Source organism: Mycena indigotica (assembly GCF_014461135.1).
Source record: "Mycena indigotica strain 171206Taipei chromosome Unknown Mind.scaff0009, whole genome shotgun sequence".
In the NCBI taxonomy this organism is placed as follows: Eukaryota; Fungi; Basidiomycota; class Agaricomycetes; order Agaricales; family Mycenaceae; genus Mycena; species Mycena indigotica.
The window spans coordinates 3,664,875-3,906,620 of NW_023503008.1; the positions used below are offsets into that span (position 1 = coordinate 3,664,875).

Below are 241,746 nucleotides of genomic sequence, written 5' to 3' on the forward strand. Positions count from 1 at the left end.
GAAGGAAATGGAAGGCCATGTTGAGTGGTGATTCCTTGATGCACAACAAGCTTTGGACTATGTTAGATTTCAAACCAAAACTATGCAAAAAGGTTGAACAGGCAAAATGACCTTAACCAAACTGTCTATCGGCAACCACCTAAGCCAAGAGCCGTTTGAATCTCTGCTCACACAGGTTCACATGTCGTTACCCTAAGCGCGGCTAGTCCCTGAGCTCTATGCCATTCCCGCTGTCGGCTCGCTCCATTCTCCGTCTATCCGTCACTCGCCTAATCCTCCGCCGACGCTCAGATCATTTCCAATGACTGCCGGCATCTCTCGCCACTCGTCACATATCACCGGCCGATGTCGGAGTTGCTGCCATCCATCACCGGCAACTCCGCGGTCACTCTCCGTGACCCGTCTATTTCTCTCTGTCAACAACTCCACCACCATCCCCTGCTCGACGCGTCGGACATTGCCCACAGGTATGTATTCTCTCCCGCTCAGTCTTCCCTATACTCATTGATGATCCTAGTTCCTCCCGACTTGCGCGCTATGATGCATCACAATTACCCGACTATCGACAGGCAGGAGTCTGGCTCACCACTTGTCTCTGTACGCAAACCACACCCCAACGACGCTGACATGGTATGCCTTTTTTTTTCTTCTTCCCCTTCACCCGTCAAGTTCTCATTGAGGTTTCCTGCAGACTCCTCGTCGTGGACCTCAAGCCTTCAAATGAGCGCTGGCAGTTAGCGCCATAGCTCTTTCCGTGTCTCTGCCCCCAACTTGTAGTCAGGTCAGTGGTGCTTTCTGTACTGTGTTTCTGTACTCACACCTTGCCAATAGACTCTGGCTACATCTCCACTCACAAATTGCGCACCGCACATTAGAGTCACACGACTGTCAACAACTCAACACCACCACCACTTGTCTTTGCGCTCAAACCACACACTTGATATCGTGAGTGCCCAACCATGCTGACATGGTATGTCTTTGTTTTGCTCCCTCATGCATCAAGTTCTCATTGTTTTCCTACAGATTCCTCGCCATCTTCAAGTTCATCAAGTTCTAGTGACGCGAGGGCTTCAAGCGGGTGCTGGTCCACTGTGCTGGAATATCGTGTGCTTTTCACTTACGCAACACTGGTGAGTTGATTCTATTCATATTATACCTGTTGTTAAAGGGGACTTTCAGAATGTTGGATTCGCTCACTCAAGTCTTCGCGCCTTGGAGCCCATTCAGTCGAATCATCTTTACGACGGGCTTGATCGTCGTCATTACTGGCGCCAAGCACATTGTCACATTCAGCTTGCGGCTGCGCCCGTGCTAGTGGCTAGTTCTGTATGTTGATCGCTTTCCCCTTACACACTCCCTTACAACTCATACAGGGCTTTTTGGGGGATTTTAACGCCAAATTAGATGTAAATCTGTGATTACGTAAGCGTTTTTCCTGTTGTCATTTTCACTCGAAAATAACTCACTTTTGCCAGATATTTTGCCGCCGGAGGCGACGCATGACCACCTGGACTCAACCTTGCAGCTGCTGCCATTTGCAGCAAGATCCCACCAGGTATGATTCACAAAATCCCCATTCTTGATGAACTGAACCGTACGATCAGGCCCGGAGGTGATGTGCCGCCTCATGCCGCGTCCCGGGACACATTGCCGCTGCTGCCGGCCGTCGATCCGATCAATGATCCGGATTATCCGATGATTTTGGGCAGCTATTCTGCGCTCAAAAAACGGGTTATATCGGCTCATTTTTCGCGGGGTTTTGCTGCCGGAGGCAAACAAACCGGCTGGCCGAGCAAAGTTAACGTTGGCAGCCATTTGCTGCCATCCCCTCTCCTTGTATGTTTTTGTTCTTCTGTTCTGTCACGTCGCGGCTAACTGTGTGCACAGGCGACCAATGTCACAACACCCGCAAAGCCATTCCCCGCGCGCATGGCCAGAAGCTCTCGCCAACCCCTTCCTGCCGGAACCTGTTCTAGTTCCAAACTCGCCCCCCACTCACCATTGCCCCTGCAAGCGGAGGCGTACCTTCACCTCCGACTCGCCGTTGCTTTAATGGTTCAAGAAGTTAGCGGCGTCCACGCTCCTTACAGCATTCGACTCGCAGATTCCACCATGGATGCCCGCCGCCCGCAATGCATCCTCCAATTGCTAGCCCCGTGAAGGGCAACGCGACCTTTCGGCAACACTTTGGGTCACACCTCTGACGACAAAGCAGTCGCGACAACGGGAACCTGCCTGAGCCACAACTCCGGCGGTCCTTGTTGTTTTTCTCAGTCTGGTGCTGCGGCAAACCGAGACAGCAGCGGGCGACTCGGTCGGGGTGGCCAGAGCAATAACAACAAGGACAGGGTTTCAAACCGGGCCAATTGCCCGGGTCATGTTGCCGCCAAAACTCCCCCGACACCACCACCGTCCTCTTCATCTGCGTGTGACCAGCACCGCTCTCGCCATTGCACGCAACCTCCCACTGGCTATCAATCCTCAAATGACCAACCCTCCCTCGTCACTCCCGACCCAGTTTTGTTCTGCAATTCCGCCCCGCCACACGCAGTCGGGAGATCACGAGCAGTCCCGCGAACTGCTGTCCCACCAACCCTCACCATCTGGCAACCTCTGAGTTTCTAGCGCCGCCTTCAACGGCACACGTTCCCCTCAGAGCCGGCCCAGCTTTCGCGCTGTCAACAATCAACCCCCAGCACCACTCTCGCGATTGCGTGCACTCTCCTGCTGTTGTCTTTTTCTCAGTCCTGCGATATCGCGATCCGAGACTGCAAAGCACGGTGTGCTGCCAATCAGCTCTCTGGTGAGCTTATGATGATCTGCTTTAATTCTAGCCTAATATTTTCTTCTCAGTCTTATGATGTTGGGATCCGAGATGCTGCAAACGACCTCTTTCCATGCGTGCTCACAATGACCACGTCGCTCTCCATTACTTCCTATGTCTCCACCCGCCGCCAGTGCCAACATAACTCTTCCGGCTACTCCCCGCCTCGTTTGGACCATCTCGACCACTAATGTCTTCAAAATGGTGGGACGATCTGCAATTTTAGCTTACTTTGTTCTCAGTTTGGGGCTGTTTCAATCCGAGACAACGAGGCCTACTTGTCGTGACTTTTCCTGGTCAAGGCGCATGCCCTCCACGTTCACCGAGCCGGGTTTCCCGCGGGCGCATCGTTTGCGCGCGAGTGACTTTGTGTGTTCAACTCGACTTTGGGACGCAAGCGATTCTTTGGCAGTTGTTGACAACTTGGATGCTGCTGGCTATTGCAGTGAGTTTACGACAATCTGCTCTATTCTAGCTTACTTTTTCTCAGTTTGGGGGACTGACTCAAGGTGCGTCTTTTTTTTCCAGTTGTTTATGCAAATTGCTGATGTCTAGCAGCTGCCTGGGCCATCACAAGGCGTTCTCGGCGAGTTCTCCACGGATTTCCTTGGTTTTTGTTGGAGGTGGTAGGGAGAGATGGGGGGCAAACGGGGATGGTGAGCCGATGGGAAGCCGGTGGAAGGGAGAGGGGGACGTCGCGGGAAGGAGAGATGATCGGGGAGGTGCAGGCGACGGGTACTAGAATCAAGTAGGTAAGTATCGTAACTCTTGAAAAAAAAAGGTATATAACTAGACCCCCCCGCGCGAGCCTTAGCGAGCTGCGAGCCTTTGCGATGGGTGAGCAAGCAGCGTTGAGGTGGACAGCAGAGGGTAAGGGCTCACCTTTGCGATGGGTGAGCTGGAGCAACGGGGGTTGGCATCATCATGTCTACAGCAGGCCCACCAACACCACCCCCTTCCTCAGCAACCGAAATTCAGGATGCTGCTAGGGCTCCAGCTGCAGCGCCAGCCCCACAAAGCGTCGTTTCAGATCACTTTACGCAAATATTTCCTTTGGCAACAGAAAAGAAGTACAAAGAACTCATCCGTTTGGCCGAGTTGAACGACTACGGGGTGTGTCGAGCAACCTTTATGTCTCCCGATCCCGACTGACATCACAGTCCAGGCCGACTCTGACCGCAGTCCAACCCGTCTTGCGCTGACCACGCCCCTCGTTCTTGCCTATCTTATCCTCGACGATCTGCAAGTAGTGTCTCGTTGCCCAGTCTTTTGTTTCTTTTGACGCGTCATAGCCAGCCCGCTCGCTTCGCCTTACAGCGCCTTCCGCGCGACCTTGCTGTGTCTCCCATCGCAAAAGCCTTCTTCGCGCTGCTGGCATCAACTGTGGATTCTGGAACGCAAATACGCTAATGTCTATTCTCGCACGACCGAGCTTCTTGCTATCACCAGCGGCTCCGACTTCCTTGACGCGAATCTCGGCGCGATATTGGGCCTCATGCTGAACGCTTTCCTCGGTATGCTTTTCGTTCGATGCTTTCCATGAGGCATTTGGCTTTATGCAGGCCTTCGTCTGCACTGCAGAAACCTATCTCAGCTACCTTCGGGCCTTGAGCCCGCTTTTCTGATTCTCTTGCACCTCAATAACTTCTGCTGTGAAGCTCACGTGTCTTCACAGAATCATTCCGCACGCGGACATTTAATCTCCTAAAGAAGGCCTATACCTCCCTTCCAGTGTCCCTGGCCCAGGTATACCTTGGTCTTGGGGCGGAGGAGGTCCTGTCAGGTACCCATTCCTTCTCAGTTTCGTGCATTTCTTACCACCACCACGATCAGCTGCTGCGAGCGATGGCTGGTCATATGACGCCTCCACACAAATACTCACCCCTGCGCAACGATCCGCGTCCACACAACTTGCGAATGGCTTCACCCGTATGGCTTTCTAATCTGCCGCTCGTCTGATTAACCTGTCATAGCATTCTCCACGCTCGCAACATTTGACTTTGTTGCCAACAGTGTCGCAAAGCTGGAAACTTAGCCATCCGAAGTGTATCAAACCCTTTTGCTTTCTGTACAAATTGCATCAACTGAACAAGCTGCGACCAGTGGCTATTGAGTCGGATTCGGGTTTCCCCAGGCTCGAGAACAACAAATACTTCCATACATACATAAGTATCAATAAATTCGACTCACATCCGGGTTTCGCGCAACTAAAGCCACCCAAAGCTGGACTTTTATAGCGGAAAAAATTAGTGGTGCGCGGATTAGGCTTGCGAAGCACGTGACCGGTATTTGCCTTATTTGATCATTAATTCAGCGTCACCGTTGGAGCGTGTCATCGATGTGGTGACGAAGATGAAACACCAGCTCACGTGTTCTTACGGTGCTCAGACGCGTCGACAGTCGCGTTTCGGCTGGAATTGAAAGATACTCTGCACCGTTACCTGCTATAGGTGTCCTCCTTGGACTTAAATAATATTTTCGTGTGACCCACTTTCGTTTTTGTTTGAGGCGTGAACAGCGTTGATAAGACCAATAAAATGCTGAAAACGAAAAGTTTTTGGCAAGGTCAAAATTTTGCTGGATGAAAAAAAAAAATTATCGGAAACAAAAACAAAAGTTGACAAAATCAAAATCAAAATCAAGATTTTGAAAATAAAATTTACCATCTTCAGAATTTTTTCATTTTGATGCCAGCCATTTTTTTTTGTTGATCATGATTTTCTTTTTTGATTACAACAATTTTGATTTTCCTTGAACGCATTCAACTTTCATGCTGCCACCTTCATTTTTCTGGAAGTCAACTTGGCAGCCATGAGCGACCAAACCAGTGTGACTCTGCCTACTGCTGCTCTTCATGATGGCTCCTGACGAGGGTCCTCTGCTTGTTCCTCTTCCTCTTGAAAGCATCCGTGTAGCTTTCCTACAGCTAGGCCGACGTGTCGATGCTGCTCTTCACACTCAAATCGGTGACCGCACTCGTCTCCATGAGCAGAATCAAGGTGTCTTTCAACTTCTTGAGGCTGTTCAACAGGTGTGTAGGAAATGGTGTCAACTGTTGAGCTTCAAAACTGACTTTTGTAGCATGCAGATGTCATTCCTGCAGTTGAGCGCCAGATTATGGAAGAGAGCATTGACTCGATGCTTCAGGCGCTTGCAACAGCCGACCTCCAATCCCAAGATGTTTCCACACAGCCTGCCATTCAAGTCGCTCACACCATCCACACTGGCCGTCGTGGTCGTCCTCGAATTGAGATCGACTTTGACTTTCTTGCCATTGGCCAGCAAACCAGGGGGCCAACTGGTATGGGGCCAGTTGCTGGTGTACACCCTCGTACGATCCGCCGTCGCCAACTTGATTATGGCCTTGTTGAGCCTTCCCGCCCAGTATACACGGAAACGCTAGAGATGAAGACACTGGCGACATCATTCGAATCTACACTTCTACCAGTGGCCCCGTCTCTGACCTTCCAGACGATCAACTCGACAACCTTATCGTCGTCACACACTGGAACTCTTTCCAACCTTTGGACGTCGTATGATTGACGGACATTTCCGTGCCCTTGGCCATCAGCGATTCAGATGTCTCGACTCCGCGACTCATACTACCGTGTTCATGGCCCACCGGTCTCATACACCAACCAGCCAAGTGGTGGTCGTCCGTCCATACAATGTCGCTGGGCCAAACTCACTGGCTCATCATGATGGGCAGCATGGTTCGTTGTTTTCTTCTTTGTCATTCTGCATTTATCTCTCCATGTTAGGCTTGCGTCGATGGCGCTTTGTTATTCATGCCTTCATCGATGGGTACTCACGATTTGTCACTGGTATTCGGGTTAACGACAACAATCGTGCGGAAACAGTGCTTACGCTCTTCCTCGATAATGTGGTCGCTCATCATGGGGTTCCTCGTCGAGTACGTGGGGACCATGGCACTGAGAACGTGCAAGTCGCACAGTGGATGGAGGAGCGTTATGGTCCAACACATGGAGCGTACATATGGGGAAGGTATGATTTCTACTGGCATCTCAATAGCTTTTATCTTGCTATGTAGGAGTGTCCACAATATACGCATTGAACGCCTTTTGGTGTGATGTCACTCATGGCTTTGGAGAGCCAGAACCCACTCATTTCCCATTTCCTTCATGCGCCAACTATCCAACAACCATCTTCAAGTCGATCATTGAGAACGGGTACGTTTTCTCGTTCAATGCTCTTGGTTATTGTGCTTCTATTTCTTCTAGAACTCAGACGCTTGACCTGACTGACCCGTTGGACAACAATTAGGTAGATATTCTACTGCGATATAATCAATAAATATGTTTATCGAATTCGTGTATCTGTAGTCGGTATAATGGAATCAACAAGAGAAATAAGAGATAAGAGCACTACAGAAGTTATTGTAAGATGCATGTAGCGACTGTGCATAAACAAGAGAGTTTGATGTTGGTTAAATCTGTTTGACGTTAGTGCATATATCAGACGTTTGTGGGATGAGAGGCTTACCAGGCCACCAAACTCATCCATGTTGGTAATTGGTCGATAGCTAAGATACTGCATGAGCTCGAAGTCAGATGTCTTGCCATCCTCTGGCTCGGGCTGGTTAAGCAACATATTTGCCAACAACAATGAGACGTCAACGGAAAAGAAGCATACGTGCCCTTTTACAACGCAAATTTGCTACAAGACAATGAATAATGGAAATGACTAGGGAGAGACTTACATCAGGCCATGATGCAGGTAGCGCTCCTTCGCTAATAAGCGCTTCGTCTCTATTGAACTTGTCACAAACAACACCAATTCAGAGGATGCCAGTTGGCCAGTGAAGGCAAGCAAGAAGCACCGTGAAAAGATATCGTAAAGATGATGGAATTCGAAGACTGGGGTACAAGACGAAATCTACTCTACTTATATACACTACTACCATGTGTTTACCATGCCTAATACGAGAGGTAATGACGTCATGCTTTAGCCATGCCTTTACGTGCTGTTTGCCTCATGTTCAACTCCATGCTGTCAATCAACATCAGCATCGACATCTGATGATCCAATCACCATCTTATCGTCCATCTTATCTCCTCCTTGTCTTATCTTATCAACCAGGGCCAAAATAAAAGGTTTAAAAGGCGAAGAAAAAGGGTTTTTGAACCCAGGATTTGACATTACCCCCCCTTCAAGGTCGACGTCCTCGTCGACAGAGGGCATTAAAGCGCGTTCATCATCCACCCCCCCTTCAGCCTCCACAAAATGGCCAGTCTGATAATTAAAGAGTTTCCGGGACGGATATGGGAGCTTCTCTTGCGTCGGCTTATAACGTTTGACCAGGTAATCCCAATGACCCTGGGCAAGGACAGGCACACTACGGGTCTTGACCACTGGGTTCTTCTGGTTGAACTCGTCTAACAATTCTTGAGAGTTCTCAAGCCTTTGCGCCGTCTCCCATGTATCCTCGCTATGCGGGTATCCCTTCCACTTCACCAGATACTGCCAACCATGACCACGCTTCCGCTTCTTCATAATCTCCTCAACCTCCCACTCCTCGTGATCATCCACAATGTCCGGTGGCGGCCTTTCTTCTCGCCGGTGGGGTGGTGGCTCGTGGTAAGGTGTCAGCTCTGTCTCATTGTAGACTGGATGAGCCTGACTAGAACCTGGCATCTTGAGTTCGTATGCCGAAGGTCCAACCTTTGCCTCCACTTTGAATGGTCCCACACGTCGATCATTGAGCTTCTCGGATGGTCGATTCTGTTGCACTTTTGACCCTTCAACGTACACCTTGTCTCCGACTTTGAACTCAGGTGCTGGTACACGTTTCTGGTCATAGTACTTCTTCATCCGCTCTTGGGCCTTCTTAATTGCCACCGTTGCATCCTCACGCACGCGCTGCATCTTTTTCGCGAATTCTTCTGCTGCCTCGACCTTAGAGTCATATGGTCCTTCGACGCCTTTCCAGGGATGGTACCCATGATCTAGGAAGAATGGCGAGACCTTGGTCGAAGCATGAGCTTTGTCGTTGTAGGCGAACTTCGGCCAACGGTAACCATTCCGACCAGTCTGATTGGTGGTGGTTGACATAGATGCGGAGATAGTGTTCAATCTCTTTGTTCATCCGCTCTGTCTGACCGTCGGTTTGAGGATGGTATGCCGTGCTTGGGTTCATCTCTGTTCCCAGCAGCCGATTAAGCTCACGCATGAAGTCGGATACATAGCGGGGTCTCGGTCTGAGATTATCTTCCGAGGAACCCCGTGATATCGCACAATCCGATCGCGTGTCAAGCGTGCGATTCCCTCGCTGTTGATCTTGATGCTCACGGGCTCGATATGGATCCGTTTGGTAAACAAGTTGACCCAGACTTGGATAGCTGTAAAGCCATTACTTTCTGGTAGTGGGCCGATCAAGTCCATTGACACTGTCTCCCATGGTCCATTGGGGACACTTGAAACACCTCCCACGTTAGATCAACCCTGTCGGCAACGGTTGATAGGGAGATCTAGCCAGCTCCGCCGCGCCTAAGTGTCGGAAAGTGAAATAGCACATTTGAGGATTGGAGCAATACCGCATGGTGGGAGAAGCCGTGACGACGAATATGGGCACGGGGGAGGCTTGGAGTGACATGTCACATGTCACCCAAAAAATTCCAAGCCTATCGGCGGGCGCGATGCACGTCTGTTGCATTATCAGTAGAATACATCCCCTGGTGTATCACGTCCATTCATGCTCAGATATAAGTGCGATGAAGCTCTGGATAACATCTAGTGGGTTCGAACATTATTTTCCCACGCCTGTCCGTACCTGATCGCGCAAGTTATGAGGGCAAAACTCACAACATATTGAATTGCCTTATCGGTCAGGATGGGCAGCTGAATCAGCGACGCGTCCAAACAAGTCAAAAATGGGGGTTGAAGGAAATGGAAGGCCATGTTGAGTGGTGATTCCTTGATGCACAACAAGCTTTGGACTATGTTAGATTTCAAACCAAAACTATGCAAAAAGGTTGAACAGGCAAAATGACCTTAACCAAACTGTCTATCGGCAACCACCTAAGCCAAGAGCCGTTTGAATCTCTGCTCACACAGGTTCACATGTCGTTACCCTAAGCGCGGCTAGTCCCTGAGCTCTATGCCATTCCCGCTGTCGGCTCGCTCCATTCTCCGTCTATCCGTCACTCGCCTAATCCTCCGCCGACGCTCAGATCATTTCCAATGACTGCCGGCATCTCTCGCCACTCGTCACATATCACCGGCCGATGTCGGAGTTGCTGCCATCCATCACCGGCAACTCCGCGGTCACTCTCCGTGACCCGTCTATTTCTCTCTGTCAACAACTCCACCACCATCCCCTGCTCGACGCGTCGGACATTGCCCACAGGTATGTATTCTCTCCCGCTCAGTCTTCCCTATACTCATTGATGATCCTAGTTCCTCCCGACTTGCGCGCTATGATGCATCACAATTACCCGACTATCGACAGGCAGGAGTCTGGCTCACCACTTGTCTCTGTACGCAAACCACACCCCAACGACGCTGACATGGTATGCCTTTTTTTTTCTTCTTCCCCTTCACCCGTCAAGTTCTCATTGAGGTTTCCTGCAGACTCCTCGTCGTGGACCTCAAGCCTTCAAATGAGCGCTGGCAGTTAGCGCCATAGCTCTTTCCGTGTCTCTGCCCCCAACTTGTAGTCAGGTCAGTGGTGCTTTCTGTACTGTGTTTCTGTACTCACACCTTGCCAATAGACTCTGGCTACATCTCCACTCACAAATTGCGCACCGCACATTAGAGTCACACGACTGTCAACAACTCAACACCACCACCACTTGTCTTTGCGCTCAAACCACACACTTGATATCGTGAGTGCCCAACCATGCTGACATGGTATGTCTTTGTTTTGCTCCCTCATGCATCAAGTTCTCATTGTTTTCCTACAGATTCCTCGCCATCTTCAAGTTCATCAAGTTCTAGTGACGCGAGGGCTTCAAGCGGGTGCTGGTCCACTGTGCTGGAATATCGTGTGCTTTTCACTTACGCAACACTGGTGAGTTGATTCTATTCATATTATACCTGTTGTTAAAGGGGACTTTCAGAATGTTGGATTCGCTCACTCAAGTCTTCGCGCCTTGGAGCCCATTCAGTCGAATCATCTTTACGACGGGCTTGATCGTCGTCATTACTGGCGCCAAGCACATTGTCACATTCAGCTTGCGGCTGCGCCCGTGCTAGTGGCTAGTTCTGTATGTTGATCGCTTTCCCCTTACACACTCCCTTACAACTCATACAGGGCTTTTTGGGGGATTTTAACGCCAAATTAGATGTAAATCTGTGATTACGTAAGCGTTTTTCCTGTTGTCATTTTCACTCGAAAATAACTCACTTTTGCCAGATATTTTGCCGCCGGAGGCGACGCATGACCACCTGGACTCAACCTTGCAGCTGCTGCCATTTGCAGCAAGATCCCACCAGGTATGATTCACAAAATCCCCATTCTTGATGAACTGAACCGTACGATCAGGCCCGGAGGTGATGTGCCGCCTCATGCCGCGTCCCGGGACACATTGCCGCTGCTGCCGGCCGTCGATCCGATCAATGATCCGGATTATCCGATGATTTTGGGCAGCTATTCTGCGCTCAAAAAACGGGTTATATCGGCTCATTTTTCGCGGGGTTTTGCTGCCGGAGGCAAACAAACCGGCTGGCCGAGCAAAGTTAACGTTGGCAGCCATTTGCTGCCATCCCCTCTCCTTGTATGTTTTTGTTCTTCTGTTCTGTCACGTCGCGGCTAACTGTGTGCACAGGCGACCAATGTCACAACACCCGCAAAGCCATTCCCCGCGCGCATGGCCAGAAGCTCTCGCCAACCCCTTCCTGCCGGAACCTGTTCTAGTTCCAAACTCGCCCCCCACTCACCATTGCCCCTGCAAGCGGAGGCGTACCTTCACCTCCGACTCGCCGTTGCTTTAATGGTTCAAGAAGTTAGCGGCGTCCACGCTCCTTACAGCATTCGACTCGCAGATTCCACCATGGATGCCCGCCGCCCGCAATGCATCCTCCAATTGCTAGCCCCGTGAAGGGCAACGCGACCTTTCGGCAACACTTTGGGTCACACCTCTGACGACAAAGCAGTCGCGACAACGGGAACCTGCCTGAGCCACAACTCCGGCGGTCCTTGTTGTTTTTCTCAGTCTGGTGCTGCGGCAAACCGAGACAGCAGCGGGCGACTCGGTCGGGGTGGCCAGAGCAATAACAACAAGGACAGGGTTTCAAACCGGGCCAATTGCCCGGGTCATGTTGCCGCCAAAACTCCCCCGACACCACCACCGTCCTCTTCATCTGCGTGTGACCAGCACCGCTCTCGCCATTGCACGCAACCTCCCACTGGCTATCAATCCTCAAATGACCAACCCTCCCTCGTCACTCCCGACCCAGTTTTGTTCTGCAATTCCGCCCCGCCACACGCAGTCGGGAGATCACGAGCAGTCCCGCGAACTGCTGTCCCACCAACCCTCACCATCTGGCAACCTCTGAGTTTCTAGCGCCGCCTTCAACGGCACACGTTCCCCTCAGAGCCGGCCCAGCTTTCGCGCTGTCAACAATCAACCCCCAGCACCACTCTCGCGATTGCGTGCACTCTCCTGCTGTTGTCTTTTTCTCAGTCCTGCGATATCGCGATCCGAGACTGCAAAGCACGGTGTGCTGCCAATCAGCTCTCTGGTGAGCTTATGATGATCTGCTTTAATTCTAGCCTAATATTTTCTTCTCAGTCTTATGATGTTGGGATCCGAGATGCTGCAAACGACCTCTTTCCATGCGTGCTCACAATGACCACGTCGCTCTCCATTACTTCCTATGTCTCCACCCGCCGCCAGTGCCAACATAACTCTTCCGGCTACTCCCCGCCTCGTTTGGACCATCTCGACCACTAATGTCTTCAAAATGGTGGGACGATCTGCAATTTTAGCTTACTTTGTTCTCAGTTTGGGGCTGTTTCAATCCGAGACAACGAGGCCTACTTGTCGTGACTTTTCCTGGTCAAGGCGCATGCCCTCCACGTTCACCGAGCCGGGTTTCCCGCGGGCGCATCGTTTGCGCGCGAGTGACTTTGTGTGTTCAACTCGACTTTGGGACGCAAGCGATTCTTTGGCAGTTGTTGACAACTTGGATGCTGCTGGCTATTGCAGTGAGTTTACGACAATCTGCTCTATTCTAGCTTACTTTTTCTCAGTTTGGGGGACTGACTCAAGGTGCGTCTTTTTTTTCCAGTTGTTTATGCAAATTGCTGATGTCTAGCAGCTGCGCCGGGCCATCACAAGGCGTTCTCGGCGAGTTCTCCACGGATTTCCTTGGTTTTTGTTGGAGGTGGTAGGGAGAGATGGGGGGCAAACGGGGATGGTGAGCCGATGGGAAGCCGGTGGAAGGGAGAGGGGGACGTCGCGGGAAGGAGAGATGATCGGGGAGGTGCAGGCGACGGGTACTAGAATCAAGTAGGTAAGTATCGTAACTCTTGAAAAAAAAAGGTATATAACTAGACCCCCCCGCGCGAGCCTTAGCGAGCTGCGAGCCTTTGCGATGGGTGAGCAAGCAGCGTTGAGGTGGACAGCAGAGGGTAAGGGCTCACCTTTGCGATGGGTGAGCTGGAGCAACGGGGGTTGGCATCATCATGTCTACAGCAGGCCCACCAACACCACCCCCTTCCTCAGCAACCGAAATTCAGGATGCTGCTAGGGCTCCAGCTGCAGCGCCAGCCCCACAAAGCGTCGTTTCAGATCACTTTACGCAAATATTTCCTTTGGCAACAGAAAAGAAGTACAAAGAACTCATCCGTTTGGCCGAGTTGAACGACTACGGGGTGTGTCGAGCAACCTTTATGTCTCCCGATCCCGACTGACATCACAGTCCAGGCCGACTCTGACCGCAGTCCAACCCGTCTTGCGCTGACCACGCCCCTCGTTCTTGCCTATCTTATCCTCGACGATCTGCAAGTAGTGTCTCGTTGCCCAGTCTTTTGTTTCTTTTGACGCGTCATAGCCAGCCCGCTCGCTTCGCCTTACAGCGCCTTCCGCGCGACCTTGCTGTGTCTCCCATCGCAAAAGCCTTCTTCGCGCTGCTGGCATCAACTGTGGATTCTGGAACGCAAATACGCTAATGTCTATTCTCGCACGACCGAGCTTCTTGCTATCACCAGCGGCTCCGACTTCCTTGACGCGAATCTCGGCGCGATATTGGGCCTCATGCTGAACGCTTTCCTCGGTATGCTTTTCGTTCGATGCTTTCCATGAGGCATTTGGCTTTATGCAGGCCTTCGTCTGCACTGCAGAAACCTATCTCAGCTACCTTCGGGCCTTGAGCCCGCTTTTCTGATTTTCTTGCACCTCAATAACTTCTGCTGTGAAGCTCACGTGTCTTCACAGAATCATTCCGCACGCGGACATTTAATCTCCTAAAGAAGGCCTATACCTCCCTTCCAGTGTCCCTGGCCCAGGTATACCTTGGTCTTGGGGCGGAGGAGGTCCTGTCAGGTACCCATTCCTTCTCAGTTTCGTGCATTTCTTACCACCACCACGACCAGCTGCTGCGAGCGATGGCTGGTCGTACGACGCCTCCACACAAATACTCACCCCTGCGCAACGATCCGCGTCCACACAACTTGCGAATGGCTTCACCCGTATGTCTTGCTAATCTGCCGCTCGTCTTCAGCAGATTAACCAACTCATAGCATTCTCCACGCTCGCAACCTTTGACTTTGTTGCCAACAGTGTCGCAAAGTTGGAAACTTAAGAACGTATCAGTCAAGTGTATCAAACCTCTGTACAAATTGCATCAACTGAACAAGCTGCGACCAGCGGCCTATTGAGCATCGCCCAAGTCTGCTTTCCCATCAATGTAAAGCTTTTTTGTGTGTGTTCTGCACCGGTGATGGAAGACCTGCGCATACGCCGCATGAATGCAGACCTATTCATATGCTGCATGAATCCGGGTCGTTGTCCGCAAAAGTTGGCCCTTCAGTGTCCTCGGCTCCGTTACCCTTCGCCAGCGAGACCGTCGTCGGGGAAGAAAAGATCAGTGACGGGCCGGGTTCCCGATTTGGCTCCGTTGGCCAATCCACAGCCACACCCACATCATTTGGCGGAAACGACGACCACCACAACTCTAGTTCCTTGCGGGCACAACCAACTCTCGCTCCAACACCTGCAATTCCCGCGAGCAGCATGCAGCGTACTCCCAGCAACAACTCGGCCCGTCCTGCCGCGCAATAAAATCAAGCTCGAAACAGCACCAAGCCGTCAATGCCCCCAGCCTCCCTGTCAACCACAACCAGCTGCATATTGGCACCGTCTACCCCAACGCGTTGGTGTAAGACCAGGTCAAGTTCCTCGTCTTCGACGGGTGAGCTGAGTTGTGGGCCTTGTGTGGACAGGGTAAACGGCCCTAGCTAACTATTGTATTTAGGGTGATTCGGAGTCAATGAAGAACACAAGCAACGCACCTTACGACAACAACGAGCAAGGTGCTCATGGGATAGCCGGATGCGAGCTGGGTCGAGGGCGGGCTGGAGCACAAGCTTGCGCAGACAGCGAGCGCAAAAGCACTAGAAGTCATTGTAAGTACGTACGGCAAGTTAATGAAGATCATAACGCACCTTTGATCAACGACGACAATGAGCAAGGTGCTAATGGGATAGTCGGGTCGAGGGCGGGCTGGAGCACAAGCTACAGTGAACGCAAAAGCACTGTAAGTGAGGCAAATTATTGAAGAACATAACACACCATTGACCAACAACGACAACGAGCAGGGTGCTCAGCACAAGCTTGCGCAGACAGCGCAAGTGTCGAAGCTAAACACTAGAAGTCGCTGTAAGTGAGGCAAAATCAATGAAGAACATAACGCACCTTTGAGCAACGACGACGATGCTCATGCCCAGGGCCAGTCCAGACAGTGATTAGGCACAAGACCGTCGTCAACAACATGGGCGTTGAGGTGAAAGTGTTCGGCTTCCCGCTGGCCGCCGGCTAACTTGATTCCACAGCCACACCGATCACGCTTGTCAATAACCACCACAACGCTCAAGTCGACGCGCCATCTGCTGCTGCTATGGCCCGTACCACCGCCAACTCTGCAACGCCTCCCGGAGCCCGCTCTGAGTCTCCCAACGACAGATGTCGGGCCGCCGTTTCTGCAACGTGCAAGCTGTCTATCATCGAAATTTTATGCAAACTCAACCAAGACGCTGTTGCATCGCCGTCTCTCTCGCCCCCACAACCAATAAACGCATCAGCAAACCGAGCCGGCTGGCAGGTGCAAATAATGCCGCGCAAGTTATCGGCAGCCCACTTTTCCGGCCCGCTTTTCCTAGCAAGCCGCAGAATCAACTACAACTCATCAGTATCAACCACGACTTGCCATCTCTCCGGCCAACCATCTCGCTATTGCATCAAACCCAACGACTATAAAGAAGATTGGTCATTGCTTTCGACGTTCTAGACGGCCAATCAAGAAACAACATTTGCTGGCTCAGCGACTAACGAAGACAGCGATTCTAACAAGGGCTGGCAAACCGGGTGAGATGTGGGCAGACTCGGGAAATTTTGAGAGCCTCACTTTCCGGCTGGTGGCCGACAGCAACGACGAGCGCGCCGAGGTTGCTGTTGAGCAACAACTTGAAAGCGGCCTCAACAACGGCAACCCACTTGTTGCGGGCAATATGCCCCGGGCCGATCAGCAAACTCGAATGACAAACCTAGAACGACTCACTAATCCACCCCGAGTCCATCACCGCCTCCCAATAGAACTCAAGACGACGCCGGCCCGTTTTTCTTCAGCATTGTTCTGAAAAGGTTAGTGCTATCAATTTGGTGGACGGCAAACTCACCAAGGCAGCGCTAGCTTAACCAGCAACCAGCTCCAGATTGTGATCATCTCTGCGCATATTTTGCGCCAAGTCTTGTTTCAGGTAAGCTGCCACTATGATATGCAATTCTGACTTACCAGACGTTGTCTAGCATGCAAACCAGCTCATGCCTTGTGTCGGGATGAAGACCAAGGCCGCCAACGCTATGGGCAGAAACCCCAACACTCCCCGGTTGTTATTGTTATCGTCCCCTGACCTCCTGCGTTACCCTCGTTACTGTCTTTCGTGCCGTCTTAAGAGGGTCAGTCGTCGTTCTCAATGTGTTGGATGGCAAACTCACCCAAATATAGGTTTACATCGCGGTCAATCCAGCTCGCCCGTTTCCGCGCTCGTTGAGATGCTGCGTTAGCGGGTCTGACGATATGAAGGTCAATCAGTGGGCTGCTTAAGCTAATTTGTTTGTCGCTACTGGTCAAGGGCAGGGAGCGGCGGCCCTGCTAAACCAAGTCAGTTGACATCACTACCGCCAATGGTTAGCCACACACCCGGACTGCCGTCAACGGCGCTTGCCTCCAAGCCACAGAACCAAGGCAAGCTGCAAATCAAGGTAAGCTGGTTTGTTTGTCGCTACTCCATACTCACCTGGTTCAGAATCTTCGGCGTGTTCGGCGCATTATCCTAACAAGTCAGACAACGACAACAGCTGCAAGCGCTAAAGAACATACCTGGATCGCCTTCAACGGGCGCCAACTCCACAAGTCAAACGGCCCAGCCCGGGGTTGTTGCGGCCTGCAAATCACGGTAAGCTGGTTTGTTTGTCGATGCTCTATACTAGAAAACTCACCTGGTCCAGGTGTCAAACCAGTGAAATACCAAAGTCGGCGCATCATCATCATCGTCCGGGACTGCCGACAATGCTGCTCAACGCCGACAGGTTGAGAGCGGGAAGTGTCGAACTAGCCAAGTACAAGTCATTAGACAGAAATGCAAGAGTTGAGCAACGCACCCTTGTGTGCTGTGAGCAACGATGACAACGAGCAGGTCGAGCGGGAGTGAAGGTGAGAGAAGGGAGGAAAGGGCGATGGAACTTGTCAAGACAAGTCCCAGGGTTTTATACCCACCGTAACGGCATGTTGAGCCGATTCAGAAGCGGAGCGCTGAAGATATCAACGGAGTTGACTTATACGTGATTTCAAGATTCCCGCATATTGAGTGCCGATGTCGGGTGAGATAAAATCGAGCGCAAGGAATTGAAGGAGGGTTGTAGTTTCTGTGTGCCCTACACTTTTCCTGCCTCAGACCTCCCAAGTTTATGCTTGTATTCACACAAGTACAGAAAGTGAGATTTTGCACTGAAAGTACATCGAGCGCGGCGGAGCTCCGATGAAACACCTCCCACGTTAGATCAACCCTGTCGGCAACGGTTGATAGGGAGATCTAGCCAGCTCCGCCGCGCCTAAGTGTCGGAAAGTGAAATAGCACATTTGAGGATTGGAGCAATACCGCATGGTGGGAGAAGCCGTGACGACGAATATGGGCACGGGGAGGCTTGGAGTGACATGTCACATGTCACCCAAAAAATTCCAAGCCTATCGGCGGGCGCGATGCACGTCTGTTGCATTATCAGTAGAATACATCCCCTGGTGTATCACGTCCATTCATGCTCAGATATAAGTGCGATGAAGCTCTGGATAACATCTAGTGGGTTCGAACATTATTTCCCACGCCTGTCCGTACCTGATCGCGCAAGTTATGAGGGCAAAACTCACAACATATTGAATTGCCTTATCGGTCAGGATGGGCAGCTGAATCAGCGACGCGCGTCGCGACGTCGCGACGCGTCGCGACGCGTCCAAACAAGTCAAAAATGGGGGTTGAAGGAAATGGAAGGCCATGTTGAGTGGTGATTCCTTGATGCACAACAAGCTTTGGACTATGTTAGATTTCAAACCAAAACTATGCAAAAAGGTTGAACAGGCAAAATGACCTTAACCAAACTGTCTATCGGCAACCACCTAAGCCAAGAGCCGTTTGAATCTCTGCTCACACAGGTTCACATGTCGTTACCCTAAGCGCGGCTAGTCCCTGAGCTCTATGCCATTCCCGCTGTCGGCTCGCTCCATTCTCCGTCTATCCGTCACTCGCCTAATCCTCCGCCGACGCTCAGATCATTTCCAATGACTGCCGGCATCTCTCGCCACTCGTCACATATCACCGGCCGATGTCGGAGTTGCTGCCATCCATCACCGGCAACTCCGCGGTCACTCTCCGTGACCCGTCTATTTCTCTCTGTCAACAACTCCACCACCATCCCCTGCTCGACGCGTCGGACATTGCCCACAGGTATGTATTCTCTCCCGCTCAGTCTTCCCTATACTCATTGATGATCCTAGTTCCTCCCGACTTGCGCGCTATGATGCATCACAATTACCCGACTATCGACAGGCAGGAGTCTGGCTCACCACTTGTCTCTGTACGCAAACCACACCCCAACGACGCTGACATGGTATGCCTTTTTTTTTCTTCTTCCCCTTCACCCGTCAAGTTCTCATTGAGGTTTCCTGCAGACTCCTCGTCGTGGACCTCAAGCCTTCAAATGAGCGCTGGCAGTTAGCGCCATAGCTCTTTCCGTGTCTCTGCCCCCAACTTGTAGTCAGGTCAGTGGTGCTTTCTGTACTGTGTTTCTGTACTCACACCTTGCCAATAGACTCTGGCTACATCTCCACTCACAAATTGCGCACCGCACATTAGAGTCACACGACTGTCAACAACTCAACACCACCACCACTTGTCTTTGCGCTCAAACCACACACTTGATATCGTGAGTGCCCAACCATGCTGACATGGTATGTCTTTGTTTTGCTCCCTCATGCATCAAGTTCTCATTGTTTTCCTACAGATTCCTCGCCATCTTCAAGTTCATCAAGTTCTAGTGACGCGAGGGCTTCAAGCGGGTGCTGGTCCACTGTGCTGGAATATCGTGTGCTTTTCACTTACGCAACACTGGTGAGTTGATTCTATTCATATTATACCTGTTGTTAAAGGGGACTTTCAGAATGTTGGATTCGCTCACTCAAGTCTTCGCGCCTTGGAGCCCATTCAGTCGAATCATCTTTACGACGGGCTTGATCGTCGTCATTACTGGCGCCAAGCACATTGTCACATTCAGCTTGCGGCTGCGCCCGTGCTAGTGGCTAGTTCTGTATGTTGATCGCTTTCCCCTTACACACTCCCTTACAACTCATACAGGGCTTTTTGGGGGATTTTAACGCCAAATTAGATGTAAATCTGTGATTACGTAAGCGTTTTTCCTGTTGTCATTTTCACTCGAAAATAACTCACTTTTGCCAGATATTTTGCCGCCGGAGGCGACGCATGACCACCTGGACTCAACCTTGCAGCTGCTGCCATTTGCAGCAAGATCCCACCAGGTATGATTCACAAAATCCCCATTCTTGATGAACTGAACCGTACGATCAGGCCCGGAGGTGATGTGCCGCCTCATGCCGCGTCCCGGGACACATTGCCGCTGCTGCCGGCCGTCGATCCGATCAATGATCCGGATTATCCGATGATTTTGGGCAGCTATTCTGCGCTCAAAAAACGGGTTATATCGGCTCATTTTTCGCGGGGTTTTGCTGCCGGAGGCAAACAAACCGGCTGGCCGAGCAAAGTTAACGTTGGCAGCCATTTGCTGCCATCCCCTCTCCTTGTATGTTTTTGTTCTTCTGTTCTGTCACGTCGCGGCTAACTGTGTGCACAGGCGACCAATGTCACAACACCCGCAAAGCCATTCCCCGCGCGCATGGCCAGAAGCTCTCGCCAACCCCTTCCTGCCGGAACCTGTTCTAGTTCCAAACTCGCCCCCCACTCACCATTGCCCCTGCAAGCGGAGGCGTACCTTCACCTCCGACTCGCCGTTGCTTTAATGGTTCAAGAAGTTAGCGGCGTCCACGCTCCTTACAGCATTCGACTCGCAGATTCCACCATGGATGCCCGCCGCCCGCAATGCATCCTCCAATTGCTAGCCCCGTGAAGGGCAACGCGACCTTTCGGCAACACTTTGGGTCACACCTCTGACGACAAAGCAGTCGCGACAACGGGAACCTGCCTGAGCCACAACTCCGGCGGTCCTTGTTGTTTTTCTCAGTCTGGTGCTGCGGCAAACCGAGACAGCAGCGGGCGACTCGGTCGGGGTGGCCAGAGCAATAACAACAAGGACAGGGTTTCAAACCGGGCCAATTGCCCGGGTCATGTTGCCGCCAAAACTCCCCCGACACCACCACCGTCCTCTTCATCTGCGTGTGACCAGCACCGCTCTCGCCATTGCACGCAACCTCCCACTGGCTATCAATCCTCAAATGACCAACCCTCCCTCGTCACTCCCGACCCAGTTTTGTTCTGCAATTCCGCCCCGCCACACGCAGTCGGGAGATCACGAGCAGTCCCGCGAACTGCTGTCCCACCAACCCTCACCATCTGGCAACCTCTGAGTTTCTAGCGCCGCCTTCAACGGCACACGTTCCCCTCAGAGCCGGCCCAGCTTTCGCGCTGTCAACAATCAACCCCCAGCACCACTCTCGCGATTGCGTGCACTCTCCTGCTGTTGTCTTTTTCTCAGTCCTGCGATATCGCGATCCGAGACTGCAAAGCACGGTGTGCTGCCAATCAGCTCTCTGGTGAGCTTATGATGATCTGCTTTAATTCTAGCCTAATATTTTCTTCTCAGTCTTATGATGTTGGGATCCGAGATGCTGCAAACGACCTCTTTCCATGCGTGCTCACAATGACCACGTCGCTCTCCATTACTTCCTATGTCTCCACCCGCCGCCAGTGCCAACATAACTCTTCCGGCTACTCCCCGCCTCGTTTGGACCATCTCGACCACTAATGTCTTCAAAATGGTGGGACGATCTGCAATTTTAGCTTACTTTGTTCTCAGTTTGGGGCTGTTTCAATCCGAGACAACGAGGCCTACTTGTCGTGACTTTTCCTGGTCAAGGCGCATGCCCTCCACGTTCACCGAGCCGGGTTTCCCGCGGGCGCATCGTTTGCGCGCGAGTGACTTTGTGTGTTCAACTCGACTTTGGGACGCAAGCGATTCTTTGGCAGTTGTTGACAACTTGGATGCTGCTGGCTATTGCAGTGAGTTTACGACAATCTGCTCTATTCTAGCTTACTTTTTCTCAGTTTGGGGGACTGACTCAAGGTGCGCTTTTTTTTCCAGTTGTTTATGCAAATTGCTGATGTCTAGCAGCTGCGCCGGGCCATCACAAGGCGTTCTCGGCGAGTTCTCCACGGATTTCCTTGGTTTTTGTTGGAGGTGGTAGGGAGAGATGGGGGGCAAACGGGGATGGTGAGCCGATGGGAAGCCGGTGGAAGGGAGAGGGGGACGTCGCGGGAAGGAGAGATGATCGGGGAGGTGCAGGCGACGGGTACTAGAATCAAGTAGGTAAGTATCGTAACTCTTGAAAAAAAAAGGTATATAACTAGACCCCCCCGCGCGAGCCTTAGCGAGCTGCGAGCCTTTGCGATGGGTGAGCAAGCAGCGTTGAGGTGGACAGCAGAGGGTAAGGGCTCACCTTTGCGATGGGTGAGCTGGAGCAACGGGGGTTGGCATCATCATGTCTACAGCAGGCCCACCAACACCACCCCCTTCCTCAGCAACCGAAATTCAGGATGCTGCTAGGGCTCCAGCTGCAGCGCCAGCCCCACAAAGCGTCGTTTCAGATCACTTTACGCAAATATTTCCTTTGGCAACAGAAAAGAAGTACAAAGAACTCATCCGTTTGGCCGAGTTGAACGACTACGGGGTGTGTCGAGCAACCTTTATGTCTCCCGATCCCGACTGACATCACAGTCCAGGCCGACTCTGACCGCAGTCCAACCCGTCTTGCGCTGACCACGCCCCTCGTTCTTGCCTATCTTATCCTCGACGATCTGCAAGTAGTGTCTCGTTGCCCAGTCTTTTGTTTCTTTTGACGCGTCATAGCCAGCCCGCTCGCTTCGCCTTACAGCGCCTTCCGCGCGACCTTGCTGTGTCTCCCATCGCAAAAGCCTTCTTCGCGCTGCTGGCATCAACTGTGGATTCTGGAACGCAAATACGCTAATGTCTATTCTCGCACGACCGAGCTTCTTGCTATCACCAGCGGCTCCGACTTCCTTGACGCGAATCTCGGCGCGATATTGGGCCTCATGCTGAACGCTTTCCTCGGTATGCTTTTCGTTCGATGCTTTCCATGAGGCATTTGGCTTTATGCAGGCCTTCGTCTGCACTGCAGAAACCTATCTCAGCTACCTTCGGGCCTTGAGCCCGCTTTTCTGATTCTCTTGCACCTCAATAACTTCTGCTGTGAAGCTCACGTGTCTTCACAGAATCATTCCGCACGCGGACATTTAATCTCCTAAAGAAGGCCTATACCTCCCTTCCAGTGTCCCTGGCCCAGGTATACCTTGGTCTTGGGGCGGAGGAGGTCCTGTCAGGTACCCATTCCTTCTCAGTTTCGTGCATTTCTTACCACCACCACGATCAGCTGCTGCGAGCGATGGCTGGTCATATGACGCCTCCACACAAATACTCACCCCTGCGCAACGATCCGCGTCCACACAACTTGCGAATGGCTTCACCCGTATGGCTTTCTAATCTGCCGCTCGTCTGATTAACCTGTCATAGCATTCTCCACGCTCGCAACATTTGACTTTGTTGCCAACAGTGTCGCAAAGCTGGAAACTTAGCCATCCGAAGTGTATCAAACCCTTTTGCTTTCTGTACAAATTGCATCAACTGAACAAGCTGCGACCAGTGGCTATTGAGTCGGATTCGGGTTTCCCCAGGCTCGAGAACAACAAATACTTCCATACATACATAAGTATCAATAAATTCGACTCACATCCGGGTTTCGCGCAACTAAAGCCACCCAAAGCTGGACTTTTATAGCGGAAAAAATTAGTGGTGCGCGGATTAGGCTTGCGAAGCACGTGACCGGTATTTGCCTTATTTGATCATTAATTCAGCGTCACCGTTGGAGCGTGTCATCGATGTGGTGACGAAGATGAAACACCAGCTCACGTGTTCTTACGGTGCTCAGACGCGTCGACAGTCGCGTTTCGGCTGGAATTGAAAGATACTCTGCACCGTTACCTGCTATAGGTGTCCTCCTTGGACTTAAATAATATTTTCGTGTGACCCACTTTCGTTTTTGTTTGAGGCGTGAACAGCGTTGATAAGACCAATAAAATGCTGAAAACGAAAAGTTTTTGGCAAGGTCAAAATTTTGCTGGATGAAAAAAAAAAATTATCGGAAACAAAAACAAAAAGTTTTTGGCAAGGTCAAAATTTTGCTGGATGAAAAAAAAAAATTATCGGAAACAAAAACAAAAGTTGACAAAATCAAAATCAAAATCAAGATTTTGAAAATAAAATTTACCATCTTCAGAATTTTTTCATTTTGATGCCAGCCATTTTTTTTTGTTGATCATGATTTTCTTTTTTGATTACAACAATTTTGATTTTCCTTGAACGCATTCAACTTTCATGCTGCCACCTTCATTTTTCTGGAAGTCAACTTGGCAGCCATGAGCGACCAAACCAGTGTGACTCTGCCTACTGCTGCTCTTCAATGGACGCTCCTGACGAGGGTCCTCTGCTTGTTCCTCTTCCTCTTGAAAGCATCCGTGTAGCTTTCCTACAGCTAGGCCGACGTGTCGATGCTGCTCTTCACACTCAAATCGGTGACCGCACTCGTCTCCATGAGCAGAATCAAGGTGTCTTTCAACTTCTTGAGGCTGTTCAACAGGTGTGTAGGAAATGGTGTCAACTGTTGAGCTTCAAAACTGACTTTTGTAGCATGCAGATGTCATTCCTGCAGTTGAGCGCCAGATTATGGAAGAGAGCATTGACTCGATGCTTCAGGCGCTTGCAACAGCCGACCTCCAATCCCAAGATGTTTCCACACAGCCTGCCATTCAAGTCGCTCACACCATCCACACTGGCCGTCGTCGTGGTCGTCCTCGAATTGAGATCGACTTTGACTTTCTTGCCATTGGCCAGCAAACCAGGGGGCCAACTGGTATGGGGCCAGTTGCTGGTGTACACCCTCGTACGATCCGCCGTCGCCAACTTGATTATGGCCTTGTTGAGCCTTCCCGCCCAGTATACACGGAAACGCTAGATGAAGACACTGGCGACATCATTCGAATCTACACTTCTACCAGTGGCCCCGTCTCTGACCTTCCAGACGATCAACTCGACAACCTTATGCGTCACACACTGGAACTCTTTCCAACCTTTGGACGTCGTATGATTGACGGACATTTCCGTGCCCTTGGCCATCGCATTCAGATGTCTCGACTCCGCGACTCATACTACCGTGTTCATGGCCCACCGGTCTCATACACCAACCAGCCAAGTGGTCGTCGTCCATACAATGTCGCTGGGCCAAACTCACTGGCTCATCATGATGGGCAGCATGGTTCGTTGTTTTCTTCTTTGTCATTCTGCATTTATCTCTCCATGTTAGGCTTGCGTCGATGGCGCTTTGTTATTCATGCCTTCATCGATGGGTACTCACGATTTGTCACTGGTATTCGGGTTAACGACAACAATCGTGCGGAAACAGTGCTTACGCTCTTCCTCGATAATGTGGTCGCTCATCATGGGGTTCCTCGTCGAGTACGTGGGGACCATGGCACTGAGAACGTGCAAGTCGCACAGTGGATGGAGGAGCGTTATGGTCCAACACATGGAGCGTACATATGGGGAAGGTATGATTTCTACTGGCATCTCAATAGCTTTTATCTTGCTATGTAGGAGTGTCCACAATATACGCATTGAACGCCTTTGGTGTGATGTCACTCGCGGCTTTGGAGAGCCAGAACCCACTCATTTCCCATTTCCTTCATGCGCCAACTATCCAACAACCATCTTCAAGTCGATCATTGAGAACGGGTACGTTTTCTCGTTCAATGCTCTTGGTTATTGTGCTTCTATTTCTTCTAGAACTCAGACGCTTGACCTGACTGACCCGTTGGACAACAATTAGGTAGATATTCTACTGCGATATAATCAATAAATATGTTTATCGAATTCGTGTATCTGTAGTCGGTATAATGGAATCAACAAGAGAAATAAGAGATAAGAGCACTACAGAAGTTATTGTAAGATGCATGTAGCGACTGTGCATAAACAAGAGAGTTTGATGTTGGTTAAATCTGTTTGACGTTAGTGCATATATCAGACGTTTGTGGGATGAGAGGCTTACCAGGCCACCAAACTCATCCATGTTGGTAATTGGTCGATAGCTAAGATACTGCATGAGCTCGAAGTCAGATGTCTTGCCATCCTCTGGCTCGGGCTGGTTAAGCAACATATTTGCCAACAACAATGAGACGTCAACGGAAAAGAAGCATACGTGCCCTTTTTACAACGCAAATTTGCTACAAGACAATGAATAATGGAAATGACTAGGGAGAGACTTACATCAGGCCATGATGCAGGTAGCGCTCCTTCGCTAATAAGCGCTTCGTCTCTATTGAACTTGTCACAAACAACACCAATTCAGAGGATGCCAGTTGGCCAGTGAAGGCAAGCAAGAAGCACCGTGAAAAGATATCGTAAAGATGATGGAATTCGAAGACTGGGGTACAAGACGAAATCTACTCTACTTATATACACTACTACCATGTGTTTACCATGCCTAATACGAGAGGTAATGACGTCATGCTTTAGCCATGCCTTTACGTGCTGTTTGCCTCATGTTCAACTCCATGCTGTCAATCAACATCAGCATCGACATCTGATGATCCAATCACCATCTTATCGTCCATCTTATCTCCTCCTTGTCTTATCTTATCAACCAGGGCCAAAAAAAAAAGGTTTAAAAGGCGAAGAAAAAGGGTTTTTGAACCCAGGATTTGACATTACCCCCCTTCAAGGTCGACGTCCTCGTCGACAGAGGGGCATAAAGCGCGTTCATCATCCACCCCCCCTTCAGCCTCCACAAAATGGCCAGTCTGATAATTAAAGAGTTTCCGGGACGGATATGGGAGCTTCTCTTGCGTCGGCTTATAACGTTTGACCAGGTAATCCCAATGACCCTGGGCAAGGACAGGCACACTACGGGTCTTGACCACTGGGTTCTTCTGGTTGAACTCGTCTAACAATTCTTGAGAGTTCTCAAGCCTTTGCGCCGTCTCCCATGTATCCTCGCTATGCGGGTATCCCTTCCACTTCACCAGATACTGCCAACCATGACCAGCTTCCGCTTCTTCATAATCTCCTCAACCTCCCACTCCTCGTGATCATCCACAATGTCCGGTGGCGGCCTTTCTTCTCGCCCGGTGGGGTGGTGGCTCGTGGTAAGGTGTCAGCTCTGTCTCATTGTAGACTGGATGAGCCTGACTAGAACCTGGCATCTTGAGTTCGTATGCCGAAGGTCCAACCTTTGCCTCCACTTTGAATGGTCCCACACGTCGATCATTGAGCTTCTCGGATGGTCGATTCTGTTGCACTTTTGACCCTTCAACGTACACCTTGTCTCCGACTTTGAACTCAGGTGCTGGTACACGTTTCTGGTCATAGTACTTCTTCATCCGCTCTTGGGCCTTCTTAATTGCCACCGTTGCATCCTCACGCACGCGCTGCATCTTTTTCGCGAATTCTTCTGCTGCCTCGACCTTAGAGTCATATGGTCCTTCGACGCCTTTCCAGGGATGGTACCCATGATCTAGGAAGAATGGCGAGACCTTGGTCGAAGCATGAGCTTTGTCGTTGTAGGCGAACTCGGCCAACGGTAACCATTCCGACCAGTCTGATTGGTGGTGGTTGACATAGATGCGGAGATAGTGTTCAATCTCTTTGTTCATCCGCTCTGTCTGACCGTCGGTTTGAGGATGGTATGCCGTGCTTGGGTTCATCTCTGTTCCCAGCAGCCGATTAAGCCTCACGCATGAAGTCGGATACATAGCGGGGGTCTCGGTCTGAGATTATCTTCCGAGGAACCCCGTGATATCGCACAATCCGATCGCGTGTCAAGCGTGCGATTCCCTCGCTGTTGATCTTGATGCTCACGGGCTCGATATGGATCCGTTTGGTAAACAAGTTGACCCAGACTTGGATAGCTGTAAAGCCATTACTTTCTGGTAGTGGGCCGATCAAGTCCATTGACACTGTCTCCCATGGTCCATTGGGGACACTATGGGGTTTCAGGAATCCATGAGTTCGTTGTCTCCATCGAGTCCGTTGGCATGCATCACAGGTTCGGATATACTCTTTGATTTGGTTACCCATTCTGGGCCACCAATATTTACGTTCAATGAGTTCCTGGGTCCGATATTCTCCTGGATGTCCAACAAGCGGGGTATCATGATGCAAGCGAATGATCCGTTCACGAAGAGTATCATCTCGAGGCACATAGATCTTATCTCGGTAAAGGATCAGGTCGCCATCTTTTCGCCAATCAGGCAGCGACTTTTCAAGGGCCAATTTGACGCTGGTATCTAATCTTCTAGTCGTTTTGATCTGACTAAGAAGATCATCTTCTGGTCCCTCGAAGTGTACTTGAGTCGCCCTGAATAATTCTGGCTTTAGGAGAATGACATCCTTGTTATCGTCCTTTCCTTGATCATGATCAGCCCGTCGAGATAGCAGGTCAGCCTTCCGATTAAGCGCTCCGGGCCGATGGTGCAGTGTGAAGTCATATTGTGACAACTCGGTGACCCATCGGGCTTGTCGGCGATTCAGCTTCTGGGGCTTCTTGAAATATTCGAGGTTTTGATGATCAGTGAAGATCTCGAATGTCTCCTTAGCACCCATGAGGATGGCACGATATTCTTCCAGTGCAAACATGATGGCGAGCATTTCTTTGTCATAGATTTCATAATTTCGCTCTGTCTCCGTCAGGCTATGTGACAAAAACCCAACGGGACGCCATACACCATTCTGTTCTTGACTAAGAATGGCTCCAATTGCACCTTCCAAGCATCAGCCTCAAGACGGAATTTTCCATCGTCCGTTGGCAGTGCCAGTACTGCATCCTCAGCTATTCGCAACTTCAGTCCATCGAAGGCTTGTTGCTGTTCTGGTCCCCAAGTCCAACCGCCTTTGCCAGTGAGCTTGGTCAAAGGTCGAGCCACTTCGCTGTAGCCTCGAATAAATCGGTAGAAGTTGGTGAACCCTAAGAAAGCTTGCACATGCTTTACTGTTCTGGGCTGCGGCCATTCCATGACACCTTTGATCTTCACAGGATCCATTTTCATTGAGTTGTGCGAGATAATCACTCCCAGATACTCAATCTCAGTGCGTTCAAATTCACACTTTTCGGGTTTGAGATAGAGTTTGTGCTTCTGGAGAACCTCAAGCACCTGGCGAACAATCTTCCGATGTTCCTCCAGTGAATCCGTAAAGATAAGAATATCGTCAAGATAGACGACAACGTGTCCTTCATTGATCAGATCACGTAAGATGTCATTCATCATTGTTTGGAATGTTGCCGGCGAATTGGTAAGCCCAAAGAACATGACTAAGGGTTCGAACAGTCCTCGGTTGGTTCGGAAAGCTGCCTTCCACTCGTCTCCCTCCTTGATGCGCACATTATTATAACCCCAGCGAATGTCAAGCTTTGTGAAGTATCGGGCACCTTGGAGCTTATTGACAAGCTCAGAGATCAAGGGCAGAGGATAACGGTTTTTAATTGTCATCTCGTTTAACTTCCGATAATCTTGCACAGGTCGAAGAGAGCCATCTTTTTTCTTGACAAAGAAGAAGGCGGACGCCATCGGTGACTTTGATGGTTGGATGCGTCCGCTCTTTTAGGTTTTCTTCCAGGAAATTGTCGAGCTCTCTTTGTTCATCACGAGACAGAGGATAGATTTTGCAATCTACAGCCTTAGAGTCTGGCTTAAGTTCAATTGCATGATCCCACGGACGACGTTCAGGTAGAGAGTCAAATGATTCTTTAGCGAACACTTTGACAAACTCTCGATACTGATTGGGAATCTTCTCCTCGGTCATTCGTTCTTTGTTTCGACCAGCTTCTTCTGCCATTCGCTGTGCTTGGGTCTCCTTCAGTCGAAGATCAACTGCTGGACCAAAGTCCACGAGCAAGATCGACTCTCCTTCTTCCAGATCAGGGTCAGCTTGGAACTCTTCATCACGAGCATTGCATTCAACAGGGCAGCGAGAAAACTTGATCTTTTGGGAACGCCAGTCAATTTCCGGGTTATGTTTAAGAAGCCAGTCGTATCCAATGAAGACACGGGCTTTACCCAGTCCAGTGACAAGGAAGCGTTGCATTTCCCAATGATCACCAACACCCATGCGTAGTTCGACATAGTGTGTTATTTTGCCATGAGTATTCTCGGTGCCGTCTGCATTGCGGGCAATAATATGAGAGTCCAGCTCTTTCAACTCAAATCCTTCTGCTTGGGCATATGCTCGGTCAATGCAGGTCGTTTGTACAACCATTGTCAAGCAAAGCCTTTATTGCGCGAACCTTGCCAGTCTCGGGAACCATGAGAGTTATTGGGACCAACATCTCATAGCGTTTACGTTCCCGTTGAAAGTCTTTCAGTTCCTGACTAAGACGATCTGGCTTGGCTCTAGCTTGTCGCGCAGCAGCCTCTTGCATCCGGATAGAGTCTCGAACCCTAGTGTGCGCTGGGACTGGAGGTACAGTCACATCGGCTTCCGCCTCCTCACTTCCTCTCTCAGTCTTTGTTGATGCGGTTTTTTCTCCGCAGGCCTTTTGGAACTCAGTCCACCACTCATCTTTCTCAGCACGCTTTTGTTCCTTTAAGTTATGAAGACGATTCTGATTTTTGCAAAACATGGATACGACGAGAGTTGTAAAGGAATTCATGTATGTCCTTTCGTAACGAGTCCGAGTCGGTACCATAAAAAGAGTCCGTAGCAGGCATATTGGAAGTCGCATTTAATTTACTGAGAGGAGAATAACGTCCATATTTCGAATCAACAATTTCGGATCGCTCCGTCTCCTTGGCCAGGGGAGAGGAGCGCTTTAAAACTCCGCCTCGCGCAACTTCTGGATCAACTGCGTCAACGTGCCGTCGAACTTGTCACCCTCATCAACTTGAGCCATCAAGGCCCTAACGCTGAGTTTTTTTCTGAGGGGGTCCGGGCAGTTTGCGACTAATGTGGCCAATTTTGCCACAGTTGAAGCAGCGCAGAGGTTTCCACTTCTGTCGCGCCGGTCGACGTCCATGGCATCGGGGTCTTTGGCAGGCGCAGCAGCTTGTGGTACTGGGGCACGTGGGGCGGCGGGCGGAGTACGTTGGAACTGGGGAATGAATCCAAACGTCTGTCGCGGCGGCCCAAACACAGCCTGTTCCGAGACAAGTTCGCGTCGATCTGCATCAGACGCTCTTTCCATTCCAGATAGGTCTTGGGCAGGGCAGTGCCTCCCACATAGATAGGACCAGTAATCTCCGTATTGACTAACTCCTCAAGAAGCTGGATCAGGAACGCGTCATATGCACAAGGCTTGGCATTGGGACTATAGCCTGCCTGTTCTGCCAGCAGTTCGAATGACTGGAAGAAATCGGTCAGCGACATCTTATTTTGACGAGTAGTCGTCAACTTCAGATCGCCGCCTGTGCGATGTTCGTGTCCTTGAACGAGAGTTCCAGCTCCGTGATGAGATCATCAAATGTATAGGTGGCATGCAGCACACCACTCTTAAGGGTTCGCTTTTTCCAGTTTGCGCACCCAGTCAGCTGCCGTACATGCAGAGGCATCTGCGGATCGAAGGTACGAGACCAAAAACCAAATTCGTTTGTGATCTGTGTCGAGCGCATCAGAGTATGCCGCAATATAGGTTGTGACAGAGTCGTAGAAATTTTCCCAAAGCGATTTCCAGAGAAGAGAGGAGGGGGTTATAAGTACGACGACGAGACATATTGGTTGGTGGTTGGGGTGCAGATGCGGGTGTGGGTTGTGGTACGGTTATGGAGGAGGTAGGAGCAATGGCAAGAGTAGCTAGGGCGGAGATTGGAGAAGGAGGAAGAGAGTCGAGGTAAAAGTGGTTGAATGGAGAGGGGATAGGGAGAGAGAGCGGGGTGTAGAATTTCTTGAAGACTCCTCAGAAGGAGCCCCTGACGAGAGGTCAGGGATCAAAGCGCGCGGAGAGCGCCACAGAGGATGGACCGGAGAGTCCGTTGTCGGGGTCCAAGAGACCTGTTGCGTGAGAGGAATCCACCGGGGCCTTCTACGACACACCCCCGCTGGACGAACTAGGGTTCTCCGAAGATTGCCCCTGCGCTCCTTGTAGCAGCTATGACTCTACGAAAGCACCTGGGTTGGGCCAGACGTCTCTCTTGCAAGTACGGCGCGTGTCCTCTCGAGTGGGTCCCTTGGATTGTCGTCTCCGAGTGTACCTAGCCAAGAAGAAAAGAACCTAGAGCAAAAGGACCTAGAGCAGACGACCTAAAGCAGAAGGGAAGAGGCGTGGGAAAGGGATGGGAGGAAAATTGGCGATAGTTTCGGGGTAGGGGAGTGGTTTGGGTAGGTGGTAGGAGGTAGGAAGGTACGAGGGTAAGAGGGTAGTCTTCGAATTATGTCACAAACAACACCAATTCAGAGGATGCCAGTTGGCCAGTGAAGGCAAGCAAGAAGCACCGTGAAAAGATATCGTAAAGATGATGGAATTCGAAGACTGGGGTACAAGACGAAATCTACTCTACTTATATACACTACTACCATGTGTTTTACCATGCCTAATACGAGAGGTAATGACGTCATGCTTTAGCCATGCCTTTACGTGCTGTTTGCCTCATGTTCAACTCCATGCTGTCAATCAACATCAGCATCGACATCTGATGATCCAATCACCATCTTATCGTCCATCTTATCTCCTCCTTGTCTTATCTTATCAACCAGGGCCAAAATAAAAGGTTTAAAAGGCGAAGAAAAAGGGTTTTTGAACCCAGGGTTTGACAGAACTTGTCGTATAATTTAATCTGTCATGCGTAAGACTAAGCTATGTTATCAGCATATCAACTTGCCTCTATGCGCTGCTCAGAACGTCGAGGCAATAGTGGCGAGCCTGTCGCAAATTGCAAGAAGTGGACTGCTCTGACAATGGGAGAGTTGATTTGAGCAATTTCGCCAGCTGTAAGCGTTGCTGACGACAAGGAGACAATCCCTGGTTTTTTTAGATACTCGATAAAGGCCGTCTGATAGCGTTCTTCTTCAGCATGAAGTGGTCCCAGCCCACCCTCCCCGCTGCGTGACATAGACCTCCAACATAGAAGATCGATGACTTGCTGGGGGTTTTCGACCCTGTTTCCCGTCAAAGAGGGAATGAGTTCTTTTTACGTCACCCATGGACTAGACGGGGATTGAGTTCAGCAATATCACATGGACAGTCGACACACCTCGCCCAGTGTTGTTGGAGTCGGAACGAAGATATACCGTCCAGTCAAGCCTTCTTTAAATGCCTTGGCCTCGGGTGATAATTGAAGGCTTGAAAGGGTCTTGAAGAAGATTTGACTACGAAATTTTTTTTATGGCGGACTGATAATGATTGTCATCGACCTCGCAGTCTGCAATGAAGTTCTGCATCTGTTTTAAACTTAGCGCAACTATCGACATCACGAAAACCCAAATATTATACCTGAACTTCTTCATGGATAGTTATATGTATGCCTCCATCACTTGTATCTCACGACACTGTGGCTCCGTTGCCAGCTTGCTCTGCAGCTCTGCCAGCGACTGCGGAACCTGTTTACACTCTGATGCCCGTGCCGGATCAAGCTTCAAGAGCAAGTCGTCATCGAGTAAAAAATCGTCTTCACGAATGTCGGCGAGACACCAAAAAGCGAAGAGAGGTGTAAGTCGGGACGGTAGACACTGCTGATGGACGATATAAAGACTGCACAGGTAGCCATATGCCTCTAATGTGCGCTTCCGGTTCGCCGAAAATGTGTGGATGCCCTTCCGAATGCGCAGGAAACTTTCATCCTCGCCATCTTGTTCCCAAATGTGAACGTCACTGAAGACGCGATGCATGACATTGGTCAAAAGTCCGGTGAGTAGCCCTGCGCCCATTGATCCAGAGCTAAACTGAACGTCAATATCGTTGGTCATCTGCTTCAGTAATCGCTTACTATTCGACTTTAAGATTTTTACTGAACAAGTCAAACCGATTTGCCGACCATGGAACTTCGGGCTCAATGAAAGGATCGTGCACAAAATTGTCAGAAGAGAGGATTTCAACCCCATCTTGAGGTTCATATCGTGGCCCTCCATAAAAGCTTTCTGCAAGCCTGAAAAGCGTTTCTACTGCCTCGTTCGGTCCAAGAGCCTTAAGTTGTACTGTGATCCCTGGGCGGAGCCGCAGAATGGAGCGGCTCCATGCTAGCGCATTTGGATATATTGTCCTGTTCTCTGAGGAGACCACAGTCGAAGGGCTGGACTGCAAGAATGTGTTAATATCAGCCCCGATAATGATAAATAAACACTATACTGTAAAAGTAGGTTGGCCAAATATGCGGGTAGAGGTCAAAGCACGTGGCTGTGGAGGGCTAGTGCTCAAGTCGATTATATTGCTGGAGTTGTCGTTGAGACGACGACGGACGGCAGGACGTTGCTGAATAGGCTACTCAAATACATTTAAACAAATAGGATAGTGTACTTACGGCGCTGTGGCCTTCAGGACTAGGTGGAAGAGGACGTCTAGATGGACCGGCAACAGGACCAGGCTGTGACAAGCCAGGCCTAGGACGCAATGCGATAGCAGGCTGCATGTTTCAGTCTGTTGCAACAGTGCAAAAGGAAAATCATACGAGAGGGTGGCCCCGCAAGTCTGATGATAATGGGGCAACTGACTCTTGCAAAGCATGCTGCAGTTGGGCTTCTTCTTCATCGCTCTAAACGATGGTCAGCATGATGTTGATAAAACTCTATAACTGACATTGTCGGGAACAAGATCGTGGTCATCCAAAAAGAGCGGAAGTGGCTGAGAAGATGTGGATGGTCTAGCAAGAGCTGGGAAAACTTGCTCCTGAGTGGCTACCATCTATTAAAAAAATCCTTGTTAAGCGATAGTCATTATAGCAAAGAAGCTAGTACGGACCCTATGTGTTGGAGGACAGAGCGTCTCAATACACTCCAATGGATACTTGTCGGCATTGGTCTTATTCAGAACTCGAAACGGGGTAGCATGTATGCATGGATTGAAGATCGTCGCTTTGTGGTAGTGATCCTTCAAGCGGCTTACCAACCGGAGCTGGAGATAGGTTTGAGAGAAAGCATAGACGAATAAATCAGGCGCACCGATCAGATAGAAGGGTACAGGGCTAGACACTGGTTTAATCATTGAACTCCGACCGCGAAAGACAGTAGAGTCTAAGTTTTCTGGACTAAGACTGGCTCTTGAAATGATGCGGCCTTGTGAGGACTTGTTTTCCTACGGTAACGAAAGTCCACGGAAGACTGTCGAAGTTTCGAAAATGATCGTCATCTTGCATAAGGGTATAGTCGCTGACATGCGCCCATTGTCCACGGTGAGGAAGGAAGGTAAACCGTGCGTGAGCGCTGAGCAGGCAGGCATTGACGGCTTGGTCTATAAGAATATATAGAGGAACCACAGAGGGGTTAACGGGGAACTGAAATGTGAAGATGAGGCCATGGTCTTTGAGTGCGATATACAAGCCAGCATGTTCTGTTTGGAAAAGACGGAGTGTAGAAGGAAACAGGTCGGGAATAAAGACATCAGTGTCCTGCTGGTGAGCGTCTATCTATTGCAGGATCTCAGATTGTTGCTCAATATGCAAGTGTGACATCGTACCGGTAGAGGAATAATACCAAACTTGACCTCAACAAAGTTCGGGTCAGGAAGGTTTTGTCCTATGGTTGGAACCCGTTTTTGGCCCGGAAAAGGGACGATGGAGACCACGGGGGACAACTGAACCCGTTGCAGTACCCCACTGTTGTTGGTGACGAATCTGCTGTTGGCGGTGCTGGGCAGTAGTGCCATGAGGGCGCTGTGTTGGGGGAATCCATGCTGTCGGTGTCAGTGCAAGAGCAGGAACGACAATGGTCCTACAGTTGATATCAGCAAAAGTGACAAGAAATAAGGGAGTGGAGGGTACGAATTCGAAGAAGTATTGGTTGATGTTGTGTTAGGTATCTGGCGGCTATAAATTGTAAGCCAAGGATAATAGTTAGCACAGAAGCTATATACCTTGCCTCTAGTCGAGCATGGCTGGTATATGGACGACCACAGCCAGCACGCGTACAGAATGGGTTTGTTATAGGACCATCAAGACTCTATGCCAGGTTAGTCAATGCTAAGAGTCAAAAGGGTCTTACTCCATCAAAGCCAGAGCATGTAACTCCTGGAATCGTGCAAGGTCCACGGGCTGGAAGAATACGGGGTGGTGGTCTGTGGGCTGATACACTATGGCCACACAGGCAAGTTGACAGTGGGTTGGTAGTTGACTGAAAAGAGCTTGAGAATGGCATGGACGTGCAAAGAATGCATACGGGGTCATGGTCAATGCAGTCGCCAGGCGGGCATTCGCGACAGCCTGCCATGGTGGCAGAAAGGGGAGAAAAAGAGTCAAGTCTCCTGGTTTAGTCAGAGTCACGGTGAAAAACGATCGAGTGCACATACGCATCAGGGCCAAAAAAAGACGATCAACACATGAGACAAAATACTTTGTGGATCGAGCAAAAAATGAAATTGGAGCCAAGCAAAAATAGAATAAAATTCTCCAAAAAAAGTTGTGAAATCTGGTTTTTTGTCAGAGCGTTTTTGGTTTTGGATTGCACATTTTTGATTTTGAATTCCCCAAGAAATATTTGCCAAACAGTAAAAAGATTTCGCACAGAGAGGTTTGGTTTTGAGTTAGTAGTTGCAACTTATTTGCTCGATAATCTTTCAAAAGATTTGTGGTGCTTGAACTTTGGTGCTGAGACAGTGAATTCACGATGTTCATGGCGTAAGTGAAAGAAAGAACAAGAGTCACAAAATCAAATCAGATGGTTACAAAATCTTTTATTTTAGTCCGAAGAGGACACCCATACCTGCGCTGGTTTCCCGAGACTTTGCGCATCTTGAAGAGTTTGATTTTTGATTGGGAGAGAGTGATTCCAACAGCGCGTTTTATCTTCCGTGTGGTGAAGGATTGGAAATACTTTGGAGTAACGACACTGGAACATGAAGAAAATTGAGAAGGATTACTGTACTTACTTTTTTCGGATTATTTCAGTTGGTAGCTTGGTATTTGCTTGTTGGGTAGAGGTTCCCTTGTAGACGGGGAGCAGGCCGCCCACATCCAGGTATCAGGTTCGGTAGCTCTCGGATGAGGCAGTATTACCGTATTACAAACAAACAAACCCCGATTATTATTAGTACGAAAATCATACTGCAACTGGAAAATGACACAGCTTATATTTAATCATAATTTACTACGTGGGTAAAGCTTCCGTCTAGTTGGACGTGCGCAAGCCGTGCCGCGAGTGCGTCGCCCAAGTCTGCTTTCCCATCGATGTAAAGCTTTTTTGTGTGTGTTTTGCACCGGCGTACAATCGCCCCCACATCTGGTCGACTCCACAGGCATGGAAGACCTGCGCATACGCCGCATGAATGCGGAACAACTCGGGACTCGGAGCGTCGTTACCCGTGAACTTTATTTGCGTGGTTCGTTGGCCAGTCGAAAACTTGATATGATCAAGCAGAGTGTGCCCTATATAGGTATTGGGCTCGTTTAACACCTGAAACACATGGGTAAAGCAAGGAGCGAGGAGCAAGAGGACAGACCGGCTCGAAGTAACATCTGAAACTGCGGACAAGCCAGTGGTCAAAGTCGCAGAGCAATATAGCGTGGCGGGGGGAGTCAGTTTCGAGCTCCGCGATGGCTTCGAGGGGCGTATCAGTCCAGGACTGGAACATCTCCCAAGACATGTCGACGCTGTCGGTCGGATACGTGCCCTGTTGAGGCAAGTAGCAAACAGGCCAGTCTCGCCGATGATAGATACTCACAGATATAGGGAGGATACGCGTAACCTTCGTGGGCTGGATACCCCGGATAATTTCAGGTAGCTTTTTGTTGGCCACCATGAGCCGCTGCATGTACCCTGCGTCCCAAATATCAGCCTGGATCAAGGGACGATTGCCTTCTCGCTGTAGCAACTAGCCACGAGTGAGTTGAGAGGTTTCCTGGAGAGCATCTACTCACAAGGTCATGCAAAGAAGGTTGTTTCGGAAGCGTGTCGTCGCTGCTACCGCTGTCCTCAAGACGCGATGAGCGCGAAGGGTTCTCTAGCCGGAGCGTTAACACTACTTAAGGGTCAGTTCAACATCTATACAAGTTGGGAGGTTATACTGGGCACAATCAAATGGTTGAGCCACGCTTCAGCGACGTCCACCAGAGTAGGAGCTGGATCGGAGCTGGTTTGCGCATCTATAATGACAAGGGCAACATATCGGGTGCCACTCTCCGTTGGCGCATGCTTTAACATGGCCTCGACGAGACGGTCTAAACGGTAAGGAGAGTCTCCTTTCGGTGGCTCTTGCAAAGAAGCGGAGTGCGTTGTGATGATTTCAAGTGCTTGGTTGACAAGTGAGCGGGTGGAAATGGAGATTGTTGATGCATATTTCTGGGAAAGAATGAGCGAAGGAGACATCCTTCTCTCAGGCTCTTGACTTGGAATCGACTCGGAATCAGCCCTGAATCGTCACAGCACAGGTGCAAGTATTTTTATGTGTGACATGGACAAGCCCTGCGTTACGTAATATCACTTATGATTTGGCGTTTGTTTGTTGTTCGTAGTACATAAGCTTGCAACATTTCTGACTTTTGTTATTACCGTGTAACAACAACAACAACCTTTTCCCGTAGGAGTGCAGAGAAGCCTCAAGAAGATATTAGTCACTGGCAGCTGGAGAAATTAGTCAGCAGCGCGTGCTACGCCCTCTCCGACGGACTTGTTCACATTTATTTCAGCGGGTAAACACCAAGCTTAGAGTATAATTGGATACTGTCAGAATGAGCACTGAGATCTAGAGTACTCAATGCAAGACTGTTACAGTAATATTAATATGCTGAACCTTCAGTTGCAAGGTCAACGACTAGAGACGACCAGTCAACATCGATTACATTATCCTATCCTATCCTCGGTTACTCGATTTGTTACTCTATTTGTCTATAATTTTTCTATAAGCTAACACTCCAGTTGGACCGTGCAGTCAATACAATCAATTTGGGCGACCTCCCAATGACTTCCCAATGACTTCCCAATGACTTCTCCTCAAACTTTGCTGTAATACAAAACCTGTGCGAAAGCAGCGTGAATTCGCAGCAACTGTCGGCTTGGCGGGTCTATATCTTTGATCGACTTGAATTTGACCGTTGCTGTCTTCTTCCCGTTTGATAATTTCAGTATGCACGTAGCATCTCCCATGAAATGGATGCATCGTAGAGCTGGGTATAGTCAGCCCGAAGGTCCAAAGGAAGATGGAACACATACGCTGGTGCTAGAAGTAGTAGTAGACTTTCTCTTCGACTCAGTGAATGAGTTCATCACCAGCGGAATGATGTGGCACGCTTGCAGCTCAATGAGAACAGAATACGGGGGGGGTGGAGGACATGTATCAGGTTCCAAGATGAAAGCCTTCGCCATACTCCTGATCTGGCCAGATTCCCAAATCTTCGCGATGGGGCATTGGTAACCCTCGCGTAGGAGAACCTTGCAGGCATTGAACCGGGTCAAAGAGAAAGAGTACAACATTGCTTCATACTTTGTCATGCAGGTCTGACTGTTCTGCTCGAGTAGCGGGCAAAATGCGAGACGCGGTATCCTGCAGATTGTCGACCTGGTTGGCGGTTGGCGGGGATGGGTCTGTTTGACGCATGGATTGCACTAGTTAGGTAATTGGCATGGTGGAGAAAATGGCATTGTATACACGTACTTGGTAAAAGGAGGTGGTGCAACCACGCTTGGGCAGCTTGAGACAGCCCGTCTGCTATGTTTTCTTGCTCAAGGGCTTGCATAATGATGAGGGCGGCGTAGCGGGAGCCAAGGTTTGTCGGCGCGAAGGTTATCATAGAAGATAAGAGTCGATCGATTTGGTACGTGCTGCTGCCTATAACGACAGTAGTTGAGGGTTCTAGCCACTTCCGAATAGCCTTGTACGCGTTCTTGCGGAGCTTCTCTGTTGGAACTTGAGGGTTTGTGAGAATTTCCAAGTAGCTGCCAGATAAGATTGAAAAGGCAGACGACGCAGACGAGGACGAGGACGAAGAGGTTTCTTTCTCATGGGACATGGCGAACGGAAGGTCACGTCACGAAGGTCACGTCACAGTCACAGGCCTTGAATGTATGAAGTACCGAAGCTCACCACATTTAAACTCAACTGGCCGCAAAGCCAGCTATAATCTATAGAGCTTATGAGAGGGGATAAGGCCGCAAGCGGCAGAGAGCCGAACCGTGACCCTGCTGGACACATCATGTGATCATTGTGATGCCGTCCCAATAAGGGTAATCAAAACACAGCCACTCTCAATTTGGGGGGGCTGGTTTTCATCTTCACTTATAGAGCCGAAACTTCGGTTCGGCAATTAGAAGACGTGGGAAAGTGACTTTTTCTTTCTTTTCTATCTGTGTGTCATTTCTCTGTTAATGTTTTCGAGTGGAGCCTGCCATGTACTAGTAGTTGTTTGCTTGTCTCTTTTACAGACCCAATATTGTGGCGGTCGTATACGAGAAAATAGTTGTTTGCTTGCTCACAGGACAACGACTCTAAATCTCAACCTCTAGTCTTCGAGCAGTCAAACCCTTCATGCTCAAGAGGCTTGAGGGCTTGAACTTGAGCAGGGGGGTTTGGCGAACTTGGAACAAACAGGAGTCTGTTTGTGAATCAGTCTTTGCCAAATAACAAGCTATCTCTACGACCAAATAGAAGATTGACACGGCCTATATTCCGGTAAAATTTCCGTGTAGTTGGACGCGCGCAAGCTGGGCCGCGAGCACGTTGCCCATGTCCGCTTTCCCATCGGCATAGAGCCCTTCTGCATGATCTACCCCGGCGCATAGCATATCTGGTCGACTCCACAAGCATGAAAGACATGCGCGTACGCTGCATGGATCCGGAACAACTCGGGGCTTGGGGGGTCGTTACCCGTGAACTTGATTTGCGTGGCTCGTTGGCCAGTCGAAAACATCATGCGATCGGCCAAAGTTCGCCCAACATACGTGTTAGGCTCGTTCGAAACCTGGAGACATGCTCAGGAGTAAAAAGAAAAATAAGCAACAAGAGGGCAGACCGGCTCGAAATAGCATCTGAAACCGCGGACGAGCCAGTGGTCGAATTGGCCCAGCAACATAGCGTGGCAGGGAGAGTCGGTTTCGAGCTCCGATATAGCTTCGCGCGACATATCGGTCCACGCCTGGAACATGGCCCAGAACATGTCGGTGCTGTCGATTGGACAGGCGGACTTTCGAGCAGAATAAGTAGCAAGCAAATCAGTTGCAGGAAACCTACAGAGATAGGAAGGATGCGCGTGGCCTTGGTGGGATGGATACCACGGATAATGTTAGGTAGTTGTTTGCCGGACAGCATGAGACGCTGCATATACCCTCCGTCCCAGACATCAGAGATGAGCGCGCGATAGCCTTCTCGCTGTAGCAACTGAACACGAGTGAGCTAAAAGGTTTCAAAATATCTAAACTACTTACAAGGTCATGCAAAGAAGGTTGTTTCGGGAGGGTGTCATCGCTACTACCGCTGTCATTGAGACGCGATGAGCGCGAAGGGTTCTCTAGCCGGAGCGTTAACACTGCTCAAGGGTCAGTTCAGCATCTATACAAGTTGGGAAGTTATACTCGGCACAATCAAATGGTTGAGCCACGCTTCAGCGACTTCTACCAGAGTGAGAGCAGGATTGGAGCTGGTTTGCGCATCTATAATGACAAGGGCAACATATCGGGTGCCATTCTCCGTTGGCGCATGCTTTAACATGGCCTCGACGAGATGGTCTAAACGGTAAGGAGAGTCTCCTTTCGGTGGGTCTTGCAAAGAAGCAGAGTGCGTTGTGATAATTTCAAGTGCTTCGTCTAAAAGTGGAGATGGTGGGATTCGACAGTCTTGACACATTTGCTTCAGATAGAGTGGTGAGCGGGGACATGCAATTGGGTTCCACAAAAATTTGTGACAGGGGGTGATTAGCTAAAAGTACAGTCATCAGCCGTGTCCAGTTTAAGCAAGTCCACAATCATGCATTAACTGGGACGCATTTGCACTCTCGAGGGACCTGATGTCAATAAAGAGTCGACAGCTCTGCGCAGTTCCGACATTCCACTCAACCATTGTCCCCTGATGTTCGGACATCCATTGTGGTCGCAATCGGTGCGTCTGAGCACTTTCAGCAAAGCTATCAACAGGTAAACGAGGAGCGTTAACCTTTGTGAAGCAACCTGGAACGCGCGTTGCATAGTTTTATCGGCCAGCGCCGCGAAAAATTTGGGCTCTCCATGAACCAGCACTCCTAGCAAGTCAGGATAATCAGTGCGGTCCCGAAGTTCCTCATCGGAAGAGTGTAGTAGATGTGCTCGCTTTTTCATAGGCTCGGATAGGGTGACACTGTCGAAAGATATCATCGCTAGGGTCCGTATGGCAGATACACGAGTAAACATGTTGCTGTGCTAAGTATGAGCATCTGAAAGAAAATGGTAGCAAAAAAACTAACCTCAGGGAAATGAACAAGAACGGAAGACCACCAACGTCATACAGGTCGATGTCAGGCCGATTTCGGCCGGCAAGCGTAAGCTTTTCGAGCAATTCACACGGATCGGATCGTGCCATGGCCGCTGCCTCGCAGTAATTTGGATCCCGTAGGTCGGCGTCGAGCCAGCGACTCCCAGGAAACATTTGAAACGCGTTACAAAGAATATGGGCAGCGCGGGGGTCGTGGCTAAGCCGATGTAGGCAACGAACCACAGCCGCCCTCATTCCTTTCACCGGACGTTTGCTGCTTGCACCTTGATCGATGTATGAATCCTCGCGGGAGAAGTCGGTGAGATGCAGCACGCGAACAAGCTGCCAGCAAAGGCCAGCATGAATTGCAGCTGGAATCGTTGTTTCGTGAAGCAGAATGCATTCCAGGAGATGCGATGCCGTGTAAACAATGGCTGGTTCCCCGCCTGACCTTATCCACTCAGTAATAAGGTTAAACACTCCGCCTTCAATCAAAGTCATCGCATGTGAGGGTTGGTCACTGAGTAGCTGCAAGAGCCATATATCCTGCTGTAGAAGATCTGAGCTCGATCTTGGCTGCCTATTTTACCGGTGGGAACATGTTTCAACAGGCTCGACTAGACAAGACGTACCTCAGTAGCACGAGAAAATCATGGCAAGGTATCTCGGCCAGAACCAGCTTCGCCCACTCGGAGTCGGAGAGCAGACGTGAAAAGACGCGGGTAGCTTCCATGCTTGTTTTTTTGTTCGGTGAATGGAGGTGATTCATTTGACGGACTCGTCGCACCACATCGGTAACTTGAACAGACAGCTGTGGCCAGACTGCGCTCTCTGAAAACACCTTCAAGACCACCGCGCAGTCCTCCATATCGAGGAGAGAAACAAGGGTATTATGCATGGTTTCGTTTGAGGAAAGCCTCTTCAAGAACGTAACAAGAAGCGGGGCCAGGTCTGGTTTCGCATTTGCGCTCTGAATCAGCGCGTGGAGCTCGTTGAAGTCGAAACTCTGGATGATGATGTCTGCATCGCCCTCATGGCCAGCGTCATATCTTCGATGCAGTTCGGAGAGCACCAGACCCTTAGTACCCGTAGAAACGTACTTGTACCTGGAAGGAAGCTCTTCAGGGTATCGGAGCATCATTACAAAATACCACTCACCGAAGGTAGCTCATCAACACCTCTAAAACATCTCCTCCAGCTACCAAGGGTGAATCGCGCTGCTGCTCGATAAAGCTCCTGGCTTGTTGTTTGTACATCCGTTTCATGGCCGGCTTTGCCACGAAATGCAGCGAAATCGTTGCCGCTGGCGGAGTACTATCTGTCCAGTTACTGTGGACGCTTGGAATCGTGGCTGACCGTCGAAGGGCGGCCATGGTGGTAGAGGTCAAGCTAAATTTGGATGCCACATTGTATTGCCTTCGCACTACCGTCCAATTCTTTGTTTTCCGAAGAGGTAAAAGGGAAGTCAATATATCACCCCATCAATTGTCACGATCAACGACATCATCCAATCTTACATCACGTGCAGATCAAGCCAACAATATTTCGAGATTAGGTGGTGTCTAATAAACAGTGCTAGTACGATACAACGTCGAGGTTCAGAGTCCTCGTTAGTCAAGATGGATACAGAGGGTGCAAGTCGCAAGAGGTTGGGCTACAGTGTGTTGCAAGGCAGAAAATTAGTGATGTTATAAATGTTATCCGAGTCGGAGCGTTGGTTTCGTCATATCCCATAAACCTGATAATCATAGCCCACTGCCTGGCCCCAAAAAGCGGGATCGCAAGCGCCAACAGGGACTTCGCCGCTAGGAGTCGGCGCGCCGCCGAGTTGGTGGGGGTGGACAGAGGAAGTTGTGGCAAGCGGCCACGGAGAAAGGCCGGGAGCATTCGGAGCACCGGTTGTCAGGAAAGCCTTGTACCGTGCTTGGATTTCCGTCGTCAATGCAGTTTGGGCAGCCGTTGGGCTTGGAGTTGTGCCGAAGACGATGTAAATGTCGTCTTCGTGGCAGATAGCCCCGTCAACGCAGAATGCAACATCGTTGTTGGACGGATAAGTCGCACCAACAACGAATTGGCCAACATAGGCTTTTCCACCGTGCTGAGTCCACTGCCGGGCAAGAGACCACGTGGGGCAGCGCCACATATAGTCGCTACCAAGTGTCTCGAGGGGAGTCCGGATATCAGCGACAGTAAAATCATAGAACGGTGATGCAGAGACGATGCTGGTACGGTCTGGCCCAAGGGATCCATCGCAAACAGTGGAAGTGAGGGTGTTGGGGAGGGAACTGGTGAACATGCCGAAGATGGTGGGACCAGCCTCGTTCTTGACATTAGTCAGGAGAAGCGGTTTCGATTGAGAAGGGAAGGAGGAGCCAGAAGTCAGATCAAGAGCAGTCGTGATGAGACTACCATCGCGAACAGGACGAATGGGTTCCCCAACTCCAGTCGAAGGGTCAATGGACTGAGCCTTGCTACTGAGGACGACTTGTGCGTTGAGGATAGCCGCAACAGAAAGCGATTTCTGGCAAGCCGTGTTTGAAGCAGTGCAGCCGGTCAGTGTGTTAAAGGTGGACTGCAGGGAGTTTTGAGTGGATACATTCAGGAACCCATAATTCTAGATGGATGTAAGTTTTGAAACGAAGAGGACAAGCATATGAACGCACGATAGGATCAGACTGCATGATGGAGCTTTGGAAAAGAGACGACGCCGAGGGAGCTGCAAGAAGAGCGCGAATCATGCCTGCACCAGCGCTCTGACCGGAGAGGGTAATCTTCTTCGCATCTCCACCGAAAGAGGGCACGACCTTGCCGAGGAAAGTCAGCGCGTTGATAGTGTCCTTGACTGCCAGGTTTGTCGCGCCGTTAGGAGCCATAAAGCCAAGCTGAAAGGAATTTAGTAAGCGAGCCACACCTTATATCAAGCCCAACTGACCGCTCCAAGACGGTATTGCATGACTGCGACAATGGAGTTGGTTGCAACTGCCAACTTGGAGCCGTCAAGGCCGGGCCCAGTCGCGGAACCAGCGATGAAAGAACCACCGTGGATCCAAACAAGAGTTGGAACGCCACTATTTGCCTTCAGAGTCGTTGGCACGTACAAGACCATGGAAAGACAGTCTTCAGTGTAGGCGGATGAGTCGACGTTAGGTTGAGGGCAAGCCAGAGGAAGTGCTGAGGCGTTCGTAGCTCCGTTTCTATCGGGATACAGTGAGCAACACGAGCAAATTTGGAAGCGAATAATGACGGACGGTAGTTCCCATTTTGTCGCAATGGTGGAGGTAGACCATCGAGCAGCAGAAGCATATCTAACCGCAAAACGGGTTACGCCTGAGCCATCCGAAACTCCCTGAGCGGTACCAATCGGCGTATTGACCTGCTTATTGGAAACAGACGCGATTCGACTACAGATTGGCTTCAACATGGGCAGTTGGCAAAGCAGTCCAGTGTTGATAGCGGGAAAAGCAGGGATGCCTTGAACCGATGTCGTTGTCGTTAAGCCTGGTATCTGACGACCAGTCAAGGGTACAGCACCAACCAAGGGCGCGACGACGGCCAGAACGAGGGCGAATGCGACGACCATTAGGGAAAGGAAGGAAGGGGAGGTTGGTAAGGAATGTGAAAGGCGGGATTTCGAGGATTTATACGACTGGGCCCAGCCAGGAACGATTTTAGTGCGCGAAGCCGTCCAACAAGGCGCTCCATTTAAGTCGTGAAGAAGCGAGAAGAAGGCTACCAAATTCGTGACAATCATGGGAACGCATCACTTCCCATCAACCGCCATCAAAATCGTCTTCTATCCCTTCTTCCAGACGGAGCTCAGTCCTCGTCCACGCGTCCTACAAATACTTGACCTTGTACTCCTGCATCTTCCAACAGATCGAAACATCAGAGTCTCTTCGCGGCACGAGCACGGATTCAAGGCATTCTAAGGGTGGTTGTGGTGGTTGACTCCCACAACCATTGTTCTCCGTTGCTCACTGTTCTGTCGTACAACAATTGCTGAACGCACACTATGGCCGTCAAAGTCGCATGAGATCTGTCTATCGATTACTAGTCGCGGCTTTTGCTTTTCACTGCAGCACGCCGAGACACCCGGAGAACAAAAACAAACAAGACTTGATAATACAAGGACCGCCAGTCCAGCCAGCGCTTGTTTCATTACGAAGACGCGGCTGAACGAGTTCCAGTCTGATTGATCGAGTTTAAACTAGTCAACCGCTTTCTCACCCACATTCCCCACCTTCTCGACAGGTCGTAAGTGGGAATGGCGAGCAAGAACCCGAGCTGCTGGGTTGCGTCTTGCTCGTACGGGTACGTGATCCGCTTTCACGCAGCGCCGTGGATCCTGACAAGCTCGGTCAGCCCGCTTAGAGCAAAGACAATGCAGCAGCGCATTACTTTGTCTCCCGCTCCCTATAAGCTACCTGGCGACGACGGAGAGGACATCAGCACCTCACTCTGTCTCGCCAGGTATGCACGCATTACTTTAGTACCTACTTACTCACCCTGTCTCGCCAGTTGGACTTTACGCTTATCGGCCCTTCATACCGCTCGGCCCCTGCCAATTCATCATGTAGTCTCGGGGCAGCGCCCCCGGGACTGACTTCCGACTCAACTCATCAATCGCGATTTAACGAACGACGACAATTAGAGCTGTTGTTACGAGACCTATTGCCCAGGTAGACAACGCCGTTGCTCGGCATTGGCTCGATATGGTCTCCGTTCACAGTCAATCTGGAAATACCATTCGTACAACGTCCGCAGCGTTGCATGATGTGTCCCTCTTTGGTTTGTGATATTCTTGTTGCCCTACCAGAATCGGCTGACCTTCTCGGTTTCTCATCGTAGTCCCATGCCCACTCCGGATGCAGTCGGTGTTAACACCAGTTACTCATCCAGAAGCTTCAGCCCATGGCTGACACCAAGTTTTGGCCAGCAATGGGAGCGCAAGCAATCCAACGAGTAACAACAAAGCTTCTTTTACAACATCCACCAACACACGCCTATGTCTATTCCCCCTCCCGCATCATTACTGCCTTCTCGATGTCTACGAGCGATATATTGCTCTTATCACACAAAGCCCGAAACAGACTGTTCTCGTTGGCAAACAACTGGACTGGGGTGTCAAATTCCGCGATTTTCCCGGCATCCATCACTGCACCAGGTCAACAACCACGCGTCAAGGAAGGGTTGGACTCACCCAGTATGCGGTCGTATGAGATGATTGTGCGAAGGCGATCTGGAAAGGCGTAAGCAAGAAGGCCCCGCTACCGGCGTGGTTCTTACGGGCGATGCAAATGAGTGTCCTATCGCTAAACTGCGTCTGGATGGTCCGCTGGATTTTGTTGTCCGTTTCAAAGTCCACCGATGCACTTGACATATGAGTCGAGTGCCAAGCACACAGCAAGAAAACCCACGTTGCCTCATCCAGTATAACTACCCTTGAGTCTTTCACCAACGCCCGCGCCAAACTTAACAAACTTCGTTCGCCGACACTCAGATTGGCCCCTTCCGCATCAATAACGGTGTCCAGATTGATGCGATGTTGCGCTGGAGTAGTTTCTGTCATGGTTTCTGTTGATGACCGTGCACTATCGACGAGGTACGACCGCCGAAGAGCATCCCACAGTCTTGCATCATCGTATTTCGAAAACGGGTCAAGCACGGAACGAACGGTACCACTGAATAACGTTGGCTGCAAGCAAGTTGTTAGCATGCCAAGCCACAAGGAATACACACATCCTGGGGGATTATTGCAATACTTCCGCGCAAGTCCGTCAATCCGATCTTCCCAATATCCACACTGAAGCATTGATCAGCTGTCAAGATTGCTGACGATGGAATCGCTTACTTGTCGACAGTGATTTTGCCAACATACTCTACAATTCTCAACAGGCAGAGAGTGAGCGAGCTTTTGCCTGCGCCAGTCCTGCCAACCACGCCGATTTTCTCGCCAGGCTTGATCTTGAGCGAGATGCTGTGCAGAACATTCGGGAGACCCGGTCGATACGACATGGTAACATCATTGAACTCGATTTCTCCTCGATCCGGCCATGATGATGGGAGTTTGGTCGAAGTTGTGCTCTCGTGAGGGGCTTCCCGCGGGATTATATCACCTCGTGCATAATGAACCACTGGTCGCCCTATCAGTCGGACTAATGGACGGAAGTACGGGCGCGAACCTCGCTCGACTGAATTCATGTAATTCTGCGGCGGTGTCAATGCGATTAAACGAAGATAAAAACTCCTACTTCAACTTCGGCTGATTGTCTTGTCGCCATCGCGAAGGTTTGGGTCAATGACGCTGAATAGAAGGTCAAGACAAACGTTAACGTTGGCCTGCATGCACTCAGAACTCACTGGTATAAGTGAGTATCAGCCCGACCTCTGCTGCATTTACACCGTTGATTCCAACAGCAACAAATATTCCGACCAAGAAAACGAGAACGGAGCCCATCGCATCTAGCCGGATCGCGAGCCATCTGATCCGATCAATTGTCGTGATACTCGCGAGCGAGATACAACCAAACCTTTGGTTAGTGACCGTCAAGAACAAAGCGCGATTTTCGAGGTCGATATAATATTTATTGTCTCGAATGAAGCGATCGATCTCTCCGTAACTTCGAATAGTCGGGAGGCCTGCAAGCCGTCAATAATGCAGAATGAGGAACGACGGTCAGAACCTGTCAAAGACTCTGAAAGGTGCGAGTAGAGTAAAGAGCGAAGCATCGAATCAAGCCGTTTCATCTCGAGGGCGCCTGCGCGGTAGAATTGCTGATAATAACCGTAGCCTACGATGATACCTAGAGCTGCGACAACTGGAGGAGCTATTAGTCCCGGGTGACCAAGCAGGCCTGAACACGCACTGAAGTAGTGGGTGACAATAGTAATCACCAAAATAGCTCCAACCACCGCACATATCACGACTATGACTATAAAATGTTTAGTCGCCGAACTTGAATAGTGGACAACCGACCGTTACGCACACATTCGGAGGGACACTAAACGCAGTGCATGAGGCAGATACAAATGGCTAGAAGGAACACAACTTACTAGGCAATGCATTGTCGATCGCTGTGACAGCATCAGCTCAAGTATGAAGGATGAAAGGAAATTTACTATCAATGTCCTTGCCGAACTGTTTCATTGTGAGCTTAGAATTCGTTGCCTGGATCAGACCGAAAGGATTCACGCACAATGCTTAATATTCGGCCCATGGGCTGGAAGAGCCATCAGCAACACCCACTTGATGGTTCAACGCAGACTACTTACTGTCGTGTCTACAAAAAATGTTGGTCTCCAGTAACAAAATGAGACGAGAACTAACCGAAAAACGACATTTGGGCATGAAGAATGTTGATAACAGCGTCATGATGCATCGTCCGAGTGGCCTGGATGATGAACCGGTCGAGCCCAAAGCCGCTGAAGGCCTGGATATGAGAGAGAGAACAAGCGCAGAACATAGACATACACAAGAAATGTGAACAGTGCTTGAACAATTCCAAGTAAGGCGTAAAGAACTTGGTAAAACGCGAATGACTTGTTGAACGTACTGTCGTCAATGGGCTTAACATAGGCGGCGCACATATAAAACCACTTACTTGCGCTGCCACCAAACCAATGCGTAGGAATTGACCACTTGTGAGGCTTGCATGATGGTGGCCATCAGAACTACAATCACAACTCGCCAGACTCCGCCCGCTTTCATAAAGTATCCATAGACTGGCGGATTTAGTATCAGCGTGAAATTCTCTGCCCCAAGCTGAATCGACGAACCACTCCAAGAGACGCCGCCAGTTGTCCTTGCCTCTTTCACCATTAGCCGACCCTCCAGCTTGCCCGTTCCAGCAGCGCCAGCCATTGCCCGCCGAGCCTTATCCTTGGCATCTTCAACTGTCACAGTGACCGTGATAGCTTGCTTCTTGGCATCTTCCTCTTCCACTTCGTCAAACTCCTTCCCTTTATCCTCCTGCTCGATGCCAAAAAGTCCACCAGTTTCGACAACTTGGCGATACGTTCCTTCTCGTGTGATTTGCCCATGTTCCAGAACGTAAACGTAATCGCACAGAGGCAAGAAATGTAGGGCATGTGTAACGAGCAACACGGTCTTCCCGCGTGAGACAAGACCACGAATGGCACCATGGAATAAAGCCTTTCCGACATTGGCATCAACAGCAGAAAGCGGGTCGTCGAATAGGATGACTTCGGCGCCATAGTATAGCGCTCTAGCAATGTTGACCTTGAACACGTCAGCTTACTTTCGGATTAAGATTTGAGACGACTCACACGCTGCTTTTGCCCGCCACTAAGATTGATTCCCTTCTCCCCGATCTCTGTCAGATCTCCATCGGCCAGGAGCTGGAGGTCAGGTAGCAGACATGCTTCCTCGATCACGTGCCAATATCGCTCTTCATCGAAGGGTTGACCGAAGACAACATTGTCGCGCTGTTAAGAGAATTTTGAGAAAAGAGACAAGAAGCTAAGGAAAGTTTACCAAAGTCGCATTCTGAATCCAGGCGGTTTGTGGACAGTAGGCAACCCGCCCGCCAAATGCCCAGGTGCTTTTAGCCCCATCGATTCGCATTTCGCCAACTAATCCCTGTAGCAAGCTACTTTTACCGCTCCCAACTCTTCCAACAATCGCAACCAAAGAGCCGCGTGGAACACGCATGCTGACGCCTTCAAGCCGAAATGGTTCATAGCCATCTGGTAAAACATCATCGGGCTGCTTTATTGGCTTTTTCTTGCCCTTGGCTTTCTTTTCCACCTCGTTAGTTGGTGGCGGTCCTTCCCAAACCCACGTGCACTGGTCAACAACGAGCGCATCTGAAAGGCTTTCATCGATATTGAATGGCGTTCTGGCTTGCGATTTTGATGGTTTTTCCTCATTGCTATTCGGAGTTGGGTAGGGATGTCCGAAATCAGGGGCTTCTTTGCGGATTTCTGCATGCATTACAACAGTCAGGCGCTCCAAAGCGGTACGAGCGTCCGCTGTTGCCGACAACGAACGAGGGAGGAACATCATCGGTTGACGAAGGAGCTTAGCCAACCATCAATAGGCCATAACCCAACTATAAAGAGACGCACAGTAAACAGTGAGAAGCTCGAGAAGATAACTGCGACGTCAAGAGTGCCGGTACTGGTGTAAGTGACAAATGCGAGAGTCGCTGCCAGAACGGGAAGCGAAAATGCCAGTGCAATGCTAGATTGTGTCAGAAGAGCTTGGAGTTGGAAAAGGAAAAAAAAGGCTAACTTGGCTGATGCTGAGTGTAAAATTTTAATGATGCCTTGAAGCTCTCGGGTCCTGATGTCGGAAATTCGCTCCAGAAAACTCTTTTCGTAGCAAAAGTACTTGACTATTCGCATCGCACCTGTTGTTCATGGGATCAGTAACAAGTGACCTTTTTGACTGCGTCCTTACCAACAATCTCGCTCGTCACGCTGGCACGAGCGTCTGTCCATACAAGGGAACGGCGGCGTAGTTTGAACTGGACGGCCATAAGGCTTTTTTGAAGAGGTATAATGGCGATGAACAGGCCAAAGCCAGCAAGAGCAGATGGTCCAAGTTGGACAAGGAGGATGATGAGACAGACAATCACTGTGCAAAGGTTATGAATCTGATACTGGCAGAGTGAAAGAGAGCTTGCGTTGTATTGGTGCTGTCCAAGCAGCATGGAACCACTGAGCAGCCGCATCAACACGGCTGATGTCCGCGCTCACAAAGTTAAGCAGTTGCGAGTTGGGTAGTTGCCTTCGTGCGGTTGGAGTAAGATATAGCGCTCGTTCGTAGACCGCCCCCGTTAATGCTGCGCGTGCAAGTACGCCAGTTGACATGGATCGAAAGAAGAACTGGTGCTGGCAAATACTTGCCGTCACGATAACACACAACAGTCCCAGTGCCATTGCGATTCCTCGTCCAACATTAGTAACATGTTGACCTTCAGCTTTCTCTGTAGCTCTGTCTTTAGCAAAATTGATCAAAGCTTTGACAAGGATGGGCCCCATAAGTTGTGAGGTGTCCGAAACGACCTGTTATCGCTTAGTGGGAGAAATAACAGGTAACAAACATTTACCTTGAAAACTCCGCCTCGCCAGAATAAATGGCCGAGGACGTCATTCAATGCCCAAGCGAGGCTTGCCTCTCTTTCCCTCCATTTCTTCTCTAGTTTCTTCTTGTCTCTCCCAGGAAACGACCAGCTCAGCCTACGCCATGCAGATGGCTTGAGCAGCCCTTCTCTGACCCGTTGATTCCACTCTTCTGCCTTTCTGACGCGACTGGCCCATGATTCCTCAAGCTTTCGGGTGAGATACTCCGCCTCTTGCTACAACGACATTCAGTCGATTCATGATGGGCAAAAAAACACGCACCTCGGGTCCCATTTTCCACAAGTCAGAAGCCTGAAGTGTCCTCTGAAAGCCCAAGACCATCATCGGTGATATCCACGTATAGGTGAGTCGACTAAACAGACTGGCGTTGACATATGGGCTGACGGGGGCATCGACAATGGACGCTGGGGGTGGAGGTGGGATTCCAGCGGGGATCCAAATCTGCCACCAGTGCTCTCGAACACGTGTTCGTTGAATACCAGCATCGAGTTGCAAGTCTTTTTGAGCTGCCGTAGACTTTTTTGCGCGGCCAGACTCGATTGAATCGGTGTCATCGTCAACTGGCTTCACACCAGACATGATCTTGCCTGTGGGACATCAGGAGGAGGCGAAGCAACCGCCCTTATGTTCTACGGAAAGCACGGAAAATGGCCGCGACGGTGAGAGTTGCTTGTCATCATTGCTGACATGAAACGATAGCAGCGATATATTTTGGGGAGGGGTCTTTGCCGCTGCTGTCGCTGAGATCTGAGAGCTCAGATAAGTAGGACAAGTGGAACAAAGAGTTGGACCCGGAACAAGGCAACGTTGTCCTACTAGTACATAATATTCTTCCTGTCAGTCAACCACGATGATGTTGGGGCAGGTTGGGGCTCACATTGACAAGGCTCACAAGAGTTGTAGATTTGAACTTGTCGGCAAGGACTACTGAACGCTGGGGCGCAAGCCACACCAAGCCTTCCGAAACTTCAACAGCACAAATTTAAAACACCTCGTCCTCATCCCAGCTATACCGCTTACTTGACGCGTCTTGAGTGTCTGTCACGTTGGGCCTTATGAAGGGAGGTTCAAGTTGGTTGGAATTTGCGCCTCCAATAGCCGCCGCTCGGTTTAAGAAGGAACAAAGAAGAGATTGCGATTGGTGCAACAGCGCCGATTACTATGATTTGGTGATGGCAATAACGCCGGGCCCAGCGCGCCGTTCACTAGACTGGCACTGGGACCTTGTTCAATAAGCCTCAAGATCTAGGGCAAATTCCAAGTGTTACCGCACAGCTACCTGCCAGTTTCGACCACACCGCTAGGATTCGGACTAGACGAACACTGCGGAAAGAGGGACATGGCAATAATTCACTTAGGAAAATCCGAGTCTAGGCTCCAACGCTCGTGCGTCACGCCCTGCAATGAGAAAATTATTTCTGAGGAGCAAGAGCTCGAGTTTTTTAAAAAAAATGCTCCGTTGTTCTGTGATAGAGCGTATCGCTTGAATTTTTGTGAGCGCTAGCACATCGACAACCCACTGGAAAAGACGGTCATTGACCCAAATTGTTCAGCTCAGATCTGACTGCGGGAACAAGCACACCACAGTTGACTCCTGCGCAGCTTGGCCCGACACGATCAATATTAGTCGTCAGAAATTTGACCAAGTCGCGGCTCTGCGGCTGCTCGGTTCAACGAATTTAAATGGTTCACAGAACGCGACTTCAGTTCAATTACTCGCTCTAAGTGCTATGTCGAAACTCCAACGTGTTCGGAAACTAGGTGTGGCCTCTTTCCACGATTGTTTGTTTGCTCAGCTTCCCCTCAGGCGTGCTGGAACAATTTCACATGATGAGACATACGCTGGGCCTCGATTCTTGTGTGGTTGGCGTAGCACGGTACACAACGGCAGAGAGAACAAAACTCACGAAAGAAATACTGTACCCCGCCCTCCGCGCAGTCATCGAGTCTCACCTCGCGCTGGGTGTCCGTCTGGAGAAGAAAGATAACAACCCCGACAACTATTTCGCGCGACTGCCCAACATAGATTTGTCGCGCATCGTCCAGTTCTCAGAAAGCGATGACCTCCAGGCAGCCTTGGAGAGCCAGCTACTACATGGCTTCGACACTTCATCCGACATTCCACTTTGGCGTTTGCAGGTCCTCACGGACAACACCGTTTTATTCACGTTCCATCATGTCATCGCCGATGGGATGAGCAGCATAGCGTTCCACGTCCAACTTTTGCGAGCTCTGCAAAAGGCTGCTATCGACTTTTCTTCAGACCCCGTTGTTCACGTTCCGCCAACAACAACAATGATTCCGGCTGTGGACCAAGCCACACGTGTTCGACCATCGCTTTCACTCGTCGTCCATGAGCTCTCCAAGCTCATTCTACCCCAGTCACTAACCGCGGCCAGCAAGGAATGGACCGCGAAACCAACTCCCCGAATTCCTGATCTCAGCAACACTCATGTCCGAATCCAGTCAATACCTCCCCAGACAATCCGAAACTTGCTCGTCGTATGTCGTGCAAATCAGGCGACCCTGACCGGCGCGATCTACGTCTTATTAGGATGCGTAGTGTCGAGCCTTCTAGACGAAAAGTCGAAGAGGAAGTACAACAGAGTCGGAGGGCTCGTTGCGCTGTCGATGCGGGGAATGACTGGCATTGACGACTACGAAATCTGCGACCACCCGTCGGCCGTCAATACGAGCGTCCCACTCGCCAATGACTTTTCTTGGAACGAAGCCGCTCGGTTGGCTCAGCTATTGAAAGGGCAGAAGAGCAAGGGCCGAGAAAAGATCGGGCTGCTGAATTTGCTTCTCGGCCGCTTCGACGTTTACTTCCACGGCCTTCTAGGCAGAAAACGCGAAGTAGGGTTCACGCTTTCGAATATAGGGCGGTGGACAGCTCCAGCGGTGGAAGGGAAATGGACCATTGGGAGGACTATGTTTGCGCAAAGCGATGTTGTGGTTGGCGGGGCGTTCAATTGCAGCGTTGCTGGCGACCCAACAGGGGCAGTAAATTTGACATTCACTTGGAGTGATGTCGGCGTGGAGACGGTATGGATGGACAACCTGGTGCCTTTATTCAAGGAGAAGTTGTCCGAGTTGGCGGAGGGTCGTAGTTGACCGCTGTACTACAGCATCACGTCCTGCTTCATGAATTTAAACGGCTATGGATTTCAATGGTTAATATGATCTGCAAAAGGTCAATGAAAGCAGAAAGGACAACATCTTTGTATAGCTTACCATCTACTGATCTTGTCTCCCACAGTCAGACTGCAAAAAAAATCAGTCTATGAGGGGAGTGGTTGGACGGTTGCTATACTACTAATCCACCGAACGGGTCGACTCCTATGGGCACATTGATCAGCGAGAAAAATGAACAGAGAAATGCGTACCAGCCAGTCTTCTGCTTCAACCCACTCTGGCGGCTCATCAGGTTTCTGAAACTTCTCCGATTCTCTCAGCAGGTGTTCACAGGGAATTCTGTCATCGCTGTTCGACACGCTGAGGTACCGCTTTGTGTAAGAGGGCTGTACATCGCGAGGTAGATCACCAGAGTACTGGTGTTGACACTATGAAATAGACAAAATACTGCCGCAGCGTGGAGGGACCGAGCATTTCGAGCGGGCTTGCAGAGCTGGATTCCTTGCCGCGGTGGAAACTCCAAATCGTATTCGGTGGTTGAATCAAGCTTGGATGGTGACCTTGACATATCAGTCACGGTCACATATCACCCCACACACAAGTCTACTCCGCTTAAAGCTTTGCACTTGTTGTATCCCAACCCCTCCGTCGTCAACCTTCCAGTTAATTAGTATAGAATATGGGAAATAACGTTATGAAGGGAAGCGCAGTATAGTCTGTACCCTCATGCATTCCTCCTTTGGAATAGATCATCATCATTGACCTTGGGGTCTTGCTTTCATAAATACTGCAGTCCGTACATTTTCATCGTCACACGGAATACGTGTAAGACGCCTTGACGAGCCCCTGCGCTTGCCTCGTGACCACCCCCCAGGTTGGCAGGAGAGTGACAATTTCCTCAAAAGCTGGTATCCGCCCCGTCTCATTGACCCCCGCGCTCCCGCTCGCATACTCAGCCCACAAGCAAGAAATCGTGCCCTGCAGCCTTCTGTCTGACGCCTCTCCTGCCTTAACTTCCCATTCAACATCGACAGTGAACTGCCGACCCCATTGTCGACTCCAAAGGAGCATCTCAGTGTACTCCTCGGCGACCGATACCTTCCCTTCCTTTGCACCGTGCACGAAATGGCTCTTCACGCGCAGATTGCCGTTGGTGAAAGTCAGTCGACACCCGCGTGAATTTCTCGCCGCCACTACGAATCGCGCGGATGTTGGTCCTGATATTGTCGCATTGGCAGTGACCCATCTCGCCGGGGCAGTCGATTTGTCATCCGGCGATGGCAAGGACAGCAGCTGAGACTTCCAGGAACACGCAGCGAGCCCTGGTATCGCGGTGCTGTTCGCGACACATCTTAGCTCTGCTGATGGCTCCGTTGCGCTCGGTATCATCTTCAACAAGTCCTGCACAAAATGCTGTTCCACACCGATAACGGTGCTGGTGGCAAACTTGATTTCTGCATTCGGTGAAGACACGTCGCCCAGCGCGATGGTTTGCTGAAAGGACACCTTCAGTGGTTCCTGGGCCGAGAAGGGGAACGTCGTCAGGCCGTATATTGTTGCCACGATGAAGAGGATAATGCACGTCGTCGTGATGAACGAATGGATCCTGGAGGTGAAAGGAACGATGCAAAGCACCGTCATAAAGATGAGGGTGGAAATGACAATGTAGACTGACCGAGGAAGATCAGAAATAGTGAAAACAAGGCAAACACAACTTCACCTATGTTTGGTGGACTACCGTCAGCCAGCGTTTGGGACAGTGAGGCCACCATCAGCACAGTAATGTGGATAAGAAGCGTGACAGGCACTCCAACAGCTAGCACAAGTTGGGGGATCCACCACTGAAGGGCACCGCTTTCCTCTCGCTTTTGAGGCTCGGGAAAGAGCAAAACTGCTTCTTCTCCTCCGTCTTCAACCGGCTGTTTGTCGTCTTGGTGGGGCAATGCAGTATAATCAGTACGCTGATGTTGTGCTCCAACCATGTTTTCGATGGAGCCAAGGAGACAGGCCAGCCAGATCGCGGCGTTCCACGCTGTGACGAAGTAAACACCACCGATCCCTGCGTTGACAGCAACGGTTGACAAGGCGAGGAGAATCCAGGTCAGGATGTATGTCTGGAAATACATGACCTGCTTGCCAACCGGCGTTGTGACAAGAACAAGAGATAGATAGGCAAGGGTGAACGACGAGGTGATTACCAGAGAAGGGCGGGAATGAACAATCTACTAGCGAGTCAGCAAGTGTCACTGGAACAAAGGATGGCCCACATAAGGATTGAATCGCAGATAAAGAAAGACAAGCAATGCTTGTAGGGCCACCGAAACACCGACTCCAACCCAGAATTTAGCCCATGACCACGCGCCGTTAGATGGAACATTGGATTGGAAATTCTCATCGTTTAGTATGTCTTCGCTCTCAGCTCGACGCCCGCGAAGAATTGACGCTTCAGCGACAGCTACGACCACCATCACCAACGGCCCAGCGACCAAGAGGAAGATGTTGACGATATAGAGACAGCGCAACGGCATTACCACCAGCCAAAGGCCAAACACTACGGAGTTGAATTTAATGGGACGAACAAAACCGAAAAACGCACGATCAAAATATACTGCTGGAGGGCCTCCTCCGTGTGTTTCATCGCTGTTCAACAACGCCGATCCAGCCGATTTTGCTGACTCCATCATGGCCCACAATGCCGCCTCGTGGCCCACAGTATACGGTATTGCGTCGTATTTGGTGTGGTACTTGCTTCGACCTTTGTAGAACGCGAAATCAAGTCCCTGCATCCCAGATTCGGTATAGACACTATAGTCTGTGCCGGAACGGACGAGCCCAATCGCAAATGCGTCGGCGGAAATGACATTTGCATGCGGATGAGGAACGTGGAATGCTTCAATGGTCGCAAGTGAGGTGCCCCGGAAAAGCAGAGGGCGGCTGGCAATGCTATAAGGAAAAACGACACACTGAGGGAAATGACAAACCCTCCAGAGCCAGCTCCTTCCAGATTAAGAAACGAGTCGGTCAGATTCGCCCATGGATGGCGTGTGAATCTGTTCAAACAAGATTATTCGATGCTGAACAACCGAGTAGGAGACCGACATATAAGCCCCATTGAGCCCGTCCTCCTCCCCGTTGTTGATATTGATGATTGCTGTCCGAGTGGGTCTGTTTTCGCCGAAATACTGAACTAGCTGAATCAGAGTAGCCACACCCATCCCGTCGTCTGTTGCGCCGGACGCGGTTGAAACCGAGTCATAATGCGCTGAGAAGAGCACCCCCGGCTTGGTGGGATCCGTGCCTTGGACCTTGACGAGCAAATTCGTTGCTTCGTGGTAGACAACGTTCCCACCACCGTTCCAAGCCGGCAATGAAGCATTCGTGAACACGTCGTTGACCACCTCAACATGAGGGTGGAGTTTTGCGATGCTGTTGAGGCGGCCGAGAATGAAGGAATGCACTTGGTCGTTTGCATGCGACAGAAATGGGTGAGGGTGGGCGGCGATCTAGGAAGAAGTTGACTTTGACATCTTCAACGAAGAGTGAATCTTACACGACCAAGATCCACATATGCCTCTGTCAGGTTAAGGCCATGTTGGTCCTTCGGAACTGCAGGAACCTTGTCGGTATAAAAAACGGCAAGGAAGAGCACTGTGTAGAGCGCGACAACAAGAATGGTCGTTGGTAGCGTCCCGAGCGCTGAAACCCGCGCAATGCCTCCCACCATTTGCATCGTGTAGGATGACGATGTCCGCTTGGGAGCATTGTACTTAACAGAAGGAGAGTTTGGATGATCCGCAGGACTTGAAATTTTGATCTAGTGCTTTGTAATAGTTGATCTTCCATCCTGGCCCGGTGAGGGGAGCAAGTTACGGTGAGTGAGGCCGGGAGAGCCGCCGGAAGCGACGGTAGAGCCGCAAGGCGCGGTTCCAAGCCTGAACTGGCCGGGAAGTAACTAGGTTTAAATTGTCCAGCAAAAAAAGTCACGGAAAAACGCGTTCATAACTTGGAAAGTTGAATCCTCGGGCTGTTTTTAGTGGAACAGTGTGGCAGACGTCAATTGAGCAGTAAATAATACAGGAGAGGTGGTGAGACGTAACGGAGTACATACGAGCATGAATCAGAGTTGGGTCAAGTGGGCTAGCCAAAGCGTTAGATTGCCGTCTGTCCCCACGGACCAAGCAGCTGGTCGCGCATGGACTTCATTTCCTCTCGGTAATCAATCGGTAATATCTTCGAGATGCCATACCGCACACGGGTTTGACCCTGTAAACTTCTTCAGCACAAAATAAGCCGATGAAGGCACAAAATCGCACATTATAGTCGTCCTTCTTCGCCCGCAACACAAAGTTAAAGGTCTCGCATGTGTGCTCTTGTACAAAAGCTGTGAACGCGTCGGCGCCTTCTTCCTGAAGTCCCCATCGTCAATGTGTCCGTGAATGAACGGGCGGGGAACCTACTTTCATAGCTTCAAGCTCTGTTGCTGTCTTTCCACCGAAAATAACCGTCCCTACTTCGTTGAAGCCTTGCAGCCACGCTTGTTCGGAGTGGTCAGCACACGCCATCGACATGATATAACTGCCAAAATGTTGATCAGCGCGAGACCGCAAAAAAAGAGAATCTATACCGATATTCGGGTTTGGGAAATTTTTTCTTGCATACATCGCAGATCCACCCGTCGCCGGCGTCCGTGACTTTCTTGTTACAAGTGCTGGTCTGGCAAGACGGATACCACATATTGTCGTGCTTGATGAACAACAGCGTTGCTTTGATTGAATGACTTGTGGGCTTCGTTTCGTCCACCTCCGCAGCCTTGACCTCGGCAATAGACTTGAGCTTTTCACGTTCAAAGGGACCACCACCACCTCCGCCTCCAGTCGATTGGTATGCTTGGAACTCCTCTTGCTTGCCCTTATCGTCAAACCAACCGCGGAGGATCTGGGCCGCCTCCAGATCTGGTGGGTTGATAGACATGTTGCTGGAGCTAAAAAAGGATAGTGAACGCCCTAAAAGACAGATTAGGATATTTTAAACAACAGGTTTTCGACCAAGGGCTGCGAACCTCCAAAATCGCCGACTTTGACGTTTTTGAACGCAATAACAGAGCCTTCGGAGTTGAATTGTTCTGCTTGCTTTCCCCACAAGGTCATTCGAACCTGGAATTTCGACTGATCGACTAGGGTCAATTCTCGTTTCGAGATCTAGAATCACGTGAGATATAAGCTTTGTGTTATATCACCACAGGTACCTCTCGACCTTGTTGCTTGGACGTGATCGTGGCCAGTTCACCGGCGGTTTGAACGATCGCAAGGACATCTGAGTACCAGTCAGTTATCCCTCCCCTTGAATAAGGTTGTCCTACCGCAAGTCGAATCCTTGTTCAAGCCCTCAAGTCCATTGAGAGGGGTGAAGTTGTACTTGATGCTTGGAGCGTTGGTGAGGTCAGTGCACTGGACAGCAAATCAGCGACAGTTTCTAGGAATGTGAATACGGAAACATTCCTCCTCAACAAGGGTGTTCTTGTCTAGGCCGAGTTCATATTCGTTATTGAGATGTGAGAACTGCTTCTTGGCAAAGTTGACGCGAGCACGCGAGAGGTAGTAGACTTTGCCCTCCTGTATCCGGTCGTACAACTCTCCAGCCACTTCGTTGAACGCCGTCGCTCTGATTTCGCCTGTGTCGTCCATGAGAGTGATATTGAATAGCTTGCCGTCTCCCCTGTGATTAGAGTAGGTTTTAAGGTCACTCTTCTGAGTTACCCGAGCCTTAATCGTCCAAGTGTTTTGGTAGGGGCTGAGCCCCTCAATGGGGTAAATCGAGCCATGATTGGATGTTGTTGGAGGAGGAGGAGCTGGCCGAGGTGCCTTACTCGGGGCAGCTGCCTGAGCAGGTGGTGGGCGAGAAGAGGAAGATGCTGCTGGTGCCGGTGCCGCTGGAGTTGTAGATGCTGAAGCAGACTTATTCGGAGCCGGTGCCAAGGGGGTAGGCTCTCCGATTTTTACATCGGACTGCTGAATGACATCGAGACCCAAAATGATTAGCAACCTATTTTACAGTGTCAGAACGACGGATGAGAGGGTAAAAAAATGTCGCGCACCGCTTTTCTTGAACATAATTGCAGGTCATTTTTGTGATATTGACGATGGTGTACTTCTTGACTTTATCCTCTGAAACGAGATGGTTGAGCTGGGTGGCGAGCATGGCCTGAACGAAGTGGATGCCATCAGCAATGATAATGCGGTATCGGTCAACAGCAGTAGCTGCGTGACTCTCGACGGGCTTGACTGAGAGAACCTGAAGTGTGTGGGTCCCGTCAAACACGTCAAGATCTGTGGATTCAGCAGTGTGAAGCGATATGCACGAATTGGCGGAAAGCTGGACCATGACTGTGAAGAAAGAGGCGCGTTGTGTCACGGAGTCACGCTTACACGTGCCATCAATCATTTCGCGCCCTGACTCCCTACTGACTAATCTAATCACCATTTTCTCCCACCTGTCATGGCTGATGCACCACTCCTGCTGTCCAATGCTGCCCCCAACTTTGAATTCGGGAAGAGAAAGAGATGGGCTGATCTCGTCATAACAGAACTCGTTGACGTTCTTCTTCTCGTTCTTTCTCGACACGCCAACATTCTCTACTGCGGAAACGGCCTCAAGAATACACTGGGCTGGAATGACACGGACATCCTTGATCAAAACTTCACAGACTTTATCCATGGTTTGCACCGTTTAACGCATTCTGAGCACGAAAGGGACGAACGATCATGATTTCACAGAGGAAGACCATGGGAAGTTCGCTAACGTATTTCAAGAATCACTGCAATCTGGCGAACCAATACTATCTACCTATGTTCGGCTGAAGGGTGTCTCCTCAACAGATTTGTTTGAACTGGTTGGTAGGCCGCAAATGGCGGCAAGCGAGGACGCTGAGAACGACACCCCCCTTCAAGTGATGTTCATCGTCGCCAAACCGTTCCCGAGCAAAAGTCTGGAGACGTAAGCTCGCAATTAACTGTCAATTTATCGTCACTTAAGGCCCGAATAGGTTGAATACGTACATTGAACTCGAGGAAGAGAATGAGCGCCTTCAACAACGAGTTGCTGAGTTACGAGCGCGGGCCCCACTGTCAAGTCCGTCGTCTCCAGCCTCCCCGTCGAGCCAAAAGCCTGTTTACGCAATGTCTTCGACTTTTCCCAACCAACACCCCCTTGCCATTTCCCCTCAGGTCCATTCGAATGACTCCTTCCCCGAGCCAGTTTCAGCTGGCCCGTCATCTTCTAACGTTGAAGACGACAGCAATCGCAAGAAAAAAGTGCAGTAATCTATCGCTTGTCCGTTGCTCCACTAATATTATCTAGATTCCAAGAAAGACAGGCCCATCCGACCAGTATGCTTGCATCACTTGTGGGCAGACAAACTCCCCAGAATGGCGAAAGGGCCCAAGTGGGCCCAAAACATTGTGTAATGCATGCGGCCTACGATACGCTAAGCAGCTCAAAATGCAGAAACAAGCGGAGGAAGCCTCTGTAGCCATCATGTGAACGGCACATATCAGACTCGTGCAACTGCTTTCGATTTGCTGTCCTAACTTGACCAATTCCAAACGCAATGAATAGATAGCTTCTAATGTGTTACAAACTACAGCTTTGGAATGATATCACAATCAACTTCTGGGTATGTGTTCGAGAAAATGCCTAGTGAAGGAAAGAGAGAAATTAGGATGGCGGTAGAGAGGTGAAGGAAAGAACGTGAGATGAGGCATGGGCAACTAATTTGTGCGTTAAGTAGTATGATAGTACTTTATCGTGTGTCGAAAGAATGTTTGCATCCTCTACCGCAGCCCTAAGAAAAGTTGTGACATGGAACAGGCGCAAGGTATTGGAAACGTACTAGGCAGATATAACAAAAGTCCCAAGTGCCTAGTGGCAAATAAATCTAGAGCACGCCTCCTGCACCCAGAAGAAAGTCGGAAGCCGTAGTGCGGGCGAGAGACGGGAACTGCACTAAGATACCCACGTCCAGATGCTAAGTGCTAGCCTCAAGGAAGCCAAATCTTGATTGTTTGATCGACACTTCCAGTCGCAACAACGTTTGCCAACCTCTCCTCCGTCGCGTCGCTCTTGCTAGCATCACCGTTGACCTTGACATCATCGGTCTTAGTTGCACCAGACACAACCTGTCTTCCCCACGCCAAAGTTTGGACAAAATGTCCATGGGCTTCGACAGTTTTCATGCACCGACCCGTCGAGAGCTCCCAAACCCTAATCGTTTTGTCGTCCGACGCAGAAAGCAGGTACTTTCCTGTCGGATGGAAGGCCAAGGCCCGGACCCAGTTGTCGTGCCCTGGTAGATTTCGTAGAAGTTGCCCGCTCGCAACATCCCAAAGCTTGATTGTTTTGTCTCGCGCGCCTGTGGCGATGTAGGCCCCGGATCGCTTGGACCTATCGGTCGTCTACCAAATGCGGCTGAGATGACTCAGAGATGATGCAAGGAATACCTACAGGAATACCGGCCAACTCTCGAATAGCAGCATAAGCTGCAAGTGGGGCGAACGCAACGACTTCAACGGCATTTTCATGGCCGCGGAATTCCATCTTAGACTCGCCCGTTAGAGGATCCCAGATACGAGCGGTCTAGAAAAGGTCAATGGACATTTTTATGGGGGAAGTGGACACACATGATCGTTTGACGCGCTTGCTAAAAGCTTGCCATCGTCAGAAGGTAGAACACAACGGACCCAATCCGAATGGCCAGTGATTGTGCGGACAAGATGCCTGACAAGAACGTTCTATAAACCAGTAGTTGCACTGAGAGGATCTTACGTCGAAGCAATATCGAAAACGCGAATTGTCCTATCTCGACTGGCGCTGACGATGAACTGGTCGCCCGGCATAAATCGGACAGAGGAGACGGAGTGTTCGTGGCCAGGGAATGTCTTGGTGTTCTTCCATTCATTTTGAGTATCCCAAATCTTGATGAAGAGGTCCGTAGAGCACGTTACTACGCAGTATAAGAGAGAATACTGAGAAAGGAAAGATGGGCAACGCACCAAGCAACTGGCCCTTGTGGTCAAAATCGACATCCATAACCGCCTTTGTGTGTCCCTTGAGAGTGCGCTCAAACTCGCCCGTCTCCCAGTCCCATATCTTGACTGTTGCATCTTCGCTTGCAGAAGCGAGGATCGAATATTGTGGATGAAATGCGACTCTTGTGATGGGTGAACGATGACCAGTAAGAACATGTGCAGCTGGCGCTCGTGGAACCCAGTCTGATTGCGATGCCGCTCGTTTGGCGGGGGCTTGAGAAAGCTCTTCTTGCAGTGCCGAGTTGCGGTTTTCGAGATCCATTATCTACCAACTCTTGAGTTGACGCAGTTCAAAAACGCTCATAGCCGTACCTTCTTTTGTAGACGTATGACACTGGTCCATTTCTTTTCAAGAAGACCAGTATACTTGGCCTTGGGGTCGGGGGTGTACTCTGTCTCAGCCTCTTGTTTGAGCGCATTGAATGCTTGCGTGAAGTTATTGGCGTAAAGGTAGTCTAACATCGATTTGTGGCTGACCAGGCGATGAGAGCTATACTTAAAACAGCAGCAAAAACGCACAGATCCTCCCGCTGTCGGTCCGAGAGCAACGACATGGTTGTCGCTGTGGGTCGTAAAAGTTGGAGGGCGTGACGGGATCAAACTTGATGGGCGATGACGACGAGCAGTAGCGAGAAAGGTTGGGTAGACACCCGACGAATAGGTCGTGGTGTGAGAGGCAAAGATGAAACCAAGTCGTGACCACGATCAGCTTGCCCCCAACCATGTCCGTCAAAATGTGAGCACGGCGCGTCAACTGAGCACTATACATTCTTATTTCTCCTCAGACTGACTGTAGGGTCTGCCGCAGGCTCTATACGCGACCTCTTCGCCAAAATTAAAGCTATCGACGCGAAACATGGCAAATTTGACCTTGTCCTATGCACTGGAGACTTTTTTGGGCCACCTGGGGATACTGGAGCTGAAGAGGAGACAAAGCAACTGCTAGACGGCATGCTGGAAGGTGCGTAGTTCATTTCGCTTGGCCCAACTCTTCCAGCAACTCCTACTCCAGCTCCCATCGAATGCTATATTATGCAAGGCGACAACCCACTTTCCGACGACGTCATCCAACGATTTGCAAAGACCCAGGGTGAACTCTGCAAGAATGTATTCCTTCTTAGTCTGTTTCGTTCTTTATTGCGGTAACGTTTACTGAAATGGTCATTAGGCAAGTCTGGAATGATTACAACTGCGAGTGGGTTGCGCATAGCATGTTTAGGTGGCCGCTATGATCCTGAAATCCACTTCACTGCCGAGGCAGCACCGGCAAGTCGCGCAGTATAGCCCTTCGAATCAGCACTAGTACTTACCGAGCTCAGGGTTTCCAATCACCATACTTTGCAGCACAGACTGTGGAACGACTGCTATCCAACACTTTGGCCACGTCATCCTCGTCCTCCAAGCACAACTACAAGTCTCTTGCCGACATCCAGGCTAACGCATCCTCCTCCCAATTCATCGACATCCTTCTCACCAATGCATGGCCTGCCGCTGTCGTCAACCACTCCGCTGCTACCCTACCCGCTCCGGAACTTTCTCAGATTGGTGCACCTCCACTCGACGACGCGATCCGGAAAGTAAAACCGCGATATCACTTCGCAGCCAGCGGAGGAAAGCCTTCAATGTTTTGGGAACGAGAACCTTTCGTTTGGGACAACGAAAGCGGCCGAGTGTCCCGATTCGTGAGCCTGGGTGCTTTCGGTGGCGAGACCACTGCAGGGAAGAAACAGCGGGTTAATTTTATCTTTTTCGTCTTTTTCGCTCTTACCTGAGCGCAGTGGTTTTATGCATTTAGTATCGCGCCAAACTCAGCAACGGCGCCACCACCCGCCCGCCCTGCCAACACAACCAAGAATCCATTCACTGACTCCGTTGTGAGGGTGCCAAAACGGCCCTTTGAAAGTACAGCGGAGGGAGAGAACTTCATTTTTGGCAATGTTCCTCACCCACAAAAGCGGACGCGAATCGCTCCAACTGAACCTGGGAAGCCTCCTCCCGGATACAAATGCCACCGTTGTGAATCTAGCGAAGTAACCCCAACTCTCAATGGTTTTGACTTGGTCTGACGAGACTACTTAGCATCTTATTAATGATTGTCCGGAACGGATAAAACCTCCAGAAGGATACGTTTGCAGGATATGTAACACGGTAGGGCTCTTGCTCCGCGTTAACCTGCTATTCATGCTTTCTAGCCCGGACATCTGGTGCGGGATTGCCCAACAAGATTCCAGCTTGGCGACACTGGTGGAAAGAAGCCGAAACCAGGGTATATATGTCGAGCATGTGGTAGCGAGGAACACTACATCGACGACTGTCCTGCCTCTAGTCATAGGCCCAGCAATCTACGAGATGGAGGGAGAGGTAGACGAGGGGGTCCACCGAAGGAAATTGCCCGTCAGTATTTTCAGCTTTGTTTCGATTGAAACTTACTTCATCAAAGCTGACGAATGTTGGTTCTGTCTTTCAAATCCTAACCTGGCGTGAGTTTTGGGATACGTTCAATATTCTCTTAATGTTCATTGTGTTTCAGGAAGCATCTCATTGTGGCCATCGGGGCTGAGTGTTATGTAACACTTCCCAAGGGCCAAATACCGCCAACGCAATCGGCAGCAGATTCAACCTTAGTTCCGGGGGGTGGTCATGTTCTAATCGTACCAATAACGCACTACCCGACGTTCTCGACAATTCCGGGTGACCTAGCTGGTCCGATAAACGAGGAAACTGAAAAGTCTGTCTCACTATTATCATTTCAAATTTTCTAATGAGAATTAGGCACAAGACTGCGTTGAGGGCCATGTACGCCAAATATGGCGCAGCAATGGTCGCTTTCGAAGTGGGCAGATTGAGTGCTAAAGGAGGACATGCGCATGTCCAAGCTGTTCCCATCCCGCTTGCTCTCAAGGGTCAAGTTGAGAATGCTTTCCGTTCTGAAGGCCGAATGTCGGGTGTTGATTTCGAAGAGGACGCTGATGCGGCGTTGGAAGCTTGTGCTGGCGGCCGTGGAAGCTACTTTAGGGTAGATCTTCCTGACGGGAAGAAACTGGTCCACCTCATTAAAGATTATGGTCCATTCAACCTCCAGTTCGGAAGGTAAGTCAAAGGTTCCTATTTTGGGAACGTTGAGCTGATCAATATTAACAGAGCGGTGTTGACGACGCTGCTAGGAAAGCGGGAGCGAGAGGATTGGAAGGCATGCGTACTACCAGACGATGAGGAGAGGGCAGATGCGCAAGCATTCAAGGCTGCTTTCGCGCCCTTCGATTCGACGAGCTAAATCTTGATTCTGTTGATGCGATCACGATAAAAATACACGTTGCACGCATCCATGATGTCAATTTGGACCCGCGGTTTCTCTAATTCGAACTTAGTCTCGTTCCCCCATGTCGTCGCTATCTACTCCACCAAGCAGACAGTCGTCCCGTCCGGGTACTCCCCTGATGCGGTTCAAAGATTTTGTGAGCCAAACTCCCGTACTCCAGCCACAAGTCCATGCACTTCCATCTTCCCCATCCACTTGTCAGGCGCGAAACGTTTACTCATGTCTGGGAACAGGTCACCGACGCTGTGAAGCACTTCAAGCATGAAGACGACTCAGAGGCCCACAAAGTGCGCCGCCCTGCGAAAGTAAAAAAAGTGTTAACCCGTCTACCAGATCTTTCGCGCATCGGCTGGGCATGCGCCTAAAGGTGCCTCATACCCTGAAGTCACTAGTGCCGTGAGTTGAGGTCGACGAGAGTCCCAACTTCATCACTGACTTGATCAACAGGATGAAGAAACCGTCCCCGGCATCCTCCACCCAGGTCAGCAAGTCTGGGGTCTGGCTACAGCCACAAATTTACAGCATGTTAGGCAGCACTGGGGTCATCTACTGCTCTGATCGTGCGATGGCCAATGGGTGTGTCTGCTCGCTTACAACGGATCGAACTGATTGTCCTTCTCTTGTGCAGTTTCAGCTACGCCGCGTCGCATGAATGGGCCAACTTGGGCCAAGGAGCGCCCGAGGTCGGCGATATTCCCAATGCCCCCGCCCGCCCAAAGGCCGTTGATCTCCCCGTTGATTCGCTTGAATACGCCCCAACCACCGGTGTCAAAGGCTTGTCTTGTCTTTCGGCGCATCATTCTTTTTTCTCATTGGCATCAGCGCTCCGCGAGGCTGTGGCAAATCTCTACAACCTCACTTACCGCCAGAACAAGGAAAGCAAATATACCTACGAAAATGTGTGCATTGTTCCCGGAGGTCGCGCTGGGCTTTCGCGAGTCGCTGCGGTCATTGGCGATGTCTATACCGTACGTCTTTTGAACACACTCCTCACATCTCATTCAACGTCATTCCGTTCGGCAGTCGTATCAAGTCCCAGATTACACTGCCTATGATCAGATGCTTTCTTCATTCAGACGCCTCGTTCCCGTCCCGACTGCGTGAGTTTTGCCTGGTAATTGCTACACCTCTGACGCGTTTGATTAGCCTCGATCCCAAGGTAGATCTCACTTGCGATGCATAGTCGCCTCTGACTCTTTATCAGACAAAATACCGCTTAGATATTGCGCAAACCAAGGTACTTCTCTTGCAAGCGATTGTTAGCCGGATTTTGACTTTGCGGACGTCAGAGGGACATTCAAACACAAGGTCTTGCTGTCATCCTAGCATCGAACCCACGCAACCCGACAGGCCAGGTTATCAAGTATGTTGAGCTACACTTTTAATATGCTCTGACGCGTGCTTTTCCTTCAGAGGCAAAGATCTTAAAGAGCTCGTGGCCATTGGGCGTGAGGGAACCACCGTCATTCTCGATGAATTCTACTCGTGGTACATCTATCCGGACAGCGAAAGAGACTACGGCCATTCCATCTCGGCAGCGGAATATATTGACGATGTCGACAGAGTCAGTCTATGCCTCCTGCCATGATATTTCTCAGTTCTGATTAGATAACAGGACTCGGTTGTGATCATTGACGGTTTAACCAAGGTTTGCTTGTCCATGCTTTCTTTGAACAGTTCTGAACCAGTTATAGAACTGGCGTCTTCCAGGCTGGCGAGTCTGCTGGGTCATTGGCCCTAAAAATTTGGTTACTGCATTGTCGCAGTCAGGTATATATTGACCTAGATCTCAGTCACATTTTGCCTGAGCCTTTTCTGCAGGCTCGTTCTTGGATGGTGGCGCTAACCATCCGTATGTCATTTCAACTCGAGATAATCACGTGCAACTAATATGTTGTAGTCTGCAACTCGCCGCCATACCCCTGCTCGACCCCGCTCACGTCAAAAAAGAGAAGGTATGACACAAACTCGGGGCCCTCTATCATACTCACACCCACCCAGGAAGCACTTCAGAGGCATTTCAAGGCCAAACGCGACCACGTGCTCAAAAGGCTCCATAACATGCATCTCGATGTCGATATTCCACCCACCAGCACCTTCTATATCTGGCTCAATCTTGAGCATCTCCCCGCGCCTCTTAACAATGGCCTCGTGCGTTCCTGATCGCTTTTCTTCGAACTTCATTTTTGACCTTTTGGCCAGACTTTCTTCGAAGAACTGTTGAAAGAACAGACCATTGTTATCCCAGGCATATTCTTCGATATCAACCCTTCGCATCGCCGCAACCTGTTCAACTCGCCATGTCACCACTTCATCCGCATCAGCTTTGGCCCCCCGCTCGAGGACCTCGACAAGGGACTGGATGCTTTTGAGCGCGTGCTCAAGAAGGCGAAGAAGGAGGGTATGAAGGCGTTCGGACATAGCTACAAGAAGAGTTTGGAGGGAGTCGATGCGGAGGAGATCAAGGCGCTTCAGCAGCACATTAGTGGCTAAGAGGCATACTAAAGGACATGGGAAGGAAATACCAACATTTGTAGACACAGTTGTACAGCTCGTCATAAGTTAACGGGTCAAGGTTACGATAAAGAAGACCTTTGGAAGATGGCATCTCACAGTTTAGCAGCAACCTGGAAGGCTGTCGACATACCAAGAGAAATCGCCGTTTTTTACTTTATGGGCGAGCGTTGCAATTCTTGTCACGGCGCCCCTTTTGACTTCAACCATGGCATCGACAATGCTCTCTCCCCGCTCAACCCTTGACAGTACTGGATACGATCTTGTGCCTCTTGAGATGCCACCGTGGCAAGACGAAGTTTGTTTATATGGCTACGTTCTGAAAAATCATGATTTTTGCAACCCGAAAGACGACCACAATTTTGACCTAATCTTCGCTTCTCTCCGACGACGCGCTTTTGCTTATGCTCATCTCGACTCTTACCCAACCATCATTTTCCTCGCCGTGTGGAGTCCAACGACACGCCGCATCTGCAGCGCCGCAAACGGCGACGACAAAATTCCGGCTCCTTCGGAACTGCGGGCAATGGAGCAAGAGATAGCACTAACTGGCGAGCGGCCCCATTGGTTTTTAAATGATGGTAGAATCTTCAATGAACAGGTGCGCTCTGATATTTTCCCCCCTTTCCACCAACCTTAAACTCGCAGAATACTGTCGATGGTATGGACTCTTTGTGGGCGCCAGGCACGACTCAAACCTTGACTAGATTTTATTGAACGTGAGCTGGCACGGAGGCTCCCTCGTGAGTTCCTTTCCTCGTATTCTAGTTTGCGCAGTAACACAACCCAGCACCTCCCTCGCTCCTCAGTGTTTTGGGAATCAATCGCACATTTCCTTGGTTGTAGGCATATTTTTCTAAGCGCGGGGCGCACGCCTTGACGATTTTCTAGCTCCAAAGAGCAGCTCACCCCAATACCGCGCGTACCGGACCCAAAGCGGATTTGGCTTTACGGCTACAAGCTGCTCAAGGCATCCAGCTCTGCAGGCCCGCTCGCAATGTTCGGCTCCTCCACGCTGCGGAAGTACTTTGTCTATCACAGAGTGCTGCGTCCCCACACTCTGGTGCTCTACCTCGCGATGTACAGCCCTTACACACAACGGTACCTCAGCATATCGAACGGCGATGACAGAATTCCCTGGGAACACATGCTGAGAGCATTGGAGAAGGATTTGACACTCGATGAGCCGCCGGAGTGGTTTGAAGCAGAAGACTGGCTGGTACGCATTTCTCTGTTCATTTTTCTCGCTAATCAATGTGCCCATAGGACCCGTTCGGTGGATCAGTAGATGGTAAGCTACATGTTGTTCTTTTCTGCTTTCATTAATGAAGGCATCTTCATAAACTGTAAGGACGAGTTACCATGGATACCTACTCTGATTGTGATAAAGAAGACCTTTGGAAGATGTCATCTCACAGTTTAGTAGCAAGCTGGAAGGCTCCTCGCCAAGAACTTGAAGCTCAAGTAGCAAGAGAAATCGCCGTTGTCTATAAAATTGACAAAGCCACTCCATAATACCCATTCCTCGTACATTAAGTCGTTATTGAGATGTCGTCCCTTCTGGGAAGCTTGAGTGGGAGTTGAGGCGGTATTGGCTGTTGTAGAATACTACGATCCCACGAGTACCAAATGCCGCTGCGCGGTGATATACTATAGTGTCTCCATCGGTAAGATACCGTCTGCAAGTTTGGAAGTTGCTTAAGAAGCAGCCATGCAGCGGTTGCTGGAGCTCCGCGATTTGCCGCCGGGTAGTAGACATCAAGAGAGAATTTGAGGTGTCGTAAGGCTGGGAGATTGCCAAGCGAGGCTATAAAATGACTCTAGGAGGTGTTGAGCGTTGAGCGGAGGGAGCATAGCGTCTCTTACATCGTTCATCTCGATAAGATAAGTGTCGAATTCTCGGAAGACGCGTTGCCCAAGGTGCAAAGTTTGCAGCGAGGGAAACGATGCTGCAATCAGGTCCACGAATGCCGCTTTAGGGTTGACGATTATGGCCACGAAAGCGAATTCGGTGAGGTGATTGAATCGGACAAGACGTTGCAGAAACTCTAGTGCATCATTTCTCGAAAATCTGACCTCGCCGAGCCCGCCGGGATATGCCAAGTGACCGTGCAGGTCCCACATAGGTAAAATGCTCAGTGAATCCAGTGTCAATGGCAGCTGGTCGAAGATGGGGTCATGTAGGCCTGTGTTGCCCAGTGTGACGGCAGTCAAGTGCGGCGAGTAGGTGTTAAGCGCATCATGTGCTGACGTAGCCAGCGTCAAAGGTGGGTGTAACCCAACAGTTTTGTCGCGAGATACGTCAGCTGTATATAGCAGCGAGAGTGAGTGCAGTGCCGGCATGCGTGTCAAAAGTTGGTGAGGCGCGATGTAGGGAATCGGAGTGTGCTCTGTGACGATGAGTTCGCGTAGTTTTGGCCATAAGGTGTCGCATATTGAGGGTGACAATAGGTCTCCAGAAATAGTTAGCCTTTCAAGACGGGGTGATATATTCTTCAGTAAGGAAGCGACATTTTGTTTTTCGCAGTCTATGTCGACGCCGGAAACTCGGGTGACGCCTCTTGGTCCAACAATGGAAAGAATCAGGTTCGTGAGAGACGGGAAAGGCAGAGGCATAGAAGGCGTTTCTCCGTCTAGTCTGAGTTGCCGCAGTTCCAGAACTTGTAGCGTCTCAAGCCCAGCTACCGCGGAGAAAAAATCTGTGGGTATAACCGACTCCGTGGACAAGACAATCTTTGTCACCGCAGGCAACGCGGACAAGACGTCAAGCAGTTCAGGCGAGAGCACAGGAGTTCGAGTATCTTCATCCCGCAGTTGGAGGGTACTTGGTGTTTTCAGTTACAACAACATACCGCGTATTTTAAGCTCACCGGAAGAACGGCCAGAGTGACTTCGGCCACACTGATTCGTAGCCTGCACTATGGCTACGTATCTCGCAAAAGACGCGTGGTAGTATAGCGACACGTAGCTTGCGGCAAGTGAGCGACAAGGCCACCAAATTGATGCGTGTTTCCCCAACTTCGAGGTAATCAAAAATGACGGCCAAGATGTCTGTCGGAAGTGAAACCAAGGATATTGGGGGATTTATGCCCTTCCAGAACCATAATCTTGACCAAAACCTCCAGAGGAATGCGAGCGATATCATAGTTGCTATTGAGCTCAAAACACCACGTGTCCGTGACGCAGTTTTGATCTCATGGTTTCGGTTTCGCCCGAGTCGAAGAGGCTGAAAGCAAGTACTAGTACAGTGGTTCGCCATAATCCATACGCCATTGTCTATTTTATGGGCGAGCATGGCAGTGGAAGCGTGGACATTAATGGGACAGGGCGAATTCGGAATTCCAGGGTCGGGTGACGGTGTACAATTAATACTAGTATTCGGTGTAACTATAGCTCAATGAACATATCAGATTCACTCCGTTCCGACTGCTTGCGGTATCAACTGAAATTATCATGCTATATTGTCAAATTATGCCTCTCTGCCGGAAAGCGCTAGACGCAGTTGAGGCGGTATTGGATTCGACAGGACACTCCGGTCCCATGAATACCAAATACCGCTGCGCGAGGCCATGGAGTAATGTCTCCATCTGTATGACACCGTTTGCAGGGTTGGAATTTGTTGGAGCAGTATGTATGCTGCTGTTGCCGGCGCCCCGCGGTCTGCCTCTGACCAGTAAATGTCCAGAGAAAATTTCAGATGTCGTAGATTCTGTATTCCACGCAATGAAGAGATAAAGGTCATCTACAGAGCCTTCAGAAGCACAGTAAAATGGGGGGAGAGCAACCTACATCACTCATCTCAATGAGATAAACGTCAGCTGCTCTGTAGACATTATAGCCGAGATGCAACGACTGCAGAGCAGGGAACAACGTTGCAACCAAGTCGATCAGAGGTGGCCGAGGTTGTTGTTGGAGGACCAGAAACTCCAATTTCGTGAGGTGGTTGAATCTAGAGAGACGGCGCACAAGATTCATAGCATCTTCTCGAAAAAATCTAACCTCACCAAACGCGTTGTGGTAGGGCAAGTGATTGTGCAGGTCCCACATTGGCACAAGGCTTAAGCCATCTAACAATGGGGGTAATTGGTCGAGAATGGGGTCATCCAAACCCATGTTGCTCAGAGTGACAGCGGTTAGATTGGGAGAGCAATTTATGAGTGGATCATGGACTGATGTGCCGAGCTTGAACGTCGCAACTTCATCGCGCCATATGTCCATCGTATATAAGAGTGCTAGAGAATGGAGCGCTGGCATGTGTGCTAAAAGTCGAGGAGTTGGAATATAGGGTATGGGCGTGTGCTCGGTGACGGTGAATTCGCGTAGTTTCGGCCATGCAAGGTCGCATATCGGCGGTGAAAGGAGTTCTCCAGAGATAGCCAGCGTTTCGAGTTGCGGCGCCACAATTGTGAGTAAAGAAACAATGCGTTCTTTTTCGCGTTCAGTATCAATACCCGCAACACGAGTGACGCCTTGTGGTCCAACGATGGAGATGACGAGGTTCGAAAGAGACGGGAAGGTGAGTGGCACAGAGGGCATTTGCCCGTCCAGTCTGACTTTCCGCAGTTCTAGAACTTGTAGCGTTGCGATAGCGGAAGCTGCCACAAAAAACTCTGCGGGCACGACCGCTTTTGTCGACAACACAATTTTTGTCACGGCCGGCATGCTCGACAAAGCGGAGAGCATTCCGGAGGAAAGGAAGATGATTTGGTCTCTATCGTGCAGCTGGAGAGTACTTTGTCTTTTCAGCCTCAAGTTTACCATATGTTCGTCTTACCGGAAGAATGGCCAGAGCGAAATTGGCCACACTGAGTCGCGACTTGCGTTATCGCTGCTTATCCTGCGGAAAAGGCGCGGTAGTACCAAGAAGCGCAAATCTCGGCAAGTAAGCGACAACGACAACAAGTCTACGAGTTGATGCTCGTTTGGTGTGCCGTTAGTTTGGAGGAAGTCGAAGATGAGGTTCATGATATCGACTGGGAGGACGACGAAGGATATTGGAGGGTCCTCGTCCTTCCAGAGCCGCAATTTCGCCCAAACATCCCCAAGGACTTGGAGGACCATGATTGCCAGTGTTGAGGTTGAGATTCAAGTGGCCACGTGGTCGTGACGCATACCTGACTCGGACTCGGACTACCACATGCTTTCCCTCGAACTCCTCGTTCTATCCTCTGGGCAGACTTTGTTTGAAGAGCTGGCGAAATAGCATTTCATCGTCATCCCAAACAATTTCCCCCGTAACAATCTGTTCAATACACTTCGAGACCTGCCAGTGGACAGGAAACTGGGGCGTTTGAGCGCGTGCTCAAGAAGGCGATGTGGGAGGGTATGAAGGCACTTGGACATGGCTACAAGAAGAGTTTGGCGGCAGTTGATGCGGAGGAGCTCAAGGCGCTTCAGCAGCGCATTAGTGGCTAATTCCGAGAGGTATACTAAAGGACATCGGGGTTAAATAACATTTGTAGACACAGTTGTATAGTTCGGCACAAGTTCACCAGTCAATCAACCTTGTACAGTTACGATAAAGAAGCCCTTTGGAGGATTGCATGATTCGGATGGTGCACACTGTGTTCGTCTCACAGTTTAGCAGCAAGCTGGAGCCTGGTAGGCTCCTCGCCAAGAACTTGAAGCTCAAGTAGCAAGAGAAATCGCCGTTGTCTATAAAATTGACAAAGCCACTCCATAACACCCATTCCTCGTACATTAAGTCCTTATTGCGATGTCGTCCCTTCTAGGAAGCTTGAGCGGTAGTTGAGGCGGTATTGGCTGTAGTAAAATGCTGCGATCCCACGAATACCAAATGCCGCTGCGCGGCGATATACTATAGTGTCTCCATCGGTAAGATACCGTCTGCAAGTTTGGAAGCTGCTTAAGAAGCAGCCATGCAGCGGTTGCTGGAGCTCCGCGATCTGCCGCCGGGTAGTAGATATCAAGAGAGAATTTGAGGTGTCGCAAGGCTGGGAGATTGCCAAGCGAGGCTATAAAATGACTCTAGGAGGTGTTGAGCACTTGGCGGAGGGAGCATAGAGTCTCTTACATCGTTCATCTCGATCAGATAAGTGTCGAATTCGCGGAAGACGCGTTGCCCAAGGTGCAAAGTTTGTAGTAAGGGAAACGATGTTGCAATTAGGTCGACGAATGCCGGTTTAGGGTTGACGACCATAGCCACGAAGGTGAATTCCGTGAGGTAGTTGAATCGGACAAGACGTCGCAGAAGCTCTGATGCCCGATCTCTAAAGAATCTGACCTCGCCGAGCCCGCCGGGATATGCCAAGTGACCGTGCAGGTCCCACATAGGCAAAATGCTCAGTGAATCGAGTGTTAATGGTAACTGGTCGAAGATGGGGTCATGTAGGCTTGTGTTGCTTAGTGTGACGGCAGTCAAGTGCGGCGAATAGGTGGTGAGCATGTCATGCGATGTACCCAATGTCAAAGGTGGGTGTAACCCAACAGTTTTGTCGCGAGATACGTCAGCTGTATATAGCAGTGAGAGTGAATGCAGCGCCGGCATGTGTGCCAAAAGTCGGTGAGTCGCGATGTAGGGAATCGGAGTGTGCTCCGTAACGACGAGTTCGCGTAGTTTTGGCCATAAGGTGTCGCATATTGAGGGTGACAGTAGGTCTCCAGAAATAGTTAGCCTCTCAAGACGGGGTGCCAGATTCTTCAGTAAGGAAGCGACATTTTGTTTTTCGCAGTCCACGTCGATGCCGGAAACTCGGGTGGCGCCTCTTGGTCCAACGATGGAAAGAATCAGGTTCGTGAGAGATGGAAAAGGCAGAGGCATAGAAGGTGTTTCTCCGTCTAGTCTGAGTTGCCGCAGTTCCAGAACTTGTAGCGTCCCAAGCCCAGCTACCGCCGAGAAAAAATCTGTGGGTATAACCGACTCCGTGGACAAGACAATCTTTGTCACCGCAGGCAACGCGGACAAGACGTCAAGCAGTTCAGGCGAGAGCACAGGAGTTCGGGTATCTTCATCCCGCAGACGGAGGGTACTTGGTGTTTTCAGTTACAACAACATACCGCGTATTTTAAGCTCACCGGAAGAACGGCCAGAGTGACTTCGGCCACACTGATTCGCAGCTTGCACTATGGCTACATATCTTGCGAAAGACGCGTGGTAGTATAGCGACACGTAGCTTGCGGCAAGTGAGCGACAACGACAGCAAATTGATGTGTGGAGATTCAATGCGTGTTTCCCCAACTTCGAGGTAATCAAAAATGACGGCCAAGATGTCTGTCGGAAGTGAAACCAAGGATATTGGGGGATTTATGCCCTTCCATAACCATAATCTTGACCAAAACCTCCAGAGGAATTCGAGCGGTATCATGGTTGCTATTGAGCTCAAAACAACCACGTGTCCGTGACGCAGTTTTGATCCCGTGGTTCGCTTCAACTTGGAAGACGAAAGAATCAAAGATAAGCTTGAAAAAGACACTCCGTCGGACCGTGGTGCTATGTATCCTCAGCTATCTTGCCATCTAGCTTTACTCTTGGGAATAACCAATCGATGTACGACGATATGGGCGCCTTATTTTCACATTCGACATTGTGGACGTCCCATGCAGTTTCAACGTGTTCACGAAAGTGTACTTTTAAGCTGGGGAGCAGTCGTACGTGCTCTCAGATGTCATCCATGCACCCGCTGTCGCCCTCCATTCTGAATTCTGCAAAGTTGCTACTGGACCAGCTTGAGCTTGAGATTAGGGTCATTCCAAGCCCTTCTCTTGCTGACCACGTAAGCCCAATATCAATCCAATAGCCCGTTTTATTCTGATATCTTGTAGCTACAGTTGTCCCGCAGCCTGGCATTCACACGTTGGGGTCAGGCCATTCCTGAAACTAGCGATAGGTTAAGTCCCAATACTACTGGGAACAAGCAGCCGCATGCTCGCATTCGACAAGTGTCTGCTGACTGCAAGGCTCAAAGCACTCTGTTCCCACTAGAACAAATTAGCACAGTCTCTAGATCTATGGACAGTCTAAGATATCATCTGTCCAGTCCAGCTCTAGTTGCTCCAGTACTCAAAACTGGTCCGCCACAACGTGCTTCTCAATCACTTCAGCATCAAACCATCCAGAGAACTGCAAACATTGACTTCCGGGGGACATGTACGTTTATTTCTATATACTTATTTACAAACTTCTGGCTAATAAGAAGCTTAGGGGGGGAGACAGTGATAGATATAGGAAGTACAGTATATCATGTTAAGAGACACTTAATACAATACTATCTAGGACTTTTCTAACTTTGGAGGACCACCTGACAGTTCATTCACATTTCTCTTTGATATTGGTAAGTCTAGACAAAAAATAGAGACTTAGAGTCCTGATCTCCTGGCAGGCTCCAATCATTTGTGAATTGCATCTTGTATTTATAATTTATTGTCTGATTATGACTTAGTTGGGTTATTTCCAAAGATTTGGAAAAACACTATATTGGTAGCCCTAATCTGGGCCGTGCAGCTCGGGGATGGTTTGAATTTGCAGGTGGCTCTGCTCGTCATCAACTTGTTGATGATGGACCATTTGAGGCAACCTACTTAGACAGAAATCATGCAAGTTAGTATTATAATCTTATTCTTTCAAATCTACCTTACTAATATAATACTATAGTATACAAATTATATTCTGAAGTTTTGCATATTCCTCAAACACCTAACCACTCTGCTGAATACCTGAATATTTTTTTGGGTGTTGCATATGAGGTTATAGGACCTGTGTGTTTTGCACCATATGATGGTATTATGGGGTTTGGTTGTGGGTGTGTTCTCTCTTATATGATTTCAAAAAAATTACTCAAAGTTTAATATAGAAAAGCAACTTTAAACTGTCCAGCAGTATGTATATTAATAATAAATTTATAGACTGACTAATGCCTGCTTAGCCATTTCCTATGCAAATTCTGGAAAAATGTGTTAGTACGTTGTCAATATGCAGAATAAGATAATAAGTTTTTTTAGACCAGCCGTGAAATTACTTTAACATTTAGTAATCAATCGGGGTACTATAATATTCATTATTCTGCTACCACTTACACTTGTATCTTTAGCAAGGTTACCTTTGGCCATCGCCACATTGACGAGGATGAATTTCCAACTTGGCACTCAGACATTATGGTCATAGATACAGCTCAAGACTGCTGTTGGATGGTTAATGGAGACAAGAAATTACTAAATGATCATCAATTCACCTCAAAAACCAAATCTACTATACTTGATTGTGGTAGAGTTTTCTCTTATTTCCCTTCATTTTATGTTAATAGTGGATAACCTTTAGGAACAATTTTCACATATCTGGATCATGAGTTATATGAAGAATTTTACAACTTGGTTCCAGAATATAGGATTGATCCTGAAACTGGACTTACACTGGTTCCAGTGGATCTTCATGACTTTCCATCATTATCTCTCCAGCTTGGAAATGGGGAGGACATGTTTGAGCTGCAGACATATACTGACTTATATTATTCACCAAAATTCAAAGAAAATGGTGTCAATTATCGAGCTGGTACAGTTCAATCCAAACTGAGCCTCAAACTTGAAGGTCTCAAGGTGTATGATGGACCTGACATTATTGGACGGGTAAGTCATCCATCTTTCTGATTATAGAATTTCTTTCACAAGTCTGTTTACAGATTTCATTATCAGATATGGAGTTGAATCTTCAATTTCCAAAGAATGGCACTCCCAAGATTGCATGGAGAGAAGTTGGCCAAATTGTCCTAGCTACTCCAGCAGTTGACTGGGAATGATTACACCTACATATGTATGAGTTCACAATATGTATACAAGAATGTACTACTCTTTGTCATTGTGTACAGAATTCACCAAGATGGAGAGAGAGAGAGAGAGAGAGTACATATATTTCACGGTCCTACATGGTTTCTTATTGATTTGATCCGCTACAACCCTGCCTTGAGGAAGTTGGAAGGCACAGTTAAACCAGTGTGGAGGTGTGTGTTTCTTCTTCGATTCAATGGGTGTTGGTTTTTCAGTGCGTAGGGCTATGATGATGTGGGCTTCGGGTGGTAATCCGGGAGTTGTGTGCGATGGGGGTCTAAACCTAGACCCAACTCATCAAGGACATTATGATGAACAAGAGTCCTTGACGAAACGACCGGCATCTGACGTCCACCCATTGCCACCAAAGGTGGATCATGATGATCCAGACCAAGACCAATATGGTCCAGAACACTACGGGAATTGGCTGAAGTCGAAGCAATGGGGAGAGGAGGGGCTTCAGAATGTTTCGCTGTGAGTCGCAAGGTCTCCAGAGCATGCTGTATCGAAGTCGAGGTGTCGTGTTCATTTCGAAGGCCCAGTTTTGCGATTGATGCCTCCAAATCTACCTTCGCCTTCGATTTCGCAGCACTCCCATCGCTGCCTGCATCGGCAGTCTTCTGAGACGAAACTGCAGACGCCAAAGTCGGAAGGTGCGAGTTAACGCCCGCTTCAGGCGATCGTTTCGACTGCGAGGCCGTGTCTGGCTTCTTGTCGGGTGTGAATGCTGTTGTGATCTTGTCCAAAAGCGTCTGCTCGTTTGCTGAGGAGGGTCCTGGCGGCGACGATGTCGACGGCGGTTCTGAGGTTGGGGAGGACTCTGGTGCCGCTCCGAACCCGCCCACGGAGGCATTCGCCAGTTTCTCCAGAAAGCCGTCATCCTTGTTATCGGGGTGTGTTGGTGGTTCAGAAGAAGGGGATGTGGCCATTTTTGCGATGCTTGGGCAGGTGGAGTCGTATTTGAGAGAAGTACGAGCATCACTAATGCGTTCATGCTGGAGTCCTAGTTCAATCGGGAGCTATGCCTAGTTTGGATGGATGGATGGATTGAACCCTCGAACTATAGGCGGGAAATAAGAGCGGAATCCCAGTTCATGTCGGTGCATTAGTTTGTGAACGCAGATGTAAATCGCGTCCAGGAGAAGGGCCCAGAATTCCTCCACTGAGCGGTATCGATATCCTAGAAGTTAGAGCCTGAGAGGAGTCGTTAACTCTCCGTTTGGGAAGTTATTTCAGACTGCGAAGACCATGGCAGCCACCACCAACATTGAAAGTCGTCACCATCACGCCGTCATCGACAACTCCGTTCACCACCATGTCTGCAACACCAAAACCACCTTCAAGCGAAGATATAGTTGGGCAGAAAGTGTGTTTACTTCACGGTCGAAGCTCCCCACTAATGAAGGCCATAGCTTGACCGGTGTTGTTCGTGTTCTTGATCAAGTTGTGTCGAAGAAAACTTACCGCTTAGTCTTTTAGTTGCGGACTTTCTCGTTAAAGCGTGCGTATACTTACCCGCTAGTCATATACTCTGGCTCATGTTTCCATTAGTGGTGTAGGCTTCAGCGCTGGTGTTGTTCTATCTGTTGTCTTATTCCGCCGTCCGTTGCTCGTTTCCTCCCTCATGCGCACCCAATCTGACCCACCTCTCCAGGCCGCACATGGCCCATCGCTCTCTCCACTGGTTTTGGCGCTGGCGCTGCATACGCTGACTGCGACCGTTCCTTCAACCCAGCACGGATACCTGGCACCAGAATTATCTCCCAACTGCCACCCCACCCAACTCCCGAAGGAAAATGAGGGTTCTGAGCGGTAGAGGGCGTGTAGTTGGTATGAATAGATAGAGCATTGCAATGCGAAGGCCATCACACGCAAATTGCTCTCTTCTTTTCAACCACCATCTTAGCTGCTTTCGGACCGACTTTTTTAAACGTTCCAACCCAACAGGCTTCGAATCTCGTTGCTAGAACGTATGCCTATCCCATCCTGACGCCTTCCCGAAGTACCGGTGGTTGACCTGTAGGAGTATATATGTTGGCCCGAACCAGAGTTTTCGGCGCCGTTTCTTTCTTCCTCCAACCACGACTTCGGGCAATGTCCTCTTCCACTCCCAAGCCACCCAGCGCGCCGCGTCCTTCAGCTAGCTTGGTCGTTATCAACCCCCGCAATGAAATTCTATTTGTACACCGCAATCCAGAGGCCCGGTCGTTTGGCGGTGTGCATGTTTTCCCCGGGGGCAATTTCGATGCGGCACAAGACAGCTCACTGGCAGAAACTGCTATACGCGAAACCTTTGAGGAGGCTGGGCTGCTCTTCGCCTCGGGCTCCGGGTCAAACTTCCCGGACAACGAAGCCTTCGACATTGCTCGCAAGTCTGTGCACGCAAACAATGGCTGGAAAGAGTTCCTGAAGAAATATGAGCTGAAGCCAGACACCCAAGCTTTGTTACCGTTTACGCAGTGGATCACGCCGTCATTCGTGCCACGGTCAGTACTGTGAAACGTATTTCGCAGAAAGACTCTGACAATCCTACTAGTCGCTTCCAAACTCAGTTTTTCGTCACCTTCCTCGCTGGCTCATCGTCAGCAGGCTTTTCCAGTGGGACGAAGGAGGAACGGATCCCGACTTCAGGTCAGTTGGCTATCGCTCTCTCCGCATTGCTTATTGCTCTGTAGACGGTGGCCTTGAAGTTCTATCAGCGCGCTTCCTTCACCCACGAACCGCCATCGCGCTCTTTGCCTCCAACGAGATCACGCTGATGCCGCCTCAATACTACATCGTCAAGACCCTCGCCGATCTTCTCGCAAGCGCCGATGGGCCCAGCACTCTAGCTGAACGCGCGAACATTGAGCGCCTGGCCAACGGGCCATTTGGTCGCATAGTCATTAATCCGAAATTGCTAAAGACTCCCGACATCCCGAAAGGTACGACGGTGCTGACATATGAGGGCGACGAGACAAGGGGCGGGCCACCGGGTAGAATGCATCGAGCAATAACCAAGATGAATAAAGCTGGGGTCAGTATGGTTATGCCTGGAGGCTTTGGTGCTGACCTGCGTTTTCAGGTGACGACCGAGATCACCCTCCTGCGCAACTTCGATATCTTCACTGAAGTCGCAGAGTTAGGCAGTAAACTATAGGTGTAGTAGTAGGCGGGCGAGTGCTGTGAACAACATAACCTATTGGTCATATGCGAGAGGCACGGCTGTCTTTTGTCCATCTTTCAGAGAGAATCTTTTTTGGCTTACTGATGGGCAAAATTCCTGCAACTGATTAGTCTGGTCCACATGCTATAATGGAACCATGGGCATCTTTCATCCACACCGATTAAATATTGAACAAAGGAGAAATTGACGGTTCGCGGCCTTTTCTGGAAGAAGCATCCCTTGCCATTCCATTCGTCTTGACTATGTGTGTATGCCCCAGAGTCCAATTTACCATTTCGCGGGAGCGCTCTGACAAGATAATTTGAAAAGACAGCATTAAAGCGATGATATAGGCGACTATAGAAGAGTAGCGATTCCTATTCTTGCTCTACAAGTCTACAGCAAAGTCTCACCTAATAGAAATCAGCGCGACGCTTGCAGTGAGAAACGCACTTACCCAACGCCGACCGCACCAACGAGCAACCAATCGCAACGGTCTGTTGGACGCTGGCAGCATCAGCGAGAGACGGGTTCACTTCCTGCGAGAACGTCAGCAACCATATTGCAAATTGGGGGAGTCTGTTACCATAAGATCGAGGGCAACAAGTAGTCCGGAAGACCATATCTCCTCGCAAATAAAGTGGCCCTCTCTAAACGTCAGCCCGCCTCTGACCTGGACCTAGTCAGTACTGCCGAGCAAACACGAGATTGAACACACAGGTGTTCCGGTTGAGGGTGCAACTGAAGGGTCTAAAGCATCTACGTCGAAACTCAGGTGGATGGGGCGGTCGCGCTTCGGGTTGACATGGTCTAACGCCATCTCCACAACTTTGCCAATGCCATATTTGTCGACCTCGTGCATGCTGAACGCCTTGATGTTGTTCTCTTTCAGAATGCGTTTTTCGCCCGCATCGACGTCGCGCAGGCCAATGTAGACTATGCGCTCGGATTTGAGGAGCGGCTTGACCCATGAAAATTCAGGGACCGCGCTGCCGATGCCCAGGAGGAAGGAGACGGGCATTCCATGAATGTTGCCAGAGTCGGTGGTTTCGACGGTGTTGATATCAGCGTGGGCGTCAATCCAGACAACACAGGCCTCGGGGTATGCCCTGCACATGCTTAGTCAACGGCGGCATTTAACAGGTAGCCTACTCGAGTGTGCCGGAAATAGTCCCCATCGCAAGGGAGTGATCACCGCCGAGAGTAACGGGAAGCTCGCCCTTCTTGGCATGGCCACCAACGGCTTTGGCCACAGCTTCACTGACCCGCGACACAAGTCTGGGGTTCTTGAGTTTGCCAATGGGCGGGTCGGCAGCAGCGTTGATCTCCTCGAATTGGTGGTGGCCGTCGAATTGGACTTTCCAGCCCAGGCCGGAGAGTTGCTCGATTAGACCGGCCTCTACGAGATGAATAGGGCCTTGATCAACGCCGGGACGAGGCTGAGGGGATTGCTGTTAGCGTTGTAAAGGAGCCACAAGAATCACCCCACTTGACCACCACTAATGGAGCTTAGATCAGCAGTCCTCCGTCTCCGAGAAAGTCCAAACACACCTGAATGGACATCCAACAATCTACACCACGCCATGAGTCGGCGGTCGACGCGTTGCGTAGGTTACTCACGGATGCGGTAAGGGGCTCTTTGAGAAAACGCGACATTTTTTGGTTGCTGTTGGTGGTAGAAAGTCAAGATGCAAGCTCCGAAACAGCCATGCGTGACTGTCCGTCTTTAGACCTTTGCCAATCCAGTGCAGACTGCGAGGGTCGACCAAGACAGAGGAAACGCATTCGTCATCATCTGATGCAATGGCGGGTTTTCACGTCGTTGTTGGCAGTGGTGAGACGGTAACAATTCGGGGGGATGAGATGCTCCATTGAGTGTTAGCAGTTCGTCGGTGCGAGAAGTAAAGAGGCAACAGCAGTTAAACATGCTATCTGACATGCCGCTAAAAAGGTATCTAAAGACAGCGTGGGACGGAGAGATAAACCGGCCTCGAACACTGCGGGAGTTTGGGATAAACAGCAGCCGTTTCGATCCATTATACGCCTAAAATCAAGCAGCAAAAACTGGTCAAAAGGGTTCCTGTAAGAAGCGTTGCTCACTGCTCAATGTCGAACACAAAGGAAAGTCACTTCGCAATTAGGACGCCGCTTTGACACAACTACTTATTTGACTCTTACTATACAAGAAGCCACAGCACAACATAGAGTAATAGCCCTCTGAATCCCTTTGCCCAACCTTCAAGTCTGCATCAGGCACGAATCGCACCTACTCGGCTCTTCATTCTTGTCAGCGCACCAACAACAGCCACAGCAAGCGCAAGTAAAAACCATTTTCGTGCGCCACTGGAGGCCGTGGTACCGCTGGGAGGAGCCCGCGGCCTGGAGGGAAGCTTTTGGCTAAGATTCTTCTTAATGAAGTCCAGGTTCTTGTCGGTGTAAGGCGGGTATCGGACGCCCAACAGCTTGTCGATCCTGTGGAATATGATTAGCAACAATTCGAAAAGGATGCTCGTTGGCATACCAGCTTGGTGTGTCGATGCTGGCGCGCAAGTGGGTGAAGATTTCAAAGCCGTACTGTGAATCGCACATCTGTGTCTGAAAAACAGTGCATTCCAAATGACCATACCTTGCCAGTGTGGTAGCCGCCGTCTGCGCAAATAATCAGTCTGCATGAATTCATGTCGGATGAGGGACGCACATCCACTTCCACCAACACCGCCAAATGGAAGCCCAGACACTGCATCATCAGTACAAAACCTCGGGTGAAATGGCCCTAGTGCTCACCACCCGGAATAATAATAGTTTCATTTGCGACCGCTGAGCCACTCAATGTGCTGCTGAAAACTACAAATGGTAAGCATTCTGCCAATTAGTTAACGAAGATGAACACACTCTTCTTTTTGAGGGCATCGTTCTGGGTGAAAACGTATAGAGCCAGGGGATGATCACTGGAAGGATGGATAAGCATATAAGAGGATGGCAGGAAAACACGTACTTCGCGTTTACGTAGGCGATACCCGTGTCGAGGTTTTCCACAGGGATGATCGGCAGCACGGGCCCAAAGATTTCCCTGTTCAAGCTCAGAACGACCTATAAAGAAACGAAGGTATCACGCACTCGCTCATCAGTGAGTCCTCGAAAGTCACGTCCTGCAGGATAGTGGGAGGAATGAATTTCTTGTCTTCGTCCGCTCCTTCCCCGCCACAAACGATGGTGCCCTTGCTGGCCTGCAGGAGACCGTTAACGCGCTTCCAAGCAGCTTGGTTGATCATCTTGGAGGTATTCTGGGCTGGTCGAGGGGGTGATTCTGCCGTTTCTGGGTAGAATTCTGCGTATCTGACGCAACGTTGAGCGTTAAACGAAAGTAACAAGGAGAGTCAACGCTTACACGGTCTTCAGCTCTTTCACGAATTTCTCCTGGGCCTCTTTGGGGACGAGGATATAGTCTGGCGCAACACAGGTTTGGCCGGCGTTGGTGAATTTGCCCCAAACAATACGCTTTGCGGCAAGCTTGAGGTCTGATGCGGGGTCTATGAAGACAGGGCACTTTCCACCGAGCTGAAGCGCGTAAGTAAATCCAGGTTTAAGTTTCACACAACACAAACCAACCTCGAGTGTTACTGGAGTCAAGTGTTTGACCGCGGCCGCAGCAACGATCTTTCCTACACGACCACTGCCCGTGTAGAGGACTGCGCAGCACAAATATTAGCTTGGATCAGGAGTGCATTAGATTAGATAGCGTACTATGGCCCCAGGGAAGATCAAGCAACTAATACGGGGTTAAACTGCGGCCAGGTGGTACTAGTTAAACATGGTCTCGCACCTTAGTTGTTTCCGCTACAGAGCCATTGACGATCCTGATAAACGAGGGATCAATATACTTGGGGAGTTGCTCGGTCAAGAGAGCTGCGATTGCCGGACAACCCTCTGCCGGTTTGATTACGACTGTGTTCCCTGCAGCAATAGCACCAGCCTGTGAATTTTATAAGCAACATGTGCGCTGGTGCAGAGTAGGAACTTACCAGGGGAGACATGATAAGCCACAGAGGGTAATTGAAGGGGGAGATGATGAGGACGACGCCTTTCGGCTCCTTGTAGGTAACCGGGTTCATGAACATGAAGTTGAGCGTCCGCGAAGGCTTCTCTGGTGCTGCCCACTTGTCGACGTTTTTGTACGCTTCCATGAGTTCAGAAATGGAGGCGCCAATTTCCATCCTAGGCGATGAATTGAGAAATGTGAGGTATCGGTGAAAAGCAGCACACACATAACACTCTCTAGCGGCGGGCGTCCCAAATCCTTGGTCAGCGCCTCCTCGAGGGCTTTCGCATTGTCCTGGAGAAGATACGCAAGTTGCAACAGCTGGTACTTCCTGAAAGCAATGGACTTGGTCTGGCCAGTCTTGAATCCCGCCTTCAATTCGGCGTGAATCTGAACCGGGTTGGCTTCGTAAAGTAAGAATAGCGAGGAAAGCGCACCTGCTCGATCTCTTCGAGGCTCGTGTAGGCGAAAGGTGTGGTGGTTGCCATTGATGCTAGGTTTTGCGTCGGTTGGATGTTGGATAAAGCCGCAGTTGATGTCGCGTTCTTATAGTGTCGGTTGGGTCGGGCTTCGGTCGGTAGGTCAAAACGGCTTGGGCCCAATTAGGACCGGCGGTCAGACGATGACGGTCAGCGAAAACAAGACGGTGTGATTGCGGGAAAGGCGACCCGGATAGCCGTCACATGCAAATCCGAATTCACTGACGGATCTGACTGCGCAATTGAAGTAAATCACCTACTTAGCGTTGAATCCAAGTTATAGACAAGCCTTCAACGTGTAATGACCAGATATATATTAACCATATATTAACCTATGTGGACCGAAGTGTATTACGCCGGCAAGACGCAAATCGTCCAAATGCGTTTGACACGATACGTTCATGTAGCAGACTACCGAGGTTTTCCTCGACCATGGCGGCGCTGAAGGTTGGCTGAAAGGCACGTTTCACCACTTCAAAGACACCGCTTGCCCTGAGTTGGACACATGTGAAGGCTACAGTATATGAAGGCGATCCACCACCAGCCCTTCCGCAGCAAAACCGGGACCCGAATTGCCACCCCAGAACGTCAGCCTAATCGATCGGCAAAGAAATCGTCATCATCGAGCAGCTCAGGCTTGTCTTGCGACACTTTGACGCGGTCATCTTTCAGCATTCTGAATAGCATTTTAGAGCAAAGCATCAACCGAAACGCCACGAACGCACCTCGCATCCACCCTAACGTCCTCTCCCTCCACTTGGACCACCGCTTGTGGGGTTTTCGCGTCAATAACCTGGCACAAAATGAGCCGAAAGCAACAGGATCGCCGTCCACGAACATAGTGGTTATCGCAGTGGGGGCAGTACTCGTCGCTCTCTTCGTAGACAGACATGTCTTTTCTGAATGCCTTGCGACACTTTTTGCACAGAAAAGTCATCTCAGCCGTCTTCGCCAGCTTGTGGGTTTGTGTCTCAGCATGGCATTCTGGACAATCGAACCAAGTTTTACAGCACGGCGCGCGGATGGAGACTTGGGCGTTGAGTATGTGTTTACTGCAGAGAGTCCCGTTGACAGATTCGTTCGAGCGGGGTTGAGCTCACTGACCACATCGTGGTTGGCGGAAGGAGAGGTCACTGTAACGTACTCAGGCTTGCTTCCCACTCTCTGCCCATCACGAACCAACATTTTCGCCTTTTTGACCTCTTCACATTCCCCGCCATTCGCTATACCGCAACCAGCCCGAAAGCAAACCCGGCACAACACCCCCATCGAGCGGCCAGACAGCCTCGTTGCTTGGCCACCGCGTCTTAGTAGGTACTTGTAGGGGTATATACCAAAAAAAATCGTCGGTCACATGAGTGCCAACAAGCTGTCAAGCTTAGACTTGTTTCTCTGAACACCGAACATACGCAAGCGCAATTCTGTAAACGCGGGCTCATCTGGGGGTCTGGGTGCTTTACTTCTCATTGCTAACCCTATCTAACCATGGCTCTACCTGATGAAATCATATCAGAAATACTCTCCCCCGCGCTCAAAGTCCAGGATGATGAATTTTCTAGCGTTTCCGTCGTCTCTCCCTTTGCGAAAAACGTGGGTGGCGAGTCAAGCTCCGCGCTGCTTCTCGTGTGTAAGGACTGGCTTCGTGTGTCTACACCCCTTCTCTACCATGTCGTTGTCCTACGCAGCAAAGCCCAGGCTAAAGCGTTAGCCGAAACACTCGAGAAAAACAACGACTTGGCGCGTTTTATCCGCAAGCTACGCGTCGAGGGCGGGTATGGGGCCCCAATGCAGGAAATCCTCCGAGCAGCGCTGAATATCTCTGAGCTCTTCATTTCATTCAACATATTTGCGACTGACAGCACTGATGGCATGTGTGCGGGTTTGCGGTTCATCAACCCTAAACGGCTTATAATCTGCAACGCCTCAATGAAGAAGGCAAATAAAATGGTGGTCAAGTTGCAGGATGCATTAGGGAAGGCGATTCGCAAGTGGAGTAATCTGGTGGGGCAGTTCACCCCCGTTTCACGCGTTGTACTGACGGTGCTCCTAACAAGGCTATTTTTGAGCTGTCGTGTGGATACTACACTCGTGGAGATGACGAACAGAGGTCCATCATCAGTGCCCTTGCATCCCGCAAGCAGATCACAACTGTTGTGGTTTATTCACCCTCTGTTGCGATCATGCTCTATAAGAAACTCAAAGGTCAGGCTCTCAAGACAATCATCATGAACATATCAGCCGATTCCCTCGCTCGACATGCTTCGGAGTTCGAAAAAGCAAAAAGCACCATTAAAGAGGTCGCCTTTAAAATGTGGGCCAACTGAGAGCTCTCGCTTTTTTATTTAATCTGTGCGCTGACATCTTTCGTTGCCTCACCAGTCACTCCGAAAACTCATGCTTAGAGTCGCCTCGTGCCTTGGACATAACCCCGCGGCCGTCTCTCAATCCATACTATATCCCAATGGCCTCCGTCGCGCCTGCAATACGCAACCACCTCTGGTCGCATATTATTGAATTCGTTTTTCTTGAGCCTCATGTCAAGGCTCTGCATCTACTTCGCGTCTCAAAGACATTCTACGTACGCTTGAGCCATTTGAAGCCTCCCATACTTTCTCACCAAGATCCCAGCAATTGACTCTGCCACACCACTATCGCATCCTCTCTCCAAGAAGATATCAGAAGCTATCAAAGCTTGCTGCGACCATAACCGCCAACCCGACACTGGCTTCGTATGTCCGGAACCTTGACTTGCGCCGCTTGCGCGATGTCTGGGCCAGCTCAAAAAATCCGATTCTTAGCCTTGATACCTATGTCGGCGCAATTATTGGGGCAACCACTGGTCTGCGGCGCCTCACGATGCATGGCGCCGATTGCGAGGCCCTCGACAGGCCCTATATTCGTGATGCGATTGATGCACCGGCGCTGTACTGGAAGGAGTTCCTGTTACTAGCGGATACTGCTGGCGCGAGCTTAATTCACCTCGGAGTTGATATGAGCATGGACGAAGGGGCGCCGATCGAATCTGGGGTGATTTTCAACAAGTTTTCTGTTTTGCAGCACCTCGGTTGGCGCTCGCGTGTTGTTTTTGCGGAGCTGGACTCTTCAGTTGAAGCTGACTCAGTCGACACCCCGCGGAAGATTGCGCTGCCGTGCCTGTCGGAGCTTGCAGTTTGGGAGGCGGACGAGTCATTCTACGCCATGTTGGCGGAAATGGAGTGCGTCCTTCTCATTATATCCATATGTTCACCTAGACCTTCGATAGATTGCCTGCTCTCGAGAAATTCACGCTTATTGCGGGCTCACCCTTCTCCCTGTTCTGGATCAACCATGGTGCAAAACTTACAACGGTGGATATTCATTTCGACTTTTTCGACGTCATTGCACCAACCACGAGCATCGTCGACCTTTGCCCCAACCTCGTTGCGCTGACAATCGCCTGGCGATTGACTCTAAGCGCTGACTTGCGCTCGGTGGTAAGAACTGCCTGACCCATTCCGACTTCCCCTGATATCCGACATTAGCAAGCCTTCCCGCCGAGCCCCAAAGTTTTCAAGACTGACCAGCCGACGTTCCTGCTGAGACACCTTAAATTCTTGCTACATCACTCGATCGGGTATGCATTCGTTGCAGGATTCCTTTCCCCCCACTCATTAGTGTGTAGGCGGAAAGATGTATACCTAAAATGGGAAGAGTTTTTCGCTACTTTTGCAACAGATGTTCATCCGTCCATCCCGGGCCTCGAGGAAATCAAAATTACGGGCTTCAAATGGCCAAATACTGAGTGGGTGGCGATTTATTTGTTTTGTGTTTGCTAAATTCCATTCAGACGTGAAATCCAAAAGAGTGCATGGGTCCGTTGTGCGCAGAGCTTATTCGTAGCGGGGCTAACAAAAGTGCGGATGTTGGATGAAGAGGGCCAGGTGTGGCGGCAGAGATTAGGTCAGTGATAGTGGGTTGAAAGATGTCCTTTGCGGGAACGTCACGTGTCCTCTAGAATAAGGAACCAATTCGTATGATACAAATGCCGGCCTAGATAAATACAGAATGCGTCTGGCTATAGTAGATCTAGTAGTAGATGATGCGTAGATTCAAATAGTATGAGTCGAGAAAGCGAGATAGCATAGAAAGTGGAATCCAGGCCACGAGGGCTATTAACAGAGCAGAATTGACGAGTTTGGCTCAGGAAATTTTTTCAATCGTCGTCCTCGTCGCCTCTTCCAGGCCGGAACAGCGCCAACAGATCCTCCATACCCAGCCGCATGTTCTTGATCTTGTCGCCACTCAGCGCCGCTTGTGTCAGCATCCGTTTCTTCTCTTGCAGCTGCACCGACGTTAACTTCATATAGAAAAAAAGCAGCCCATTACCTGCAAAATCCGGTCTTCGACGGTGTCATCGATCTTCAGCTTGTAGACATGGACCTCCCGCTCTTGTCCAACCCGATGGGCACGGTCAAACGCCTGGTCTTCGAGCGCGGGATTCCACCACATGTCCATAAGGATGACGTTGTCTAGCAGCACCATTAGTGGTGGAGGAAAGGATAACAGGAAACGCACTGCAACAGGTCAAGTTGAGACCGGTGCTTCCAGCCTTGAACGAAATCAAGATAACTTTCGTCGACAAGCTCGTCTTGATCTTGGTCAACGCGGCCTCCCGGTCAACTGGCTTCATGCTCCCATCGTCTGCGCAACTCGTTCAGCAACAAAAATGATGCAAGAGCAACTTACACCGAACATATCGTATGCCCTCTTTCCTCAAGAAAGGCTCCAAAAGATCCAGCATACTGGTGAACTGCGAGAACACGATCGTCTTCTCGTCACCGTCGCCTCTTCCCTCGATTTTCCGGAGAAGCTTGACCATCATGCGGATCTTGGCAGACGCGCCATCGTCTTCTTCAGTGAGTTCTGCCTGGAGGGCGATAGGCGCGCAGTCAGAGCAGTAGGGTTTGCCCGGAACATTGTTTTGGGCAGTAATTCTAATGGAGGCTCAACAGGCGACCAAAAAAAGAAAACGAGGACATACTCTTGTGTACACACTTGGCATTTTCGGGTCGCAACATTCAGTTGGTTGAACGCTGCTGCGAGATCGTCACCGTCGACATCAACCTCGTTCGCCCCCTGGGTTGGAGTCTTGGCTTTGGGTTCAAGGGCATCGATGTCCGTTTTGTAGTCCTTGTTGACCAAGCATGGATGGTTGCAAGCTAAATTTTGTCAGACAAGGATTCAGACAAGAGACAAGAACCGCAAACCCTGTCGCAACCGCAGAAGCAGCAATAACACACCAATGTACGCACTGCCACCACTTTTACTGACCAAACTCTCCATAACTGCCTCCATCTTCGCCTCCAATGCTTCATAGAACATTTTTTCTGTGTGATCAAACTTGCAGCTCACGACCTCGATCGTCTTCGGGGGCAATTCCACCAAGGCTTTGCCATTGATCTGTTGGGTTTTGGTTCGCCGCAACATCACTTTCTGCAACACCACATGAAGCCGCTTCATCGCACGCCCCGCACCCCTCCCGTTCTTCACAGGTTTCGCAATCTGCATATTGAACACTTCCCAGTTGTTGAGCGGCTTGATGCGCAGGAATTTGAGCAGACTGAACAACTCATCGACATTGTTTTGCATCGGTGTCCCAGTTAAGCACCACCGGAATTTGCCTGCGAGCTCACAACAAGCGACTGAGTTTTTTGTCGTGCGATTCTTGATATTATGGGCCTCATCGAGAACGACACGGAACCACTTGACATCGAACAAGGCGCACATTTTCGCTTTGGGCTTTTTGCCCTTTGCGGACGCCTTCGCCTTGCTGGCTAGAGTTCGTCCGAAGTGGTCTGCGTCGCTGGAACCATCCGAGTCGTCAGAAGGGGGAGTAGACGTCGCTTTGGCTGCTTTGGCCTTCTTTTTGATATCGGTTTCGACAGAAGGGTTAAATGATGCGTATTCAGAGCGGACCGTGTCGTAGGTCGTGATAACCACGTGGGCGCGTTTGAGCTTGCTTGCATCTTTGGTTCGACTGGGTCCTTGGTGCTTGACGACTTCATATCTGGCTTCGACAACCTTTTGGATCTCCTCCGCCCACTGACCAACGAGCGCAAGGGGGCAGACAATTCTGTGATCATGCGGTCAGCATAACTGAAATATTTGGTGGAGAATCACGAACAAAGTTGGCGCATCCCAACCGTCTTCTTTGTCGCGTTTCTTTGGGCGGCCTTCAACGATACGCGTTAACGTTTGTATAGTCTTGCCGAGACTTGAGAACGACATCAGAACTGAAATTAGCATGAGGCAAATTATTAGCTCACCCCATGTCATCTGCAAGTATTCCACCGAATCGTTTGGCAGCAGGGTCCTCGCGTTCTCGCATCCAAGCACGACTTTGAATTTGATGAGGCATGAGCTTGATTCCGTCCTTGAATGCAGGGACAATAGCATCCTCTTCGTCGAATTCAGTTTCTTCGTCATTGTAACTGCCTGACATCAAGTCGCGCAAGGCCTGGTCTGCGTCTTTAGCAGAGAGCATATCTGTCCCATAAGGGTCTGGCGCAAACTCGGGGACAGCGATGTGCTCGTCTTCACCATCGTCGATTTCAACTTCCTGGCGGGCCTGAGGCTTGAAAGGCTGATATTGGTGCTTCTCTACTGGAGGAGGAAGTGGACGTTGGAGCGGATGGACAAATGGCTCTGGGACCGGCATTTTTATGGGAGGCTTGGTGAAGTGCGGAGGCGTAGGCGCATTGCCTATGTTCGTAGTTGGCTTGAGAATAGGTCTGATTCGCGTCAGCTTCATGTCGGACTTTGTCAACAATGGGCACAACGCACTTCACGGGCGAGTCTTCAAGCTCATCGTCCTCGTCATCTTCGTCGTCTGAGATAATTATGGTCCTACGGTTGACTGGTTTTTGGGGTGGGACGGAGACCACACTGGAGGAGCCGCTGGAGCTTGACTGGAGCTTATTAGCTTTGTCACTTTATGGCACGGGCTACACACCAGAATGGAGATTGCAGGTGAAGCTTCTCTCGATTGAACAATTCCAGGCGCGTAAAAGTCTTGATCCCCTCCCAGACGGCGACGGCTAGATATAATGAGACCCATAACACCGCAAGTTCACCACTTACATGTTCTCCATGGTGAAGGACGGGAACAAAAGAGTAAACGAACGATGAACGATCACATGACCGAAATTACTTGACTCACGGTGACGTACGCGTGGCGCTTGCTCTAAGAAGTTCAGGCTTGTGCAAGCATTGGTATGTATATCTCCTCAACCCGTCGACAGTGCCCTCTAATTGTAAGTGTCTACTGTTCTACTGTGTTTTGACCTTCTCCTTGGGCTGCGCAGCAGCCCCAAAATTCTTGACGGTCCTTGTAACAAACAAACCCGTCAAAACCAAAGTGCAAACAGCTCGAGCCTCATTCGCATCCAATGCCATGACGACGCCCTTGGCGGACACATCGCTGCCAAGGAATGCGGCCAAAAAGCCGTGGGCATCCGCCCAGAAGGGTTGAGCATGGGTTAAAAGAGCATATAACGCCGTCACCAGCGGAGCGCACCTGTTGAGGTGGTTATAGTCAAATCAAACAGTACATACGCGAAACACACCATAGATCCGTCGCAGTCCAGCCATAAGGTTGCAGCTCAGGCGGCGTTTGGATTGCGAGGGGCGTCGGGTTAAGGAAAGAGAACAGGTTTGTTAGGAAGAATCCTCCGTTGGCCGTGATCTGTGTCATCGCTTCAGACATCGCAACACCCACAACAAAAATGAACGAACGAAAGAGGTCAATAGCAGCGTCCAAGGAGAGGTGGAGATGACCGGCGATGTGTTCGTCGTAACAACAGGCGGGATGAGGTCGCACAAGAGGTATGCACGGGTGAAAGCGTCAAGAAACGACAGTGGCAACTCTGTTTCTATCGACATCACCGGAACAGATGGGAGGGCCTCCACGATAGCCTGAATAACTCCATAGAATATAGGGACTACTCCGGAGAGCATGAAAGATACTGGGACACCTAATAATGGGGCTGATATGTGCTTAGAATATGCTATCGGGGGCCAAGAGCAAGCACTCACAAGACATGACTTCTCCGCCATAAACCACCGTCATTGTCGTCGCCAAATCTCTTGCGAAGGCCCTGGGTGCAATGGTTTGCGCAGCTCCAGGCACCTTCGCAATGTGGTCCCGGTACATGGATTCTTTAATCTGCCGCAAGATGATACAGAGACGGAAGGCAGCCACCACGTCGAGAGTGCTTAATGATAAGCCAAACCAGGTGAACGGTGCGACAGGCTCGAGAGTGAGTTTGAATAGGGCGATTATGGGGGCTGTGAGTATCGACATCGTCAAAAGAGAGTGGTGGTCGCTAGCAACCTTCAAGCAGCCTCGGGTCCCTTGCCATTTTTGGACCTATGAAACGTTGGCTACTCTCACACAATCACGTGGGAATTTTGACATTTGTGGCCGACACCATTGACATCCAGCGAGTTTGCCACTATCTGTCTTACTCTAAGGAATGAGAGCGCAACGACACTATATTTCAAGGGAGCGAATTTACTTGTCTACTCGGCAGAAGTTTTGTTAAACTGGGCCTGCTCCATGTTAAAGATTGCCACCGCCGCTGGCAAATAGTTGTGGTTGAATTCGCGCCAGGGGTAGAACCTGTTGTAGCATTCCTCGATCTTGTAAATGTTCTGCATGATTCTGAACTCCTCGTCGAAGGTATACTCTACTTTCTGGAACGCCTGCTTGGGTAATTCTGTTCCAAATCATGGTATGAGCACCACTAAGCAGAGTAATGGTTATTCACTGACCCGGGAGATGGGGGCCGTGCGGCTCAATGTCATACACGATGTCACTGTACGGTCTAATGTCGAGGAGTGGGTCGTCTCCATAGATTTCCAGAAGCCTTTGGCGGTCGACGTTGGCATTGAGCGCAGGTGTAAGTGCCTTTCTTTTTTTCTTCCTTAAATTTTTGTGGCAGGCTATGGAGCCCATGTGCTTGTTGCGGTTGTGTATATGCACGAACCTGTTATTCGTTAGGCGCAAAAAGAGAAGAAAGGGCAGAGCTCTCTTACCCGGCATAGCAGACGCCACAGTAGGCGATTTTTTCGAGTCGAGAGAAGTTATCCTTCTTTTTCTCGGTGGTTCGCATGTGGGGTTGTGAATGTGGTGGTTGATGGGAAACAGGACGAGAAGCTAGGCGTTTTTATACGCAGGCGGCGCAGAGACGGTGCTTTGCTCGCCATCAGGTCCTCAGACGAGAGCCAGAGCTTTGAAGGGATCCACGGAGACGGCTTCAGGACAGAATGCTACAATGGGGTGAAAAATCTGCATTTCGACTTTTTCTGAAGCCAAAGAACGACAAGTTAGTTTGAGTTTGAGGCGCAGATAGTTGCTTAGTGTCTTGATGGCGGAGCGAGGACAATGGATGCATCGAGAGCGGCTTCCTTAGACGGCAAGAATCATAGAAAATCAAGTTCTTGAAAGCAAGGAAACGACGGGAAAACGAGGTTGTCACATCGAGGTTGTCACATCGTCACAACCTCGTCTTTGCTCATGGCTTGCTCAATGCTCATGGCTAGTTCTGTTCAAGAAGAAGTACAAACCAACTAACGAGTCTACTGACCGACTCTGCCTCTATTTTCATTCTTCCACCAACCGCATGGACCGCTAAAATTATCCTTCCGACGCTTTTCCGGCAACCACCTATGGTCAGCTTGCCATGACGGGATTGTGGTCCCCACGACACCTCACGCAGTCGGTGCCGGACCGTCGATCATAAACCCACAGTCGAAGGAAAATTGTCTGCGTTTGATGCGGATAGCCCACGCGCCCAGCTCTCGGAAAAACTCCACATTCCTAGTCGTCAAACATATAAATCTCTGCCAGGTGAACACTCCTTCTTCAAGTTACCATGATGCAGCCTTTGCTTATCTCTCTCATAGCGTCGGCAGCGGTAGTCAGCGCGCAAACTTGTGCTCTTCCGTCCAGTTACAAGTGGAACTCAACGAACGCGCTTGCAACCCAGAAATCCGGCTGGGCCGCGCTCAAAGACTTTACGCACGTTCCATTTAACGGGCAACATCTTGTCTATGCCAGCGACCACGACACGGGCACCAACTATGGCTCGATGGGTTTCAGCCTGTTCAGCAGCTGGAGTCAAATGGCGTCTGCAACCCAGAACAGTATGAGCTCTGGCTCCGTCGCGCCAACGCTCTTCCTCTTCGCACCGAAAAACATTTGGATCCTCGCCCACCAATGGGGTCCCACAAGCTTCTCTTACCGCACGACAAGCGATCCGACCAACGTCAACAGTTGGTCGGCCGACCAAACACTCTTCACAGGCACGCTCGGAGGCTCCAGTAACACCGGCGTCATCGACCAGACCCTCATTGGCGATAGCACCAACATGTACCTCTTCTTCGCGGGCGACAACGGTAGCATCTACCGTGCGAGTATGCCTATCGGCAACTTCCCCGGGAGCTTTGGGTCGTCCTTCACCACGGTCATGAGCGGTCCGACGAATGACCTCTTCGAAGCCGTCCAGGTCTACAAACTCAAGGGCCAGACCAAATATCTCATGATTGTCGAGTCCATTGGTTCAAATGGGCGATATGTATTTCCGCTCGTACACGGCGACCAGCCTTGGTGGATCATGGACAGCTGACAAAACAAGCGAAAGCGCGCCGTTCGCTGGGAAAGCCAACAGTGGGGCAACATGGACAAACGACATCAGCCATGGCGACTTGATTCGTTCTACGGCTGACCAAACGTTTGAAGTCGACCCATGCAACCTCCAGCTGCTGTACCAAGGCCGATCCCCTTCCTCCGACGGCACTACCTATGACCTTTTGCCATATCGACCAGGTGTCCTCACGCTGACTAATCCCGGTCCGGCCAGTGGCGGTAGTGGCTCAACGACATCAACTACAACTACGACCTCGAGTACTGGAGGGAGCACTGGATGCACAACTCCTATATATGGGCAGGTACGAGACGAATCTTTCGGGGGGTATTGGTGTTCTAATAATTATCATAGTGTGGGGGCGACGGTTTCACGGGTTGCACTGTTTGTGCTGGCAGCACTTGCACTTTCTCAAACCAATGTGCGTATAAACACATCATTCAAGAGCGTATATTGACTTCTTCCAGGGTACTCTCAATGCTTGTAAAATGTTTGTACAGTATATTATCTCAGAGGGAAAATTGTTTCTGCTTTCCTGTCGACCCAAACGTGATGCATGGCCGAGTTTAAAGTGGTCTATGTTTGCATGCCCTTTCAAGCGAATGCATCTTCTTGTGTGCTTGACACCGCATTTAGGTTTGAACCAAGGTGAAGTCGCATCATAGCAGTCTTAGGGCTCGTTTAACCAGAATCGCTGCGATTCTCGCGCGATTCTCGCGCGATTCTCGCGCGATTCTGGCGGTGAGGGTGAAGAGGACCACCCTGCACCCAAAAAGTAGGCAGCTCAAATTTACAGTGATTGGCATCGGGATTTCGCTTCGATTGCTACGACCTTCCGCGGAAACAGGTTTTCCCTGGCTCCAATAGGCGCCAATACACGAGCCTTTGGCACCTCGACAACCGTGGACATCAAGTTGGCCAGGCAAACACTGACACTGCTCGAAACACCCAACAAATCTTGACACATTGCTGAAACTCTGGTAAGTACTGGACTGTAATTTGTAGTGGCCGCAGTGCGGATAGCGTTACTAGTTTGGGAATAGATACTCGAATAATGTCCTATGGAACCAGGATCGACTGGGAAAGTGATGAACATCGCTGTCAGCCTCTTGATTCACTGCCGTCATGACTCTATACTTTATGTATGAAGTCAAGGGTTCACTGTGGAAGGCGTGGAAGGCCGCACTAGTGGCACCCATGCTAGTTTGGACTGCATTGACTCTCGTCGTGCATGGCCCCGAACGAAGGCAAGAGTATTGGTTTCCTGCTGTCTTTGGTTTTTTCAACGTTTTCCAGAAGTGTTTGACGCAGCACAATTGTATGGAGAACAAGGGCCTGGAAATGCCTATCAAGTCACTGCAGACGGTGTGTTGGCTCCTCATGGCTATCGAGGCTCGTACCAACTACTCCGACAGCCTCTGCGCAAGATGAAGACGAAAAGGACCTATCATTAGACGACCTACCACCAAGACGATGGTCTCCTCCATTGTTCGGATTACTCCCGATGGGTCTGTTCACGGTGTTTCTCATATTGCTCATAGTGGGCTTGGAGATGCTCAATCGACATGCACGTTTCTGCTCTTGACTCGTTTTTTGACTCATTGACCGGATTTGCAGTCACCATACGACGCTCCAACCTCTGGAATGAAATTCTTCTGGACATACTTCCCCGTCGCAATCCTGATGGTCGTCGAATGGATATGGGTGGCTTACGACTTACAAGTCAAAGTGCTCGTCCCATGGGCCGCCATGTCCCGCAAATTCACGCCCGCTCGCGAAGGCTGGTTGCTCGACTACGTTGGTGCCAACTACTTCGCTGTTTTGTGGAGTGCTCTTCGATTCCGCCACTTTGTCATTTGACTGGCCACTGTTGGCTTGTGGAGCACCGCAATCGCTGGCGTCGTAACCACATCTCTGTTTCGCGTGCAAGATGTGTCAGCCACAGTTGCAAGATCACTCGCCCTCACAACAACCCTCGATGCGTCGACTCCACTCACTGACAGCATGTATGCTGACTTGGGCTACCTCAACTCGTACCTTGGTCGTCAAACTCTTTCCCTTTCTCGCCCACGGTGGACCACCAGCGATGATTACGTTCTGGAAGCATTCGATGACCCCTCTTTGGACGCGACAGCAGTCGTTTATTCTGCACGAACACAAGGCTTTGCGGCGGATCTCAACTGTACTGCAGTCGCAGTCTCAGATGGTGGCAAGACGAAGATCATATCCAACGATCTTCCCGCGCCTGGCTTCAACGAGACGCTTTATGGGACAGCGTTTTCTGTCAACATCACCACCGCAAATTGCCAACTTACTTATCCCCTCACCGACACGAACACCGTTGTCTTCCACAGTGGTGTAAACGTCACGGCAGTTGGTCGGTATTTTTTAACCTAAAACCAACAAGTTAATGATAGCTCTGCTTTAGATCCATCGTATTTCGGTCGAATTTACAATCATACGTGTCCTGGCTCTGGGCCAACAAGCACGATCATTGCTATGATTCGTACTGTTGGAGTGGGCAACTTTACTGCGAGTGGGAGTTTCGCCTTCGAGTGCTTTCCGACATACACTCAAAGCATATTCTCTGTTTCTGCTCCAGCATCTGCTGGCCGACCGGTTACTGCATCATTGATCCCATCGTCTTCGCAAACGATCTCAGTTCCAGCTTGGGATGGCATTCTCGCCAAAGTCAATACATCAACCTCTGCAGGCCGTGGCGTACATGCGACCCCACCGGCGCTGGGTCAGGAGGACGACCCATTCGACATATGGGGTAATGATGTTCTGAATGCAGAGCAATGCGATTGCGATCCTTGGTTCTTCCTCCTGGCTCATGCCCAGAACCTTACCCTTGCTCAACTTGGCAACGATAATATCTTGCTGAATGCAAGTCGGAGTACTTACTCGGGCCTCTGGACGGATTTCGCCCAAACCAAGCTGATGAACACGTCTCCTGCATCCTCAGAGCGCTTGTTGGGCCAGGTCGCAACCACCTCTTCTCAGCTTGTTGCTCGACAAGCGAGCGTCCGAATTGCGCAAGCGGCGTTGGCCGTGCTTGTGGTCGTGGCAGTTATTGTCTTCGTGTTTCAGCCGCGAGCAAATTTGCCGGTCGACCCTGCGTCGATAGCTGCGCAAGCCTTTTTGCTCCAGCACAGCCGGGAGGAAATCGCAGAGGTTGTACGAGACACGTCGACGATGACTACAGCGCAAACACTTGCAGCTCTGGAAGATTGCGAGTTTGCGATCCAACACAACCGACGCCTGGAGATTTTGACAAGAAGGAGTGGTCAGCCTGGGGTATGTTTTATACGTTTTCTTGCTTGTTCTAATACAACAGTAGCAGATTCCAATGGGGACCACTTCTGCTCCCTCTTGGCGTCCCGTAGTCCTCAGCCCGGTCTTCAAGATCAGTTTGGGATTTGTCATTCTCATGACTATCGTCGGGCTAGAAATTGCTCTCAGACAAAGCGACAAGGACCATGGATTTGCGGACCTTCATTCCGAGTCGGAAACATCGTGGACCTACTTCGCCCCCATCTACCTCTTCTTCCTTGGTCTTTTAGTGTCATCATACACATTTAGCATCAGCGCGTTAGAACCGTTTTTGCTCATGAGTCAGTCTCCGCAAGTGGCCAGCAAGTCTGTGCGCTACACTCCCGCTCAACGGACGTCGGTTGGATTGGCGTTTCACGCAATTCGATACCGGAGCTATATTGGCCTCGCATGCGCAACCATAATGCTCCTCATCCCTTTCCTCAAGATCGCGGTTTCTGGTCTTATCACCACTGAAACATTCTCGGTTCAGAGCACATCCAGTGTCGATCTGCTCACCAAGTTCAACACGACTACGGTTTTCCCGCTGAACGACAATGAAGACGAGGCACTGGTGAAGATGTACTCCCCCGGCCAACTTCTTGCACTATCGCAGATTCCGAAATATAATCTCCCGCTCCCGAAATGGACCACACCCGAAGCAGCTGTGGGACAAGTTGATCTGGGACAACTCGGGGCGCTTACCTCGGGACGTGCCAACTCGACAGTAACACTCCCGCTGCCAGTTATGCGTGGCGCTCTTGAGCAATGTGCTCCCCTTACCGACTACACGATCGTTAACACTCTGAGTGGCGCAAAGGCAGTAAATCTACCACCCCCGCCGACATACGTCGACAGTGGAGGTACAAGTCGGTGCAATATGACCGGAAGAATCAACATGATTCTGCGCGACGGGAGGGAAAATGCGACATTCACTTTGCCGTCACAACCCGGTTATTTCGGGCAGATTTTTGCCCCCTGGTGTGGTGGCTACGTCCTGATATTCGGTCGAACGAAGGACTCGGATGCAAGTCAGATCGATAAGACAACAGTGGTAAAATGCGATACATATAGTCTTGCTCAGTATGCTCCTGTTTTTCCATCGCAATGCCTGGGCTGATCAGTTGAATAGGTCCACGCAAAAGGTCACGCTTTCTTACTCTGCCCAGAACGTGCAGATTTTATCCATCGACCCCACCACCACAGACCTCATCCCAATGCTGTCTTTCCCGTACAACGAGTCGGGGTATGTGACCAGGACCATGCCGAACCAGAATGCGTTCACCCTTGGGCCAACACAATCCTCCAATACATTCATGGAGATTATGATACTCCACAACAGCTCGGCACCTCCCTCGGCCTACCTCGATCCCGACTTCCTGACCAACGCTGCCCAAAAGCTCTACGCGAGCTACTGGTCGATCTTCGCGTCACTCAACCTCGTCATCCCCGTTAATCAGTATGCATATGGCAATCAGAGCGGCCCCGCGCGGCTGCCGGTTGACGCGACGCTACAGTATAGCCACCAACGAATCGTCCAAGCCCGCACACCGACGAGGATTCTCCAGGCGTTGTTGGCTGCAATGTTGGGACTGGGGGTGTTGACAATATTTGCCGGTGCTCGAAAGCCGTCAACGAGTGGCGGGGTCGTTTTGGCTGGTGGAGGCGGCATTGCGCTGACAAAGCCACCGTACTCGATTGGCTCGACGATGGCACTGTTAGTGGATAGCACTTTTGTGGAGGTGGAAGGCTTGCGGGACGTTCGGAGGGAGGAAGACCTTGATGTGTTGTTAGCACCGTATCGGTTTGGACTTGGATGGGGCTCTAATACGAAGGGTGGGCAACGGTTTGGCATTGACATTACCGGGGAGAAATAAAATCTTGTCGTAACTAATAAGCCATAAATGTGCTCAGGCAAACTGAAGTTTGGTGAGGCCTTGCTATTTTTAGCTAAAAAAAAGAAGAAGGGAAAAAAAAAAAGGAAATTAATGAAAACGACAAAAGGAACAACCCCACTTTCACCCGCCCATGAATCCAAGACGGTGGAAGGCATTGCCCACTGAGAATGTCACTGTCCGGAATCGAACCGCGACCCACCCGACGTGGCTCACACTTGTGACATTTAGCATCTGACACTAATAACCCGTGCGTCAAGATGCCGGCAGAATGATGCTTCTTCTGCCCCATCTGTCGTGACCAGGTGACCTCCAGAACAGTCCTCTTTGCCTTCAACCACCATGGCCGCCAACAACGATGTCTACAACGTTGTTAACCTTTGGCGAGACTCTCAGCTTCAGTCTCTTGACCCTATACTTCTCCCTCTGGACCAAGATGAATATGTAGACGATGCGGTTGGCGACCTCGCCATCCTCTCGCCCAGCGAGCTGCTCGCCAAGTATGGATCTGGTCGTGCCCATACCGAACTCGCGCTACTCTCTTCCCTGACGTCAATTGTACCGTCCTCCCACTGGTCGCGGCTCCCCCTCAAAGTGTGTTTCTTCCCATTGCATTGAACTCAGGCTTGTGCTTACAATAATGAATTGTAGTCGATTTTCCATCTTCTCCTCCATGACGAGTTCGTTGAAACCCTAGCGTACCGTTTCAAGATAGACCTAAGGGTTGAGCGAGACGATGTGTCAGATGTCGACATGTTTTACTATCTCGTCGGCGCCGTTTGGAAGCTGCAAGATCACGACCGAGTTGCGGCACAGTCATTAGTGAACGAACTCTTCGCCGGGTTGCTGGATGACATCAAAGAGCTCTTCGATGACCCCTTCCCCCTCATTCCAACATCTGGGTGAGTCGCTCAAACTTGAACTCCTCCGCCAACCTAGTGATGTCTGTCTGGTAGTCATCTCACCAAAGAAGGTGCACAAAGAGACGTGCGCTATGTCCTTGATCGCCTCGTCTTGTCTTCCGAAGGCTGGGTGTGTACACCAGATTGAAGAGGACCTTGGTAATACTAACGTCACCTCAGACTCGTACAGAATTGCTCGCATTCTCGTTCGCTTGCGTTGTCATAATTGGCATATGCTGACATGTTTTTGCAGCGATAATCTCAATCGGCGCGGCAAGTCTATCACACCAAACATCCATTCGACGCCACGAAGTAGCAAATCGAGTCGCCCAAAGAAAAGCCGCAGGTCTACAACAACGACATATTCAATACTGGGTCGTTCCAATGGTGCTCTACCGACACGCCCCCGATGTTGCTGTGTGCCTGTCGATCAGCATTGCTCCGAGCTCGCCTTCTCCACAACCTTGTTACTCCGAGGTGAGTTGACTCAACCGTCTTGGCCTACTCTATGCTCATTTTAATTAGGGAATCTGAAGCTTCAATTCTATCTCGAGAAAGTCATCAAAACATTCCTAGCGCCTCCTCCCGACTGTCCAGTGCATGAAAGTCCAACCTGGTTCAAAGCATTTCCACTTAATTGCACTGACCTCGCGTTCGACTGGAAGAGTTCGCCACACTGGGAAATGCTGCTTGCTCTCGGCCGTCAAGTTCTACAAACAGTTGTCTCTGCAGTTGTGTTCGAGCAGCGCCTCCAACTAGCGACCCCTTTACTAGATCCCAACGTCAGTGAATCAACCATCCAATGACGAGATAATCACCCGAGTGTTTAGATCGTCATCGTGGCTCTCGTGTCCGACACCACACTGAAAGCGATCCTCAACAAGGCTGGGATGTGCCCCACAAGATTCAACGTTTCGCCTTCAGCGGCTGCCAAGGCGTTCAAGATTCATCTTGGAACCGTTTACTTGACTGGGTCACGACCATTCTCTGCCGTCCATCAATCCTTCGAGCGACTGCTTACTCCGGTCATCGACGATATCAAGGAGAAATGCGCGTCTCTGGAGGGTCAAGTCGGAGGAGGGGTACAACTGCCGTTGGGTGAGCTCTGACATGTGCTTGACTTGGACTCTATCGCGTTGTTTGCCTAGAGAGCTCGTTTTGTAATCTCCACTACCTGTACTTTTGCTCCAAATGTAGACTCATGTGCTTTTCAAATCGAACAAGGGAACGACGGGTACTGGGTGGTTCTGTGAAAGTTGGTGAACCAATCCCGGTAAGAATGATCACTCTCGTCTTCCTGGCCACTCGGAGAAGCCCGCCAGTGGCTTGAGAGTAAAACCAGAACACATTTATTGGGCCGAAAATTTAAATCATGTACTTATATAAACCAAATGTAGTCTATGTTTATAACAAACGAAGCGTAAATACTATGCGGAATGTCGCTAAGTTAAAATTTATTCCTCCATTAATTCTGATTCAGCCTTATCCTCCCTTGCACCGACCGACCTGGGGTTCTTCTCCTTGAATTCATGGCAATACTCCAGCAAACCCGCTGCTGTAAACTTGGCCGCTTGCTCCTCGACTGCAACCCATCTCGTCAGAAGATGCTCGCCGAAACAAGTGATGGCAACTCACTTTCCCAATACGTGGCGCTGGATAGCAGGCTCCAGCGGTCGATCACCCGTCCGATCTCCTCTTTCAGCTCGTTCATGCCCCACTCGTCAGCCGCCTCCAACAGCTCCAGCAGGTCGCGGAGGAAAACCATATGGCCGTCCTCGCCGTCGCCAGGCTTCGCCTCGATTGTTCCCGTGTAGATGAAGTCTAGAACAGAGGTGGTTAACAATGCGATGGCCACAGAACAAGTACTCACCCAAAACCGCACGGGCACCGAAATAGGTCCCCGGGAAAGAATACGAGTCGCTACTATTATCGAGCCAGTCCAGGCCAATGCGCACGTGTGGAATCGCGGCCGCAACAAAAGTCCAGTGGGCCCACAACCGGTTCTCGTCAACGGCCTCGTCAGGCGTAGGTCGTGCAGGAAGCAATCTGAGGTCCGTGCGTTTGCGAGCTAGGCGCAATTCGTTGAAGACATCCCGTAAATCGTTGCTGCTTTGAGTGTTGATGCTCGATTTGAACTCGACTTTGTGGTGCTGACCAGAACCCGCGGCAAGCAGAAGGAGGCGATAATCCTGCAAGAAACCGCGCACTCGGAATATTTGGTTGTGGTCGTGGGGGATGTCGAACTGGAGCTGTTCCGCCGATTTCCACTGTCCAATCCAGTCGTCCGAGCTTATGTCGTCCACGTTCAAGAAGAGCGGTTCACTACTTCGGGTGACGAGGAACGGATGCGCTTCATCCTTGTGTTCGGTAAGCCATTTCAATGTCGCGCGAAGTTGTTCGGACAGGCTGCGATTCCGTGGATGGCTCGGAGCTACTTGTAGGGCAAGAACCGCAAGATGGTTGACCTGAAACCGGTAAGCAGATGGAGGTGACAAGGAACCACAACTCACAACTTCTTGTACACTTGGAACACCCAAAGTCTTGTTGAGAGATAGGAGATCGACACTGGGAGGATTGAGGAAACGACCACGTTGAGACCATGCGATTTTCTCGAAATCCTCGCCAATGAGTTGAGATGGGCTGACAATGAACGGCATATCCTGACAGTAAGGACCTGTGTCGAAGGAAGACGAAGTGCTCCGTTGAGGACTTCGGGGAATGAATCGAAGGTTGTTCAATTGGTCCCACCGGTTGAGGTTACCCATGATTAGATTTGGCAATGTCCCGCTATACGCATCATAAACCGCTGTTGCTCTGGTGTTGACGACCGATTCAAGGAGGCGCCGTTGTGTCAAGTCTCCATGAACTGTCTGTGCACACAGGAGAATCGCTTCCCAATTGACTTCATGATGCAGTCCTCGATTCCGGAGCGGGATCGTGAAGTTTTCAACCAGCCCCGGATGGATAAAAAGCGTGGTCTTGCAGCTCTGAAATGCCTCCCGAAACAGAGGCACCGATTCATCGTAAAGCTCCTCGATGTTTCTCATTCGTAGAGTGCCATCAGGAATTAAGATCATCTCTCTTCCACCAAGTTTAAGATACTCCGTGAGCATGACAGAATACGATTCGACAGACTGGGCCCCACATAGACCAGAAAGGGTGCCAGGAAAGGTAAGATATTGCTCGAGAGTCCCCGAATTGAGTGGTGGTCGGACTGGGTACCATTCCATTGCTTCAGCCAACACTCCAGAACCAGGGGCAATAGCAAAATTGGATGGTAAGAACGCGTCGAATACGTTCGGGGAGATGCCAATCGGAAGCCACTTCAGTTCGTTAGCTGAACAACGAACATTTTGACGATTTTTGCGAGCACTCCATATCGGAAGCAGCCGAGCAGTAGCACGTTCCTCCGGCTCCCTGACCTCGTGGAGATGCAGTTGGATCCAGGCGCTCACTCCTACAATTTCATCATCTGACATATTCCGGTCCGAGAACGGGGTGGGCGCTGATTCGAGCGCGGATAAAAATGTGTTTATGTTGAACTGCCTAAACTCGGGGTCTTGGAACTGGGGCGGAAGAATACATATTTCAAATCCCATTTTTTGAACGGCAGCGAGAACCCCAGAAAGTTGCAGATGATTGACAGGGCGTCGAAGAACATCATGGCGTTTGCAATAGCGCAACGAGACATGGAGCTGTCCCATAGTTGGTATGATGGCCAGAGATTCCAGTTTTGCCATCGGTGGGGGGTCAGGAAGAGAATCAAATCCTTTCCAGAAGTCGATGATCCAGTCGCTAATTTCTGTGGGATGAACACAATTTGTGGTCGCCGGAATACGCGACTGGAGTAGAGAGATGACAGCATCAGCATTGAAGATCGCGACATTTGCTGCAGAGGAATTCAGGAGAACTTCTTGTACTGAGTGTTCCATAAGCGGATGAAGGAAGTTGTCGGAGTGGAAGACGTCGGGCACAGCAGTACCACGGCAGATATAACGTGGTCGTGACAGGTCGACTGCCGCCAGGCTCTCATTAGCAAGAACAAGAAGAGGAAGACCTTCTATTGATGCATTTTCCTGAACCAGGAACTGCAGCAATTTGTTGATGTCTTCAGCTCGGATTTCTTTGGCATTAAATTTGGAGATAAGCTGATCAGACCACCCCGACATAACGCCGCTCGCATAAGCTGCATCAACGAGACGGATCCGCGGCAGTGCACTTTGCGATAGAAGAGCCTTCCAGAACAAAGTGCGAACGGGGTACGGTGGGTTGACAAAATCGGAAGGCTTAGCATACGAGAGCAAATGCTTGACTGGCTCGGGGGTCTTTTCGCTTGGAATGAATGCAGCTATAGGTGCCACGAACCGCTCAGAGGTGGCGTAGCAAATGGGCTCTTTGGACTGTACGGCCATGTTGTAAAACGCATCTGCAACATGTCTTGATATTTCGTCGTCTTTCACATTTTTCCACGGCCACCAGGCAAACGGGTCTCCGTTATGGCGCCGTGGAAGTTTTGCAGCATGAGCGAGAGTCGAAATGTATAGCGGGGGAATGAAATGCTGCAAGATCCAGAGGTTGAAGGCTGCATGAGGAAGACGACGACCATTCTGATCCTCCGGATCAAATCGTATGTGACGGCGGTCCGACGAGATCGCAAATGGGGCTGATATATGCACAGGCAACGAGGTGTGGACAGGAAGCCGCAACGACGAAAAAAGAGAATGGGAACTTGTATTGTCGGCTGGGCCAGAGGGTGTTGGGTGGGTTGTAGCAGCTGCCGAGTCCAAACGGAGAGCTAATCGAGCGACAAGCCCAATCTGGCTTCGATGCAAGCCCATTTCCGTCATGATGGCTTCATGCTCCGGAGGGACCTGAGAAACTGGAAAGACCGAACGGCCAACTAGCCATCGCTGTGGTGGTACTATACGATCTCCGTCTTGTCCTTTCAACAACAGAGTTTGTCGATCCCAAAATAGCTCATCGGCAGGTCGACTAGCATCTACAGACCACATTTGTTTGATGATTCCCTGGGAGAGTGTCAAGCAAAGCGGAAAAGGAACAAAAGTGACCATACTGTAGGACTTTGTTGCGATGCAGATACCTTGCACAATTGAGTAAAAAACATTGCATCTCTAGCAAGACTCCAATATGGTTCCCGAACGAGGTTCAAACATTCAGAAGCTAGAACAGGCGATGACAGAGGACTAGCCTCGGATTCAGGACTAGCCTCGGATTCCTCGCGGAGAGGAAGTCGAAACAATGTCTGGAAATATGAATAAGGTGTGCAAATACAGAGTTTGGCAACTAACTTTTGGGTAAAAGGGAGAGGCGGCCGTAAAACCAAATTTGGATTCGAAGGGAGTAAGTTGGTCAGGGAAGCGTCTGGTTTTGTGAATTCAAGTAAAGCTATAGATGCTAAATATCACCTTGCAACATCAGCTAGACGCCGAAATAAAGATGTCCTTGGCTTTCCTCGAAATGGTGGTAGATGTTGCCCAGATGGGTCGAGAATGAGGATAAACTCGCCCGAAATGAGTAGCACCACCTAGAAACAGTCAATGAAGAGCGTACACAAGGAGCTAGACTGACATCGGTGAAATGAAAGAGCGAGAGAGCACCAAGACCATAGCGCCCGATGGTATCAGGACGCAAACGTTTGCCTCCCTGGCCAACCTTTCTCAGGCCGACAAAATCTTCCTTGGTAAACACGGCGTCGTTGTGTAAAAAGAGTGACGGTGACTGTTGAAGGGGCATTAAACCTGGGGCCAGCACTTTCTTCGATTCATAACCACGTTCATCCAGGAGAATAGCATATTCCGTGGCTCCTGCGTCAGCACCATTGGCCATGAATTCGTTGAAAGCGTATTTAATGTCGTGTTCCTTCAAGACACTCTTGACCCGTTCAGTGAACGCTTCGCCCATTTGAAGACCGTCTTCATCTTCATCGTCGTCCCCAAGCTCCAGCGAGCTGAGGAACTGGATACCCAGTTGAGTCGCGAGTGATTTGGAAATTCGGGAGTGAGCAGCGTAGCCTGTTTCGGGTAAGGACTTCGTGCCCAAATCATTGTAGAAGGTTTCTGTTAAAGGTTGCAAAGACTTGTCCTCAACCGGAACAAGGATTTTTGTTCTGTCATCCAAAGTGATTTGTTTGGAATATTGAGCGACCTCGTCAAGGAGACGGACTGCTTCAATGAGAAGGAGTGGGTCTTCGACTAATCCAGGAAGCATTTGAAGCTCATCAAGCAAGGCCGATAGAGGAGGACTGGAATTCGTTGGTCAGTTAACACATCCACTTAGCAAAATCAACGCACTCCTGTTGGCACCCCATTCGTGAAAGAAATTGGTTCTTATCACCATCAAGGAGAGAAGAAGTGACAGCTCTGAATCGTCCACCGGGAATCCTGGTCAAGGGACGTAGCAGGGCGCGTTCGGTCGTGGCGAGTGTTGAAGGTTCTACGGGAACCCATGCCTGAGTATGTACTACTTGTCGCAGAACATCAATGTGGCTGTTTGAGAGATTTCGCTTTGAAAACTCGGAAACGAGGGCTAGGATGCGCGTTTGTCGATTTTTCTCCGTACTGGGTTCTGCAAGAGCACATGTCATTTGCTTGCATAAGACATCGAGAGACAATGTTGTCCAGCCTAACGCCTGCCGCAAATCCTTGTCGTGAATTCGCCTCGAGACTGTAGCAAGCACCAAGTCGAAGAGGAAGTGTGATTGACCGCCATCGCGACACTGAGAAGGTTTGGCAAGCGGCAAATGCTTGGAAATTGGGAGCCATGTGTTCGAAGTCAAAGAGGCAATGGGAATCTCCTGCTTGATGTCAGCCCATTGGTCGTCCAATAGTTTGAGAAAAAGCTCGGCTTTGGTGAATATACCCGGGAGCGCGTCAGGGTCCCAAGACTGACCCAGATACTCGATCCGCTCCTTCACGATCGCTGACGTGAGTGTATGTTGAAAAGGCACATGGGCGGTCAGAAGTTTGAGTTCTCGCCCCTTGGCCCATTTTCCAGACGGGAGCTTCCCTGGTTCTTTGGCATACAGCTGCGCCAACGGGGACCTCGGATCAATAACGTCGGAGGGTGCGACCATTGGCGTTTGAGCGCCGCCAGTGACGGTGATAAATGGAGTAATGGAGAGTTTTTCGAGAGAGGAATCGGGGAGGTCGGGGAGGCGCGCAATGATGCGAGTGATCAATGCGTCTCGGAGGGCGGGAGGCTGCTGCATCAGATAATCAATGGCCATAACAAGAATGTCAGTCTCGTCCGCAGGCTCCTCCATTGCGTTAGAGTCGATGAGCGATCCCAGAATTTCGTTACTTGCAGTGACATCAAAAAATGAAAACTTGCCATCCAAGTCTGGAACTGGGCAAGAGTTATCAACACGAACGAACTTGCAAATCCCCACGATACGAGCAGGCACACAATGCGACAACTTCCTACTGGCTTTGCGAATAGCAGCGATCGGAATGCGGATGGGGAATATGGGTAACTCGAGAAGAATTTGTTTCGATGAGGGTGTTAACACTGGGGACCGGTGCTGATGCAGAGAGGTGACAAGATGGTCGCGAATAAGGGCAGATGATGATTCATCGAGGTCAGGTATCATTGGCGACGAAATGTGTTCGATGAGGGTGGGGACGACGTAAGGCGAGAGGATCAGGTTGCTATCAAGCTCGCGAATACTTGACGCAGGAATATCCGAATGAAGAAAGCGAAGCCCAAGGACGCCCCATGCATTCATGGTCGCATCAGTAATGCCATCGAGTGACTCAAATATTCCTTGCTCCATCTTCATCAGCGTGTTCTGGCTCGTCGGTAGGAGATGATAGCGCTGAAGAAGGGGAACAAGCTGTCCCCTCTTGGCTGGTGACCATTGGTTGACATATAGCCAGAATTTCTTGAGCCATTCGACTTGCACAGAGATATCCGCATCGGTAATTTCAACTTGTGCTGATGGAAAAGTACCGAATGCCGACCGCTCTAGGTACTTCGCGACATCTGCAGGCTTCAACCGTCTGACGTTGGACATTTTGGTATCTAGGAGTACCTGTGCGACAGTGGGGTCGAGTGCCACCAATGGAATAATGTGCCAATTACAGTCAACGTCTCCGAATAGTTCTCCTTCAAGTTGATCAACAAGACGGAATTTACCGATGGAAGAAAGGGTAATCCGAGAGCCATCCAACGAGGGAATAAGAGGAAGCTCCAAAACATTTTCGAGAGTGCCAGGAGATGTAACGAGATAACGCAGAATTAGATTTTTATCCTCGTTCGAGACTTCCGCAAGGAATGACACCTGTGCCTGGTTTACCTTGCCTGAGACAAAAAATTATGTGGCTTGTAGCGAGAGACGAACCTTGAGTTTATGTTTCAAAGTTCCGGGACCGAGTGCTTGAACTTGCTGGTGTTTAAGAAGTAATTCTAGAATATGTTGCGGAGGTTGGACGACAGTGACTCCAACATTAGCCAGAGCCTGCAGTAGTACGTCTGGATGCTGATGGGAGGCAATGAGGGCAGAAGATAGTGGGACATGATGTGTATTGTTAGCATAGACTGGGAATATCGCCAAGTCACGCTGTACGACACGCTCGATAAGCTTTGACAAGATGCTGCTCCAATACACGGAACCACTGGTAGTGGCGTGGGAGTGACGAGAAGACGGCCACACCGACCAAATATCAACTTCTTTGTTGTCGACAATGATCTGTAAGAGAGTACTCCATATTTCTGGCAGAAAGTTGTCGAAGATAGCACGGTTCCAAGCAACAAGAAGACTATGGCAAGTCAGCAAATATAGCCCCCCAAGCAAATAACGTGTTACCGTTCTCGCGATTGTTTGTTTGACCCCTTCTCTTCAATATTACGCAGACTTTGTCGATCCTGGGTGAGAGCAAGTATAGCATGCATATGAATTGGAAAGCCTGTCTGGATTGGGAGCGGTAGCAAGGTGAATAAGCGACCATTCAATCCAGTTCGAGGAGAAGGCGAAATCGGGAATGCTAAAGCGACATGCGAGAACAACTTGTCGTTGGAGAGCTTGGCACCGGCATCATAATGAACTTGACGACTGATGAGTGCTGAGGTTTCTACGACGCTGCAGACACGATGGACAATGCGCCAGACTTGTCGGGTAACTTGATGGCTGCCGCGGGTGGTAACATCAATGCTGGTGATGAAAGACTCCTGCCGGGCACTACTGGTCCGTGAAAATTGACGCTTTTCGATAGTCGACGAGTCCATGTCAATGATTTCGGCGCTGCCGTAAAATTCCTCGCGCCCATCTGGGTGGATTATCTTCAGTGTAATGGAGCGAATGTGCTTGAGGAAGAGCATCACCATGCTCAGCTCATTGTCCACGAAGTCGTCGAACAGAGCGAGAATGGTTTCTGGGTCGACTGATTCCTGCTTGATCGTACTTTGCGGGGCTTGTTCCGGAGTTCGAAGGGGTAGGCGGACGACAGTGCCAGGATAAACACCATCAGCATTGGGGGCGAGGGACTGCGAAAAAGCGGCCAGCTGGTCAGCATATGCAGCACGCGTATTTCTCTGCTGGAGGTCGATCTTAACCCCGCCTTTTTTCAGATCGTCCCAGAATCGATTGTGGGGGTCAAAGATAACGAGAGTCGTCCCCGACAGAAAGTGAGGGTTGTCCGTGATCTAATAAGACGGCTCAGTTGTGCAAAATCGGGGATGATATGACAGACATGGTAGCAGGCGCGTACGCCTATACCGAATTTCCCAATTTTTGATTCGTCGGCAGTTTTGCTTGAGCTATGGAGATTTTGGATGGCTTGCCAGTCGCTCTCAGCAAAGTAGGTGTCGTTTATGGCCATTAAAGCAGGACCTTGAGATGTACGTAGTTCTTGATCAATGAGTTTCTTGTTAGGATGTGTTCGAAGGTCAAGTATGAATGTCTGTTTGGAAAGTCAGTTTTTTTTTTTACAAAATGCAACGAGGGTGCGATATGGATGCTTACTTGGGTCGTGGCTTTCGCATCGTCCGAGTTTTGTAAGAGCTCTCGCAGTATTCCGCTTCCCGCAGGATAGGAGTCAAGAATGCTTCGTATGATCTTCGTGAGATCAACCTGCTCGCGAAAGCTGGTCCAGTGCGACATCGTAAAAAGAGGCTTCTACGCAAGGTACCGAGGAAGATGTGTGCTGGTTGTGGGGCTCCTAGAGATGGTGGATGGATAGATGTCCGAAGGGAATATGATTTGAGTGGGTTTGGTAATGTAGAATCCGAATCGTTTATGGTAATTTGAGAAACACTCTAGACAAAGAAAACACGGCTAAAAGCGTGGATTCAGTCAATCATTAGAGGTGTATGGCAGATATGACAGATTGTATGGACTCCAGCACGGCCTAGCACTTGCTTTACCGGAGAGAGCGAGAGAGATGGCAGGAAGAGCGAGAAGTCAGACTCCAAATCACGTGAACATCATGTGGCGAGCTGTCTTCGCCTTTTTTTTTTTTTTTTTTTTTTTGTGGCACGTTATAGTGGCGCGTAAGAGCATAAAGTGCATCCCCATCCACGTCCGTTTATCTCCTAGGAGATTCCGCGACGCTTCATCTGGGCCGACATAAGTCGTCTGCTCGCCACCCGTGGTTGTTTGGCCATGGGATCAAAACCAGGCCCCGCGAAGAATCCACCCGAGGAAATGCTCACTAGCACCTAGTGTATACACCGTGTGTGGGGCTGCGACTGACTCGGGACTCGGGTGGTAGGCAGGTCGGACTCGTGATCAGAGATCACGGCGTCTTTCCTGTCTACCTCCGTCATCGTCTCGCGTCAACGCGACCCACTAAAACCCCGGTTCCTTTCGACATCCAGTCGTCTGGGAGTAGTCTCTCCCCTTCAAGAAGTTCGGCCCAGGTCCCTCCAACAAGGGATTTCTTCAGGGCGCGGTTGCCGTATCTCCGAGTGTCCGTCATGGCACAGTCGAGATCGAGCCTGTTTTGCAACGTCTTTCGCCAACGATTACGGATTTCGTCTGTGTGTGGCGACTTTTCCTGTATGACGCGCTCACACCTTAGGATCCAGATTAGATGGGCAGACTCCGACACCAAGATGCGGTACAGACGTGCAGCGCCGCGGTTCTTTCTCAGCTTAGCTGCCCCGCATGCCATGATTCTTCCTGGGGTTATGTGTAGGTGTTTACCAGTCTTCTTGTGCCAGAGTTCATCCGCCATTTCCCAGATCTCTTTCTGGCCAGGGCATTCACAGCGTGTTAATATGTGCTCCATGGAGTCTGGAAGCTCGCATTTGGCGCAGGGCGCTCGCTCCTCGTATCCAGGTATGTTCTTCCAGTAGTCTCCTACCTTATAACCTCCGTGTATTAGTTTCCAGAGGAAGACACGGATGTTTCTCGAGAAGTCCTTGCTTCTCACACACTTCCATACCGACCTCTCCGATAATACCTCGTCATCGTCGAAGGCGGTTGCGGATTGCGCGAGCGACATATTATGTCGTGTCGTCTTTCGGTTCATTGCCTTCATATACGCGATCTTCCCCATTTTTATCTTTCGGATCGCCGTTGTTGCTAGCGATTGCGTTATGGCTTTGAGCTTAGCACCGGGGAGGAGGAGGGAGGGGTCGATATTCATTCGTATCTCGTCCGGGTGGTCTTTCCGAGCACCTTCCCCTGCAAGTGCGTCGGCGCCCTCGTTTCCAGCAACACCCGAGTGTCCTTTGACCCACTTAAAAGTGGTCGGTGCCCGTCTCTCTCGTAGTCTGCACAGTGTGGTTCGGGCCAGTTCCGCGTTCTCTATCCTGAAGAAACCTTCATCTTCCCACCTCTGTGCGTGTTTCGTCATTCCTTCGATGACGTATTTGGAGTCGCTAATGATTTGTAGTGGCTGGTTGCTTGGGCACATCTCGGCCGCTTCTTTCGCTGCCACCATCTCGCCCACTTGATTCGACGGCTCGAGCTCATTTGGTATGCGTAGGGCTCTATTTCGTGGGTCTCCTGTACCGAAGAAAATTCCAGCGCCGGCACGGGCTTGGGGGGTGCCATTATTCAGCGACGATCCATCGGTGAAGATTTGCACAGTTTCGGCATCCGGCCGTGCTCGTCCTTGTCTGTCCGGGGCTTCATATGCTGTGTTCGTTTGACCCTCAGTGAACACCCGGAACGCGTCTGCGATCGTCCCACGTGTGGTGACTCGTGGGTCGAAGATGAGGGTGTGCTCATGGTTGACAATTTGCATGTTCATATCTAACTGTGATTCCCAGAATTCGGGCTGGGCCGCTCTCGGGTCCCACTTGTCGTCTAGGGCGTTCATCAGTTCCTTTGCTTTTTTGAAGCACTTGTGGGGGTGATGGCAGTCTGTTATTGCCCGCGTTAACTGGCACGCGGCGCATCGACAGTCCACTCGGAACGTGTGGCGCGGCGTGTTCGTTTTCTTCGCAAGTTCCTCGGCGTCTCTCACCGTGCGGACTCTGTGCTTTTCCCGAAGGCATCTGATGACCCCTCTTGGAGTATTGAAGAAGCCGTTGTTGTTTGTGGTTGTCTTGCAGTGGTACCAGATCGGCATGTCTCGCTGGATGCTGTGGGATACCGCTATCGCATTTAATCCAACCTCATATTTCTCACCGGTCTTTATCATTCTAGCTAGGTCGGAGCCAATGTGCTTGGCGGAAGTTTTCGGCCTCCAGTTCTGCAGGTACGGGTTTGTTCTTACTTCATTTTCTACTGACTCATATTTCTTGCTCGTGTTCTGCGCAAGGATTTCGTCTGCCGCTAGAGCCCATGTGGGTCTTTCGGGGCCGAAGTCCAAGTACCGTTGTAGCCATGTTATGTCAATTGCCTCGTTTCGGGCGACAATGTCGAGTAGATTGCGTCCCCCTTCTGATACTGGTGCGTATATCGTCTCCTGGTTGATTGAGACATGGGTTTTACCTGCCCATAGGAAGTTTCTAGCTCGTCTCTCGAGCCTTTTTTCAACTGCTGGCGGCATACCTTGTACTGTCGTAAGGTATTGTGTCATTCCGCCTATCACCATTTGTACGATGAGCCGACGTCCCTCCATAGTTGGGTTTCCTCTCTCCCAATGTTCGAGAGCTGCGTCTATCTTCTCAAGCGTTCGCGACCAGGTGTCCATCTGTTTGACACCATTTCCGACCCAAGCACCTAGTGTCCGTATTGGTTCTCCGTCTACAGCCACTTTGATTCCGTCCGGTATTTTGGTGCCGTCTATCCCATTCACGGTCCGGTTTTGGATTACTCCATCTCGGTGAGTTTTTCCCCCAATTGGCATGATCTCTGTTTTGTTCCGGTTGAATTTTGCTCCAGATGCAGCACACCATTTATCTAGTATGTCCCACAGCTTTCTCCAGTCGTCCTGATGGTTCAGGTAGACCATCGTGTCATCTGCAAATAGTGTCGTTATCACTTTCTCTGCTCGGCCTTTGACTTTTATCCCTTCCAGCATCGATTTTCGCAGCGCTTCCGCCAGTGGTTCAATGGCAATGTCAAATAGTAGGCATGAGAGGGGGTCGCCTTGGCGTACACCGCGTGTTACTCGGAAGGGTTTCTTGCTCTTCTCGCCGTTAATAAACACGTAGGTTTCGGCATCGCTGTACAGTGCCTTAATTGTGTTAATGAAGGTGTTGGGGACTCTGCATTGCCTAAGCGTTTGCCAGAGGTAGTCATGCTCGATTTTATCGTACGCTTTTTCTTGGTCTAGAGCTACGATTACTCCATTCTGTTCCGTTGCCTCTGCGAGTTCTATGATCCTCTTGGTGAGCCATACTTGGTCTCTAATCTGTCTACCTGGAACAAATCCCGCTTGGTCTGGGTGAATGAGGGTGTGTGCTACTCTCGCGAGTTTAATCGTGAGCGCTTTTGTCATGATTTTGTAGTCTGAGTTCAGAAGTGAAATCGGGCGGAAGTTCGAGATGTCGGCTTTGCTATTCTTTTTGTAAAGTGGACACATCCAACTTTCAGAGAATCTCGTGTCCTTGGCCATGCCAAACTCTTCAATGTCGTTGAACACTGCTCGCATGGCGTCAATTATGTCAAACGATGGTTTGCTCCCATCTTTCATTGTCTCGTATCTCGCATCCATCTTTTTCCATATCTCATAGCTTATACCATCCAGTCCGGGAGCTTTGAAGTTCGCGGACATCTTCAGCGCAATCTTGACATCGTCCCTTGTCAGTTTCTGAGCCAGCTCGCTGGCTTGTTCATCAGACAGTTTGCGTTCCACCTGTTCCAGGGCGGCAGCAATGGCAGTCTCACGGTCATCTGCGGACATTTCCTGTCGTTCATCCTGGAGCTTCTCATGGTATATTCGTGCCATATTCGCCATCTTCTTTGAGTTGGTCTCGTACTCGGGCGTCGCATCAGGCTGGTTTGTGTTCTTTTGCAACCTGTGTATTGTGTCCCGTGGTTTAGCTGGTTTGTTCAACTTTGACCAGTACTTGCCAATCATCTCGCCTAAGAGGCGATTTTGGACTTTGAGCTGTCTTCGCCTTGACGGAGCGCAATTTTGACTCTTGGACTTGGATATAGTGCAACTCTAACTCTCACTGAGAGAATAGCAACACAAACTGGCCATGGTTAGGAACTGTCCTCGAGTTAGTGTGTTCCTCCAAGCTGGCACTGGCGTCTGTACTGTCTGTTGGTGGGACTCGACCCACTCGAACTTCGTTCCTCCGCTATAGTGTGCGACGACATGCACTTTATCTGAGTGCGTCTTCTCGATGTCTTTGATTTGTACAATCTCAACCCGTCCTACATTCCTAATCCCGGTTCACTGGTAAGGCATTCAAGTTCCCACTGAACTGCAGTGACCTTTCGAATTCGTTCAACCAAAAGGATCCGCCTCATTGAGAAAAGTTGGGAAAAGCTAGACGCCCTCGGCCGGAAGTCATTGTCTCGACTGTTGCTTGAGCAGCGCCTCGATCCCATGGTGTAAACGAACTTGAACTAATGTCTCGACATTCATTCGAACGCACATAGATCCTACGGCATTGAAGGCTATACTCAACAAGACTGGCTCTACTTACCCGACACGCTTCGATACCGCGCCTTCGACGACCGCCAAGGCTTTCAAGATCTATATATCTGGACACTTGCTTAAGGCCTATGGATCAATCGTTTAAAATTCGAGCGACGACTCATTCTGCCGGTGATCATTAACGTTCTAACTTCTCAGGGATGTTTACAAGCCGCTGGAGGGTCAAGTTGGAGGCGCAAGCGTGACTAATCTTTTGGTGTTAGTGGGTGAGCCCAGGTGAGCCCTAAAATGCTCGTTATATCATTCAAAAAAGAAAAGAGTTAGACAAGCTCAGACACTGCAATAAGTAACCACCCGTCCACTCGAATCTCCGAGCCCGTGATGGACTTGGAGGCGTCGCTGCACAAGTACACGAGCGAATATGAGGGATCCAATGTGCTTCAGCGCGTCCTACTGTCGATGCCTATACCACAACAAGGGAGAGCAAGGCTTGGGATCACGTGAACATCATTTGGGCTTGCTTCAACACTGACTCTAGCAATTTTGTGCAAACCGCATCTTAGAGGACACGGAGCGTCTAAGTATTGAGGTGGCAACAGGTCGCATACTTTAGAATATTACCATTTACTTCTACTTGGAGCTCAGATGATGGTGTATTTTGCAGAATATTTGTCATCATTAATTTCATTTTCCCACGGGCTCATCGTTTCCTCAGGTCGGTCATGGCACCCTCAGGCTCGTCGGCGACGTCGGTCCAAGTTGGTGAGTGAACTTTGTGAGATGCTAATAAACTCCCCAACTCATTTGCAACAGCCCTCCGGATTCGACCACCCACCCACCAGGACTCGACTTCCATCCCTACCCGTTTCCAACGTTCCGTTATCCACGCTACCTCTTCAACTTCCGTGTCGGTCGACCCTGTAACTGGGCCGACGACTGGAGGACCCGCCCCAGCCGCTTCTTCTGCCTCTGCTGCAGCCGCTGGCAAGAAGCAGGTTTTCTCCTTTGACCAAGTCCATGGCCCGCCAGCAACTCAACACGAAATGTTCACCTCCACCGCTCTCCCTCTTATCTCCCGATTCGTGGAGGGCTTCAATTGCACCATTCTCGCGTACGGCCAGACAAGCAGCGGGAAAACACACACCATGACCGGTATTGACCTCGATGCGGACCCCTCAGACCCAAACAACGGCATGGGCATCATTCCACGCTCCATCTCCAAAATATTCCAAACCGCCAGACAACTCCGTGACGAACGTGCTGGGGCCTGGACTTATAACATAAAGTCGTCTTATATCGAAATTTACAACGAGGACCTTATCGACCTTTTGACTGACGACACGGGTAGACGCGAGGTGCAAATTAGAGAAGACAAAGATGGCCATATCATATGGGGTGGGCTCAGAGAGGTGCCCGTCAAAAATCCCAACGAAGTCATGACGTGCGTTCAATCTGTCCCCTCGTTTCTCTGTTCAACTGGTCCACAGCCTGCTTCGTAAAGGATCATCTATCCGTAGGACGAATGAAACCGATATGAATGCTCAATCTTCCCGCTCACACGCCATTTTCTCCCTCACTCTTACCCAGAAGAAGTATACTGGCGGTGGCGCTCCCCCTCGCTCTTCCTCTCCTCTTCCTCCAAACGGCCGCTCTCCATCAAGACTTGCTCGACCAGGATCAATGTATGCAGGCCCAGGAACTTCACGTGTGGCTTCACCAACTGGTGGTCGACCACCAACGCCCAGTTTTGCTTCTGCAATGGGACGAGGTGGCGGTCTACGGCCCTCTAGCGCTCTAGGCCATGCCGGAGACCGTTCCGGTATGGACGATGACGGTGGCGAATGGGTCACCATCGTTTCAAAATTCCATTTTGTTGACTTGGCTGGCTCAGAACGTGTGCGTATCTGCATTTGATTGATTTAGAACAACGGCTTAAGCATGGACAGTTGAAACGCACAGCTGCTGCTGGAGAACGAGTGAAGGAGGGTATTTCTATCAACAGCGGGCTACTTGCCTTGGGCAATGTCATTTCTGCTCTCGGCGACCCTTCTCGTGCAAAATCCCACATGTCGCATGTCCCCTACCGTGATTCGAAACTAACGCGGCTACTTCAAGACTCCCTCGGAGGCAATGCTCATACTCTGATGATTGCCTGCGTCAGTCCAGCAGAGTGGAATGTGGGCGAGACCGTCAACACTCTGAAGTATGCCAACCGTGCGCGGAATATCAAGAACAATGCAGTCGTCAATGCGAAAGAGGATGGCTGGGACGATGTCGAGTGGTTGCAAGGCACTGTGCGTCGCCTCCGCCAGGAGCTCAAGACCATCAAAGACGGCGGCGTTGTTCCTTCCTCCAATGGTTCCTCTGCCGAACCTGTCCTAGAGGGTGCAGGCAAGAAAGTGCTTGCTCAAATGACGGAGTTACAGAACAATTACGAGGACCTGCGGGGAAAATTCGTCGAGCGGACAGAAGAATTGACACGATTGCGTCGTGAATTGGGTGAGCGACATCGAGGAAGCACTGGCGGTGCCATTGGCGGGACTGGCAAGTACGAGGAGATTGTGGGTCCTGTAATCGAGGAGTACGAAAAGACCATTTCGGCTATGGAGGCCGAGTTAAACCTCAATCGGGCGGCTTTGAGGCACACGAACGAGATGGTCGAAGAAAAGGAGGAAGAATTGGCTCTCGTCTCTGAACGACATTCGGCTACCGAATTATATGTCGAGGAATTACGAGCAAGAGTGGCAAAGCTTACCGAAAGGGAGGCATCGACTGAGGTCTGTTTATTGCGCTGTCGGCAAAGGTTGATTTCTGACTGATTGAACACAGGCATACGTACGAGATCTGGAGGAGAAGATGAAATCGTACGACGAGAGTTCAATCACCTCAAGCGAGTCTATGACGGATTTGCGGCGCGAAGTATCCAAGTATCGCGACTCGGAGACTCATTCTGCCAAGTACATTGCAGATCTCGAGGCCCGTCTTGCTCGAACAGACGAGTCTGTCCTCGCTCTCCAACAAACCATAGAAAAGTTGGAATCTGAATGTGAAAGGCGCCGCGAAGAAGTTCATCATCTTCAAGCGCGACTCGACACCCTCCGAGACGATGGTGACAATTGGCGATCTGATCTCGAGGCCCGTGAACGCAAAGTCAAAGAACTGGAAGAAAAAATGGTCGAGTGGGAAGCCAAGAAAAAAGAGGCTGGGGCAACACGTGAGCGGCTCGGAGTAGTTGTGGGTGAAATAACACAAGCAAGGAAAAGCTTGGAGGTTGATCTAGTCAATGGGCACTCATCCAGCGGGAGTGCGACCCCCGCTTCAGACGCAGGAACACCATTGGCCTCTGTGGCACTCATTCCGGACGCTGCTGACAAGCATCCCGACGAAGTTCAACCGGAAGTTAACCCAGCTGTCCATGACCAACTTCTTTCTTTGCAACAAACTCACACAGCAACGTTGGCTGACCTTGCATCAGTTACTGCCAAATATCGTGATGCCCTGCGCGAGATTTCCGATCTTGCGGCGCAAATTCAGGAAGCGAAGCTTAGCGGGCACAATGCGGAAAGTAGCCATACCGTTCCTGATTCACCTGCATCCGAGACTCCAGTCGAGCGGCCTGTCGAAATTCCGCCTTTTAGACGAAGAATGACAGGTGGTCGTTCGCGCGAATCCAGCGGTAGCGAGTCACAATACAACTCTGCTGGAAGACGACTTTTTTTCCGGCAAGCGGCCTCTACAGAATCGCTCCATCAGAGGTGTGTAATATTATTTCTCTGCTTTGCTGGGCCCCAGTTTGGCTGACGATGAGCTTCTTAAATGGGCAAAGGTCGCTTTCACAATCGCAATCCTTATCGCAGGAGCTATCCTCGGTGCACTCGCGCAAAACCTCTGTTTCGACGAGTAGCAGCTCGCATTCTCCCTCAAATTCTCACTCTATCCCATCCCCGTTCTTGTCGCCACATGGCCGGCCCAACCTTTCGATTTCGCTTCCGAATACCGCTGCATCACCTATTCAACTGACAAATGAGCGGTCTGTGCATAGTTTGGAGAAAGAGATCATGCGATTGCAAGAGGTCTTGAAGGAGCGCGAGACCGAGATTGCTTCGCTTGAAGGGTCTCTGAAAGAGAGCCAAGCCCAAACTGCTGCAGCGGTTTCAACTGCTGCCGTTGTCAAGACCAACGGCGTAACCGAACACGAGCCGGTCACCCCCCCTGGAAATAGGTCTGAGGAGGATATAGCTGCCAGCCGGATTCACCTTTCTCCCAAGACGATCAGCCAATTTGACACCATTCGCCGGAGCATGAACCACGATCAGACCCCGGCAAGTGTGACGACGGACACAGAGTCAGAACTTGGTGGAGGTTCAACATTTTCAGAGCACGACGAGTCGCTGGAGCGGCTTAATGAGCTTATGTTGTGAGTTGACTTTTATTACATTCGTGTCTGGTGTAATAATTGGCTAGATCCATGGCACAGAAGGAGTCGCATCATCGCGAGATCGTGGATGGTCTTACCGAGCAACTTACTTCAATCCGAAGGCAACACGATGACTTAACGGCTCTCTCGCGAGACCAGGTCAGTTCATCCTCATTTTTCAATGTCGTTCTAATGTTGTTTGTAGGCCGCGAACATGTCAGCAGAAATCGAATCCCTCCAAACAAAACATAGTGATGTTCTGGCGGACCTGGAACAGGCCAAGGAACGCGAAAAGAATCTTGTTGAATCACTGGAGAGAACTGTGGGCGAGCACGCCCAGGAGATCGAAAAGCTGCAGACTGAAATCGACAACGCAAAAATGGCGCATGAGAAGGCAATCGAGCAACACGATAAAGAGCTCCAGCAACGAACAGCTGACAATGATGAAGCGCTTGCGCAAGCCCAGCAACAACACGAGGGTGCTCTGGCGAGACTCGCAGCCGAACATGCTGAAGTTCTGAAGCAGAGGGATGCCGAGGCCGCCGCCGCTCTCCAAACCACGGAGGGTGACTATTACGATGCCTTGACTAAGCTTCGGGCCGACCATGCCACCGCTTTGGAGTCACATGCTGCTGAGTCAGCTGTCGTTTTGGAGAGACTGCGGGAGGAGCATGCTGCAGAGCTTCGAGTCGCAGAAGTTGCCCGAGAAGGGTCGTTGTCCGAGTCACAATCCTCGATGGATCTTGCATTGAGGGAGCTTCAAGACGCTCACGCTGCCGCCGTCAGTCGGAAAGAGACCTCCTTTGGCGAGGAGTTGAAAGAACTCAAGAACGAGCACGCTCGGGCACTGACGACAAAAACCGAGGACCACGCACTCGAAATGGACAAATTGCGCTCATCACATGAGGGGTTGGTTGCCAAGTTGAAAGAAGAGTGGCGTGTAGAGAGTGAACAACTCAACTCCGCATTGGCTGCGTTGAAGGCAGAGTCCACCGCTGCGTCGCTCAAGGCTAGTGCAGATTCAGACAAGGCAATCCAGGCGCAGAAGGAGTCTCACGCCGCTGTTCTCGGGGAAATCGAAAAGGGACACGGTGACGAGGTTGCGGGTCTCAAGACACGACACGACGAATCCTTGCGGGCGTCTCTTGCCGAGTCAGAAACGCAAAAAGCAGCACTTGTTGCCGCCCATGCTCAAGAGATAACCCTGCTCAAGTCGCAGCATCAAGAGACGATCGCAGAGGTGAACACCTCCGTTGTTAGCCTGCAAGCTGAGCATCGTGAGGTTATGGAGACTTTGAAGGCTCGTCACCAAAGGGCACTGGACGATGAAAAGGTTCAACTCGTGGCAACCTTGGAGGACCTCAAAGCGCAACACTCCAAACAGCTCCAAACTCTTCAGAAAGACCGCGATTTGCTTGCACAGGAAATCGAGTCGCACAAGGCCGCAGCGGAAGAATTTGGACTTGTCCGAGGCGAGAAGGATGCTCTTGTCAAAAGTCTGGAAGAGCAGCTAGCCACTGTCCGTGCCGAGCAGTCCGGATTTGAGGGACAAGTTGCACAACTCCGCGAAGAGTTGGATCGTGCCCAGAATGATCACTCTCAACAAGAAGAGCTGCAAAACGAGATTTCGAAGCTTAAGCAACAGCTGGAAGACAGTCAGAAGCAACACTCGACTCTTGGCGCTGAACGAGACGATTTCGAAGCCGAGGCCGCTCGCCTCAGAGGAGAACTTGCTCAATCGCGTTCCGCTCATTCTTCTATCGGTGTCGAAAAAGATAACCTGGAAGCTCAAGTTGCGAAACTCCAGGCGGAACTCCAGACAACTCGTGATGAACAATCAGCGTTGATTCAGGAGGCCTCGAAGCGAGAATCTTTGGTTGGAGAGCTTGACCGACACCGGTCTATCTTGGCAGACATCCAAGAGAATCTTCAACGTGTTAAGGACGAGAAGGATGTTCTTCAGACCGAAAAGAACCGCTCAGATACCCTTGTCCGTGAACTCCAAGCACAAGTGCTTGCCCGTAGCTCCTCTCCGCCTATCGGTAATGGCCGACCTTCTCGCGCTACTGCGCTACCTGCCATGAAGTTGCCTCCTCCCACACCACCTCCATCTGTTCCTCCCCCGCCTGCTCCTCGCACTAATGGTGATAGTATGTCGTCCCATACTTCTGGTGTACCTTCATCGTCTTCCCGTGATTCGCAAGTCGAGACATCTGCGACCTCAGCACCCTCTCAAAACGGTTCCGTCTTGTCCGATACGAAGACTGTTGCCCGACTGGAAGCGCAGAACAAGCAACTTGAAGAGCAAGAGGCAATGATCAAGACGCTCAACAAGCAACTAACGCACTGCGAGAGCGATCTCCAAACCCACATGGATCTTGTCAGCACGCTAGAGACGTCACTGGGTGACTCCGAAAAGAATCGTAAATCGCCTTCTTCTGACATTTTTCTCATCTAACTGCTTTTTTACAGTCCGAAAAGCCCGTATGCATGCAACTGAACTAGCCAGGGAGCGGGATACACTCAACACGCGGATTGAGACTCTCCGAACTGAACTGGACGATGCCAAACGCGAAATTACGAGCATGAAGAGTTCTGTGGTCCAGGAGAAGCAATCGTATGAACAACGGTTGACGGAAGAGCGCAAGGCGAAAGAGCGCGCCCGTCAGGAGCTGGACATGCGAGTTGACGAAATGCAAAGACGCAAGTCCAAGTTCAACTGTCTATAACCCCTCGCCTCGAGACCTTCGTTCCTTTCTTCGACTTCATCTCACACTCTCTTCTGCATTGCATCCAATTTCACGCTCCTTTGCTCATGGATTTCGGCCATCCCCATCCAACCCACTCGTTCGTAACCTTATTCGTGCTACCATTACTCTACTTGTCCACTAGGTTACAATTCGCATTGCTTGGATACCCTTTAGTAACAGTACATATGACTCTGTATCTCTCTCCTTATGTTTCTATATTGCGGAACCCAAAGATTATTGACTCAAGGAATAGTCGGCACGACCGGGCCGTTTTCCGAACGCCGATCCCAATTCTTATCCCTGCTCAAGACATACGCGAAAGAGTTCATCTAGGTTGTTTAATACAAAAAGAGATAACTATTGCTTCAACAGGTGACACGGAACTCGACGCTGTCGGAATCGAGTGCGAGGTAGTTTCAGTACAAAATTGCCGTGCCTTGCAAAACGGAGAAGTAGTAATTTGGCTGGCGCTCACCGAAGTTAAACCTGAAATCATCAAAAGGAGGGCCCAAATAGACGGCGAAAGATCCGCCGTGGAGCATGGACGTTGTGGCTCTCCATGTGCCGTTCGTTGTTGACATAACCCAGCGGAGGTCACTGAACAAACAGGTCTTATTTGCCTGTGAGCAGGTTGCCTGATTGAATCTCGTCCGACTCGAGAGCCGATTCAAAACAGGTAGACTGATGTCCACCTCCCGTTCATATTAACGCCACATGCCTCCGACTCGGACCACCTAAGCCGCTCTACAACGACCCAGGTGGGGAATACGGGACTGGATGCGTCAACTGTCGAGGTCTCTCTTCAGAGTTGTCAATCTATTGAGGAAATGGGGCTCTTCGTGTACGCTTTCCGGCTTCACTGTTAAAACTATGAGAAGAAAGAGGTCGTACTTTGGTTGACACTCACCGGAGTATGTAAACCCAAACCAAATAAACGGCGAAGGATCCGCCGTGGAGCATAGACGTTGTGGCTCTCCATGTGCCGTTCGTTGTTGACATAACCCAGCGGAGGTCACTGAACAAACAGGTCTTATTTGCCTGTGAGCAGGTTGCCTGATTGAATCTCGTCCGACTCGAGAGCCGATTCAAAACAGGTAGACTGATGTCCACCTCCCGTTCATATTAACGCCACATGCCTCCGACTCGGACCACCTAAGCCGCTCTACAACGACCCAGGTGGGGAATACGGGACTGGATGCGTCAACTGTCGAGGTCTCTCTTCAGAGTTGTCAATCTATTGAGGAAATGGGGCTCTTAGTGTACGCTTTCCAGGCTTCACTGTTCAAACTATGAGAAGAAAGAGGTCATACTTTGGTAGACGCTCACCGGAGTATGTAAACCCCCAAAGAGGGCCCAAATAGACGGCGAAGTATCCGCCGTAGAGCATAGACGTTGTGTCGTTTGTGGTTGACATAACTCAGTGGCGGCAGACGACAAGACGGGGTGAAAGAAACCTGTCACGTTGGTCTCAAGGAAAACTTGAACCGCATATATGGTGGCGGCACGGATGTTTGAGGCATATCAGTAATGCAATCGAACTTGAAAGAAAGAAAGACAATGCTCAAGCCGTAATCTTTCCAAAATCATACCCTTTGATCCAGCGCTTTCCACTGGTCCAGATTGTACATCCAACTCAGAATGGTAGAAGGAACGAAATATTTTGAGTTGATGTCATAAGTAGCTCGTGCCACTTCCTTTTGCCCCACATCCCGATCGTCTGCGCTTGTGCTGACGCCCTACTATTCGACCACGACAGCCTTTCACAAGCGGCATGTCCGCCTCGAACGTCGAATAACGGTGGGGGAGGTGAAGGAGAATGGGAAATGGTTAAAATGGAGGAGAAATAATGGCGGCAAGGCGATGAGTATACCGGGCCGTCTTCCGAACGCCGATCCTAATTCTTATCCCACACTTGCAAGCCTTGAACTTCCACGCGTTCTATGGCGACTCTTCGTGTTTTAGCCCGGGTCGCACTCCCTTCCACCACTCGTGGTCGCTTTGGGGCCGCGGTAGGCGTGCCCGGAAGACTCCTCAGTACAACCACAGCCGGCGCCAAACCCTTGCCAATGTTCTCAATGGAGGGCAAGGTGCTCTTGACCTTGTCGGTTGGTTTGAACAACGGCTCAAATGGTTCGTAGGTATGTCTGGTGACTGGCGCAGCCCGGGGTCTGGGCTACGAGTTTTGTCGTGCCTTCGTCTCCTCGTCAGTCCTATAGTCCATTTCGAACCGCCGATCACTGAGCTAACTCTGCTTATTCAGGGGTTGCACCTCACTCGCAGTCCTTGATCTCGTGGAGGCGGATGCCCGAGCCAGTGCGGAGGAGCTCAAGACATACGCGAAAGAGTTCAATGGTTGGTCATCTAGGTTGTTTAATACGAAGAGGTAACTATTGCTTCAACAGGTGACACGGAACTCAACGCTGTCGGAATCGAGTGCGACGTGTCCTCTGAAGTCTCAGTGCAAAATGCCTTTGCAGACACGCTCAAGACTTTCGGGCGGGTGGACGCTGTCGTCGCGTCTGCTGGTTCGTTTATTTTTCTCTTCTAGAATTCCCATATCAACACGCGTTGGTAGGTATCGTGCACAACCACTCTGCCTTTGATTACCCAGTCGACCGCTTGAAGCGCCTCTACGACATCAACGTGCATGGCGCGTTCTTCACTGCCCGGGAAGCCGCAAAAGCCATGATTCCGCAAGGAGGCGGGGCAGTGGTGCTCATCGCCAGCATGAGTGCCAATGTTTGTCGTTCTTGACAGCTAACTTGACTGTGTGCTCATTCCTTTCTCCTAGATCGTCAACGTTCCCCAGCTGCAAACGCCATACAACGCATCGAAAGCCGGTCCGTGCCATGTCATCTGCCCAACCCCACTCTGCAGCTTTTTTTCAGCGGTCAAGCACATGGCGTCAAGTCTGGCCGTCGAATGGGCCAAGCAGGGCGTGCGCGTCAACGTCCTCAGTCCCGGTTACATGCAAACGAAGCTGCTGAAAACGGTCCTGTCCCACGACACGGAGCTCAAAGTAACCACTTTTCTCTTCAAGCAAACACATGCTGATACGAGCATAGAAAACATGGGAGAGCCTGACGCCCATGGGAAGGGTGAGTATTCAATCTATTGTCGCGTATTACTGAACTGCGCAGCTCGGAAACCCAGAAGATCTTGCTGTATGCTCCATGTTTCCAGTCTATTCGTCGTGCTGACTGCTTTGTAGGGAGCGATAGTGTACTTGTGCAGCGACGCCTCCAAGTTCATGACGGGCTCAGAGATTCGAGTGGACGGTGGTTATTGCAGTGTCTGAGCTGGGAAAACACTTCGGCGGTAGAGAGACATGACAAATGCTAGTAGATGGTCCGACAAATCCTTGTGTTTAGCGCTTTTCCCGATTCAACGTGCGACGGTTGGACAAAACTTTGAACCAACTTTATTTTTTCACTTGGCGGCAGGGCGGCTAGTCATTGGAGGAGTGTTCTGGTTTTACTCAATGCTCGAGCCAGGTATAACTTGAGCAGTTGACTTCTCTAAGTGGCCAGGAAGACCAGAGTGATCATTCTTGCCGGGATTGGTCCACCAACTTTCACAGAACCACCCAGTACCCGTCGTGCCCTTGTTCGATTTGAAAAGCACATCAGTCTACATTTGGAGCAAAAGTACAGGTAGTGAAGATTACAAAACGAGCTCTCTAGGCAAACAACGCGATAGAGTCCAAGTCAAGCACATGTCAGAGCTCACCCAACGGCAGTTGTACCCCTCCTCCGACTTGACCTTCCAGAGACTTGTATTTCTCCTTGATATCGTCGATGAGCGGAGTAAGCAGTCGCTCGAAGGATTGATGAATGGCAGAGAATGGTCTTGACCCAGTCAAGTAAACGGTTCCAAGATAAATCTTGAACGCCTTGGCAGCCGCTGAAGGCGAAACGTTGAATCTTGTGGGGCACATGCCAGCTTTGTTGAGGATCGCTTTCAGTGTGGTGTCGGACATGAGAGCCACGATGACGATCTAAACACTCAGGTGATTATCGCGCCATTGAATGGTTGATTCACTGACATTGGGATCCAATGAAGGGGTCTCTAGTTGGAGGCGCTGCTCAAACACAACTGCAGAGACAACTGCTCCGAGAACTTGACGGCCGAGAGCAAGTAGCATTTCCCAGTGTGGCGAACTCTTCCAGTCGAACGCGAGGTCAGTGCAATTGAGTGAGAATGCTTTGAACCAGGTTGGACTTTCATGCACTGGACAGTCGGGAGGAGGCGCTAGGAATGATTTGATGACTTTCTGAATATAGAATTGAAGATTCAAATTCCCTAATCAAAATGAACATGGAGGAGGTCAAGACGGTTGAGTCAACTCACCTCGGAGTAGCAAGGCTGCCGAGGAGGAGAGGTCTGAACGATGTTTATCGGCGGACGCACAGCAACACACTGGGAGGCGTGTTGGTAGAGCACCATTGAAACGACCTGGTTTTGAATACGTCGACCTGCGACTTTTCTTTGGGCGACTCGATTTGCTACTTCGTGGCGTCGAATGGATGTTTGGTGCGATAGACTTGCCGTACCGATTGAAATTATCGCTGAAACAAAATGTCAGCCCGTACCAATCACAGGAGCGCAAGCGAACGAGAATGCAAGCAATTCCAATCGTGTCTGAACTGAGATCAGTATCATAAAGGACTTGCTCAATTCGGTGTACACACCCAGCCTTCAGCAGATAAGACGAGACTATCTAGGACATAGCGCACGTCCTTTTGTGCACCATCTCTAGTAAACAACCTGCAGCCATCAACAGACGGCGGGAATTACAGGTTGGAGTAACTCACCGAGAAGTTTGAATGAGGGGGAATGGGTCATCGAACAGCTCTTTGACGTCGTCCAGCAGCTCGCCAAAAAAGACATTCACCAAAGACTGCGCCGCAACTCGATTGTGGTCTTGAAGCTTCCAAACGGCTGCAACGAGATAGTAGAGCAGGTCCAGGTCCCCGACATCATCTCGCCCAACTACTTGCTGTATTTTGAACCGATATGCCAATGTTTCGACGAATTCGTCATGCAAGAGAATGTGGAAAATGGACTACCGTCGACTTCAATGAGCCAACAATATAGGATGATGACGGAAGGGGAAAGACCTTGAGTGGAAGCTGTGGCCAATGAGAGGATGGCACCACTGACGCCATGGATGAAAGGAGGGCAAGTTTGGTATGAACACGGCCAGCCCCAGACTTGGCTAGCAGCTCGCTTGGCGAGAGAATCGCGAGGTCGCCAACTGCATCGTCCACAGGTTGAGCTTGGCTTGGTGGGAGAAGTATAGGCTCGAGCGATTGGAGTTGGTTGTCGCGCCAAAGTCGAACAACGTCGTATACCTCGTTGTTGGGGGCCATGGTCGTTGAAGGCAAGAAGCAAAAGCAGAAGCACCTGTCACCGGCTGTCAGCGGTCACGACAGATGGGGCAGAGGAAGCATCATCATGCCGGCATCTTGACGCACGGGTTATTAGCGTCAGATGCCAATGTCACAAGTGTAAGTCACAGCAAAGGTGGCTTGCGGTTCGATCCTTCTGACGGACAGTGGCATTTCCAGTGGGCAATACCTTCCACCGTCTTGGATTCATGGGCGGGTGAGAGTGGGGTTGTTCCTTTTGTCATTTTCATTTAATTTCCTTTTTTTTTTTCCTTCTTTTTGGCTGAAATAGCAAGGCCTTACCAGAGTTCACTTCTCACATTTATGGCTTATGAGTTACGACAAGATTTTATTTCTCCCCGGTAATGTCAATGCCAAACCGTTGCCCACCCGTCTTGCAAGTGTTATATTATCTTAGTGTTTTATCTAATACCCACTGAACAAATCATAAGTATACAAGTTGCTTCTATTGACTGACTAGAAAACTCAACCGTGCCATTGATTTCTAAGGATTTGTGACTGTCAGATCTAATAATGAAGAAGAGTTGTACACTCACGATCTGAACAAATCCCAACTTCCCCATACACTAACATCATTGGTACCCTCGTTCAGTTCAATCTGTGCTACTCCAGGCAGCGCTTCAACGTAACTGCCGAGCGGCGAAGCAGTATTGAGGATACACAATCGGTCCAATTCACACCCCATTGAGCAGATGATGGCGGGAAGCGGTGAGAATACGTCGTCAGGCCACGCAATCATGTCTTCATCAATGGAGAATCTCCGAAGAGCTGGGGCACGGAATGCACTCAAGAGGTCGTATACTTGGTCGGAGGCTGAAAAGCTGGCGCTGGTAATTAACGTCTCCAGCCGGGGAAATGAGAATTTTCGGATGGCCCCGGGCCAGGAAGCTTTGTCCTCCCGAGACTCCTCTGAGAAGCGCAACACACACGCGACGAGATTGGGTGTCTGGCCAAGGATGTCAACAGCGGAGTCGATGTCTGTGTAGGAGAGGTATAACATTGTCAGTTGACTCCAAGGCAGCAAGTCATGTATGATTTGCGCACAGACGAATCGCAGGTTGCAAAGATCAAGGAAAGCTGTGAAGAGATTCGGAGCATGGAGTTGACCAATAAGCACGTCTATGTATGTGTTGCCCACAAATCGGACTTCGAGGTCACATAGAAATGGCATTGGTCCTTGGACGAGCTGCTGGATATTCCATTCTTCATCACCAGGAATTTCCAGCGCAACGTGCTGCCAACGTGCAGTTTGAGAGCAAAATAGAAGTAGTGCCTCTTCGCGGAGAGCGGCCCCGGGCCGGTTTGATATTCTATGGTCGCCCAGTAAAAGTGAGAGTGCCGTATTCTGCGACCTCTCCAACCAGACTCGCGCCATTTTGAGATCTAGTTGGGGGACATGGGTTTTCCCCGAAAGAAATACCCCGATGGCCCGCCACAACATCGGGGTGGTAATTGCGATTTCACGCCATAGCTTGCATATTTGTGTAAGCGTTGTAGGCGACTGGTCGCCGAGCAGTGGTGGACAAATGGGATATGGTGGAAGGTACTGCGAGAAAATCTCGGCAACGATTTCGGTGGGCAGAGTGAGAATCGAAGAGCTAGGCGGTGGTGGGACAGACTCGGATAGCCTCAGACCATCAAACGCAACAATTGTCGGTGTAAAGTTTTCACTCGTCCCGGAACTTGATTCTAACTCTGTGGTCATCGTCAAAGCCCGTGGTTCAAGTTTCGTGTCGACACCGTTGAGAGAGTCTGTAGTACATGAGGTACGGAGCCTCGTGGACGGTCGACATTCATGACACAAGTCAAAACACACTTTTGTGGCGCCAGGCCGATCAGGCATCACTCGAGCGGATATATTTGGTTTGTGGTACTGACTGAATGTTTAGACCATCCCACGACCCCAGTCCTCACCAGGACAACTATTAGTAAAACAAATCCGAGCACCTAGTATACTACCCCGGCCTTCGTATTCGTCAGTGACAAGTATATCGCTCGAGGAAACAATACACAGTTCCTCTAACCTGCACCCAAACGCCTCGATGAGCATGTTAGGTTTATATTCGATTCCAAGTCGACTAGAGGAAAGAAAGGGGATTCTGATATACCAAAGCGTTGCAGCACTGGTACTCGGAACAGGGTAAGCAGGTCGGTCAATCATGCATCGTCTTTCGCTGCTGAAGCGCTGAAGACTGGACGATAGGTATACGTCTCGACCACTCCAGCTGCGTATGTGCAGGCCCCCATATGGATATAAATAGGAAGAGTGCGAGAACAGTGCCACCAAAGAGAGGTGCAGTTCAGGGAATTCGTCACGAGTGAATAACGACGTGGCTCGCCATAGCTTCGGTGTCGAATGGGCGATTTGGTGCCAAGGACTACAGATTTTGAGTAGATTTTATCGGGGAGTCGTCACCGATGAGAGAAGGGTAGGCGGATAAGCTGGGAGAATCAAGGAAGATTTCTGACACAATTTCGTTGGGGAGGGTCGAAACAGGGAAAAACCTATCGTGGCTTGCCGAGTGCGTTAATGGAGATAACATTCTTGGTTTGAGATACTGGCAACGGTGGTGGAGGTCTGGACATGCTGACGCTTGGAGATGGCAGTTGAGTGCAAGAGGCAAAGTCACATCAGCACGATGGTTCACATTGGCTCGACTTGAAGTTTTCTGTCTGTAAGAGTCGAATTTAGCTTCCGCCAGTTACAGCTGTAAATTGCTGTTGGAGGGTCTGAAGCAAGAAATGGCACACAATTGATCGCATCACCAGTTTCTTCTCTTCCCCCAGTCGTCCACCACTTGTTGGGAAATGGCTTCATGTGCCTTCATAGATGAACAGGTACTGTAAAATTACTTTATATATTCATATTCCTGACTCCATTCTCAAGTGATCTGCTAGTAGAGCCCTTCATCCTTCGACATTGAAACCCTGTTTTCTCAACATCTGGGCATTCTCCGGCGTGTATTCAAGAGCGTTGTTCACCGACAAGGTTGCAGTGTTGAGTGTGATGTCTCGGTTGGCCGCTGGACCCAGTAGGACTCTTACATGGACCGAAGATGTGGATTCCTCCTGAGGTGGGTTTAAAAATGTAAAACCTTTCAGCAAGATAACTAATACGCTTACCAGAACAAGACACGGCGTGTAAACGAACACACTCCCAGTCGAGCTTTGCATGAGGATTGGCGCGAATATCCGACTCGGCATCGTGGCTTTCATCTTGTGCGCTTTTGGCCTTTTGCTTGAGGTCTCGGAATCCAGCGTGTTATTGACGTCTAACGGGGCAATTTCGTGGTGCTGTGGCGAAAAGTGCTTCTCGCTGTGCTGTCCGTTTCGAGGGTCCGCGTAAGCAACGAGGTATGTGCGGTGTTGGGTACCGTCCTATGAGCGGTTATTAATCTCCAACTATTAATACTCCATAGGTGGCACCTCATTCTCCATGATCACTGGACGTATTACTTGACCTGTAGTCCACTCTGTGAAGCTATTGGTAGGTGGGCTCCATCGACGAATGCGAACGGTGTCTCCGATCTAGCAGCCATATCAACACCAGGACTAAATCGGACTTGAACGGACGGTGTACTTGCCATAAAATAGTCAACTCCTTCAACGAGGTCAATTGGTGCGGGCAGCCGCATCTGTGCTTTCGGGGAAGTTTGAGATTTGGTGGTGTTCTTTTTACGAGGGAGGGCTCGAAGCGCTGCACTCGTCGTGCCAACACCCTGGCCACCCTGGCCACCATCCGTTCGTGGCGTGGCCGAGCTATTCGTCGGAGTCTGCATCGTTGCCGGGTATGCTTGGTAGCGCTTCGAATTTGTCGTGCCACTTCCACTTGTGTAAGCGGCACTGAGAGGTGGTGGGCCAGGTGGGTAATAAATTCGCTGCTGAGAAGGATTATACCCGTCTGGATACCAAGTCGCCATCTTAGTCGGAGGAGGAGGTCGAGTTGAGTTGTAGGGGAGGATGGGAGAGTGATCTGTGCATTGTTTGCGCGTTTTTATACGCGTCAGACGTAGGTTGTGCTTTGACTTTCCTAGGTTGCAGGACCGTCAATGGCTTATGCGTCTGCCCAGATCGGGAACTACCGCTTTTGAACCAGTTTTTGATGTCCGTCTGTGCTAGGAGCGTAAGACGGCTACAGGGAATGTAGGCTTGTTCTGGTTCTATTGGGGGGTCTATACTTATATTCCCTTGTGATTCAGATTGGCCCTTATAAGCTGGGCAGTGACACTCAGCAGAAGGACTGCCAACGTCGGCGTTAGCTACGGGGACGTGGAAATACGAGCACCTCTTGGAATAAACGTCTGTCAATCGCTACTTTGAATCCTGGCGATGAATAGCGGCAAATGACACGGTACATACAACAATCGATGCGGCTCAGATTCATATATGTGTCCATTATTAGAGTTGAATGCTCGTTGCTCTAGCCCTAACCCTAGCACAGTACTTAGTTGCAGTGCCTTCTGATGCGTTGATTCCGCATCTGATTCCGGCTTGACAGCCATGATCCGGACCCCACAATCTCTTTGCCTCAAACCATGACCAGTCTACTACGCGTTGGAGCTCTGTCCCGTCGCGCTGGCGCGCGGAACCCCAAGATAATCTCACAGCGCTCTATGGCGTCATTCTACAACACAGACATCGCTGGGCTCACCAATGAAGAAGCCGAGTTCCGAACCGCTGTAACAGAATTCGCAGCCAAGGAGGTCGCACCGAGAGCAGCAGAAATTGACAAGACAAACACCTTTCCTTCGGTATGTCTACCCTCCAAAACCAAACAGGGTTATTGCCTGACGTGTAGGTAGGACCTTTGGCGGAAGATGGGCGACATGGGTCTACTTGGGATCACCGTCTCCCCCAAATACGGCGGGTTGGGGCTGGGCTATCTGCAACACACGCTTGCTATGGAGGCCCCTTTCCCACGCGTCTGGCTCTGTCGCGCTATCCTATGGCGCGCACTCCAATCTTTGCGTGAACCAGATCCATCGTCATGGCACGGAAGCGCAGAAAGAGAAATACCTCCCAGCTCTGATCAGTGGCGAGCACGTCGGGAGTCTGGCCATGAGCGAACCGGGGAGCGGGAGCGATGTCGTCAGCATGCAGCTAAGGGCCACCAAGGTCGACGGTGGGTGGAGTCTGACGGGGAATAAATTCTGGTGCATTTTTTTCTACTACTTTATGCAACGCTTCTGATGAGGAAAAGGATAACAAACGGACCCTCTGCGTCGACACTGGTGGTATATGCCAAGACAGCGCCAGAGAAACATTCAAAAGGAATCACTGCTTTCCTCATCGAGCGCGGTTTCAAGGGCTTTTCCACCAGTCCCAAGCTCGACAAGTTCGGGATGCGAGGCAGCGACACGTGCGAGCTCGTGTTCGAGGATTGTTTCGTTCCAGACGGTACAGAGCTTGCACTCTGGCAACAAGCACTGTTTGACACTCGACAGAGAATGTACTGGGAAAAACCAACAAAGGCGCGGGTGTGCTCATGTCCGGGCTCGACTTGGAGCGGCTTGTGCTTAGTGGGGTGCGTTTTTCTCCTTATAATTGACTACCAATGGAGCTTCTTTCAGGGTCCATTAGGGTATTCATCTTCGCCTCGGATCGTTCTCCTCTCATCACGCGATTCAGACTTATGCAAGCCGCATTCGACTTTGCTGTCGAGTACGTCCACGAGCGAAAGCAATTCGGGCAGCCCATCGGGACATTCCAGCTGATGCAAGGCTGGTGTAGTTCTGGCCCTCTTTCATTCCTGACTTCATCCAGGTAAAATTGCCGACATGTACACCAAGCTCAACGCCAGCCGGTCGTATGTCTACGCCGTTGCGCGGGCATGTGACCAAGGTAAACTCAGCAGACGCGACTGCGCGGGAGCGATACTATACTCGACCGAAAAGGCCATCGAAGTCGCTATTGACGGGCAGCAGTGCTTGGGTGGGAATGGGTATATTAACGGTCAGCGCCGCATCGTCAAAGTTTAGTATAGCTGACCCGACCCATTCTTAGACTACCCCATGGGTCGCATAGTGCGCGATTCGAGACTATATGCTGTCGGCGCGGGCACTCAGGAGATTCGGCGGATGCTAATTGGGAGGGAGTTTAACCAGGAGCTGCTAAGCGATTGAAAATTGTATCACATTTGAGCAAGAACAACAAAATAAGTTAAGAAGAATCAGGCACGTGATCGCGTCCATAACCACAAATTCACGCCCGGGGCGACAATTGAACCAGCAACTTGCCCCCAACGCTCGTCACGAATGCATCGTCCAAAGCATCCACCCAGCTCCCATTCTCCTCCATTCCGGCCCCGAACCGGAGTTCATACCGCTTCAGCAGGGCACTCGCGACCATCAGCATCTCGCGCCATGCCAAACCTTTCCCTACGCAATTTGCCGCGCCGTAGGAAAAGGGAATAAATGCCAGGTGGTCAAGCACTTCGTTGGATGAGCCCCCGCGGAGCCAGCGGTCAGGATCGAACTTGTCTGGATTTGGGAAGAAATGGCGGGGGTTGCGGTGGACAGCATATGCGGGCACGTAAACTTGTGTGTTCTCTGGGATTATTTTCCCGGCGACGACTCCCACGGCACCGGGGGGGATTTGGCGTGGACCGCCAGTGGGGACGGGAGGGAAGAGGCGCAGGGCCTCGTTACTTGAATAAGTCGTGGTTAGAGTATGGGAGAAAATAATTGTAGCTGAACGCACAAGCAGGCTGTAAGATATCGCAATTCTCCGTGTTTCAAAGAGTCAAAGACGGAATCTGGGTCGGGGTAGACGGCATCGACCTCAGCCTGAACCCGCGCAAAGACATCTGGATTGCTTAGCAGACACCAAATGAAGCTATGCAAGTCATCAGTTGGTAGCAGCCGGACAGGAAGAACACACACCTGCTCAGGGCGACTGAAGAAGTATCCGACCCAGCGATAATGGCCAATACTCCATCACCTATGACATCTGCCATGGTTGGTCGTTTCTTTTCATGTCCTTCCTCGTCCATCTAGGTTAGGTTAGCCTTCGTTGAAGTGATTCAGGATATGTTGTACAAGATGAAACCATAAGTCCTTATTCAGCTTGGGACCGGATTTTGCCCGGTTAACGGCGCATGCAGCACCGAAACGACGTAACCGTTTGGTATTCCGCGTGAGCATCGGAATTTTGTAGAGCGCAGGCGCAAGCCAAGGAAGTTGAGAAAGAACCGCGATAGTCCTACAAAACCATCGGCATTTGGCTTTTGTCGAGGCCAAACGACTCACTTGGCGCCATCTTTTATCAAAGTCCAATACCCTTCGTTGTCTTTACCATCGCGAAGCATTTCGAACCCACCACCGAAGCTATATATGGCCAGTCAGAGCAGAGTTGTTTAAAACTGATTAGGCTCACGCCATGTCGCCCATAAAATCGAACCTAACCAAATCAATAAGCTGCATATGAGGGGGCAATCAGAGTACTCGCATGAGATAGCTAAACCAAGCTGCCATGTCAATTTCGCTTTTAGTAGAAGCGAACTTGTCGAAATGTTCCAGCAGTTGCCTGAGGCGTTTCTCCAAGATGAGCTCGAAATCCCGAAGCGATTCAGAGCTCATTCCGCGGTTCCAAATGCGCCGTCGGTTTGCATGGGCATCACCGCGAGATGTAAGCAGACTACGTGTACCATGAACGGGGTCCACGCGAGGCTCGTAGTCTGGGAAGGCATATCAACAATGGCAACTGCTGTTCATCAAGAAGGACTCACATTGGCCCTTGGGAAAGCCTCCGGTGCCAAACACCGACTTGATTGCTTCGACATGAATCACTGAAACCTCATTGGGGCCTAAGAAGCACCGTCACCAGCCAAGTCAATCAAGTCAAGGGAAGCTCACCGACGCGGACAAAATCGCCATATTGGTCGTGGAGAGCTTTGAACACTCGGTGTTGTTCTCCACTGAGCACAAGTCGTACGGACCACCACTTGCTGATCTTGGCCAATGTTGGACCGGGTATATGTGCGAGCGGGTGCCACGGAGAGAGACGATACACGCCAATGGAAAGTGTGAGCGTTGCGAGGAAAGCTGACGTTGTTGTCAATACGTTGGCTGCGGAAAGGGCGTTGAAGGCCAGTGTTAGCGCTAGTGGCTGCACGATAATGGCCAAGAATGAGACGTTGACGTTTTGTGGCTCAAAACGATTGAAATAGACATGGTTGAGCTGGGAGGAAATAAAAGAGAGAAGAGAGAGAGAGAGAGAATTAGTCAGCTTGTGATGGCAATGTTGATCCAAGGCTCACGCACCAAGCCCAAGACGACTGCAGCGGCGATGGGCGGTTGGGGGGTCATGGCGAGAGCCACGAATCGATACCCACCCCAAAGCACTTTGTCAGCCTTTTATATGCCCGTATTGGCATCGGTAGACTTGCCACATTGATGACGGGATTTAAAGAAGACTGATGTCGCTAGACTTGGAGCGTTCGCCGCTGTTGCTCTATACAAAACCGACCTGGTAAGTCGGCATAAGGATGTCCATATTCAAGGTCCATGAGAGAGAAACCAGGACCGCAAGTTTCCAACCGCCGGTGTTGAACCGTCGACCACTTTCCACCCACTGGCATGATATCCTCGCAGTCCAGGCTAATAAGTGCCGGGGCCGGCCCGGGTGCTATCCGACCCTAGGTATCTTAGACTTTTTGGACTCTTCATCAACAAGTTTACCTGAGCAGCAGCTTCTAAACTTGAAAACTCGAAGCCTTGCAACGGATCGATATCGATAGGTGTCAATGGCAGTATGCCATTAGCAGGATCCACAACATTCTTGGGGCGAGGACTACACGACTCAACACTTCTTTCCAATTGAAGAAATGACAACGATTAAACACGCGCCTCATGTGATCGCGACGAATTCTATTGATAGTCTAGCGCAAACTGCAACTATTATTAGTCCATCCTCTCTCAGTGGCCTTTCTCCCTTCTAATCTTCCTCTTCCCACCATCGGATTTTGGGGCCGGTTCCCCATGCTTGCTAGCCTTGACTGTAAGCGTTTTCTTGATGCGCTTCCGCTCCTTCAGATCGCCATGGATGCCCCATCCAAACATGATGAAGAACAGCCTGATGACGTTATTCGGTGATATTGACGCCAGCAAAAACACACACCAGCGCAAACGATCCGGACGGAATAAGTGAAACATAAATAACCAAATAGCTGGAAAGCAAGAGTGAGATGGTGCTTTGGTTCGCGCCATAACGCACTGAGTTCAGCGTATGTGAAGAATCCGAGAGGACCACCCTTCGCCCCGCGCTTGAGGAAGCTGATCAAGTCAACCCAAAGCTTCATGTCTTTCGGTATCGGACGCGTGTTCGGGTCGAGAAGAAGCGTGAGCAAGATCCGGGTGTCTAAATCGGTCAGAAACGTTCATGAAGAGTCACAGAAACCCTTACATATCCCTATATGGCTGTTGTTGACGTCAGTCTATGGCCGCAAACGAGCGAAGAAATAACATACAAATGTCCACTGTAAGCTTTTTTCAGTTACGCGCTAGTCCACGAGAGTTGAAACCTACACTGTGCCAATCGCGCTCATGTAAGCCGAGTTGGTCAACAACACGCTCCAGTCTTCGGTGGAGAAGTTTTGGAGATACAAATCCGGGCGCTAAGCTCTCGTGAACACCGCAATATCGAGCAAAACGTCTACAAACCTGATAACCCTCAGGGAATAGCTCGTCTGGAAGAAAATCGATGCTTGGCTTCTCATATCCAGTGGCTAGCACAATCAAATCGGCGCTGATAGTCTGTGTTGGAGAAATATTAGAATGAGATTAGATGGGCAACAAACAAACCGACCTCTTTTCTACCTTTGTCATCAAGCTTCGTTCCGCGTTCTCTGACATTGACATGTACGCCTTGTTCAGTGAGCCGGACAGGGTCTCCATGGATATATCGACATGCGCCAGAACGGACATGACCCAAGAACGCATCGTTTACAACCTAGAATTGAGGACGTGAGTCGATGAAATTTCGACTGAGAAAAATTAACAAACTGGAGTACCCTCAAATAGACCACTGTCCATAGGAACAAGGTCCTTGACGCCGTAATATTGCCATTGTTTGAGAAAGGCTTCCCAAAGGAAACTATCCAGAAAGTCTAAGGTGACGCGACAAGCCAATCAAAAAGCTCACCTGAGAGGCATTTCCCGACCAAATGGTTGACAAGCAAGGAAAGTATCGAAGAAGATGTTTCTAACAAATGATGAAATCAAAATGCCTTCTTGAGATCGTGAGGCACCCACCTAGGAATGATCCATTTGTCCGTTCTCGCAATCATAACGACGCCTCCAGCACCGCGCTGGATAGCAGCTTCAACAGCTTCCACTCCACTTGCACCGCTACCAATGACCACCACTCGCTTTCCTATGCGACCATGAGTTTGATTTTCGCTCATGCGAAGGCTGACCTTTAATAGCTTCCTCAGACACAGCATCTGAATCTAGTTCTGAAGAGTGAACAATAGGTTTCTTGAAAACGCTGCCATTGTTTTCGGTTGGGTTATCCGAGTCTTCTACCAGTTATGATTAGATAGTCGAGATCGAGTAGAATGCAACACGCCTGTTTGTTCCCCTTTGTCCTTCGGCATACCATCAAGATGAATCCACTTCGGCTTCCCACATGTCCCAATGTTGACGATGACTGCACTAAAAGGCCCCTCCTCGCCGTTGTTGATGAGCCATTGGTGTCGGCCAAACTGGTCATCGTCTGCTCGTTTGACGGAGGTGACACGAGTCTCAAACCGCGTCCTGGATTCCAGCTTGTATTCTTCCCAGACTCTAGCGATCTCTAAATTACGCGTTTCAGCTAAATTGTATGCGAAAGCTGCCGAATCACGCACCACTGAGAATTTCATCTCTCAGTGGAAAGGCATTGCGCCAGACAACGGCAGGATGAAAACGGTATAGATGGGAGTTAAGCTAGTCGCGTGAGTTGACACAACGGACCGGGAGAGCTGCTACTAACCTGTAGCCCACTCGTCGAGTTCTCGTGAGCCCATATTCCACCGAGCGAGGACCGTGATCCAGCTTCAAATAACACGACTTCGAAATTATGGGCAATGCAATGTCTACAGGACAATTCAGTGTGGGGGTCTGCAGGAAATGAAAGGAGCGCACGCAGCAGAAGACACGCCAGTTAGGCCAGCACCGATGACCGCGACTCGTCCATATGGGTTTGGTAGCGGGTCTGCGTGTTTCGGAGGTGGTGGCTTGAATATGGCGACGACGATGTATTGAACGAAGATATAGCAAAGGCGCCAGATAGCTTTGATGGTCGTCCATGGGTTGAGAATGGGCGGCAGGGCCATCATGGTTGGGTGGAAGAGAAGACCAGAGTGTTTTTCCAAGCTGTAATGCGACGCAGGAATGACGTCACGCGAAATCATCGAAGTGGCCAAAAATAGCAATGCCTAGTGGATGTACACCATGCGTGTGGCAATGCGGAATCCATTTCCTTCCTTTTCGTTATTGTCAAGATCTTTCTGCTCGTCATACATAAGCTTGTGGAGGTCGGGACCGAACTCACGGATGACTCACCAACGTTTCTCGACATCTATTTGCGATGAACGCTCAGGCTATCCTGCGTGCTTTGCAGCTTCCTAACGGTAGCACCGTAAACAGCATCTATCTCGTTGGTTCTCGTCTTTGGGGTACGGAAACACCGAAAAGCGACTTCGACATTCTTGTGGTTGTTGAAGCTCCTTCGTCCCATGCTACCCTCCAAAAGAGCCAGCACAAAGGCAACTACGACATGACTGTCGTCACCGAAACCCAATTCCGGGCTCAGGTAGAGGCAGGAAGTCTTATCGAGACTGTTTGTTGTCTGCTTGACCCCGATTCCGACACCGTCTTGCATCCTGTCCCGGAAAAAGGTGCACCGCTCAACAAGGAAAGACGGAAACTGGTGTCGTTGGAGGCAATGAGGGCGTGGATCGATGAACGAGCTCGCCGTGACCTAGAAAAGGCAGAAAAGTTCTGGGTCAAGGGAAGTTCGAGCCGTGAAAACGGGTGGAAGATACTGCATCATTCCTTAGCAGCGGAGTGCATTATGGGAGGGCTTTTAAGTTCCACAAAAACCACTTGTGCTCTCGGAGACCTTGTGTTGACGACGTTGCAACTTCAGGAAATGGTTGAGTTGGGATGGCAGGAGAATGATAGGCAATGGTTGGAAATGGAATGGGTGAATGCTCTTGAGGAATACCACATTCGTATGAAGCTAGTCAAAGTTAGCTGGGGCTGATTTCTGCTGAGGAGAGTACCGTTGAGCGATGTTTTACCGATAATTTGCAGTGGAGTGTTTGCTTGCTTCTCACGACGATGATCTCTTGAAAACGAGTCGCGCCTCGAGCCTCCATGATCTCGCTGAGGCTCTGTGGTCACTGTCCATAGCCAACATGAAGCCCACCGAAAATCTCGATGAGGTCTCGAAATTGGCGCGTACGTAATGCCGAAGTAAACACCGTGATGGGGTACCACACCGCCAACGCATGTCTTCCTTCTTCTCCCTCTTCTGCTGCTGTGGCCACGACGGCGACAGCGCTAAGGCTGATGACCAGATTGACGAACACTCGCGTCTCATCCCGTCCAACATCGATGCTACACCGTGAGTCTTTGTTATTCAAGACGAGAAAATCTAACCACCCACTGCCACATAGAAGTCCCAGTGTCGAGTACACAGACCATCAAAGAATGCAAGAACGACTGGTTACCATCGTTCGCGCGAAGGAGAGGTATGTGTTATGGGTCTGCCGAACGGCGTTCATTTCCAGTCGGCTAAAAAGTTTGGTGTCACAGGAAAATGGTCAACCTCACCTCCCAAATCCCTTTCAACCTTCACAACCGCATAATAACGCCCAAATCATCGCTCTCCCGCTCAGTTTCCCTTTCTACTGGTCGTCCGGAACCTTTTCACCCCACATATGACGTCCGCGAGCCGTTGACGGTTGAATTGAGGTCGGAAGCACTCCCAACCGATAAACCACGAAACGTTTCGGACTCGCACTCGCGGGAAGTCTCTATTGCACGCGACCCAGAGCAGCCACGAGAGCCTGTCTTCAATGTCCGATTGGTCAAACCTGAACCGACTGTGCCCCAAAGAATAGGCCGACCAAGGCATCGCGCTTTTGGCTCCCCAACGCCGAGTACCAGAAATGCAGAAACATTTTCAGATGCGTCCTCAGTGAGTAACATCTTTGGATTACTTTCCCATCAGCTAAATTTGAACGACACTTGTAAGGCACAGGTACCGTCCCCATCTGACATACAACCGCTGGACGAAATATGTTGGAACTGGGGCGACCCGACGCCTTCACCGGAAAACTAGTGACGCACTAGCACTTTCTCTACGTACACCCGCATTATCACCTCCTGCATTCAACCGCATATTTTTCTCCCCTCAACTGTTCTCACCATTAGATATAATAGATGCGCATCGTAAATTTTGGCTTGTTGGCCTATCGCCAACAACGGCATAAGAGGCTCGCGAAAGCGGCAGCCTGCTTGAAGCTGCTTCTGGCCATCGCGAACTGTCTGAGGCTTTCACAACTGACCTCTTCGACCTCGACCCTACCAAGATCTGCAACCAAACGGAAATTTCCCACCAAAGTTCTCACTAAATTCAAGATCTGACCGCCACATCTGGCATCGTAAACTTGTTCGACTTGCAAACGCATGCACCGTAGGGAGACCCATCCAGGTGTGTGTTATCGATTCTTCAAGCCTCTATCTATAGCTCAATGACTGTCCTAGCCCAAGTTGTAATTTCACGCGTTCACGCGGATGCGCATCATGAAGGCAGCCGATACGTGTCTGAAGGCTCCAAATTTTTTCCATATATGGTCGAGAGGCTCCACCAAATGCTCTTGCACCAGCGTTAACTCTTATGGCACAACAACACTTGCAAACAACTGCTCCTGCAATCAGCTGTATTCTAGGGCCCTTACTAGACATGTAACAGATCCATGGACGTGTCCAGATGGACCGTGTGACAACGGTCCATGAGCTCTTGCACTGGTCTCATACCCCGACATTCTTTCCAGTGGCGCATATTATAGCACTTCGGATTCTACTTAATTTTTTTCCAGGATTGAGTCGTCTGTAACGACAGCTGGTTGATGAGACTGCGTTCTTTCGAGAATCGCTCGCTGCGGTCCACGATTTGAGTGTTTGGCGCAGGGATTCTCTCCACATCCTCCAGTCACCATTCGGCCCTGTCGACAGCTGACACCCGATGCTTCGACATTCAACAAAACCAACAATCACCTCGATGCCTTCTCTCTGTCTTCTTTCCCATGGAGCGAGTGTTTTTCCCCGCTCTCGCTCTAGGCATCGTACGTCTCCTCTCCAATCCCAAAGTTTTTTAATCGCATTTGCAGGCCACCCATGTCGTCTACAATCGGTATGAACCGAACAGCGCGAACACTGTTATTCCGGTGCTATTTGCTCTCCCACCCGCACTTGTTTCTCTTCTCAATTTGCCGCTTTCCATCGCAAATCTCAGTTCGAGCTATTTCACGTTTCTCACCTCACTCAGTCTTTCGATTGTCATCTACCGGCTTTCCCCATTTCACCCACTCGCGCAGTATCCAGGCCCCGTCCTCTGCAAAATCACTGAGCTCTGGACGGTTTGGGTGGCTTATACTGGCTACCAACATCGATATTTTAAAAAGCTCCATGACCACTATGGGCCTTTTGTTAGAACAGGTGTGTTAGTCAGTCCCTTCTAATCCACGTATATATGTAAAACCTCCAATAGGCCCGAATGAGCTTTCCATCATCGAACCACAGACCGTCTCTCAGATTCTTGGTGTGGGGGGACTGGATAAAGGTCGCTGTAAGCGTCTTCCTTCAATATTCAAATGCCGTATCTGAATCTTCCAGACACTGATGCTACTCAGCCTCCCGATGCACCGCGCACTGTCGTTACAATATGGGGCGAAGGGCATACTGCCAAGCGTCGGGTTTGGAATCGCGCCATGACCTCTGCCTCACAGCGCAACTACGACCCATTCCTCATCAGACGCGCCAGACAGCTCATGTCCCATCTTTCCACAGCAGCAGATGATGCTGTGGACATGGTATTTTGGTTCGAGTTGTTCTCGTGAGTGTAACTCGTCTCAATTAAACCTGCATCGCTTACCTTTGAGCTTAGTTTAGACCTGATGGGTGATCTTTCGTTTGTCAGCCCTATGTTTTCACAACTTTTGATTCACACTTGTTACCTAGATTCGGCGGTCCGTTTGAATCGATGCATCAAGGCAAAGACCAGGATAGCCTCGGAGAGCGCATTCACACGTTTACATGGTAGGTGGGGCAGTAATAGCTATGTTTTCATTGTCTCAGAGGAATCCAAGGATCTTCAGTATCACAGGAAAGATACCCTGGATCCTACCGACTCTCAACCTGTTGCCACAAGTGGCCAAAATAACCCGGGAAGCTAACGAGTATGGGCGAACCCTAGCGATTCGACGAATGAAGAATGGCCCTGGAGACGCTGGATCAAAGGATTTGTTCTATCATCTCGTATGTTGTCAATGCTTCCTGTGATTGTGCTGAAGGTGTTCCAGGCCGACGAGGCTGGAGTGGAGAATCAACGACCAACCGTTGAAGAGACTGCAGCGGACGGAATCGTCGCCATCATCGCTGCATCTGACACAACTACTTCGGCTATGAGCAGTCTTGTGTATTTTCTGCTCAAACATCCCAAGACGTTCAAACTCGTGCTTGAGGAGCTTGACCGAGTCTTTCCGGATGGTGACGACGAAGAGGCGCTCTGCGATTTCGCCAAGCATCAGCAATTGGAGTATCTCACTGCTTGCATGTGGGTGGTTTGTTGATCCCGATTGCCAATGTCTCAATGATACCACTAGTAACGAAACGTTGCGATTACATCCACCACTTTTGTCGAATGGTGTACCACGAGAGCTTCTCGAAGGGCAGCCGGAGCGGATATTTGGGGGACTCCTTATAGATGCAACTCTGTCTCTCAACGTTCATCAGGATAATACCTCCGGGCACTACCGTCTATATGCCGAGCTACTCAATGCAGCGCAGCCCAGACCACTTCTCCCAACCCGATGACTTCCTGCCTGAACGTTGGCTGCCAAACTCGGCGTTGGCTCAGCACGAAGCCGGCGCATTTGTTCCGTTCTCGCTTGGCCCGGCGAACTGTGTCGGCCAGAAATTTGCCCGTCGGGAAATTCTGGTTGTGCTAACATTGCTTTTCAAGACGTTCGATGTGGCTTTTGCGGAGGGGTATGAGGATAGCGAGAAGTGGGAGGATGGACTGCTGGATTACTTCGTCGTCGCAAGGGCACCATTGAGAGTAAAGTTGACCTTGAAGCGGGGTCTATAAGTAACCCGGTCGATTCCTCCCTCTTCACTTCTGTGGCGCTTAGACTATTCTAGCAATACCCCATGTACGGACTGGGGCTCCGCGGAGACAATTTTATGACGTCCTTTTACAGTCTCTCTGTCATCCATCCCATTCAGCCACAAGCCTGATCTAGCAGCGTGTTTTACAACTCCAAACTGAAGACTGTCAGCTGGAGCAGGCTGGAGCGATATGGCGCCACCCATCTGGTACCCAAGGGTGCGCGAGTTGATTCTTGATGCTATCACGATAAGACTGCACACACCAAGACAAAATTAATTTGACAGCCGAGGTGCGCACCGTATTCTCTTTTGAGCTGGATTGGTACTGATTACACGAGTAAGTACTTCTCGAATCTCATGACGTTATGATGAGCGCTTGAACTCTCATGTGACCGCGTTCTTGATTGCGCGCAACCCTTCTCGATAACAAGATTACGTGCTCTGAAATCCTTCTGTCATTCAAGTAGCCACTGAACGACGACCAGCCTTGACTATCGTTCACTTCTAGCTGGCTTTGTAGCGCCAATTTGAATTCATCCTGACTTTTCGGACCGCAAATCATGGTCATGGCAGCTATCTGAGCTTCTTTGTTGCTTCTCTACATCTCATCACGAAGTCCCCATTTTTCCAGCAGAATCGACCCATTTGCCACCTTCCACCAAAAAACTCACCTCCTCCTACCGTGTAGCCTTTGATATCCGGCTGAATCTTCAAATATTGATTCCGAAATTCCACGCTTACAAGTCACGTAAATGTCGCAGACCTATATCTACCCGGCCTCAGCTTCAGGCACCTCTTCCTGCCGCCCAATAAATACTGCAGTGGGAGCAACTGCCGCCCATCCCCTGCTTGGTCATGGAGGGGTCATTAATCCTTGCCTCAGTTGCCCTCGGCATCGTCCGTCCCTTTCCCGTTTGTTTTCATACGAAGAGTTGACTTGCTAACAGGCTAGTCATGTCTGTTTCAATCGATACGAGCCTCGCAGCGCCAACACGGCCATCCCAATCCTCCTCTTACTCCCACCTGCGCTCCTCCTTCTCCTTCACCACCCAATAACGACTGTCAGTGTTGCATGTGTTTATGTCGCGTTTTATGTCTCCCTCTCCGCCTCCATCGTCATCTACCGCGTTTCACCTTTCCACCCGCTCGCCAAGTATCCTGGGCCTCTCGTATGCAAAGCAACCAAGCTATGGACCTTGGGAATTTCGATTCGTGGCTACCACTACCTTTATCTCAAGAAACTCCACGATAAATATGGACCATACGTGCGAACAGGTCAACTTTTTTTTAGACTCTATTGGCTCCAGTGGCTGACCGCGATGTCCACTAGGCCCAAATGAACTCTCCGTGATTGATGCCCAAGCAGTCATTCAGATCCTGAATAGTGGTGGACTCGAAAAAGGTCGCTGTACGTCGATTCGTCCATTGTTTAGGTCCTATTCATGGTCTTCTACCAGACTTTGAAGGAGGGCGTCATGCCAGCACTCCCCCCACCATTGTCAGTCTCGTCGGTGATGCCCATACCGCGAAACGCCGAACATGGAACCGGGCGATGACTTCAGCCTCGATCCGTGAATACGACCCCATGCTTCTCAAGCGGACCCGTCAATTGCTGACACACCTGGAAACCACCACGGAGGCAGTCGATATCGTGTTTTGGTTTGACCTTTTCGCGTGCGTTCTTCTGCACAGTTCCTGCTCGCGTAGTTCGCTTACATAAACGTTCAGCCTAGATCTTATGGGTGATCTCTGGTATGCCCAGTTTTTTTTGGCAGGGTTGTTCCGGCTCTGACGTCGGTAGCTTTGGTGGAGGGTTTGAGTTGATGAAGGAGGGCAAAGACAAGGACCGCATCGGAGAGCGGATTCGCACTTTTACGAAGTGCGTTAGGACCTCACCCATCTTGGAAATCATGCTGATGTTTTTCCTTCCAGGGCTTCGACGATATCGGGCAGAATTCCCTGGATTATATCAACGCTACATCTTCTGCCCCAGGTCGGAAAAACTATTCAGGAATTCAATGATTTCGGTCAGGCGTTAGCCATGCACCGCATGCGGAATGGCCCGCCATCGGGGGCGAAGGATATGTGGTATCATCTAGTGGGCATATTTCTCTTCGTTTTTCCTCTGCTAAGCTTGTAGGCGGATGAGGCCAACCTCGAGAAAGACCGCCCAACGCTAGAAAGCTCTGCGGCTGATGGTATTGTTGCCGTAGTCGCGGCCTCCGACACGACTGCTTCCGCAATGAGCAGCTTGATCTGGTTCCTGCTGAATCACCCACAAGCATATCGGCGTGTCCGTGAAGAACTGGATCGGGTCTTCCCAGAGGATGTGGATAACGTCGATGCGCTTTGTGACTTCGACAGACAGCAAGAGCTCAAATATCTGTCGGCCTGCATGTAAGCCTGTGCAGCTTTCGTCGGAGGGAAGCTGAATTTGGACTCCAGAAACGAAGCATTGCGTTTGCACCCACCGCTACCCACTAATGGTGGACCGCGACAGGTGAAGCTTGAAGAAGACGCGCGCATCATTGCTGGGAGGTATGTTGGCCAGCGGTTTATGTCCCTAACTTCCAACAAACAACAGAGTGCTTCCTCCGGGGACGAGCGTCTACACGCCGACTTACGCAGTCCACCGGCGACCCGAATACTTTTCCCAGCCCAGCCTCTTCCTCCCAGACCGCTGGCTAGCCTCGTCGACAGAGAAGCCGCGGTTCAACATTGCAAACCACAACCCCGCAGCCTTCTTCCCGTTCTCGCTGGGCCCCGCCAACTGCATCGGCCAGCGATTCGCACGGCGCGAGATGCTCCTCGTGATGACGATGCTGTTCAAGACGTTCGATATCGCGTTTGCGAAGGGCTTTGATGACCGGCAGACATGGCCAGAGGGAATGCAGGACTTTTTCGTGGCCACCAGGGGCCCGCTCCGCATTCGTGTCTCCAGGAGGACGTAGATGGTTTACTTACTTATAATTACGACATCTACGTTCCACGTGTATATTAGACTGTTTGTAGCGTTTTATACTGCTTTGCATTACGATCATGTGACCGCGATATAGACTGATCCTGATTAGTCATGAGGCTCAACGAAAACTACTATCAGTTGGTGTACTTGAGCAGCTGCAGGAGTGCATCGAAAGTTGTTGTTGTCGTGGTAAGTTACTACCAGGTAAGTAGAATCGTTGGCCCGGGCCGGCCATTAATTGATTAGATGCTGAACATTTCAGGGCCGCCTGGTCTTACTCAATGTTTGTGGCCAGTCATTCTTACGCGCCAGGGAAGGCTAAATTTCAATTATCCACAAACCTGTTCGATTATCCACAAACTTGACGAGACAAAACAACTCGACTATGTACTGAGTCCATTCGCAGCAAAAGACCCGGTTTCACCCGGGCCCATCCACGACGTCTTTCATGCCTTTAGAGAGCAGTCGCGCCGACAGAGGTGGCGACTTCATTGGTGAAAAGGGAGGCGACGCCGGCAGCATCCTGGAAGCTGCAGAAGATCTTGGCTTGGGCTAGAGGGTCACGTGGTCAGAAAGGGCCTTCACGCTATTGGCGAACGACGTACTCTCGGTGTTTTGGCCCTGGAAGTTGCCAGGCTGGACTTGGAAGTAGCGGAAAGTGAGTCCGGCGCCGAGGGCGGGGGCGTAGGACGCGCAAGCGTTACCGAAACTGTGTCAATATTAATCAGAAGCAGTTGGGCACGTGTGGGGCGAACGTACGCAACAGCGAAGCTGACTGGGGTTTCAGAGCTGGGGAGCTGGTACAGCAGACGGTTGTCGGCGGCAGTGGCAAAGCCAACAACCGAGGCAAGGACAGCAAGGGTAGCAGAGAAGCGCATTATGGGGTCGTTGATATGGGTCGTTGAGAGGATGTGAGAAAGAGGCGGATGAGGAATGCAGACTGGACAGTGAGTGCCCTTATATATGCCCCACGAGACGGAAAGAAGTCCCCGCCGTGAGTTGTCGGAAGGGCTGGCGGCGAGACGCCAAGCTGCATGGAGGATTTGACCGGCCTGGTGGTGTTCTGGGAAGCAACACGGGATCTTCGTGAGAACTTGCTGATCGTCTGGTAGATCCTTCTGAGTCCATAAGAAGGAGAGAGTCCAGGAGACTGAGGAGGGAGATGGCCATGTAAGTCGGTCTGGGTAAACTTTGAGCTACATGAGCCAGCAACCTTATGGTCAGTGTCACAGCAAAGACAGAACAAGGCTTCACAATTCATTCGCCTAGCATTCAACAGGCGAGGTCTTGTCGGTGACAAAGTGACACTGACAATTGTCACCAAGTTTTCGGGAAAACTATGATGTTGTTCATATCGACGGCAAGCGCATGGGTCATGATGGTGCAGCATTTCCGACTTTCCGTTTATTTCAGTTTCCCCCGTCGACACAAGCTTTCCTTTCACCCTCTGGCACGCTCTTGTATGCCCCCACAATTTTTTGATCCAGCTTCTCCCATTGACCAAGCCGCGCGATGCTTTTGACGTCCAAATCAATGACCGTTACCGTGCCTTCTGGGATGCGGACCACAACTGAACAATCTTTGAACGTCGCGGAAAGTAGATGAGCGAGATGGTGGTATCGAGTTTGGTCGGGGAACGCCGATGGTGAGAGCGTGTAAGCGGAAATGAACGCGTCCCATTCGTCTAGAGTCGGCTCTGGGCCAGGGGAAGAGACGTCAGATATGGAGGCTAGCCCTTCGATGTCCAGAGCGTCCAATGTGCGTTGGAGACGGGACAATATGCGCAGGACAGGAGATTCAAGCAAGAGCGCGAGGAGAGAAGACACCACTCTATCCTTTTCTTGCAGAATGGTAGGTTTCTGACAACGGTCAGTAGACACACGAAGAAGAAACACCGATTTACCTCGGCTGGCTCGCTCTTGTGTCCATCCACAAACAATCTGAGGTTGTTAACTGCACCCTCGCTCGAAATCCAAGCTTCCCACAAGACTTCGAGTGCATGTCTGACTCTTGTCTCCTCCCCAGAGTACAGATCAAGCGGGCAATACTCTGTCGCAACAACTTCGCCTTCCAAAGTCCGCAGATGGGAGTGCATGCAGAAGCGACATGTTCTCGTCTTCAACGCACGACTTTCGTCAGAAAGATGGATAGGAGATGGCAAGAAGCCCCATTTCGGCTAGTAATACTCCTGAGCAACGTCAGTGACCTGAGGAAGCTAAATGCACCTTGATTTCAACTGCGATGCCCAGCCCACTAATTAAATCGGTGGCCAGCACTGCGCGTGGATTATGGACGTCGATATGGTCTTTCAGTCGTCTCTTTGGAGGCCGCGATGCCTCTGTTTGGGCCGAAAGTGTTTCCAACCATCCTGTTGCGTCCGAGTCTAAAGTTAGGAGTTCCAGTTTAGGAAGGTGCTCTTGTGGAAGGAGCCTTGTGATGCATCTTTCGTGGAAAATAATGTTGAAATCGTTATTGTCGATGGCGGGGCTGATTGAGCCCACAGGACACTTGCGCAATCGAAGGACCTTGCGGTCAAAAAGCTGGCTGGGGGGACCATGATAAGAGAAAACGATAGTTGCGCCGCCTTCCGAAACGTAAGCCCAGTCGGTGGGATCGCTATCGAGGAGAGACATAAGTAGAACTGCCAAGGAAGTTTTTCACGATCACGTGTTCTCTATTAATAAGATCTACTAGGTACCTTAAGTTACAGTGTACAATCACGTAGCTCCCCAAATATTCTATCAGTCGCTCTCTTCCCAAATCACCCGCGACCCACCCCTGGCAGCCAGAAGCCGCAGTTTCCTCCTTTCACGCCAAGCAGCCAGAGCGCTGAGCAGAATTGCTACAAAACACGCGCCGGTTGTGAGCGCGAGTGTAGCTACATAACAGCCTCGTCCCTCCAAGCATTGTCTGGCCCCACCAGCTACCGCTGCAACGGCTCTCGTCGTTGTTGTCTCCCCAGGCTCATGCGCGTCCAGATTACGACCGAAGGCAATGGAAAACAGATTCCCACCTGCTAGCGGCGACAAAGAGAGATACCCCCAGTTTTCCGAGAAGTGGGCTATGATCTCAGGTTAGAAAGTCTCCTTCCCTTAGAAGATGGCACAAACATAATCCGAAGAACTCGATGCAAACAGTCGGAAACAAGCCAAAAATCGTCCCATACGATAGACCAACCAGGACGCTGGCTTTCCACAAATCCTCGACTCTGGTTATTTGAACTGCAAGCAGTTGCGAGAAGAAAAACAAGGTCGAGACAATGAGCAGGGAATATGACCGCGGGAGACCGAAACGGTTTTTTATGCTGTCGGAAATCAGGCCAATGAGGATTCGACCAGCGAAATTCATGATGGAAATGGTAGAAACTTGGGCTGCTTGCCACTTGGATGCCTCAACCTCGTCGTATTCTGCGTTGTCTTTCGCATAGAGAGCCTGGGACATGGAACCGACATTGTTGATATCTAGACGGCGCTCAGTATGGTCGGAAGAGATGCAGAAGCCACTCACACATCAAACCAGTTCCACTCACTAAATAAATATTGAGTAAGCAGAAAGAGAAAGGGTGGCTGTACGCACACAATGATAACGTCAGGAAGAGTAACCAAAAGTCAGGATCAACCCAAAGGGCGCGACCATAGATATTAGGTCCTTCAATGATATCGGCCTTTGCCCTACTACGACTTCGGGAGTGGGAGTGAGTGCGAGGCGACGAGACGGACAGGCTACGTGGCGGGCTTAGTTCAATCCCTCTTGCGTTGGGAACATACTCGTCGCCGTTGCTCGCTGCGTGGCTTTCTTCGAGTAAGGGGGTGTGACTCTCGTCTGGATGGTGGAAGATAGTTGCCTCTGCTTCAGCAGTTCCTGCGGTCACGACAATGTGGTCCATATCGGCAGCGGAAAGTGGAATAGCGCGAACGAAGAAAAAACCGATGACTGTGGTGAAAGCCGTACCACAAGAGAGAAGGAGCAGAAAGGATGATGTATCACCAGGGAAGAGAAAGTGGGCGATGGTCGAGAAAAAGAACGCGGAGAGCCCGAATCCAGACAGCACAATACCAGTAGTGGTTGCGCGCTAGAAACCACATTAATGATGTCGTCGTGATATCGACTACAGGAAGAAGCTGACCGCTTTGTCTGGAAATGTTTTTGCTGTCGCGTTAACGCCCCCGGTGAACGCCGCATTCCCTCCCGCGCCAGTCATGAAACTGCAAAGTATAAGAAGGCCCAGACTGACAGTCGATATCGTCGAGCCATCCGGAACTCCCGTATTGTAGAAATGACGGATTCCGGTATAGCCTCCAAAAAAGGAAGAAGAACGCGACGAAGATTGGTATACGTGGCCCTCGGGAGTCGACAATTTTGCCCCAGAATGGTCCACTACTGTACACGCCAACTGAATGACCGAATAAGAAAGAGCGCCAAGGGCGAGTTAAGTGACGCACTGTTGGCGGCGAGGCCAATAACATTGAGCTGGGTATGATTGATATTTAGGCGAGCAGCCAGTTGAGGGGAATACGCTGCATGCCCGCTCATTCATTTGATAAGATTCGAGAGAAGACTGGAAGCGCTACCAGAGAAGACCTGTGAGAGTTAGGCGGTCAGACGGAGGTTAAAGAAAGTGATAACGCAGCGCACATAGTTGGTGCCAGCTCCTACTGCGACAAACAGTGACGCAAATAGTGTGGTGAGTCTAGGGACACTGAGGAGTCCAGGGATGGTTGAGGGTGGTGTCATAAGGAGAGAGCAGACCCGCGTTGGAGCATGCGGGAGAAAAGAATGTAAAGTTGCACAGCAATCAACACGTGACCACGTCCGAATTACCACCATCTGCCGAACAAGATGCTTTTTTCGCTTCCAGCTCTCGATTAAGTACTACTCAGTAGACGAACGACTTGTGCCAATGCCTCTGACGGAAACAAATAAACAGTTTGACCGCGGCTTTTCTAGTTTCGTGATGTGACTTCACGTCTTCCACAACTGCCATCCTCCAAGGGTATGCCCCAATCTCCATCGCTGCCAGTACTTCAGGCAAAGAACCTTTTGAGATGCCTTCATCCGTTGACTTTACTCATCAAGCCACAATAGGTTTTCCCTGTTTCGACCCTTCCCAATGAAATCGTGTCAGAAATCTTCATCCACTATCTCCCAATTTATCCTACTTGCCCACCTCTCCTCGGCGACGAGTCTCCGACAAAACTGACTCAAATATGCAGCCTTTGGCGACAAATTGCTCTGTCAACGCCAGAACTATGGCGAGCTATATCTTTTTTCACGCGTGATGACTTGCCCAACTTACTGCAAGTCTCCTTGGTGGCACTTTGGCTCCAGAGGTCTTGCACTCTCCCCGTTTCTATTCGTATGGGATCCTGCGGCGCACATAGTGAATCGTCCTATTGGCGGCCTCTCCGCAACCGCGGGCTAGAATGTCTTCTGGCCCACTCTTTGCGCTGGGAGTATATCATGATGGACGTTCCTGATGATCCTACCAGCGAGTTCGGATACAGTCGTATCGAGGGAGAGCTACCGAATTTGCTTGAGCTCGACCTTCGATTTGGGTCTGGTGTCTCTTATGCAAACGCTATTGTTGGCCCTATCGAGGCCTCACGTCTGAGGACACTTTACCTGGATTGCTGCGAAACCGAGCCGCGAAGGGTCGGCTTCTCATGGCGTCAGCTTACCACACTATTCCTCGATTACATTGGGATAAATGCGGCCGCTCAGGTGCTCCTTGAAACTACCAGTCTAGTGCACTGTTGCCTGAAGTTTGATCGCAGAGATAGTTGGGTTGGCCAAAACATATACCTTCCTGCGCTGGCGAGTTTGGTTGTGGGTAATCACAGCAGCAAGAAGCAATGCATCATTGACCTACTTGCCATGTTCCGAATGCCGGAACTTCAACGATTTGGGATCTCACAAGCCCTTTTCTACTCCTTGGTCGACGACTCTGATATAACTCACACTCCTCAGACTCTTGTCGCAGTGTTCGGGTGCAAACTGCAAGAATTGTGTGTTATTTCTTCGAACGAGAGACAGGACGAATACGCAAGCCGCAGTAGCATTCCAGGTACTACAATTTATTTTGCTGAGAGTTGCGATGGTGACGGGTGGGGACGTTGGGATGTCTTGCAAATTTAGTGCTGCGAATGTGTCTGACAGAAACAAGTGGATCGAGCGAGATTTTTCTTGATTGAAAATGCCCTGTTTAGTTTAAAGTGTTGCCTTGCTTGTGGTTATGGTAAAATGAGAGCCCAACCACTAATAATGGCTTGGAATAAGTTTAAATTGTATCAACTGAAGAGTCAATTTCTATGAAGTTTTTTATTGTAAACAAATGCCACAAGCTACTTGTCAATAAACAACATGCCAGTTAATACTACCAATGGTTCTCTATATATTAACTAGTTCCTTTACAAAATTCTGGTATGGTTGGTGTTCCCGACACAATTTATGTGGTTATTGGTTTATGATTCCGAGGCAAAAAGAAAAAAGAAAAGCCAAAAAAAAAGCAAAAGAACATCTGCCGTCCACTGATCTTAAGACCGCTTTAGGTGACGTGGATCCACTTGTGTTCATTGGAAATGTCGGTGCACGAGCGAGGCTCGAACCGTGACCCATGGGAAAGACTCACGTTTGTGACATTCGGTTTGACCATGTAACCGTTGTAGTCAACGACTCTCACGCCGTCTAATCCTAATCATGATGCGTTCCGGATTCGGCACTTCAGTCTTCCTGACTTGTCCGCACACTACCATGAGCTCGATCTCAGACTGCATCCAATCCAGCGATATCTACCGCGTTACACAGCTCTGGCGAGCGCGCCAACTCGAGTCAACTGCCCCAATCCACTTTTCAGGCCGCGAAGCCACTTTCGTCAATCGGGCAGGGAACGACATTGCCATACTCTCGTCCGATGAATTGCTTGCAGAATATGGGTCCGGCCGGCGGCATATCAAGCTCGCTCTTGTCTCAGCACTCGCCTTGAGGTGTCCCCAATACCACTGGTCAATGCTTTCTGTCCACTTGAAGGTGCGTTCCTTACCCTTCCTTACCTCGCCCAACGCTACTACTGGCTAACCAATACTATTAATACTCAAGTCCATCGTTCAATCCCTTGTTCACGATGACTTCATTGCTTCACTCGCCCGACGGGTGAACATCCACGAAATCACTAGGCGTGAAGACATTCCTCCCACTCAACTCTTTTGCTTTCTCGTAGCGGCCGTTTGGAGGCTACAGTCCTACAATAGACTTGCCGCACAATCTTTCGTCAACGTCCTTTTTGCTAGCCTCCTCGAAGAACTTGAGAATATATTCCTCGGTGGAATCACAACCTGGTGTGTTTTGACATCCGACTGCGAGTCGAGCCTATCAATTCAACTAACTATTCTCCGACAGCCAAGTACCCTCCGTTGGCGACACTCAGAAAGAGGTGCAATTTATGCTTGACCGCATGGTGCTGGCTTCCCAAGGCTGGGTAGGGACTTGAACTTCAGATGAATGTCTGAGATTGACACACCTTCAGACCCGTACGCGACTGCGTGAACTGCCGTGAGTTCAAGTTTACATTCGTTGTCTTGTCCCAATTCACAGTTGATTGTAGTGACTTTCAACGCGGTATGTTAAGCGCCCCGGGGAATCTACACAGTTCGATGTGCTTATTTCCCTTCAGCTAGCAACGCATCCGGTCCGCGCAACCCAAAGAGACCCACAAGTAAGCAAAATGCCAAAGTATTGAAGACCAAGCGGAGTTCGTTACCCCACGGCATACGCCAGACTACTCATACCTTCCAGTTTGTATGTGTGCTTCAATTTCCCGACATAACATGCCTAGTGCCGCACCATCCAAACCCCTACCGTCATCAGGTACCTTCAAGCTCGTCGATATAGCCCATGACTCATACTCAGACCAGTGAATCAACAAGGCCAAATCCACAAGATCATCGATGAGTTTTTTGCCCCTCCGCTAAACTGTCCTATGCACCAAGGCCACGCCTGGCTTCAACCTGTTTCTCTTATTGTTCATGGGCAGCAACCTATCAACCTTTCAGACAAGACACACTGGGATCTCCTCCAGACTCTAGGTCGACAAGTTTTCGAAACGATTGTCTCTGCAATGGTATTCGACAGGCATTTTCCTAGAGCAGTTGGGACACTCGATCCTGAGGTCAGTTCAAGTTCCCCCTCTGCGTCCCAATAGATCGTGTTCCTTATTGTCTTGTTGCGTTCAGACGGTTATCTTGGCCTTGACCTCGGACATCACTTTCTTCCGTCTACTGGACAAGGCCGGAGTCTGTCCGGCAACAGTCAAGGTTGCAGCATCAACGGCCGCCAAAGCCTTCAAGATCTACGTGGGTGCTCTGTTCTGGACGGACTCGACACCATTTTCTGGCATCCATGAATGGCTGGGGCGACTGTTTACCCCTCTTATTGAAGAAATCAAGGCCCAGTTCACTGTCAAGGGTGTCGAAAGCAGAGGGAGATTTGTGCCCCGTGGGTCTGGAAAGGCACGATGGTGACAATGGTCGGCAAGGGCTATACTTTCTACATTTTTCGTTTTGTCTCGTTAGATTTGGGTCCTAGTAATTTTCAAATATGGTCATTCCTTGCGATAAGTAGTGTGACACTTTCAAGTTCTAACTTGCCTCCGACCATCGTCATCATCTCTTTAAGCGCACAGCTACTCTAGCAATTGTAGAGTTCGGCATCCAAATGGAACCCGTTATGACTCCGCACGTCTATTCCTCCCTCATTATTGTGGCATTCAGTGCTGAGCGTTGGCTACAGGGACGTTGGCTACAGGGACGATGACAAGTTCTCAACGCGACATCCTCACTCTGCTTTCTTCCGAATTGAGCTCACGCATCATTTGTTTCCTCCCCTTACCTGCGATTGCTGGCGCTGCTCTCGTCTCGAAATCATGGTTCACGTTGATATACGACAATCCGCTCATTTGGACCTCACTTCTTCAGTCTCACGACATGTTCTGGGGTTCAGAGGCCGCCTTCCTGCGTGCTCATAAAAAACTCCCATTTCCACATATGTCCCTCTTCAAATCCCGCTACTTGACCAAAGTTCGATGGACAACCACGCAAAACCCAGCCCACTGTTGCTTCTTCGCTCATAGAAGTAGTGTCGTCACCTCCCTCATTCTTTCCAGAGGCCGTATCATTTCCGCCTCCGACGACCACTCAATTCAAGTGCATGATCTCCTTTTGGGCCAGAAGACTCATACATTACAAGGCCACGAAGGCGGCGTATGGGCACTTGCTGCAACCGGTGATATGCTTGTTTCGGGCTCGACCGACCGCACTGTGAGAATTTGGGACTTGATTTCTGGACTCTGCACCCATGTTTTTGGTGGTCACATAAGTACGGTGCGCTGTCTGTCGATTGTTCACCCTGAATGGATCGAGATGGACAATGGCAGACGGGAGAAGTGGCCGAAAAGGGCGTTAATTGTGACGGGGTCGAGGGACCATACGTTAAGGGTGTGGACGCTTCCTAGACCCGACGACGCGCCGTATTCTTGTTTTGACGAGGGTGATCCAGAGGTTTGCTACTTGATCTGTTGAAAAGCGGGGAACTGAATTATTATTCTAGGATGCAGACGATAACCCATATCATCGCCATCATCTACAAGGACATGACCACGCCGTTCGTGCACTTGCAGCCCGCGGCAGAACGCTTGTTTCCGGCTCCTACGACTCAACTGTCCGTGTATGGGACCTCGTTAGTGGCGAATGTCGTTGGGTGCTTGCTGGTCACACTCAGAAAGGTTTTTGCCTTCGTTTTATGCCGACTTGCCTAACCTTTTTCTTCTTCTAGTTTACAGTGTCGTTCTTGACCCAAAGCGAGACCAAGCCTGCTCCGGCTCTATGGATGGGACTGTTCGTATTTGGGACTTGAAGACAGGGCATTGTGTTCATACTTTGACGGGTCATACCTCACTTGTCGGTCTTCTCCAACTCTCGCCGCAAACACTGGTCAGCGCTTCTGCCGACGCGACTCTTTGTGTGTGGAATCCTACAACCGGCGCCTTGCGTCACAAACTTTCTGCACAAACTGGCGCTATTACATGCCTCCAGCATGACGAATTCAAGGTCGTCAGCGGCAGTGATGGAACTCTCAAGATGTGGAATATCCGCGACGGAAGCGTGACGCGCGACTTGCTGACTGGGGTGACTGGTGTCTGGGAAGTAGTATTTGAGGGCCGATGGTGTGTTGCAGCGAGCAATCAGACGAGAGGGGGGACTGTCCAGACCGTGTTAGATGTCTGGGACTTTGCGGCTGAGGGTGAAGACTGGGTAGCAGAGCCGTCTGGGGGCGTTTATGATGAGGGAAGCGACAGCGGTGAGGGTGGAGAGGACGAACCTCAACCAAAAGAGGAAGCGAATTTGTAGTGATTGTCATTGGGATATGTATAATCCTTTTGGTTTTTGTTTCGTTGGTGTGATGTTATGGCGGCTTTGGGGTGTTTTTTTTCTCAGGTTGCAGATAGGGACAACAAGCTTGACTAGTGACTTCCAAGTACTTGCTTTTACGCCTACTCAACCTCAGATCCACAACTATTCATGCACTTCCTGGAACTTCCTGCCGAGGTTATATCGGAAATCTTCTTCCGGCCTACCCGCATTCCCCGCCGACTCTTTGGAGCAGGTTCTTAATATATGTTGGCTGGGGTGGTGGGATGCATACATAATTTGCCGAGAAGGAGAGGATTTCTACTGGAGTGAATCTTGTGACACGTGGACCGCCCGAGTCGGACGACGAGCAAGAATACGAGTAGCGCTCAGCGCTGGCCAAGCCAAACCAGCCCCCAAAAAACACCTTATTTATTCCCTTATGCATTATGATCCATGCCCATATTCTATGGCCCGACGACATCAGCGCAACCGGACTGAACAGCTGCGTACAGCCCATCCGTCACCTCCCCTTCTTCGCCATTTGCTACACCAGAACCCGCTCTGATCCCAAACCCGGCACACACCACCACCGAGCGGCCAGACGGAACCGGCGTCCCGGCCACCGCGTCTTAGTAGTTAGTGTACTTGTTGCGGTATATAAATGCAGAAAAAAAAAAAAAAAAAAAAAAAAAATCTTGTGACACGTGACCAACATTAGAATCGCACCCTCCTCATCCTCGTCTCGCCAAACACACACCGATTCGACAAAGTGCCGAGGGACCACAACTACAGAGTATGTACCTAGTTTAGTGTCGACCTTTTAGGTCGTATCGTTACCGCACAAATGACAAGCTAAACACGTTTCTTGTTCACCGCAGACCTCTTTCGCTCCTTCTTTCTTCACCAGCAAATAGTGCTGCTCTCCAATCATGTCCGACACCAAAGGCATTCGTCGGCGCGTTGCTAAGCAGCCCGAACCCGTCCCAGCCGTCGAAAATGTACCATTGGATGATAGCGGCAAGACCGAGAAGCCAATAGGCGGCCAGGTCTACGAGAAACCCAGTGAATTTGACTTGGTGCGCCAAATGTCTCATTACTTCTTATTCCACTCTTACTCTTGAGAAAAGGGCGACATTCTTATACAACATCGCGCCCACGTCACTGGCCTCATCTACACCGCTCTTTCGCTTTGGACGCGATTTCATCGTATTGGACACTCAAACAAGGTTGTATGGGACGAAGCACATTTCGGCAAATTTGGCTCGCATTACCTGAAGCGCGAGTTCTACTTCGACGTGCATCCACCACTGGGCAAGATGATTGTTGGGTTTGTTGGCCTGCTGGCGGGATATGATGGGAGTTACGAGTTCAAGAGCGGGGAGGAGTACCCGGAGAATGTCCCTTTTGTCGCAATGCGCATGATGCTTGCGCTGTTTGGAGTGGGAATGGTGCCATTGGCGTGGTACACCGGAATAGAGTTGGGTCTCTCGGAGTGGGCCTGCCATTTATTTGCGCTCATGGTGCTTCTTGGTGCGTATATCTTGTTACGGATTCTTCTCACTCTTGACCATCGCCATAGACCTTGGCTGGCTATGCATTTCTCGCTTTATACTTCTCGACTCAATGCTCTTGTTCTTCACGGTCCTCACGGTTTTCTGCCTGACCAAATTCAACAACCAGCAGTCCAGGCAAGTAACCATATTAGATAGAGCCAGAATCGCTGACCGATCTGAAGACCGTTCTCCTTCGGCTGGTGGACTTGGTTGTCAATGACGGGAATTTCAATCGGCTGCGCAACCAGCGTCAAAATGATTGGCCTTTTCGTAACTTCTCTCGTCGGTCTCTACACCATAGAGGACCTTTGGAATAAGTTTGGAGACGTGCAGATGCCTGTTGTAGGTTCAAGTTGTTCTTGGTGGTATATGTTTCTCAGTCATTACAGCGAACACAAATCAAGCACTGGGTTGCTCGCGTTTATTGTCTCATCGTCATTCCCATCATCGTCTTCATGGCTTCATTTAAGCTTCACTTCTTGGTCTTGAACGAGTCTGGCCCCGGAGATTCTCAGATGAGCTCTCTGTTCCAAGCGAATCTGCAAGGTAGCGAGCTTGCAACATATCCAATAGGTAATGCATAATGACAAATTCTGTATCGCTCTGACGGGTTTTCAGAGGTCGCATTTGGCTCACGTATAACACTGAAAGCAATGGGATTTGGTGGTGGACTGCTCCATTCCCATGCCCATGTCTACCCTGAGGGTTCCGGCCAACAGCAGATAACTTGCTATCACCACAAAGATAACAACAACGAATTCACCATCCTGCCCCGCTGGGACGAGCCGCCTATTGACGAATCCCAACCAATCCGCTACCTCACTCATGGAGACATCATCCGTCTTAACCATGATATGACGACCCGGAACCTTCACTCTCACTCAGTCCCTGCACCGATAACGAAGTTGCACCATGAGGTCTCGTGCTACGGCAACTCGACAATTGGAGACATGCATGACTACTGGGTCGTCGAGGTCTTGGATGACTACATTCTCGGTGGACAAGCCAAAGTGCCAAGGGTACGAACGCTAACAACGCGTCTACGCTTCAGACATGAGGTTTTGGGATGCTATTTGTTTGCGGACAACACGAATCTGCCTCAATGGGGGTGGAAGCAGATTGAGGTCAGTTGCATGCCAGACAGCGACGCGAAAGATATCCGCACGCATTGGAATGTCGAGGGACACTGGAATCAACGATGTGGGTTTTGTTTCATTTCAAACTTACCTATCAATTGACAATGTGCAGTGCCGCCTGGGGACAAATCCAACTTCAAGACATCTTTTCTGCGAGACTTTGTTGCTCTCAATGTAGCAATGATGAACTCGAATAACGCACTCATTCCGGATCCAGACAAGCAAGACATTTTGGCGAGCAAGCCCCTTGACTGGCCATTCCTCCATCTTGGTCTGCGGATGTGTGGCTGGGGAGACGATGATGTCAAATACTATTTGCTCGGCAACCCGATAGTTTGGTGGGGCGGGGGCATCAGCTTGATAGCCTCGTTCGTCACTCTGGTCGCGTATTTGATGAGGATGCAGAGACAGTATTTTGTCATGGGCGATGGTGAGTGCACTTGAAGCAGTGCTTCCAATTGATGACGTCTTTGGCAGTCGAATGGAATCATTTCTTGTATGTAAGCAAGATTGCTGGCTTTGGATGGGCCTTGCATTACAGTCAGTCATTCATTTCAGCGGGCTCTTTGACGCTTACCTTGGGTTAACAGTCCCCTTTATGGTGATGGGACGAGTAACCTATGTCCACCATTATGTTTGCCGACTCTTTCTTGTGTCCTCACTGGTACTGATGTGACCTCAGTTGCCAACACTCTACTTTGCTGTCCTGATGTTTGTACACATGCTGGACCACTTCATATTCTCCTCGCCTCGGTTCAACGCCACTGCTCGTGCCATTACGTTCGGGATCGTTGCGAGCGCTGTCATAGCCACATTCTGGTGGTTCAAGGGCATAGCATTTGGTATCGATGGCCCAATACGGGAACATTGGGGCCTGTCGTGGCGGAACGTAGGTGCCTGAATGCATGCTATCAACTTGGCGGCTAATTTTCAACACCAGACGTGGAATATTTATAATCAATGAAGAAAAAAAAAACGCTACTGGCGCTGGCTGCGTTGTCTATGGTGACTCGGACTTGTCTATACGTATTTGTGTATTATCCTATTCTTTATAATGTGGATTGGCTATTGAGTGCTAGGAAGTTTTTTTTTTTTTTTTTTTTTTTTTGAGGAATCACGTGATCTTCCCGACTTGGTATTTTGGCTGCTGGGTGGCTCACCACTCGAGCTTACGACGAGCTGCTTAACATCAAACACGCGGGACCAGGATTACGATCTCGACAAGCTCAAAGCAGTTCAAAATTCCCTTCACACCCACTTGCAATTTGCTCCATTCCATTCCGTCACCGTTTCACTAGACGAATCCATATCCGCAATAAGGCCCAGTAAAGCGATATAATCCCGCCTAAACCCGAAAAGCCCAAAACTAGTCCCGTGTAAAAATCGGCTTCTATTAGCTTTCATTGTCCCTCCTCCTTCCACGACTCTGAATCGTCTTGGTCTTCGATGATGATGACTTGTCCATCGGCAGTTACTATCCCCTTGAAGTCATCCGGCTCACAATCCGACGCTGCTGTGATGCACAAACTGTGGATGCGACAGTCGCAGCGAGTTGTGAATACCTCCAGGTAGGCTACAGGATCGATGGACAGGAATGATCTTGGGACCTGCAGTTGTTTGACAGCAGGGACGTGAAAATAGGCCAGAAATTGGGTCACGGGAGTGTTGGCCTCCGGATCGTAGAAGCTGTCGCTGCGCAATATCAGCGTCTCCAAGAATGGGAGCCGCACAACAACTGGCATTGGGGGGTCTTCGTCACACAGGCCCAAGCTACACCGAACGAGGTTGGTGGCCCGCGTTAAGAGGGGCAAGCACTGGCCCAGTGACTTGTGCTGTAGCGTGAGCGACGTTAGCTGTGACCACGGCAGCGAGTCGACAGTGCATTCGACATCCCAGAAGCGCACGCTCCGGAGGCGGGGGACGTCGTTGAGTTCGATTTCGTGGACCACGGATTCAACCAGGTAGACGTCCCACAGACTTTCCTCCCAGACCATGATCCGCATTTCCTTCAGCAACGGGGCCGGGCCACGGACAAGGGAGATTCCGTGATTGTCCACCTTGAGGTGGATGTATTCCCCATCTGGCGCGGTGGGGAACGATCGCAGTCAGCAGGTCAGAGACAACCGCTCTGTCCATCAAATCGGGGTCAAAGTCAAATCTAATCGATAGCGGTGTGGCGCCAGACCTCGCGAGCCATGTGTGCACGCGTTTGATAAGCACCGACTCGGAATCGGTGCCATCGTTCACTTGGAACGCGCGCCAAAGCAGAGGTGTCGACGACCCGATTTTTCGGAAGAGACGACAGACCGAAAGGAGGCGGGTAGGAGACTCGAGTCCGGTGAGTGGGGGACAAAGAGGGTAGACCGGTAGAGAATGGACCAAGATTTCAGATATGACTTCATGAGGAAGGGTCAAAATGGATCTGTTGCTGATTCTTCTCATCGAAGTTCTGGGAATCGTGGGTCAAAGTTCCCATTTGTGGGGGGGGGAGAAACTCACCCTCCGATTAGGGAGTAGCGAACCCGATGGTTGAGGATAAGCTTGAAATCAGGGCCCTTGATCGCATACTACTGGCGCTCGCGATCACATGCAGTGATAGGCGGCGTAGTCGTGATAATTAGAATGTCGAAGTTTTGGGACAGTGGAACTGTGAGAGGTATTCGTGGAGGCGTAGAATTTTCATCTGGTTGAAACAGCAGCCGTACAAGATGACAGGAAAGACAATATTAAGCACATGTTGATCCTTTTCCCTCTTTCATCATTCAGTCCAGTTGGTTGTGGTGAAGGAAGAGAAAGACCTAAGTTATCGGGCAAATCGGTAGCTTTAGCTAGCTCGGGCATGACACCGCACTTGGAATGAGTCGCCTGAGGGAAATAAAGCTACAAGCTCAAGTTTTGGAGAGCAATAAGCCGAGATCAACGGAAGCTCGAGCATTGCTTGTTGGAGGGTCTAGTTCCTGCATAAGCGCCATTTGGGTGGCTAAGAGGTATTTTGGAGGATGAGTGGTTTTGCGACATCGACTTCACAATGGACAAGTGTTGGAGCGGTGACCGTTGTGACAGTCTAGCGGCACGTGATGCCGCGAGGTGCTCCTCCCATCTCTGCCGATGAATTTGCGCGTTTTCTCAAGAAGTGCACTCCCTTACACGGATGGACACGCAGCATATGTACTTTTAAGCTTCCCCAGTTATTCCCATTCTAAATCTTCTTATAGCTGTAGCTAATTCTGGCGGGCCCGATTCCACTGCCTTGCTCTTTTTGTTAAAGCGGCATATTGACGGTGTACGCGCCAACTCTCCGCACTCGCTTCCGGCGCAGCTTTACTCACTCACCGTCGACCATGCTCTCCAACCCGAGTCCGCGAAAATGGCAAAATTGGCAGAGGAACGCGCCACCAGTATGGGCATTCCGCATGTCACTTCAAGAGTACCCTGGGGCCAAGATCCATTTCCTGAACATCCGGGGGAGGGAGACGCATTCGAGGAGACCGGCAGAGTCGTCCGTTACCGGCTTTTGTTGGACCGCATGAAGGAACTTGATTCGTACATCCTCGCGCTTGGCCACCACGGAGACGACCAGGTGGAAACTTCTCTAATGCGTCTTGCAAAAGGCACGACAGAGATCGGCGCTGGAGGAATGCGAAAGGTCCGACGTTGGGGCATGGGAATGCACAACAACGATTTGAACTTTGCTGGGATGGATGGAATGCGACGTTGGATGATTCGTCCCTTACTGGATTTAGGAAAGGTGTGTGCACTGGAGTCAATTTATTTTTCACTCATTTTCGTTTTTAGGAAAGAATTCTTGCGACATGCTATGCTAATAACCTCGAGTTTGCGACGGACACAACCAACTTCCAGCCCGAACTAACACTGCGAAACGCCATTCGAACACTGGTCTCACAAAACTCATTCGAACCAGAGGTGCGCTTTCTTGATGAATACTTAACCACACGCTGACGTTTCGAAAGTCGTTAGGGCCAAACATTCCTCTTCATATCCTCGATGGTCTCCAACAAATCAAGACGAATATATCCACCCTCCAGTCAGTGGAAATGGATCCTTCGGGCGGGTTAGATCATCTGCGCAGCGCAGTCTCCGTATTGTCCAACCAGTTGGAAGACATTGATAGTCTTGGTAAACTTGTCTCCGTGGTTGTGTCTAGAAAACTGACCACAGTGTAGTTGACAGTGGTCTCAATCGATGTCATCTTCCTTCGCCAGCAGGCACATATCTCGTCTCTTCTCGTGGGCTTGCGACTGTCAACGACCCCCTTGTCCAACACGCTTTGGTTCTCCGAATCATGCGTTACGTCTCGTTTTTCGCCTGGGGAACTATCCGCGCGGATGCTAATAGGCGGCGAGTTAGCATAGAGCGCATCATCAGATCTCTATGGACACCCGACCCATTCCAAAGCGGTGTCAAGCCTTTTGTTGCTGGTGGTGGGGTAGTTTGGACCCCCGTTTTGGTCACCAAATCGCGCCTTAAATTCCCCGTCAATAATGTCGCGCCAGTCCGCAAATCAGGCGATCTCGTTGGATGGTTAGCGTCCAGACAGGTTCCGTTTATCGAAGCACGCCTCCAAGCGCTTGGTATGCCGAATGTGCTCAAACGAGATATCACCGAGCAATTGCGCGCCTATCTGGCCATCCGACATGAAAAACCGGGCCAGATATTCGATTTCCTCTGGGACAATCGGTTCCTGCTCCATATCAACGTGGACGGCATTTCCGAAAAGATAGCTCGAGCGGTGTTGGAGGAGGGAAACCAAATATGGGTTTATCCCCATTCGCGATGGTTCTGGCCCAAGGTCGTTCAGTTTGACGCAACAGGGAGCGAGGCCAGCGAAACAGTCCTACACTCAACGTTGACTGTCCCCAAAAGGGGTATTGTACCGCTTGACAGGGACGTCATGCTCAAGTGGCCGCAGGCCTACACGCGGGACTTAGAGGAAATTACCGCGCCTTGGATAGAAACGGAGTATATCAGATCACTCTCAGCATTATAACTACAGCCTTGCACTGATTTTCCTTGCGATAAATGCCTCGATTATCTCGACCCAAACCTCCACGTCGAAGTATTCGTACCAACTATGGCCAAACGCCATAGTGGGCACCATTCCGCGATTGGGCCCTATTTCGACTGACTCTGCCCACGGAATCTTGCTTTTGATGTCTTGGGCGCTGTAGGGCGGGACAATGCGGTCCAGTTCACCATTGATGACCATGAATTTTATCGAGCGTGGCAGTTTTGCGTGCAGGTCTGTGAAGTCAAAACGGTTCATCTGAGACAGTAAATGACCGTCAATCGCGAGTGTTTTTTTCTCACCGCGCGCAGCTGCTTCCCTGGAAAACTCAGCACTAGGTCGTTTCAAATAGTTCTACGCACAGATAACATTGCTAGGCCTTTTCGAAGTCCTATGGATCAGCATTTGGTCGATTCTTGAAGCATTACCCGGGTCTGAAAGCCACACGGGGTCAAATGAGAGGTCCAGCATATGCCGTGCAATGTCCATCTTTTCCTGTTCCGAGAGCACTTTGGTGGGGGGAGGAGGTACTGGCAAGCCATATCGGGAATCGCGGAGCGGAGAGGGCAGTGAACCAGTGAGAAAGACGTGGGTTACCGCGAAAGGCAGCGGGGTCGGTCGCTCAGGGTGGTATGGAAGCAGGAGAAGTTGTTGGACGACGACGCCTGTGTTGGGGTTTAGAATCTTCAAAGAGTGCACGGGAATTCATGCAGACCGCCCATCGAGAAGCCACAGATGGAGAGCTCCTTCCATCCTAGGTGTTCAAGCAGTAGAAGCAAGTCGCGGGCCAGAAGCTCGATGGTGTGTTTTTCGTCGCGGTCGGCAAGCTCGGAATCGCCAATCCCCCTGGCAGCAGGTCAAAACAGAGAGGAACTGGTTGAAGACATGCCTGTGGTCATAAACAAGAACTTGACATTGCATAAGTGCACAGAAAGTGATAGCAAATAATGAGGATTGCCTGGCCGAACGCGTCCCAGCGCAGTAGACAGCCGATTCCAGTCTATTCTCCGAGAACTGACTCCACCCACCAAAACGATGGGCGACGCATGGTTAAGCTTCTCAGCGCCGAGAATGTCGTATGCCAGCTTGGCTCCGTCAGGCAGTAACAGTCGCTGAGTGGGCATTGCTGTCGTCGTTTGGTGAGGGTCCGGGATCAAGTTAGCCGACTGTCCAACACGGTCACGTGATCACGGATGACTGACTAAAGTCACGTACTTAACAGTGAACGGGGCCTGCCCTCAAACTAAGTATACTGAAGCGTAGCTGAAGTGTCCAGATTAGATGGTTTGAAACTGTGTCTACACCTATATATTAACATTGTTTCAAAAACTCCGTCACTACATCGTCCCAAACCTTAACCGGAAAGTAGAGCGTAAAGTTGTGGCCGAACTGGAGTGACGGGAGCATTCCGGGCTCGGTCCCCACTTGCACGAATTTCGCCCCACGGATACTGCGCAAAGTTTCCTACGAGTTCTGTCAATGTGCAGCACACAGAAACATGCGATCCTAAAGTACCTGACTGCATTCGAAGGGAATTATCTGGTCGGCTTCGCCATGAAGGACCAGCACGGGAAGTTGTTTTGGGATCTTGGCTAACAAGTCCTTGAAATCAAATAGTTGGAGCTAGACAGTTTTTCGTGAAACGGATACGAAGAAGCAGATGGATCAGGATACCGCCTTCCGCTGCCTGCCTACAGTTGTGCGTCAACGAGCTATATGATGGGAGAGCATTTCCCTCACTTATGGTGTGCAAGGAACGTGGCCTGTGAGTGTTGTTGGCGGTTTTATCATTCGTTGAGGCGCAATGCCTTACCTGCCAGAGATGACTCCTTGGATCATCGGTCCCAGATACTGCTTTCCGTATGCTTTAATCCACGCCGGGTCGACTGTGGCTTCAATCGTCTTTCGGATGTTTTCGTACCGTTCCGTGTCGGTAGGCGGCTTTGATGGTGGCTCTGGGACAGTTTGCAGGCTGCGGTAAAGTGAAATGAGACCCGGAAAGACGGTTACTAAATAGTATATTACCCATGTCGTGGATCGCTCAACACTTCGGACCGTGTACTCGCCAGAATGACGTGCGTTGGCCGGAAGACTAACGACAGAGGGTTCTGTGGCAAGTAAGGGAGCACCAGCATTTGTTGAACCACGACCCCTAACGCATACTATTCATCAACAGATTTATCTGGTACTTTGAAACCCACCGCCCATAGAAAAGCCCAGGAACGCAGCCTCCGACCAGCCGAGATGGCCTATGAGGTAAGCCAAGTCGCGTGCAAGAGTTTCGATAGTGAATTCGTCTCCGCCTGGATGTAGTCCGAGAGGGTGCTTCGAATCGCCCATTCCTCTGTGGTCGTAGATCAAGACTGGGCACTGAATTTAAATAACCTCATTGACAGGCGGGAAAAGAGACATACATACCAGGTCGCGATTGGGCAAACACAGGACTAAGCCGCACCCAGTCGGCTCGAGTAGACGCCATGCCGCAGACCAGCACAAGAGGCACCATATTCGTAGCCGTCAATTCGCCACCAAGAACCTCGTACGCCAATGTAGCGCCATCAGGTAGATTGCACGTCGAATATTGTGAGGTAGCCATACCCGGGACTAAGGAAACGCTAAACTGCAAGATGTTTGAGTTGTCTTAAATACCCTCGCCGGCTCTGTCCTTGACTGCCAGAGGAACGGGTACAATGCTCGCAGTTGTTTGGATTGTTGGACGGTTGCGGGTGCAAAAACGGGTCCAATAGCCCTAAGATGTCCCTGAATCTGCCATAAAGTCGCTTGGGGTATGGGCAAGGTGTGTGTCGGAGGGCCAGAAATTCCGAAACGCGCGTCGGACCGTGGAATGACGGGTTGAAGTGGTGCAGTGACGCGTCACTCATCACGCATCACAGGCTGGAAGTTGATGATCTGATACTCCTAAATAGTAAGACTCCTTCAACACAATCATCGTCGCAATGCAACATTCTCCCTCACAAGTCTCGAGTCCCTCCTCATCCACTCAGTCCAGCGTTACTCCACCAAAAATTTGCCGCTATTCCTTTCATCTTGATCTTTCCCCGAATGCTAAAGCTCCTGTCTTTCTCGAGCACACATATACTCTTTTGGCGTCAGCACTTCAGCATCTGTCTAACGACCCAGTCGGTTTCCGCTGCTATGACATGGTGTACAATTTTGTCTCCCCAAGTTTGACACGACACCAAGCACCCCTCCCATTTACCCCTGAGGTGGCATTCCAGTCCTATCTTGCCCAGGACACACAGCGGGTGTGCATATCCAACGAGATGGAGAGACCGGAAACTGGAGTAGTCATTTGGGGCGAAGTCAATGCCAATGAAACCAACATTACACCGACGCTCAATGGGGCGGTCGTCGAGAGTTACGAGGACACAGTGTGTCATATGTAGACAAGGCTTGACTCACTCCTTGTGCTGATCCTCTCTTAGTTTCGTTCGGGAAATCCCTCTCCTCAGACCCTCCATCGCCGGGCAATAATCGGCATCGTCCTGAGTGTGACGCTGTACCACGAGCTTGCCCATTCATGGCTCCAGCACATTCTTGTCAAGTTCATGAGCACGGATAAGATCAAGTTGTGGAAGAACCCTGGCATGGGCCACTCATTCGGCAAGGAAGTTGGAGTTCAACTGGAGGCAATGCTCTTCCACGGGTCATTTGCAGTTGGGTTTCACGAGAAGGAGGACAAGACAAAAATCGACCGTTTTGACCAAATCGACAAAATGTGGTTCAAGCCTGCATGTGAGTAAGAATACTTCTCAGCGTTGAGGTAGCTCATGGGAATATTAAGTCATGAAGGATATCTATTGCGCACCTGGTTGCACATCTTCTCCTGTTGTTCTGAACTTGTTTGCTGACCAAATACAGCTCTCGACAGCATCCAGCGGCTTTATGATGTTTTAGTTGGAATCGACATATCGAAGGATTTGACGAGCGCTATCAACCAGTTTATCCGCAGTGTGCCACAAACCGGTATACCTGCCAACAGCATGGAAGGCATTGTCTTCCGACTCATACCACCAATCGCTGAATCGAAGATGGTGCTGGTACCATTGACCTGCGGGACTCACATGAGGGACTAGCATTGAACAGCAGCATAGAAACTAGAGTAAGCGTGTAGTCCCGCATTACAAGTAGATATATTTCTGTTAGTCGTCATCGCCAAACTTGATGCTATGGCTCTGCATCTAAAACAAAGTCAGCCACCAAAACCGCGCAGACTCGTAGTCATGCACCGTTATCTCGCCACCACGGTAGCTCCCTCGCTTCTTCTTATTCTTCTCCTTACGGAAACCTGCCCCACGAGTGACAATCAAATCTTCGTGGGCGCGCTTGCCGTAGTCGTTTGACGGACCGGCCTGATAAAGCTCAGAAGTAGTGGCGGTAGGGCGACAAGACCGACCTTGTTTTGATATCGATTATCCATCATATACTCCGTTCTGACCTTGTCGGGATTGATGCGCTGGAAAGGTGTGTTGTTTTTTCGCTGCTGTTTGCCATTGCTACCCCGTTTGTTGGCATTGGCAGAGTTCCCGACCTCCTCCGCAACAGCCACAGCAGTAGCCACAGCATCTCCGGCCTCTGTTGTCCGGCGTTTCTTCGTCACCTGCACATTTTCTTTCGTGACAGCTGGCACCGATACGGGCAACAGTTTTTTGGCCTTGGTGGGCGGGACAACAAAAGGATCCGATTCCTCCGCTTCAGAGGAATCGGAAGATGACACACTCGGCTTCTTGGCCTTGACTTTAGGACTGGAAGATGCGGTCGAGAGCGTTCGACTTGAGGCGCGTTCGCTTGTCTTTTTGCGTTGGGGAATATCGGTATCGCTCGATTCGTCGTCTAGCGAGGTCAGCGGGATAAGCTCCATTGAATTATGCCACAAACCAGATTCTGAGCCGGAATCTTCGGACGAGGAACTCGATGTCGAAGTAGCTGACAGGATTGTTAACCCATTTTCCACTGACTATGATGCATTGCCCCATACCAGTCTTAGCCTTCGGCGCAGCCTTTACTGAGGCTTTTGGTTTCGCGTTTGAATCTGAATCCGAATCCGAGGAGTCAGAGCTGGACGACGAGCTCGAAGATGCTGCAATAGAATTCATAAGTTGTCAACCGTCACGGGTGAAGATAATACATGGTGTTGGTTTCGCTGTCGAAGGGCTAGCATCTTCATCGGAATCGGAAGAGTCAGAAGACGAATCAGAGCTAGACGAAGAGCTTTTGGAAGCTTTCTTGGTCGTCTGTTTCTTCGTGACAGGGTGGGAAGCTAATCGGGCGTCAGAGGCATAATTCAAGACAGTGTTACAGACGCACAATCCGATGATGAGTCGGAGCTGGACGAGGAAGAGCTTTTTGCAGCGGTTTTATTCGACTTTGCTGCTTTTTTGGACTTGGTGACCGGGGCAGATGAATCTGAGGACTCTGAAGAAGCTGGACCCTGTGAGAAGCTGACATTTAGTTGACACAGGTGACGCACAGTCAGAGTCCGACTCTGAACTTGAATCCGAAGACGAGCTAATTACCGCCGCATCGTCAATGAGTCTGGAAACAACAAATCGAAACACACTTTGGGAGCGCATCCTTCATCGTCTTCCACTCGCGTATTATCTCGTCAAGTTGAGGCCCATCGACATCGATATTGTCTTTGAGCACAACAACCTCCTTCGCGGCCTTTTTCAGTGCGGCAGCAGCCTTGGGGTGTGAATGTTTCGTTAGAAATGCATGAATTAAGGTATAAGTCGCTGTTTTCAGGCGGAATGAGCCGCACGCAGAGCCAAGCGGTGGGCAGGACGTACTGGCTAGGTTTCCAGCCTCCATCGAAAATTTGGCAGGGTCGGGAAAAGGTTCCGGTTGTCACGGTCACGCACTCTGTGACCCACGGGCTTTAGTTCCGTCATGAAGCGAAAGGTGAGCTCTTGGTTACTCGTCTGGCCTCTGCATGGCTTCACAACGCGCTAGGTTTTGCTTATGGGCGCCTCTGGGAGCGGCAAGACGTCGATGCGGTCTCTTATCTTGTATGTTCAGCTTACTCCGCAAATCTGGCCGGAAAAGCATTCTGATGACCCCATTTTCGCAGCGCCAACAACCCTGCTTCGTTGACCTCCCGCCTGGGCGCGACTATCGACGTCGAACAGAATCACGTTAGATTTCTCGGTGACCTCATACTCAATCTCTGGGACTGTGGCGGGCAAGACGCGTTTATGGATTCGTACCTCACCACCCAGCGCTCCACAATATTTCAGCAAGTCGGGGTACTTATCTACGTCTTCGATGTCGAGTCGCAAGAGATGCACAAAGACCTTGAATACTACCGGGACTGTCTGGAGGGGCTGCGGCAGTATAGCCCGAATGCTGCCGTGTTTCTGCTGGTCCACAAGATGGATTTGGTCCGCGACAAGGGGGTCACCTTTGACCGCAAGAAGCAGGAGCTGAAGGAGCAGAGCGATAAAGGATACCCCCGACCAACGGCCATAACGGTCTTTGGAACGAGTATCTATGATGAAAGTCTCTATCGCGTGCGTTTTCTGTGATCCATTACCCCCAAATACTTATCAGACCTTGCAGGCATGGTCAAGCATTGTCCACACATTAATACCCAATGCGGCAGTCCTCTCGAAACACCTCACAATGTTTGCAGCGGCCTGCTCAGCCACCGAAGTCATCCTCTTTGAACGAACAACATTTCTTGTCATCGCGACAAGCACTGCGCGCCCCAACGCCACCGACTCGCAATCGGATCTAGACCCGACACGTTACGAGCGCACTTCGGAGCTAATCAAGGCATTTAAGCATTCATGCTCCCGTGTTCGCGAGGAATTCCATTCACTTGAAATGGAGCTGCCTGAGTTCACGGCAGTCTTGGACGAAATGACGAAGAACACATACGTCTTGATTGTGGTACACGACCCAACAATAGGTTAGCACTATTCCCACCCTTTCCGTTTGTCTTATTCGTTTCGCAGAAACCGCTGCACTCAAGTTCAACGTTCGCATGGCCAAGAAGAAGTTTGAGGAGCTGCAGGGACTGACGTAGACCGTCTTCTCCCCGTTTCTCGAATTTGGGGTCGTTTTTTTTTTGTTTTCCCCCGAAGATCCGGATACCAGTACGATCCTATAATACTCGCAGTTATCTGTATCTAATAGCTTCCTGTTGTTATCACTAACGTTATTGACTGTACACTACATTCTTACACGACGAATTAGAACTCGATGTCTTTATGTCCGTGTTAGGGTGGAACAACATCGCTACATAGGCCTCGGTTGACCACTTGATTGCTCGTAATAGCCCAGATAACGAGTGGAGACTAAAGGTATGGTCTGGATAGGTCGTGTCCTGGGAGTCACTGTTGCAGTGGCATGGGTAATCGGTTGGTGAGAAGGGTGGAACAGATCGGAGGTCTGGTTATGGTAGTTTACACCCGCCATTGCGCTCTCGTTTCCAGGTTGTCTCGGTTGGGGAACGAAGTTGTGCGCGACGCCCATACCGCGCTGGTCGTAAAACGCGTGAATATGGGACTGCTGGGCGTGATACAGCGGGTCACTGCCCCACCCTGAGTCAGGAGAGACGTCAGGTCTCTGCGCTAATCCGTAGCTGCTGGCCCCATAATGCGATAAGAGACGTTGTGCACTCTCATTTTGACCGACATAGAAGCCGTCAGCGTGGTTCGGCTGTTGGTGGCCCAACGCCGAAGTTGACGACGATGCTATAGGTTGTTGATTCTGAGTGTTGCTGGGTTCGGGCTGGACTCTTCTGCGCTTGCCACGCCTCCCTTCGGTAGAGGCCCAAGCGTCGGATAATTCTCGCAAGTACGCATTCCGACCTTCTGTTTTACTGCGGGCGATGTCCACTGGCGTTGGCACAGGCAAGCCTCGAGTGACGGCCTTCTGGCTGCATATTGGCTTGTCGACGTGTTTATCACGCGAACGGCGGTCTTGGAATCTGGGAAATCATTAAAGTCGCATTATACCTTTGAAACGGTGCGTACTGGCTGAGACAGAGGCTACAGTAGAATTTCTTGTCGAGCGACGTGCTTCGTGCCCTTCGACCGGAACGAGGAGCGGATGCTGAGCCTTCTAGCGGTTGGAATTGAGCTTCGTGAAGGGGCGCCGGCTGATGGAGTGTGGAAGTGAGGGCGAAATCCGGGTATGGCCATGTCGCAGGTAAATCGTGGGACATCTTGGTTGCTGGATCAGTGCGGAAACCTCTGAGTATAAGGCCCTGCGCAAGAGCATCGGGTTTTTATAGAGGCCATTGTCTCGGAGGCTGGACTGGTTGGACGGTCTGAGCCCGGCAGGTCAAAAATTTAGGAATGGATGCTTTGATTCAAGTTGAAGAATTGCTCGTGGAGATGACTTGAGACGTGAAAATGGGTCCAAGTTTTTAACGAGTGTGGTTACCTGGTGGATGGGCAGGCAAATAATGATACCGAGGTCTCCGGGTAGCAGCCTAACCATTCGGGCAGCAAGGAACTCTTACTAAAAATTCCTCGAAGTCTGTTGAGGAGCGTTTGGGGCTGGATGGCCCAGGCGTTGGGTGGAGCCGGAATAAAGCGCGAACATGTTGAGATCCGTTCGCCATGACCACCGACAAAAGTAAAGGGCAGGAGCAGTTGTCATTGCGGGTGCACCGTCTGTTGACGGTTCTTGGTTTTAGTTGTGCGAGGCCCGGGTGACTCTTGGACGCCCTTTGACCCATCCAACATTGGCAACGCTCAATGCAGTTCAGTGTTAGTTCCCGACAGCGTCGGGGTCTACTTCGAACATGGCTGCGGTCAAAGCTGTTTGCGTGGAGTCACGTGCAACTTTGGATCTATTTCCCGATAGCCTCGTCGAAAACATGGTTTCACCCCGACTTTTCGGTCCAACCAGCTTGCTGCGCTATTCATTGCCTTTCGCCGCCCTCAATACGTGGCATCCTCCACGTCGCTTGCCGGCCCCTTTCGCCATCGGCTGGTGCTATTTCCCTGAAAGCAATATGGCCGCCCTTCACTGCGCACTCGATGTTTGAGTCGTCCGAGTCGCTATTTGCGTAGCACCGTGTTCATTGGGCGGTATATAACGACTCCGATGGGTCGTAGCGAGACCATGGCCAGCCACTGGAACAAGAATCAAGCCTGCTTCAATTGCAAGTGCGTTTTTTTTATGATTAACCTACTTTCGTGGCGGCTAAACTTGTATAGAAAACGCAAAATTGTACACCGTTCAAACCCTACGCCCATTCCTTCTGACTAGAAGTAGAAATGTGACATGGTCAAACCACAATGCGGACCGTGTTCACGCTCCATGAATTTCCAAGATTGTGAATATGCGTCCGCGGACGGCCCCTCTACTGTTCAACGACTACAATGTGAGTGCTTCCCAATAGTTTTGCTCCGTTTCTAAAGTTTTTGTAGCGGAAATAGCTGGCGTCTAAGCGCGCATCCGAGCCTTTGATGCGCGACCGGCATCACCTCTCGGTTCTGGCTTGAATATTCTGACATCACGTTCATATCTACCTCCTGCCATAGTGTCGTCTCGTGTGCTGGCACCATTACAAGAGATTTCTTCCAATGTCATGGACCGAATGTCAGTCTTAGAACGTGCCGTTTAACTTGGCATATTCACCATTTATAGGATTGCCAACTTCTTCACCCGCGCACGCACCCAATCGGGCTATTTTCTAGATATCCCCCGTGCAGCTATGTCCTATGCACTCTCCTGTTCCATTGAACTGTGGGCCGTCCATCTGACCCGAGCTGAATCCACGGTGCCAACACCAGAGGCCGAGTTCGAGATCCCGTATCTTCGCAAAACGCTAAGCGCGGCTTCTGATGCTCTCACCCCCAGCTCATCTCGCCCGCCACCTATTTCTCACATCATCCAAGCTCACGTCCTTTTGTGCAACTACTTCTTCCGAAATGTTCGCATTGTAGAGGGAAAGTATCATCTTGCGACGGCTGTAGGCCTGGTTGTTGGTGCAGGGCTGCATAAGCGGGACCATCAGACGACGACGGAGCGAATCAAGGCGTTCTGGACGGTATACGCCTTGGATTGCTGTTGGGCTGTCGCTGACGGGTCATCGTCGAACTTTCCCGGTCACATTCAAGACGAAGTTGACATCCCTTGGCCGGTAATCTCTACTTTTAATGCTATTCTATGATTTCCTGATTCCCACCAGAATGAAGCTTACGCGGCTGCACAGGGGCAAGGCACGATATCTGCCTTTCTTGATTTAACACTCGTCACATCAAACGCTACGTCCTTCGAGTCATTGCGTACGAAAGCTGCGACTCTCCTTGAACGTGCCGCCAAACTCGTATCAAACTATCAGTACGGTGAGTTTACCTCTATATCATATCGTGGCTTTCCTGTTCATACTCCCTAAAAAAGCTACATCTCCCGATGACCGGCATCTCTTTTCTTTATCGTTCATGAACCTGGATGCTATCATACAACGGTTCCGACAATCACTTCAAGAGTACCCGGCCGAACAGCTCCCGCTTTTGCTTGCGTGCATGGCCACAATCCAACTCCATAGTCCTTTTGCTTTCGCTCTGGATCCGGATCCGGAGGCCGAACTCTCAAGACGCAGGATTTTTGATGCGGCAAGGGACATCATAGGAAGCTTCGATGGGCTACAGCTTGGTCTTAACTTGGTAGACCCGATCATTGGGGTGCGTCAAGGACTTCTCACGGTTCGAAATGCTGACTGAATGTGCTAGACGTTGCTCACGGCTGCCTGTCGAGTTCTATTATCGACTATTGGATTCCAACGGAGTCATCGCCCTGAATCAACAGGACCACACCTACGGCGCGCTCCGCAACCTATTCCAGAGCCCGTCCTCCATGGTGCTGTTGACCGTGTTTTGGCTATCATGGCTAGTCTTGCGCCGGGTTGCAAGATAATCGGTCAGTCTCACAAACAGCATTGTCGTTAAGCTGACCGTATGAGTAGATGCACAGATGAACATGATGAGAGAGGCGTATCGCTTGTTGGCCTGAAGGCAAGGGCTCGAGGCTGCAAATTCGTGTGCGATGTCAAATACAAATAGTTAATATACTGTCTCCACTCATGCAAACTTGAAGGAGCAAACTTTCAGGCATAAAGACGCTGGGGCTGGGATGCCAGCGGACATACTTGGTGGTAGATAAGGCAGGCTGATAGCACATCAAACCCAGAGGTAGTCGTGGGTTACGGTGGGTAGGTAAAGCTCAAGAGCAGCTTCGGCTCGGAAACAATTGGAGCACAAGAGTGGCCGAACCCAATACCACATTCCGCCATTCAAGTTCTGCCATTGACAAATGCCGACTTGCGATCTAAGGTGACATACTTGCACAATTGTACCGGCTGCTTTTCACCAAATGACGTGGTCAAGAGGGAATCGAATGTCTTCTGCTTGCAGTCCATGTTAACCAAGTATATCCATCACTTGTAATTTTTTGCTGCCTGTGATCTTGCTAGTATAGCGCATCAATTTCAGATAACACCACGGTAAACCGATCTTGAAAGGGCAATTCTCAACGGACTGCTTAGATTTTCAGTGAGAGAATACATACAGTATATGCAGGACTACTATCCTAGACCGTCAAAACAATATATCACTGCTCCAAAGTGGGAAAATCAAGAATTTAATGCTGTGGGACGGTATCGATGTGAAAAAACAAACAGAGCAGCTTGGGATTGAAGCCAAAGCTTATCAAATGGCCATCGTGGGGATCGAACCCAAGACCTTCGCGTTATTAGCACGACGCTCTAACCAGCTGAGCTAGACGGCGGATATCTCTGGTTTCTGCTTACCCTCCATCAGGCAAAATCATTTGTCCAGCTTCTAGGATACCCAAGTCCATCGAAACGTGTCTAAATATGTGTTTAAGGTAGTCACTAGGTGACAATCTTGTAGCCATGTGGGTTTGTGGGCGCGGCATCAGGCCATCAGGCATTGATCTCCTCCCATCCATGGACGCCTTTTAGATATAGTTAGTACTAGCCGATTATGTTATTATTATGCCAAATGCATGATAATAACATAATAATATCATAATATGGTGCTCCACAGCATAATATATCTATAATATAATATAATATAATATCATACTAATGATGTAAAATATTATATAATAATTTTATTATAATATTTGACCCTACTCCAACAAACTTTTGATATTTTCAACCCTAGGTTTTAGTATATAGTTCAGTACCAATATTATGCAATGCTCTAGAACAGTAGCTCATCCAAATCCCTGTGTTAGATCATATTCAAAGGAGGATTTTCAGTCACATATCTGTAATGAATTGCCCTTTTTGGAAAGTGTAACCACATTACAATATTAATAGTATGTCATGAGTATGTGTATTAGTTCAGGTTGAACATCCTTGCACTCTAGTAGTTGATAGTCTAATATGTTTTATATGTAAGTCTTCTTCAACTGACAGTGAAGAAGTGCAATGTAGTCCAAGGGAGTGTAAGGGCAACCCTGGAGACTCCGACGAAAGCCTAGCAGGGGAGGATCCAAAGCGTGAATAAGACTACAGGAAATACACGGAGGGGCCGACCTAGCAGGGGAGGATCCAAAGAGAAGAAACTCTAAGGGTCCGCCTGCTAGGGCGCCAACTATATACTGGTCGTCCGTAACTGCCGACGTAGAGCGCAGAAGGCCTGAGCGGCGTCGCAGGCTCTGTCCCAAGGTGATCGTTGGGAGGGTCTTGACGGATCGGTGATTGTGCGGGCGAAGGAGGCCGTGGACGATAGTCGGGGCGGGTCAGAGCGTCCGAGGGGGCGCCGGTCGGATGCGCCTCGGATGCGTTCGGAGGGTCCGAAGGAGGCCGAAGCGGGGGTTCCCCTGACATCACCCCCCCCTTTGAATGCGGCGTCCCGACGCATAGTTCGGAAGGGCAAGGAGTCGAAGGTCGCTGAGGCGATGTGCCGTGGTTTACCTGGGTACCTCCGATAGAAGTCCGCAATTTTGTCTGGCGCGAAGACACGGTCGAACCGAACCCACGAGTCGTGCGAAGCATCGTAGCCTTTCCACCTGACGAAGTAGTTAAGACGCTTATACCTTATCCTGGCATCCAAGATTTCCTCGACTTCCCATTCGGGGACTCCGTCCTCTAGTTCGGGGGGCGGTTCGTCGTAGCCGGGTCGTCCATTGAAGGGGTCGTCCTGAGCGAGCTCGAGTTTAACAACGGGGAAGACGGGGTGGAGCTTGGAGTAACGCGGGGGGAGGTCGAGCTTGTAGGCACCTTTACTAACCTCTGCAAGCACCTTAAACGGTCCGAGGCGCTTGTGGGAGAACTTCTCGGAGGGCCGAGTTGTTCTGATGTCAGAGGCATCTAACCAAACCTTATCACCAACTTGAATATTCGGAGCGTCCGATCGTCTCCGATCGTAGTACCGTTTATACTCGTCTTTGGCTTTGACGAGCGGCCTTCGCCTCGGAGACGCCGTTCGCTATCCGATCAGAAACTCGTTCACTGACTCCAACTCTGAGCGGGTGCCCGGCTCGAAACCCATTCGGGGGCCGGCCAGTGTCCGTCATAAAGGGTACCTGTTGAGTGGAGGAGTGAACGTGGTTGTTATAGGCGAACTCAGCGGCAGGGATAAGCTCGTCCCAGTCGTCTTGTTGGTAGTTGGTGAAGATTCGGATGTACTGCTCGAGCTCCTGGTTAACGCGTTCGGTTTGTCCGTCGGTCTGCGGGTAGTAAGCCGTAGAGGTAGCCGGTTTGACGCCAATTAAGCGCCAGAGTTCGCGTGAAGTCAGCGATGAACTGCGAGCCACGGTCCGAAATGTACTTCTCGGGGTTCCGTGGTGCCTCCAGACATTCCGATAGTACAAGCGGGCAGCTCCGACCGCGTCTATTGTCGTATGGCACTCAGTGAAGTGGGCGCGCTTTCCGAGGGCGTCGACCACTATCATAACCGCGTCATACCCATGGGCCTCGGGCAGCTCGACAATGAAGTCTACAGTGACAGTGTGCCAACGCTCGGGCGGGACTTCGGTCGGATGGAGCTCTCCATGCGGAAGCCTTCGGGAGGGCCGTGCGGCAGCATAAGTCGCAGGTCGCGACGTAGCGTCCGATATGGCGAGACATCTGCGGCCACAAGTAGTTGCGCCGAAACCAACTCTAAGGTCTTGAACCGCCCGGCGTGTCCGGCGACTCGCGTATCGTGGCAGAGCTCTATAATGCGCCTCCTCAGGTCTTTGTCTTTGGGGACTACAACCTTGCCGCGGAAGTACAGGAGGTCGCCTGAGACGGCCCACTCGTCCGAACGCGATGAGCGGGGGCCCCAAGCTTGACCTCGGACCTTCAAGAGTTGCCGAGCCGCAAGTGCGACGGGTTCCTCTAGGTCAGGCTCACCGGATAGTGCTTCCTTGATGTCGTGGACAAGTTCGGAGCCAGGCCCAGAGACAGTGACGGCCTCAAGCGCGCGAACGTGGAACAGTTCGGGCGTAAGAGGGTGACATCCGAGTTGTCGTCGGAGATACCGTGGTCAGGCCGGCGGGAGAGAGCATCGGGACGGCCCATCTGGCGACCTGGGGACGTGGTGCAGCGTAAAGTCAAACCTGGAAAGGTACAACGACCATCGGGCTTGCCGACGATTAAGGTGTTGCGCCTTTCGGAAGTATTCCAAGTTCTTATGGTCAGTCCAGATCTCAACCGGATGCGCGGCGCCCTCGAGGAAATGCCGATACTCCTCGAGTGCGCGGATGATCGCGAGCATCTCCTTGTCGTGAATCTCGTAGTTGCGCTGGACATCATTTAAGCTTTTGGAATAGAATGCTACAGGGTGCCACTTCCCGTCCGGGGCGGATTGTTGTGAAAGAACCGCCCCCGTCGCATAATCGGAGCTGTCTGCTTCAAGTCGGAAAGGCCGAGAGTCGTCCGGGATCGCTAAGACAGGTTCTGATACGACCGCGTCCTTGATGGCTTGAAAGGCGGCGGCGGCGGCGTCTCCCCAGGTCCATTTCTGGTCTTTCTTGGTGAGCGCAAAGAGAGGTTGCGCTAGGGCCGAGAAATCCCGAATGAACCTGCGGTAGAAATTAGCAAACCCCAGGAACTGCTGAACGTCCTTCTTGTTTTCGGGCGGAGGCCATGCGGAGACTCCGGCGACCTTAACGGGGTCCATTTCGACATGATTGTGCGAGATAATGACCCCCAAGTACTCGATTGACGATTTCAAGTCGCACTTTTCCTTGCGAAGGTACAACTTGTGCATTCGAGCCGCCGAAGGACCTCCCGGACGATCTCGCGGTGCTTTGCGGAGGTCCGAATGTGCGATAAGGATGTCGTCGAGGTAGATCATAACGTCGCCTGAAAGAATGAGATCCTGGAAAATGTCATTCATCATCGTTTGGAACGTCGCGGGGAGTTTGTCAGGCCGAAATACATCACCAAAGGTTCGAACAACCCTCGGTTAGTCCGAAAGGCCGCCTTCCACTCGTCTCCTTCTTTAATCCGGACGTTATTAAAACCCCAGCGAACGCCGAGTTTGGTGAAGTAACGAGCGCCCTTGAGCCTGTTGATAAGGTCGTTAATCAACGGAAGGGGGTACCGGTTCTTAATCGTCATTGCGTTGAGGGCGCGGTAGTCCTGGACAAACCGAAGCCCTCCGTCCTTTTTCTTAACGAAGAAGACGGGGAGGCCATCGGAGATTTCGAAGGGCGAATACGGCCTGTGGCAAGTCCTTCCTCGATGAACTCGTCAAGTTCGCGCTGTTCGAGGGGAGAGATCGGATACACCTTGCAGTTAGCGGGCTTCGTGTCGGGGACGAGTTCGATAGCGTGGTCCCAAGCCCTTCGTTCTGGTAACGTGTCAAAGGACTCCTTGTCGAAGACGTCTTGGAACTCCTTGGCCCAGTCCGGGATCTCCGAAGGCGGAGGGGCCGAGTTACGGGCGAAGGCCTCTGCAAGGCGTTGGGACACTGTACTGCCAGCGCGGATCTCCTCAACTGGGCGAAAGGAGGTGTAGAAGATGCGGTCGCCGTCTTCAAGATGCTCGTCGCCGTCGAGATCTGGTGAGGGCTCCGGAGGGTCCGAAGCAGCTCCGAGCTCGTCGTCAGCATCATCTGGGCCAGCGATATCGATAGCGCAAACAGTGGGGAAGGCGCCCCAAGTAGACGTGATTTAAGGAGTCGGAGCCGCCGAACCTCGGCGCGTTCGGTCCGCTCTTCATCATCACGGGGTAGAGCAGCTGGGGGGCAACGACTCATTTTCACCTCCTTTGTCTCCCAGTTGATCTCGGGGTTATGCTTTTGAGCCAGGAGTATCCGAGTATCAGGTCCTGTTTCCCAAGGTGGGTTACAGCCAGCTGAACGCGTTCGGAGTGTCCGTTGTACCGTAGAACGAGGTCCGCGATTTGGCGAATAGACCCAGCATCATTGGGGGTGCCGTCGACGTTGTAGACCGGGATGGGTACTGAGAGATTTCGGACTGGCACATTATTCCGGTTGACATATTCTGTGTCGATAAAGTCCGAGTAGCTCCGCAGTCGACCAGACCCGAGAGGGAGAGCTTGAGCGCGTTCGCAGTGGACTCAAGTTCAAGGGGGAGGTGCAGTGAGTTAACGCCAGGAGCGGCAGAGATGGTATAACTGCCAGGTAGCTTTTTCTCCCAGGCAAGTCGGCGAATCCGAACGGGGGGCTTCGGAGGGGGCAGAGGGGTGCGTCTTTCGTTTCGGGCTCGTTGTAGGGCAAGGGAGTTGATTCATCATACAAACAAGTGAAACGATTTATGGACGCGAACGAGGGCACACCAGTCACTCGTCGCGGGGACAAAATCCTCTGCCGGAGCCTCCGAATGCGCCTCCGCTAAGGCCGCAGTATCAGACAACCGCGCAAGCAGCTCTCCCAGCATCTCATCGCCAAGTTGCTGGATTACCTCGTCGAGGATGTCCACATGGCGGACGTCGGCGGGGAGCGGACAGTCCCGAGCCAAATGGTTGGGGTCGCCGCATCTGAAGCAGGCTCGACGAGGGGCACCCCGAGCCCTAGTACGATCCAGCTCCATAGGGACGGGAGCCGGAGGTACCGGGACGGGGGCGCGGGCCGCGGGTGGCACAGGCGGGGCCACCGGGCGGATGGGGAACGGAGTTGCCGAACGAGTGATGGGGAAGGCGCCGCGCGGAGCTCCCGAAGCGGTCCGCGGGGTAGCCGTTCCCTTGATGAGCTTCGCTCGCACCAGGGCTTCATATTGTCGGAAAGCCCGAGTGCGCCAGCCCAGATAGTCACGGAGGTCTGGGGGGGTCGTTCGAAGAGGTGATGCCGTTGTTGATCAAGGGGTCAAGTCCGTGGCGGTACTTGGTTACCTTAACCAACAGCGTCTTTGAAGCCAGCGAGGTCCATCAAGTCCTCGAAGTCGTCGGTATATCCGTAGACATCCCGCGTTCCCATGTGATAACCCGCTTTCCAACTTAGCGAGCGCGAGGTCCTGTTCGTTCTCCTCGACGAACCGAAGGCGAAACTCGGAGAGGAACTGGCTCCACCGAGGGAAGGGGAAGGGGTTTTTGCTCCCATGACGCTCTGCCCATTGCTGAGCAGGTCCCTCCGCCATATAGGACATGGCGTAGCGGACGGCCTTTTCTTCGCTCGGCTCTCCGTTAACTACGAAGGCCTCCGGGGCAAGCCGAGCGTAGGTTTTGACCCGTATAGGAAGGCGCGGCCGCGTTTGCGATCTCCGTTAAACGCAAACGGGGGGTTTGGTCGTAAGACCAGTTTTGAGGCGACAGTAATGTCACCAAATAACGCATCCGCGTCGGGGGCATTCGGAGATGCCAGGCGGTTCGGGAGCTGCCGGAGGTGGTGCGGCAGCGGGAGCCTGGGAAGCAAGGTAGGTGAGGATATTGGTGAGGTTGTCTAGTTTCGCCTCAAGTGCGTCCCATGCTGGTCAGCGTCCGGAGCAGCTCCGGTAGACATAGCGGGCGTAAAGACGACAAGAGCAGAGGAGGAGGGGTCAAGTGGCAGGGGCGGTGGACGAGGGGGGTACGGACTCGTACTCCGAGCCTGAGTCAGCACCAAACCTGGCAATCTTGACCGGTTAATCCCGTAGAGAGTTTCTTCTGCTGTAAGGGCAACCCTGGAGACTCCGACGAAAGCCTAGCAGGGGAGGATCCAAAGCGTGAATAAGACTACAGGAAATACACGGAGGGGCCGACCTAGCAGGGGAGGATCCAAAGAGAAGAAACTCTAAGGGTCCGCCTGCTAGGGCGCCAACTATATACTGGTCGTCCGTAACTGCCGACGTAGAGCGCAGAAGGCCTGAGCGGCGTCGCAGGCTCTGTCCCAAGGTGATCGTTGGGAGGGTCTTGACGGATCGGTGATTGTGCGGGGCGAAGGAGGCCGTGGACGATGGTCGGGGCGGGTCGGAGCGTCCGAGGGGGCGCCGGTCGGATGCGCCTCGGATGCGTTCGGAGGGTCCGAAGGAGGCCGAAGCGGGGGTTCCCCTGACAGGGAGGACTACCTTGAGGGCCAAAGGTCATATCGAGCGGACGCTAAGGATAGAACAGTAGGGTGTCTGGGAGTAGAGGAGGATGTGCTTAGCTCTGTGAATAAACTCTGTTGGTTGCTGGAACTCACCGTGGCGCTCTCACTCACGCTCACACTCGCTGTAAGATGGAGGTGGAAGGGAAGGTATGAGATATATTTCCTGATCTACAGTAACTATACAATCGGAAGGGGTCCATGTGTAACATATAATGTCTTTGAAATAAGAGATCGTCCACCAAGCTCTTGCAGAGTCAGCTACACGCTCCAGACTTGATGTTACGAGATGCGGCTGCCCCCATCAGTGCGGAATGTGGCTGACCAGGCCAAGTCTGTTGCGATCTCGGTCTGGCCGGTACAGCTAACTCCACGCGAGGTCGGATTCGGATATGATGGAATAATGAGGAGATGGGGATCAATGGGAAATAGGGAGATAAATAGGTGACAGAGGTGAGGATGAGACAAAGGATTGGCTGTTAATGCCCAAGATGTGCGACGCGTGAGAAGTGCGTGACCGTGATGGCGACGTGGCGGCCACAAGGCACTACCACAACAGTATTATCACAATAGGTAACAATTAGCCTAATCACTATGAGCAGGAAGACTCTTCACAGTACAGGGATAAGAATAGAAGTAGTACTGGTTAGTATAGAAGCTGGTTTTGTACAAAGTTCATGAGTTTGGGGCTGCCATATAAGTTGCTAGAATAATATATTATACTGGAGCCATAATAGTAATATAATAATATTGCAATATAATATAATATAGAACAATATACTTAATATTTGTTCTGGCCCCCAGCATAACATAATCGTAATGATAATAATGATATGGTATAATAATAAATTGTAATATAATAATGACCGGCACTAATAGATATAGTAAGTAATACAACAGTGATATCCCTTTCTCTCCATTTCGGCCAGAACTTTATATGTTTTGTTGGATTCAATGACCTGATCTTCCTTAGATGATTTTGCAAAAGAGAATGTGAAGCTTACCTGTAGTCTTGTGTTTAAAATGCTATATTTAGATGCCGCGAAATTGAAATCTTAAGCTCAACTTGAGCGTTTGAGCGGTGCTCTTCGTAACCTCAGAACTTTGATTTACATCTGAATGATCTGATCGCGATTTTTTTTCTCTCTCTCTCTCTCTCTCTTCCGTCACAGCCACAACTTGTCTCTCCCATGCTATGTATTGCGAAAGTTTCGAGTAGAAACCTCACCAACAACATTCGCGTATCCTCTTCACGCCTGCAACTGCTCTCTATTATTTTCTGCGTACTCGTGCCTCATGCGCAGGTAGTCGAAGTTCGACTGCACCCAGACTTCCACTCGCATGAAAGCTGCGACTTATCCGGAAGGGCGCCTCCACGAGAAGCTCGAGCCACTCCTTAATAGTCCTTATCGCATCTCGTGAGCTCCATTGTGGGAGTGGACCAACTTAGCACTTCTTCCTTTTTTCCCTGGGACCAATCTTACCTCAGTTACCTCTAACCGTCATGGCCGACCAAATCCTCGAGCTTAGAAATGACGGACTCGGACCATCCGAAAGACGCAAGGTCCATTGGTTTCGCGGCACCGTCTTCCAAATATTCGTCATTGGAGGCGTATTCTTCTGTGTCAGTTTTCTTTATTCTGCTATCGCGTCAGTGCTTATTCGACATAGGCTCCTGTTGGTCCAAGTTATTTGTAACACAATCTTCTTCTAATCGCATTCAGGGAATGTATAATGCGTTGACCTCGCTTGGTGCCGGGGGCCTTGCTACACCTTGGTATGCCAATGCAACTGCCGCGGCTGGCTATGGTATAGTTTTTTGTGCGCTTGGAAATAACCTGTTGAATGACTCGCAGCTTTTATGGCCGTTCTCTGCGTAACAGGCGGTATTATCGTCTCCAAAATCGGTGTCAAGCCATCCTTGCTGGTCAGTTTCTGGGTCGCAGTCTGGGTTAACCGCTCACACCAACCAGATTTCAAGCACTGGTGATATCATGTATTTTCTGCAATTCACCCCAGATGGCCGGCAACTCAACCTATCCCCAGTTATGCTGGAAGCTTGTATCTCAACTCGAAAAACGGGACGCAATGGTTCTTGATGTTTGGTGCGGGCCCCCGTTTCCCATCTATTCTTGTCGAGTTGACGCTGACAGGCTCGATTTACTCTGGTTGTACCGATGGCCTCATGTACACTGTTGAAGGACCCATCATCACTTGTGCGTCATTTGTGCTATTTTTCTGTTGGCCTAACAGCGGTAGCCTACCCCGAACCGGACCGCCGAGGCCGCATGCTAGCGCTGTGGGTCTCTTTGCGAAACGCTGCACCAGTCATCGGCGGTGCCATCATCTTCGGCTTGAACAACAAAATCGACTCCAGTGGCGGTGTCTCCCTCCAAACTTACCTTGTTATCATCGGAATCATGTGTGCCGGTCCGTTCATTGCGTTGCTTCTCTCGCATCCAGAAAAAGTCCAGCGAAAAGATGGGGTCAAAATAGTGCTCCGCAAGATGGACTGGACAAAGACGATGAGCGAGTGGTGGAACGTTGTTTGTTCCCGCGATGTAGGTGTCTCTCTGTTGGTTCAAGTTCTACAACCTCATTCCTTCTGTTCCAAGATCCTCCTGCTTTGCCCACTGTTCTTTACCTCATGGTTTTATGGCTCGTATATCGGAACGTTGGAAACTCAATATATGAACGTCCGTACTCGAGCGCTGTCTGGTTCGTGCCCACCTTCTCGAGAACGCGTCTTATATGACTTCAGCCTTCATCATTCGTTGTGGCGACATTGCTGGTGGGCTTGTAATTGGGTATTTCCTCGACATGAAGTATTTCTCCGTCAAACAACGCGCACGGATAAGCTTTATCAGCTTGATGGCACTCAATCTGGTACTATGGGAAGTATCTTATCATTGAAAAGTGTCTGCTTACTTTCCTACAGGGTGTGGGCCGCCATTATCACCAAACGACTCGAGGTGGAAAAGCCCATCATAGACTGGACCTCTGGAAGCATTTTCGGCAGCACATTTATACTTTTTGTCCTGTTCGACTTTGCCACGATGGCCACCCAAACATGCTTGTTCTGGATCATCTCACACAGTAAGCGGCCATATTTGCTGTTCAAAAGTGCCATTAACCGTCACCCAAGTGTCTGACGACTTTATCGCGCTGTCTTACATGACTGGGACCCTTCGAGGAGTCGAATGCGCGGGGCAAGCCGTTGCGTATGGTATCAAGTCAAGCAACACGACCGATTGGCTGTCAATCGGGTTAAACGTTGGCCTGAGTGCGTTTCTTCCCCAAGGTTTGGGCTTGTCTAAATGCTTTGCAGTCGTGTTTTCGCTTCCATTTGCGTGGGCCGTTGTTCGGAAGATTGGCGTCGTCGAGTTTGACAAGATTTCGTTTGCGATTGGGGATGGTTCGAGCGAAAAGAGCGTTGATGTGGAGTCAGAGAAGGAGAAAGCGTGAGGGGTTCTATTCCAACCGTTGTAATACAATCGAGCTACTGCTTCATGGTTTGCATGCGGCTTTGGGTATAAAAAAACAGAGCAATTAGAGTGTTGGCCAAATTATGGGTTGTTCGTGGTCTCGCTTGGCACGCGTCACATTCTTCTCTCTGCCCTTCATGAACCTGGCAGCCACAACACCACCAAACCAAATCGCTGCCTATTTGCGAACTCTCCCCGCCATTCGAGAGCGATGCACACGTGTCTTCGATCTGGCAAAAGAGGGAAAGCTGGAGTATTTTGAGTACCATCCAGAAAAAGAGCGCGATGTCGCGGCGTTTTGTGTGGATATCATAAAGGTGCGCGGTTATATTCCAACTTGACACCTTACTCACCACCACTATAGAGAGACTTTGGCTCAGACTATGCGCAGGCAAGCCGCTGCTTTGACAATGAAGTCAAAACTCAGATGTTAGATCCCTCCTCATGGGCGTTGGCGCCACCTCGATGCTGGCCGGCCGCGAATCGCACCGCTCATCGCGCAGTGGAAGGCATCCCCTCTACCGCCTAACGACACCGAAATCGCCAAACGACTCATCGATCTCTTCATGGTCGCCGTCTTGCTCGATGCCGGCGCGGGCAACAAATGGACGTACACTGAAGCCGAGAGTGGGCTCCAGTTCAGTCGCTCAGAGGGGCTGGGTGTTGCTGCTTTCCATATGTTCATGCAGGGCTTGTTCTCGGGTGACCCAAACAAACCATACCAAGTCGATGGTGTGTGGGTGTTCAATTTGCTGCTTTTGATGCTCACCTGGTTTGCAGCGGAAGGACTTGCTCGGCTGACTGTCGAGAAAATAAGTGCTGGCATGCAAGTTACGCCGGATAACCCATTGGTTGGGCTGGAAGGCCGCACTTCGCTGCTGGTTAACCTCAGCACGGCTCTACGAACAAGCCCCGAGTTCTTTGGCAGCGCTGCTCGTCCAGGAGGGGTTGTTGGTGAGGAAACAAATCAACTTAATCAGATTAATCTGACTCTCTACTTTAGATTTCCTCTCCTCACAATCACTTGTATCATCTGGCACCCACCACGTGCCTGTCGCTGCTCTCTGGCATGCACTCATCGCTGGCCTCCAGCCAATCTGGCCCCCGTCACGGACGTCACTCGCCGGTCTCTCGCTCGGCGATGTCTGGCCCTGCTCCGCCCTTTCCCAATCACCCGCCCCCGGCCCATCTGATGGCGCGACTTTCGTGCCCTTCCACAAACTCACTGGCTGGCTGACCTACTCCCTCATTGAGCCCCTTAGCAAAATCCTCGGCTGGCATTTCGACGGAGTCGAAGATATGACCGGCCTACCCGAATACCGCAACGGCGGGCTTTTCGTCGACCTTGGTGTTCTGTCCCTCAAACCTAACCCACCAGAAAAGTTGGGGGTAGATGCAGTCAGCGGGGTGCCCCGTGTTCCACCGACCCATCCCGCCATTATCGAATGGCGCGCTCTGACCGTGATTTTGCTGCAAGTCCTTTCCTTCTTTTGACATCCTTACCTTTCTTAACATCCTGTGCAGCGACCGCACAGCCGCTGCCATCCAAGAAGCCCCTCTCCGCCCCCGACCTCAGCCTCGCGCAAGTTCTCGAAAGCGCTACCTGGAAAGGCGGGCGTGAGATCGCCAAAACCCTGCGCGGACCTGTTGGTGGACCTCCAATCGAGATTGAGAGCGACGGAACGCTGTTTTGAGGCATCATCTACCACGGACAGTTGTAATTGTACTTTTGCATCATTCACGCCATCGATGTATTCACTACTTAGTCTTGAGACCATCCCTTTTTTCCTAACTCTCTTTGGAGATAAGAGGCTTTGGTCTTGATTCTTAAGCATCCTCCAAGAGGTTGAGGTGTTTCTTTGTCAAGTTAAGTTACATCCTAGCACCAACTCCAACTCTATGGCTATTGATGCCATTTTATCCTTCTAAAAGATGTCCAAATATGTCTTCTTTCTAATTCTAACATTTCATACTTCAGAGTTTCTGGCACGCATTCCCAAAAAAACAATTGTAATGTTATAACTGTTAGAACATGATCCAAAAACAGTCTAACTTTCAGAGTTTGACTCGGAACCACTTTCGGGACCTGATCTCTGACAAAAAATTCAACTCCGAGTCACCGTTTTTGCGTGAAACCCCGATGTGAAGTGGCTTGCGCGAGACGATTCACTACTGTACAAATTGATTGCGGGTCTAGGATAACAGAAGAGACAATAACAATACGATAATTTTCCGCAGTCCCAATGAGTCTGTACAAGACCCGTCTAAAAGAGTGTCGCCTAAACAAGCGTTTATTGTCGCGACTGTTCGTAGAGTAACGGTTTTCGGCAACAGCGTTGCAACGCAGGGCGAGGTTTTCGTTGGCCAAACAACACAGTCAAGCCAAAGCTGCCTGGGGAAAGACAGCGGGAAAGGCGAAAACACGTGACGTCTGCTATCGCCTCTTGAGCTCCCTTGCTAGCCGCCACGCAAGCACAAAGGCGATGGCCGCCCACAGACCACCAATCCTGCAAGCAACCTCAGTGATGTTCTGTTCAGCAAGGCATCGCGTTACCGGAAAACAATCACGACCGAATTTCTACCGGAAGCAGCGGCAGCCGAGCGAGCAGAGATCGTCGAGTTGGTTGAGCCAGAAGTTACCGCAGTTGTTGGTTGCTCCGATTCGTCAAACAGGGCGAAAATAATGGAGGCAAGGGCCGTAACGAGGAACTGCGGAATAACGATGAAGATGTTGTGAATGCCCTGTAAAGATTCCAGATGAACCAGACGAAAGAAAAAAGAAACAAGTCAATGCATACCAGAATAACCCCCGCCTTGGCACTCAAACCACCTCCTTCAGCGGGAAGCTCGCTACCGAAAGCTTGCTCGGCGTCGACCCCAGGCGCGCTCTCAAATCGTTCTTCGTATATCGATCGCGGCGTGACCACATCGACCACACTCAGTTGTGCATTGGGATTACCCAGCAACGCCGGTCCCCGTGCAAGCCCCTCCTTTGAAATCCCCCTCGGGAGAGGCTTCCTCCTGAAACTCGATATAGATGCAGGCGAGCCCGAGCCAGAATCGCCGCTATCCCGCACAAACTCGATGTCCGAATCGCTGTTGTCACGTGTGTGCCGTCTGGCACGCTGAGCTTCGCTGTCGTCGTCGCTGTCAAATTCGTCTGGTCGGGCGACCAAAAAACCCTCCTCCTCTTCAGAGCCTGCATCTGCGCGGGTACGAGCGTCGGCAAGCCGTATCGACATAGAGATTGAATCGTTACGGGCATGACCAGAAGCCACCTCCCCTGGCGCTGGAGAGGTAAGGATCGCTTCGGCTAGCTATTTGGCATTTAGTTCAAGGTCGATGAAGCGTAATCATAAGCACATACGAGCGAAAACGGTGCCCATTGCGTGATACCCCAGGAGAATCCCGTGCAAGCGATGAGTATGGTGCCAGTCGAGATGGAACTGGTAAAGCTGTGTGGATTGAGGGATAAGCTGGCTAAAAGAGAGGCAGAAAGAGCGACATACAACGTTCCGATCATACAGAGAGAGAATATTGCATGGGAAGCAGCCCACCAGGTCGGTAATGGCAGGCGGATCGCATCAGGAATATAGTTGCTGAAATTCCATCGTTGCCTGCCCTCGTTAGAGCCTTGGAACGAGTCCATGTCGACACGACCCATAAGCTGCGAATTCCGCATTCCTCTCCGACGACGACCCTCCCGCGGTCCATCGGGATGGGGCAGAAGAAATGGTAGTAGGGCGTTTGTTGCCAAGGCTAAGAGTGCATAGAAAAGTTGTGCCCTAGCACCCAGACGAGTTGCTGTGTCTGTGGGTGATTCCACTGGTGCCTCCGCACGTCGAAGAAGCGCTCGAATCACAGCTACAGGAGGTAGAGAGCGGAAATATAGGTCGGAGAAATACATCGTCGTGTAGAACAAGACAGGAAACCAGCCGAGCCATGCACTGTTGACTGGTGAATACCATAAACTAGAATAGTCGCCACAAGACTCACAAAAACTGGATCATGCACTAATTATTTTTAGTTATGCGTTATATGACCCCACAGAAACGACTTACGATTTGCCGTATTACTCGGGGTAGCGTTCGGGCGTGTTTCCAGATGTCACGAAATTCATTGCGTAAGGATGGTCGCGGCAGACTAAAGAAACGATGTTGATCAACTTTGCGCAGCAAGATAAAACAGTGACGCACCCAGCACTCTTGAGCAGCACACGTTCACGGACCATGATGGCCGTGAGCAAATGCAAGGCGAGAAGGACAAACGACACGATGGCTGAAAGTGCTTGTAGCTCAGATTCGGCTTTCAGAAAGGGAAAGAGAGTGGGCAAAGGGAGGTTCCCGCTGTTGAGAATATTAGCCTTGAGCGGCAGAAGCTATGGTACGCACATAAAGAAGCCGAGGACAGATCCAATGCCCAGCATAAGTGCAGCACAAGCATTACCAGCCGTCTGTTCTGACGTTGGAAGTATGTCGACCAACAGAGCTCTGTCCACTGCCTGAACTTTATATGCGGCTATTTCAGCAGTCTGGGAGGAGGAATATAGCTGAGCCACACACCAGCGTTGATTGAGAAATCCACCACGAATATCGAAAGCACCGCCAATATAGTTGTCAACCCGCTATGCGCTTCTGAGCCTGAATGAGTGAACCAAGCGGCGACCTGCTTCGTATATCCGAGCAAAAGCATGCCTAGCACGCTAATGGCACATCCTGCGATGATATATGGCCTCCGCCGACCCCACTTGGAAGTACTGACGTCCGCAAACGCGCCAACAAGTGGTTGGACGACAAGACCAGATAGTGGACCGGCGAGGAACACAAGGGCAACATGGGAGGTGGAGAGGCCGAGGGAGATGAGGTATGGGCTTGCAAAGGCCATTTCTACGCTCCAGAATACTTGCACGCCCAGCAGTCCAACGGTAAGAATGATGAGATGAGCCCATTTAGGGCCAAGAACGCGTGGTTGGCCAGACCAGTGGGATGGATCGAGAGGTACGACGGTACCCAGCGAAGGGCCAAGTCCGCCGGCCATGCGGGGAGGAAGGAGAATCTAAATCACGGGATCACGTTTCTTCTCGCCGCTGATCGTCGCGTTTTCTTTGCGCTCTCAATTAGCAGGAAGCCGTTTTCGCTGAGCTTTATTTTATTCGACTACGAGTCCACGTCACAACTATGCAGCGACCATTCAAGATGTGCTTTGACATTATAATAACCCGAACTGTCTCCGAGATGTCCGTAGTAGTACAATTTGCTTTGCTTCATGTCCTTAGTTGAATTTGCCTTCTCTCCATCGCCTAACGTGCGAGCCCATCTCCACAGCGGCGAGCCCCCAGTCTTCACCGTGGTTATGCCCTCCTTCCTTCAGGCCAGATCGCTCCAACGCTTGATCGTCGGTGAGGGCAGTTAGAACACCAAAGATGACGGGCACGCCAGTGTCGAGCTGGACCTTCATGAGCGCATGCGACACCGCGTCCGAAATATATTCAAAGTGCATCGTAGCGCCTTGGAAAGAACGATGAGATGAATCGACAACGGAATGGTTTAAAAACCAACCCTTGATAAGGACACCAATAGCAATGACCGCGTCAAACGGCTCATTGGGCATGGCGACAACCACGGGTGAGGCCGAGGGTGGAGCTGGGGTACCAGACCGTGAATTACCACCGAAACTCAGTCCTCCAAGCAAGTCGGTAACGTTTGATGCTGCCTGGACATGCGAGCCAGCGATGACCCTGGAAAGCTATCAACTTGGATGGTTTTAGAAAGTAAAAACACGCACTTTTGGCAAGCCAACGGAAGTTCGAAACTTCCAGGGACACTCTGAACGATGATGTTGCTCTCCTTGACGCCACTTGCCTTAAGTTTCTCCACACAACCTTTCAGAAGCGAGTCGATCACGGTCGCATTCCAGCGGGCATGAACAATCGCTACGCGCAAAAGAGAGCCATCGTAAGTTGCCGTCGAAGTTGGCAGCGATTTGATTGTGTGCGACATCGAGAAGTACTGCGGCAAGGAGTAAATATGACGTGACCATTCAATTCTTTCCTTCCTTCAAGCTACCACCACTAAGTTGGAGATATACTAATGCTTTTCGAGTCTCTCTGTTCATCTTCGCATCTCGGCGTCAAATGCTGGGTCGATACCTAGCGACTTGAGAATTCCATCAACTTGAGCCTTGGTTTCCTCATCCAACATTTCATACGCTCCATACGCGGTTCCTTGGGCGGAGACTTGTCCTGCAGACTGCTGCTGCTGCCATTGCTGAAGGTGGGGATTCTGGCTCTGAGCATAATTTGCAGGATAATAACCTCCATAGGCACCGGCGTTGGGCGGGTAACCGCCACCACCGACATTGGGATGTGATGCCCAACCACTCGCAGCCCCTTCATCATATCTCTCTGGTGAGCCTGCCTGTAGACCTTGCTGGTAGCCCTGTTGAGCCATTCCAGCGTTATATTGCGTGTATGGGTATGTCCCCTGGTGGTAATAACCATGCTGGTTCGTCCATTCTTGTCCTTGGCTTCCGTACTGGCCGTAACTTGGCTGCCAGCCAGCCTGAGCCACCATCGAAAAGTTCCCATACAAATTGTCGTAATCAGGGGCGGGCATGTTGGCGTATTGTGCTGCTGTTGGGCTCCAATCAGTTTGATAACTGCCGTTCATGGCAGTATCGGGATAGTCCTCGTCGAGCAACAATGGTGCGGTGGGGAGCTGGTGGGATGCAGAATCCGTCTTGACGTGTTTTCCTTCAGCGGGCCGATGGTATTGTCCACGAGACCGTGGGTTTGGGGCAAGGTTTTTCACAGGAGGCATGGCCTCGACGGCTTTCCATGCAATGGCTATTCGCTCCTCAGTGAATGCGCTTTCACAATGAGCCTCGTGTCTCTTCACCTCCTCGGGGTCTTCCTCGCGTGTTTTGTATTGATTTACCAGCAGTTCTCTCCAATAGACCCTGCGCAAGTGGAGCAATTGGTCTTTTCTGATCTTCAACTTCAACTCCACCATGCCCTGCTTATCTGGAATCTCATTTCCGTGATCTTTGGCGATGCCGATGCAGCTGTCGTTGCCCATGTGTGCTTTTCGACTGCGTGTACATGCAAGCCTATTATCATCGTTGGTCAACTTGACCGTGTAGCAAGCATTAAACGCACCCGGTGTAACATAGAGGGCAATACGCCTTTCTCTGCATGTTGGGGTCGGGGTCAAGTTCCTTATGGGGGGAGACCAACGCATCGTGCAACCTTCGACGCGTTACCTCGACTTGTACGTGCCGTCCCTTAGGGACGTTTTTCTCTGTCCACTCCAAGAGTTCAGAGTCGGAGAGTAAATCGAGCTGCGGCATCGGCTCAGGCAACTCGTTGCCTGCATCGGAATCCAGGCTTGACACTGGGGATAGCGGCCCGTCAAAAAGGTCGTCGAATGCGTCCTCGTTGGGGGTGTTGATGCTGTCTGTTGATGCTGTGCGGGCATCTACAACGCTCGAAAAGTCGGATCGGGGGGAAGAACTGCCTGGACTCTGGGTGGCATGCTCGCTATGTCCCATCACGACGTAGCCCGAAGCTTCGTCGATCGAGTTTGTTGAAGCTGAAGCCGCAGAAGAGTCGGTTTGTGGTGAAGAGCATGATGGAATTAGGGTGGCATGGCCGCTGTATTCCACAGCGACATAACTGTTAGAGGCTTGTTCTTCGTTGTCGCAGTCCATTTGGGTATCCTGGGGCGTCAAGAAGGGAGAAGGGAGAGGAGAAGACATTGTCCGTCCCAAACTAGCAGATAACGTGACTTAAAAATCCACTTGTCCCAGTACTCGGCCGTGTGGGAGAATCCGAGACGAGTGTTACAAGCTGACGATGACTCACATTCTCCCGCTTTCTAGCTCGTGCGATGCATTAGCCTATTTTGCTTGTACCATGAACACCGGCAATATTTTTTCTAGTGTCCGAGTAGGTACGCTATCCATCGAGCTCAATGATTGGCGATACTATTTTAGATGGGCCAAGCACTCTGCTTTTGCTTCAGCTTTTCACTTGTGGTTGGGGAAGACCGATAAATAATAGTCATCATTACCATCAATTTTGCGCCCACGAAGTCCATCAGTGTTGACGAAAAGTGAGGATATCTGGCGACGCCGCTGACGGTCATGCGGGACCTGAAGAGGGTCTGAAAAGACCTCGTTTCGGTCGAATCACTCAAATTAATGCACTAGAGTTCCAGTCTGCAAAAAGTGGCAACTTGAAGATGAGCTGCTGAGCGCTGAGCATCGAACTACTGTCCCTTAAGCTTAAGATGGATTCAGGCCAAACGCTCAAGACACGAGCCATTAGAAAACATTGATACTTTCTCAGTATGTTGTACATAGTGCTAATACAAACAAAACTCTACAATAACGTTTAGCAAAAGTCACGTCTATTTGTTCTTCAATGATGCGCGTTCGGCGCCGGCTCCATCGACATATCGTACAGTTGCAACCACGGAATTGTGTACGCCCAATCGCTTGCTTCCCCATCGGCGTGTGTCATTTCTGGGTTTTCCATCCGCAACTGTCCATCTGGCTGCCAAGTCTCGTTGAAGCCGTCTCCACCGTGATATGCAGACCAGTCCCAGAGCTCAGTCTGCTCTGGAGCAGATCCCGAGTCAAACGTGTTCATGGTAGCCCAATCAAATTGAGGCGCATTTGCTGGAATGTGCATGGCCTGCTGATTACCAAGGACACCTTGGAAGTAGGAATCGAGAGCATGGGCTTGCTGCTCTTGCGCGACAGTTGGAACAGCGTTGGGGTCGTTGTCTGTGATACCCAAGGCGTCCCGACGCTGGGCGTCGAGGTTTGCAAGGATGGATTCGATGTCATCAGGGAGACCATCTTCGTTGGGGGCCGGGAGAAGCGTCGCTTCAGCTACAAGCTGCTGAGGCACCGGATCATATGTGACTTCGGAGTTATAGTCAGCGAGCGGTGGAGCCGAGGCAGGGGCCGCCCGTTCAATAATGTCGTTGGAAGATTTCGATTTCTTCAACGGGCTGGCTGGCGCATTGGTTGCCGTCTCAGCCAAAACGTCGTTGTGCGATGCCGTTTGCCGCATGCCATGCAAATGACTTGTCGCCCGTGTTGGAGTTGGATCAAGCGCAGAGGAATTCAAAGTATTGTGTGCGAATGGTGGCCGTCCCAAACCTTGAGTTGTCGGAGCGAGGGTCATGTTGTCCGGATATTGAGCGCCGATGTTGGGCTGTGGCTCCCACTGGGAGGGGCGAGGCTGGTTTATATACGCCAGCGCTTGAGCCACTGACTGGCGGCGGCTGTGACTTTGGGATAAAGGTCCTTGAAAGGTGTTTTGTGATGGAGCTTGCATTGTCGACTGGTGGCCGCTGCGCGGCATCTGCGACTGACGTTTTTCAAGATACTCGGCCAGGGCGTCCCGAATAATGTTGAGTGGCAAGACATCTGGTGCCGGGGGAGGACTAAAGTTTCCAGGTTGAAAGCCATTTTGCGGTGGTGGAGGCCCCATATTGGATGTCATTTGCGGCTGGCGTCCTTCAAAATAACGGGTGACAGCGTCTGCGTATATATCTCGAGGGGTGTTGGATGGTTGTGGTTGGGGAGGAACGACATTTCGAGTCGAAGAGGGCCGGGGCATTGATTGAGTGGGAGCCCGTTGGGAAGCCTGGTGTCGCATCAGAGGCGGAACACCATTGTGGAGGACCTGTCTCGACTGCTGGCGGGGCAAGGGAACGGGCGCGACAACCTCGGTGTTGGCGGAAGACGAGGCCATGGGCTGGCTTGCTTGTCCGTAAATCGGGTCATGGAAGGGTGCAAGCTGCTGCAGTGGATCATCTGCAAACCTTCGCTTCATCGAGGCCAGCTCTCGTGCAGAAGGAAACTTGCGCCCATATGCAATAGCACGTCTTTTGCAAAAGTCATTTCCGATGTGTTCAGTGCGCGAACTGACGTTCTCAAAGCTAGATAATATCGTTAAAACTCCATATTTACGAATAGCATTCATGCTCACCGGTCAAGACAAATAGGACAATATGCAGGTTGTGGCACTACCTCCGCTCGATGCCGCTTATAATCACCAGTGGATCGTTCAAGTTCATGACCATCCGCCTCGAAGTAGGCTGGTCGTTTTAGTGAATTCTGGGGTTGCGCAAATCCGGGAGGCACAGAGTAAATGGACCGAGATGTCGGTTGTCGCTCGTGCGTGGCAAGAACTGCCGGGAGCTGAGGCTCTTCCGACGATGATTGCGCGAGTTGCTCGTGGTGATGTTGGAAGGGAAACATGGAGAATGGTAGCAGGTAGTTGTGAGTGTGAGTGGATGGTGACGCATTGACTCGAAGTTTGCCAGTGATTATATACGTGAACCCCTTGAACTTCATGCGGACACGATGTGGCGTCGCTTTGAAAAAAATAGTGGCATGGCCAGCGAAACCGCGAGTGGGGGAATGGCTCAGTGGTCAAACAAAGCGCCTTTAGAGCTTCGACATCATGATCCATATGACCATTAAGTGTCGGAAAAAGTTGGCCGATGAGACAAAGGCGGGTCAAGGAGGTAGAATAAGAGGCAATTCCCGGGACAAGGTACCAGCTCTGAGTGCTGGGACAAGATGACTACGTGGATGCGACGAGATTACTACGTGCTGAAAGACAGTTCACGAAAAACTCACTAGGTTCGGGAGAGTTGCATCCCATTCACCGCAGAACAAGGGCCTTTGCACATGTAACAATGCAATGCAACAACGTGGGCAGAAAGAGGGAGCAAATGATAGGTGATGGCGCATCATGATCCCGTGATTTTTTCCTTCGTTGCCCTCACAACTGAGCCTATCTACACCCACGACATGTTCAATCGAAAGTTGAGCAGTAACAACTCTCGAATTGGAGGGAAAAACTCGATTTCGGGAAAAACACACTGAGTGCAGTACGGGAATGGAGTTAGTTTTTCACCTCGTCGACATTACCATGAACTAAGCCAACCTCTAGCTCGGCCTCTAAATGACTAACATCCCCATATTTCACCACTACCGCTGGATCCCTTTCCGAGTCGACCTCGACGATAGTCACTGATACGTTTTTCAACGACCTCAAATCCACACCCTCTGCCAATACCGCTCGGCCACTACCCAGAAGGCCCTTGACCAGCATGGAAATGGTTCCTCCGTGGCTCACTACCAGTATGTTATATGTTTCCCCCTTTTTTCCATGCGACGAAAGGGCTAACGTCCGTTGCAAGATTGCGCGTTTCCACCAGCTAGCTGTGCGAGTAGCAAACGACTCTGTGGTTTCGATTGTTGGGTCGGCCATCAGTTTTTTGTTGTGATCCCGCGAGTTGACCCATTGCACGCCTTGCAGAGTCCCCATAAACCTCTCCCTCAGTGCATCCTCCTTTCGAATGTCGACAGTCTGGTCTCCGACTCGGACGATCGTTTCAGCTGTCTAAAACGGCATTGATCTCAGCGGTGTAACCAAGCTGATAACTCCCAACCTTCACGGCCCGCCTTAAATCACTGCTGTAGGCTGCATCAAATTTGACATCTTTCAATGCCCGTGCTGCTTGTGCTGCTTGCTGCTCGCCCAGCTTGTTTAATTCTGTGTCAAGTTGCCCTTGTATGATGGAATCCCGATTCTCCTGCGTTTCTCCATGACGGACGATATAGACTCTTGCAAATGGCATGGATGGAAGACGAACGCGTCAAGTCACATTGATTGATGATCATGACAAACAATCCCGCTGAACTACTTTTCCTGCCCTTCCCCTTCACCCTGCTCGTCCTCCTCCTCTATGTCAATGGTTTTCCACCCTTTAGGTTGACCATCATCATTTGGATCACCGACCTCGGCCACTTTGAGCGGAATATTTTTACCTCTGAGCGCCGTTTTCAGCACGCGTATTTCCTGCTGCAGTGCCTCGTATTCTGACTCCGAACAATCCTGTCGCTTAGGGGTATACAGCGCCATATCCTCCATCTGCATCAAACCTTCCGCCTCCAGTCGCGTCTTGAGCATTCGGACACTTCGAATCGTTGCATCCACGTTGATATGTGTCGGGTGGTCGCTCTTGGTTATCAGCTCGAATAGCTCGCCGAATTTAGACTCTGCAGAGGCTTGCAACGGTCTCCAGAACAAATCCAACTCGACGATGGCCGAATTTGCGTTTGCCGCCGCCGCCAACATTTGCTGCAGCGCGTCAACATCATGACGAATCGCTATGTTGTCTCGCTCATCGGACTCTGGGTCGTTGCCAAACTCGAAGTAGACTTCGAGCGTGGTCAAATTCGGACAGCTTTCGATCCAATCGGGGAAATTGTGCTGCAGCCACGGCATTTCGGGCTCCTTTTTCCAGTCTGCTTCGGGTCGTGGCAGCGTACTGAGCCGCATACGAGAAAGGCTTGATGATGTGAAATGCGCAAAGAGATGCGAGTGGAGAGTAGTTTGGAACGTGATTTCGATATCTTCGAGGTTATCCAATGGGGCTGGGTCGCGTTGCTTTGCGTCCCAATACTCAGTGATAATTCCGTCGCTCAAGATCGGTGTTACACAGGCCAATCGACAATGCTCCAACTAGAATCATATCAATAAAGCGTGTTGACAGGTAAGCACGATCACTGACCGGTATTGCCTCTCTCAACACCTTGACACAGTCATAGAAAGGCAGCCAGACATTTGGCAAGGCCAAAGTCGTCAACTGGAAATACGGGATCGCCCACTGAATGAGTTCCAAAACGCGTCTCGGCTCCTCTTGGAAACCGAATGTGAGCTTGGTCAGCGCTCCCATCGTCTCGAACAACTCCGAGTCCTCGTCTGATGGATGCAACATAAATCTGGCGGCCGGCGCCTCTGGATGGTCGTCTTCGTCGTCACCCTCCTCTATTCCTGCCCACCCGATCGAGTCATCGTCCTTCGGCTGCCCAATGAACATCCTAATTTCCAGCTCCTCCAAATGATAGAGAGCAAGCTTCCCGCGACTCCCCAAATGAACTATCGCCTGCTCTGTCAACAGAAATGCGAGCGCCTCCATGTCCACCCCGTGTGTCTCCAACACAGTCCAGATCATGTTCACTGCGGCGACATAGCTTTCCGAATCTGCGAAGTCGCGGTAGTGGCGGTTGGGACCGGTCAATGCGAAGTAGAATCTGAGTCCGTCGCCCAAATCGTTGAGGACGATCCCTTTGGAAGCGCGCCAGATGCGCGTGTAATGCGCTGTCTGATCAACGAGCATCTGCCCCATCTCGGCCGTTATGTTGGGGGAGAGCGAGATTTCGTAGCAGCTGAACAGGCTGGTTGTCGAATGAACGACTCGTCGCCAGAGGTGTGAGATTTGGGAAAGGATTATTTGCGGACTGTGGGCATTCCTCCTGGTTCTGGGAAGGACGATGTCGGAATTGTAGCAGAGTTGGTCAACAATTTTCGTTATCAGCTCTCGCGAGAGTTTTTCGAATGGGGCCATGGCAATGAAAACGACACCCGGCTTACTGCTTTATGTTGCTGCTGGAGAATAAGGCAGAGACAATCGTTGCGGAGCTAGACTGATGTTCTCTGCAAAGCAAATGTTGAGGCCAACAAACACGCGGCATGCTCGATTGTCTGACCGGCCCTAATTTAGACCGCCGAGCCCGCGACGTTCTTCTTCTTTTGTGTCGCCGTCGCCTGGGTTATGGATACTTTGTTGCGGCGCGAGCGGTATGACAGATTGGGAAGACAATGCGCCTTTTTGTTCCTCGCGCCGTTCTGGTGGGTGGGTCAGTGAATTTGTTATCACCGACGGCCGTTGGCAGTGTCAGGTGAGCATACAATGAAACGTCCCGCTCATGATTGGCGCCAGGATAAGTGGGCGCTTGTCTGGACCTATCTTCGGCGTGTCAGTGTGGGATGTGGGCCGTTGATCAAGTCCGTGACCAGCGGCCAGCCCCTCAAAATAAATCCTACCAGCAATGCCACCAATAGGCTGTGTTTGTGGGTCCAGATGTTTACTTCTTGGACAAGTACTGACTTTCGTTGGCATCAGCCATCATAACGTGCCGCGATATCACCTTGTTTTTTCGCACAATTTTCGCCACACTTGGTGTTCTGTACAGCCCAATTGGTTTCTCGTTCTGGATGTGTGGCGTGCGTTTGCCTGCAGTATATAAGGTGTTCTCGGCTTCAAAACATCAGCCTTCAGGATGTACCTCCTCAACGACCCCGACTTGGCCAGCCTCCCGTTATCCGCGTTTGTCTCGCCCGCCTTCGTCGCGGCCTCGTTTTGTCTCTCAGCCATTGCGTTGGTGTTGGCCATCCGCCGACATGGCACACTTCCACCTGCCTCCGCATCCGTCAGTGAGACCCACCGTGGTCAGACTGGACAACCTCAGTCAGACAAACTAGCGCCACCGCCATATTCACCATATCCATGCCACAACAACAATCAGGCACAGCTATTCGTCTACCCTCACAACGCGTCCCGCCACCCATATTTGCCAGGCCCACCAGTCTATGATAGGCCCCCCTCTGTCCCCGCCAATCGCCCTCTCGGCTGGGGCCAACCCCCGCTCGACCAGCAAAGCACCCCAAGTGCAAGACGTGACTCACCGGCTGCGCCGCCGCGTCCACATCTGAATCACTGGCGAGTGCCAGTGCCCCATATGCATAAAACTACGGACTATCGTCGCTAGTCAATAACTCTCGATATTCCGAGTTGGAAGTCGACGTTGAACCCTTAACGATGAAATTCGTTTCTTTTATCTTTGATTACCTCATCCCTTCCACGGTCATTTTGCCAATCTTCCAAGTTGTATGAAGTTTTTGTCTGATTTGGTTGTCAACTCAGATTCACTACTAGATCACCCGGCTACCACAAATGTTGCTTCCTCCCTGTGTATTGAATGTGTCTTCAAGTTTCCTCGCTGGCCCCAGTCACTCCAATGCGACTTTGCCTGTGTTGCATCCCTCGCCCCAATGGCGGCGCCATCATCATTATTAGACGGCTTGGATGCCTCCAAAATGCGGCCGAGATTTGCAGCACATTTGCTTTCGGCCCAGAGTTTACGCCGCCCTATAGTCTGCTTACTATACGTCTACGACAACTTTAACTGCACCGCAACCCCCTCAGGCTCCCGCTCCTGCCTCATCGTTATCCAGCGCCTTGGACTTCTCCAAGGACCAAAATGCGCCCACGGCCCCCGGCCCGTCACTTCCGGCCTCCGGGCCGCCATCGCAAACCCCGTAACACCGAAATTATTGATGACCCGATGGACCCCAATGTCCAGGTGAGCGTCGGAGATCCTGGAAAAATGATTTTCCATCCACGACGCCATATCGGACTCGGTCTTTGATGACATTCAAGTTGCGCTTGTCCAGAGCAAAGACCGTGACGTGCGTGACGTGGTTCTCGCGAGGGACACACTGCCGCAGCTGCTCTTCTTCGCCGCTTTGCCGCATGAAACTCGCGCACTGCTTGACGAAGCTGAGCGTGAGGCGATAGGCTTAATTTCACTGCCCCTAGACCCCGACCGTGACATTTGTCATCAAACGACCTGGATTCATTGCGGGCTACAGCTAGCATGCCTTGGCTATCAGAAATAGGGGTGAATGTGACATCGAACGTAATTTCATCCCATGGACAATCGTGCACGTGACCGTGTCATGGCCAATTTTTTTTTCATAGTATGTATTTATCCACCTTTTTATTATTATGCAGTTCAGGCAGCAAGGCAAGTTAGCCAAATACTTACATCATATTGCTCAAACATCAACGGCGCGCGGCGGCAATGCCTCTGAGTAGCATGTAGGAGGCAACCGATTTGCCTTTTTGAGCCGGCATGTCTCTCCGAAGCGGAGAATTCAGAGTTTTGATGACATCACTGTATGTCTCACATTGCATTACACCTTGGTTCTGCCCAATCATGAGCCAAACAGAAGGCCCAAGTAAGTCCTCCGCTGCCGCTGATGCTGCCCGCCGAGAACAATTTGCCAAACACGTCAAGCGGCATCCTTTGAACACTGTCGTCCCGGGTTCTGAGGGCTGGACCAGTCCCGCTTTCCGTATTTTCCTAGAGTCAAACACGGGCAGCCGCGAGGAGGTACAGCCTGGCCACCGCTACTACCCCATCCATGCCCACATCCTAACAGCATTCAATCACCTCCTTGCATCGGACAGGGCAAAGGAGATCATCTCGGCTATGATTCTCACTACTATTGCGGAACTCGATGGGGCTCCAATCCTGCATCCAACAGAGGAAGACAATGACCACATTAGTGTCTCCGACGTCGAAGAAGCGCTCAAGACGGGAATGCCGAATGTCTTCATTCGAACACTAGCCAAACCGACCAAATCTGGGCCGCCCACAGAGTTCCCATGGGGGATGATTAGCGTTGAAAACAATACAATAGAGCTGAGTCTGTCCAAAGAACTTTGCGATGTCCTCTGTCCGGTGCGTGTTTACTCATTGGTTTCAGTCTGTCCTGCTTTTTACATTTTGCTTTCCAGATGACACCTGTCCCCAATGCGGCCTTGCGGGCATCATTCGAGCTCATCCTCCTCCTGACGATTGAGCATGAACTTGTTCATGTCCTCATAAAGCTGTTCTTTGGGCTTACCTTCATAATGCCCAGGTTACCATGCTTTCAAGAGGTCTACGACACCTCGGGCGATAGAATTGCGGAATCAGGGGCAACATTTGAGGCGTCCTACATGGGTGTCCAAATCCAAGCAGAGTGGACCCTCCCCCTCGACGAGCCAAATTCCAATGGATTTCCCAACTTGGAGAAAATGGCCGGATTAGTGGCACGAGTACTCCCGTGGCTTGAAGTTTTTCCGCTGGGTATGTCCCACAATTGAGCTCTCTTCTTCAAATGACATGTCCTACCATACAGAGCCACAAGATGTCCACAACCTGCTTGCGTCTTTTTCAAGTGATCGCCTCTGGATTCTCAGGCTCAAACAGCTATATCTGCCGCTGCCACAAATCGACATTAACCGCACTCTGCGCTACAGTGTGTCTTTGGAAAGCCTTGAGAACGAGGAGGAAGAGCCCGAGTTGAACAATCAGCAAGTCTACCGTTCGGGCTCATGCTGTGGCACCCACTCACTCCACTGGTCTTCGTCTCATAGGGTCCAGGTTTGACCTCTCCTTCCCGCTCGGACTCCTATGTGTTCTTTCGAAATTTCTACAACAATGGCATCAAGTAAAATACTCCACATTAGATTTCTTATCCAGCAATATAATCCCGTTGTCTCTTTGTAGTGACAAATTTTACATTGATTGCTTTCCCTCATCGCTTCAGCGACCTCCTGGACCTGGATCTCAACAATGATGCAGCTGGGGGCCCATTCTCTTTCCTTTTCCTGCCCAGCTCCTCCTCTTTCTTCTTCCGCAGCCGGATCGCGTCAAACACCCAGTCCCGCTTCGCCTTTTTCCCCCGCGCCAAACTCATGTACCTCCGACTCCGTCGCCTCGTCCAGCAACTCTAGCGCCGGCCGCTTTCCCGCGCGCCATGCGTATATCTGGATAAGCAGCTCGGGCAGCAAAACATTCAGACAATACTGCAGTTTTGGCGTCATTAAACCAACAGCACACACTAAAAAAATGACAATACTAACATCGTATTTCTCAAACGGCGACAATGCCTCGTATGCCGCGCAGCCAATTTGCCTGGGTGACTTTGAGCTGGCAGTCGCAGAGAGCTGTGTCGACAGAGGCGGCGAGGATATGTCGTCGCCGCCCTCGAGTTTGGTGCGGACATGGGACAGTTCGAGCTTTGTCACAGTGTAAGTTGTTGTCTGACCGATTGATGGAAGGAAGTTACCTCCATGTCTATGGAACCGTCTCTGAAACAGGTGGAGGAAATGGTGGGCTTGGGCGGTGAAGAAGGCGGCTCAATATCGATCTGTTCAGTCTTGAGTTGGAAAGACAAGGGAGGAAATGCGACGGTACCACTGGATTCTGAGGCGAAGCTGTTTCCTCGGGCAGCGCTGGTAATGTGGTTATCGTCTTCGTCGAGACTCGAAGGGGGGACGATGGAGGGCAGATCTGGAAATATATCACTAAGACTGCGGAAGAAATATACGCAATACACACATCCACAGAGACCATCGATGAGCTGGGCGGAATTGATGCAGGAGACAACGGTTGATCGACATCGCCAGCCACAGTTGCAGGCGGTGACGGTGACCGGGTAAGAGCAGGAGTTCGCAAAGCTTCACTTTGCTCCTCATTTTCGTCGTCTCCCCTCCGTCTTACTAAGCCTCTCAAGACCCACTCCTCCAAGAAACGTCGCAGCAACGTGACGTCTTTGGGGTTCATCATCCCATGCTCGCCGGCCTGCTTCACGACTGCCTCGCGCTTCTTGCCCCCAGCAATAAACATGTCATGTGCGGTCTTTGCCGGTGGGTATTTATCTTGGAGTATCGCGCGCAGCACCGGCTTGGTATGCACAAACTGATCACGAATGTCCAAGTCCGAAAACGTCAGTCCATCTGGCAACGGCCCCGGGTCTGGCTCGGGACTAATATCGCGCAGAAGTTGCTCCAGTAGGTCTTCGTCATTGGAATCCTCTTCATCAGCAACGTCTTCGACAATCTGACTCTCAAATTTCCCCACAGTGCAAGTCCCAAACCCATCCTCCTCACAGGCAAAGAACCAGTCGCGCTCGATTAGGCCTTCTTGACTGTCAATCCAAAGCACTTTGTACAATGGCTTCTTGTCCGGCGCCGGTGGAGGAACATATTCGAGCACCTTGGCATACCAGAACTGTCGGTCCAGCTTCCTTTCTTTACCAAGAATGAGCTCCCCTGGTATGGTGAGCGTCCAGTCTGGGGGAGGAGGAATCCATGGCTCGTCTTCTGTTTCAGAGAGCTCTGACAGCTCGTCGTCCGAAATGGAAATGCCTTTGGTTTGCTTCTGTTTGGCTGGCTGCCCAGTAGGATCGGGCAATTTCGGAATGTGCCGAACACTGGTGATGAACTCGGGGGAGGGGAGGCTGTCGTCCATGTCCCGTATCAAATACGCAACAGCCTTCATCCACGCTTCCTCCAGAACAGTCTTGTCGAGTTTTTGGCGCTTCCTGGCACCGCCTGCATTTACGTATTGCGGGTGAGGGAAACGGATTTCTCCGTTGGGTTTGGTCGCGGTGACTACTTGAGTGTTGCCTACCAGCATGATGACGGCTTCTGGCGAGGCGACACCGAATTGGCCATAGATTTTGTACTGCCCAGAGCTTGAAGGGACACGCTGTGTATGATTTGTGTCGTCAGCATTCGGAATTGGAGTCTGTGTGGAGACTGGTGAAGCTACTTACCTGAGCAGGCCACCAGATTTTTTCGCCCCCTTCATCCAAAGGTACAACATTGCCGTCCAAGGAGAGCAGAATAAAGACACATCCTTCTGATGCGTCGAACGGCGAAGTTACACGCCGTAGAGATTGGGCAGAGTCGGAGAGAGACGTGAAGTCGGATGGGTCGTCAGAATTTTGCGTTTGTGTAGATATTGGTCGTTTACTGCGAGCCGTACGCGGCACGGGGGCGCTCAGGCTTTTCCCGAGGATTGGTCTGTGTTTATTTTGCACGCGGCGCGAGGTTGACATGGTGGTTTGCGTTCAAGACGCGTCAAGCGCTGGTCACGATGTGACCAGCCTATTTGCTTCGTGTTTCCTTCCACCCGTCACTTTGAAGAAGTCTGCAAGAACGCCATTAGAATCTTCTCCCTCTCTGCTTCTTCGAAGACATGTCAACAATGCAATAATTCATGAAACAAACCGCGAAGGGCCTCCCCTCCGACACCAACGCCTACGATAAACGCAAGCTTCTCCACAAACTCCAATGAATCGTGAAAGAACTGCTTGACCGTCGCGTCATCCTTGCTCACCTTCCTCTTGTGCATGCTTTCTTCTTCTGCTCGCACTATTATGTACTATCGTGAAATCTATAAAGCAAGTCGTGGCTTTTTGGGGCTTTCGAGTCCAACTCCTCCGATGGCTACCCCGGAAACCCCTTCATCGTCCTCTTTCTATACATCTCCGTCTAGCTCCCCTTCAACCACCTACTTCGACAGCGACTACTCTTCTCAAACCTCACCAGCCAGCTCCACTTCTCCATCTGCTGTGGAGAAATGGGTGGATATGTGTGGTCCGCAAAACCTTACCGTCGACCTCGTTTCTCATGGAGCAGAGGAACTCAAACTGCTGCAGCATGCACGACTGCAAGTGCGTTATTCTTTCTTGGCAATAACTCCTTGTTGATATGTACCATAGGCCTCGTCGCAGTCAGCCTCCGTCGAAGAGAAAAGTTATGCCCAATACGCCAAGAAAGTTGCAGATAACGCGCCCTTCCGACAAAATCGCTACTGGTTTTACAAGATGAAGAATGTCCTCAGGCAAATCGACCTCCAAACAGCTTGTATTCCTCGCAAAAGCCCACTTAGATTCCTTGACCTTGGGCAAGTCCTCCTTGTGTCTTCACCAGAGTCCGCTCACTCCTACTTTTAGTTGCTGTCCAGGCGGCTTCACTTCGTATATCTTGAGTAAGAATCTCACTGCTCACGGCCATGGCATCTCCTCGGAAATTGAAAACGGTGGACATCGCTACCTTCTCGAAGACCGCCATCGTTCGCGCTTCAAGATTTCCTATGCTGACTTGAGCTACTACCGCTTGGGCCCGCTACCCGCCTCCGCCCTGTCTGCATCGAGCAAACACGGTTCCAACAACACTCTCCCTTTCGATGCCAACAAGCCTTTAGATATCGTTCTCCTTGATGGACACCCATTACGGAGTGCTGGCGACCCAGATCGGCTTTTAGTCTCCCAACTCATCATGGGGCTCCAATGGATCAAGCCAGGCGGAACACTCATCATCCGTCTCGCTGACCCCGAGCGAGCAGCGACCGCTAAACTCCTCTTCATGTTCGATGGCCTTTCCGCGAGCCTCGCCACTTTCAAGCCTCGCACTATCAACGCCACACGAAGCACCTTTTATGTCATCGCCAAAGGTGTTGGCGAGGGAATCGGGGCTGCGTGTCAGCCCATCCTCATTGAGAAGCTTAAGGAATTATGGGTCGAGTTGATGGTTGGTGGCGAGCAAGGGAACGGACGCTCGTTGAACGAGGAAGATTTGGATTTCGTGGTCACTACGAAGGAGCTGCAGCAGGCCAAACATCTGGAACGCATCATCGAACTCAGCAAATACATTTGGGAGGTCCAGGCTGATGCACTCGCGGGCATAGACAAGCGCATGGTGGCTAACTGTCAGGTGTTTTCGAAGGAGGGTATGTCTGTTGCTGATCATCTAGTTAATTGATGTCTTTTGAACCATTTATCTTATCTGATGGAATCAAATCATGGACTGTTTAATCTATAAGGGATTCTTTCGACCTTCAACCTTCAAGATCAACCCAGACCAAGAAATTGACAAGGCTGCAGTATGAGGTGGACATGATGCAATACCTGGTGAAGATGAAGTCGAATTTGGACTCCAAACGCCTTCGCTCGGCTGCGCGGCTCAGCACTCGCTAGCTCGAGATTATCAAGTCAAATCTATGTGAAAACAACTTGAACTTGAAGACCACGACAAATCTCAAGACGACTTATCACTGCGACCACACATCAAAATTTGTCGTCAAGCCGTTGGCTAAAGTTAGCCGATGGTACTTGGTACACATCTGGTACCTAGAACGTCGCTTCTTGGCGCCGGCGTCGATCAAGGGCAAGGCTATAAGACGCCGTTCCTTCACCGTTTGCTTCCCTCGTCCTCATCGCACCACCAGATGTTGTCCTGGCTCTCCGCGCTTTCTCTGGCGACCACATTTGCGCAGCGTTATTAGATCTCCCTTTCTTTCTCAATCGCTCATCAAAGCGCCCTGTAGATGCCCTTGCCGCGCCAGGCCAGCTGGTCACGGTCATAGTGCCTGTGCTGGACCCCGACAGCACGTTAACCGCTGTGGTACTCGGTGTTGACTCGAAGGGTCACACAACCTACCAGCTCGATCAACCCGAAGTAGGACTCCAGTCTGGCGGGACCCGTACCACGACGTCAATAATAAAACCTGCGACAGGTCAACATTCTCTCTTCTTGTTTCAAACGAATTAACATCCTACAGCAACGCTTGTTGCCGGGTCGGACTACGCGTCATACACATACTCTGTCGACGACCCTGGCCGGGTCAATATCCACCTCGGATTCGACTGCATTATCGAGGGCGGCGGCGGTGATGCCATCTGTTCCAATGTCAACTTGAACGTGAACCAAAACTCGGTCGCCGCGGCAACGACCACGTTTCTCCCGGACGCGCTGGCCAAAGTCGTGCTCGACATCGTGCCCAATTCGCCCGCACCGAGTAATACTGCGGGTGGCTCTCAGGCTGGCGGTGGAGGCGGCCCTTCACAAACCTCTTCTGTGGGTGGAAAATCTGGAGCGTCAACTGGGCCTTCGTTATCGGGCCAGCCTTCCCCGACTGGGTCCCAGCCGAGTGCGGGAAAGATATGGCGCCCATCGCGGTTGCTTTGGGCTGTATGGGCCGGGTTATTTGCGGTTATTGGGCTGCTTTAGGGACAAGACAAGACAAGACAAGTATATTCACAGTGCTCCTACGTAAGAGCCCATGACATCGTATCTACATACCTGTGCCCCACATGATATGCTACGATCCTATCCCAGTAGTAGTATCCGTTGTGAGCAGCCCACTCCGAGATGGGGAACTTCAATTATACAATCTGCTAATCGTAATATCGACTCTCTGCCATCACAATTTCCATCGTCTCGTGAACATACTGAGCCAACGAGTTGACAGCCTTCCGGGAAGCCAGTGTCTGCCTGAAGAAGTCCGTGCGAGAACAGTGCAGGAACGGCCAACGTAGGAGCGGCTCCATGCTGAACAGCTCATGGAGGAACAGCTCCCTCCTCCGAACTAAATCGTCGCGAGCTTCACACTCGTACAAAACGTGTGTTTCGTCTTCCACACTAATTCTGCACATGCGGCAGAGGCGTCTCTCGCGCGGTACCGGTGCACGGTCCCTCTGAGGGTATCTCAAAACCTCCACGCTTAGGCTATGATTCGTCAACAACAGTCGAGTCAGCGCTTTCCGATGTGCTGGGATCGTAACCTGTGTGAGATAGTGCCTTCGGCGCCGGATAACGACGTCAAGTCTCCCTTCTTCGGTGAGCTCCACTCGTCCACGCAGGAGGAAGCATTTCGTTCCGCCGTCAATCTGGGCTTGCAGGTGAGCATCAGTAACCCGCACGACCTCCTTCTTTATGGCCCCAATTCTCTCACTGTCGACCAGGTCCGCGGGGTCAATAACGATTGGAGTCGGCAGTGCATACAGTGCATTTGCAAGATCGCCAGCCCAGGAGGGCTTCCGTTGCATCCAGAGGTCGAGAGATTCTGCCATGCATAGCTTGACAGTGCGGTCATCGGGCATATTCGCTGTGTACTCGGCCCGCCCCAGTGCCAGCAGAATGCGGCGGCTGCGAATAGGCAATAAGCCCGTTTCCGTATAGAGCGGGGCCACCATGCACCGCGGTCCCACTCCCAGCAAGCGCCTCAAAAACTGAACCTCCACTGCTTCCAGCTCCGTGATCAGGTTGTCTGTGTCGATTGCAATATCCGCTGCCCGGGTGAGGTAAGGGAGCACGCGAGCCATATAGAGCTGGATTCCCGTCGAGACTGGCATTGAGCCGATGTGGTGTTTCAAGGCAAACAACATGTTTGCGGCCTTGCGAGCCTTAGCAGCGTTGTGGGCTAGACGAAATGGCCGCGACAGCCGCGACATGGCCGCGACACAGCCGCAGCAAGGCCGCAGCAAGGCCGCGACAAGGCCGCGACCACTGTCACGCTCCGGTGCACTTGGCCGCACAAATGAGAAATATCAAGAGACTAAAAATGTGCCCGAGTTGTGTACCTTTGGTTAAACTGTTCCACTGGCAGTGTGTCGCCCAAGTGTGCTGCCGCCTGCAGCCTGCGGGTGCCAGAGGGACTTGGGATTCAAGTTACTAGCCTGAAGTGCGACACTGGCTGGTCAGATTGGACTTTGAGAGTGTTCTGGTGGCGAACATTGATAGTGTGGGTGGCCAGCAGGAGTGCGAGCACCGCCGAGAGGCCAAAAGACTCAACCGTGGCCGAGATACCTAGTACTGCCATTTGGACCAGTAAGAGTTGGGGTTTGCAATGGCCATACTCAGACTAGCCTGAGGCCATTAGCGTTGGCCGATCCGGGATGACTTGTATGTGAAAAGGCACCCTTAGGCAGTCGAATATCAAGTTGCGGCCATGTGACTGATGCAGCGGCCATTTCACTGATGTTGTGACATGGCCGCAGCACAGCCGCGGACCGACCGCAACAAAGCCGCGTCAAGAATTTTGATGGCTGCGGCCATTGGTGGACAGCCACCAAGACTTGGCCGCAAGGCCGCAACATGGCCGCTGCACGGCCGCGACAACTGCTGACTTAGGCACCTTTGTGCAAGGAATTGGCATTGTAAGTGATATATTTTTACATTATATGCTACAGAGAGCCCCCACCAAGCATACCATGCATTCCACTGAGGAATAATGGTACGGACGGGCTCGATGCGGCTGTGTGGCTGTGCAAACGCGGCCCTGCGGCCGTGTCGCGGCCATTTAGCGTGGCCCGCAGCGTTGTAAGAATAATTTGGGGCAAAAATGTTCCGACAAGTTGAATTCAGCCATATTCCTTGGAACTTGAACTCTTATGTCGGAAAACTGGAAAAACCCTTATAAGGACCTGATGGAACCTGATGGGCTTATCAGACAGAATAAGATTGACTATCTAAGATGATAAGGTCTGATAAGGTCTGATAAGACTCTGATTGGGGGGGATAAGGTCTTATAAGTGGTCAGTTAAAAGCTTATCAGACAGAATAAGATTAACCATCTATGCTGATAAGGTCTGATTGGGGGGGATAAGTGGTCAGTTGAGAGCTTATAAGACCATATAATCAAAATCTGGCTTGTAATAATTAGGACATGCCCTTAGACCTGTCACTGGCTTGGAGTCAAAATATTGATATTATGACCAAAATATTACAAGTTTTCAAAAACACAGCTGTTGCTCTTATACCCTGTAAATATTCTACCATATTAAATTATATTGAAATTATATATAGTAAATAATGATATTTACCCTCCAGGAATACATGGTTATACTATAAAACATAATACTCAGGTTGAATGAGGTGATATAAGCTCCATAGTGTGCGTCATATATGGAGTAGAAGTTCTTAGACTTGCACGGTTGCATAGTGCAGTGGTAGTTACTCCTGTCTTCCTTTGTCACAAGTTGGTGGAGTAGACAGATAGATAGTTAAGTGCTGCTGCTTCCTTAGGAGAGTCTCCCAGGCCTCAGAGGCAGAGAGTTGAATGTTTTGCATGATTTTAATTTCTGGGTCCAAAAGTTCTTATATGGTCTGATAAGCTTCATAAGCTCTGATAATCTCTCAAAAGGACAGTCAGGCCAGATTGGATCCCATTAGAAGGTTTTGCAGCTGATATGCATTCAAAAATCTGATGAGCTTATATTGCCTGATTGGGTCCTATATGTACTGATAATCTATTTCTCAGTTTTCCGACATAGTTTTCAGCCATCACACTCAAAGCTCCTGGAGGTTGAAATTTTCATTTCAGTGCAGGCACTGAATTGATTAAAATGCTACAGTATCTTACAGCAATCAACAATGGGTTTGTCAGAAACGGAAGTCTGGATGTACATTTAACCCAACTTCATCATCACTCTCGCCACCCTCCCAGTTCTGAGTCAGCTCTCCCGCATCAAAATCATCAAATGAGAACCATTCTTTGCGGAAGGTTAGGTCAATGTTCTTCTGCTTGCAAAGCCGCTTGATCTCCTCTGTCTGTTCCGCAGTCGACGGAACTTGAAGGTCACCAAAGATGAAGAGTTCCTTTAGCCCAGGCAACGGGAAGGGGTTTGCTTTCAACCATTTGATGATAAAATCCGCTGAAAGGGACTGGACTGCGGCTTTCGAGAGGCGCAACAGCCGGAGGGCTCGAGGAAGCGCGTTCAGCACGGACGGCAATATGCTCACATCGTTCAACGCAAGCTGCTCAAGGCGTCTACAGTTGGCAAAGAAGGCGTCGTTCAGATGCATAGGCGTGGGACGTAGGTTAGCGTAGCCATTGATCGAGAGAAGGGTGAGTGTCGGTGCAGCGATGTCGATGCATTTCTTCAATTCGGCTGATGTCATGGTGGTAAGACCATCGAGAACAAGCTCTTTTACCCGCGGCATTAGGCGCAATATAGCTATCAAGCTCCGCGCAACCACTTCCCGTTGTAAGACGCCCAGGGAAAGCTCCGTTGCGACTGAACTTGGAGTGCGAGCATTGGGAAGATGGCCGCCAATGATCGGATCATCGTCACCGCCACCAAAGTCGATATGGTCTACATCGATTTCGACGAGTCTCGGGAAAGCCAGAATAGAGCGTAGCCATCCTCCGTTCAGCGCGTCCCAGCAGCCACCTTGTCTACACCGAAAGCAGCCGGAGAGATTGACATGAGTGAGGCGGACGTCTTCAGCCTTTTGTCTGGCCAACGCCGAGATGAAGTCGCCGCCAAATAAGCTCAGTCTGGTGAGCTGAGGACACGCATCGAGAAACCATTTCAGCGCGAGGGTGCTCATTGGACGCGGCTGGTCTTGATCTGGCGCCTGCATGTAGTGTGGCAGGGTGTCGTCCAACTCTCGTGCCTGGCAGGCAGACCGCAACGATGCCCGTTTGACGAATTTCGCAAGGTGTGGGGAGAAGCGCAATTGGCCGGTGAGTAGCAGAAAGCGTTCAGGGCCCTCTAGAGTGAGGTCACCGTAAAGACAGCGCCGAATGGGATTGACAAAGGAGCGGTTGACCAGTGCGAAGCCAATAAACCGCTGAAGATAGAGTTAGGCACAAATAATACGAGCAAAGATAGACCTTGGGAAGGGCTTCATCATTGTAGACCCCATTCTCGTCTTGTCTGTCTGAAAAAGCATGGTCCACGATGTTCTCGACTATATCTTCGATTTCAAGCGCACGAATACGCCTCGGAGGACCCGCTGGTGCCGGAAACTTGGTGGTTTTCAGTTTTCGTCGTCGAGCAGCCATGGATGATGGAGTTTGGAGCGAAGAGCCTGAGTCTGATCTTGTTGATCCAGAATGATTCAGGATCAGATTAGATTTCTCTATTCAGGAAAAGAGCGCAGGTAGCGGCAGTACAGCGTAGTATTAACGCATGCCTAGCCCACTAAACACATTAACTCCTTCACAACAAATCAAATGACTCAACGGCTTAGACTAGACTCTGTCGTTCAAATTAGATTTCGCTATCTCGAATGGATACATGTAAGCAAAAAATACGTTAGAGTACACTCCCGTCGACTAGAACTTGGATAGCAATTCGTGTGGCGTTGTCCTTCACCGTCCCGTGCCAGTACAAGTCCGTGCGAGGTAATGGTAACCAAGAAATAGGGAGAGCAAAGGAAAGCAGTGGCGGGGAGATAAGACGTTAGATCATGGAAAAGAGCACAAAACCGGAAAATGGTGGTGGTACATTATATTATGTGGTTGGCAGGAAACTCTAGAAGCCGCCAAAGTTTTGGCCACCTTCACCGCCAGGCGCAGGGCTTGGATGACGCATAACGCTCTGGTGCATGGCGAACTGGCCACCGATATTGGGATTGGGCATGCCCATATTCATGCCCATCATCTGCATTTGCATCATAGGCGTCATTTGCGGCATCTGATATGCCAGTGCGTTAGGATTGTTCATGCCATACTGGGCAGGCTGTTGATGCGCCATCATTGGCGACATTTGCGGAGAAGTCGTGGGGATAGATCCACCCCCGCCGCTGCTCGGACTTCCGGGCGCTGACGGGCCTTGATTGCCTTGCGATTTTTGCATCGCTTGAAGCTGTAAATAAGTTAGAGCTAGCGCAGTAAATTTGACCCGACGTCTACCTCATAAAAGGCAAAATCCTGGAGAAGCGAAGTTCGTGCAGGGTGGGTGTGGAAGATTCGAAGCATTTCTTGGCCAGCCTCAGCAAGCAGCTCTTGCGTATCACGCGAGTTGGTCACTGGTTTGCGTTCGGCGGTGTTTCTATCTCGTAATTAGAACACAAGTGGGAAGAAGATTGGACTCCTTACAGAAGTTTGATGTGGCGAAGATTCACGTTGGGAATATCGCGCACGAATATCCAACGCACTTTGAAGACACCTTTCCACTTGTCAGAGGCCCACACAGTACTGCTTTTGGTATAGTCCACAGGCGTCAACATCTCGGCCATACCACAAAAGTGTCCGCTGAACTTGTTTCAGCGACCGAGAGAAAAGGTGTGATCAGTCGTACCTAGCGTTCACGCTAAAGAACAAATAGATCGGACCACGTCCGTTGCATTCCTTGAAAGCTTTGTCGAGACGCTTATTTCCTGGCTCAGTCGAGCTCCATATCTCGTATTTCAGTGATTTGTGAACATCGTCCTCGGTATAAGACTTGATAACGAAGAAACGGGCCTGTGACATGTGAGTGGATGGAATTGGGTAGATTTGGACAACAACAAACATAAGTCGGTCTGAGGTCGAAAGTGGCGGGGTTGTAGCCCTTGGTCGCGATCAAAGTCGGCACGTCGATTGGTGCGAAGCCTTGAGCTGGAGTCTGCCCAGTGGGCATTCTCTGCTGCTGCTGCGGCTGGTATTGTTGCGGAAGAGCGGGCACCGGCTGGCCTTTGCTGGCCTGTTGCTGCTGATAGGCGTATTGGAGGTTGGGGTTTGAAGTGCGCAACGGGATGCCTTGTTGTCCATATTGCTGCCCATACCCTCCTGGAGACTGACCCACGGGAGTCTTCCGCCCGTCGAGTTCGGTGACCAAGTCAAGCTTTCGTCCATTTCCGTTTCCATTGTTGCCCCGCAAGCCGGGTGCCTGGGCAGGAGGAGGGTGAGCAGGATTGAATCGTGGTGGATGGACACTCTGTCCACCACCATAACCGGCTGATCCGCCAATGTCCAGCGAAGAAAGGGCCCGTTGGACGTCATCAACACTGCCTGAAAAGTTGTTCGGGTTTGATGCGCGCCAATCGTTGCCACCATTATTAGACCAGGGTGATAGTCGCCCAACAGGGCTGACTGGTGCAGGCTGTTGTTTGTAATATTCCGACTCATCGTATACGTCTTGCTCGTCATCATAGACTTGTTCTTCTTCCGCTTCTTCCGCTGGTTCGGAGGGTCGGACATGATGGGCAGGAACTGGAGTCTGGAGTGTGCCAGAGCGACGGAGACCAGTCACAGGTATTTTTTGGGCCTGACGAGCAGCAGCTCCGTATGTCAGAGACTGGTGTCGTCTGACGCCAGAAGCGGCAGTGGGAGGAGATGTGTCGTGTGGTGAGCTAGGGTCCATGTTGGCCTCTTCTCCAGTCGGCTGCTGAGCAAGGTGTCAGATATAGTGTAATGAGAAGGTCGCCGCTTCACACGAAGATCGCGCAACCAAAATAACGGACGGAGAAATCGATAGTTGACCAAAGTAAAAAAAACAAAAGCAACACACCTCTTCCGCAGCGTAGGCGTCGATATCGCCTTCCCAATCGTCCTCGTCACCTTCGTGGCCGGCGATAGCAGTAAGACTATTCTTGACGGTGAGACTGCCCGACCTAGACAAACCGGAGGCTTGGGGCTGGAACGCTGACATCGAGGGAACATTAGTTTCGGTAAAATAAAGCTGGGGCTGGGGCGGACCTCGATGGTAACGAGTCGGTAGCGAGCTCTGGCGGTGGAGACCAGACTTTTCACCCACTGCACCAACACCGCCTACCCAGTCATCCCCGACCACCTCATCTTCATTCCAAGGCCCCTCTTGATCTGCAGTCGTCTCTTCTGAAATAGCAGCATTGCGGGCGGTTCTCGATGATGCTGAGATTGTGTGATGTCGTCGAACTCCACTGTTTGGGGGCGAGCCGGGAACTGGCGGTAGCTGACTTGGCTGGCTCATGGTAGAGAAGAAGAAGGTCACAAAGCGTTGAAAGTCCTAACGACGATCTGGCTTCAAGCCGTCGTCGACGTCTGTGATGACGGCCGTAAAAAGAAAAGGGTGGATGGAATCACGATACGGAGTCTATATCCAATAAGCGCTTACTTGTAACACTCACCACGACGACCCCAACACGTCCGTTTCAATCCTTCAACAGAGCTCAACACGACCGATAATAACGCACAGATATGGCCTTGCGACCTCTGCTGGTTCCCAGGTTTTGCTGTTAGTTGCCGTGTTCTTCGAGTTCTTTGACACCTCGTTTGTGACATTTTGTTTCAACCCCCTGGACACTTAGAGCCAGCGCCACCAAATCCTTGCCAAATCCCCCACGACTTACTGGTTTTTCGCCGGTATTCTTGAGGTATTAACTACTGAAAAAATCTCGGGTTTGCTGAGCTCCTTAGAGGCAACGATGTAATCACGGACTACTTGGCCCCAATTTGGCCCATTCCGAAATTCTTCATCGTGCCTCGTGGTTGCGAATGCTATGGACTGAGCCCAAACTGAGCCAGAGGTGGCGCTGGCTGCTCATGCAGATCTGATGTCGACAATTATGTACTTGCATCCGCGGCGCTTGCCGTCCATCAAACCCAGTGTTTAAGCGAGAGTAGACGCCATGATATAAATTGCTCCCTGGTTAGTGAGTTTTTTCTTCCTTTTACCCAACCACCGGCACTTGGTGAGTGGCTTGTGCCTCTCTACTCGCGTTCTGATTCATATAGCAGCTTGAATGTACTCGCAAGTTCGTCGCAGCTCTCCCCCTCCCTCCGCTTATCCCCCTCCACCTTTGACCTCCGATGATTCATTTCGAAAGTCGTCCACAACACGGAGCCCCATGGATTCGAAATCGCACTACTATCCAGCTTCAGTCTTGCTCATGATCATTTGGATCGCTTTCGTTGCGGCCTTGTTGTGGTTGCTCGAAGCGGCAGTAAAGCACGGCCCTGAACACTTCACCCAGCCGTGGTACTATACCACTCTGCCCAATATTCTCCTTACCATCTTTGCTCAAGGCCACGTTGCGCTCACTGCAATGCTTCTTGCGCGTGTATCTGTCTCGGCCCTTCATTCTCCTCGTACTTCACCAAAGACATGGGCGGAGGTTTTCTGGATGTCCGACAATGCTTGGCAAGGGCCAGTGGGAATTGTTTCGAGCCTTTTTGAGGCATGGAGTCTTGGTGTTGGCGTTTCGGTGCATTATATTGTTTGCGCGCTGACATGCCTTACCGCACTTGTCACCCCCATTGTCCTTTCACGCGCCTATCCCATCGAAAGTATCACCATCACCCAAGGAGTCACGATTAACCCAGCAACTCTTGATGTAGCTCGATTTGGCGCTGTTGACGGTTACACACAGATAGGCACCGGTTCCGGGTCTTGGTCTTCTGCTCTGTCCATATCCGAGGTGTACAACTCCAGCGTATTCCTACCCTCCGAGGCCACCCGTATCAACGACCCTAAAGACTTTTTCTTTGCTGGCGATGTTGACACAACCATCGTCCGACTTCCTGGTCTGCGCCTTTCTGGCCAGTGTGTTTCAATGGAAAATCCGGTCCACAACTTCGGCAACGATTTTTCGGCATTCTGCAATGCCCAAGTTCCCAAGATTCCGTTCATCTCCTCCCCAATTAAACTCGCCAACCTGAATGTTAACCTGACCGTGCAAACATGCACCAACTCATCTTGGGAGGTGATTCTTACTTCTACCATACCGACATCGAAAAACGTCGGGTTCATTTATCTCCAATCCACAAATGGTTCAGCCGTGTCCGCTGGAAAGCAGTTCAGCACTGTTGAAGGCATGGTTCGATGTGAATCCACCTTCTCGACAGGATGGGCGACGCTTGACGGTCGCAGCCGGACCTATACCAACTTTGCTGAGACAGTTTTACTGAATTTCACTGCCTCACAACAAGGCGAGCCGCTCCTCGACCCGATGTACGCTTTTATGTACTCCCTCGACAATGCGCAAAAAACGGCGAAAGTGAATGAGCCCACATTCGCTGCTTCGGCCGTCAACGCGCTTGGATATTCTCCATTGGTCTCAGGCGCGCAAGGATCATGGTCGCAGCCGACCGTCGATGAATTGGCCAAAGGGCTCTGGCGGGGAGTTTCCTATATGGTGACAAGCGTTGGCCTACGTTCGCGCTCAACGGCCGTTTCGTATCCCGCCTCTCAGACCGGCGTCACTGCCGTCTATATTCGGGTCCAGCGGTATTTTATCGTGTCCTATGCACTCATTGTCCTGTGGCTTTTCCTATTGCTGCTTGTTACGGTGCGGAGTTATAGGCCAACAGTCGCCGGCAGCTTCGACAGCTACCTCACTGCCAGGCTGATCGTCGACAGCCCGAATCTGGCGGATCGGTCGGTGGAGGACAAGAGCTTTTTGACCGACAAATTTGGTTTCGTGACGAGGAATGAGCACGGTCAGGTTGTTGTGGTTGGGGCATGAGGTGAGGACAGGAGCTAGATAGGTATATCATTGTAATACTAGCATACACATCGTTTTCTAAGTTCTCTGATAATGGATTAGATAAGACAAGATAAGATTGACTGCTGGCAACATCAGAGCATCCTGTGTCGGAAAAGGTTTGAGTTAGTAAAAAGCTAGCTTCCGCGTCGTTTCAAGATTTTCATACGCTGGACCGTGCCGTGTATTAATCGTATCCTATCCTGGGCCAGGTGTAGTAAACCACTTTGAAAGTAGGTGTGACGTCACGGTCACGAAATTTTGTGACTCTCGTCGACGCGACTTGCTTTTGACCATAACCTCTATCCGAAATGCAAGCTCAAAGCACACGGACGGAAGCTGTCACAACATCAGCTCAGAGCCTCTTAGCTATACAGACCCTTTTACGCGCCAGTTTAGGTTGCATAACTTTTCTCAGGCAAGCTCTTCTCTTGCGCCCCTTCTTTCTTCAAACATGTCTAGGGATCTACTACCAAGCGACAACTTCACCGACAGTAGGACATATGTCTCATTGGTATCGTCAACATCTTCTGACCTCCTTAGGTCACTTCACTAGTTCGGACGACTCCTTCCTTTCCTCCCAGTCCTCTTCCGACCCCAATAGCTCGATCGATAGTCGTAATGGGAAGAATGTCAACGGATTCAAGATCATGGTGCGCAGCTCTATGCCTCTATTGCTCCTCTCACCTGTCATAGACAATGTCGCGTGGTTATACTCACGAGGCTGACAAAATACTCAACTACTTGGCGGGTTCTCGAGCTACTATCATGAACGTCTTTTGATTTTCTATCAGGAATATGGTATATTCGATGCGTTACAAAAGCACTACCTTCGCAGCTTCATTTTCGCCATATATTTGGTATGGTATTGAAATGTTCGCGTCAAGCTGGTCAAGCTGAACCGTTACGTAGGACGAGAAGGATCCTACCAAGTAAGATAACGCAAGTCCAACTTGGTTTATTTGCCTCACAAGTCTTCCAAAAGCATCGTCGAAGCATACACTTTCAATTTCCACGTGCGTCATCGTTTCAGGCTTCATTCCAACTAAGAATATGCGTTACAGTACCATACTATTCCTGGAACAAACACTGTAATACCTCTCATGAGCGTCGGCGAGAATAAGAAGCGCGCTGGCAAGGACCCGGTTTCCGTTGCCGTTAAGAACGGGAAAGCTCCCACCCTCAAAGATGTCAAGAAGAGTGTCAAGGTTTGTCGGATAACTTCATCGTCGTGTACGCACCTTTTAAAACCTTCAGACATTATTGAAGACTCTCATCCATTCCACAACCCAAATGGATGTTCTGCCCAGTATTTGGCTCTTCTGCGTCTCACTGCCTGTACTCATGCCTCCTGCAGAACGTCGATTCGCGGCCTTCAAGCTGTTCTACACCGATGACACGCCTGCCGACTACGAGCCCCCACACTTTCAAGCGGGTGACGCACAGAAGGACAAGTGGTATTTCATGACCCATGATATGGACGAGGTTCCAGACAACTGGAAGATGGGTCAAGTTGAGACAGGCCATCACTCGTACGTCCCAAGATAACCTCTCGTGGCTATGGGTTGAATCCGTTTCAGCGTTAATCTCAGCGTTGCGTCAATTGCGACGTATTTACCATCGTCTACTGAAAACGAACATGCGACATTCACTGGAACCGTTTCCTACCCAGCTGGCTGCCCGCCACCTCTTACACCGATTGAAGAGGCTGCCGTTCGTGCTGAACAAGCCGAAAAACAGATGCAAGATGCAGACAAACGAAATATTGTCTGGGCTGCGGATGCTGCTGTCGAAGGTGACGACGACCTATTAGACTGCCCAGGAGATGAGGAGGAGGGTTACCTCCTGCGGTTCGACTCGGAAGCCGGGATGATGCCATACGGAGTCAGGAATGCCGATGGCCGGATAGAGCCTATTTCAAAGGAGATGGAAGTGGAGATGCATTTCGGAGGCACCTCGCAGGCAGTGCCGACACGTCTCGAGGAGCTGGTACTGGCTTTGCCTTTGATCATGATTCGTGTTGTCTGACACCGTTTAGGACGCGCTGGGTAGACTTGAAAACACCGATATGGAGCAGACACAGTCATTCCCAGACTTCCCTCCAGCAGCTCAAGATCGCGACATCAATCGCAACGACTCATTGCCACCCTCAGATATCCTCACATCATCGACTATTGCCGATCGAAACATCGAAACCCAAATTGACATTGATACTCAACGACTTCAGGCGCTAGCACTCGAAAACCAAATGTTAACCGACGATACGGAAATGCTGGGTAACCTATTCTCCGCGACGTTTGACTTCATCTCTGACTACAATATGCAGATATGGAAACTCAGATGTCCGTTCCAGAGGTTGTTGATCCAATCCGGTCGTTTAGTGACACCGAAATGGGTGACCAATGCATTCAAGAAGACCCGCCAACACCCAAAGCGAAACGGCCAATGCATAAAGACAAGCAGGTTGAGGATCGCGGTTTACAATGCGAATGCGATGTGATGGTAAGCTTTCTCAGAACATTCTTCTCGAATTCTTTACCCAATGAACCAGATCGATGACGAGCTCTGTTTCTGCCATGGTTGTGGGCGCCAATATCACGTCTGGTGTATGGGGTGCGTTTTGACTCTGCTCCCCTCAATGAATCCGACTCAAACGTAACCAGCTTCCATTCTACCAAGGATGACCGTATTCCTGAAGATTTTATTTGTTTCGACTGTCGAGTCCACGCTGACAATTCTTGGGAACTCATCAAAGTCGACCTTTATCCGAAGATGCTTTCCAAATTCAAGGACCTTGCTCTCTTTAGGTAGAGTGAGACCATTCGGCTATTGGCTTTCGTGCTAATTGATCTAGGCGAGCGATCAAGGTGGCCGAGACACGCAACCCTGCCGTAGTCGCGGAATTCGCTAAATTGGTTGGCAAGTTTTTTTTTCTGCTTCGTTGACTCCTAGGTCATGATAAATCATAGGCTGCGATAATATACTCGCTCGGCAGTTGTTCAAGCGTCTGGAAAACGAGGGTAATCGAGTTCGGTCCACATGACTGCAAACTTAGACATGCTTCTCAGGCTTTATCGTGGAGAATACGCTGGAAATGGATGATCTCGGCTTTCTGGAGACACGGTCCAAGGCAACCAAAGCTAAATCGAAATCGAAAGGCAAGCAAACAAAACAACGGAAGAATGTGCAGAAAGCAAAATATACCTTCAATCGCGCCTGTCTGTCGACATCTGAATTCAAGGACTACTTCGACCCAACTATTGAAAGCCGTCTGCTTGATCTGCCACAGAAAGTTTGTCGATTCTTCAGATGGAGATTCACCAGCTACCCAGTTATCTTGCAGAAGGCTGATATCAAAGCGCGTCCTCTGACGACAATCATTGACGAGTCTCAAACCCAAGACGACACTCAGATGCCGAATGCCGAAACTTTGAACACTGCTAGACCCTCCATCCTCAGCAAACGGGCTCATACCGATTCAAGCGATTCGGCGCCGCGCCGCAAGAAGGTCAAGATTTCCATCGCAGCCGCTGTCGATCTTGCGGAGTAATAACCGCCACCCAATGAATACCTCACAAGATACGGACTCAGCTTTTACTCTGCAACATATGCTTAGAATCGCTACTGCTCACGAATCAACTCTCTCTCTCTCTCTCGATACTTGAACAAAGGACGGAAGGATATACTATGAAAGGCGGGGGGGACATGGCGTTGTTAGTTAACCACCAGTCAGTCGGAGTAACTTCCGATACTTCGGCCATATGTGTACTATCTCAGCGAACAACCCACGAACGCACTACTCAATCTCATTGGCGCTCGGAAACACTACTTACGAGTAAAACTGGCGCTGTTAGAGTCCAAATATGACGGCCTGAGAAAAGCTATATCCGCCTCTCTGAGTTTACTTGCCGGACTAGTTCCTTCTGTGTTAGTCGACGGTGGCGCTCCAGCGACTGAGTTGCTTCCAGTTGCTTCTTGCATGCGTGCCCGGGTACTGATTTATTCGTTTTGTTGGTCTATTTTCGCCGGGTGATTCTGGGGTGCAAATCGTATATATGTGTGAGAATAAATGGTGTTTTAGAAACGAATGATATCGTGGCCTTAGTTAGACTCGCTTTAGCACTTACTCAACGCCCAGGGACAGTAAGAACAAGTACTCCTCAGCGTGCCATTTACGAGTGAATCAGGCTACAGGTCTGGGTACTGGCGGCCTCGGCATTCAGGCTGTCAGGTGGAAAGCCCAACGATTCTTAGAGCTGATTGAGAGAATTTTTGGGTAGTGTGGTCGTGATTGGCCTTGAGAGGCAGCTTGATGGGAGCTGGTATTCCGTTGTCTCGTACCAGTGGTCTGGGTGGTCTAGATCTAGGCTGAGCTAGGTTCGGAGATGTTGCTGACGACCGGAATATTAAATGCTATCTCGTCGAGCAGGACTGGGGGCATGATCTATGAGTTGAAGAGAGGTGGTATCGGGATGCCGGCCCTAAAGTGATGTCGATACGTAACGGTCTATAAAAGGCTGACAGCCGAGTTTTTATTTTTCTTTCACTCCCCTCATGATCTTTTTTCGTGAACGACCAGTTCCACTCGGGAACGATGCATCGTGGGGGCCCTCGCAGAAGATGAAGTAATGGTGCATGGCATAGACTGCTCCTCCGTATCTCCCTTCTGTTGTCGTTCCAGGGCAGTTGGGCTCGTTAGTGTGGTGCACATTTTTTCCCTCTTCCTTACAGTTTGTTTGTACCTACAAGTGCCCAATGTGGATTTGTGGATAAAAAGAAAGTGTGTGCGATCGTATCAAGATCTAGGACTTGCGTGTCGGCTTATAAACAAAACCCTTCCATTTCTTTCCTTCACCTTCCACCAATGCCCTACAAGCTGTCCGCAACCCTCGCTGGCCACACTTCAGATGTGAGTTTGGGGTTCGTTCAGCGCGATGGAGGAGGCCAACAAGAAATTAGGTTCGAGCATTGAGCACGCCAAGCGACGATCTTATTCTCTCCTCTTCCCGTGATTCGACCGCGATTGTTTGGCGAGCAACGACCCCCCCAGCGTTTGCACAAGACTCAGTATTTCACCCAAGCACGCGCTACGTCAACGCGGTTGCCTACCTCCCACCCTCGGCCGAAGCGCCTAAGGGTTAGTCTGTTTGCTGCTTAACTTTCGCATTTGTCGATAATGTCCCGTCAGGCTACGCGGTCACCGGCGACCAAGATGGCATTATCAACGTCTACTCGCTTGAGCCAGCGAAGGACGACCCTGATTACACGCTACTGGGCCACTCGGGGAATGTTTGTGGACTGAGGACAACACCTGGTGGGCAGATCGTGTCTTGCTCGTGGGACGCGTAAGTCTTCTTTCGACAGTGCGCCACCAGCTCAAAGTCAATTAGAACAGCCCGCGTTTGGAAAAACTTCGCTCAAGTGTACGAGCTGAAAGGACACGAGAACAGCGTGTGGGATGTGTTGGCAGTGAATGAAGAGCAATTCATCACCGGTGCGCGTCTCTACAACCTCTTGCTTTCCCTTGCTGAAGCTATTTCAGGCTCGGCAGATAAAACGATCAAGGTTTGGAAGCAGAACAAAGCCATCCATTCGTTCAATCCTCACAATGGTGTTGTCCGGTCATTAGCCCTGATTCCTGACATTGGATTCGCTTCATGCGCCGACAAGTCAGTGCTATCCGGCGTACCGATAGTCTTTTTGACTCTTTATTCACAGTGAAATCCGGGTATGGACGGTCAACGGCGACCTAATATACTCCCTTACCGGCCACACTTCATTTATCTACCAACTGGCCGTTCTACCAAGTGGAGATCTGGTCTCTTCCAGTGAGGATCGAACAGTGCGAGTATGGAAGGGTAGGGCATTACTTCTTCAAGTTTCAAGAGTTGACCCGATTGGGGAATAGATGGTGAATGCGCCCAGGTGCTTGTTCATCCAGCCATCTCGGTCTGGACAGTCTCCACTATGCCGAACGGAGACATTGTCAGTGGGGCCAGCGACAAGAATGTCAGGGTGTTCAGCGCTGCGGAGCAACGATGGGCATCAGAAGGCGATCTCAAATCTTACGACGATATCATTGCTCAACAATCCTTGGCTGCACACGATGTTGAGCAAGTCAAGGTCGAGGCTTCGGATGCCTTGAACACTCCTGGCAAAAAGGTCGGTCAAACGCTGCTCGTGTCCAAGGGAGACGTGACAGAGGTATACCAAGTCAGTATTCTCTTCTCTCTCTGCGCTCCGTCTAACTACTTTGTAGTGGGATGGTAATGCCTGGCAACGTATTGGAGAACGAGCAGATGGTCCCTCCGGGAGCGAGAAGCCCAAAGCATACTTCGAAGGACGAGAATACGACTACGTTTGGAGCGTCGCGATTGAGGATGGCGAGCCTGCGTTGAAGCTTCCCTACAATATTACGGGTGAGTCAGATCCGTCAAAGCTACGCAACAACTACTCAAGACTATCGTGTCAGAGGCCCCTGCTGACGCAGCCACACGATTCTTGGAACGCAACGGTCTTCCCCTTAGTCACGTGTCCACCGTCGTCGACTTCATCTACCAAAATACACCAGGCCAAATGCTCGGGCCTCAGGGCGGCGAGAATTATGTCGATCCATTCACAGGTGCCTCACGGTATCGGAGCTCTGCCCAGTCGTCTGCTGCGTCTGGCCCAGCGTCGTCTTATATGGACCCTTACACCGGTGCTTCAAGATATACGAGCTCTGCCCCAGTGTCGAATAATGCGCCCGCTTCGAGCTATATGGACCCATATACTGGTGCATCACGATATTCCGGAGGTGGAGCACAAGCTGCCGCTTCGCCCCCACCATCCAAACCTGTTTCTAGTGTATTACCCGTCGTGAGTCTGCTTACGGTTTGCCAATGTTCTCTCAAGTAAAACTTCACGCAGGTGCAACCTGTACTACTCAAAGAAGGAAACCTTCCAGCGATGAAAGCCAAACTTCACCAATACAATGACGGCTTACAGTCGGAGATCGTGAGTATTTAGAGCTGTTGGTCACAATCCTTGGTGTTCATAGTCTATGCAGTCGACAATGACGTTAGCGTTCTATCCTGAAGAAATTCGGGCCATCGACGAGTCATTCAACTATGTTCAGCAATGTTCAACTGGAAGCCGACCAACAAACCCACTTAGCGCTGCCCACGTTGATGCTCTAATCCACATTCTCGAAAGGTGGCCTTCATCATTGCGACTTCCCGTGCTGGACCTTGCTCGTCTTGTCGTCGCCTACTGTCCTGAGGCTGTTCGTCCGGCTGGCATAAAAGAGCGCCTTTTCTCGGCCCTCTTTTCCGCAGCGGACTGGACATCATCTTCACCGCCACCGCTTCCTTCGCCCAGCAAGCCAGCGGAGATGAACGTCATGTTGGTGTTCCGCGCGTTGGCGAATGTGATGCAGGAGGCCGCGGGCGCAACGGACGGCACGTGGCTCGCTGAGAGGCTACAAGTAGCCTCTGCTGCTGGATACGATAAACTCTCTCCCACACAAAGGAAACCGAGGGCGACGATGCTTTTGAAGTGGGTGTTTGGTGTCTTTTGACAAGACGACGCTAATTTTTTTGTTAAGCGTATCGTGCATCTCCCTCTTTACGCCAATGGACTCGACGACGCGGTCTGCTCACCTCACCATGATCGCGGAGGTCCTCACCACGGAGAAGAGCGATTCAGAGAGCGTTTACCGCGCGCTGGTTGGCCTTGGGAACATCGTTTATGCGTCAAAACAACACCAAGTTCCCCTCGATGCTGCACAGACAGCCCTTGTGGGACGTGCGATAAAGGACCTGCCGGGGCGGTTCAACGAAGAGCGCATCCGAGGCGTCGTTGTGGAGATCGGGGCGTTGTTGGTCAGCGGGGTGTTGTAGAGAGTGTTGGCGAAAATTTCCTTCACGATATGGGGCAAGCCGTATGTGTTCGCGGCCATGGGTCAGTTGTGTTGTTATACAAGTATGGACATTGATGACCGCCGTGGTTTCAGCACACGAGTCACACTTCATTTTTAGAGACACGCAATTTGTAAAAAAAAAAAAGCATGATGAATCGACCGCATTTCGAGGTAAAACTGGATCAATACTGTCCCATCCTCGAGCACGACCATCTCTGAAGACACTGAAACGAACAGTATGCAACCGTCCGTTCTGTTGTACCAAGCATGATTGATGCCTGCTGAACCGTTACGTCGACTTGGCCTGTCTAGACGGTTTTCTCTTCACCGCCATCTACAGCTAACACGATTTCTCTAGCCATGAGGACAGCATAGTCGATGGTGAGGGTTTTATGCATTGGAACACTTCCTCGGGGTCACGATGACGGGGTGAGTTTGGCGCGGGGGAAAAGGCAAACTTGAAGCGTGACTGGGTGTTTGACGCAATCCGGCTGCGGAAGAAGAAAGAGGAGGAGCTGGGCAGGAAAACTTGAAGGAAGGAGAATCGGCCCCCAGCCAGATTGTCGTCGCGATCCAGGTCAAGGCGGAAAGCAATCCATGTAAAATTTCAAGTTGTCACGACAAAGAGACTATGGGATTATATTCAAAATATTGCTGGAGAAGAAATTTAATATGGAGTATTTTACTGTTATGTTGTAAATGTACACTAGGATTATCATGGTTGAGGATGAAAGGAGATGCCCAACCCACGCGATGAATCCCACTGGAGTGAGTGGGTGCCACAGCCTGTGTCCAAACGGTAGCTGTTCTGATTGTTTGACTCGGGCTCTTCCTCCTCGTCGTCCTCAAGGCCTTGCAAAGACACACTGTACCGCAGGGTGCAGTTAGTGTTGATTGGGGGTAGAGGCAGATATGACTCTTTGAGCATGGGAATCCATATATCCTTGCTTGAGAAAGACGCGACCATATTGTGAACGTCTTGCGGCTCTGTATAATAGGACACGTCATTCAATGAAGAGGACCTGATTGTGAGGCATACCCAGTCGGAAAACTTGGCACCCTTGCAGCATCTGTGCCACCAATGCGACCATTTTCTCGAGGTTTGGGAAACCATCAGAAGTGGGCTCGACAAGAGGGAGAGCCCATTCAGCTTGGATTTGGAAACCAATGTAGGACATCTCAAAAGTCCGTCCTGACTCCCCAATTCTGTTGCCTGAGGCGTCGCGGTCCTTTTGTAGGTTTGGTAGTTGTGGGGTTATGAAGGTATAGCCAAAAAACAACTTTGTGAGGACGTGCATCAGTTCATGCTCGATCGTCACGAGGAGGATGAGCTTGAATGACTCCTGCAAGGCCGCGTTAGGGATGGGTGTCAGCTGGAAAGCCAAATGTAATAAGCAAGACAGACTGTAACCAAGGAGTAGACACGCACCGGACAGAGGACATCGCAAAGCTCTTTGCAGATGCTCAGCTCTATCGCGTCGTTTTCCGAGTTAGTGCCAACCGTCCCCCATGGGAACTCTGCGGGCGGTCCAGATTGGGTTGGTTTCGCCAATGTTCGGATGAAAACATTTGGCATTCCCGTCTTGAGCGCTTCTTCGACGTCAGAGATGCTAATTCGGCCGCGTTGCTCTGTTGGACGCAAGATCGGAGCTCGACCCAATCTCACAATACTGGAGAGAATGGGCGTGATGATCTCCTTCAGTGCCCTGTCCGATGCAAGGAGGTGGTTGAACGCTGTCAAGATATACGCATGGATGGGGTAGTAGCGGTGGCCAGGCTGTACCTCCTCGCGGCTGCCCATGATGCTTGACTCGAGGAAGATACGGAAAGCAGGAGCAGTCCAGCCCTCAGAACCCGGGACGACAGTGTTGGGCGGATACATTTCGAGGTGGTCGGCGAGTTGTTTTTGGCGGGCAGCATCGGCGGCAGCAGCATGGTCTGTGGGGGACTTGGCATGTCGCGCTGGGGAACGTCGCGGACTTGGGCCTTCTGTTTGGCTCATGATTGGGCGGAACCAACTTCAACCAAGGTGTAATCTGGTGTAATGCGATGTGAGACATCCCGTGATGTCATCAAAACTCTAAAGAAATTCTCCGAAATGATTGGTTACATAATACTTTCAGAGTTCCAACAGGCCAACGATTTGGCCTATCGAGCACTTGCGACCAGAATCGCAAAACTTCCATCGACGTTTAGCGAAGCAGCCTGAGCCTGTCACGAATCATTGTCCCCGCGTTTTGCCGCGGCTTGAGCCGCTATTCATCGAGGATTCGCATGTGCAGTAAGTCGGCCTCAACCCCCAACATTAGTTACAGCGCCTAGTAGAGATACTGACAACATTCAAGACACGAATAGTCGCCAACTCGCCATCTGACTGCCGCCCAGCTCTTTAAGACGTGGCAGTGTCGTCAATTCAAAGCGATGTAAAAGTTTGATGTTGTGTGCGTCAGGTCACGGCCCATGGGTCTGTGCTTCGACACATCTTCTCCCCCTTCAACGCCAATCATTCATCTTCTTCTAATTCTCCGCGGCAGCCCTGTTCATAACCATGCATAAATGGTTGTTTGGGCCAAAGCAGACACAAAATGGGTATTGCCCGGTGCATCAGCACGACAAAGCGACGAGTGCATTGTCTTCTAGCATAGTTCGACTTGATTTCTCGTGACCAGTGTAACCGACTTTCCTCTGTACCAACATCCATGGCCGACTCTGTCCAGCCTCTCCCAAACAACAACGCCAACATGAACCTGCCTGCTGCGACAACCGACGCTCAGGCCGAAGCGGATCGCACCGCCTTTTGTCCTGTCTGCTTTCGCCGGTTGGTCACCTTTTTCACTATTACTGCGACTTTAACTCACTAACGCGTCTCAGCTTCAAAACTGTCAACGCGCGCAACTCCCACCTCACGAGCACCACCGGCATCCCGGTCTGCGAGCGGGCCGCCCTCGCTAACAATCTTCCGCTGCCACTGGGTAATGCCTACGAACGGGTGAAGCTCAAGAATGCGATTGACACACACCGGCTGCGCTGCCTCGCGCCGAAATGGGCCACGCTTTATCCAAAGGAGGTCAAGAAATTCCGGTTGATGCCTGTTGGACGCGCCGACCCCGACAAGCGCGGTAGGATACCGGAGGGGCTGGCGGTGCATTTTGGCATTGCTGTTGGAGCTCGCTTTTCAGTTGCCACCCAGTTTCCTCCACATCCAGTGCTAACAGTCCAACATCCATATATCTCAGGACCCCCTCCTCCAAACGCCGCTTATCACCAACCACCTCCAAATCCTGTCGTTCACTCCCACCAAGCAGCTCATTCCCTGAACGCGCAAGCTCAGCATGCATATTGGCAGCAGCAACAACCGGCCTTTGATTATGGCATGAACGCTGGCCCAAGTCACTCGAATGCGACTTTGCCTCTGTCGCAACCCTCCCCGGCTCCGATGGCGCCGCCATCGTCATTATTAGACGGTTTGAATGCCACCAAAATGCGGCCGAAATTCACAGCACCCCTACATCCAACCCTAACCCTTCCAACGCCGCCCTATAGTCTGCCAACTACGCCTGCACCAACTTTAACTGCACTGCAACCCCCTCCCGCTCCTGCATCGTTATCCAGCGCCTTGGATGTCTCCCAAATGCGCCCACGGCACCCCGGCCCGTCGCTTCCAGCACCCGCCACGCCAAATTTAAACCCCGTAACACCGATGGACTGGCGAATTACGATGGACCCCGATGTCCAGGTGCCAGAGAACGTCGCAGACGCAATCCCGGGAAAATGGCTTCCCATCCACGACGCCATATTGGACTCGCTCCTCGATAACATCGCGCTTGTCCAGTGCAAAGGCGTGCGTGACGTCATTCTCGCGCGGGACACAGTGCCACAGCTGCTCTTCGTCACCGCGTTGCCGCACGAAACTCGCGCGCTGCTTGACGAGGCTGAGCGTGAGGCGACAGGCTTGATTTCACCGCCCCCAGACACCACCGACTCGGGCTTCTCATCGAACGACCTGGATCCGTTGCGGGCTGCATTAAGGGAGGCATTCAGCGGGGATAGCATGCCTTGGCTATCAGAAATATGTGCAAGTATACTTAATGAGTGAATATACCAACGTATAATGTAAAAGGATGCGTGGACACAGTTTCACGTGACCGTGTCTTTTTTTTTTTTTTTGGTACTGTAACTTGGCATCCATCACTTTTATTATGCTGTTCGGGCAAGGCAAGTTATGTGTCAAAAAATATTTCGCAAAAAAAGTAAATACTTACATCCTACATGTATTTCTCAAACATTATATAACGGCACCGCGGCAGGCAGGCAGTAATGCCTCCGAGTCGTTGTATGTAAGCTACCTCCCATATTTACATATCAAATACTAGCAGAAACCCACGGGGTATTTCAAGTTCCCACACATTGGGCATTTTACACTGGTAATACTTTTGTTTGAATATTTAATATTTAATATACTGTACTGGGAGAAAATTCAAAATCAACTGAGAGAAAAGGACATTATTTGAATAAGTAGGCCCAGGAAGCTCCACCAAAGGGTGGTCCAAAAATTTGAGTATTTGAGGCCCTAAAATGACAATTTCCTTGTTCAAAGCTTTTTGGGTATTTGTGGGCTTGGAAGACAACAGTTGCCGCCAAGTTGCTGCCGATTATTGAATTATGTGTCACCACACTGGCGAAAATATCTTTCCTATATTTTTACTACAGGAAAGACCATTTGATAACATAGTTTATGTCACTGATAAGACCCAGCTGGAAACCCAATGGCCAATTGGGAAACACTGAGGGGACCAGCAGCCAAGTCAATGAGACTATGCTATATTCTGGAGATGCTGAGGGTATAGGAGAAGAAGTAACTACTGTGACATAGAGAGGTAAAGAGTGTGTAACGGGTTTACACCCTCCCCACCTCTAAAACATTTCATCAAGTCCAAAAGAAATAATGAAGAACCAACAAATGTCCATCAGCACCAGCGACAATATCGTCTAAACTCGATGGCACGCATCCTCGAACACCCGCCCACAAGCAGGACAGCCATTGCGCCAGAGATGAGAGGGAACAAGGGGCCCGAAAGAAGAAGGGAATTAAAGTCGGCGTAAGGTAAACAAATGATAGCTGACGGCAGGGACAGCAGACAGATGCAGGGCGATCAACGGTAAGCCAGATCAGAGTCGTCCGTTCCGACATCACTTGGGCTGTCGTAGTCGTCCCACAACCCATTATCATCATCGGACTCCAGATGCGGGAGGACTGCGAAGACACTGTGGCGAGGGGGAATGCCATTGGCGGGGTCACCTGGGCAGTTGTGCGACTGGTGGTTGACCCAGCCAGGACTGGAAGGCGAGCGACGACAACGGTAGCAACCGCCCGCAGCCTTTAGAGCATCTTTCTCCGCTGGTGTCAATCTCGGCAAGGCAGCATTCGGAACAGAGGTGGAAGTAGTAGGCGGAGCAGTGGTAGAGACAGAGGAGGTGCTTGTCGTCACCGACGCAGGGAGAGAGGTCGTGCCGGAACAGTCAACCACCTTGACAACATTCTCTTTCACCATAATTTCCCAAATCACAGTCATTTCTGCCACCAGCTGCTCGACCGTCATAGACGCGAACTGGAAACTTGGAGAGCCACAAGTGCGGAGACGAAGAGTCGGGTGAGCATGGAAAAGCAGATGGTTCTTCAGCATGCCACTATCGACCGCGTATGCAGGTCCGGCAGTCGTGAGCGCATCGGAAGCGGTTTCGAGGCGGGCCACAAAGTCGGCAAACGAGGAGCGGCCTTGGTGGATGTCGAAGAAGTTGCCCAGCGCAAAAATGCGCCAATTGCTCTGGACAAAGCGGTCCTTGAGCTTCGTTTTGAAGCTGTCCCAAGTTGCAGCCTTCAGAGCCTCGCGATTCTTGCCCCACCAAACCTTCGCTGTCTGTTCCTCCATACGCATACCGGCCATGCGGACCTTCGTGCGGTCGCGTAATTCTTCTCCGTCGTTCATATCCTCGTGATGTTCAAATATGTCCTCGCACGCGCCGAGCCAAAGCTCGATAGACTGAGCATTCGGCTTGTCCACCAGCTTGGGACACTCGAGCTTCGTCATTGTGCGGTGTTTCCGAGTACGAGCAGGGCGGGAACGCGGAGGAGAGGGTGAAGGGGAGCGGGAATGAGCAAGCGAGGCAGAACACGAGCGAGAACGCGTTTGATGGTGGGAGGGAGAGTGGGAAAGGCGGGGAGACAGCGCAGGAGAGTGAGACACGGGCTGCGAAGGCGAGTGAGAGCGGTAGGTCGCGTGAAACGGAGCAGCAGAGGCAAAGTAGCCGCTTTTCAAATGCGGCGGCCCGTCACGAGCAGGCTGAAAGCGCGAGACGGTGGGACGGCAGCTGGATGGCGGAATGACGCGTCCACGGTCGTCGGGGGCAGCAGCGGAAGGGCGGGAGGCGACGTGGGCGACGCGAGGACGTGGTCGGGTGGCGAGACGGCTGGGCGAGATGCAGCGGGGTGGGCTGAAGCGCCAGCAAGAGAGTGGGATGGGTGGTGGGAGCGAAAAGAAGCACGCGGCGACAGCGTGGCATCGTCCACGTGCTCGGGCTCCATGGCTTCGCCCGGTTCGGCCGACGGCGTCCGGCGACGGCGAGAGGACTCCAAGGGAGGGAGAAGCGGGGCCGAGCTGTTGAGCGTGGGGCGAGGTCGAGGGTGTCGTTGTTCTGATGCCATGTAGCTGAAGTGGAGTAGATAGCGTAGTTGTGATTGAAAAAAAAGTGGAAACCCAATGGTCAATTGGGAAACACTGAGGGGACCAGCAGCCAAGTCAATGAGACTATGCTATATTCTGAAGATGCTGAGGGTACAGGAGAAGAAGTAACTACTGTGACATAGAGAGGTAAAGAGTGTGTAACGGGTTTACACTAGCCCGTCCGCTCCAGCGCTGGTATCGGGCTATCACAGGCCCGCAACACGCAGCACGTGAAGACGGGGAACAGGTGCCCCAGTAGGAGGAATGCACACGTGGGAAGCACGTGACCGAGAACGACGTGTCAAGCCATTGCCGAGCCCAACTCGACACCAGGGGACTGGGGAGGAGAGCTAGGTGGTTAGGAGTAGTGTCTGGCCTGCAAGGGATGTACGATCATCCCCTCTGCGGCCAGGAACGGGGTGAGGAGGAGCAGGACAGGGTGTCCGATCACCTCTTTGCGGGCCCACGTATAATGCGCGGTAGTGTACCATGTACTCTATTACTTAGATTGTCTAAAGAACTACTCTCTCCATGCAAGGGGGAACTACTGACTCCTCGGGCCCGACACGACCCGATTCAAACCTTCAACCACTGACAGCAACAAGGGACCGAGTTAACGGGGCCTTTTGGTTTCGATCTACCCTGCTTGCCCTACTTGCAGGCCTGACGATCTGTCTGTTCTGTTCTGGGCGTGCATTCTTAGGAAAAGACCTTGCACAGCCTGACCCACAGTCTGACAGTTTATGTTATGTTCACTCCAAGAGATGGTAAAAATTTGTCCAAAACTGGGTATTTGAGGCCCAAATCGAGAATTTTTTCAGACCACCCCTTTGGTGAAGCTTCCTGGGAGGCCTGGATAAGTGTAAGAAATAACAAGACTAATTATCATTGAAGGCTCTTATTATACTATATCTCATAGTGTAGTGTCTGGAGTCAGCGCTAGCCAAGGACTATTAGTATACAAAAATTGTATATACACTTGATATAATATATGATTGCCGAACTGAAGTTTCAGCTCTCTATGTGAAGATGAAAACCAGCAACCTTATATTGGGAGTGGCAGTGTTTTGATTATCCTTTTTAGGATGTAGCCACATGATGTTGCCACACTAATCAATTCAGACTGTTGCCTTTTCTTCCTGCTCCCTCTAAATATGCACTATCAAAAAACAACTGCTAGTCTTTGCTTAGGTCTTCCCCAGCTTGTCATTCCCCCCCCCCCAGTTGTACCCTATTCCCCTTTATTGAGGTATGTTTTGCATATAGACCACTAATAAGGTAGGCTTTAGGCAGCTTGTATAAAATGGCTGTGGAAAAAGCAGATCTTTGAGTGGGAATGAAAGACCTGCCAGATTTACTGTGTCTGGGTGAGGCCAAAAGCCACTCCAGGTGCTTGGCTGACAAAGCCAGAAGAGGCACTGTAGTCACAGCAGCCCCACTTGACACAACTCTGGGTGACCACATAACAGGAGACAGACCACCCTAAAGCCGCAGGAGGGGAAGGTGGGTGGGTTGAAATACAGCAACTGCAGAGTAGAAAAGCAAGACACTTCAAATTTAGTGTCAAAGTGAGTGTGACATAAAAGTCATGATAATAAAACTCAAAGATCATGGTCATAATAGTATAATAAATAGTATTTTGCCTACTTTACATGTGTCACTCACTACCTTATCTATCACTAGCTATGGCTTGTGCTTCGCCATAGCTAGTTGGCAATTGCTTAGTATGGCTTGATGTGTAACATCATGTGTTAGATGGGTAACTGGATACATCAAACCCGCTGCTGACTAGATGTTCATGGTTTGTTTTAAATTTATAACAACTGCTTTGCCACAACTATAGGTTAACAAAGCACATACCAACAAAGTGCACATCAGGGTCTCACACGGTCACACCACCCTTCAATCATACTATGCACGGGAACGGGGTGCACACTCAGCCTCTAAAGCCTTTAGGCAACAACAACTAACTGTCCATGCCTCTGGTAATAAGTACCTGGGGCCAGGTGTGCAGGTTTTGCATAAACTTGTAACTTCCACACACAGCTAGTTGGAAACCTGGAGGCCACCCAGGAAACACTGAGGGAATCAGACAGCCAAGTCAATGGAACTGTGCTGTATTCTGCAAGGATCAAGTACAGGGGAGAGAGAGTAACTACTGTGACTGGATGATGTAACTATGTCTAGCAGGTTTACACTAGTTTGATGGACTGCTCAGACACTAATGCATATTTGACAAATACCTTTTCATGAGACCATCTAAAGTGTTGAGGACAAATAGTCTTCAAAGGGTAATAGCAGTTAAGTCTGAGTAAAGTATGTATAACCAAAATTTGTTATCACCGCTGACAGCCTATGAGGCAGTGTCTATGATGTAGACTAATATCGAGCAAATTTGTTCAGCCGCGGTCTACATCATTATTTGGACCTGTACTCACTGACCTGGAAACTGTATTCCTAGTGCTCCAAAGCATTGTTTTTAACACCACCACCCAGATGATGGAGATTAACTCATGCAATTTGCAGTTGTTATACTAGGATTCGGCTACATCTTCTGGTGGGAACTGCAGTCTCTTGCCATATTGACCTGCCATCTTGATGCTCACTAATCCTGGTGCAGCCAGTTTGCAGCCAGTTGAGCTGTTGGTATTACATAAAATTGAAATATCTACATATACTTATAGTCTTTGAGAAAATTTCAAGTCTGAAAGTATGACATATGTCCAGCAAGGTCATGGTTTGGCTCTCTGCCGCCTGTGGCCTTATCCCATCTCATATATACTATCAGCAGTGTATACTATATGGTTGTAGCCTTTATGGATCAGATCACTTACAGGTAGACTTATAGTGAAAAAATATCACATTCAGTCATCATACAATTTGCTTTCTGATTTCATATGAAGACAAGTGGTATAGATTTGCTGGTATAGATTTGTGGATTGACTGAG

The 241,746-nt window shown here is 50.6% G+C and overlaps 72 protein-coding genes across 72 annotated transcripts; 35 read left to right on the forward strand and 37 right to left on the reverse strand.

Annotated features, from left to right (window-relative positions):
* Positions 1 to 3,130: 3,130 nt before the first annotated feature.
* MIND_01092800 (CSN8-PSD8-EIF3K domain-containing protein) lies at positions 3,131 to 4,859 on the forward strand (the record flags this gene model as incomplete). The annotated part of the gene is made up of 8 exons (XM_037367497.1): positions 3,131 to 3,269; positions 3,315 to 3,333; positions 3,814 to 3,937; positions 3,990 to 4,075; positions 4,121 to 4,338; positions 4,500 to 4,607; positions 4,658 to 4,753; positions 4,798 to 4,859. The coding sequence occupies 8 exons, from the start codon at positions 3,131 to 3,133 to the stop codon at positions 4,857 to 4,859; spliced, it is 852 nt and encodes a 283-aa protein (XP_037216891.1).
* Positions 4,860 to 12,853: 7,994 nt separating this feature from the next.
* On the forward strand, positions 12,854 to 14,590 carry MIND_01092900 (CSN8-PSD8-EIF3K domain-containing protein; the record flags this gene model as incomplete). Its single annotated transcript, XM_037367498.1, has 9 exons — positions 12,854 to 12,992; positions 13,038 to 13,056; positions 13,106 to 13,158; positions 13,486 to 13,661; positions 13,714 to 13,799; positions 13,845 to 14,062; positions 14,224 to 14,331; positions 14,382 to 14,477; positions 14,529 to 14,590. The coding sequence occupies 9 exons, from the start codon at positions 12,854 to 12,856 to the stop codon at positions 14,588 to 14,590; spliced, it is 957 nt and encodes a 318-aa protein (XP_037216892.1).
* Positions 14,591 to 21,667: 7,077 nt separating this feature from the next.
* Positions 21,668 to 23,396, forward strand: MIND_01093000 (CSN8-PSD8-EIF3K domain-containing protein; the record flags this gene model as incomplete). Its single annotated transcript, XM_037367499.1, has 9 exons — positions 21,668 to 21,806; positions 21,852 to 21,870; positions 21,919 to 21,971; positions 22,299 to 22,474; positions 22,527 to 22,612; positions 22,658 to 22,875; positions 23,037 to 23,144; positions 23,195 to 23,290; positions 23,335 to 23,396. The coding sequence occupies 9 exons, from the start codon at positions 21,668 to 21,670 to the stop codon at positions 23,394 to 23,396; spliced, it is 957 nt and encodes a 318-aa protein (XP_037216893.1).
* A 13,714-nt stretch (positions 23,397 to 37,110) lies between these two features.
* MIND_01093100 (uncharacterized protein) lies at positions 37,111 to 38,307 on the reverse strand (the record flags this gene model as incomplete). Its single annotated transcript, XM_037367500.1, has 5 exons — positions 37,111 to 37,395; positions 37,442 to 37,612; positions 37,664 to 37,813; positions 37,860 to 37,960; positions 38,007 to 38,307. 5 exons carry the CDS (start codon positions 38,305 to 38,307, stop codon positions 37,111 to 37,113), a joined length of 1,008 nt encoding a protein of 335 aa, XP_037216894.1.
* A 752-nt stretch (positions 38,308 to 39,059) lies between these two features.
* On the reverse strand, positions 39,060 to 39,959 carry MIND_01093200 (uncharacterized protein; the record flags this gene model as incomplete). Its single annotated transcript, XM_037367501.1, has 4 exons — positions 39,593 to 39,959; positions 39,422 to 39,543; positions 39,151 to 39,369; positions 39,060 to 39,104 (listed from the first exon to the last, which is right to left on the reverse strand). The coding sequence occupies exons 1-4, from the start codon at positions 39,945 to 39,947 to the stop codon at positions 39,060 to 39,062; spliced, it is 741 nt and encodes a 246-aa protein (XP_037216895.1). The 5' UTR covers positions 39,948 to 39,959.
* Positions 39,960 to 40,700: 741 nt separating this feature from the next.
* Positions 40,701 to 43,749, reverse strand: MIND_01093300 (uncharacterized protein; the record flags this gene model as incomplete). Its single annotated transcript, XM_037367502.1, has 10 exons — positions 40,701 to 40,895; positions 40,947 to 41,117; positions 41,165 to 41,311; positions 41,359 to 41,459; positions 41,506 to 41,736; positions 41,934 to 42,034; positions 42,083 to 42,319; positions 42,369 to 42,956; positions 43,009 to 43,482; positions 43,535 to 43,749. 10 exons carry the CDS (start codon positions 43,747 to 43,749, stop codon positions 40,701 to 40,703), a joined length of 2,460 nt encoding a protein of 819 aa, XP_037216896.1.
* A 350-nt stretch (positions 43,750 to 44,099) lies between these two features.
* MIND_01093400 (Carboxylic ester hydrolase) lies at positions 44,100 to 45,956 on the reverse strand (the record flags this gene model as incomplete). The annotated part of the gene is made up of 4 exons (XM_037367503.1): positions 44,100 to 44,990; positions 45,040 to 45,258; positions 45,309 to 45,570; positions 45,625 to 45,956. The coding sequence occupies 4 exons, from the start codon at positions 45,954 to 45,956 to the stop codon at positions 44,100 to 44,102; spliced, it is 1,704 nt and encodes a 567-aa protein (XP_037216897.1).
* Positions 45,957 to 47,385: 1,429 nt separating this feature from the next.
* On the reverse strand, positions 47,386 to 53,062 carry MIND_01093500 (ABC protein; the record flags this gene model as incomplete). The annotated part of the gene is made up of 29 exons (XM_037367504.1): positions 47,386 to 47,531; positions 47,577 to 47,615; positions 47,663 to 47,748; positions 47,794 to 48,071; positions 48,116 to 48,179; positions 48,228 to 48,510; positions 48,559 to 48,583; positions 48,628 to 48,680; positions 48,737 to 48,858; positions 48,907 to 49,015; positions 49,060 to 49,194; positions 49,243 to 49,308; positions 49,363 to 49,377; positions 49,430 to 49,450; positions 49,496 to 49,514; positions 49,573 to 49,596; positions 49,649 to 49,656; positions 49,704 to 49,798; positions 49,848 to 49,928; positions 49,978 to 50,098; positions 50,153 to 50,615; positions 50,663 to 50,821; positions 50,871 to 51,416; positions 51,464 to 51,578; positions 51,630 to 51,747; positions 51,798 to 51,974; positions 52,024 to 52,405; positions 52,450 to 52,698; positions 52,745 to 53,062. The coding sequence occupies 29 exons, from the start codon at positions 53,060 to 53,062 to the stop codon at positions 47,386 to 47,388; spliced, it is 4,317 nt and encodes a 1,438-aa protein (XP_037216898.1).
* Positions 53,063 to 54,210: 1,148 nt separating this feature from the next.
* MIND_01093600 (uncharacterized protein) lies at positions 54,211 to 55,597 on the forward strand (the record flags this gene model as incomplete). The annotated part of the gene is made up of 2 exons (XM_037367505.1): positions 54,211 to 54,244; positions 54,291 to 55,597. Exons 1-2 carry the CDS (start codon positions 54,214 to 54,216, stop codon positions 55,595 to 55,597), a joined length of 1,338 nt encoding a protein of 445 aa, XP_037216899.1. The 5' UTR covers positions 54,211 to 54,213.
* Positions 55,598 to 56,428: 831 nt separating this feature from the next.
* On the reverse strand, positions 56,429 to 59,384 carry MIND_01093700 (Peptide hydrolase; the record flags this gene model as incomplete). The annotated part of the gene is made up of 7 exons (XM_037367506.1): positions 59,169 to 59,384; positions 58,718 to 59,121; positions 58,600 to 58,668; positions 58,215 to 58,552; positions 57,886 to 58,169; positions 57,339 to 57,840; positions 56,429 to 57,288 (listed from the first exon to the last, which is right to left on the reverse strand). Exons 1-7 carry the CDS (start codon positions 59,346 to 59,348, stop codon positions 56,429 to 56,431), a joined length of 2,637 nt encoding a protein of 878 aa, XP_037216900.1. The 5' UTR covers positions 59,349 to 59,384.
* Positions 59,385 to 59,767: 383 nt separating this feature from the next.
* Positions 59,768 to 62,059, reverse strand: MIND_01093800 (Replication protein A subunit; the record flags this gene model as incomplete). The annotated part of the gene is made up of 9 exons (XM_037367507.1): positions 59,768 to 59,881; positions 59,932 to 60,024; positions 60,076 to 60,193; positions 60,243 to 60,621; positions 60,678 to 60,816; positions 60,864 to 60,931; positions 60,978 to 61,065; positions 61,126 to 61,660; positions 61,713 to 62,059. The coding sequence occupies 9 exons, from the start codon at positions 62,057 to 62,059 to the stop codon at positions 59,768 to 59,770; spliced, it is 1,881 nt and encodes a 626-aa protein (XP_037216901.1).
* Positions 62,060 to 62,104: 45 nt separating this feature from the next.
* On the forward strand, positions 62,105 to 63,157 carry MIND_01093900 (uncharacterized protein; the record flags this gene model as incomplete). Its single annotated transcript, XM_037367508.1, has 4 exons — positions 62,105 to 62,333; positions 62,392 to 62,611; positions 62,661 to 62,928; positions 62,975 to 63,157. The coding sequence occupies exons 1-4, from the start codon at positions 62,114 to 62,116 to the stop codon at positions 63,155 to 63,157; spliced, it is 891 nt and encodes a 296-aa protein (XP_037216902.1). The 5' UTR covers positions 62,105 to 62,113.
* Positions 63,158 to 63,654: 497 nt separating this feature from the next.
* Positions 63,655 to 65,255, reverse strand: MIND_01094000 (Nuclear distribution protein PAC1; the record flags this gene model as incomplete). Its single annotated transcript, XM_037367509.1, has 7 exons — positions 63,655 to 64,068; positions 64,118 to 64,249; positions 64,294 to 64,390; positions 64,439 to 64,616; positions 64,666 to 64,966; positions 65,014 to 65,173; positions 65,221 to 65,255. The coding sequence occupies 7 exons, from the start codon at positions 65,253 to 65,255 to the stop codon at positions 63,655 to 63,657; spliced, it is 1,317 nt and encodes a 438-aa protein (XP_037216903.1).
* A 162-nt stretch (positions 65,256 to 65,417) lies between these two features.
* On the forward strand, positions 65,418 to 67,975 carry MIND_01094100 (Nuclear protein; the record flags this gene model as incomplete). Its single annotated transcript, XM_037367510.1, has 12 exons — positions 65,418 to 65,437; positions 65,487 to 65,662; positions 65,714 to 65,821; positions 65,870 to 65,979; positions 66,021 to 66,434; positions 66,480 to 66,731; positions 66,781 to 66,849; positions 66,894 to 67,095; positions 67,142 to 67,181; positions 67,232 to 67,429; positions 67,474 to 67,791; positions 67,843 to 67,975. The coding sequence occupies exons 1-12, from the start codon at positions 65,424 to 65,426 to the stop codon at positions 67,973 to 67,975; spliced, it is 2,034 nt and encodes a 677-aa protein (XP_037216904.1). The 5' UTR covers positions 65,418 to 65,423.
* Positions 67,976 to 68,081: 106 nt separating this feature from the next.
* MIND_01094200 (uncharacterized protein) lies at positions 68,082 to 70,513 on the forward strand (the record flags this gene model as incomplete). The annotated part of the gene is made up of 17 exons (XM_037367511.1): positions 68,082 to 68,186; positions 68,254 to 68,307; positions 68,354 to 68,416; positions 68,468 to 68,501; positions 68,551 to 68,596; positions 68,649 to 68,988; positions 69,044 to 69,120; positions 69,167 to 69,179; positions 69,225 to 69,257; positions 69,310 to 69,383; positions 69,434 to 69,584; positions 69,636 to 69,668; positions 69,715 to 69,790; positions 69,842 to 69,872; positions 69,921 to 69,975; positions 70,022 to 70,171; positions 70,223 to 70,513. 17 exons carry the CDS (start codon positions 68,082 to 68,084, stop codon positions 70,511 to 70,513), a joined length of 1,626 nt encoding a protein of 541 aa, XP_037216905.1.
* A 229-nt stretch (positions 70,514 to 70,742) lies between these two features.
* MIND_01094300 (uncharacterized protein) lies at positions 70,743 to 71,860 on the forward strand (the record flags this gene model as incomplete). Its single annotated transcript, XM_037367512.1, has 6 exons — positions 70,743 to 71,135; positions 71,183 to 71,195; positions 71,242 to 71,277; positions 71,325 to 71,376; positions 71,426 to 71,753; positions 71,801 to 71,860. The coding sequence occupies 6 exons, from the start codon at positions 70,743 to 70,745 to the stop codon at positions 71,858 to 71,860; spliced, it is 882 nt and encodes a 293-aa protein (XP_037216906.1).
* A 206-nt stretch (positions 71,861 to 72,066) lies between these two features.
* Positions 72,067 to 73,685, reverse strand: MIND_01094400 (uncharacterized protein; the record flags this gene model as incomplete). Its single annotated transcript, XM_037367513.1, has 3 exons — positions 73,405 to 73,685; positions 72,401 to 73,358; positions 72,067 to 72,354 (listed from the first exon to the last, which is right to left on the reverse strand). The coding sequence occupies exons 1-3, from the start codon at positions 73,677 to 73,679 to the stop codon at positions 72,067 to 72,069; spliced, it is 1,521 nt and encodes a 506-aa protein (XP_037216907.1). The 5' UTR covers positions 73,680 to 73,685.
* A 318-nt stretch (positions 73,686 to 74,003) lies between these two features.
* MIND_01094500 (uncharacterized protein) lies at positions 74,004 to 75,595 on the reverse strand (the record flags this gene model as incomplete). The annotated part of the gene is made up of 3 exons (XM_037367514.1): positions 74,004 to 74,276; positions 74,324 to 75,266; positions 75,309 to 75,595. 3 exons carry the CDS (start codon positions 75,593 to 75,595, stop codon positions 74,004 to 74,006), a joined length of 1,503 nt encoding a protein of 500 aa, XP_037216908.1.
* A 639-nt stretch (positions 75,596 to 76,234) lies between these two features.
* Positions 76,235 to 77,865, reverse strand: MIND_01094600 (uncharacterized protein; the record flags this gene model as incomplete). Its single annotated transcript, XM_037367515.1, has 3 exons — positions 77,570 to 77,865; positions 76,569 to 77,523; positions 76,235 to 76,522 (listed from the first exon to the last, which is right to left on the reverse strand). The coding sequence occupies exons 1-3, from the start codon at positions 77,857 to 77,859 to the stop codon at positions 76,235 to 76,237; spliced, it is 1,533 nt and encodes a 510-aa protein (XP_037216909.1). The 5' UTR covers positions 77,860 to 77,865.
* A 2,670-nt stretch (positions 77,866 to 80,535) lies between these two features.
* On the reverse strand, positions 80,536 to 81,240 carry MIND_01094700 (uncharacterized protein; the record flags this gene model as incomplete). Its single annotated transcript, XM_037367516.1, has 1 exon — positions 80,536 to 81,240. The coding sequence occupies one exon, from the start codon at positions 81,238 to 81,240 to the stop codon at positions 80,536 to 80,538; it is 705 nt and encodes a 234-aa protein (XP_037216910.1).
* Positions 81,241 to 81,626: 386 nt separating this feature from the next.
* Positions 81,627 to 82,127, forward strand: MIND_01094800 (MICOS complex subunit MIC10; the record flags this gene model as incomplete). The annotated part of the gene is made up of 4 exons (XM_037367517.1): positions 81,627 to 81,677; positions 81,724 to 81,736; positions 81,791 to 81,812; positions 81,863 to 82,127. 4 exons carry the CDS (start codon positions 81,627 to 81,629, stop codon positions 82,125 to 82,127), a joined length of 351 nt encoding a protein of 116 aa, XP_037216911.1.
* Positions 82,128 to 82,342: 215 nt separating this feature from the next.
* On the forward strand, positions 82,343 to 83,450 carry MIND_01094900 (Nudix hydrolase domain-containing protein; the record flags this gene model as incomplete). Its single annotated transcript, XM_037367518.1, has 4 exons — positions 82,343 to 82,797; positions 82,848 to 82,942; positions 82,987 to 83,327; positions 83,376 to 83,450. The coding sequence occupies 4 exons, from the start codon at positions 82,343 to 82,345 to the stop codon at positions 83,448 to 83,450; spliced, it is 966 nt and encodes a 321-aa protein (XP_037216912.1).
* A 402-nt stretch (positions 83,451 to 83,852) lies between these two features.
* Positions 83,853 to 85,252, reverse strand: MIND_01095000 (uncharacterized protein; the record flags this gene model as incomplete). The annotated part of the gene is made up of 8 exons (XM_037367519.1): positions 85,077 to 85,252; positions 85,008 to 85,027; positions 84,946 to 84,955; positions 84,609 to 84,895; positions 84,175 to 84,565; positions 84,043 to 84,129; positions 83,914 to 83,995; positions 83,853 to 83,869 (listed from the first exon to the last, which is right to left on the reverse strand). The coding sequence occupies exons 1-8, from the start codon at positions 85,110 to 85,112 to the stop codon at positions 83,853 to 83,855; spliced, it is 930 nt and encodes a 309-aa protein (XP_037216913.1). The 5' UTR covers positions 85,113 to 85,252.
* A 453-nt stretch (positions 85,253 to 85,705) lies between these two features.
* MIND_01095100 (uncharacterized protein) lies at positions 85,706 to 87,983 on the reverse strand (the record flags this gene model as incomplete). The annotated part of the gene is made up of 15 exons (XM_037367520.1): positions 85,706 to 85,928; positions 85,978 to 86,030; positions 86,083 to 86,105; positions 86,155 to 86,193; positions 86,241 to 86,300; positions 86,349 to 86,404; positions 86,452 to 86,526; positions 86,574 to 86,792; positions 86,845 to 87,014; positions 87,066 to 87,145; positions 87,201 to 87,225; positions 87,280 to 87,429; positions 87,479 to 87,671; positions 87,722 to 87,885; positions 87,933 to 87,983. 15 exons carry the CDS (start codon positions 87,981 to 87,983, stop codon positions 85,706 to 85,708), a joined length of 1,581 nt encoding a protein of 526 aa, XP_037216914.1.
* Positions 87,984 to 88,562: 579 nt separating this feature from the next.
* On the reverse strand, positions 88,563 to 89,083 carry MIND_01095200 (CHY-type domain-containing protein; the record flags this gene model as incomplete). Its single annotated transcript, XM_037367521.1, has 4 exons — positions 88,563 to 88,650; positions 88,700 to 88,767; positions 88,813 to 89,026; positions 89,079 to 89,083. 4 exons carry the CDS (start codon positions 89,081 to 89,083, stop codon positions 88,563 to 88,565), a joined length of 375 nt encoding a protein of 124 aa, XP_037216915.1.
* A 376-nt stretch (positions 89,084 to 89,459) lies between these two features.
* On the forward strand, positions 89,460 to 91,921 carry MIND_01095300 (F-box domain-containing protein; the record flags this gene model as incomplete). Its single annotated transcript, XM_037367522.1, has 8 exons — positions 89,460 to 89,975; positions 90,029 to 90,285; positions 90,354 to 90,552; positions 90,603 to 91,189; positions 91,237 to 91,447; positions 91,496 to 91,587; positions 91,636 to 91,755; positions 91,801 to 91,921. 8 exons carry the CDS (start codon positions 89,460 to 89,462, stop codon positions 91,919 to 91,921), a joined length of 2,103 nt encoding a protein of 700 aa, XP_037216916.1.
* A 245-nt stretch (positions 91,922 to 92,166) lies between these two features.
* MIND_01095400 (uncharacterized protein) lies at positions 92,167 to 95,104 on the reverse strand (the record flags this gene model as incomplete). Its single annotated transcript, XM_037367523.1, has 11 exons — positions 92,167 to 92,295; positions 92,340 to 92,482; positions 92,529 to 92,654; positions 92,700 to 92,947; positions 92,995 to 93,172; positions 93,221 to 94,086; positions 94,138 to 94,227; positions 94,280 to 94,744; positions 94,797 to 94,921; positions 94,966 to 95,050; positions 95,094 to 95,104. The coding sequence occupies 11 exons, from the start codon at positions 95,102 to 95,104 to the stop codon at positions 92,167 to 92,169; spliced, it is 2,466 nt and encodes an 821-aa protein (XP_037216917.1).
* A 178-nt stretch (positions 95,105 to 95,282) lies between these two features.
* MIND_01095500 (uncharacterized protein) lies at positions 95,283 to 96,315 on the reverse strand (the record flags this gene model as incomplete). Its single annotated transcript, XM_037367524.1, has 4 exons — positions 95,283 to 95,529; positions 95,579 to 95,697; positions 95,748 to 95,998; positions 96,048 to 96,315. 4 exons carry the CDS (start codon positions 96,313 to 96,315, stop codon positions 95,283 to 95,285), a joined length of 885 nt encoding a protein of 294 aa, XP_037216918.1.
* A 218-nt stretch (positions 96,316 to 96,533) lies between these two features.
* MIND_01095600 (uncharacterized protein) lies at positions 96,534 to 97,126 on the reverse strand (the record flags this gene model as incomplete). Its single annotated transcript, XM_037367525.1, has 3 exons — positions 96,534 to 96,730; positions 96,786 to 97,000; positions 97,050 to 97,126. The coding sequence occupies 3 exons, from the start codon at positions 97,124 to 97,126 to the stop codon at positions 96,534 to 96,536; spliced, it is 489 nt and encodes a 162-aa protein (XP_037216919.1).
* A 762-nt stretch (positions 97,127 to 97,888) lies between these two features.
* Positions 97,889 to 99,146, forward strand: MIND_01095700 (Arabinofuranosidase; the record flags this gene model as incomplete). Its single annotated transcript, XM_037367526.1, has 4 exons — positions 97,889 to 98,622; positions 98,684 to 98,963; positions 99,014 to 99,080; positions 99,127 to 99,146. 4 exons carry the CDS (start codon positions 97,889 to 97,891, stop codon positions 99,144 to 99,146), a joined length of 1,101 nt encoding a protein of 366 aa, XP_037216920.1.
* Positions 99,147 to 100,663: 1,517 nt separating this feature from the next.
* MIND_01095800 (uncharacterized protein) lies at positions 100,664 to 103,851 on the forward strand (the record flags this gene model as incomplete). The annotated part of the gene is made up of 4 exons (XM_037367527.1): positions 100,664 to 101,036; positions 101,088 to 101,959; positions 102,003 to 103,057; positions 103,107 to 103,851. 4 exons carry the CDS (start codon positions 100,664 to 100,666, stop codon positions 103,849 to 103,851), a joined length of 3,045 nt encoding a protein of 1,014 aa, XP_037216921.1.
* Positions 103,852 to 104,211: 360 nt separating this feature from the next.
* On the forward strand, positions 104,212 to 105,880 carry MIND_01095900 (uncharacterized protein; the record flags this gene model as incomplete). Its single annotated transcript, XM_037367528.1, has 7 exons — positions 104,212 to 104,463; positions 104,521 to 104,771; positions 104,826 to 104,901; positions 104,952 to 104,977; positions 105,025 to 105,248; positions 105,297 to 105,553; positions 105,602 to 105,880. 7 exons carry the CDS (start codon positions 104,212 to 104,214, stop codon positions 105,878 to 105,880), a joined length of 1,365 nt encoding a protein of 454 aa, XP_037216922.1.
* A 345-nt stretch (positions 105,881 to 106,225) lies between these two features.
* Positions 106,226 to 114,888, reverse strand: MIND_01096000 (uncharacterized protein; the record flags this gene model as incomplete). The annotated part of the gene is made up of 13 exons (XM_037367529.1): positions 106,226 to 106,353; positions 106,407 to 106,592; positions 106,642 to 107,236; positions 107,282 to 109,798; positions 109,846 to 110,034; positions 110,081 to 110,153; positions 110,198 to 110,316; positions 110,361 to 111,033; positions 111,083 to 113,076; positions 113,131 to 113,548; positions 113,596 to 114,431; positions 114,479 to 114,688; positions 114,751 to 114,888. 13 exons carry the CDS (start codon positions 114,886 to 114,888, stop codon positions 106,226 to 106,228), a joined length of 8,076 nt encoding a protein of 2,691 aa, XP_037216923.1.
* Positions 114,889 to 120,456: 5,568 nt separating this feature from the next.
* MIND_01096100 (Kinesin-domain-containing protein) lies at positions 120,457 to 126,880 on the forward strand (the record flags this gene model as incomplete). The annotated part of the gene is made up of 9 exons (XM_037367530.1): positions 120,457 to 120,496; positions 120,548 to 121,175; positions 121,222 to 121,630; positions 121,681 to 122,511; positions 122,564 to 123,489; positions 123,561 to 124,151; positions 124,199 to 124,310; positions 124,357 to 126,574; positions 126,624 to 126,880. 9 exons carry the CDS (start codon positions 120,457 to 120,459, stop codon positions 126,878 to 126,880), a joined length of 6,012 nt encoding a protein of 2,003 aa, XP_037216924.1.
* Positions 126,881 to 128,841: 1,961 nt separating this feature from the next.
* Positions 128,842 to 130,199, forward strand: MIND_01096200 (NAD-P-binding protein; the record flags this gene model as incomplete). The annotated part of the gene is made up of 10 exons (XM_037367531.1): positions 128,842 to 128,988; positions 129,040 to 129,104; positions 129,162 to 129,253; positions 129,304 to 129,426; positions 129,477 to 129,640; positions 129,693 to 129,741; positions 129,790 to 129,920; positions 129,967 to 129,999; positions 130,042 to 130,065; positions 130,113 to 130,199. The coding sequence occupies 10 exons, from the start codon at positions 128,842 to 128,844 to the stop codon at positions 130,197 to 130,199; spliced, it is 915 nt and encodes a 304-aa protein (XP_037216925.1).
* Positions 130,200 to 132,844: 2,645 nt separating this feature from the next.
* Positions 132,845 to 134,017, reverse strand: MIND_01096300 (F-box domain-containing protein; the record flags this gene model as incomplete). Its single annotated transcript, XM_037367532.1, has 1 exon — positions 132,845 to 134,017. One exon carries the CDS (start codon positions 134,015 to 134,017, stop codon positions 132,845 to 132,847), a length of 1,173 nt encoding a protein of 390 aa, XP_037216926.1.
* A 2,830-nt stretch (positions 134,018 to 136,847) lies between these two features.
* On the forward strand, positions 136,848 to 138,434 carry MIND_01096400 (Isovaleryl-CoA dehydrogenase; the record flags this gene model as incomplete). Its single annotated transcript, XM_037367533.1, has 8 exons — positions 136,848 to 137,067; positions 137,111 to 137,465; positions 137,513 to 137,709; positions 137,757 to 137,836; positions 137,883 to 137,893; positions 137,941 to 138,038; positions 138,076 to 138,264; positions 138,316 to 138,434. 8 exons carry the CDS (start codon positions 136,848 to 136,850, stop codon positions 138,432 to 138,434), a joined length of 1,269 nt encoding a protein of 422 aa, XP_037216927.1.
* A 79-nt stretch (positions 138,435 to 138,513) lies between these two features.
* MIND_01096500 (uncharacterized protein) lies at positions 138,514 to 140,618 on the reverse strand (the record flags this gene model as incomplete). Its single annotated transcript, XM_037367534.1, has 10 exons — positions 138,514 to 138,958; positions 139,012 to 139,146; positions 139,194 to 139,303; positions 139,350 to 139,512; positions 139,560 to 139,637; positions 139,687 to 139,710; positions 139,759 to 139,987; positions 140,039 to 140,116; positions 140,166 to 140,490; positions 140,574 to 140,618. The coding sequence occupies 10 exons, from the start codon at positions 140,616 to 140,618 to the stop codon at positions 138,514 to 138,516; spliced, it is 1,632 nt and encodes a 543-aa protein (XP_037216928.1).
* A 609-nt stretch (positions 140,619 to 141,227) lies between these two features.
* MIND_01096600 (uncharacterized protein) lies at positions 141,228 to 143,704 on the reverse strand (the record flags this gene model as incomplete). The annotated part of the gene is made up of 16 exons (XM_037367535.1): positions 141,228 to 141,384; positions 141,430 to 141,478; positions 141,526 to 141,669; positions 141,715 to 141,728; positions 141,779 to 141,787; positions 141,837 to 141,925; positions 141,972 to 142,064; positions 142,117 to 142,260; positions 142,314 to 142,404; positions 142,453 to 142,512; positions 142,563 to 142,683; positions 142,727 to 142,831; positions 142,879 to 143,106; positions 143,159 to 143,237; positions 143,284 to 143,386; positions 143,436 to 143,704. 16 exons carry the CDS (start codon positions 143,702 to 143,704, stop codon positions 141,228 to 141,230), a joined length of 1,755 nt encoding a protein of 584 aa, XP_037216929.1.
* A 176-nt stretch (positions 143,705 to 143,880) lies between these two features.
* MIND_01096700 (uncharacterized protein) lies at positions 143,881 to 144,558 on the forward strand (the record flags this gene model as incomplete). Its single annotated transcript, XM_037367536.1, has 1 exon — positions 143,881 to 144,558. One exon carries the CDS (start codon positions 143,881 to 143,883, stop codon positions 144,556 to 144,558), a length of 678 nt encoding a protein of 225 aa, XP_037216930.1.
* Positions 144,559 to 144,805: 247 nt separating this feature from the next.
* Positions 144,806 to 145,641, forward strand: MIND_01096800 (uncharacterized protein; the record flags this gene model as incomplete). Its single annotated transcript, XM_037367537.1, has 4 exons — positions 144,806 to 144,921; positions 144,974 to 145,048; positions 145,113 to 145,497; positions 145,555 to 145,641. 4 exons carry the CDS (start codon positions 144,806 to 144,808, stop codon positions 145,639 to 145,641), a joined length of 663 nt encoding a protein of 220 aa, XP_037216931.1.
* Positions 145,642 to 146,608: 967 nt separating this feature from the next.
* On the forward strand, positions 146,609 to 148,397 carry MIND_01096900 (uncharacterized protein; the record flags this gene model as incomplete). Its single annotated transcript, XM_037367538.1, has 9 exons — positions 146,609 to 146,647; positions 146,693 to 147,020; positions 147,073 to 147,150; positions 147,198 to 147,417; positions 147,469 to 147,492; positions 147,543 to 147,620; positions 147,671 to 147,839; positions 147,884 to 148,137; positions 148,187 to 148,397. 9 exons carry the CDS (start codon positions 146,609 to 146,611, stop codon positions 148,395 to 148,397), a joined length of 1,401 nt encoding a protein of 466 aa, XP_037216932.1.
* Positions 148,398 to 149,546: 1,149 nt separating this feature from the next.
* On the forward strand, positions 149,547 to 151,642 carry MIND_01097000 (uncharacterized protein; the record flags this gene model as incomplete). The annotated part of the gene is made up of 10 exons (XM_037367539.1): positions 149,547 to 149,588; positions 149,639 to 149,966; positions 150,022 to 150,099; positions 150,149 to 150,365; positions 150,420 to 150,443; positions 150,493 to 150,570; positions 150,624 to 150,789; positions 150,832 to 151,088; positions 151,137 to 151,229; positions 151,276 to 151,642. The coding sequence occupies 10 exons, from the start codon at positions 149,547 to 149,549 to the stop codon at positions 151,640 to 151,642; spliced, it is 1,650 nt and encodes a 549-aa protein (XP_037216933.1).
* Positions 151,643 to 152,107: 465 nt separating this feature from the next.
* MIND_01097100 (Glycoside hydrolase family 81 protein) lies at positions 152,108 to 152,642 on the reverse strand (the record flags this gene model as incomplete). The annotated part of the gene is made up of 3 exons (XM_037367540.1): positions 152,413 to 152,642; positions 152,259 to 152,362; positions 152,108 to 152,205 (listed from the first exon to the last, which is right to left on the reverse strand). Exons 1-3 carry the CDS (start codon positions 152,529 to 152,531, stop codon positions 152,108 to 152,110), a joined length of 321 nt encoding a protein of 106 aa, XP_037216934.1. The 5' UTR covers positions 152,532 to 152,642.
* A 420-nt stretch (positions 152,643 to 153,062) lies between these two features.
* Positions 153,063 to 156,387, reverse strand: MIND_01097200 (NmrA domain-containing protein; the record flags this gene model as incomplete). The annotated part of the gene is made up of 14 exons (XM_037367541.1): positions 153,063 to 153,512; positions 153,557 to 153,829; positions 153,879 to 154,294; positions 154,430 to 154,531; positions 154,574 to 154,714; positions 154,764 to 155,114; positions 155,161 to 155,181; positions 155,230 to 155,375; positions 155,421 to 155,725; positions 155,780 to 155,838; positions 155,888 to 156,046; positions 156,096 to 156,170; positions 156,225 to 156,234; positions 156,289 to 156,387. 14 exons carry the CDS (start codon positions 156,385 to 156,387, stop codon positions 153,063 to 153,065), a joined length of 2,607 nt encoding a protein of 868 aa, XP_037216935.1.
* A 2,016-nt stretch (positions 156,388 to 158,403) lies between these two features.
* MIND_01097300 (WD40 repeat-like protein) lies at positions 158,404 to 162,053 on the forward strand (the record flags this gene model as incomplete). The annotated part of the gene is made up of 12 exons (XM_037367542.1): positions 158,404 to 158,679; positions 158,749 to 158,987; positions 159,049 to 159,127; positions 159,176 to 159,201; positions 159,254 to 159,267; positions 159,323 to 159,447; positions 159,485 to 159,516; positions 159,559 to 159,817; positions 159,882 to 160,143; positions 160,438 to 161,204; positions 161,254 to 161,428; positions 161,479 to 162,053. The coding sequence occupies 12 exons, from the start codon at positions 158,404 to 158,406 to the stop codon at positions 162,051 to 162,053; spliced, it is 2,829 nt and encodes a 942-aa protein (XP_037216936.1).
* Positions 162,054 to 162,985: 932 nt separating this feature from the next.
* On the forward strand, positions 162,986 to 165,709 carry MIND_01097400 (Glycosyltransferase family 39 protein; the record flags this gene model as incomplete). Its single annotated transcript, XM_037367543.1, has 11 exons — positions 162,986 to 163,132; positions 163,184 to 163,586; positions 163,636 to 163,744; positions 163,792 to 163,951; positions 163,999 to 164,182; positions 164,228 to 164,809; positions 164,858 to 165,175; positions 165,223 to 165,285; positions 165,336 to 165,379; positions 165,428 to 165,634; positions 165,686 to 165,709. The coding sequence occupies 11 exons, from the start codon at positions 162,986 to 162,988 to the stop codon at positions 165,707 to 165,709; spliced, it is 2,241 nt and encodes a 746-aa protein (XP_037216937.1).
* A 436-nt stretch (positions 165,710 to 166,145) lies between these two features.
* Positions 166,146 to 167,187, reverse strand: MIND_01097500 (Zn(2)-C6 fungal-type domain-containing protein; the record flags this gene model as incomplete). The annotated part of the gene is made up of 2 exons (XM_037367544.1): positions 166,146 to 166,802; positions 166,843 to 167,187. The coding sequence occupies 2 exons, from the start codon at positions 167,185 to 167,187 to the stop codon at positions 166,146 to 166,148; spliced, it is 1,002 nt and encodes a 333-aa protein (XP_037216938.1).
* Positions 167,188 to 167,822: 635 nt separating this feature from the next.
* Positions 167,823 to 169,753, forward strand: MIND_01097600 (ATP-bind-3 domain-containing protein; the record flags this gene model as incomplete). The annotated part of the gene is made up of 5 exons (XM_037367545.1): positions 167,823 to 167,913; positions 167,961 to 168,493; positions 168,541 to 168,669; positions 168,717 to 168,882; positions 168,930 to 169,753. The coding sequence occupies 5 exons, from the start codon at positions 167,823 to 167,825 to the stop codon at positions 169,751 to 169,753; spliced, it is 1,743 nt and encodes a 580-aa protein (XP_037216939.1).
* MIND_01097700 (Hydrolase-4 domain-containing protein) lies at positions 169,754 to 172,367 on the reverse strand (the record flags this gene model as incomplete). The annotated part of the gene is made up of 13 exons (XM_037367546.1): positions 169,754 to 170,029; positions 170,074 to 170,090; positions 170,134 to 170,436; positions 170,487 to 170,617; positions 170,657 to 170,937; positions 171,125 to 171,235; positions 171,287 to 171,394; positions 171,446 to 171,462; positions 171,512 to 171,534; positions 171,585 to 171,743; positions 171,797 to 171,923; positions 171,973 to 172,134; positions 172,190 to 172,367. The coding sequence occupies 13 exons, from the start codon at positions 172,365 to 172,367 to the stop codon at positions 169,754 to 169,756; spliced, it is 1,893 nt and encodes a 630-aa protein (XP_037216940.1).
* A 1,567-nt stretch (positions 172,368 to 173,934) lies between these two features.
* On the reverse strand, positions 173,935 to 175,603 carry MIND_01097800 (SRP40-C domain-containing protein; the record flags this gene model as incomplete). Its single annotated transcript, XM_037367547.1, has 9 exons — positions 173,935 to 173,973; positions 174,022 to 174,144; positions 174,189 to 174,625; positions 174,671 to 174,718; positions 174,771 to 174,872; positions 174,921 to 175,052; positions 175,100 to 175,216; positions 175,263 to 175,300; positions 175,353 to 175,603. 9 exons carry the CDS (start codon positions 175,601 to 175,603, stop codon positions 173,935 to 173,937), a joined length of 1,287 nt encoding a protein of 428 aa, XP_037216941.1.
* A 60-nt stretch (positions 175,604 to 175,663) lies between these two features.
* On the forward strand, positions 175,664 to 176,819 carry MIND_01097900 (Ras-related GTP binding A; the record flags this gene model as incomplete). The annotated part of the gene is made up of 5 exons (XM_037367548.1): positions 175,664 to 175,693; positions 175,745 to 175,800; positions 175,863 to 176,301; positions 176,351 to 176,702; positions 176,749 to 176,819. The coding sequence occupies exons 1-5, from the start codon at positions 175,682 to 175,684 to the stop codon at positions 176,817 to 176,819; spliced, it is 930 nt and encodes a 309-aa protein (XP_037216942.1). The 5' UTR covers positions 175,664 to 175,681.
* A 212-nt stretch (positions 176,820 to 177,031) lies between these two features.
* On the reverse strand, positions 177,032 to 177,962 carry MIND_01098000 (uncharacterized protein; the record flags this gene model as incomplete). The annotated part of the gene is made up of 2 exons (XM_037367549.1): positions 177,032 to 177,725; positions 177,772 to 177,962. 2 exons carry the CDS (start codon positions 177,960 to 177,962, stop codon positions 177,032 to 177,034), a joined length of 885 nt encoding a protein of 294 aa, XP_037216943.1.
* Positions 177,963 to 179,339: 1,377 nt separating this feature from the next.
* Positions 179,340 to 180,766, forward strand: MIND_01098100 (uncharacterized protein; the record flags this gene model as incomplete). Its single annotated transcript, XM_037367550.1, has 6 exons — positions 179,340 to 179,350; positions 179,399 to 179,894; positions 179,943 to 180,099; positions 180,155 to 180,438; positions 180,487 to 180,673; positions 180,720 to 180,766. 6 exons carry the CDS (start codon positions 179,340 to 179,342, stop codon positions 180,764 to 180,766), a joined length of 1,182 nt encoding a protein of 393 aa, XP_037216944.1.
* Positions 180,767 to 189,742: 8,976 nt separating this feature from the next.
* Positions 189,743 to 191,703, forward strand: MIND_01098200 (MFS general substrate transporter; the record flags this gene model as incomplete). Its single annotated transcript, XM_037367551.1, has 11 exons — positions 189,743 to 189,862; positions 189,910 to 189,915; positions 189,963 to 190,047; positions 190,095 to 190,165; positions 190,212 to 190,234; positions 190,285 to 190,454; positions 190,498 to 190,803; positions 190,854 to 190,956; positions 191,000 to 191,334; positions 191,384 to 191,521; positions 191,567 to 191,703. 11 exons carry the CDS (start codon positions 189,743 to 189,745, stop codon positions 191,701 to 191,703), a joined length of 1,494 nt encoding a protein of 497 aa, XP_037216945.1.
* A 157-nt stretch (positions 191,704 to 191,860) lies between these two features.
* MIND_01098300 (uncharacterized protein) lies at positions 191,861 to 193,515 on the forward strand (the record flags this gene model as incomplete). The annotated part of the gene is made up of 6 exons (XM_037367552.1): positions 191,861 to 192,040; positions 192,158 to 192,455; positions 192,504 to 192,677; positions 192,727 to 193,199; positions 193,248 to 193,440; positions 193,490 to 193,515. 6 exons carry the CDS (start codon positions 191,861 to 191,863, stop codon positions 193,513 to 193,515), a joined length of 1,344 nt encoding a protein of 447 aa, XP_037216946.1.
* A 642-nt stretch (positions 193,516 to 194,157) lies between these two features.
* On the reverse strand, positions 194,158 to 196,760 carry MIND_01098400 (MFS general substrate transporter; the record flags this gene model as incomplete). The annotated part of the gene is made up of 10 exons (XM_037367553.1): positions 194,158 to 194,230; positions 194,278 to 194,465; positions 194,522 to 195,040; positions 195,091 to 195,178; positions 195,233 to 195,670; positions 195,720 to 195,736; positions 195,785 to 195,866; positions 195,920 to 196,069; positions 196,115 to 196,241; positions 196,286 to 196,760. The coding sequence occupies 10 exons, from the start codon at positions 196,758 to 196,760 to the stop codon at positions 194,158 to 194,160; spliced, it is 2,157 nt and encodes a 718-aa protein (XP_037216947.1).
* A 234-nt stretch (positions 196,761 to 196,994) lies between these two features.
* On the reverse strand, positions 196,995 to 197,722 carry MIND_01098500 (MFS general substrate transporter; the record flags this gene model as incomplete). Its single annotated transcript, XM_037367554.1, has 3 exons — positions 196,995 to 197,230; positions 197,282 to 197,460; positions 197,508 to 197,722. 3 exons carry the CDS (start codon positions 197,720 to 197,722, stop codon positions 196,995 to 196,997), a joined length of 630 nt encoding a protein of 209 aa, XP_037216948.1.
* Positions 197,723 to 200,142: 2,420 nt separating this feature from the next.
* Positions 200,143 to 202,094, reverse strand: MIND_01098600 (uncharacterized protein; the record flags this gene model as incomplete). Its single annotated transcript, XM_037367555.1, has 2 exons — positions 200,143 to 201,676; positions 201,727 to 202,094. 2 exons carry the CDS (start codon positions 202,092 to 202,094, stop codon positions 200,143 to 200,145), a joined length of 1,902 nt encoding a protein of 633 aa, XP_037216949.1.
* Positions 202,095 to 202,650: 556 nt separating this feature from the next.
* On the reverse strand, positions 202,651 to 203,389 carry MIND_01098700 (Phosphoglycerate mutase-like protein; the record flags this gene model as incomplete). The annotated part of the gene is made up of 2 exons (XM_037367556.1): positions 202,651 to 203,151; positions 203,201 to 203,389. The coding sequence occupies 2 exons, from the start codon at positions 203,387 to 203,389 to the stop codon at positions 202,651 to 202,653; spliced, it is 690 nt and encodes a 229-aa protein (XP_037216950.1).
* Positions 203,390 to 203,451: 62 nt separating this feature from the next.
* Positions 203,452 to 205,162, reverse strand: MIND_01098800 (Phosphoglycerate mutase-like protein; the record flags this gene model as incomplete). The annotated part of the gene is made up of 2 exons (XM_037367557.1): positions 203,452 to 204,276; positions 204,326 to 205,162. 2 exons carry the CDS (start codon positions 205,160 to 205,162, stop codon positions 203,452 to 203,454), a joined length of 1,662 nt encoding a protein of 553 aa, XP_037216951.1.
* A 715-nt stretch (positions 205,163 to 205,877) lies between these two features.
* On the forward strand, positions 205,878 to 206,366 carry MIND_01098900 (uncharacterized protein; the record flags this gene model as incomplete). The annotated part of the gene is made up of 1 exon (XM_037367558.1): positions 205,878 to 206,366. One exon carries the CDS (start codon positions 205,878 to 205,880, stop codon positions 206,364 to 206,366), a length of 489 nt encoding a protein of 162 aa, XP_037216952.1.
* Positions 206,367 to 207,596: 1,230 nt separating this feature from the next.
* MIND_01099000 (uncharacterized protein) lies at positions 207,597 to 208,817 on the forward strand (the record flags this gene model as incomplete). Its single annotated transcript, XM_037367559.1, has 3 exons — positions 207,597 to 208,124; positions 208,181 to 208,514; positions 208,567 to 208,817. 3 exons carry the CDS (start codon positions 207,597 to 207,599, stop codon positions 208,815 to 208,817), a joined length of 1,113 nt encoding a protein of 370 aa, XP_037216953.1.
* Positions 208,818 to 209,080: 263 nt separating this feature from the next.
* Positions 209,081 to 211,275, reverse strand: MIND_01099100 (uncharacterized protein; the record flags this gene model as incomplete). The annotated part of the gene is made up of 5 exons (XM_037367560.1): positions 209,081 to 209,236; positions 209,294 to 209,449; positions 209,500 to 209,723; positions 209,768 to 210,923; positions 210,991 to 211,275. The coding sequence occupies 5 exons, from the start codon at positions 211,273 to 211,275 to the stop codon at positions 209,081 to 209,083; spliced, it is 1,977 nt and encodes a 658-aa protein (XP_037216954.1).
* Positions 211,276 to 213,326: 2,051 nt separating this feature from the next.
* On the forward strand, positions 213,327 to 214,231 carry MIND_01099300 (uncharacterized protein; the record flags this gene model as incomplete). The annotated part of the gene is made up of 3 exons (XM_037367561.1): positions 213,327 to 213,498; positions 213,549 to 213,737; positions 213,783 to 214,231. The coding sequence occupies 3 exons, from the start codon at positions 213,327 to 213,329 to the stop codon at positions 214,229 to 214,231; spliced, it is 810 nt and encodes a 269-aa protein (XP_037216955.1).
* Positions 214,232 to 217,384: 3,153 nt separating this feature from the next.
* Positions 217,385 to 218,792, reverse strand: MIND_01099400 (uncharacterized protein; the record flags this gene model as incomplete). The annotated part of the gene is made up of 2 exons (XM_037367562.1): positions 217,385 to 218,578; positions 218,622 to 218,792. The coding sequence occupies 2 exons, from the start codon at positions 218,790 to 218,792 to the stop codon at positions 217,385 to 217,387; spliced, it is 1,365 nt and encodes a 454-aa protein (XP_037216956.1).
* A 472-nt stretch (positions 218,793 to 219,264) lies between these two features.
* Positions 219,265 to 221,664, reverse strand: MIND_01099500 (YTH domain-containing protein; the record flags this gene model as incomplete). Its single annotated transcript, XM_037367563.1, has 6 exons — positions 219,265 to 219,597; positions 219,645 to 219,783; positions 219,831 to 219,986; positions 220,033 to 220,196; positions 220,246 to 221,100; positions 221,224 to 221,664. 6 exons carry the CDS (start codon positions 221,662 to 221,664, stop codon positions 219,265 to 219,267), a joined length of 2,088 nt encoding a protein of 695 aa, XP_037216957.1.
* A 772-nt stretch (positions 221,665 to 222,436) lies between these two features.
* MIND_01099600 (uncharacterized protein) lies at positions 222,437 to 224,158 on the forward strand (the record flags this gene model as incomplete). Its single annotated transcript, XM_037367564.1, has 1 exon — positions 222,437 to 224,158. The coding sequence occupies one exon, from the start codon at positions 222,437 to 222,439 to the stop codon at positions 224,156 to 224,158; it is 1,722 nt and encodes a 573-aa protein (XP_037216958.1).
* A 313-nt stretch (positions 224,159 to 224,471) lies between these two features.
* On the forward strand, positions 224,472 to 227,726 carry MIND_01099700 (HORMA domain-containing protein; the record flags this gene model as incomplete). Its single annotated transcript, XM_037367565.1, has 16 exons — positions 224,472 to 224,670; positions 224,720 to 224,829; positions 224,971 to 225,036; positions 225,089 to 225,108; positions 225,162 to 225,192; positions 225,241 to 225,384; positions 225,434 to 225,485; positions 225,534 to 225,708; positions 225,757 to 226,165; positions 226,215 to 226,452; positions 226,503 to 226,678; positions 226,728 to 226,789; positions 226,840 to 226,983; positions 227,031 to 227,091; positions 227,172 to 227,196; positions 227,245 to 227,726. The coding sequence occupies exons 1-16, from the start codon at positions 224,631 to 224,633 to the stop codon at positions 227,724 to 227,726; spliced, it is 2,235 nt and encodes a 744-aa protein (XP_037216959.1). The 5' UTR covers positions 224,472 to 224,630.
* A 1,314-nt stretch (positions 227,727 to 229,040) lies between these two features.
* MIND_01099800 (Phospholipase A-2-activating protein) lies at positions 229,041 to 232,056 on the forward strand (the record flags this gene model as incomplete). Its single annotated transcript, XM_037367566.1, has 12 exons — positions 229,041 to 229,085; positions 229,136 to 229,313; positions 229,365 to 229,521; positions 229,567 to 229,670; positions 229,719 to 229,845; positions 229,895 to 230,034; positions 230,085 to 230,389; positions 230,436 to 230,595; positions 230,649 to 231,034; positions 231,086 to 231,172; positions 231,225 to 231,712; positions 231,762 to 232,056. 12 exons carry the CDS (start codon positions 229,041 to 229,043, stop codon positions 232,054 to 232,056), a joined length of 2,472 nt encoding a protein of 823 aa, XP_037216960.1.
* A 735-nt stretch (positions 232,057 to 232,791) lies between these two features.
* MIND_01099900 (uncharacterized protein) lies at positions 232,792 to 234,078 on the reverse strand (the record flags this gene model as incomplete). The annotated part of the gene is made up of 3 exons (XM_037367567.1): positions 232,792 to 233,063; positions 233,116 to 233,449; positions 233,506 to 234,078. 3 exons carry the CDS (start codon positions 234,076 to 234,078, stop codon positions 232,792 to 232,794), a joined length of 1,179 nt encoding a protein of 392 aa, XP_037216961.1.
* A 697-nt stretch (positions 234,079 to 234,775) lies between these two features.
* Positions 234,776 to 236,172, forward strand: MIND_01100000 (uncharacterized protein; the record flags this gene model as incomplete). The annotated part of the gene is made up of 2 exons (XM_037367568.1): positions 234,776 to 234,894; positions 234,948 to 236,172. 2 exons carry the CDS (start codon positions 234,776 to 234,778, stop codon positions 236,170 to 236,172), a joined length of 1,344 nt encoding a protein of 447 aa, XP_037216962.1.
* Positions 236,173 to 241,746: the final 5,574 nt, after the last annotated feature.